Source organism: Henckelia pumila, chromosome 4, assembly GCF_033568475.1.
Source record: "Henckelia pumila isolate YLH828 chromosome 4, ASM3356847v2, whole genome shotgun sequence".
Lineage (NCBI taxonomy): Eukaryota > Viridiplantae > Streptophyta > Magnoliopsida > Lamiales > Gesneriaceae > Henckelia > Henckelia pumila.
The window spans coordinates 9,678,723-9,954,663 of record NC_133123.1 but is presented as its reverse complement, the minus strand read 5'-3'; the positions used below and the strand labels follow the sequence as shown (position 1 = coordinate 9,954,663).

The window sequence follows — 275,941 nt, the reverse complement described above, 5'->3', positions numbered from 1 at the left end:
CATGCATCATGTAAGAATTTTTATGATAAGTTTAAATGTATGTTAAGAAAAATATATTTTTTTATGGAAGTTGAAGTGAAGGTGAAAAGTGATGTGGTTGGAGGCCGGGATACCTGGGCCCGGTGACCTTCCTAATGATGTATAAGTATGATGAGCTTATGGATCCAGCTGAGAGGGCTGGTGAAGTGGCAGCATAGAGGTGGAAACCCCACCGCCGCGTACGTTGGTTTATAGATTGATCAATCGCTTAGTATGATGCCACCGACATGGATACGACCTATTGAGAACTAAGAAATCATGATAAGTTATTTTATGAGATTTATTAAGTATGATGATATATGTTTAGCATTATGATAAATCAGTATAATTATTTTATTTCAAGTTTATATGCATATAATTTTAAGATCATGCACGTATAATTATTATTCACGTATTTTATATGATGTGTGCTTGTGTGTGGTTTCATTTTGTTATATAAGGATAGAACGTGCTGAGCCTCTAGGCTCACTAGATTTAAATGGTACATGTGAGCAAAATGTCAATAAGGATAATGTGTTCCCGACTGGCGGCGAGGGCGTATGAGTTTCCAGGCGGCTAGAACCCGTGACTATTGCTCTAAGATGAATTTTATGTTGAGACTAGAACACTTATTTCCGCATATATTTTATTATTATAGATTTTTAGTATATGCATGGATTTTACGTTTAAGTATTTATTTTCTAAGTTTTCATGAATTTTTGTGAAAGAAATATTATTTAGGAATTTTATTATGGCATTCTTATAAATTATTGTTTAGTAATTAATTTGAAGTATTTAATTGCATGTGTGTTCTATTATTGTACTTATTGTGTTTATGTATATTAACTTAAGAAAAATTATTTTTAAGTATGATATATATATGTATGGACATATATATATTTATATTCATTATTTTATTATTAGAGAGTTAAAAAAAAAAATTCAGTAGGAGTTCTAGGATGTTTCATTTGGTATCAGAGTCATGGTCCTTGGAGGGTAAATAGTCTGCTACACGGAGCTCAGAAGCCTCACTGCCAGTCTGTAAGTTTTAAATTTTTTAAATTATGTTTTATGCATGGGACTTGTTTTAATGATTTATGAAAATGAGAATTTTAAGTTATTACAGTATTAAAGTTAAAAATACTTAGTTATGCAATGCGGTTACGTAGAGAATTTATGGAAATTAGAGTATGCCTTTGAGACGCGTTACACACCAGGATGACTAGAATGATATATGTTTAGAAAATTAAGTTTGATAATTTATGAGACGTAAGTTTGACACTTAGATTTGTAGATTAAGTTATGATTTTAGATTTAAGTTTGACAAGTTAGAATTTTTTTTTTTTTGAGATTTAAGTTGAATTTTAGATATATAAATTAAGTTATGTTTTTGGGATTTAAGTTTGAAAATTAGTTTTGAAAAATTTTAGTCATGTGTTATTAAACGACTAAGTTAAATCAAATTTCGAGGACGAAATTCCATTTAAGGGGGAGAGAATTGTAACGTCCGAAAATTTGCTACGTAAATCCGCATGCATAACTAGGAGATTTAATAAGTTTAAAATAATGTGAAAATGTGTTAAATTAATTTTATATGTTATTATGTGAATTATGTGATTTATTGGCATGTTTTAAATATTGTTTCGGCATTTAAATCGGTATGATGTTATTTATGAATTTATTTGAGAAAGTTTATTTTATGATCGCGTAGGCGGAACCGTGGACGGACGAGATGTTAGTTTTCACCCAAAATATTTTATGAGATTTTTAGGAGCCTTAAAATATTATTTTAAGGTAAGATTTTAAGAAAATTATGGTATTTATATATATGTATATTTATATGTCCTTTTTTATCCAAAATAAGTCATTTTAATGACTTTTATTAAGCTTTAAAAATCTTATTAATAATAACTTCGGGATTTACTTAGTTTTATCAAATTAGAATGTATTTTAAATTTTAAAATTAGAGTATTTAATTATCCTAATTATGATCTATTAATTATTTAACCTAGATTATCCTAAATATTATACCCTAAATCCCTCCCAAACCCACGCCTCACCTCTTAGCCGCCTCCATCACCCTCTTCTCCACCATTTTCACGTTCCATCAGAGTTTTCCCAGACTCATAGCCGATCTTTGAAGGTTTTTGGATTATTTTGAAGATCCGTTCGTCCCGGCGAGCCCGATACGCGTCGTTTACGTCGTTTCGTCTAAATAATTATCAAGGCACGTCTCGAATCCATTCTTGGCCACCATTTAAATCATATTACAAATATTTTATGCTTACAAGATCTGATATTGCATGTGTTATGATCTAGAAAAGAAAACATTAAAGTTCATGCATGTTCCTCACGTTTTTGCACTTCATGGCTCGGTTTTGCACTATTTTTGGACATGGCTTGTTTCGAACTGCTGGCTGATCATTCATGGGTCTAGGTGGGTTCATAGGGGTTGGTTTAGGCAAGGTGGTTCACGGCTGGAAGGGCTGGAACCAAGGGAAAAAGGGCTGGGACAGCAGCTAGGCGGGCAGAGGGAGCTGTCTGGTTTATGGGCCTTGGCCGAGCCATGCAAGGCTTGGCTCGGGCCAAGCCTAGTCCGAGGGATGCACTTGGACCCTGGGGTGGTCCAGGTGCCAGAGCTCTGGACTTTGGTTGCCGGAGCAGGTCGGAACATGCAAAGTATCATGGGCTGTCCAGAAAAGGGGCCTGCGCAGCTTGCATGGGGTTTAGGGGCCTTGGCCGAGCCATGCAAGGCTTGGATCAAGCCAGGCCTAGTCCAGGGGTTGAACTAGACCCTAGGGTGGTCCAGGGGTCGGAGCTCCGGCCATGGGTGGCCGGAGCTGGTCAGAAAGTTAAGGGGAGTAAGGGCTGCTCCATGGGAGGGGCTGCGTGGGGTTTCTTGGGATTCAGGGGCTGTGGCCGAGCCAAGCAGGGATTGGCTCGAGCCAAGCCCCAGGCTGGGGTTGCACCTGGACCCTGGGGTGGTCCTGGTCCGGATCTCCGGCCGGTGGTGGCCGGAGCAAGGTGTTTAAGGGGCTAAGGCGGCAGCTGCCGCAAGGGGGTTTGAGAATAGGTTAGAGTCGGGTTCGATGGTTTCAAGTGAGCCGGGCTCGGGTCTTTGGGTCCGAGTCCGGGTTGGGTCAAGTCTTGATGGGTCAAAATATTTTTAGTCCGGGTCTAGATTTTATTATTTGGGCTTAAGTCTCTTATTTTAATTAATTAATTAAGTGTTTAAGTTAGTAATTTATGGGTTGGACTCGATTAAATTAATTAATTAGACTAATTTAATGGGCTTTAATAATTTTTGAGGTGAGCCCACTAATTTGTCATGGACCGTGTGATCCATGAGAATTATTGGGTCAAGCTGTGTCGGGTTTAATAATTTTATCGGTCTAATTTATAAGTTAATGATTAGTTATTAATTTTATTAATTCAACTTTAAGTTAATAAGTTGATGAGCCTAAATTATGTTTTAAGTGAGCCCATTAGTTTCTCATGGGCCTGGGGGCCCATGAAGCTAATTGGGCCAGGTCAGATTGGGCTTTTGGATTTTTGGGCCAATCTAAGAATTTTTGAGTTTAAGTCTAGTGGTCAGCAGCTCGAACAAGTCCTTGGAAAAATAAATGTCTGTAAATATATATTTAATTCATGCATGCATTTTTATTAGATATATAAGTATGATTTTTAAGAAAATAAATTAAATATATATTTACGGACAAATTTTCATGAAATAAAGAAATAAATGAGATTTTTTTTAAGTTCATGCATCATGTAAGAATTTTTATGATAAGTTTAAATGTATGTTAAGAAAAATATATTTTTTTATGGAATTTGAAGTGAAGGTGGAAAGTGATGTGGTTGGAGGCCGGGATACCTGGGCCCGGTGACCTTCCTAATGATGTATAAGTATGATGAGCTTATGGATCCAGCTGAGAGGGCTGGTGAAGTGGCTGCACAGAGGTGGAAACCCCACCGCCGCGTACGTTGGTTTATAGATTGATCAATCGCTTAGTATGATGCCACCGACATGGATACGACCTATTGAGAACTAAGAAATCATGATAAGTTATTTTATGAAATTTATTAAGTATGATGATATATGTTTAGCATTATGATAAATCAGTATAATTATTTTATTTCAAGTTTATATGCATATAATTTTAAGATCATGCACGTATAATTATTATTCACGTATTTTATATGATGTGTGCTTGTGTGTGGTTTCATTTTGTTATATAAGGATAGAACGTGCTGAGCCTCTAGGCTCACTAGATTTAAATGGTGCAGGTGAGCAAAATGTCAATAAGGATAATGTGTTCCCGACTGGCGGCGAGGGCGTATGAGTTTCCAGGCGGCTAGAACCCATGACCATTGCTCTAAGATGAATTTTATGTTGAGACTAGAACACTTATTTCCGCATATATTTTATTATTATAGATTTTTAGTATATGCATGGATTTTACGTTTAAGTATTTATTTTCTAAGTTTTCATGAATTTTTGTGAAAAAAATATTATTTAGAAATTTTATTATGGCATTCTTATAAATTATTATTTAGTAATTAATTTGAAGTATTTAATTGCATGTGTGTTCTATTATTGTACTTATTGTGTTTATGTATATTAACTTAAGAAAAATTATTTTTAAGTATGATATACATATGTATGGGCATATATATATTTATATTCATTATTTTATTATTAGAGAGTTAAAAAAAAAAAATTCAGTAGAAATTCTAGGATGATTCATGAAGGAAACCCCAACACTTAGCCTAGCCCCTTCTCCTTACCCAGCCGCTGCTTCGCCGCTCTAGCTGTCGGGAATATAGCAGAGAACCCAGCGCCTTCTTCCCTGCTCCAGATCGGAAGAAAACAATTGAGTTTTCTTTTTTGTTTGAATATGCGTATTGTCATTAAGACACGGAGTTTAAGTCTGGTTCTTACCGGTCGAGGCTTAAAATTAGGAGCTTGTGGGAAAGTTGTTTGTGTTCAAAATTTTGGAGATGGAAATAAATTAATTTAGTGTTAGAATTTAATTGTGATTGACAAGAGGTTTCCGGAGATGTTGGAATCTGAAATTAAGTGCTGTTTTTTTTTGTCACTAGTGCTTTGCGGGTGACGTGGCGGCTCATGATTGGTTAAAATCAGTGGGCCCCACGTGGAAACCACTAATTTTGGCCAATCATGGGGTTACACATCACCCGCAGAGTAGTGCCCTGCGGGCGGCATGTACTAAACCGTTGTTTGGTTCATAATTGAAATTTCTTCCACCTCGGGACTCCCACTGACTTAATACTTAGTAATACCAATTTTTGTGAATGAGATCTTACCATATAAGTAATACTCAAATCATCTTCATCTCAACACATATTCATAATTAATATTATAGATTTGACATGACAAATCATGGATTGTTAGATTTGTGCTATTCTTAAGGTAGATTGAACTAAACCGTTAATTTGATATCCTTTACCTGTTGGTAGTGGATCCTAGAGTTATGAATGACGGTTGAGTATCTTGCTTTTTTTAAACTCTATTTTTTTTTTTTTGGAAACTCGTTGAGTATCTTGCTGTTCTTTTATGATGTCTCAATTTTGGATTCAGAAATAGAGATCATTATATTTTGTACCATGGAACTAAAGATTTTAAAGATTCAATTGCTTTGTCATAGCTGGATGAAGCCATGGATATCGGAACTCCGTAGTCCGTACCATTGAGTTTGTGAATTAACCCAATAGTTTGATTTTGAATCAATTCTTCTAATTTATTTAATAAAATTTTAAACTAACGCATGTTGGCTCGAATAATATTCCTACAAAAACTGCTTAGCTAAATATATATATACTTGTATCATTGAAAATAAAATAAGTTCAATTTCTATATATTAATTTAGCACACTTCAATTCCCTTCACAGTACGTACATGCATTTGAAATATATATATATATATATATATATATATATATGTGTGTGTGTGTGTGTGCGTAATTAATATATTATATATATATATATAGTTCTTTTATGGTGCACAACATTATATGCCCACTACATGCCCACCATGTACAATAGATGAGTTGACCGATACAATAGATGAGTTGACTTGTATATGGTGGGCATGAAGTGGGCATATAGTGTTGGGCACCATAAAAGAACTCATATATATATAATATATATATATATATATTATAACCTAGTCATGTTCATAATTTTAGAAAGCTCTTGAATTATCTTTTTTTATTTTATATATGAAAATTGTCATTTTTCAAGATTTAAGGAGTGTTTGCAATAGATTGTGCTCTTGTAGAAGTGATTAATTTATATATTATAAAAAAGTTAAGAAAAATCAAAAGCTGGTAGTGTTTGGAAACAAATGTGAAAATCTAAAAATAAAATTTTGGTAGTGTTTGATAAATAAGTGATTAGAGTGATTTTAACAATGACCTTCTTATTAGAATCACTTTTGGAGAATCATAATCACCACATGACTAGCTTTTGAATTTCAATTAAGTTAAGCATAAGCTAACACATAATCTAGGTTTAAAAAACACACAAAAATGATTTTTTTAAGCTAAAAGCTAACAATCACTTTTTTTTAGTGATTGCAAACACTCCCTTAGTCGAAAAATTTTGCAACACAATAAGCTGTTATAAGATTATATGGTATTTAGGTAGCATTTGCAAATGCTTAAATAAAAGCTCATCATCATTTTTTAAGTATTTACAAACAATTGCACAATTATATGATGTCATCAAGATTCTAGAGTATGATATGCATCGGTGAACCTAGGGGCATGTAATATTGATATGTTATCTTGTGTTTGTGTTAATATTGATATGTTATCTTGGTTTCGAATCTGATTTCATAGTCAATACTGATATGTTATAATGTTTTTAAATCATGTTGTGAGTTTATGCCTTTTTGTTTAATTTATTTTTTATTTGTTGTATATATCATTTGTTAACTCAATTTTTGTTTGTCAAAGCTTAAATAGGTTTTGATGGTTCTGACACAGTTGCAAACAGTAATAGATTAGGAAAACATGCGAAATTTGGGAAGGGTAAAGAAAAAATTGCATTTGGTGTAACTGGAGAGAGTTGGGATGGTAACACTGTGTTGGATTCTACAGACACCGAAACCACAAGAACTTTTAGAGGTTATACACAATTGGATAAGCTTGCTAGACAAGGGGTTCAAGGAATTAGAATGGATGTTGCATTCAATAAACTTGGACAATCAATAGGAGAAGCTTTTGTTGCAAAGTAAGGTTATATTGGTGTGCTTGCAGGAGAAAAGGTTAAGATTTGTTACAAGACTTGGAAATATGTTTTAAATGATGATAAGAAATTGATATAGAAATCGTTTAACGTAAGTAATTAACATGTTTTAACAGTTATAATGTTCATGTTCTTATAATATATGTAATGTTATGTGTTAATTTTTTTAATGTATTTCCACTTTTGTGATTTGCAGTTGTTGTACAATATTGACACAATGTGGAAGAAGGGCTATTTGAGATCAGCAAATAGTTAGTCGCGTTAGTACAAAACTCATCTCACTCAGACATTCATTTTAAGCAATCTTGATAAACCCGAAAAGTTGAATGAAAGACCTACCAGTTATGGTATTACAAAAGATGATTGAAGTTCGTTTGTCATTAGTCACATGTTTGATAACTTCATGTAAGACATCTACTTTATCCTTTTAAAAGTAGTTGGCCATAAGTCATTATTTATAATCAAATTTGATATGTCTCATATTCGAAATAACTAGAAATTAAGTGATCAACAAAAGGAGAGAAGAAAACAACACATATATCATCATCGGCTTTCACGTAAAGAATATACACTCTTTGCTAAATAAATAGTAAGTATATTTTTAGCATATTTCCTTGTAAATAAATGAACACTCCAATTTATTCACATAAAATTATTTCACATTTGTTACTGTATTTTTCTTGTTGTAGGCGACTGAGTTATGTGATGATGATGTCATTAATAGAGCTATTTTGTTGACTCTTCTTTTTTTCCACATAATAGCTCTATTAATGTCATAATCATCACATAACTCAGTCGCCTACAACAAAAAAAATACACTAACAAAGGTGAAATAATTTTATGTGAATAAATTGGAGGGTTTATAAGGAAAATGCTAAAAAATACTTACTATTTCTTCAGCAAAGCGTGCATATCCTTTACGTAAAAGTCGATGAGGATATATGTGTTATTTTCTTCTCTCTTTTTTGTTGATCGCTTAGTTTTTGACATATCAAATTTGATCATAAATAATGACTTATGGTCGAATATTTTTTAAAGTATAAACTAGGTGTCTTACAATGAAATCTTAGACATGCGACTAATGAAAAACGAACTCCAATCATCTTTTGTAATACCATAACCGGTAGGTGGTTCATTCAACTCCTCGGGTTTATCAAGCACAGGGTCCGTGCATGAAATTTTCTTCAATCTTCTTAGCTCTCTCTGGGAAGTTTCTCAGGGTTCATGTGAGTAAGTACATAAGCACGTTGAAAAGACTCGTCTAAATAAGTGGGACGTTACAAATGGTATCAGAATCTGGCCTCTCTTAGTACGGTGTGGTTCGGGGACGAACCAGGCAGAAGCTGGTGGGCATGTGACATCCGGAGCCAAAAAGTCCTAGGGCGGTACATGGTTCGTAATATGGGTGGTTAATACCTGAAAGATGGAAACCGCACAAAAAAAAAAAAGAATAGGCGACGGATGATATGAATAAACCAATCCCACACCGAATTGAAAGGTACAAAAGATTTGATATGTACAACTCATATAAAAAAAATGCATATTCTTTTTGGGAGCTGATCATCACATAAGAACTCCAAAGTTAAAGTTAAGCATGTGAATGAGGACATAAGCACTCTAAAAAGACTCGTCTTGATAAGTGGGACGTTACACTGTCTGTTCCTGTCTGGTCTGTTCAACCTAAGACCTATCCCATGGAATGTGGAGTACTCCAGCAACATAAAACATAGGACGTGAGCAATAAATCTCCTAGTACGAAAGTATGAGACTATATGAGATATAGTTTTATATGATGCATGTATGTAAATGCATTCGATACATGGATCAACATAAAATCAATCATGCTCAGTCTAGAAAGAGCATTATATTTAGCACTCTATGACATCACATCAGGAGGTGACTCCCGCATCAATCAAAATTTTGGAAAAAAAAGATGTCCCTTATAACTACCGCAATCAATGAAAGTGGCTCCTGGTGTCAAACCATCCAAGAAATAAATGGTTTGGCGACACACACGAGCATAAGATCTCAAGTATGTAGGCTCAATGTGATATGCATGCAATATAATAATCGTGATAGAAGATATGCAACAGACTGATATGTTAAGAAAAAATATAGCACATGGAAATGCATACTTAACTAGGATAGTTCTGATAATACTTACGTACGTACCTCTAAAACTGATCTAGAAACTCTAAGCTCTGATTCTAGACAACATAATCAACATACTATCATGCTAGCAGTTATCCTCAATTCTAATGATAGCTTACGTATCATACATTCGTTCATCATTGGTCCTTTGGAAAAGAAAACTAGGTCAATTGCTCGATATATATGAACTTTCCCTGACACTGTGTCATTACTCAGTTGAGTTTTGACACCAAACTCAATATATAGGTGACTTCAGAACATCCAATCTCAAGTTCGGAAGGTCCAAATTGTTAAGTGACAATGCACCTTTGCCACCTAAGACATCATGCTGGTGCCATAGGTCCGGATGGTCTGAAATATGTTTGATAGGTCTGAACTCTTCGATGCATCCAAACTCACTTCATTGAATATTCAGCACCAACTGATTCTTAATTACTTTGATTTGCTTAATTAATAATCTCTTAATCATATTTTAGTTTTCAAATACTCAAAATGAAACTCGATCGAGTCACTACAAAATCCAAGGCATTACTCCATGAGGTAGGTGGAACTCTTTCATTGGTTTAAATCATGAGAACCCCACATCAATCATGTGGGGCCCGCATAATTTGACTGATCATGTGCTTCCACCTATCACATGGGGTAAAACCCATGGGATATGATGAAATTTTCCAAAATCCAGATCTTTAAAATTTGCATAGTGTTGTGATTTCCTGTTAATGGTTTATTGGTGAGCCTCTTTTCTACTCGGTTAATTCCATGAGTTTTATGACTTAATTGGTTCCAACATATGATTCCCCAACCGCCAACCTTTATCTTGAAAGTGGGTTGAGGAAAATGTCGCGATAACCTCCCCTATTTGTCAATCTGAATAATTATTTTAGTTAACCCCAAATTAATTAATTAATTAATTTTTAGGTAATCAATATCGATCTTAATGATTTATTAAATTTTTTTATTTTATATTGAATATAATTAAAAAAATTATATAATTTGGTGGATTCAACCCAGATTGAACCAATTGAGTTATACAGTAGGGGAGGATCTCCATTTTATGGCTAATTAGATGCTACTTGTAAGGGCACTACGTTGACATATATCTAACGGTTGACATTAATCAATACATGTGAGATCTATTATTTTTTAATAGACCTTGCATATATTGATGAATAATCACCGTTAGATCTATCATGCATGGGGTAGTGTCTTGTAGGTAGCATGAAATATTCTCCATTTTGGGCAAATCTATCCCTAACTCGGTTAATGAGATCCTACGTACTATGGGTATTATCCAAATCATGCATCCGATGATCAATATATCTACGCACATGCACATGAGCATATATAATTAATGTGATATTGTTGATGTGACAAATCATAGGATATTGAATTTGTGGTTAAATAAAATCTTTAAAATAGATTGAAATCTACCCTTAATATTCACTCTAACAACGACAACTAATTTGTCGTCGTCCCTACCAACGACAATTAATTTGTCGTGTATAGAGGGGAAACTTTAAATAATTGAATCAAATAATTGAATCCATTAAGAAATGACTTGAAAAGCACAAAATATAAGGCTCAATTTGTACAAATACTATCACAATGATTTTATTATTTTATAGTTAAAAAGAATTTAAAGTATATATTTGTATAAAATTTTTGCATGAAAATGATTTTTTTTTTTAAATTTCAGCAAATATAATTTTGAAAGAATAATTGAGAAATGTTTGTTGATGCTTTCAAATAAAAATGCTCAGGTCGAACGAGCAAGGAAAAACGAGAAAAAAATAACATTACAATTTAAAGGATATTTATAGAATAGTTCTTCGAGCACATTATTTTATTATTTTAACTAGAAAAACTTTTTTATAAAATATTTGTCCAAATACATGATATTTAACTTAAAACAACTTCTAAAACCTTGTATAAATTTTTTGTAAAAAACACTTTTATAAATGTTTTATAAAAATTTGTCCAAACATAACTAATTCTTTCTAAATTTTATACACACACATCATGAAACCAGTACATAGTGGCTAGTGCAGTGGCGGAATAATAAAAAGGGTGACCCCCACCGCAAGGGCCCCACACAGAACCGCCCCAAGCCCCGGCGTGAAGGGAGGTAAATCAGGGTTATGCCTGGCCAGGTAAGTACCCAGGGAAAGGAAGGCTCGCAAGCGCGATAAACAAGGCCAAATACACCTTTTACGGGATTCGAACACTCGTCACCTTCTTTTTCACCAAGGCCTTTGCCAGTCCAACTGTGCCCCTGAGGGCGCAGTGGCGGAATAATAGTATTAACATGAGCAATAATACTTAATGAAAAATTGAAGGTCCAGCTCAAAAAATGAGAAAAAATTTTAAAGGAAAATTAGCTATATTACCAGTAATGAGTCACTTAAAATTGGGATAGGATATGGGGCCAGCCCCTAATAATTTTAGAACGTACGAGAGTCGAGACACCACAATTATTTAATTTGCTATCTAAAAAAATAAATAAATAAATAAATCATACATCTATGCAATGTACAATGAAGTATCACTTACCTTCGTTTTTCTTTTCTTTTCTTTTCTTTTATTTTTTTTTAATTTTAATGATGGTACAAAAATATCTCTAGCGGTGTTCACTGCAATACAAAAATGACACAAAACGAATATTGTAATATCATATTCCTCTTCCTAAAAACATATCGGTCTTTTTTATTCGAAAATGTTTATGTGGCATTGTACACGTCAGCGCCACGTTGGAAAAAAGACTGAAATTGCCAAAAAAAAATAAAGATAGCAGACTAAAACTGAAATATGAAAATATAAAAGACTGAAATCGCAAAGTGACAAACTTACATGACCAAAAAAGCAATTTTCCCAAATCAAATATATATATATATAGTATATATTAATGTGCTGTATAATTATTTTTATGTGAGAGTTTGTAAATTATAATAAATTTTATTTTTCGAAAAAGATTAAAAAGAAATATCGATCAATTCCTAGCTCCCCAGCCTCTATAAATACACTATGGTATGCTACGTTTGTAATTAATTAAAATACAAGATATAATAAAGTTAGAAACAATGGCCTGTTGGTTTACTAGTTTCTTTGCCTTGTTCCCCTTCCTAATTGTTTACACTGCTTTCGGCAATCACATAATTTCTACAACGTTATCTCCCTTTTTCTCTTCGACCCAAATCAAATTCTGGTCTGAAAATGTTGAGAACAATATGCCTGAGCCCATTCTCAAGAAACTCTCACCTCTGACCCAAAAAGATTGCGACTATTATGCTAGCATGATCTCCAACGACGTCGTTGGATTTTCTGCAGATTCAAATTTATGTTCGCTAGCAAAACTATCGTGTACCTTTGCACTTGAAGATGCCGTCACTTCTGTTGGATCCCTTGGGAGGTTCTTCTGGGCAGATTCCGCAACAAAAGTGTACAATATTAATGATGATCATCAATTAAAGAATGAAGAATATTATGATCCCTTTTCATTTTTCAGGATTTCAACCCTCAAGAATGGGAACTCGGTTCGTCTCCCGGCCAACTTACAAAAATCTCTCCCAGACCGTGCATTTCTTCCACCTCAAATCGCATCGAAAATATCCTTGAACATCAAAGAGATCTCCAGATTTTTCCCTGGATCCACCAAATTAGAAACCATTGAAAATACTCTTTTCTACTGCAACGCGGCCGCCATCAAAGGTGAAGTGAAAAGTTGTCCGAAATCTTTAGAAGAAATGATAGACTTCTCCAAGTCGGCTCTAGGTGGGAAAAGATTAATATCCTTAACATCCAAGACCACACAAGGAATATCAAATACTACTCAACTCACTATCAAGAACGTGAAAAAATTCAATGCCGATAAAATCGTGGGATGCCACGAAGCTTATCTTCCTTTTGCAGCTTATCTTTGTCATTCTTTATCCTCCACGAGTCTGTATTCTGTTGATCTAGTCGAGCCGAAAAGTACCGGAGCTCCGGTGAATACCCTTGTTGCCATATGTCACATGGATACTTCACCATGGCCGGAGAATCACGTAGCCTTTAAGATACTCAAACTCAGGCCCGGACAAGGCGAGGCGTGCCACTGGTTCACCCAACTCGATCTTGTATGGATACTCCACAATGAATCCATGTGATCATGATGAAAATCTATGGTTTATACATAAGCTAAGACAATCTCCAACCCATTACGCTATCTTGGTGTTACACTAACTTCAAAATATTATAATTTCTGCACCAAATTCAAAACTATCTCCAAACCATTAACTCTAAATTTTACACTAAAAATAATATTCTCGAAATATTCTCTATTATTTTATTCACAACAACTAATTTATTCCACAAAATATTTTTAAACACCATAATTAAAATATCAATAATACCTAAAATAATTTCTATATAGATATTAATTAGGAAATTGATGAATAAAAATTTTATATTAAATATATTTTAGGAGATATTTTTTTTGAAATTCTAAAATGTAATTTCGTTATTTAAATACTTAAACTTCTTAATTAATTGAATATAAATGATTAACTATTAAAAACATTAAAATCACACGTAAAAATAATCTGAATAAATCAAAATGTAAATTTAGTTGATTATTGAATAAATTAAAAATTTATATAATAATATAATTAAATTATTAATAAATAGTCTTAATATTAATTATAATAATAATAATAAACAGAAAAAAAAGGAAGGGATAGCGTAGCTACAATGTTGCACCAAATTTGGTGCAACACTGTAGCAATACGCCAACCCAGCGCCAAAAATAGCGCTGGGTTGGAGCTTCTATTCAAGCACCAATTTGGCGTACCCCAAATTGGTGTCTGATTGGAGAAGCTCTAAGTGGTGGTTGCATGCACCAAGTTTGGGTTTAATATTATTGCATGTGCAAATTAATTAAAGTAATGTTTGTTGTAATTAAGTTGTGTCATATATCATGGTACGTTTGTTTTAATTCCGGTAAGGGGAAATTGAATTGCTTATTTACTGGTGATCTTGTATGTTGATAATGTGATGTCGTCGTTGTAATATATCTTTAAGAAAAAATTTATATATACATACACGGGTTACGTAGTTGTCTTCTATCACAGGATTTTCTCAATGGAAGATCTTTCCATTAATTTGTCACTTAAAAAAAAAAAAAAAAGAAACTTATACACAACACTTGTCAACACTTTTTGTGAAAAAATGTTGTTTTTTTTTAAACAACGCTTTTCACTAAAAAACGTTGTCTATATTTTTTTTATTTATAAAAGACAACGCTTTTCAAAATGCGTTCCTATGAGCATTTTTATATTATTTACAACGCTTTTTAAAAAGTGTTGTGGATGAACAGTTTTTTAAAGTCTATGACAACACTTTTAAAAGAAAGTGTTGTCTTTGATGCACTTAGAAGCGTTAAAAAAAATAATAATAAAGAAGATAGAAGCCCAATTAACCCAAAACCCCAATCCGTCGCCCCTTTGTTCCTCACCCTACCCAGCCGCTGTGTCGCCTTTACAGATCTGAAGAAAACCCCAACCCGTCGCCCCTTTCTTCCTCTACGCTCTAGCTGCTGGGAACATATATATATATTTATAGCAGCGAACCCAGCGCCATATATCTTCCCTGCTTCAGATCGGAAGAAAACAGTTGAGTTTTCTTTTTTTGTTTGAATATGCGTATTGTCATCAAGCGGAGTTTAAGTCTTGTTGTTGCTTAAAATTAGGAGCTTGAGGAAAAGTTCTTCGTAGTGTTCAAAATTTTGGAGAGGGAAATTATAAATTTTAGTGTTGGAATTTCATTGTGATTGATGAGATGGTGGAATCTGAAATTAAGTGCCGTTTTTTTGTCACCGAGTGTTGTTTGGTTCATATGTAATTGACAATTCTTCCACTGACTCACTTAATATATATATAGCCAATTTTTCTTAATTTCCTTTGCGTGCTCGCTCGATCTCGTGGATTCCAGTGTTGTGAATGACAGTTGAGTACTATCTTGCTGTTCTTTTATGATGTCTCAATTTTGGATTCAGAAATAGATTTTGAAGATTCAATTGCTTAATTGTCATAGCTGGATGAAGCCATGGATATCGGAACTCCATATAATATACCATTGAGTTTGTGAATTAACCCACTTGTTTGATTTTGAATCAACTCTTCTTAGCAGAATTAGCGCTAGCTTCTTCTTGTTAATTAACTTTTAAAAACTAGCTAATGCCTAAATATATATATTTGTATGGTTGAAAATAAAATGAGTTCAATTTCTATATATTAATTACGCACACTTCAATTCCCTTCACAGTACGTACATGCACTTTGAAATACATATATATAATCATGTTGATAATTTAAAAAAGCTCTTGAATATATATAATTATTGATATGTTATCTTGTGTTTTGTGTTAATATTGATATGTTATCTTGATTTCGAATCTGATTTTGTAGGCAACACTGATATCTTATAATTCTGTTTAATCATGTTGTGAGTTTATGCATTTTTTTGTTTAACTTAATTTTTTTTTTGTTGTATATATCATTTGTTAACTTCAATTTTTGTTGGTCAACAGAACACCACGAGAAAATATGTGTTTAACGACAGAAAATATAAAGGTTGTCACTAATTTATGACTGAAATAAAAAATTTGTCGGAGATAGTATTTATCGACGAAAATATATTTGTTGTCGCAGATAGCGACATATTTAAAACTTTTGTCGCAACATAACGACAAAAATATCATATCAGTCGTTTATATATGACATATTTTAGTGTGTAATTGTTTAGTCATAATTTAACGACTGAAAATATGTGTTGTCGCTAAATTAATGACGACATATTAAATTTTGTCGGTATATACGACGGAATATTTGTACATTGTCGTTAAGAAATGACAGATAATTAATATACGTCATTATTGAACGACAAGATATTAACTTCCGTCGTTCAATGAAAATATTAAGCTAATTTGCAATTCCCACTCTTTCTTCGCGCCTTTGTTTTACGCTGCTTTTCATAGAATGAGGATTTCATTATCTCCTTCCACCTCGTGTTAACATCTCGCTCTTCTCAGCTCTCTCAGGTATGTGTTTACATTACTCTCGTGCTTCCTTTATACTTTGAATTTACAAAATTTTGGTTTGAGGAAACAAAATTTGCCCCCAAATTTTAGGGCTATCTTCGCCGCAGAACCGACGCTGGCTTAGAAGCATCATTGGTTGTCTCTCCTGCTACCTTGCAAATAGACCGGTACTTACAAGTTTTTTATTTCAGTTTACATATTCATTCATTCTTCCCCCGAATTCTAGGTATTTCTCCGCCCGCCCACGCCGCCGCGCCTCCTCTGTCATCGAACAAAACCTTGTTCTTAAAATTATTTTCATTCAGGTTAACAGATCCATTTTTCTTAAAATTTCAGGTTCTTCACTGCCACCCACGCAGGTCACTGCCGAGAAGCCCGACCATCCTCCGTCTACCCTTGCGTTCGCTACTTAAGGTTTTTTTTTTTTTTTTGGTTCTAAAAATTCATAGGATTTCGATTAGATATAAATGATTTTTTCTGAAAAAAAAAATGATAAAATATTTTGGTATAAAATGCTAAAATGGGGTTTTCTAATTATCGTGTGAAATTTGAACAAAATTTCGAGAGTTATATATATATATATATATATATATATATTATATATATATATATATATATATATATATATTATATTCATCTAATTTGTTTTTTTATAAAAAAAAATGTTTAATCCTAATGGTTAAAAAAAATCTTTTAATTAGCGGTATTTGGTGATCTCCATCAAATTCCTAGTAGTCAGAAGCTTATGTTACAATATATAGCTTCAAAATTAGTTGGTTCGGTGATAAATAAAGTTGAAAATATTAATTAATAATAGAATAAATGTAATTTGTCAATTTTTACAACAGTTTGCATGAAAACACGATAGAATTTATCAATTGAAACCTGAAAATAACATGCTATGTGTTTACTTGCTGTTTACTGGATGACAATGTTTTGTAGCTATTGGTAAAGAGACTGAACATCTATGAACCCTTCATATTTGCTGTCCAAGCTGCTCAAGTTTTTTATGCTACCTACCCGAACCTCAAAAGGTCAGGAGATGAATGGTTGGCAGTGTGTAAGATGCAAGAAAGATCATATATTCAAGCACCTCTGCCCAGTGCGGTATCGTCTGCAGATAATGAAGCTTTCCAAAATGAGGAAATTGGACAGCATATCATCGATGTGGAGGATATAACCACATCTCATACGCTGATAGATGTTGAAATCTTGTATGAGGAAATAGATGAATTAGATGAGTTTGATGAAAATAAATTGGAAAATGTTATCTCATCTGGAAACGAAGATAGTGAAACTGATGATGCATACTCCGAGGATGATGCTTTACTTTGATAAAAGCATTAAGTATTTATGATTACGAATGTCTCGTTCACATATACTCGGAAAACTTGTTTATGGATGTCAATATTTATATTTTGTTAGAATGTGTTTTAATATTAATACATGATGATAGTATTTATATATGAATTTGTATTTGTTAATCTTGAAAATTAGCTCAGATGGCTGCAGAAAGTTCTCATGATTCTAGGATATTGATTGTTGCCTCAGGTGGCAAGTAAGTCATATTGTGTTCACATTTATTCAATAAGTTGTTTGCTCGCTATTTTATATAATTAATATTATTAATTGATCGATGTAATGTAGGTTTTTACCAGAGAGCCATGCTGTATCGGCTTTTATCACCGATAAATTTGCTGAGAAACAGTGCGTGGGGGGTCTCACATGGCGATATGTGGATGCTGCGACAAAGGCATATTACTGGGGGAGTTTGTGGTATGATTATAAACATCTTACCTATTTAATAATAGTTAAACCCATTAGGAAAACCATCATGGTCAATTTAATAATTGACTTAAATACGCATTATCGAATTTGTAAAATAAGCATCACAAGAATCTTTTTTAATCTACAGATTTTTTTTTATGATTTTGCATTCTTCTGAATGGTTTACTGTGTCATTATTTTGTTACTTGCTTTTTGGTTATTATTTGATGTGATTATGCCAAATATTTACATAGTTATTCTTTAGCATCTCATTCTGTTTTTTGTTTGTTTGTGAATGTTTTAGGAATACATGAATAAAATATATATTGTTGTGAATTCAACACCGAGGTATCACTGCACACTTTTCAATTTGGTTTTTGCGTATTTTATGTAAGCATATTGAATTTTTATGCCAGTGAGGATTATCTAGCAGTAGACATTGTATTATTCATTTAATTTCTAATCTTATTAGGATAAATTACTTGAAAAGAATATATGTTGCCTTCAAATTACTAAATAAATTTTTATGCGAATAAATAATATATCTTTGAAATGCAGAAAACGTATCGTTGGCGTCCAGACCATGACGCTCATATTAGGGCGACATGGAAAAAACTTACAGCTGAGCAATATAGGAAAACACTATGCAACTGGCGTACAAAGGCTAAACTTCCACTTGGGGTGAATCTTGAAGTTTGAAACAAGTGAAAGGATATCTGGAGTTCCTCTGTGTGGCAGAATAAGTCTGAAAAAGCAAAAAAAAATAGAAATACAGAGCCTGAAGGGCCTGGCACCGGAGTGGTTAAACACATTGGAGGTTCTCTTTGCTTTATCGAGCATTCCATTAAAATGGTAAGTTGAAATTTATGTCATAATATATCAATAAATAATACACATAATATTTTCTAACCACCGTTAATTTTGAAGCGCGAGGAGTTGGGCCGCGATGCAAGTGCTTATGAGTTATTCAAAAAATTGCATCAGAAAAAAGATGGCACGTGGGTTGATGCTAGGTCTAAGGCTGTCGATGTGAGTTTTATAAATAGTAAAGTTTGTTGAATTATGCATTTTATCTACGACCGATGTAATTGTTGTAAATCGATTAACCTCTCTTTGTTATATTCTAGGACGAGATGAATGTTCGGTTTCTTGAAGCATCACAACCAGATGCTGATGACAGTGGGTCAATACAAAACCCAACCTTTGAGGTTCAAAATGAAATGTACATACTGGCTGTTGGTGGGGTGAGAAAGAAAAGATTGTACGGTATTGGTTCGCAAGCTGAAGTGTTGTATCCTGAAGCTATGTCGGGACGTGCTACACGCACACGTACTAACTCATCAATGGATGTGGCTGCCGCTAAAGCTGAGGCTGCTGCTGCGAATTCTAGAGTTCAGGAACTTACAAAGGAGTTGACTACTTTGCAGCAACAAGTTCGTTATTTGATGGAGCATGCACTTATTGATCCCAATTCCGCCCCCTTTTCGAGTGCGCGTGAATACGACGATGATAGCACGCAGCCATAGTCCTCTTAGATATGTCGTTGCTGGACTTTTTTGTAAGTATTTAAGTTACGTTGTGTGCCACGGTACTGTTTTCATGTTTTGTGAATGAATGATCATAAATATATTTTGCAATGTGGCCACAGTACTTTGTAAGTAAGAATGGTTGTTGTCTTGATATTTTGGAGCTACTGATAGATATTTTGTTATTTGAATGGTTTTGTGGTATGATAGTTTTCATATTTGGAATGATCATCTGTTGTTTTGTTGAATATTTTGATTGTGTTGGCTGGGATATGTAGTGGTGGGTGGGGGTTGGGGTTTTCGATATTTAGCGACGGAATTTTACAAATTCTGTCCCTATATTTAGGGACAATAATTTAACTAACGTCGCAATGTTAGTGACGGAATTCACCAATTTGTCGTTAAATTCAACGACAACTATTTATATTACGTCGTAAAATTAGTGACAGAAATTTTAATTCTGTCATTAAAGTTAGTGACAAAACATTACTTCTGTCGTTGAAATTAATGACAGAAAATAATATCTGTCACTGATCAATAGCGACAAAATTTAAAATTCTGTCGTAAACAGCGACAGAATTGTATTTTCTGTTAAGCAATCCGCGACACTTAATTCTTTGACGATCACTTATCCGTCGTATTTCTGTCGTTAAGTGAGTTTGACGACTGAATACCGACAGAAAAAAGCGTCGTTAGTCTCGTTTTTTCTTGTAGTGGAAGTTGTGCACCCTATGACATCCTCTACAAAGCTTAGAACAGGTTTTGATGGTTGTAACACTGTTGCAAACAGTAAGAGATTAGGACAACATGTGAAAATTGGGAAGGGTAAAGAAAAAATTGCATCTGCTGCCACTGGAAAGAGTTGGGATGCTAACACTGTGTTGGATTCTACAGACACTGAAACCACAAGAACTTCTAGAGGTCGTGCACAATTGGATAAGCTTGCTAGACAAAAGGTTCAAGAAATTAGAATGGATGTTGCATTCAATAAACCTGGACAATTAATAGGAGAAGCTGCTGTTGCAATGCAAAGTTTTATTGCTGTGCTTACACGAAAAAATGTTAAGATTTGTTAGAAGACTTGGAAACATGTTCCAAATGATGTTAAGAAATTGATATGGGAATCGGTTAACGTAAGTAAGTTAGCATGTTTTAACAGTTATAATGTTCATATTCTTATGATATATATAATGTTATGTGTTAATCTTTTTAATGTATTTCCACTTTTGTGATTTGCAGTTGTTATACAATGTTGACACAAGGTAGAAGAAGGGCTATTTGAGATCAGCAAACACTAAGTGACGTCAATACAAAACTCATCTCACTCATACGTTCATTTTAAGCAAGCTTGATAAACATGAGGAGTTGAATGAACCACCTATAGGTTATGGTATTACAAAAAGATGATTGGAGTTCGTTTGTCATTAGTCGCATGTCTGAAGACTTCATTGTAAAACACATATTTTATCATTTTAAAAATAGTCGACCATAAGTCATTAATTATGATCAGATTTGATATGTCGCATGTTCAAAATAACTAGAAACTAACTGATCAACAAAAAGAGAGAAGAAAACAACACATATATCCTCATCGGCTTTCACGTAAAGGATATGCACGCTTTCCTGAAGAAATAGTAAGTATTTTTTTAGCATATTTCCTTATGAACCCTCCAATTTATTCACATAAAATTATTTCACATTTGTTACTGTATTTTTCTTGTTGTGGGTGACTGAATTATTTGATGAGGATGACATTAATAGAGCTATTTTGTTGACTCTTCCTTTCTTCCACATAATAGCTCTATTAATGTAATCATCATCGCATAACTCAGTCTCCTACAACAAGAAAAATACAATAACAAATGTGAAATAATTTTATGTGAATAAATTGGAGAGAAGGCGAAGATTTGACGTAAAGAGTACAAAAGATTGTAAGCAAATTAACAATACATAAAACCCAACAATTTTATTGAAATGACAATTTTTTTAGTAATAATTCTTTTTAATGTGCATGATAGGATAATTATATACAACAAAAGCGGGAAGGTACGCTGAAAATTGAAGGGACCAAAGAGGATATACTTAGAAAAGCACTTGAGACTGAATAATATGCTGGGCGTGTGAGGGGTATTGGAGGTCATGCCACTCCAACAATATATTTCAATGTTGGTAGAACAAGGAAGAGTGTTGATGTTGCCCAAGATGTAATTCCTGAGCGTAAAAGGGAGCTGATGGAGGCAAACAAAAATATTTCAGAACAAGATGCAGGTATACAAAAACTTTAAACAATGATGTATAACATGGGTGTATGCGACATTTCGATTGATGACAAAGTCAGTTGCTGAGTGAAGTTAAATCACATGAAGCAAGATGCCATGAAAATTGATGAAGATGATGACATGCAGATTTTGAGCGAAGCTGATGCATTACAGGTATGACAGTAGTTATAGTTATATTAATTAATGTTATAGAGTTAGTAAAATTTATTGACATGCCTATTTGTATTTTAGGGTAAACCAGTTGCATTGACATTAGAATCTAGCACAAATATTGCTGCATATATGGTATAATTATTTTGTCAATGGACCTGATAAATTGCTTCATGGTGTTCCATTACCAAAAAATTATATGCGAGTCTCCATTGATGTATCAGTAGAGAAATCAGCACATTTGTCATATACAATATTTCCAAGTGAATGTGAAGTAACTGGTGATGCTGTCGCAATCCATGTGGCTTGGCCACACCACTTGATAGTGAAGCGAGTTGAGGTATATATGATATTGTCACTTTTTTTATTATTATTCAACCTATCTAACTTGTTTATATTTGTAATTAATGAAAGCCTCGAAGGAAGAATTTTGAGCCACCAAAAAAGAAACATACTTTGTCAACAAGTATCCCAAGATCATTACATAAGTTGTATTGTTATAGTAAGCGTGCTCTATATGAAGGAAGATATATATTACTGTGTTTAGATCATGATGTGTTTGAAGATGATTATGAACTTCTTCTGCACCTTGATGAAATCATTTTTTTGTATCATTTGGAGCTAATTTCAGGCAATTGTGTAGTTGGCTACATATGGTAAGTGATTTGATTTAAGCAATTTCAGCAACTTCTTCTGCAAAGATGATGTTTTATTTTCAATATTGTATACCAAAAATTTTATTGATTGTAGCAAAATATTATGTGTAACATTCTGTCTTCTTTACATTATTGTTTACTATGTTAATTTTATTATGTTTGCAATGACAGACATCTTTACAAAAAGATGAAAGATAACAAGAAAGTGAAATTCAGATTTGTGAATCCACACAAAATCTTTCATATGAGAAATACTACACAAGACAAAATAGGTAAGCTTGAAAGGTTGAACCAAGGGGAAGTCTTTTAAAAGATAGGCTGAGTGGTGCATCAGTGGATCAACTAGTTTTGGTGTCATGTAATATCGGGTAAGTAAAAATTAAAACATTACTTCAATTGCTTCCTTTTGATAATTTATTGAATTATTATATGCACTAATTTTGTGTCTGTGCATAGTTTTCATTGGATTTTCACTGTCATTGAATCTTACAAGGATGATATTTATTTGTTGGATTCCCTAAATCGTCGTATTCGTGATGAAGATTGGAAATATGTAGTGAAAATGTGAATTCATATTTTTTTAATTAAAAATTTATTTTACTCAATAAAAAGCTCATATATCAAATATTATTAGCATATGAAGGGCCTTAAGATTGTTTAATTCAAACAAGAGAAGGAAAGGTAGAAAAAATGCTATGTGGGAAATAGTAGGTGTATGTGTAATTCTGTTTAATATATATTTTAATGTGTATATTTGTCATTAAAAATTTGACTCTAATTACAATAGACTCCTCGGCAACAAGATGAGAAACAATGTGCTTATTATATGATGAGATTTATGAGACAAATTATTGAAGAAATTGAAACTATCGAGATCGATTCACTACGATCAATAATAATATTATCTTTCTTAACTCAAATAATTTGAAATAAATTATTTAAATTTTCACAAAGTCAATGTTGATTGTTTTTTTTTCATTAACATAATCTATTACTATTGATCATAGTGAATCGATCTCGAAAGTTTCAACTACTTCAGTAATTTGTCTCATAAATCTCATCACATAATAAGTTAATTGTTTCACATCTTGTTGCCGAGGAGCCTATAGTAATTAGAGTCAAATTTTTAGTGACAAATATACGCATTAAAATATATATTAAACATAACTACACATGTCTGTACTACTTCTCACATTGCATGTTTTCTACCTTTCCTTCTCATGTTTGAATTAAACATTTTAAGGCCCTTTATATGTTAATAATATTTGATATATGAGTTTATTATTGAGTAAAATAAATTATTAAAAAAAAGAAATATGAACACAAATTTCAACTACATATTTCCAATCTTCATTACGAATACGGGACTTAGGGAATCCAACAAATAAATATCATCCTTGTAAGATTCAATGACAGTGAAAAGCCAATGAAAACTATGCACAGACACATAATTAGTGCATATAATAATTCAATAAATTATCAAAAGAAAGCAATTGAAGTGATGTTTTAATTTTTACTTACCCGATATTACATGACACCAAAACTAGTTGATCCACCGATGCACCACTCAGCCTATCTTTTAAAAGACTTGCCCTTTGGTTCAAGCTTACCTATTTTGTCTTGTGTAGTTTTTTCATTATGAAATATTTTGTGTGGATTCACAAATCTGAATTTCTCTTTCTTGTTATCTTTCATCTTTTTGTTAAGATGTCTGTCATTGCAAACATAATAAAATTAAAATAGTAAACAATAATGTAAAGAAGCCAGAATGTTACACATAATATTTTGCTACAATCAATCAGATTTTGATATACAGTAATGGAAATAAAACACCATCTTTGCAGAAGAAGTTGCTGAAATTGCTTAAATCAAATCACTTACCATATGTAGCCAACTACACAATTGCCTGAAATTGGCTCCAAATGATACAAAGAAATGATTTCATCAAGGTGCAGAAGAAGTTCATAATCATCGTCAAACACATCATGATCTAAACACAATAATATATATCTTCCTTCATATAGAGCACGCTTACTATAACAATACAACTTATGTAATGATTTTGGGATACTTGTTGACAAAGTATGTTTTTTTTTGGTGGCTCAAAATTCTTCCTTCGAGGCTTTCATTAATTACATATATAAACAAGTTAGATAGGTTGAATAATAATAAAAAAAAAAGTGACAATATCATATATACCTCAACTTGCTTCACTATCAAGTGTTGTGGCCAAGCCACATGGGTTCCGACTGCATCACCAATTACTTCACATTCACTTGGAATTGGTTATGGAAAAGGTGCTGATTTATCTACTGCTAGATCAATGGAGACTCGCATGCAATTCTTTGGTAATGGAATACCATGAAGCAATTTATCAGGTCCATTGACACAAACAATTATACCATATACGCAGCAATATTTGTGCTAGATTCTAAAGTCAATGCAACTGGTTTACCATAAAATATAAATAAACATGTCAATAAATTTTACTAACTCTATAACATTAATTAATATAACTACAACTACTGTCATACCTGTAATGCATCAGCTTCGCTCAAAATCTGCATGTCATCATCATCATCGATTTTCATGCCATCTTGCTTCATGTGATTTAACTTCACTCAGCAACTGACTTTGTCATCAATCAAAATGTCGCATACACCCATGTTATACATCATTGTTTAAAGTTTTTGTATACCTGCATCTTGTTCTGAAATATTTTTCTTTGCCTCCATCAGCTCCCTTTTACGCTCAGGAATTACATCTTGGGCAACATCAACACTCTTCCTTGTTTTACCAACATTGAAATATATTGTTGGAGTGACATGACCTCCAATACCCCTCACACGCCCAACATATTATTCAGTCTCAAGTGCTTTTCTAAGTATATCCTCTTTGGTCCCTTCAGTTTTCAGCGTACCTTCCCGCTTTTATTGTATATAATTATCCTATCATGCACATTAAAAAGAATTATTACTAAAAAAATTGTCATTTCAATAAAATTGTTGGGTTTTATGTATTGTTAATTTGCTTACAATCTTTTCTACTCTTTGCATCAAATCTTCGCCTTCTCTCCAATTTATTCACATAAAATTATTTCACATTTGTTACTATATTTTTCTTGTTGTAGGCGACTGAGTTATGTGATGATGATGACATTAATAGAGATATTTTGAGGAAGAGTCAACAAAATAGCTCTATTAATGTCATCATCATCACATAACTCAGTCGCCTACAACAAGAAAAATACAGTATCAAATGTGAAATAATTTTATGTGAATAAATTGGAGGGTTCATAAGGAAATATGCTAAAAAAATACCTTAAAAAAATCTATTTCTTCAGGAAAACATGCATATCCTTTACGTTAAAGCAGATGAGGATATATGTGTTGTTTTCTTCTCTCTTTTTGTTTATCACTTAGTTCTAGTTATTTCGAACATGCAACATATCAAATTTGATCATAAATAATGACTTACGGTCGACTATTTTTAAAAGTATAAAATAGGTGTCTTACAATGAAGTGTTAGACATGCGACTAATGACAAACGAACTCCAATCATCTTATGTAATACCATAACCAGTAGGTGATTCATTCAACTCCTCGGGTTTATCAAACTTTCTTAAAATGTACATTCATCTGTGTGAGATGGGTTTTGTATTGATGTCACTTACTTTTTGTTGATCTCAAATAGCCCTTCTTCTTTCACCTTGTATCAACATTATACAACTACTGCAAATCACCAAAGTGGAAATACAATAAAAAGATTTATTACTAAAAAAATTGTCATTTCAATAAGATTGTTGGATTTTATGTATTGTTAATTTGCTTACAATCTTTTGTACTCTTTGCGTCAAATCCTCGCCTTCAAAGTCCCCTTCTGTGTTGACTCTTTCTTTCTTCCACATTATAGTTCTATTAATGTCATCATCATCACATAACTCAGTTGCCTACAATTGTTTTATTCCGATCTGGAGCAGTGAAGAAGGCGCTAGGTTCGCTGCTATGTTCCCGATAGCTAGAGCAGCGACGCGGCGGCTGGGTAAGGAGAGGAAGAAAGGGGCGACGGGTTGGGGGTTTCTTCCGATCTGGAGAAGCTTCACATCGGCTGGGTAAGGAGAGGAAGAAAGGGGAGACGAGTTGGGGTTTTTTGGTTAATTGATATCTTCTTTATTTCTTTAACGCGCGTAAGTGTATCAAAGATAACAGTTTCTTAAAAGTGTTGTCGTAGGCTTTAAAAAACAATTCATCCACAACGCTTTTTAAAAACCGTTGTTTTAGATTGTAAAAAAGACGCTCATACACAATGCTTTTTGAAAGTGTTGTCTTTGACCAAAAAAAACACTTGTAGACAACGCTTTTTTGCAAAAGCGTTGTCTTTTATAAATAAAAAAATATAGGCAACGTTTTTCACTAAAAATAAAACAACGCTTTTTACAAAAGGCGTTCTTTTAAGTGTTGTATATGAACTTTTTTCGTGTAGTGGGTGAAACTGATAACTTGATCGAAGACTGATGTTAGCGTTGATAACTTCATTGTATATATGTTCCTACCATGATAATATGATATTACATAGAGATGATGTTGAAATATTAATTTTTTTATTAATTATAACTTTGCATTTAAAATAAAAGATAGTAAAATTGCGGTTAATTAAAAAAAACAATACACCTATTACTTAAATTTTAAACTTAAACCTAATTTTAAAAACCATAACACAATTTTTTTAAAAAAATACACATAAGTAAAAACGACACATTATTAAAAAGTTGCTATGGTCGTCGTTCATTTTTTTTTTTTTTAAAAAAAACAACGATCAAAGTAACGAGAGATGAAATAGACGGAAGAAGCCCACTTCCTCAGTTTATAATATATAAACAATAAATGCACATTTGTCATTCGTATATATGTTTGCTAAAAACCTGGCTCCAACCTTAGTTGGAGATGGCTTCCTTGAGCTGCCCGATCAAAGTCTTGACCGGAGGGGTTTTGTACATGCTGCTCATAGGGTACGTAGTATCCTATGGACAACGTGTTCTTCCATGTCCCATGATTGGTCCAAATCAGTGGATCCCACATGGAGTCCATTAATTTGAACCAATCAAAACACATCACGCTATCCACAGGGTACTACTCTATGGATAACATCGACAGTTCGACCGAAAGACCGAACCTTTTGGGAGACCCACAAAAGTAAAGACCTTACTTTCTTAACATTTCAGAAAACACTCTGCATCGATGTTGAATATTTTCCATTCATAGACAGAATAATCAGATTCACCTCAAAATAATTAAATTATGGTAAATTTATGGGAACACTCTCATTATATGCAATTTTTTCTTTAGAATTTTTTTCTCCTAAACAAATTTAGAAAACATATTCACTTGATAACAAGTTAGTTAATGGTTAATATGCCCCGTAAATCAACATCTTGTCATATTTCTTATACAAAAATGGGTGGGGTGCAATGTGCCACATTAATAAGCATATGATGATGTTTAATGCCCAAAGCGAAGACATTATATTATATGGCGTGCATTTTGCTACACAAGCATATTTTAATCATGCAATATACTAATAACCCTTTTCAGAAGACTTGAGTTATATCAATGTCATCTTTCTATATAATTTTAATACGACACAAGAGTCTTTCATCAAAATATTCTTGTTTTTCGCTACCAATTAATTTTTTTTTTTCCCGAGACCTAAAATCCGAAGTAAATCACAAATTGCAACATGGACTGACGCGATATGGACAGTGCAAATTAAAAACATATTGATAGACCCAATTCGTGTGATAACATACGGGCCCAATTATATGAGCTCCATTTGAATTGTATAATCCCATTTCAAGCATTTATGTTCAAGAATTAAAATATCATGAATAGCCCATCATAACATTGAGAGATCACGAACATAACATAAATATGGATATGTTGTTGGAATATAGTCCAATGGTTGGGCTTATATGAAATCATTTATTCATTCATTGTAATGTAGATTGTCAAAATTAGGTAAGCCTATTAAAAATGATCTAAACAAGCTAAGGCTTCGGATTATTAATTTGAGCTTTAATGTGTAAAGATTAATGGACATTTATTTTATTGATATGTTCAAATAGAAACTCTTATAATAAAGGGACATGGTATCCCCACGACGAATCATTCTAAACTATATCTCGTCAATAGTCAAAGAAAGTGAGAGAGGATTTAAAGGGCTAGATCTCAGGGCAAATCGCTAATTGATTTAAATATTTTGATAATTTAACATGATCGATATCCTTAGATATGATGGTTTTCATCTACCCGTTATGTATCATGTTGGCAAACTCTACAACTCGATACGAATGCATGATTCGTGATCAGTTTGGGACTATGATTGTATCTATATTAGGTACTTTTCTCATGAGCATACATATAATTATCTCGAGTCCATCAACAAAGGTACTAGTAAGTTGATATCATCAATAGTTTCAATGGTCATACTTCGTCGTGATCTTATGGCATGTGAGTGAAAATTAGTCACATGCAGCCTCTTCCTTGCATGCAATCAATACATCATGGATGATATATATATATATATATATATATATATATATATATATATATATATATATATATATATAGTCGTCGCAAGAATTTGAGCGGAAAATTCATCGTGAGAATTTATTTACAATTGGTCGCTTAGACCGAGTTATTTAAATTCAAAATAACAATAAATATATATTTAAAAAAAACACTTTTTAAGAATTTGAAATCCATTATTGTATGGATAGCCGGATCAGTAAGCTAAAAAGACCCATCTTCATGCATGGACCATGATCACCAAAATGTTTGGTCCAATTCACACGTACGTACTATATTCATGAGCAAGTGGAAACATGTTGGGCATGTGCACTGTGTTCTGCAAATTGTCGTATTGGTTAATTATGTGGAGCAACTTGAAACTAGCTAGAGATATGATATATGTCGGCACCACACAAAATTCAAACATTTCGGCGTTTTTGGATCCTTCTGAAATATAATTTCATGATCTTGTTTTTGCCCTGAAGTACTCGAATCTTATCAGCAAACATAATTGTTGGCATAGGATTCTGATCGTCGAAATCGGGTTAGGACTAGCCAAATGTACTAGTTCAAATTATGATAAATCGGATTTAAAGTCTGAGTTGTTTTTATAGAAACTGATATTTAATTATTAAACTTAATCTAGACATACCAAATTAATTAAGTGGATGACTGGAATTAATAAACTAAATTCTAACTTGACTAATTAAAATGCTAGACAGAGATTTACCGAGGAAATGAATAAAATTCAAGCATAATTAACAAATCACACAATGATATCGGACTTAAATTGTTGAAGTATGCTTCTATCAGATTAAATGAGAATTAAGAAGAGATCAGATCAAAGGGTACAAATTAGATGAATTCAGTGATCAGATGAGTTCATGGTCAGATCGAATACTGGGATGAGATCGAAGTTGATGGTCAGATTAGTTCTTCGGATGAGTTCATACAGATCGATTGCTCGAGTACTGGGACTTGGTTAGAAGTCAGATGAATTGTCCGTGAAGCTGTAAGCTTGAAGGCAGATCAATGCAGATCGAATTACGAGAGCAGATCAAACTAATGTAAGATGACTTATCGGGTTGGACCATGTTGACTTTATAATTGGGCCGTAGGTTGTTTGACCTAAAGCCCAAGATGAAATTCTATGTAATTCTCTATATAAGCAGATGGAAGCTGGCCGCAACGAACATAACAGAAAATCAAATTCTTCAACCTCCAGAAAATATTGAGAGAGAAGAAAAGATAGATTTCTGAGGAGAGAACTGGGATGCAGATTGTGACGGGAAGAATTCAAGGGATTAAAGCTTGAATTGTGTCTGTATCTAGCATTAGAGTTTCTTTCGGGTCTGTCTCTGTAATAAACTCTGGTTTTGAGCTTGGATTTCTTATGTTGGTGATTAATAAAGTGGTTGTGTTGCTCTCCCATGGACGTATGCAAATTCCTTGCCGAACCATGTAAATACTTGTGTTATTAATCGATTTTGCGTGCGTTGGTGTTTGATCTGTGTTGTGTGGTTTTATCTGGGATTGTGTTCTGATTATTGTTCGTGTGTTTGTTTGGTTAACTTTCTCGGAATATCGAATTCTTCTGTATTGATTTCTAACAAGTGGCGCCGTCTGTGGGAAACCAAACAAAGATGGTGGGATCAATGAAGTTTGATATTGAGAAGTTTACGGGCAAGAACGATTTCTCACTCTGGAGAATTAAGATGCGGACAATCCTGATACAACAAGGATTGGTGAAAGCTCTTAAGAAAAAGAAGGAGATGCCTGATGATATCAAGAACAAGGATGAATTACTCGAGAAAGCACATAGTGCGATTATTCTCTGTCTGGATGATAGACCTCTTCGAGAGGTGGCCAGAGAAGAATATGCAGCGGCTGTGTGGCTTAAACTTGAGAATTTATACATGATGAAATCCCTGGCTAACCGTCTGTACATGAAACAGAGGTTGTATTCCTTTGTGATTAAAGATGAGAAGAACCTTGAAGACCAGATCGAAAAATTCACCAAGATATTGGATGACTTGGAAAATATTGAAGTAAAGCTTGAGGATGAAGATCGGGTTTTGATACTTCTGAATGCACTTCCTAAAGCATATGAAAATTTCAGGGATGCTTTGCTATGTGGAAGAGAACAGACGATGACTTTGGAAGAAGTTATATCGGCTATTCAATCCAAAGAATTTCAGAGAAAGTCAAACACAAACACTGAATCACATGGAGAAGGTCTTATGGCGAGGGGCAGAACTGATAAGAGGACATCCAATGGAAAATACAGGCCAAAGTCCAGATCGAAGAGTCAAGAAAGATACCAGAACATAAATTTGGGTAATATGAAGTGCTATGCGTGTCAGAAGGTTGAGCATCTAAGAAGAGATTGTCCAAAAAGGAAAGGGAAGCAACAGGAAAAACCCAAGGAAGATGGTACTCTGGCCGTAGCTTTAGATGGATATGACTCAGCAGAAGTATTAGTGGTTTGTAAAGGTGATCAAAACCACGAATGGATACTGGATTCAGGATGTTCCTTTCACATGTGTCCTATAAGATCTTGGTTTGAAAAGTTGGAGGAATCAGATCAGGGCATGTTATTGTTGGGGAATAATCAGTCATGCAGAATAAAGGGCTCTGAAAACATCAAAATAAGGATGCATGATGAGATTGACCGAGTACTCACTAAGGTGAGGTATGTTCCCGAGTTGAAGAAAAACTTGATATCATTGGGAACACTTGATGCTCAGGGATATTCATTCAAATCAGGAGCAGGAAGTCTCTCAATGTCAAAAGGATCTCTGGTTGTTATGAAGGCTGTCAAAAGAAACCTCCTATATGTACTACAAGGTGAAACGATTATTGAAAGTACAACAAGTATTTAGGAACAGCAGGACAGAACCAAACTATGGCATCTGAGGCTTGGACATGTAAGTGAGAAGAGATTACATGAGCTGTCTAAACAGGGTCTGTTAGGTGGAGATAAGATCGAATCACTGGAGTTGTGTGATAGCTGTGCTCTTGGGAAATCAAAAAGAATATCGTTTGGTCAAGGTAGTCACACAACTGAGCAACCATTGACTTACATTCATTCAGATATATGGGATCCTTCTCGGACAGAAACTCATGGTAGAGGCAGATACTTCATGTCTTTGATAGATGATTACTCAAGGAGAGTATGGATATTCATCTTAAAGACTAAGGATGAAGCTTATGACAAGTTCAGAGAATGACTGCTGGCAGTTGAGAACAAGAGTGATCGAAGGGTTAAACACCTGAAAACAGATAATGGGCTGGAATACTTATCAGATAAATTTGTGAAGCTATGTAAGGAGAAATGCATTACCAGACACAGAACAGTGGCAGGAGCACCACAGCAGAATGGCCTAGCAGAGAGGATGAACAGAACTTTCTGGAAAGAGCTGGAATACTTATCAGATAAATTTATGTCTTGACCCTGTTTTTCTTGAAGAATGCAATTTTTCGACTTAGACTGATCAGTTTCACAATATCAAAATTATGTAATATTCAAACAATATAATTAAATATAATAAATTTTTTATACAAGATTTTTAAATTTGAAATGCCATAGATTTTTTATTGAGATATATAAAATTTTTAATATAAAATGTTGAAAGTTGAATTATAATATATTTTTATTGAATAAATATAATACTTTTTTATTGAAATATATATAATTTTTAATATACGATGTGAAAATTTGAAATGTAATATATTTTTATTTAATAAATGTAATAATAGATTTTTTTATTGATATAGATAGAGTTTTTAATAAAAAAATATTGAAAGTTGAAATGACATATATTTTTTAATGAATAAATGTGATATTGTAAGATGTTGATTGTTGAAAGTTGAAATGTAATATATTTTTTATTGAATAAATGTAATAGATTTTTTATCGAGATAATGAAATATTTGATAGAATTTTTAAAAGTTCAATTGCAAAAATCTATTTTTTTTAATTTTTTTAATTAATTTTTTTTAAAAAAGGGTCGGATTGGACCTGGACCGCCGATTCTGCGAACCGGACCGTAACCATTCACGGGCGGGCCAGTTAAGGGTTGGTCTTTTGCCGACCCGAATCCGACGGGTGCAACCCAAACCCGGCCCGTGGCCAAGTCTAGATGGAAGAAGTCCACTTCCTCGCGTGGCTTCCTTGGTCATTGTGGATGGCTTATACATGAATATGTTATTTTTATTTTTTATTTTATTTTTGTGACGTGGGAACTTGCAGCCGCTATTTTCGGTGTGCATTGGGTAAACCCCCGGACTAACGCAATTGTTTGCAAACTACGTTAGTCAGGTAACATGAATATGTTATTAATCTATATTTAGATGTACAGTGGACGTTGAAAGGTTATTAAGAAAAATAACCACAGCCTCCAAATCCAACATTTCAAATGTCCGAAAAACCCAAATACAACATTTGAATTATTCGAGTCCGACTAGCCTTTATCATGAACGACCAATTAACCAATTTTAATATTCTACAGCCATAAAATTATACACGTTTACTGATAATACCAACGTGCATCTGTTTGTTTAACCTAACTTACATGTTATGAACAGCTATCAACACAAGTAATAAATGTAGGATTTCACCATCTTCAAGATAATTGTCTCAAATAACTCCAAACATGTTTTCAGTTTTAAAACTCTGAATTTGTACAGATATTCCAAAAACAAGAACCAATATCACGATGAAGATTTTGTTCCATTGAATTAGCTAGCTATTTTTTTTAATGTTTTTTTTCGTGTAATCTGTAACCCAATAACTATCCATGTACATATACCATTTTCCTTTTTCCGTATTATAAATAAATGGATCCCTCCTCACATTTTGCAGCAAATTAAAAATGGCCGCCACACTAGTCTTGCTCTTGTTTTCCTTTGCTTCTTTTGCTACATTCAATTGCTTAGCATCAGAAATCACCTCCGAGCAAATCAAATTCTGGTCCGAAAACGTGCGCAACAAAATCCCAGCACCCATCCTCAAGAAACTGTCCCCTTTGAGCAAAAATGATTGTTATTATTACAGCAACATGATGTCCAAGAATGCTGAGTTCCATGCAGATGCCGGTTTCTGTTCACTAGCAAAGTTGGCCTGTGATTCCGCTCTTGAAGATGTCAAGACAATAAGCAATAGATACACCACAGAAAAGACATATAACAACAATGGAGCAACACTGGATGTCCAGAAAAATGAAGACCCTTTCTCATTTTTCAGGCTTTCGATCCTCAAGAAAGGAAACTTGGTCCATCTCCCAAACTTGCAGGAGTCACTCTCCGACACTGCTTTTCTCCCCCTTCAAATCGCATCACAAATCCCTCTAAACATCCGAGAAATCACCAAATTATTCCCCGGCTCCGCCGCCGAAGGAGCCACCAAAGAAACCATCGTGAATACGCTTTCATACTGCAATGCAGCAGCAATAAAGGGCGAAGTGAAGAGCTGCCCGAGATCTCTCGAGGAGATGATAAGCTTCTCAAAGTCAGTCTTGGGTGGGAAAAGGCTGATATCCTTGACATCCAAGAACAACCAAGGATCAAACACCAATCTCATGGTTAAGAATGTTAAAAAGTTCAACACCGATAAAATCGTAGCTTGCCACGAAGCTTATCTTCCTTTTGCAGCCTTTTTTTGTCATTCTTTGTCCTCCACGAGTCTGTATTCTGTGGATCTAGTCGAGCCGAAAAGTACCGGAGCTCCGGTGAATACCCTTCTCGCCATATGTCACATGGATACTTCACCATGGCCGGAGAATCATGTTGCGTTTAAGATACTGAAACTAAGGCCCGGAGAAGGGGAGGCGTGCCACTGGTTCACCCAAGTTGATCTTGCATGGATTCTAGACAGGGAATCCATGTGATGAAGATCTGATTTACTCCAAAATCTAGCTAATGGAAGTGTTCTAGTTCATGCATGTGTTTTGATGAATATTGTCGTTGCTTGGTTTGGTAAATTATGCAAAATGTAAGTTACGTGTTAGTTAGTGAGTGAGTTCGGTGTTTTATATATTTATTTTTGGAAGTAAAACACACGTTACAAACGAATGTCAATACAAGCCGCTTCTTGTAACCAAAAAGCTAAGGGGAAGCCATAAAATTTCCAAACACAAGGACTAGAGCAAGAAAAGGCGAAGCCAGCTAGACGATGTGCTACAGAATTACAACTACACCTCACATGATTAATCCCCAGAAATCCATCACCAAGCCACTCTTTAATGGAGGAAACCAGATCACCTTCAGGTCCTAACAGAATTTATGAATCTTAATTTAATAGCCCCGATAGCTTCCATAGAATCAGAGTGAATACAAATATCTGAAAAATGACAACTAATACAAAGCCTCGTCCCAGAAAGAATAGCCAATAGCTCACCCTTTAAAACATAACCAGGATTACGCAAAGGGGAAGCAGAGGCCGCCACAATTCGACTGCCCCATAAGAAAAACAGCCTTTGAGCTCATCAAAACCCGCATCCACATCCAATCTCAGATGTCCAACTGGAGGAGCGATCCAACCCAGAACCCGATTAACAATTGGTACACCACTCTGCCGATTATCAAGGGCCCTTTTTCATTTTTTTGGTCATCTTTACACTAAATGAAATAGGAGATCTATAAATTGACAAATCTAGTCTCAACCTCATCATAATTGATAAACAAAATATGTTTGGTAACGATTAGGACATTTCCATAAAGCAACATTGATCACTAGACTTCAAGGATACGGTTCCCACAAACTAATTGTTTACTTTTACGTATCATACAAAGGCTCTTTTTCATTTTTTGTTATCTTTACACTAAAGTCATAAATGTATCGGAAATTGGTTTTGTGATAACCGTAAATACGGAGATGAATTTTTGAAAAGAAACTTGCAAATGTGTCATTATTTTTTTATAATATTATGTGACATTTGGGTTAGACGATGGACTCGATGAAAAATAGACTAAAAATGAGGGGAAAAAAATAAAGTCACCACTGCAAGCACAAATTCATTGTTAATAAGAAAATGAAAAATAGTCCATTTTCAGAGTTCCGGGTCATCCAAAAAATTTGAGTTGGAACCCAAAACATGAAAATAAAATATAGATATCTATTGCCAAGTAGCTAATTGTTTCTTGGTCAGGCTTTATTTAAGTCCCCATAAAAAAAAAAGAAATCCTAAGAGAAGAGAGATGAAGAAACGAGTCGATTTCATTGGTTGTCAGAGACGATTGAATCAGAATATTGCTAGCCAAGCAAAGGAACATCGTTCCAATACATGCTAAATATATATTAATTATTTTACAACTGACGAGTTTCAAAAACTGGTTTAGAGGCGAATTTGCCGAAGTAAAAAGATGAACGAAATAAATGTAAAATTTCGTCCAAAATACAAAGATGGGACTCAAGCATGATTTTGAAAACAGGACAGAGAGAAAAAAAAACCCAAAAAATAAAAATAAAAATTCAGGTGCAAGAGGGTGTCGACTATTTCACCGTCAGGTCAGGTGGGGTTGTGTCGGGTCAGATCAAATCAACCAGCTAGATGGCTTGGAGAGTTGTTGAACATGGTATGCCACATATAAGCTTGTGAAAGCACCATCTCTAGCTCAACATGACTCCACTTTTGTGTTGGAAGGTGCTGAAGATACATCACCATCTCCTGAAACTCAAGCTTCCTTAGCTGATCCGACCACTGCAGATATACATGTAACAATATGTCTCATATCAACGCGGTCGATTGTGAGAAAGTGTTCGCATGGTAACGGCTGCATACAGGATACATCATTGGAAATCTAAACGCGCGCGTGCGTGCGAGCGTGTGTGTGTGTGTGTGTGTGTTACAAAATAGCTAGACTTTAGATTATGGCTGATTGACAAGAATGGAAGTACTATTATCTGATAACATTTGGTTTGAAGGTTGTGATATCATTTTATGTCAAATGCTTGAATCAGGTAAAAGAATTTTCATGAGATGGCCAACTCACCGTTAAAAGAAAACTAGCAAAAATGTAGACCAGGAATTCGGGCAAAGCATCTCCTTCAGCCAGATATGTATCCCACAAGCGAGTAACAAGATGAAATGGAATCTACAAAACATATGATTCCATTCATTTTCTCACTCACAGTTAATATTAAAAGGGTTACAAGAAACCCTAGTACACATCAAATAAAAGAAATGCCAGCATCTAAACCTCGCGTATAAGAAGGCAATTGAACCAGCGAAAAGCAAATTGAAGAAATTCAAGACCCTGTTCCTCCATGTGCCTCGAAACAGGTTCTAATACATCAAGATAACAAACTTGTCAAAAAGGGCAAAGATGGATTGAAGCACCATATCAGACTGATAGAGAGAAGCTTTTGAGATGGAAACATTACTCTGAATTTTCATGTAACTTTGGGTTTTCACAATGAAATCTAAACATGCAGTAAAAAAAATTTGATGTCACCATGACATTTTAACTCAGTAGGGAATGAGAAGCATGAAAGTTTTACATTATTCCCGTATGACATCATTTACTTATGGCGCTCAACCTAGTATTGGCAAAAACTAACCTATATCATGGATTAACTTTCACCAACTGATCTGTAAACTTAAATCGAAGCACGCATTTAGATTTTTAATTAATATATAAACAAACTCAGAGACTATCTAACTATATACTGGATAAGACCATCTTATCATTGGAGTTTTTGGCTTCCAGGAACAAAATATATTTATTTAATCCAAATATTTCCTTAGTAAGCATTGAAATCTAAGACTGGGATTTTTAACTACTCATTGTGAAAAATGCTTATGTTTCATGGGAATATGGGCAAAGACTACAATCTAAAAGGATTTGTTTTGATTAAATGATACATAGATTTGAGAGAGAAAGAGACCAAAGATGAATAAATTCATGAAGGTCATACCATCAATCCTTCTAACCAATTCCTTCAGTTTGAACACAAGTCGCTGAATTCCAGGTTGGGCAAAAGTGTAATGGTCATGCATACTGTCAAGAAGCTTTGATAAACACCAATAGCAATCAGCTTCTACATTTGATATTGTTTCAGAAGAAAGATCAGCCATCGACCAAGTATCGACACTACCCTCCAAGTGTTCTGATAAAAAAACAACTATGAAAGGTGTAAGAAGATCATTTATTCCTTGCACATAACCACTTGCAGGATGCCGTATAGCCCTGGAAGGAAAAAGAAAAGAACTGAGAAATTTGACAGTGGATAGAAAGATGAAGTGGGAAATAACAATAAGGGGCAATTACAGGCTAACTGCATGATTCATAGAGATTATGATTGAAAAATTCTTAGAGCAGGTGCAGGAACAAGGCAACAAAAATAATTTTGTCATTAACCCAGGCACGGTGGCATAAATATCTCAACTAGGGGTGTAAACGAATCGAGTCGGCTCGTAAATATTTGATTCGTATTCGAAAATCATCGAATTCGAGCCGAACTCGAACTGCTTTTCGGGCCGAATTCGAGCCTAAATTATTTTGTTCAATTGCCCACGAGCCGCTCGCGAGCTTTAATATTTATACTTATGATCTAATTATAAAATAAATAAATACAGTCCAAACCTTTATTTTCAAGTAGCTCGCGAACGTGTTCGAATATTTCGAGCCAAACTCAAACTCGAGCTTTATTTTGAACCGAATTCGAGCCAACATATTAAAATTTTCGAGCTTTGAATCGAATTTGAGCTTGAATATATCAAATTCGAGCCCTAAAATTTTCTTCAATTCAGCTCGATGTGGTTTGTTTAGATCCCTAATCTCATTTATCCGTGAATTATATTTGGTTATATAATTAATTTTCTCAAACTGGCGACATATAAGTTAAGGCAACATTTCTTGCAGTTGCACGATTGATTTAAAGGTTTAAAATATTATATTAGGAAAGCAAGCATAGATATAGAAACAAGGCCAAAAACAAAAAAAAGGTCAACTGAGTCCGACTATGTAGCACTGCGTGCAGTTTTGTTCAACCTCTTTATGCGTCATCATGGCTATCTTTTGGGACTGAGAATGTACTTTCACGGCATGTTTCTGTTGTTTTGGATTAGGATGCATCTACGCAAACTTTTATACAATATTCATAGAAAGTCATTTTTCCAGAACCGTTAATTAAAAGAGGAAATGGCATATGAATCATCTTCCCTAAATTATATCTTTTCTATGTGAGGGACCCACGTAAAGAGAACAAATAACATAAAAGCAGGAAAAAAGTGCCCAAGAAAGTTTCTAACCATGTATACAGTATTCGCTCTAATGACTTTTGGACTTCTACTTGTTGAAAGAAAGAGACATCAGGGACTGTCCTGGGACAATCAACAGCAATCTGGAAAGTATAGACGAATTCTAATTAATTAGGTACATGGGCACATGACAAACGTGTGATAACAAGCAAAAACAAATCACATCATAGAACCTGACGAAGCATGTTAATCTCTTCATCTGTGCGCTCTCTATCTGGAATATCGTAATATTGGGCAACACAATCAAGATATTCTAGGCGCTTTCTTCTCAGAATTCCCTCCCTTCTATCTGAATTAGATGGTGCATATCCCTGTTGTCAGTTAACTTTTTAAATTCAACAGATAATTTTTGTGTAAAAATTCTAAAACCTGTGCAATGGATTAGTGTCGATAATAATCTTCTACAACATATAAAAATTTAGGATGTGACAACAAACATTCAATGAAATTTGATGATAGAGCTGCAGTAGCATAATTCAAAAATATTAAGAAAGCTACTTTGACACCTATTCTAAGTTTTCGATAATCATGAATGCATTTTTATTCACACCAGTCATATTAGATTATCTCTTCCAGTGTTCCTAAACCTCATCTTACTTACTGCTCTATGTCATGCATTTGGCTATGTAGATTTAAAAAGACTAGCTTTAAGGACAAACACACCAATGTCTCGCCCAATAATGGAGCCGGAAATGAATACCAGATTATTACTGATAATAAAGATAAAAAAAAGGGCCAAAATACTAGTCAAATCTAAGGAAACCTTATCTAATCTGTTCTCTGATTATTTGTTGCTCAATTATCCTATTTTCGTGCAGGATCCAGTTTGTGAGTGGGATGGATGGGAGGGAGAGAATCAAGCAATCCAAGTAGGCCAGTTTACTATTTACGGGGAAGACAATATGCGGCAATTCATATTTCTTATTACATTTGGTTAAAAATTCAAAAAATAAAATCTAACATCTACAACTATATATCTATAATGCTCCCATCGAAAGAATAATACTCAATTTGAAATTAGGCATACCAAGAGAAGTCTCCATACAGTTGGACGCAAATATGGAGGCACACCACTCCACGCTAATTCACGCAATTTTTCTGCAAGATGAGGGGACAATTAGACATTGATGAATAGTGGAAATTAGAGCATAAATTCCACGTTATAACAATATATCAGCTGAGATGCCATAAATCCCAAATATGAACCAAAGCAATAAAAGAGATCTTAAGCAGCAAGCGTCAATATTTCATAGTGTTCTCTAGAAGACCACATGTTGCATATAAATAATTTATTTTGTAAGGAAGAAAAAATAAAATAGATATATCACAAATTCACGAAATATTGTAGATGCTTTTACAAGTAGCAACTCCAAATCTCAAAGTCAACTTAATCTCTCATCAGTTTTCAGACAAGGGTCAAATTGCAAAATGTCCAACAATGTACAATATGAGTCCAACAATTATGCTTGCCTACTGTCCCAAATTAATGAAGAAGCTAAGCTGTGACTTCTTCAAAATGAGATATCAATCCTTCTCTAATCCAGCTCGGACATGCAGCAGCTACTTCTGTCCTGTCCATATGACAGATGCAGTCCAAATCAAGGTCCAGTCTTTCTTTTACAGATAACATTGAATTATTGGGTCCTTCCATTGTCAAAACTCATTTCATTACTAGTATTTCCACGTGGTAAAATGTTCCCAATTAAGATACAATTATCGCATTGATAATAGTCATTCTACAATCTACATCACAACTCAGATGGCCTTTGGCGCCACCTAAAGTTAGCACATGACTGATTTATAAGCAGAAATCGGTACAATCATTGAGTGATGGTCCAAAGAATTGGAAATCAGAAAATCATTTCAAATAAATAATTGAGTTACTACAACTAGAGTTCAATGTGCATCGTCAGTGTATGAAAAATGAATGCCCATGCATTTGCTTATATATATGCTTTAAACCCTGTAATAGAGCTGAAACATTATATGCAATCAACTGAATTTTAGGCAAAATATCCAAAAGCAATACCAAAATGAAGATTCAATAGCATCTGCATTTAATGTATTATTCACAAACATTTATCTAAATAATTTTTACTCGATCCAGACTCATACTATGCTGCAAATAAAAATCAAAAAGTGGAACAGTTAAAGAATTTATCAGCATGAATAATTATTAACTATATTTAGTGTAATTGACTGGTCATATTTCTGAGGAGCACATAAATTTGTTGAAAAGAGGCCATATAGACATCAGACTAAAAGTCTATGATTGAAAATCATCTTTCTATTCAAATCAAAAGGACAAGAGTAGATTGAATATTAAATTTACCTAAATCCATATTCTCAATTATCCAATTTTAGTAACAGTATGACCACATAACCAGCGATACCTACATATATTAATATCTATACTAGGGTTACAAATGGACAAATGACTAAAAATACAACTAATACTAAAAATCAATTTTGCAATACCTAATATTACGGACACTCCAGATAATTCCTTAGTGAACTTCATTAGCCTTGCAGAATCAGTAGCTCTGGCTCCCACTGAGGACTTCTGGATCTCTTTTGATGTGGTTTCGCTACCCATTGCTGTATGGCTAACAGATGAACTAGCATTTGTATTGTTTCTGTTCTGGAGTTCATTCTACATGCATGAAAAATGACTAAAGACGCCATCCTCATATCAAGCTGAATCAAAACAGGAAAAACGGAAATAGACACCTAATAATACCTCTGTAGATCCCTCCAATTGTTCAACATGCTCAAAATCACTTTCTGAATATCTTCTGCTGGTGTTTGGAGAATACAAAACTGATTGATCCAAAGGCTCTGATCTTCGCGTTATCGATACTTTACCAGGGAAACTCCGACCCTTGAGCAATCTATGCATCTTAGAATATATAAGGTACTGAACATTTTAAAGTCTATGAAACAAGTAGAAAAGTGTCATAGAACCGTTCTTAGTAACACAACAATCATTTAATGTAGCTCAGATCAACGAAGGCAAAATCTATTATTAGAATAAAGTAGAGTAAATACTCAGCGATCAACTATCCCATGGGACACTTGATTAATTTATGTTGCAGGTTACAACAATACACAAGTAAAATGTAATAACTTTAATACCATTCAAATGGGATAAGGTAGACAGATTGATAGAACACTTATTCACTCCTTTCATAACTTGCAGCAGAAAGCAACTATAACGCGGACAAAGTAATGGTGTGTTGGAGATTTGTTGCGAACTATGATACAGAGTTTCTTGAGGAAGAATATCAAATATCTCTAAGCTTTACATAAGAAAATGATACAAAATGGTGGCCGTCTAGCTAAAAATATTAGTCTTCAAAATCGCATTAAACACTCAGGATATATATCCATCGAAGTTCAAATCAAACAATGAAAAGCGGAATTGGTGCCAGCACATGGTCACACACTCCACGATCTCGTGAATTCAGCTGAATACGAACAAAAAGCTTCACCGCATTCAATCACCAAACCTAAAGCTTAAATCCCACAAACCCATCGAAATTTTCACAACAGATATTCGATTGGGCAGTCAAATCCAGCATAGAATTGAGCAGATCACTAAGTTAACCGAGTGAAATTGCGGCATATTCCATTATAAATTGATGGATCTGAAATGTGAAAATCCATGTACATGCATACATACCCTTGGACATTTCTGAGAGTTTGATTGAATCTGGAATCAAGTGTGGAAGATAAAGAAGGTGAATCTTTGTTTCGATCCTCTTCTCTATCGTTACTATTGATGCTGTTCTTCATGCTTTCCCAGTTCGTTCTCTTGTTTATGAAAACCCAATATGAAAACCCAAGTGAAATAAATATATTTATTGGGGCAACGTTGGTCAAATTAGAAGGTGGATAACCATCACAGGGCCAGGCCCGAGCCATCCAACACTCTGTCGGCCCGGGAGTTGTAAGCACATGTAATTTTGGACTAATTTTTTTTTTTTTGTTGGGGATTTAAAATGATACTTGTAAAAAAAAGCTGATAAATCAAAAGTTAAAATTAAGTTTTTTTAAAAAAATTAGAAAGTGCAACTCTTAATTCACTTTTATAAAGTACGTTTCTTTTAAGATTTTATAATAAAAAAGGTAAATTGTGATATTTTTTTTATTATTTAATAATGATTTATTTTTTCCCAATTAAAAAGGAGATATAAAATGGTTTTGCTAAATAAGTAAAATCACCATTATTATATATAGAGAATATATAATACAGTTACATAAATATGAATATTATATATATGTACTTTATTCAATCTCGATATGTCAATATAATAATTAAAATAATATAACATTTTTAAATAACCAAAAAAAATTATAATTAGGATTTATTTTTAAAAAAAAACGGATTTTTTGGGGATCGGGCTTAGGGGTGTAAACGAACCGAATCGAGCCGAATAATGGTAAAATTTTAAGGCTCGAATTCGGCTCGATAAGAGTATATTCGAGTTCGAGCTCGATCCGAAATTCGATAATTTCAAATATTTTGGCTCGAGCTCGGCTCGAAATGAAGTTCGAGTTCGGCTCGAAACATTCGAACCTATTCGTGAACTATTGCTCGGATATTATGGTTCGAAAAACTCGAAATGTTCGAAAATGTTCGAAATGTATATATATTTATTATATAAAATTATATTATATTAATTAAATATTAAGGCTCGCGAACTATCAAACAAAATAATTTTGGTTCGAGCTCGGCTCGAAAAAAGTTCAAACATGTTCGAATTCGGCTCGAGTTCGATAAGCTCGAATACGAATCAAATATTTATCGAGCGGACTCGTAAAGTTCACGAACCGGCTCGATTTATATGGACTCTAGTCGAGCCATCATTCTAATTTTCAAGGGGCCGAGCCCGTCTGCTTAGAAATGTTTTAAAAAAATTTTATTATTATTTTTTAAAGGATTTAATTTATTTTTTTTTTAATTAAAAAAACCCGACTCTTGAATAATTAAAAAATAGTAATAATGATTATTGCAAAACACAATAATTCCCAAAATTCAGTCTATCCCTTTCACTCGTCCAGCAAAACCCTCGGCCACCACCATCGGCTCTACCACCTCCGTCCTCCGCCACCGGTACGGCGAACACCACAGGCTCCTCACTTTTATTTTTGCACATTTCATTCTTCGGTTCCAGAGATCAGAGACGCCGTTAACTGTTCCTCCGGGCTCCACCTGCCGTTTCTCCGTCTCAGAAGCTTCTATCCTAGTCACATCTTACTTTTTCCCACCTCTCACTCGCGCATATTGACACTTCATCTCTCGCTGGGTACGTAAAATTGAAATTTTTGTGCGGATTTTTCATTGTGTTGTAATAGCAGATCTACTTTATAATTTCTTACACATTTGTTTTGGTTTGATCTCCTGTCGCAGGCTTGATTTTGCGTTTCAACTAATTTCGAATCTCCTCAAATCCTATGGAACTCCGGGTTGCTAAACAGAGGGTAAGGATGATGGATTATAGATTTGCCTCTTCGTTTTTAGCAAATTGATAAAGCGGATAGTCAGTGCCTTTTTGTTTTTAACTTAGTTTTTCACCATAAGTTGAATATCAGTTGAGTTATTGGTGCATTCAGTTGTGGAGATGAAAGTTCCAAAATTAGTAAATACGACAATGTCTTGAAGAAGAACCTGCGAGAATTTGCAGTAGGTTGCATCAAGTGTTAATTGACATTGTGTACTTTTGTGTGAGGATATGCTTTGGGTATTTCTATTACTCTATAACCTTATATATATATCTAAGTTTGATATGTTGTCTTGTTTAACTTGTTTAATAGGTATATTGACGGCATCAGTTTGAGTTTATATTGCCATGTGGAGTAATATCACTAGTTTTCATGTTGCCTGATGGTTTGGGGGAATTATGGATTGTCTGAAAACTGCAATTTATGTCAAGGGTAAGCTACCTTATACTTTGTTTTTAGTATTTTTTTTTATGCACAGTGTGCTGTATACTTTGGAAAAGGAGTCATGGAAATGTTAGTGTATCTTATTCTCCGACATCCATGTTTTATGCCCTCTTAAAGCAATATATTCTATTGAATCTGCTAATTTATATGATTAAGGTCAAAGAATGTAATATACAAATTAGTTGCCATTGAAGCATTTATGATATCATTGGAGCAATAATTGCCGGCTATGATAATTGTCCCTGTTGGGAAAATAATCAAAATGTGTTGCTTGGATTTCTGAACAGTTTAAAAAGATTTGAGTTGAATTGTTACCACTATCTTCACCATACTTCTATGACATTACCGAAACAGCTGTTTATCTATGCAAATAAAATGATTTCTAATGTTCTGATTTCCGATTTGTGTTTAATGAGTTTGTAGGCTCTTGGCTCCATTGGTTATTACCATTGGTTTTCTGGTTGTCTAGCTTTGAGAATGTTCTGGTTCTGCTGGCAGAAGCAGAGGGTACTCACTTCTCTTCAGTTTCCCTACTAGCTAGCCCACCGAAAACCGGAAGCTTTGAACCCATTGAAATATCACCATCTGTTATCCCACATCATTCATTTCCTGTTGGATCTTTGCCACCGATGTATCCAACCCATCCAAATACGTATGATCCAGTCTTGACTGGACGATGCCCTGTAAATTTTTCTGCCATTTCTAATATCATGGAAATAACAGCATCTGACTGTAATCAGCCGTTAGCAGCAGTTGTAGGAAATGTGATATGCTGCCCACAGTTTAGTAGCTTGCTCCACATATTTCAAGGATTTTACAGCGTCGGTTCTGATAATTTAGTCTTACAAAATGCAGTTGCTGATGATTGTTTTAAAGATATTGTCAGTATACTAGCCAGTAGAGGAGCCAACAGCTCGATACCTACAATATGCTCGACAAAATCTTCAAATCTTACTGGAGGCTCTTGTCCTGTGAAGGACATCACAGATTTTGAGAAAATGGTGAACACAAGCAAAATATTGGAGGCTTGCAGCATAGTTGATTCTCTGAAAGAATGCTGTAGACCAATTTGTCAGCCCGTGATAATGGAGGCCGCCCTTAAGATATCCGGAATGCAGTCATTCATGAATGATAAAAAGAACATAGTAGGACTGCCAGATCACGGGGACATGATTAATGATTGCAAAGGGGTGGTTTATTCGTGGGTCGCAATGAAACTTTCTCATGATACTGCCAACAAAGCATTCCGAATATTGTCCTCCTGCAAGGTTAACAAAGGTTGGTTATTATCTGTTTAACGTTTATTTATGAGTTTGCTTCATACCTTTTTCCAAGAAGACATCATTTTATGTGCACTCTCAGCAGCAACTTTGGTGTGTATCGATTCATAATTCCACACAGCTAATCATCACAAGCTATTCGTGTGATTACTAACCGATGCTTATTAATTATTCTGTCGTCGATTGTGTATTTTTGTGCTGTCAAGATTGACATGATTGATTACAGCATATACTAAATGTGCCCTCACAACATTTAGTTGATGAATTTGTTGTGATATGCATGTATCAACTCGAGAAAGAATATTTTGTATTTCAGGGTTTATTTCATATGGTGATCTGTAGTATTCAAAATCCAAGATATAGTGGGCAAACATCGCATTAAGCAACTATTAACTATCCGCATAACTATGTCCACGAAGAGGATGGATAGATATAGATTAACTAGGGACACACTAAACTTATGGGAGTTTCATTTGTAATTTCAGAATATATTATTTGATTTTTAACTGTTATCTTCTAAGGTTCCCCAGCTTAACCTATATTTAAATACATTATGAATTGCATGTGGATTTTTTTAGATTCATTTGTTGCAAGATTGTTCTGTAATCTTGTGTGACTGTTGAATAAGCGTGTATGTGTAATCTGGTGTAACTGATGAATAAGCGTGTTTGTGATCATTTATCTTTTGGGCTGTAGCTTGTCCCTTGGAGTTAAAACAGCCATCCGATGTGATTGCCGCATGCAAAAATGTTGCTGCCCCAAGCCCTTCATGTTGCAGCTCATTAAGTTCTTACATAGCGGGGTTACAACGGCAAATGTTGATAACAAATCGTCAAGCAATAATGTGTGCGACTTCGTTTGGGCTTATGCTGCAGAAAGGTGGGGTAATGACAAACATTTATCAGCTTTGTGATGTGGACCTGAAAGATTTTAGTCTCCAAGGTCAGAATTTGTTTGGTTTTTGTTGTTCAATCTCACAAGAGAAATCATTTTTTCACTAATCAGTTTCACTATTGTTGTTTTTCTGCTGGAGCAGCTTATGGTCAACAAGGTACTCTTTTCTTCCCCCTTATTTTTTTATTTTTCACATTGTTGTGTATTTGTTTCCATTCATATGTTTATGTATCATGCCGGGTTAATGGATGCGTTTCTATTTTGTTATTTAATTTACTCTCACTTCCTTATTTCCTTTACACTATGATTGGGAGCAATCGAAGATGTCATGGGAATTTGGGAGAGGGAGAACACAAAGGGCTTGTGGTTTGATTTTGGGAGTCAGGGAAATAAACTAAACTATATCGTTTTCTTTTGTCTTGGGAAAATGGAACGGTTACTGCAAATGTTAAATCATGTAAATAATTATTTGATAAAATCAATATGAATTTTTTTTATATTGTAATTTGGGTTTATAATATAATAATAGATTCTTTTGAGTAGAGATGAAAGTTGAATTGTGAGTATATGCCACCTTCAGTTGTAATTTTTCAGAAATCTAATTTCCAAGTTCCAGTGTATATAGATATTGTGGTAAAGTTCTTTGTGACACAAGTTCAAATTCTATCAAGAAACACAATCAGGAAGTATAGATCATCTACAATCACGGCTTCTATTTGAGCTCTTCTTCTCCTCCTTTTTTAAAGGGTCTCTTCTTGTTTTTCAAGTCAATTCTATTGGCTGACATCGGTGCCAGCTGTAGGCCTTGAAATTTCTGTGGGAATGGAAATTTAAGTTTTATTCTTGAATTCCGAAGGTTTCAGTTCTAAGAGAAACATGTTACTTCTGGAATTCTGCTTCTTTAGCAATGTGACAAAACTTCATGACATTTTGTCTTTAGCAGATCAATGGGACGGCTACATGAGCAATTTTTACAGAATTTTCTCTTGTAAGATGCAGGATGCTTACTTGGGAGCCTACCGGCAAATATGGTGTATGATAATTCGACAGGTTTTAGCTTTACTTGTGATTTGACCGACAATATTGCAGCTCCATGGCCATCATCATCATCATCAGCCACAACAATATCTCTTTGTGCCCCCGGTAATTAGTTTTAGAAGCTCTCGATTTTTTGGGCCTTTTCTCTGCTGCACCCAGATATATATATATATTCTGATTGCTTTGGTTATTTTTGGATCACGTAAGTTGTGCACGATCCAACTGTATCAATGCCCTCAGTGTATGTCACCAACTGTAGTGAAGAAAAGGGTTTTGCTAATTTCTTCATTGCTGTGGTAGTTTGTTAAAAAGACTCGGTTCTAATTAGTTCTGCTTGAATTCAGAAATGTCGTTGCCAGCTCTACCTACATCAGAGACTTTGGGTAATCCTGGTGCGTGATTCTGTTGAGCATGACACATTTGGCTTAAATGTTATGTAAACAAGTTGAGCTTGAATCGAAAATTAAGATTTTTTCAAGCACACAACACAGTTACACAGGCTCAGTAATTATGAGCTTGAGCGCTCACTCAATGATGTAAACTGCTATCTATCAAGAAGTTATTTGATAATTTTTTAAACGACGGCCCATTGTCCTGTGATGCAGGTTGGCCTGGCGGTGGGGTGAATCTCCTTGTACCCATTTTTTGGACACTTATTTTCGGTACAGTACTGCTTTAGAGGGGTTGTGTAGCTGAGAGTTGTAGAGGGTTTAGAACTGTCGCTGCTTACGTGTATATTCCGGGCATCGATCATGTATAGCAATATCTATCTTTTTTTGGTTCTTTTTTAATGTTCATTTTTTATTGATTTTATTTTTTTAATGATGTTTTGTGTAATTTGAAGGATTGGAAAATGTGGGTTTTGCGGGGAAGATGATAGACCTTATGATGGTCATTGTGCATAATTTTCGGGAAATTCCTACACACACACACTTACACAGAAGGAAACTTGCTTAATGTCGATCGCAAATGGTTTTAAATGATATTTCCTAATATTTCAATGGAACAAGATCGTGCAGAACATACTTTGGCTAATTTGGTATCGGATCATTACTATCTTATCCGCTTTTTTTGATTTTGATGCTTTATATATTAGCTGTGGCTATTGGCATATACCCATCTGGAAACATTTTATTTCCACTTAAAAAAAAAGGCCGCACGTAATTTATTTGAAATTTCATAATATTGGAATGGAAAACTTTTTTTTTTAAAGCAGGAAATGGAAAACTGTTGATGGAATAAGCGTCTTTCTTTTGCTAAATAAAGCAATAGGAAATTATCCGTTTAGTGGAAATAAACAGATGATTTGAAAAAAAAAAAAAAAAAACTCAAACGGAGATATCAGATTTTAGCCCGTAAATAAAATATAAAAATTGTAAATATATAAATTTAGATGGCAAATTTCTTAGGAAGAAAAATAAAAAAAGGTAGCATGGAAATTGCGATTGTAAGTTATAGCATGAATTAAATACAAAAAAACTTCATGTATTTGACGTGATCTATCACACAACATAAATCTGATGTAATATTACGTAAACAAATTTCAGGCAGAAAAAGCCACATAAGTCATAACAATTAAATATCAATTACTTACTTAAAAAAGGAAGAAAATAAATACAATACAATCCTTTGGAGGAAAACGAGAAACTCAACAAGAAGAAAACAATCAAAATCAAAGAAACGGTCTTCGTGGGTTAATGGCTTCTCAGTTCATACACCGTCTGATCTCTGTTCGTCGGAGATCGTTTTGGCCCTTCAGGTACATTGTCTTTTCCTCCCCTTCGAATTCGTATCCCTTCAATTTCCTACAGATTTTTTTTTGTCAGCTGAGCATAATCGGAATCATCGTGTTCAAATATTGGATGTTTGATATCTGATGCCAATTTTGTTTATTGATTTGTTTTTGCTATCGATATCAGATGTTTGATATCTGTTATTATGCAATTTTGTTTTTTTTGCGAGGTTCATCGTACTGATGATGTGCTCTTGGGATTTGTGAACGAGTTAACTGATTTTTGAGATTGTATACAGAGAGTGAGCGGCCGAGGGATTGTGATAGCTGTGTATATGATAGAAGTGGCGTAGGGGTTTTTGTGAATGGTGATGTCTTTTTTCGGTGACGAGAAGCAATGGAAATGCGGAAAGGGAGGAGCTGTGAATTTGCAGAGAGTGAGCTCAATTGTTCGCGATATTGGGGAACCTTGTCTTCATCAGCCACAAATAAAGGTTGTGATAGCTGTAAGAAACCTCAGCTCCTCCCTTTTTTGGGTACTTTTTCCCATCTATCAAATATCTTTTATAATGTATGTTCCGGTGATGAGATGTTAAAAGTTTTGCATTCATTATCTATCTTCCCTTTGAATGGCACGACATACATCTCAGTTATTGGTTTTTCAAAAATGTGATATTTGCCGTCTGCATCGTAATGCTATGTATCATTCTAACTCCATGCTTTAAACAAGTTGTGCAGTCAACATAATAGGCTATTGGTCGATGAATCTCATTGTTCTGAACGCATGCACTTGTTTGTGTGTTGGTTTGGGGGTGGGGGGCAGGGAGGGTGTTGAAATAGGGCATTGGAGGGACTATATTGATTTAGGGAGCGAGACAAAATGGGATGGGGGTGGGGTGATGACTCTTTACTTCTTGAGTATTGTTTTATTTTTCTGTGATCACTACTTTGCTAGCTGATAAATTGAAAGAAGTCAATGAATGGTCTTAGGAGTATTCCTGAGTTTTTTCTTGACTAAATCACAAATACAATGTTAAAGGAATTATGAAGTAGAATCTGGACGGACAAAGTGAAGATAAGTATTGAGAAAATAAACAAATTACTTGAAATTTTGTTAAGAATGGCAGGTTAGATGTTGTAAGTTAATGGTATCAGCCAGTTATTTTTTATCATAGAAAATGAGAAACAATTTCACTTTAAAAAAACCGAAGAAAGACAAAGAAGTAGCCAAAAGTGTTACAATTTTGCTAAATCAGCAGTCTAACATAAATGCAACAACAAGAACCAGAACGCTGAATCCACACACATAATTAGTTGCCTGAACATGCATGGAAATTGAATCTGGAGTTTCTTGAAAGGCTTTCTTGTTTACTTCTGATCCATGATTTTATGCCAGATTTCTCCCGGTGTGTGAACTTTAGAGTAAATATTATCATATTGGGTTGAATGATTCGTCCTCATTCTCCTGAATCATAAGTATGCATGATTAATATACAGCTAGCTGTTGCTTTTGTCTTGTACAGATTCTGTTTTTAACCATTTTAGTAATCCTAGTCCTTGGATGCTTGTGATTAATAATTTAATATACAGCTAGCTGTTGTTTTTATCTTGTACAGATTCTGTTTGTTACCTTTTTAGTAATCTTAGTCCTTGGATGCTTATCTTGGTAACTTGGTCTTCATTATGTGAGTGCTACTTCTGTTGAATATTGATCTCCAGCCAAAATGGCTGGGCCAATTCTGAATTGTTACCGGTGTCAAATGCTAAATAATTAAAAGATATATTGGAGTCAGGTGCGAAGTTTGCTTTAGCATGTATTGTCTTTGGCAACCGAATGAATAAGGAATTGATAATTTCATAAAACTTATTTTTGTATTGAAAGGAAATTTCTTAAAATAGATATTTGGAATGTTTAAAATTATCCCAAACTTTTTCTCCTTGTTTTGATCCACAGATAAGCAAAATGCTTAAGCCAGATAAGTGGCAGGCGGCTTTTGATGGTGATGGAAAGATTTTGGGTTTCCAGAGAGTTCTTAAATCAATTATTTTGGGGGTACATGCTTTATTTGCAAGTTTGTATTTTTTTATTTCAATTTTCTTTGTTCTCTTGTGACATATATGTAAGTTCTATTCTGTATAGTTACTGCAATCACTCGTGTCATTCGCCTAATCTTTGCTCTCTCACTCTTTATGCTCATTTATTATTTACTTCTTTAACTTGATGCAGTCAATGCATGATCAGTTGATTGGGCAACTCTTTGTGGTCCTCCTGTAGTGTCGCAATGTCTTTCTCGTCTCCAATATATTTTTCTGCTTGCTTGACAATGCTTGTCTTTAACATAAAGTGATAACAAATCAAACAGGCATTGTAACCAAGCTACGTTACAGAGGCTATTTTGTGATACTGTTTCACATGCGGGTTGTTGGCATCCTTCTTTTGGGCCCCTAGTTCCTTACAGTTGTGCACACAATTTTTTGAATTTTATTTTGAAGATTTTGCCTGTTTTATTTTACATTACAGTCATATGAATATTGTTAGGTAAAAAGGGTGTGGAGTAATTATCAATTGGTCTTTTGCTCTGTTTTTTTCCAAAATTTTCCTAAATTACCCTTTTCTTTAATTATCAATGTAATATTGATCTAGGTTTTGAAATAACTAATTTATTATGTAATTTATGAATTTCTTTTTTCATTATCAGTAAATTATATCAAATTCTAATTTTAAAAGCACTATTAGTAATCCATTATGCACTTGATACTACGACAATATAAAGTATTTGCTCTAATGACTAATATTAAGGAAGCTGGGGAATACCAATAACATATACCAAATACTATTTTCTTGGCATGCTTTTCTTTATCCATCTAGGCATCCAGATGATGAGCATACATGCCCTTTATGTCATCAATGGTTAAAAATTGAATCTACAATATGGTATCCGGTTATCATTTAAATTTTTTTCTGGGATTTGTTGATGAACTTATCATGTTTTCATAAATTTGCGTTTGCGTTTTTTGTATGGTTTTATCTAATTAACACACCCATAGAACCAGATGAAGCAGATCTATTTTTTGCTCTTGGTGCACTTTACTGATTTTTATGATGTTGTTGATTGCACATATGTACATTTATAGGTTCTTTTGTTGTGAGCGAAAATTTAACCGCGATATATTTTTCTAATAGTGAGGAAAAAAGTGGCTTTCTCCTATCCACAGTACATAATTTTTCCTTATTTAAAAAAAAAAAAAAAAAACTCACTTAGGACAGTTAAACCTCTTTTGCACATCAGGGTATTGATCCATCCATAAGGGCAGAAGTCTGGGAATTTCTTTTGGGCTGTTACGCTTTGAGTAGCACTACTGAATATCGAAGGCAATTAAGGACAGCCAGGAGGTAATTAACATAAGCCATTCTATTCATCTCTACTATTGGAAAGATTCTATCCTTTTGTTGTGGTTCCTCTGCCTGAAATTAACCTTGATATAACCTGGTTTATTGATTTCCAGTCATCATCTGTTTGCTTTTGATATAACACGTAGTGTTATAAAATCTTGTTATTGCTAGTTGAACAAAAGAATCTTTGTTATTGCAAAGCGTGGCCTGGGGCTGGGCCTTTCCACAGGGACGGGGACACGTCCTAGTTAATCTTCTTTTTAGGTCACTATAGTTTTTGGCAAGGTCGATAGGATTACAAAGTCAACCAAATGCTCCGACTCTGCATCACATAGGTTGTCTTGAGATTGAATTTGAAGGATACGAACAAGTCGGTTATGATTTCTGTGATCAGAATGATTTTTAACTTTATTCTTATTAGGCTTTTGTCTGTTGCCTTTTCTTTTAAATTTCCATTTTGTTCACTAAGTGGATACTCCTTGTGCATTATACATTTGTTTTTGAATGATTGATCTGACAATTGATTGACTGCTACAGGGAACGTTACCAAGATCTTGTTAGGCATTGCCAAATGATGCACTCTAGTGTAGGAACTGGTTCTTTAGCCTATGTTGTAGGATCTAAAGTTATGGACGTGAGGGCAAGTTCGAAAGATGAAGGGAGAAGGGATGCTGAAGTTCAAATTGGACGAATCTCTGAAACTAGTGCAAGCAAAAAAGACAGTAACGGTTTTTTGGATAGCAGATCTAGAGATAAATCATATTCATGTTGCAAAGAAAGCTCAAGTGATTCTGGTGACCTTGTAAGTATGCGAGAAAGCATCATGGGAGGTGCGTATGATTCCTCTGGTCTTCTACCTTCTCCAGATCCATGCAACTGCAGTCCCCAATGTGTATATAAGACACCTGGGTCAAACTATGCTGATGAAAGTTACTTGGATTTCCCTGCTTTACCTGTAACAAATTTATTTGAAAATAATAAGAAAGATAGAAAAGGACTCAGATTATGTGAGGAGAATTGTTCCTCAAGACGTAAACTGACTTATGAAGATGAACATATGCATAGTTTTCAGATTAGCAACAACGCAGATCTTGTTGTGGAAACAGATGTTTTTCCAGCTAGCGATGTCTCGCTGTTTTCTGGTGCTAGAAGGGAAAGTAGTCATCATGATTTTCATGAGTCTATTTCTCGGTCAAATAATTCAGAATATGAAAGAGAGATGCTCGACAGCCTTAGAATATCTGATGCACCAGAAACACCAATTTCAAATGGAACCACATCTGAAGCACAGGCAGCCAGTGAAGCCAGAGTGTCTGAGTGGCTTTGGACACTGCACCGAATAGGTGAACCAGTACTTTATTTTACACAACTATAATGTGAACTTGGTTTCATGGTTGAAATGTTTTATATCTTATTGCTGTGGTAAAAGTTACATTTTATTTGCAGTTGTTGATGTGGTCAGAACGGATAATCATCTCGAGTTCTACGAGGACACAAAAAATTTGGCTCGCATGTCAGATATTCTTGCTGTCTGTGCCTGGGTTGATCCTGAAACTGGATATTGCCAAGGTTATACCTTTTCTTTTGTTATGAAACTTTTTCCCGATTATTGTGCTTCTCACTGATGGCATTGACATGGACATTGATGTTGGATTTTATTGAACTTGTAGGTATGAGTGATTTATTGTCTCCCTTTGTTGTTCTGTTTGAGGATAACGCTGATGCTTTTTGGTGTTTTGAGATGCTTTTGAGGAGAATGGTATGTGTGCATATAAATTTGGGTTTGGCCGACCTTTTTAATTTGATTTGCTAAAACTCAATATCTCTAACTCTTCAGCGTGAAAACTTTAAGATGGAAGGGCCAACTGGTGTCATGAAGCAGTTGCAAGTACTCTGGCATGTATTAGAACTTACGGATAGGGAGATGTTCTCTCACCTAGCCGAAATAGGTGCTGAAAGTCTTCATTTTGCCTTCCGTATGCTGCTGGTTCTCTTTCGTAGGGAGTTATCTTTCACTGAAGCTCTTTGTATGTGGGAGGTTTGTACTGTAAATTGATCTTCTCTATTTTTAGCCAATCTGTGACACAAATACTTTCTACTGAGTTAGTTCAATGATACAGGCTCTGCTATTTAATAAGTTTTTATTGTAGATAGGTTAGGAGGCGGTCATATTGCTACAGTTAATTTACTTAGTATACTAACGATTGAAAACAAAATATTTGCTGAAAAGTTGCAAAGCAATCTGATTTCTCTGAATAGTGTATATCAGAAGACTAATCACATGGTTTCAGCTGCAGATATGAAATCGTCCATGCTTTTACCTCATGAACTATTGTTGATTGACTAATTTAATCAGAATTATCGGACATTTCCTATGTTGATTTGTTCCCGTTGGATTTAAAACTGTAGATGATATGGGCTGCTGATTTCGATCCATCCTTTACATGTCATCTGGATGAGAACTGTCCAGAACTACTGGCTATTCAGTTACCCAAGGAAGCAGATGCTGAATTGGGAGAAGAAAGTATTGATAGTAATGGTGGTGTTCCAAAGAGTTCTCCAACAAAACCTGGTGTGGAATGCTCCATCTCTGACAGCACCGGAATGAGATCCACATCAGCTAGACCATTTTGCGGATTGACAAAACCTTTCTGGTCAAAGAATGACCGCTTGCAGATTCATACGGTTCTATCATCGGCAAGAAATGGTGATGAATTGCCTGTTTTTTGTGTAGCAGCCATTCTCGTTACGAATCGTCAGAAAATTATCAGAGAAACGCATTCAATTGATGACCTAATAAAGGCAGGTGGATTATAGTTTGTTGTCGAAACCATTACTGCAATTTTTTAGTACCGGTTCTTGATTATATATCGAATCTGATATTTTGATATTTCCTCGTACTTGCTTGGCAAACTTATGCAGGATTCATGACAGTAAAAAGAATTGACTTAATTTTCCTTATATTAAGATTGAGGTCATCTTTTTTCCTCCCATTTATACTTAACAAATACCTGGTTAGTGGTTGTTGGACTATATGGTACTTCTTATATAGATTTCAATTTAGGCTCTAGTATTCATAAGCTTTTGATAAGCTAAATTCCATAAGATTGCCCACTTCTTACATTTTTACGTAGTATTTCATGTTAATTAGGATGAATTTCAAGTTCACTCGATGATTGTGTCATTTTATATCCATTCTACTTTTGTATTACTAATGTGTAAATAAGTAAGGTTTTGATTTAAGATTTGATCTGTTGTTTCATTGTAAACAATAAAACTAATCGAAATCCATGGATTTCAAATCCATCACCCCCAAGTGCACTCTAAAACATATTCACTACCACGTTTACAAATCGTTAGTCCCATGCTGCACTTTTTTAACTAATTTCTTTTACATTTGTTAAGAGTGGTTAGAGACAAATGATTTGTTACTATAATAATTTGCTTGAAATGATTTTGGAATGATTATGCATTCCTATCATGAGTATCATGCTGTAGTTTTTCGTTTTGGATTCCATTGTTGGCTTGTGACTGTGAAACATACCTGGTCTATGTGATCACTCTTTCATCGCCATCTTCTTTCTCTAGAAAACACTTCTTATTCTGACACATTTTGCAGATATTCAATGATAATATTTTAAAGATCAAAGTCAAGAGATGCATACGTACTGCCATCAAACTGCGAAAGAAGTACCTTTACAAGGTTAATTTTCAAATTTAACTTAATTCTTTTTCTATCTTGCATTTTTGTTTGTATCTGGAAATGATCATGTCACGAATTTTATTTATCTTTGCTTTGGAACGCCTACCAGTTGAAATCTATAGAGCTTCTTGTAACTTTTTATATCTAAAAATCTCATGTACATTTCAAGAATGTTTTGATCTCGGATTTATTAAGAGACTGGGCGTTTGCATTTTCTTGATAGGGATAGGATTATGAAAGTTAGGATCATGATAGCCTTCTCGGCGATGGCGGATCACTTGTCCGCATATTGTACATCATCATTTTATAGTAATTAATATAATATGTTTCTTATCAAAAAAAAAAAAAAAAAGATGTTCCTTCACGAGCGCAACACATAAATGTCACTCACTTAACCAGTTCAGCCAGGCATTTTACCAGGGCCCCGTGCTTTGTTCATCTTCAAATTCCTATTTTTGAATTTTTTTAAACTTCCGCTCTTCTAAATAATTTATTTTCTCACTCGCTAGCACATCATGTCACACATATTTCATTAATTAAAATATAAAATTAAAATTTGAGAAATTAAAGGAACCACAACTTTAACACCAAATACTTTAGCTAGTGTTTGAGACGTTACGATTTAGTTTTTCGGTCTTTCTTTCATCTCTGTGCTAAGAAGTTTTAATCTTTTACAGCTAATCAAGAATGGTCCAGCACCTCAGAATAACAGTTAAATCTGGGTGGTCATTGCTGTATAACAAGATTAGAATCACTTTCCATGCCACTCAGAGATGCTGCTGATTACTTGAGGTTCTGTATCTTGGTCGGAACTATTTTGTGAACATAAACTTATCTTTTGGTGGCATAAAAAAAAGTCATTCCGTCTGTGCCTCCAAAGTATATGTGAGGACTCTTTTAAAAGGTATTAAATCTATTGTCATTACTAAAACCTCGAAATCTTGTTTTTTCAGTCCATAATCTCATATTTAAAAGAAGTTGTGCATCAGAGATGTCGGTGTATCTTGCAATTATGTAATTAAGAAAACCATTGGCAATAAGATAACTATTTTAAATATGTTGATTGAATTAAAACATCATCTTGCAATATTGAAGCACTTGACAATTAAATTAAAGAGGAAAATTGGATATTATTTCTGACACCATTGACAACAGGAATTTTTAACCATGTTGGATGCGACAAAAGCTATTTTTGAATCCATGGATGATACTTTCCCCGAATTGCAAATTTCTCTTTTGGTAATTCATACATGAACTTGTCTCTCAAGTGTTTGGTGGAAAACATAGTGATGTTAGTATAGATAAATTTAGAAATTCTGATGGTAAGTTGGAAATTTTTTTATGTGGCTTGGTTCTATAATTTGGGGTAAAATTGATACCTTTATATCGTAACTTGAATTTTTACAAAGTTTGTGATCGGTTTAAATGTTGGCTTCATAATATTTGCTATTGGTGTATTACGTACCCAAATTGATGCAAATTTCTTGTGAAATATATTTCCTCCTAGTTTTTCTGGATATGTCGTAATCTCTTTGAAAGTTTGGAAATCCTCTTCTGCTGACATGGCGGTTGAAACGAAAAATTGCTAGCAATAAAGTAGTGGTCTCTGTTGTTTGGTGGAAGGAATTATTAGTGGGTTGCTGTGGGAGAAAGAAGTCATATCTGGTCGTACTGTTTTATTGCCCTTTTTATACTTAAGAATAAGGATTACTTAGCAGCTTTGTGAATGTTTTTCATCTTTTTGGTTATTATCATAACAGATGTATCATAGATTAGTTTTGTACCTAATGCGCCATTATCATCTGCTTTTTTCCGACAGTTGCTTAATGCATAGTTTTATGATGGTTTCCCTTTTTCATCTTAGGACGGAAGTGGAAACTTTGCTTTGCTTTCAGTTCAGAATGCAGCACGCAGGTTAGGATAGGAGACACTAGCATGAATTGTGACACTGAAGAGTCATTTATGTATCGACATGGGCAAATTTAATCATATCCAAATTGATAACTATGTGACGAGGAAACAATCTATTACAAATTAATGGAAATTTTATACGCCACAGGTTTTTCGTTATAGAAAGTCGTCGATTGAAAACTTGTCTAGTATTCTGAATATATCATTTTTCCTCGTGATACTGTTATTGTAAGTTCTTCCCTCTTGAGCTAGAGATGAAAATGTCCTACTTAATGTCGGGATTATTCTTGTTTATGAGGCGACAGTTTTTGCGAATTTCCCCTTGCTTCCCTGTCAATACTCCTAGACCACCCATCCTGCTTATTGACAAAGTAAATTCCCTCCGAAAACTTTCAAACTTCTCTGCATACTCGAGAACTAGTTGTGATGTGTTGTAATTGAACAATAGCTGCTGGTCAACTCCAAGAACTGAATCATATGACAGTACATTAGAGTAGTAGGTATTGGTGAAAGCATATGCATCCCCATTTTTGTCTGTCAAAAAGACAGTTGGGTCCTCCTCACTCTTCTTCTTCGATGATGATGATGGGCATAGTTGTCTAAGTTTTCCTAACAATAACCTGCTCATGGTGGGATCTGCTTTCTGGGTCTTTTTAAAGTCGTATAGGCGATCATGAATGTACTCGCATTGTGTTTTCCCCAGCGTATGTGCCCCTGAAGGTTAGAACAGGAATAGAAGATGGCTTAATGTTCTTTGAAACATAGGGCGAAATTTTTCCAAGTGGAAACTGTTGAGAAGAATATCAAGTTACCTAAAAGCGTAGCGTAATCCTGTTCATCCAAACCCTTTGATTTGAAGTATGCGTATCCTTCTTCCCATGAGACACAGGGTGATGGAAGATCCACCCATGCTGCATTTGATTCTAATCCATCCCTTCTACCCAAGAACACTGGATATGATGGTGCACCTGCCTGTACTTGTGTTTTTGCATATAAGACTAATACTAATCATTTTCATTTCAACTGATCAATGAGTCAAAATAATTTTATTCCCGTCGTGAACTTCCTTTTGAATTCATGATCCGTTGCCACCAGCAGAAAGCAGAACGGCCAGTCGCCCACGGATTGGAAAATGCATTGTCTTATTTAAATTTTCAAAAAATGCAAGTCGCACACAACTAATGTAGTTATTGTGATAAATTTTAAGAAGTACTAATCAGTGTCTCCTTCACAAATGACTCTTTTCACAATTAGCATTACGAAACCTGCTTTTAGTACGTGATGTTAATTGTGAAATGGGTCATATGGCTGGGTAAGGTCATTTATGTTTTATATTCGTTATTGTATAATTTTCAATGATAGAAAATGTGATGAAGTCGAAAATTACTTATGGATATAATGAATCAATAAATATTTCTATTTTCCAGTACCCAAACTACAAGTCCGTAAAAAAGGGAAACAAAACATGGAGAGAATATCTTTTGAATATGATATAGGGTCATAAACGGGATCAGACTACCCATACAAGGGAAAAAAATTGTTTGGTGATGATTGATCTGGGCTACTAACCACAATAACTCACTCGCCGCTAGACATCTATGTTCCATCGAAAGGACTAATGATTTTGATTAATCCGATCGATTTTCACCACTTAGCGATTGGTTCTCCCCGTCATTTCTTATCATTTGATCACGTGGATCCCATATATTTTATAAGATACACACATGACACACCGCAAATCCAAAGGCTCTCATTTAAACACGGGTTGAAATATGACATTGAAAAATCCCCGTTCTACATAGCATGACAGATGAATTACCAGATGAACAGCGTCTCGAACGGCAAGCATAAGAATGTCGATACAGGAGACAGCACCAGGACACCGGGCTTCCACCACTTTCTTGATCTTGTCGATCAGTATGAATCCATCCAGCCTTGAATTTTTTGTTGCATTTTTCTCTGTCTCAGGCCCATCTAGTAATATGGATCCATCACACCCCTAAATACCCAATTACTTTATTAATTTTTGAGTCAATACACACATATTGTATACATATATATGTATCTATCATTCAAATAATAATAGAGTTTTGATGTTTGACACCGGCTAAAGTGACATCTACCTATTGGATATATAAAACGTCACTTAATTATGTGCTAAAGTACGTCTCACTATATCAAAAATCATATATATCATTCAAATAATACATATGTGGCAAACTTACATTAACCATGCAATCAGCATAGAGTAACTTGAGCAACTTGGCAGTGATACTTTTATCTCTATCCCACCATAACTCCACTTGATGCTTCACAAATGCCTCCACATTGGCACAAGTCTTGATCTTCTTGTAAAAATGGCGTTTCAACGGCTTGTCCTCCGGCGGTAGCGTCACCGCTGCGTGTACGCGGCTGACGTACAAGCTCAGCCCCACACCCACCACAGTGCAAATTACCTTCACAAAGTTATATCCTTTCCTCTCCATATCATTCAAATGAAATGAATTTTATTATGTCTATAGTTGTATACATAATGTCAACCTGGATATTTTGTTAAATATTTGAATAATATTCACATATTAATTAAGTAGTAAACAAGCAAGTTTTACGTACATTGTCAATGGTGAAACTAAAAGTCAAAATTATATGAATTGGGTAAAAAATTAATATGATTGAATTTAACTATATATATTACTGTCAAAAAAAAAAGAATTTAACTATATATATACTATGAACACGGTTCTCATTAAATTGATCATGGATTAAAAACCCAAAAGATTTTTCAACTTTCAAGTATGATATAGAATAAAATATATATTTGTATTTTCTTTAGAAATAATATAATTTCCAGTTGTGTATATTTCCACCTTGATGCATGCGTTCCTGAACAGCAATGGGTAGATTTCAGGTCTTTTTTTAAATAAATAAATAAATAAAATTCCATTTGTGTATATTTCCACCTTAGGTTAATTAAGTACATTACACTCTTCAACATGATTCACTAATCACTAGCTGTCAGTTTAATTTACTTTTTTTTTTAAAAAATATTGAAGGTAATAATAATTGTTTTAATACTTATCATAGTGTCGGTCGATTTAATAATTATTATCAGTAAGGTTTTCCTTCATCCTGTAAATTTGTATGTTTGCGATTTTTATTAATTATGTTATCAAATTTTCTGTTATATTTTAAATTTGTTTTATTTTTTTTTTTTATCTTTTTTGTTCTATTTTCAACGTGACGCCAGTGGTACGGATTGCAAAGCTGACATGAACACATCAATATGACGCTCAGATATACAATGTCATATCATGCACTCATTAATTATGAGATTGTAAAAAACTGAAACATACGAAAATAAAATTTAATTTCGATCATATAAAGAACAAAATTGCAAAATACAAACATATAATTTTTTCGAAAACTGACTTATGATAACTTTCCGTAAATTCCAGCCATGCATGTATTACGGAATTTTGGAATGCACGTGATTTTTAAAATAATAGTTACTTTATTTAGTATGTAACTTTAATTAATTTGCATGCTATATTTCCTTAAACCATGCCAAAAGCTTCTGAACAAGTTGGCAAGTAGCATTACTTAATTACTGTAATTCTAAATAATATGATTTGCCGGTTAATCTTGATTGTATTGATAAATCATGATTCATGATCTATTAAGTACTGAAAAAGGTCAAGAAGGTATATTTCTTAAAATCGAAACCGAATTCGGATAGGTACATTAACCACTGGTAGTTAATATTAAATCTGATACATAAATAATTACCGATAATGATCAAATTGATATACTTACTATCAAGTAAAATTAACTAATTAAGGTCTCAAGGGTGTCCGAGTTGGTGGAGTACCTACGTAAGTTTTTGGGAATTGGTTAGGAGTTCGATTACCCCTACCTAAAGCTGTCAGACGGGTCAACCCACGGGAGGCGGGCCGGTCCACCAAAAACCTACCGTTTGATGGGTCGAGGGCAGGTCGGCCCACCATCCCGACGGGCTTGAAATCCTCAACCCAACCCAACTCAATCCAACTCAAGGTGGGTTGCGGGTTAAGCGGGTCGGCCCGCGAGTTGGATCACTACAAATAAAAATAAATAAAAATCATTATAATTAATTATAAATTTCATTTCATAAATAAATATTAATAAAAACATATAAATAAAATTTTTAATTATTGATTTCATATATGCAAATTTTATATAAAGTAATTAATACAAAAAAAATTCACAACTTTTATTAAAAAATACATATATCATAATAAAAGTAAAAATAATAATAATAATAATTCTCCAGGCCAGCTGGCCAACTCGAGCCTGTCGCGGGCTGACCCACTTAGGCTCGCGACCTGCACAGGTTGGCCCACCTAGGTCCATATTTAGTTGGGTTGAAAAAATTTCAACAAAACTCACTTAAATTATGGGGCGGGACGGGGCGGGGCGGGGCGACACGACTGTTCTAACCCAAATTGACGGTTCTACCAACCAACATTCTCTCGGATAAGCATGTTGCACAGAACTTACTTAGAAGGTGTTTAGTAGAGCTTATAAGCTCTTAGCTCTTTATATTTGTTTGGTAAATTTTTTGTCAAACATCTTATAAGCTGTCAAAATAAGTTGTTTGATAAGCTTATAAACTGTTTTTTTAAAAAATAAGGTGATCCCTAATTTTTTAGAAAATATCTTATTTGATATTTAATTTCTTCATATTATCCTTATATATTTTATTAAATTCTTACCATGTTCTCTACCCATTTTTTGTACATAATTTATAAAAAAAATATAAATAAAAACTAAAATTAAAAATAGTTTTATTTTTTTAGTATATGTTTAACATTTATGATAAATTTAAAACTATTTTTGTATATATATTAGTATTTACATTATTTTCATAGTATTATATTTTTTTGGTAATTTTGACAATAAAAAGATCTTATAATATCAAACACATCAACATCTTTAAGTTTTTTAAAATAATTTAATCCAAACACTTTAACATCTTATTTTTAAAATAAGACCTGGCATCTTATAAGCTCCTAAAATAATTTATAATTAAGCGCATAGAGCTTATAAGCTGTTTTTAATAAGCTTAGTCAAACACTCTCTTAGTGTGATTTACCTGATTAGCATAGTTTCAAGGTATTGCGTTAGCCCGAAGGTTCACCGAAAAGTAGCGGCCGCGGGTTTTCTCGTCGTTAAAAAAAATTAACTAATTAAGTGGAGACTAAAAGTGGTATATTTCCTAGGACTAAAAATTAATGACTATAGATTTCTTGGAATCTTTTTTCTGATAAATATATAAAATACGATAGTAAAATACATTCTATCGCTATGATCAGATTGTTTGCCACCAATTCTATAATAAACATTGAACAATATTCAGTCGAAGTAGTTTTTAAAAATTTAGGATTTGTGTCTTTAATTTCGAGACTTTAAAGTTGTCCATATAATGATATGATATAAACCTCTGGAAAAATTGTTGAAGGATTTGCATTGTTCTACAGGCTAATTAATAGTTGGTTCGTGAGAGACTTTCTTTGTTTATTAGGTTTATAGCCATTATAAATTAATTGTATGTCCAAAAAGTTGGTTCGTTAGCTGTTGATTATTCTATATTACTATATTATCTGTGCACACCAAAAAATAGCGATTTTGAATTTCTCACATGACAGAAAAAAGATGTTAAACCAACACATGTTTGATCAAGACTCCAAGTCTCCCACCAAATCAGAAAACTCAAAACCAAAATTAAATTAATGTAGTATATATTTTCAAAAAGGCTTAAATATGTGTCCTAAAAAAATAATGTAGTTAAACAAATGCTTTTCCAATCCCGTATAAACCATTTTAAATCTTTTTGCGTAGCGGTCACATATATCATTATTAAATAATACAAATAAATTAATATATAATCTTCCATAACAGATAATTAAATTCGAGGAAAGGACGTATGTATACATTTAAAAACGCTAATATTATTTTTTTTTTCCCAAAAAATTTATAGTACAAGCTAGAGTATGGTGTTCCACGTGTGGTAGAGTTGGGATCGGATAAATTGCGAGTTTCATTCATTTTGTGTGGTAGTTTGTTCAAACCTGACTTACAGGCAACCAGACAGCATCTTGAGTTTGGAATGCGTCACTTTTTGCCTCAAAAACTTGACATTTTGTATACAATTTTATTAAATTTTACAATAAATTTTAATTTAGCGAAAATTGTATTTTCAGTCCAATATATTTAATTATTTTTTGTGATTTTGGTTCTTTATGTCTTCGAGTTTCAGTATTGATTTTATATCTTTTAATTTTTAACAATTTTAGTCATTTTTTTTATTATCAAGAATACTGTTGATATGACATTGCAAACATTAGTGTCACATCAATAATGCATCGCTGTTACATCAGTTCCACAACACGACCGAAAGAAAAGATTAAAATTGAAAACAAAAAACAAAAGCAAAGATATCGAACTAACACTAAAATTTGATTACATAATTTCATAAACCATCAAAATCACATAAAAATAAAGGACCACAAATACAATTTCCTTTAATAATAATACAATTTTTTTTATGTAAAAGTAAAATTATATATGTTGGTCACTTATTTGTAGTACACGACATACATTATATTATTTATATAATTCAAATCTATGATTAATTGGACGAAGGTGTATTTTTTTAAAAAAAAAATATAAAAAGAATATATGTTTATATAAAATAAATAAATAAAAGAAAAAGGCCCACATAATACGACCCTCTAATTAGCCTCCTTCGACCAACAAAAGTTCAATAGCCCACTTTGTAGGAAGAAGGACCACTTCCTTCAGTTAAAAGTTGTATTCATACCGTCCTATCAATTATCATATATATATATATATATATATATATATATATATATATATATAAATTCTTTCAATATTAAAAAAAATGAAAATTATTTTGTCAATAGAGTAAATTAAATTTTACGGTGAGCTTTATACACGAATTAAATACCCTAATACCGTTTGGTTCAAGTGATATGATAAATAATACATAAATAAGTTATATAATGTAATAAAAATAAGTAAGAAATATTAATTAATATAATATTTGATTTGATTGATAAATTATAGTTTATTTGATTTGATGGATTAAATTTTATATAAAAATGATAAATTATCATTTTGTCCTTTTAACAATAAATAAAATGTGAATAATATTATTTATATGGAGTAATATAGTAATTTAAATTTAATGATTTGATTGATGTAAGAAAAATAATTAATGATTTGATTGATGTGAAATTAATAATAGATGGATAAATAATATGACGAGAAGAACGTGAGATTGAACAAGATAAGTTATACATATATTAATAATATTATAACCAAATAGTACAATATATATATATATGTGTGTGTCTTGAATTTTAGTAGTAAAGCAAATTTGGATAAAATAGGCATGCTTTGCTTTAAATAAAGTCAGCTTTTCTAATCTTCACTATTTGTAACCTAAACTTTTTGTGACACCTTTTCCTGGCTTGATCAATGGTAGATTTCAACCTAGCATATGAGTATTACCCTAATGATAGATCTAACACGACTATATATATATATATAGAGTTTCTTTCAAGTGCCCACCTACCATACCCACCACTATGCCCACCAATGATGTGGCACTATTCTATTGGACCTATAATTTATCACATCCAATAGAATAGTGTCACATCATTGGTGGGCATGGTAGGTTGGCACTTGAAAGAAACTATATATATATATATATATATATATATATTAATATTCTCGTGCACGAGTTGCGAATTTGTAAAGTTTTTGTTTTTTTAGAAAAAACAAAAACAAAATAAATTGTAAAATTAAAGCAATACAAAAAATATAGTGTTTTCGTAAATAAATAGTTAATAAAATACAACAAATACATTAATTTACGAATACATGACATTTTCGTAAATACAGAGACAATAAAGATCACAAATTTAATGTCATTTTTTTTACGGTAAAACTTGCAATATTATTAATGTTATTTTGGTAAATAAAAAAACATCTATCGACTAAGAAAAGATAAATGTTATATAAAATGACTAATTTGTCTAATAATTTTGATTTTGTTATGAATTAAGTTAGGATATATTTTTGTCAAATTTCATCGATTAATTGAAAATTTGTTAATTAAATGTCCTTTACTATATATTATATAGTAAGATATATATGATTAAGATAAGAAAATATAATTTCACCTTCAGGTGTGTAATCAATACAATATTAGATTATTTATTATTCCGTCAAAAAAATATAATATATTTATTAATAATTTGCAGCTTGCCTTATCCAAGTTATTTTTTAATATATTAACCTCCACAGCTATCAACATTCAACAACCCCATTTATTATATATATATATATATATATATATATATATATATATATATATATATATATAAATAAACTAGCTAGCTTCTTCATAAAAACCAAATATAAATTCCTTGGAAGAAATGTTAACAATTGTTATTTTTATAAAAATACATCCTACTGAATATTGATAACACAATATACATGGCTTCCAAAAAAAAAAATATTACTTACGTACAAGTCAAAAAAACAAGGAACAATTTTCCCATGTTCCTTTATTTTATTTTCTTTTATTGTTCCCATGTTCCTTTATTTTATAAAAATAAATAAATTCTTTTATTATTATATATATATGCGCTACACCTTGAGAGGATTAATTTAATTTATTCAAACAAAATCCCCTTGAGCAGCAGACAGCAGAGTACTGCAGGTGATATATATTACAAAGATTAATTTATATAATAATTAATTAATACCTACCTATTTGGTCACGTTGTTCTTTGAAAATTAAATTAGAAATTTTGACTTACCTTAATTATATGTTATTATTATTATTATTATTTTCCAAATGATTTTTATTTTCATGGAAAGTTCTGAGGTTTTGACTTCAAGTTTTCCCCGTAGAGACGTATGGACTGATCAAATAATGGAAGACTGCACCAATTTGAAAGTTATAACATTCTAGATGACTTTTATATATAAATCCTACATGACTTTCTGCATACCTACATGCATCTTAATCACCCAACAAATTCATTCATTCAAATTTCTTGCATATATCCTCTTCCATTTTCTTGCATTCAATCAATAGCCATTCATAGAATCGAAGCAACTCGAATTTTTTGCGAGGCCGGCCGGATCGAAAACATAGGCTTGGCCTGCGGAATTCACTTTTCTGGTAAGTTTTTTTACTTTTTTTCTGCAATTCATGGTGGTTCATATGTCACTTTTTGCATGTATATATGACATTATTAGTTGGTTTTTGCAAATAAACATGTTCTCTGACAAGCATGGATATTTTGAGCCATTATGTTCATGTTTGCATGCAATTCTATCATGAGCATGGGATCAACTTTCTTTAGTTTTTTTCTTCTTTTTTCTTTTCTTGTTCATGTGTGATTAATTAGACTCCGTGCAAAAAAATTTCTTTTTTAAAAGGTTTATGCATTACTAAAATACTCTGCTTATGCGTGTTAATTAAGTTGGACTGGAAAAGTGAAACTAGGACTATTAATATCTTGTCCTTCCCCCTTTTTTTCTGTAGAAGGGTACTAGCTAGGTGTAGTTTAGGGGTGTAAATGAGTCGAGATCGAATTCGGGTTCGGTCTATATATTTGGCTAGCTATATTAGTTCATCATATTAAAAAATGATCCATTAATATATATTAATATTCACAATATGCATAGTAACTTGTAATCTACTGCGATGACAGGTTGAAGCAATGAGGTCCATTCGGGGCCAAAGAATGGTGAAGCAACTATTTCTTTATGCCATGTTAATGGCTTCAAACATGTTACTACAAATTGAAGCAACTAGTTTTGTGTCAGGTATTTAGTTAAATGAATTCAGATGTCATATTTAGCAGCCAACATATTGTTGATTAATTTGATGTTATTTTTCAAAATTAGCAGGACGATATTTAGCAGAAACCGGTGTCTCGGATTCTAATGAACAGCCGTATGATCATGATCATAATACTGTGAGAGCAGATCCATTGGATCATTTGAAGAAATATAGAGGCGGATATGATGTATCAAACAAGCATTATTGGAGTGTAGGTGTTTGTTTTAGAAGCAATAGAAGAATGGTTTAATTTTCAAGCTTGTTTTTAAAAAAAATTATGCATCACTTAGAAAATACTAACAAAAATCCTCACTATATATGTGTTTACTATCTGCTACAGTCTACGGCTTTTACGGGTATATATGGATATGCAATTGCAGCGCTGTGGATCCTGTGCGGTGTCGGATATGGAGGCTTTCTTCTTGCAAGAGCTACTTGCTGTAAGAGCAACAGAAAGCTCAAGAAGAGATCAACTTGTCAGAACATGTGCTATCTGGAGCCTCTACTCTGGGCAGTTTTACTCACAGTCCTTGCAATGTATGCCATTCTCCACTATCTTTATATTTTACACACAAGTTAAAATACTAAAAACACAAGGCCAGCAGACAAAAAAAAAACAAAAGAAAAAAGAAAGTTGACATAGAATTGGACTAAAATGCTTATATTGCCTCTGATAATGATCTGTTTTGGCCGGTTCGATGCATGCGTTGTTCTTAAAAAAACAGTGATATAAAGTGGTTCAGTTCTTGAATCCACTTGCGCCTTTGTTGGGAAGCAATAATTGTTCGAACCGGCCAAAACATACTTGATAAAACGAGGAAAGAAAGGGCATAGGAAAGATTACATTACAAAACATATAATAGCTAAGCATAGAAGTGAGCATTTTTCACATGCAAGTTTGATTTATGAAAAACATCCCATTCAAATGTTTGTACATTATTATCACTCATTTTCAGAACTGGAAGCGGCCTAGTTCTTGGGGGAAATGCCAAGTTCCATTCGAGAGCGAAGACAATAATAGACATCATCATCGATACAGCCGACGATGCTTCACACACGATATACAATACCACTGGAGCTATGAAAGAAATGACCCTTAGTTTAGGAAAAGTTAATGGAACTCGCCAAGCCACGAGCTTCTTAAGTTCGACATCCAGAAAGCTCGATGCTCAGGCCGCCGATATAGCAAGACAAGCTTCCAAGCATAGACGTGACATCGATAAGGGCATAAAGATAGCGTAACGCCCTCGATCTCTATTCATATATGTTTGGTTGCAAGCAATTCAGTGCAGATGAATATTATTGTTTCTTTCTGATAATTGCAGGTACATTGTAACAACGGTGGCGATTTCGCTGTCTTTAATTACTGTAACTGCTCTACTAGGTAACATTTCACATAAATTCAAGAATTATACTTCTTTCTTTTTTCAAGTAGTTATACTTCTAACTTCTCGAATTCGATTGATCATATGCAGTCTCAGGTGTCCTAAAATTTCGAAGAACTCTTCACATGTAAGCACTAATATATACTTTGACACAAATCTTATGCAAAATTACCTAATTTCAAAGAGATTCTCATCTATTTTCACACCTATTGCATGCAGGCTAATCATACTATGCTGGATTTTCACTGTCCTGTGCTGGTTGTTCTTCGGGATTTATCTCTTCTTGAAAAAGTACGAAATGAAAAAATCATATAATCAAATGAAACATGGACAAAGTTGGTTAGTACTTAACAAACAATTACCCTATTTTTGTAGCTTCTCCGGCGACACGTGTACCGCACTCGAAAGCTTCCAGAAAGATCCATACAACAACAGCTTGAGCTCCATTGTACCATGTGATGAACTGCTTTCTGCAAAACCAGTGTTAAACGATGTTAGTGCAGGGATATACAACTTAGTGAAAGAGGTGTGTAACACTATAAAACCGACGTATTCGAATGGAGAATGCACAAAACTTGCAGTCTCCTCATTTATTTAACGTGCATGATTCATGATGCAGGTGAACAAGAATCTGTCCACTGATTATGGGAACATTGTTCAGATTTGCAATCCTTTCTCGCCGCCACCAAATTACGAATATCAGCCATGGAACTGCCCGGCTAATTCAATCAGAATAGGAGACATCTCTCAGGTGAGGAGAATATAAAAAACATCACAAATTCAATAGTTTGTTAAGCTGATACAAAACAGGAGAGAAGCAATCTAGTGTAGTGCAAAGTGCAAACCATTGAATGCATGCAATGACTTCTTTTTCTTAGGAATAATTGAAGTTTTCGAGATGCCGATGAAATATTTTGTCATCACATCACACTTATTTTCTCATTAGATAAATTACATGAAAAAGGATCCCCTGTTTCATGCTTCTGAGTTTTTAAATTGAATGGCAGTAACTTTATGGGTTTTCAAGTCACTTTTTATTAGTTTTAATATTCGATGTGTGACAATTGTAACGTATGCAATCGTAATGACTCTATATTTTTTGGGGGCATTGAAGGTGCTAAGAACGCTGGCTTGTCCTGATTCCAACGGCGAAACATGCAACGGAGGGATCGTAGTACCTGCCAATTACTTCTATACCGTGGAGGCTTACTCCACTTCGATACAAAAGTTACTGGATGTTTACCCCGGCATGGAAAGCCTGGTAGAGTGCCAGACGGTCAAGGACGCTTTCGCGAAAATCCTTCGCCAACACTGTCATCCATTGAAGAAATACGTGCGAATGGTGTGGGTGTCATTGCTGTTTCTATCAGTTGTGATGGTGTTGTTGATTCTGGTATGGATCATCGGAGCACACCACGATGACCGCAACCTCCACTCGTTGAACGGTTCCGTGAAACCGGTTGCATGATCACAAGGAGGGTGGTGTAGTGGACTCCAACTCTACTTGGAAAGCATAGCAAACTAACAGCAGGAAAAGGCAAGAGGGTGGCCGGCAAGGACACAGTCGCCCCCTTAATTTTTTCATTTTTTTTTCATGATTTTATATATTTTTTTCTTTGTTACATGTCTATATATTAAGATATGTTTCATCATCGAACTTTAGATTTGTAATTGTTTGCTAGCTATACGAAGACCATGCTCTGCCTCTTTGGGAGAAATACACAATCCTTAGGACAAAGATGTGCAAGGGATCAAAGAGCATGATATACATACCCCTTCCGCAACAACCCCTCGAATATGGGATATTAAATTATTAATGTAATGAATTTATGGACATGAAATAATTCAAAGAAAGTTATTTATTTGATTTGTTCATCGACAATGTTATACTTGGGAAATATACAATTTAGTTCTTTAAGTTATTGTTTTCCTTATTTCGCAGGAGTGTTAACGTGATTCTGAAAATTACTTATATTAAACTGGAAAATGGGGTCGAAAAACCGAAAAATTGATGATGTGTTTAATGTCACGTCAAGGCCATGACGAAATAGGACTGAAAACTCAGAAAACCTAAAGTTGCATGAGTGAAGATTAAATCGCTGCCATGGAATGTTAGGCATTTTAAGATGCTCATGCATAACGGAAGATGGTTGTGATTTTTTCTCCCGTCTTATCATTATCTCTGTTTTCCCTTTTTTTTTTTTTTGGTTTGCAATTTTTATTTTTTTTCCTTATGTGGCGTTGACATGGCGACTACGACGCCACGTTTATATGTGGAGTGCTATGTGAGGTAAAAAAGCTAAAATTGAAAGATACAATGCTAATACCCAATTTTGATTAAAATTGCAAAGCAACAAATATACTTGATGAAACTACAATTTTTCAGACTGAATGCGTAGACTTTCTCAATGTCTTTCAAAAAAGGTTATAGCAAATGTATATATATTTGCTGATCCAAAAAATTGAAAAGAATGCAGGATTTGAAGTCCCAAGGCCACAAAATCCAGGCTTAACAAACTGCAGTTACATTTTAAAAAGCAGTGGGTTCTTTCCTTGATCGTAGAGAGGGGGAATACTCTGTTCACTTGTAAAGAAATTTCTTGGATCCACTCTTGACTTCACTTCCGCCAGTTTCTTGAAGTTCCCTTTGAAGTACTTGGTTCCCCAGATCGCTGCTTGTGAGTAAGCAACGTTTCCGGGCTCGTTGAAACCGATATCAAGATCCCTGTAATTCAAGTAAGCAGTTCTTGGAGAGCTTGAAACATACGGTTCCATATAATCGTAAAGCTCCCTGATCCAGTTCATGTGTCTTTTGGATTCAGCTTCACCATCTGCAGTCCACTGCACAATGTACAGTATGTTGTACAAAGTCCCTTTTCTGTGAGGGAATGGGAGTTCAGATTCTGGGATTTCATCCATTTTTCCACCATAAGGATCCATGATCATGATACCGATTTCTACTTCCGAAATCCGTTTTCTTACTGCGTCCCACACGATGTCTTGAATTGGTTCTTTGGCAAAATCTGATTTTGCCTTGAGGTAGCTTTTACCGGCCTGGACGTTTCTCTCCAGCAACACTTCCAATGGATCTCTTCCAGGCTTGAATCTTTGAAAATATAGAGTCGACTCAATCCAGCTCATCTCACTGCAGTCGATTGGAGCCAATCCGAGTTCTGGAAATCTCTTCTCCATTAACGGCATTAGCTCCTCTACAGAGCCCAAGAAGAGCGAATCAAACAGGACTTCTACTTCACCTCTGTCTGAATTCTGAAGTATGAGCCTGATGAATAAATCTTGGGGCAGCTTGCTTGCGACGTTTTGCCATATGTTTACAAGTTCTACGCCTTGTTGATCCAGATTCTTGTGGACTGTGAAAACAGTAACAACTGGTGGAACTCGAACCAGCTTGATTTTCCAGGCAATTATGACTCCAAAGCTAGCTCCTCCACCTCCTCTAATAGCCCAGAACAAGTCTTCGCCCATCGCCTCTCGATCAAGAACTCTAGCATTTACATCTATCAAGTAAGCATCTATGATGTTATCTGCAGCCAGGCCATATTTTCTGAGCAATGTACCGAACCCTCCTCCGCTGAAGTGGCCGCCGACTCCTACACTCGGGCATATTCCAGCAGGGAATCCAAGAACATTGCTACTCTTGGCTACACTATAGTAAAGTTCCCCCAGTGTTGCACCAGACTGAACCCAAGCTGTTTCCTCCTCCAAATCGACGCTGATGGCACGGAAATTGGTGAGATCGACGACTATATATGGGAGCCTGCAGAGGAACGAAAGGCCTTCGTAGTCATGGCCGCCACTCCGAACTCTGATCTGTAGATTATGCTTCTTGCCACAAACAACGGCCGCTTGAATCTCGGTTTCGGTGTAAGGCATAACGATGAATGCGGGTTTAGAAGAAGAAGTGAAGTTCAATCTGAGATTCTGCTGAAAAGAGCTGAAGAGATTGGGGTATGATGGAGAGGTTGGATCATGGATGTATTTGAAATCTTGAATATATCCTGGAGAGGAGTGGGTGGACATGCAGCTCGCAAAATCTTGTTGATTTGCAATGCAGACTTTGAAGGAAATGGAAATCCATAGCAGAAGAAGAGGGGGGAGGTTGTGGCAATGCATTTTTCCAAGTGAAAAGCTTTGCAAGATTGTCACAATGAATGAGAGTAAATGGTTATAGTGGGACCATTTGCATGCACAGATTTTAATTGGATGTTTTTTGAGCCACAGTTTACACCGTATCTGCACGTGCTATTTTGGCTTTGGTTTCTTTTTCTTTCAAATAATGATGACAAGTTTGTCAATTGCCCTCAAATCATTTATTGCCCGAGGCGTATGCAAATTGCAAAACGAATACTACAACACTAGCTAGCATATGAACATCTTGTGCACAATTTCTTCATTCTGGACAAAACACCATCTTTTTTAAAAAAAAAAAAAAAGTTAAATAAAATAAATATTTGATACAGTCTCTTGATTAGGCTCTTGTTTTAGATGATCTTACGATCAGGGGCGGACTGCGGAGGATCGGTCGGCGGGTAGGGGGCCACCGCACCGGCCACGGTCGCCTCTCCTCCCTGCTCTTCAATTTATTAGGTGAAGGGGCTGGGGGCTGGTGTCAACCCCCAGGAAGGACTTTCCCACCCAAGCTATTCCACATTTTAATGACAATAAGTTAGGGTAGATTTTGAGGGATTTCCTTTTAATTAAGAAATATTTTGAATTTTTTTTCAAAAAATATTAATGATAATATCTATAGCTTATCTATCTAAAGTGAGTCGTTTTTCAATTGTGAAAAGACACACCACACTATTCATCTATATAAATAATTAGACATCTTTGATGTAAAATTCTATTCTCACATTGAGATGCAGAAAAAAATCAATTTTTTGATTAATTTTTTCACCTACTCAAAGTCTATTGACTCAAATTAACCGTGATATTTACATTTCAATTTTCAATTTTATTGTGTTTTTTTTTTTACATTCTCTTAACCTCGAATTTCTCTCTCCCCTCAATTAATTGTGCAATTTATCATGTTTCATTTATATATTCATACATACAACATTTAGTTGTATCGCTGATAAGCTTCAGTAAAGTTCAACAAATGCAAGTGAACTTATGCTCTATTTGTTTCAAATGCCCTTCTTAGGTAAGCTGGTTTCATATGTGATTTTTTGACATTTTAGTGCAATGACACAGCAGAGAAAGTCTTTTAAGATAAGATCCATTGATAGTCTTATATTAAAACACATTGGGAGTTGCCGTCCAAATATAAAATAGACTCGTCTCTCTTTTAATTCATTTTCCACATTTAACCATGTTATGAACACGCCAGATTTCAACCTTGTTTACAGAGAAAGTCCATGCGGAAATGAAACTCCTCTATGAGCATTGATTACACGCCATGTTTAAGTCAAAATAGACTCTATTTTTGCCTGTTTCTCAGCAATGTTTGAGGTGAAATACAAAAGGAAAAAGCAGCACTCAAAAGCAAGATCCAGAGTTCGAGCCCTTACGAGAGCAGATGAGAACCAAAAATGTCAGATTTCTGATGATCGCTTCACCTTTTCCTTCAAAAATTGCAGTATGTGTTCTTTTTTCCAGTTATCAATTCTGCACGAGAAAGTACAAAGATTGTTGCATGTTAGTGAATGGCCACGTTGGAATCATTGGCAAGGAAACTTGCGACAATAGAGACAAAATAAAGCCCGACCACTGTCCAGAATAGGGTTATGTGGAAACTTAAAGGTCCTAAAGCCCAAGACTAAAGCCAGATCTAAAGGACTAGAAGAGCCCTTCAAATTTTCATCGCAATCGCAATCGATTGTGGTCGATGTTGAAAAAGGAAAACAAATCAAGAAATTAAGAAACTTTCATTGCAAAATTTAGGAATGGATGTCCGAAAACGTAGGGTAAGTTTACCTTATGGTTTCCTTGAGTTGTCCGTCTTCATCTAGCATGATCAACTTTGGTGGAGAGTTATAAGCGTATTGAACTTTGACAGTTGGGAATTTATCCTTCTCCTCCTCGATGAAACCAACTAATTCAGGATAAAAAACGAGCTTCCTCATGCAAACCTCTAAAGTTGCTCCATGATATATAACCTGGACAAAGTTGAAACAAGAAAGTAATCCTCCATAAACAAAAAAAAAAAAAATGTGAGCAAACATCAGACCTGACAAGAAACAGAGGATATTTAAAAAAAACATATAGTCATATATTTTATATATCTTACTTTCTACCAGAATCACAAGTAACAAATGAGTAAAGCAAGGGGGACAAGAACCAAATTTGAAGCAACTTCTCTCTTATGGGCTTTTATACAATATCATTCTTGCTGTCCAGAAGAAAATACGGGAAGATCGAGAACCAATTAAAAATACGAAATGGAAAATTAGTGTCCTACTGTATCACAGGTTACTTGTTGTCAAATGTACCTTGCTTGTTGCATCATCCGAATCCTCAGCACAACACTTTAAACAATCAGATACCAGTTCTGCATTCAATGAGAATTGAGGTCCAGATAAGGTGGTGGACTTATGGGAAAAATGAAAACTAATTCCATCTCTCTTTTTCATCGTTGAAAAAAAGAGAATGAGCCCTGCTGTTGCGCCTGGCGTCGCCTTGCGCTTAAGCGAGCAAAGCGAGCGCTTTTCACAACTATGGCCCTGCATACTTCGGAATCTAATAATTTGAACCATCTTCATATCATGTAATGCTGATTTTATTATTTTTTCATAATTATATTTTTAATATTTCATAGTATAAATTTGAACTATCTTCATTGCATGTACCATTTATTATTTTTATTAAGTTAAAGAATCAACTACTCACATACACTGAAAAAAAATAATATTTACTGCATACTAATTCCATTTGAACAACAAAAAATATTTTTCATTGAACCATTATTAGGAACATCCTCAAAATATGCTAAACTTTCACTCCTGCAGATTTTTACATATGCCATTCCCACGCTAGCTTTAATTTTGCAAGGTGGCATTATGAATATTGGATACTAGTAGTAATATGGAAAATCCAACATGACACAGGTCCTTGCTTTTCCTCCTGATCTGTTTGAGGTCTCCCTTCATAAGTCATAACTAATCTCCATGATGATGGTTGACAGAAAAGTTTTTTTGTTTTTTTTTCATATTCACAGTACAACTTTCTTAAGTTGCATTTCAATTATTTTCCATTGCCTTCAGGAAAAAAAAAAGGAAAAAAAAGTGAATGGTGTGATTTTGGAAATTTTCACAGTAACATGTCACATTCAACTAATTAAGTGGTCTCAGTGCAAGGAATGGCTCTGATAAGCTAAGCCATTATTGTGACTGGTATAGCCATTATAGTGATCAGTATCTACTCAAGTAGATTTATACATAGCCTGCTCGCTTTTGAGTCTCAAAGACAAAGAGCATGGGGTACCCCGGACAAAGAGCTTTTGATAATTTTAGAGGTGTCTCATGCTACCTAGCTCTTCATGAATTTTCATATTTTAGGGAGAAAAATTTACACATATCATCAAAATATTCTTCTCTAATGCACGAGGAGTTCATTTACCATTACTTCCATGTAGCGGCAAGTAAATCAAAGTGGAGCAAGTAGAGAGACATAACTGGGCAATTATATCTGCCGAAAAATGCATAGTTGCTACGGTAATGGTATGGTACTACGGTGCATGAAATTTTATGTTAGGCTATAAAATCAAGAGCAGAGGCCAGCAGCAACAAAGACTAGGCTTTTGTGGGAAAATCATACAAATTTTTTAAGAGTCCATGAGGAATCATAACCTTGCACTGACACTGATAAGATAGTGAACAAGAAATTATTTATAATCCTAGTCACTGAGAATCTCAATCCTGTAAACATAAATGTACATAAAAACCCTAGTTTCTGAAAATTCTTGTTCTGATTCATAATAACCAACCCCAATCTGTTTCCGGGCACACACACAAACATCTGAAAAGAAAAATCACCAGAGAAGGAGAAACCCAAAAAAAAAGCACAATATTATCTGTGAAACCGAAATGGAGTGGTTGAAAACCAAAACAAGAAAGAATACATTGGCACAAAATTCATATAAAAGAATACATGCATACCTTGATCTTTGGTGTATTCGGCAAAGGTGTGGCAGTCCGAGCAAAGGGCGAGACCGGTGAATCCTAATCCCTCGCAGTCTTTAGTGCTCAATTTCTGGTCTGCCTCGCAGGCATGAAAAACCAAAAATAATGGAATTACTGCCAGAACAAATTTGCAAATCGACATTGTTCCCTTGATTTTGAGGTCCAGAAGAGAAATATGGGTATTGATCGGATTCCGGGGCAGATATTTGAACAATTCGACGATAGTGAAGAGCGAAGCCAAAAAGTCAAGCAGCGTCGCAAATCCGGTAACCTTCACTTTTATGAGATCATCAATATATTTCAGTAATTCTAAAAAAAACAAAATTATTGTAAAAAAGTAAAAATTTACGGTAAAAAGTAAAAATTCAAAAACTCAAAATTTATCAAATTCTACACTTTATAAAATTTTTCTCTCTTCACAATTGTGTTTTTCTACACAAATGGAGAGACCTATTTATAGATCTCAATTGGAGATTAGTCAAAAATTAATACATCATTAATTACATCATCACACACTAATTTTCAATATTTTACAACTCAATTTTCAACTTTCAACCTTCAACATTCAACAATAAATAATAATATATATTTATATATATTTTCAACACTCCCCCTTGTGATGATGATCATGATAGAATGACTATCTCCATTACGTGTTGTATACTGCCTCGTTAAAAACCTTACTAGGAAAAATCCATTGGGACAAAAACCATAGTAAGGAAAAAAGAGTGCAGCCACGTAAACTCCCCCTGATGTCAACATGAATGATTCTTCACATATTTCGTAGATTGCGCATCCCAATATTATAAATGTGTTTTCTGAATATCGCCGTGGGAAGTGCCTTTGTGAAGAGATCGGATGAGTTCTCACTTGATTGAATGTAACAGATATCAATATCTTTATTCTTCTCCAGCTCTTGAGTGTATGCAAAGAATTTAGGAGGAATATGTTTAGTTCTGTCACTTTTGATGTATCCTTCTTTCATTTGGGCAACACATGCGGCATTATCTTCATACAGTGTGATTGGATTCTTGTCCACTGATAATCCGCAAGAAGTTTGGATATGCCGAGTCATTGATTTAAGCCAGACACATTCACGGCTTGCTTCATGTAGTGCAATAATCTCGGCATGATTTGATGAAGTTGTAACAAGTGTTTGTTTCTGTGATCGCCAAGAGATTGCAGTGCCTCCACGAGTAAATACATATCCGGTTTGGGAACGTGCCTTATGTGGATCAGATAAGTATCCAGCATCAGCATAACCAATTATTCTCTGATTTGTATCTTTTGGATACAAAAGTCCCAAATCCGTCGTTCCTCGTAAATAACGGAATATATGTTTAATTCCGTTCCAGTGCCTCTTCGTTGGACATGAACTGAATCTTGCCAATAAATTTACTGCAAAAGATATGTCTGGTCTAGTGCAATTTGCAAGATACATAAGGGCACCAATGGCACTTAGATATGGTACTTCAGGACCAAGAACAACTTCATCATCTTCACATGGACGAAATGGATCCTTTTCTATATTCAATGATCTGACAACCATTGGAGTACTTAAAGGATTTGATTGATCCATATTAAAACGTTTAAGGACCTTCTCTGTATAATTAGACTGGTGAACAAAAATTCCACATTCTTTTTGTTCAATTTGTAAACCAAGACAATACTTGGTTTTTCCAAGGTCTTTCATTTCAAATTCTTCCTTCAAGTATAACATCACTTCTTGAATTTCTTTATTCGTTCCAATGATGTTTAAATCATCAACATATACAGCAATAATCACGCATCCCGATGTTGTTTTCTTGATGAAAACACAAGGGCATATTGGATCATTTACATATCCCTTTTTCATCAAGTGTTCACTTAGCCGATTATACCACATTCGGCCGGATTGCTTTAATCCATACAATGATCTTTGTAATTTCACAGAATAAAATTCTCTGGGTTCTGAACTTTGTGCTTCTAGCATCTTAAATCCTTCAGGGATTTTCATGTATATATCACTATCAAGTGATCCGTATAAATAAGCTGTAACAACATCCATTAGACGCATGTCCAAGTTTTCAGACACTGCTAAACTGATCAAATACCGAAACGTAATTGCATCCATAACAGGAGAATATGTTTCTTCATAATCAATTCCAGGTCTTTGAGAAAAACCTTGTGTAACAAGTCGAGCTTTATATCTCACTATTTCATTTTTCTCATTTCTCTTTCGAATAAAAACTCATTTGTACCCAACAGGTTTAACACCTTTAGGTGTAAGGACTATAGGTCCAAAAACACTACGTTTATTTAGCGAATTTAATTCAACTTGGATGGCATCTTTCCATTTTGACCAATCCTTTCGAGTTTTGCATTCACCAAAAGATTTTGGTTCATTATCTTCATTTACGATGTCACATGCCACATTGTACGAAAATATCTCATCAATATCTTGTACATTCTTTCGGTTCCATATTTTTCCAGTATTAATATAATTGATAGAGATTTCATGATTCTCGTCAGTTTGTGGTTCTGACAAAATATTTTCATCATCGTGTGTTTCTTCTGGAACACCATTTTCTATTTTCTGATCATCATTTTTCTCTATGTATTTTTTTTTCCGAGGATTTTTATCCTTTGAACCGATTGGTCTTCCACGCTTCAGGCGTTTTATGACATCATGAATGTCTTCATTTTGTTTCTTTGGAATTTCAACTCGAGCAGGGGCATTTACAGCAGGTATATATGATTTTGTTACCCCTTTTGTGTCTGCAAATGCATCTGGCATTTGATTTGCTATTCTTTGCAAATGCACAATTTGCTGTACATCTTTATCACATTGTTTAGTTCTAGGATCCAAATGTAATAATGATGGTACATACCATGTGATTTCTTTTTCGATGTGTTTCTTTTCTCCCCCTAACATTGGGAAGTTATTTTCATCAAAATGACAATCAGCAAACCGTGCTGTAAACACATCGCCTGTCTGAGCCTCAAGATATCTAATGATTGATAGACTATTATAGCCGATATAAATACCATTCTTTCTTTGAGGTCCCATTTTTGTTCTTTGAGGTGGTGTAATAGGCACATACACCATACATCCAAAAATTCTCAAATGAGAAATATCTGGTTCTTTGCCAAATACAAGCTGCAATGGGGAGTGTTTATGATATGCACTTGGCCTGATGCGAATCAATGCAGCAGCGTGTAAAATTGCATGTCCCCATATAGAAATAGGGAGTTTCGTTCTCATAATCATTGGTCTAGCAATCAATTGCAGACGTTTAATCAATGATTCAGCTAATCCATTTTGTGTATGAACATGAGCTACAGGATGTTCAACAGTAATTTCCATCGACATACAATAGTCGTTAAAAGTCTGGGAAGTAAATTCTCCAGCATTATCAAGTCTTATTTTCTTGATCGTATATTCGGGAAATTGATTCCGCAATTTTATTATTTGAGCCATCAATTTTGCAAATGCCACATTCCGAGTGGACAATAAACATACATGTGACCATCTGCTAGAGGCATCGATCAGTACCATAAAGTATCGAAATGGTCCACATGGTGGATGAATTGGCCCACAAATATCACCTTGAATACGTTCAAGAAATATGGGTGATTCCTTTTGGATTTTAGCTGGTGATGGTCTTATAATAAGTTTCCCCAGAGAACATGCTTTACACTGAAACTTATTATTCTGAAAGATCTTCTGGTCTTTCAGTGGATGACCACTTGTATTTTCTATAATCCTTCGCATCATTATTGAACCAGGATGTCCCAATCGATCATGCCAATTTGTTAGTATTGAAGAATTTCCAATAACCATATTTGATTCGATTGGACTTATATGTGTATAATGCAATCCAGTAGGGAGCATTGATAATTTCTCAACTACATATTTCTTTCCTGATTTATATGTAGTAAGACACATATATTTCTCATTTCCTTCGGTTATTGTTTCCGTATCATAACCATGAGAATATATATCATTAAAACTCAACAAATTTCTTTGTGATCGTGGTGAATATAAAGCACTATTTATCAAAAATTTTGTACCATTAGGTAACAAAAATTGTGCTTTGCCACATCCTTCAATCAAGTCTACAGGACCTGATATGGTATTCACCATTGTTTTTGTTGGTTTTATTTTCAAGAAATATCTTTCATCTTGCAGAATAGTGTGCGTTGTACCACTATCTGGTATGCAAATTTCCATGGTATTATTTCCATGTTTGCTCATAGCATTTTCCATATCAAACTTCACAAAAATGCAATAAAAAAAATTAAGTACAATGCAAAATATAATATGCTTTATAAGAATGCATGAAAAATATAACATGTTACATTCTAGTCCCACCAATATATTAATCATTGTTCTCGAAATCATTTGAAAAATCGGCAGCATTGAAATAAGTTGAACCACATAAATGGTTACTGTTTTCAACAAAATTGGTCTCTTTTCTTTCCCCTTTATTGATACTTTAAAGAGCTTACATAAGTGCTCAGGGGTACATGACCAATGTCTTGGAGTGCCACATTTATAACAAGCACTCTCATATCTTTTTGAGTGATTTTATTTTCACTCATATTTTCATGCTGCCTTTTTGGGTGGTACGTGACGTTCTTTTGAGATTAGTTATTGAAGTAACTATCTCGATTATTTTTATATCCACGGCCGTAACCACGACCGCGATCATTTTTACGCCCACGTCCACGCCCACGTCCTCGTCCACGACCTCGACCAAAATCTTGTCTATATCTTTGATTTTGGTTTTCATTTTTACTTACGACATTTGCTTCAGGAAATGCCATTGAACCAGTAGGTCTGGACTGATGATTTCTCATGAGCAATTCATTATTCTTTTCCGCCACGAGTAAACATGCGATGAGTTCTGAGTATCTTGAAAATCCACGCACTCTATATTGCTGTTGTAGAGTTATATTTGATGCGTGGAATGTGGAAAATGTCTTTTCAAGCATTTCCATCTCAGTAATATTATGCCCACAAAATTTCAGCTGTGAGACAATTCGATACATCGCAGAATTATAATCACTCACCTTTTTAAAATCTTGGAATCTTAAAGTATTCCATTCATCTCGTGCGGTCGGAAGTATAACTTCCCGTATATGCTCAAAACGTTCTTTTAACCCTTTCCACAAAATCATTGGGTCTTTTTCGGTCAAATATTCACATTTCAACCCCTCATCAAGATGTCTGCGTAAAAATATCATCGCTTTTGCTTTATCTTATGAGGATGATATGTTATTTTCTTTGATAGTTTCGTTAAGACCCAATGACTCGAGATGCATTTCTACATCGAGGGTCCATGGCATATAATTTTTTTCGGTTATATCAAGTGCAATGAATTCGAGTTTCGCCAAGTTCGACATGGTGGTACTAGAAAATAACAATGCATTTTATTAGTTAATTTCAATAATAATTACACCAAGAAACAAGGGGTAAATAAAACATACAAGCAAACTTAAAAATAATTTAAACTCGAGCGTCGGAAAATCTCCGAAAAATACAATGCTTGTAGCTATGATGACCAACATGGTTATAAGAAATAGGCTTAAAAATGCCATCTTCTTCTCTTCGAAAAACCTTGTAGAATTTGAGAGAAAAAAATAAGTTTTGGTGTGATTGAAAATGAGTTTGAGTGAACATATTTATAGGCCAAAAACTAGCCGTTTGTGACCGTTTGTGACCGTTGGGGGTAAGAAAAAAATCGAGTATGTGTTGAATAAAAATTCGTGATAATGATGCAATGCATATAATGATAATCATAATTAAATAATTATGTATATCATATCACATTATTATAAGGTCGGTGTCGTAGACAACCTTTTTATATAATATTGTGAAATTATACTAATATAGTTAGTATAAAGTCAGGTATAGTATATCATATCACATTATTATAAGATCGGTGTCGTAGACAACCTTTTATATAATAACATGAGATTATAAAAATATGGTTAGTATATAAATACACAATAATATATATCATATCACGTTATTATAAGGTCAGTGTCATAGACAACCTTTTATATAATAACATGAAATTATATATTAATATAGTTAATATATATACATAATAAATATATATCACGTTATTGTTTAAAAACCTTAGAGGCTTTTATACTTGTCGTATCCCTTACCGGGAGTGTGGGATGTCGTCTTAACATCCTCCCAGGATTTATAACAAGTTTTAAAAAAAAAACTTATTTTTTCATAACATGATATTATATATTAATATATACACAATAAAAATATATAAACAGTAAAATAAAAATTCTTACTTGTTGAATATTTTTGACTTCTTCTTGTATTTTGGAGCGTCGGAAAATATAGAGAACCTTCGAGCGATCGTGCTGATAACGTGTTGTGAAAAAGTAAAAATTTACGGTAAAAAATAAAAACTCAAAAACTCAAAATTTATCAAATTCTACACTTTATAAAATTTTTCTCTCTTCACAATTGTGTTTTTCTACACAAATGGAGAGACCTATTTATAGATCTCAATTGGAGATTAGTCAAAAATTAATACATCATTAATTACATCATCACACACTAATTTTCAATATTTTACAACTCAATTTTCAACTTTCAACCTTCAACATTCAACAATAAATAATAATATATATTTATATATATATTTTCAACAAAAATCAATATATTTCAGTATTTCACAATTATATGCTTATAATCATTTTCAAAAAATAAAAAAAATTCCATGCTTTTAATCGGGGATTTTTTATTTTTTATTTTCTAGTAAGAGTAATACCCTTGTGTAGTTGGGGCTAATTGCATCCACATCCCCTGTGAAAAGTCTAAAAGACATAAAACCCCCTGTGTAAAATTAATAGCATGTTAGACCCTATGTTTTTAAAAAATTAGCATAAAAACCCCTATGAGAGGGTATAAATGTGCGCGAGTTTGTATAACGTATGGGTGAAATGTGCTACATTTTAAAAAACTGAGGGATGCATTAGTCTATTAACCCTATGTTTTAAAAAAATTATCATAAAAACCCCTATGAGAGGGTATAAATGTGCCCAAGTTTGTATAACATAGGGGTGAAATGTGCTACATTTTAAAAAACTGAGGTATGCATTAGTCTATTAATATTTCTTAAGGGGTTTTATGTCTTTTAGACTTTTCACAGGAGGTGTGGATGCAATTAGCCCGTGCAGTTATGCTAGCATAACTCATAATATAGGCGACTAGTGTACGCAAAAACGGGAAAATAAGTATTGATTATTTCAATTCATTCCAAATTCAAGTCCAACTTGTGGTTCGTGTTACAATTCTTTACCTATAGTTTGGGCCTTGGAACCGTTTTAAGTATGAATTGGTGTTCAGTACATTGAAAATATGGTACAATTATATGATATTTGAGCACTAATTATTCAAAATCGAGTACAAAAAATAAGATTTTGAATATAAAATCTAAACATCTTTATTAATGTAAACTTGCAACATATGTTTGAGTACTAAAAAATCATATATTTGTACCAGATCTAACACACTGGGTACTCAAATATCATATATGTGTACCATATTTTTAATATTTTGTACCGATTTCCATCCAAATAAGATAAATTTTTTATTAATATCACAATTTTTTTAGTACTCAAAAATTATATATTAGTACTAGATTTGAAACAGTTGATACTCAAATATCATGTACTTGTACCATATTTTTCATGTTTTGTACCGAATTTTATCCGAAACAAAACATGTGGACCCAAGGAGTTTAAACAAAGTTTTTTTTTGATAGGGACTGATCACTAATTTTTGTTTAGGTTTGGGGACTGAATTATAAATAACCGTTGTTTTAAATGGTCTGATATAAAATTAAGAGCATGCTTGAGAGTTGAACGAATGGGGTGAAAATCGAATAGACATTCTCATCTTTTTTTTTTATATATATATATATATATATATATTTATGTTTGATATGACATTAGAATAGCAATATTCATTTCAATAAAAAAAATTACGAATGCCCATTTTCTTACTCATGAGAACATACATTGCACATGATTCCATCCATTGTGGATGAAAATAACTATTCCTACTTCCCATTTATATGTTTTTACAAAAAAAAAATCCTAAATTTAGTTTACTTCAACTAACCTAAACATAGTTTTTTTTTAAAAAAAAAAAACTAACCTAAACATAATATAATAATAATAATAATAATAATAATAATAATAATATTGTTATTAAGATATATATTCAGATTAGTTAAACTAATAATAACATATTTGAGTAGCTGTTATTATAATTTTTTTAGTTAGAAAAGGATTTGATTATTAAAAATAAAAAAATTTTGTTTAGTTCCTTTTCCATTCTTTCTGGTTTCCAACAACTGGAATCATTTAAAAAAGAAAAAAATTCAAATCTCATCCTATTCCAATGTACCAATCCCGTTTGGTACAGAGATGAGATAAATCTTAGACTAGAATGTTGATTGATAAGAAAAAATAAATATGTATTTGATAATGGTAATCTCACCTTTCCTACTTTACTGTAGGGCTTTCTTCCTATATTTCTGTAGATTTCTTCCCCTATCAGATCTTCTCTGATTAGGGGGCTAATTGCTTCTGATCTCGGTTTATTATGGATCCGGACGAAATTTCTAAATTGGTGGCGGAATTAAAGCTTTCAAAACAGAATTAAGTGGTCGAAACACTAATTCTAAATGATGAAGATCTGGCGATCGGGGAACAGCGTATTGCCTACTGTCTGGTGGCCAAAGTGTTATATCCGAAGATGATAAACCCGGAATCATTTAAACAACAGATGCCTCGAATCCTACAAGCGATGAAAAATATAGAGATTACTTCTATGGGTGACAATATCTTTGTTCTAGATTTCAAGGCTTTGCAAGATCGGGTACGGGCTCTTAAAGGTGGGCCATGGAATTTTTTTAAAGATCTGATAATTTTTGTGGAACCTAAAGGTATGCAGAATTCTAGAACCATGTCTTTTGACACGATCTCTATATGGACTCAATGCTACAATCTTCCTCTGGCCTGTATGCATAGGGATATTCTCAAGAAAGTGGGTAGCCAAATTGGAGTGGTGGAGGAGGTGGATACGCGCGAGGATGGTTTCTCCTCGGGTAGGTTTGCTCGTATTAGAGTCCGTCTTGATGTATCCAAACCTATTAAGAAATTTATCAGCATCTCTTCTCGTCAAGATAATGAAGATATCATTGTTCCTCTTGCGTACGAGAGATTACCGGACTATTGTTATAACTGTGGATGCATAGGGCATTCCTTTAGAGATTGTACGACTGTTCCAGTGGAACAGGGGAAGCTGGATTTTGGGTCTTGGCTACGAGCGATTCATCCAAAAGGTGGTACTCGATCTAGGCAGTCTCATCCAGAGAAATCATCGGATCAACGAAATAATTCTTCAACCGTGGGGTCGGAAAGGAAATCAAAGGCTGATACGGAGTCCTCTGAATCTAGGGGAGCACATGATAATATGACCACATTCGGCTGTGTGTTGGCTACTTCAGCAAATGGGGAAACTCAAAATATTGCTATTTTTTCTCCAGTTGACGACCAGGTATCTGAGCATGCTATGATGTCTATTTCTTTATCTGCTGACAGGGATCAATGTTCTTTGATTCCCAATACGATCTCAGAAAAGGAAATTTTGCCTAGTTTTTCGTATGTGATTCCTGCTAATATTTGTGACTTGGGCTCTGTTCAAAATTCTCAAGTGCTAAAGTCTTGGAAACGTCGGGTTCGAGAAAAAAGCAAATCTGACCAGTATTGCAAGGGAGCAGTTAGGGGAATATGATAGTGAAATGAATAAGCGGAAGTCTTCAGAGGTTCTTGATAATCTCGATTTGTCTCTAACGGCGGTGGTTGCTAAGCAACCCCGCCGAATTCAATGAGTTGCATTTGTTGGAACGCTCGAGGGCTTGGGAACCAAAGAGCGTTCCGTGAACTAAAGCGACTTGTCGCTGAAAAGGACCCGTCCCTCCTCTTCCTCTGTGAGACAAAATTGAGGGATTATAATTGTAATAGGTGGAACGTTGTTTTGGGGTTTTCAGGTTATTTTGTGGTTAATTGTGTTGGTCGGAGTGGGGGTTTGATTCTCTTTTGGAAAAAGTCGTTTGATGTTTCTATTTCTTCTTTTTCTTCGGTGCATATTGACTGTTTAGTTATGCATGATGGAAAATCTTGGCGTTTTATAGGTTTCTATGGGAATCCTGTAGCTTGTTTGCGACATGTATCTTGGTCACTTCTTCGTCGTTTGAGTAGTCTTCCTGAATTTGAGAGGATTCCTTGGCTTGTTGGTGGTGATTTCAATAAAATTTGTTTTGATGCGGAAAAAATTGGGGGCATTCCCCGAACTCTTTCTCAAACTAGAGATTTTCGAGAAACTATGGATTTTTGCTCTCTCCAGGATCTTCATGGGATTGGTGATTTCTTTACTTGGGTTAACCGTCGGGCTCGCGAGCATCTCATCTTTGAAAGGTTGGATAGATATGTGGCATCATTTGATTGGAGGATTCTTTTTCCAGTTGCTAGAGTTCAATCGCTTGAGTTCTTTCACTCTGACCATCGCCCTATCTTACTTGACCTTGGGATTTCTTATCAGCCGATTATGCACATAAATTTTGTTTTTCGTTTCGAGAACCATTGGGCTACTGTCCAGGAATGTGCTGAAGTCGTGGAGCAAGGCTGGTGCAAATCTGACTCTTCTTTACCGCTCCCTGCTCGTTTGTTGAGAAGTTCAGAGACTCTCCGCTCTTGGGCTAAGAATCGTTTTGGTAACATCCCGAAAAAGCTTAAACAAAAAAGAAGAGATTTGAATATGCTGAAGACTCAAAATAGGTGGCACGGTTCTGAGAGGAAAATTGTTGTCCTCGAATGTGAGATTGAAGCTTTGGCATCCAAAGAGGAGTCTTATTGGAAGCAGCAAAGTAGGGCTACTTGGCTGGCACAAGGGGACCGTAATTCTAAATATTTTCATGCTTGTGCCTCCGCTAGGAGAGCAAAGAATCATATCTGGGGTCTTGTTTCTACTCATGGTGATTGGTGTACTGAGCCTAGCAGTATGGCAGCCATTATTGAATCATATTTCTCTGATCTGTTCTCATCAGATAACCCGACATCTGAAGACACTAGAAAAATTTTGGATTGTGTGATTCCAAGGATTGATGGTAATCTGAATTTGATCCTAACGACGCCGTTCTCTAAGGAGGAAGTGAGAAAAGCACTTTTTGATATGCATCCAGATAAGGCACCGGGTCCGGATGGGATGAGTGTATTTTTTTATCAGAAATTCTGGAACATCATTCGTGAGGAAGTTACCATGGCAGTCCTTCGAGTTCTTAATGATGGAGCGGAACTTGCATATTGGAATAATACGGTGGTTGCTCTTGTGCCAAAAATTAAGGAGCCTTTGACTCTGAAAAACTTTAGGCCTATTAGTCTCTGTAACATTTGTTATAAAATTGTAGCCCGCGCAGTGACTAATAGGCTGAGACCGATTCTGAACAAAAGTATGAATGATTTTCAGAGTGCTTTCCTTCCAGGTAGACTGATTTTAGACAATATTATATTGAGTTTTGAAATTCTGCATTGGATTCGTTGTAGGAAAGTGGGCAAGACAGGTTACGCTGCTTTGAAATTGGATATGAGCAAGGCTTATGATCGAGTGAAATGGAGCTTTTTAATTGGCATGATGTTGAAATTGGGTTTTGATCAATCTTGGGTGGAGTTGATAATGAGATGTGTTAGTTCTGTCCACTACTCTTTTTCTCTTAATGGGGATCTGGTAGGTAATGTTTCTCCTACTAGAGGTTTGCGTCATGGAGACCCTCTTTCTCCGTATCTATTTGTCTTATGTGCTCATGGTCTTTCTTCATCTTTAATATCTTTGGAATATCGAAATTTGCTTAAAGGAGTTAAAGTTGCGTCGTCCAGTCCTTCTATATCTCACCTATTCTTTGCAGATGATAGCCTGATGTTTTTTCGAGCGACGATGGCAGACACGTCTGCGATTAGAAATTGTTTGAATGGTTATGAGAAAGCTTCTGGCCAGCTGGTCAATTTTGAAAAATCTTCTCTATCTTTTAGCCCCAATACGGATGAGAATATGATTCATGACATTAAAAATATGCTTTGTATTCCTGTGGTCCAAGGTCACGAATTTTATTTGGGTCTCCCAGTGTACTCTGCCAGAAGTAAAAATCTCCAATTTAGATACTTGGTTGAGAGGGTTGTTAACAGAACTTTGGGCTGGGTAATAAAAATTTCTCTTCGGGGGGAAAAGAGACTCTCATTAAATCTGTGCTACAGGCGATTCCTACTTATGCTATGTCATGTTTTAGAATCCCTATCTCGATTTGTGAGAAAATAGAACGTGTTATCTCAAATTTTTGGTGGGGCATGGAGGGTGATCGAAGACGTCTGCATTGGTCCTCCTGGAAGTCTCTTTGCAAGCCTAAATTCATGAGAGAGATGGGTTTTTGAAATTTGGTGTCTTTTAATAAGGCACTTTTGGCAAAACAAATTTGGAGAATTATTACTAATCCAGATTCTCTTGTGGCCCGAGTTCTTAAAGCGAGATATTTTAGACACCAAGATATAATGTCCAGCTCCCTTGGTTCAAATCCGTCTTATATTTGGAGGTCTATTCTCTGGAGTCGTCCTCTTATTGCAAAGGGACTTAGCTGGCGTGTAGGCGATGGCTCAAAAATCGCCATTCAAGGTGATCGGTGGATTTATGGTAAGGAAGTTTGCTTTGCGCAACCCCATCGCACTGGTGAATTCGTCAACGTCAATTCTCTTATCATGAATGGGAGATGGAATGAGCCATTGGTCCGTCAATTATTTATCTCTCACCAAGTGGATGAAATTTTATCTATTCCTTTATCATTGAGTCGGTCTAAAGATCAACGTTTTTGGATTTTTGATTCAAAGGGGAATTATTCAGTGAAAGGAGGATACACTGCAGATATGGGATTCTTTGAAACTCCTCAATCGAGTTCGGCGTTGCATTCTTCAAAATGGTGGCAGTTTATATGGGCACTTTCAATTCCTCCGAAAGTCCGTATCTTTTGGTGGAAGGTTCTAAATAACTTAATCCCTACGGAAGCAAATCTCAAAGCTCACCGTATTCCAGTGTTCGGTTTCTGTCCTCTATGTCATTTTCATAATGATTCAACGTCTCATGCTTTATTCTTTTGTCCGAAAGTTAAATCTATATGGAAGAAAACGGAATTTTGGCAGCTTCTTAAACAAGTAAGATTTCTGGACATATGGGATTTATGTCTTTGGATGAGAGATAAATTGAAAATTGATTAATTTGAATTGTTTGCTGTATGTACTTGGGCGTTGTGGACTGAACGTAATCGAAGTGTACATGATGTTGGGTCTCGTAAAGATGTGGGTGATATTGAGTGGTGTTTTAATTTTTTTTAAGGATTTTAAGAATGTGAGCAGATCCTCCATTTCTTGTCTTGGAGTGGAGACTAACGAATCTCCTAGTTCTTGGTCAGCTCCTCCGCTCAACCTTCTTCGTCTCGATGTGGATGCTGCTTTTAATGATAGTGTCAATGGATTTGCTATTGGTGGTGTTATCAGAAATCACGAGGGGCAACCAATTTTAGCATTTGGAAAAAGGATTCGGAAACCACCTTCTATCGTGTATGCAGAACTTGAGGCTATTCATACTGGTTTATTAATAGCGAGGGTCAATCAATTGCAAATTCACTTCACTTATTCGGACTCCCTTTTGGCAGTGCAAGTAGTCACTTGTCCAACTGGAGATTTGAGCTATGCTGGTGCCATTGCTGAAGAAATTAATTGTTTGCTTGGTCCAGATGTTTCTTGCTTTCTTAGACATGTCCGAAGTTCGGCTAATGGAGTAGCTCATTCACTAGATTCTTTTGCTTTTACCTACCCCTCCCAGTTTGTCTGGATGAGGGGTAATTTTCCTTTTTGGTTGATAAATCTTGTAATTAAAGACATCTCTTGATATTAATATAATACAAGTTTTATCGTAAAAAAAAAAGTATGTATTTGATAGCTTTTTTTTTTATGTTTGATATGATTTTTAAAAGTGAAATAAGTTAGTACAAATAATTTAGATTGACCAAAGTACCCTTTTCTCTCACAATTATTAATCAAGTGGACCAATTTCTTTCCACCCATTTGATTTTCATTATTTATAGTGAAGGGGTAGTTTTGTAAATTACTTTTGTAATCCATTTGGACAAATATAACCAAAGGTAGATTGTGTTGATGGGTTGTCCATGGGCTAGTCCAACTTTTGTCAATCCATATCACAGTCCATGTTCAAAAACCAATTCAAACGTGGGCTTAGTTATCAATCTAGCAGATATCATGTCTATCAAACGGGGCCTAAGTAAATGTTTGTACAAAAACATTGCGAAAAGCAGGGGTAAGCTTCTCATGGGAATTGGACAACACAGAAATATGTTAAAAGGAGAAGCTCACGGGCAGACCTTGATAATGAATTAATGATCCCTTTGTGGATATTTTTGAGTAACGTAGAGACTCTGCTGAACTCAAAGTCCACCCCAAAGTCCTTCCTGTCGGGTCCTTTACTCTAATTATTTTGTATATATATACATACGAAATAGAAATATAATACATTAATACTATACACAAAACATATATGGCAAAATCCATTTGTGTTGTTTCTTGCTTGGTTATGTGGTTGCCTTGTTTGAAAATTACTCCAATAAAATGCACGAGTAATGAAACAGATTTACTAGCATTGCTGGCCTTTAAAGCTGCCATTAATGCTGATCCACTGGGAGCTTTGAACTCTTGGAACGAGACATTGCATTTTTGTACTTGGAATGGTATTCGCTGCGGGAGAAGGCACCGCAGTAGAGTTGTTGCAATAGTCCTTAGGTCTCAGGGTGATACCCCGGAAGGAAACTAGCTCAGCTCATCGATGACCCTAAGTCTGAAAGCCCTCATTATCATCTTCAGGTTGGTTAGGGAGCTCGACTAAGCTCCCCCACCATCTATTTTAGGTCGGCTCGGGAGCTCGGACTAGTGAGCTCGAAAGCTCGGGAGTTCGGAAGCTCAGGAGCTTGGGAGCTCGGGAGCTCGGAAAAGATCCCTCGCATCTTCCTTCGATGACCCTATGGAGCGAGGTCGGGTCGGCCCTGAGTGAGCTCCCGAGGTCGGGTCGGCCCAAGTGAGCTCCCAAGGTCAGCTCGGCAAAGCTTGCCAACGGCGCTCTGGTGCTATTGTTCAGGTCGGCTCCGAGTGAGCTCCTGAGGTCGGGTCGGCCCCGAGTGAGGTCCCGAGGTTGGGTCGGCCCAAGTGAGCTCTCAAGGTCAGCTCGGAAAATATTTAGGAGGTCATTATAATACTCGGGAAAGGTCGGCTGTATGGAAGTTTGGGAGCTCGGCTCAGCAGATGGTGAGCCTGGAGGTTCAACGTCAGCTCACACACTAATCTACCTGTTAGTCTTTATAGGGCAGTTCAGCTCAGATTAAGCGTATTATTATTTTATTTGTTAGACAATATTCGGGAGAGATCTCAGCCTAAATATTCAGGATCGTGATCCCGAGATTCTCGGGTTCTTGATAAGGAAGGTAAACGTTAAATCCAGAGCACTCTCCTATAAATGTCAGGTTCACTTTCATTACTTGGATCCTAATTCTCACTCATGTGCACACACCACTCTCTATATTTTGTTATCCTAGCATCTGACTTGAGCGTCGGAGGGGATATACCGGAATACCTTCCGGCCCCCCTTTAACACTCTTGTTCGTGGTTTCAGGCCAGCATCAGATCATTTTTTGTTGGAGGAGTTTCATCAGCTCATCCAAGAAGATCACATTATTGAGGAATATCAATTGGCGTCGTCTGTGGAAAATCTGAAATAAGACGTTGATATGTTGGGACGTTAGCTTTGGATAGGCAACATGGCCAAACTAGCTTTAGATCAGCTCATACTATCGATGACCCTTACCCCAATGCTCAGGTAGGTCGGCCACCATGGCAGGTTGACTCGCCACATGTATTAGGTCGGAAAAGCGGAGGTTGGCAGCTCGACATATTTAACATGTTGGAGATGGTGTGAGCTCGGATAAGACACCAGGTGGTGACAAGTTTTACAGGTTATTTTGAGCTGACTTCGCGGGATCAACTTAGATTCAAGTGTTCTCGATTTAACAAGGTATGAAGTTGAGCTTACGCTTTAGATCAACTCAGATTCAGGTTTGCAAGTTACAAAGTTGAGCTTACGCTTTAGCTCAGCTCAAATTCAGGTTTGCAAGTTACGAAGTTGAGCTTAAGCTTTAGCTCAGCTCAGATTCAGGTGTTCTCGATTTTACAAGGTATGAAGTTAAGCTTACGCTTTAGCTCAGCTCAGATTCAGGTTTGCAAGTTACGAATTTGAGCTTACGCTTTAGCTCAGCTCAAATTCAGGTTTGCAAGTTACGAAGTTGAGCTTAAGCTTTAGCTCAGCTCAGATTCAGGTGTTCTCAATTTTACAAGGTGTGAAGTTGAGCTTACACTTTCGCTGAGATCAGATTCAGGTTTGCAAATTTCAAAATTGAGCTTACACATTAGCTCAGCTCAGATTTATGTGTTCAATTTTAAAAGTTAGAAAGTTGAGCCTATAGCTTAGCTCGTATGCATATTACTTAGAAGATTCGAAAGGAAAATATTGAAGAGGCCTTGAAGTGCTTATAGTTTGCGCAAATATTATCATTTTATTGTCGTTATTTTGTAATTAATTTTGGAGAACATTTTGTTTTGAATTCAAAGATTTAGTTGATTTATCTTATATCATAAAGTTCAGAAAGCCCTTGGTCACACCGCTTTTGGCCCCTGACCTCGGCTCAGCTCAAAATACTTGATCTACTAATGAAGCACCACCTTGGTCACGCCACGCTTGGCCCCTGACCTCGGCTCAGCTCAAAAGACGACCTACTCAAGCACCACCTTGGTCACGCCACGCTTGGCCCCTGACCTCGACTCAACTCAAAAGACTTGATCTACTCAAGCATCACCTTGGTCATGCCACGCTTGGCCCCTGACCTCGGCTCGGCTCAGCTCAAAAGACTTGATCTAAAGCACCACCTTGGTCACGCCGCGCTTGGCCCCTGACCTCGGCTCAGCTCAAAATACTTGATCTACTAATGAAGCACCACCTTGGTCACGCCACGCTTGCCCCTGACCTCGGCTTAGCTCAAAAGACTTGATCTACTCAAGCATCACCTTGGTCACGCCACGCTTGGCCCCTGACCTTGGCTTAGCTCAAAAAACTTGATCTAAAGCACCACCTTGGTCACGCCACGCTTGGCCCCTGACCTTGGCTCAGCTCAAAAGACTTGATCTACTCAAGCACCACCTTGGTCACGCCACGCTTGGCCTTTGACCACGGCTCAGCTCAAAAGACTTGATCTACTCAAGCATCACCTTGGTCACGCCATGCTTGGCCCCTGACCTCGGCTCAGATCAAAAAACTTGATCTAAAGCACCACCTTGGTCACGCCGCGCTTGGCCTCTGACCTCGGCTCAGCTCAAAATACTTGATCTACTAATGAAGCACCACCTTGGTCACGCCACGCTTGGCCCCTGACCTCAGCTCAGCTCAAAAGACTAAATCTACTCAAGCGCCCCAGCAAATGTGACATGATACTTCATATTGATTTCACCAGATCAGCTCGGCTCATCTTTATGTGTTAGCGTTATTTCAGTGATTATTACGCTCACGTCAGGAGCTCGGCTCATTTTTCATGTGTTAGCATTATTTCAGTGCTTATTATGCTCACGTCACGAGCTCGACTCATCTTCATGTGAGCATTATTCAGTGCTTATTATGCTCACGTCAGGATCTCGACAATCCTCAAGTGTTAACATGTTGATTTTTCTCAGTCAGGAGCTCGGCTCATCCTCAAGTGTTAACATTTATTTTGATGTTGATTTTGCTCAGTCAGGAGCTCGGGTCATCTTCATGTGTTAGCATTATTTCAGTGCTTATTACACTCGCGTCATGAGCTCGGCTCATCTTCATGTGTAAGCATTATTTCAGTGCTTATTATGCTCACGTCAGGAGCTCGGCTCATCCTCAAGTGTTAACATTTATTTTGATGTTGATTTTGCTCAGTCAGGAGCTCGGCTCATCCTCAAGTGTTAGTATTATTTCTGTGTTTATGGTTCTCACCTCAGGAGATCGGCTCAGCTTCAAGGATTATTTGAGTTCTATCATGTTTGCTCTAAGAGCTCGGCTCGGAATTGGTTAGCGTCATCTCGAAATAAAAACTTAACGAAATTTGAGTCTTCGACCTCAGTTGGACTTCTAGGGGAGGGACTTGTGATACCCCGGAAAGAAACTAGCTCAGCTCATCGATGACCCTAAGTCTGAAAGCCCTCATTATCAGCTTCAGGTTGGTTAGGGAGCTCGGCTAAGCTCCCCCACCATCTATTTTAGGTCGGCTCGGGAGCTCGGACTAGTGAGCTCGAAAGCTCGGGACTTCGGAAGCTCAGGAGCTTGGGAGCTCGGAAAATATCCCTCGCATCTTCCTTCGATGACCCTATGGAGCGAGGTCGGGTCGGCCCTGAGTGAGCTCCCGAGGTCGGGTCGGCCCAAGTGAGCTCCCAAGGTCAGCTCGGCAAAGCTTGCCAACGGCGCTCTGGTGCTATTGTTCAGGTCGGCCCCGAGTGAGCTCCCGAGGTCGGGTCGGCCCAAGTGAGCTCCTATGGTCAGCGCGACAAAGCTTGCCAACAACGCTCTGGTGTTATTGTTCAGGTCGACCCCGAGTGAGCTCCCGAGGTCGGGTCAGCCCAAGTGAGCTCTCAAGGTCAGCTCGGCAAATATTTAGGAGGTCATTATAATACTCGGGAAAGGTCGGCTGTATGGAAGTTTGGGAGCTCGGCTCAGCAGATGGTGAGCTTGGAGGTGCAACGTCAGCTCACACACTAATCTACCTGTTAGTCTTTATAGGGCAGTTCAGCTCAGATTAAGCGTATTATTATTTCATTTATTAGACAAGATTCGGGAGAGATCTCAGCCTAAATATTTGGGATCGTGATCCCGAGATTCTCGGGTTCTTGATAAGAAAGGTAAGCGTTAAATCCGGAGCTCACTCCTATAAATGTCAGGTTCACTTTCATTACTTGGATCCTAATTCTCACTCGTGTGCACACACCACTCTCTATATTTCGCTATCCTAGTATCTGACTTGAGTGTCGGAGTGGATACGCCGAAATACCTTCCGGCCCCCGTTTAACACTCTTGTTCGTGGTTTCAAGCCAGCAGCAGATCATTTTTTGTTGGAGGAGTTTCACCAGCTCATCCAAGAAGATCACATTATTGAGGAATATCACGGGGCTTGGAGGGATCACTCTCACCTCATGTTGGTAATCTATCTTTTCTTAGAGAGATCAATCTCCAAAACAATAGCTTTTATGGCCAAATTCCACAAGAAGTTGGCCTCTTGAGGCGACTCGAGTATTTAGAATTCAGTAACAATTCTTTTGTCGGCCCGATACCCACAAACATTTCCCAATGTTCAAATCTTGTTTATCTTAACTTGATTGACAACAGCCTCTCGGGAAGGATTCCATTTGAGCTTGGATATCTTTACAGACTCAGAGATCTTGGCTTGGGGAAAAACAACCTCTCCGGCTCTATACCACCAATCATTGGCAACCTATCATCTCTTCGACAAATTTCTTTGCTGAGAAGTGGCTTGGCAGGAGAAATTCCCGACTCATTTGCCCAGCTCCAGAACCTAAAATATCTCCTTTTAAGCACTAATAGTTTAACTGGTACAATTCCTTCCGGTCTCTTTAATTTATCTAGCCTCTCTTTATTCGATGTCTCACTTAATCAACTCCAAGGACCTATGCCTACTAACATAGGCCTCACACTTCCTAAGTTGATGTTTCTTAATGTAGCGATGAACAAGTTGAGTGGAACCATTCCAATTTCACTCGCAAATGCAACCTTACTTGGAAACATAATCTTGACTGCAAATAGCTTTCATGGGCCAATACCCAAAGAACTTGGAAGCCTTTCAAATCTAAGAAACTTGCTCATTGCATATAATAATATTCAAGATGAAATAAGTTTCATATCATCGTTCACAAATTGCACCAACCTCAGACATTTTGTTGTCAGTCATAACTTTTTGAGTGGTTCGTTGCCAAACTCAATCACTAATCTTTCGAGTGAAATTAGTTGGCTAAGTCTATCGGGAAATCAAATACACGGAAAGATTCATTCAGGTATTAGAAACCTTGTCGGTCTCACTCGTCTTTCATCAAGCAATAACTACCTTAGCGGCCCTATTCCTTTCAGCATTGGGGAACTTTCTAACTTGCAAGAGCTTTACTTGGGAGCCAATAGGTTGACAGGCGAGATACTATATACCCTGGGAAACTTGACTTCGTTAAACCACTTGGAAATACAAGATAACTACCTTTCGGGAAGCATACCTCGGAGTCTCAGTGGCTGCACCAGCTTGTTATCCTTGAATCTTTCTAATAACAATCTTAATGGTTACATACCTGGAGAGATTATGAGTCTTTCTTCAGTATCCATGTTTCTTGATCTTTCAAACAATGCTTTCGCTGGTTCTATTCCAGATGATGTTGGCTCTCTAACAAACCTTGCAAACTTAGACTTGTTCGAACAATGGGCTATCGGGACAAATTCCAAAGTCTCTTAGCGGTTGCAGTATCCTACAAGTGCTTTATCAGCAGGGCAATTTGCTTCAAGTGGAGATTCCACCGGACCTAAGTGCTTTGAGGGGTTTACAAAAGCTCGATCTTTCACGAAATAATTTGTCCGGTAAAATACCAGTTTTCCTGGGGAATCTGAATCTAGAAAACCTCAACCTCCCAGCACAAGGAGTGTTTAGGAACAGGACAGCAGTTTCGCTCGATGGGAACGAGGAATTGCGTGGTGGAGTTCTTAAGTTAAAACTCCCTCCTTGTTCTTCTCCGAAGCCCTCCAAGGAAAACATGTCAACACTAAAGAAAATCTTGATTCCGGTTGCTGGAGGCATTGGTTTTGCACTTGCATCATGCTTTCTCATATACGTCTATCGACGAAAAATGACCATAAAAAACCCCTCTTCTCTAGTGGCGTCATTCATTGGAGCTCAGTTTATGAGGCTTTCTTACGCAGACCTCCTAAAAGCCACTGGTGGATTCTCCGAAGAGAACTTGATTGGTGCCGGAAGATTTGGATCTGTTTACAAAGGGATTCTTGACGACGGACAGCCAACTGTTGCAGTGAAAGTGCTTAATCTTTTCGTGAAAGGAGCCATTAAGAGCTTTGCAGCGGAATGCAATGCCCTTAAAGGCTTAAAGCACCGAAACTTGTTAAAGATATTGAGCGTTTGCAACAGTGTTGATTATAACCAAAATGAATTCAAAGCACTAGTTTACGAATTTCATGCTAATGGTAGTTTGGAGAAGTGGTTGCACCGAAATACAGAGCAAGAAGAACATGATGCTGCAGAATCCAGGAGCCTAAACATGCTCGAGAGGCTCAAAATCGCCATCGATGTTGCTCATGCACTCGAGTATCTGCACGTGGGTTCCGATTCAACTATAGTTCTTGGTGACGTGAAGCCGAGTAATATTCTTTTGGATCAAGACATGAACGCACATGTGGGTGATTTTGGCTTGGCCAAGATAGTTTCGAACATAGTTCCATCGCATCAAAACAGCAGCTCAATCGCGATGAAGGGTACCGTAGGTGTAGTGACCCTGCATGGAATCACCTACTAACTGGCAACTAATAGCATGCATTAAACTTAATACAGCAAAATACTTAACAGAGTAAAAACGTGCGAAAACATAATCCATAATTTACATATCAGCTTAGTAATATAATCCAGGCTTAAATCTGTAGTGATACAACCATATCGAAATTCTTAAAAGTAAATATTATACAGCTAATAAATCGTGCTGTATAAAAAACTTTCAAAGCTCCTGCTCCCTAGTCCTGCCTTGAACTACCAGCTCCGTCCATCCTGCGACCTGCCCCATGGAATAGGGTGTCCAAGATAACAACTAGGACGTGAGCGCTACGCCCAGTACATAGACATGAGTAAACATATGTATATAATGCATGCAACATGATGACTGGTACAGGGTCATCTGAAAAGTCATGCTCAGAACCGGCGCCATATGAGTGCTGCCACCGCACGGATCAACCTCTGGGTGCAACCACACTCGTCTAGTACACCAGAGTAGACAGACATAAATGCCCCCGCCGTCGCAGTACCCTCAGTGACAGACTATCGAGTATAGAGCTGAGCGGCTCTATAATCAGGTATAACAAAGAATAGGCTCAACGTGTATATGCACATGACATATGAGTATAGAAAACGGTAAATCATACATCATGCCATATAATAATGCCAAATAAATGCAACATATAAACATGTATACTCGCTGGCAATCTCAGTCAATGTGTACGTACCTCTAGGCTAGTTCAAGTATAATAGATCCTAGGTTCCAAGCCTATATTCAAAAATTCATCGTATCACTACATAAATTCTATAAGTCTTAACTAAGCTAATAAGTACTCCCAAAACTTAAATAGATTCCCGGACCATACCTTCGTCCGTAGTTAGCCCTTTGGAGTCGCTAGTCCCGGATGACTATAACCACACCTTGGTTATTCCAGAACCTCTATTATAACCGATAGGGCCCTCAAGTGTATATCTCACACTATATAACTGAAGAAGGAAACTCGGGAATTCGTAATTGAAAATGAACCCTGAACGGCCCTTTTTATAGCCAAATTTCTCGGCCAGGATCGGAACTTCCGATTTCGGGATCGGAGCTTCCGATCCAGCTCATTGCGTGCATGTCTGCCACGCCAGGATCGGAACTTCCGATCTACGATCGGAGCTTCCGATCTGCTCTATGACCGACACTTGTCAAAACTCGCAACTGAGTCATCGATCATTTTTTACAGCTGGGGATCGGAACTTCCGTTCCAGGATCGGAGCTTCCGTTCCGATCGGAGCTTACTATCCGGGATCGAAGCTTACTATCCGGGATCGGAACTTACTATCCGGCCCAAAATGAAAAAGCCCAAATTTTACTTCTGAAGTCCAATAACACTCCGAAATTGGTTAAATATCAACCCTTAATCATGTTTAACATATTATTATCTTAAAATGGTATCTGGGTTACTACATTCTCCCCACCTTTAGATATTTCGTCCGCGAAATAACATCTAAAGATAATAAAGATAATAATATGAAACATCAAACCATGTCTTATTACAACAACGGTAATTACATCTTATATGGTAATCAAAAATACAAAGCAAACAACTCAGGATATTCTGCTCGCATACGACTCTCAGTTTCCCAAGTTGCTTCTTCAACGCCTCGGCGCTGCCACTGTACCATCACAAGTGGTATAGTCTTGTTCCGAAAAACTTTCTCCTTCCTGTCTAGGATACAGATTGGTCGTTCAACAAAAGACAGATCTGGCTCTAGCTGAATATCAGTAGATTGAATCACATGAGATTCATCAGCTATGTATTGTCGAAGCAACGACACATGAAAAATATTGTGTATACTGGAAAGAGATGGCGGTAAAGCCAAACGATAAGCAACATCTCCGATCTTCTCCAGTATCTGGAAAGGCCCAATGTAACGAGGAGACAACTTGCCTTTCACACCAAATCTCATCACCTTCCTAAAAGGTGATACTCGCAGAAAAACATATTCACCAGGCTCAAACTGAAGTGGCCTGCGGCGAATATTCGCATAACTGGCTTGTCTATCTTGAGCAACTTTTATCCTATGCTTGATCAAATCTACCTTGTCTACAATCTGCTGCACCAATTCAGGACCCTCGACTTGCCGTTCCCCGACTTCATTCCAGAATAACGGAGTACGACATCGTCGACCATACAATGCCTCGAAAGGTGCCATATCAATACTACGATGATAACTGTTATTGTAGGCAAATTCAATCAAAGGTAACTGATCCTACCAAGATAAACCAAAATCCATGACAGAAGAACGTAGCATATCCTCTAGCGTACGAATAGTGCGCTTTGACTGCCCGTCAGTCTCCGGATGATACGCCGTGCTCAAACTCAGAGTGGTACCCAACGTCTGCTGAAAACTACCCCAAAAATGTGAAGTAAATCGCGGATCTCTATCACTGACGATACTCACTGGAATCCCATGTAATCGCACAATCTCCTGGATGTATAAGCGTGCCATGCGATCATAAGAATACTCCCGGTTATAAGGAATAAAGTGTGCTGATTTCGTCAAACGGTCAACAACGACCCAAATAGCATCACACTGACGTGACGTCATAGGTAAGTGGGTGACAAAATCCATAGTCACGTGCTCCCACTTCCATTCGGGAATCTCAAGATTCTGCAGTAATCCACCTGGTCGTCGATGTTCAGCTTTGACCTGTTGACAAACCAAACATCTCGAAACAAACTGATAAACACTTCGCTTCATTCCCTTCCACCAGAATCTAGTTCGCAAGTCCTTATACATTTTCATACTTCCAGGATGAACTGATAATCGACTCCTGTGAGCTTGAGATAGAATATCATTCCTGAGCTCCGCAACATTAGGTACAACCACTCTATTGGATAGGCACAATAAACCATCTGCCTGAAAATGGAATCCAGATGTATTAACTCCATTGGCTAGACGTGCCAATCGCTGAGTCTTAACATCAGATATCTGAGCATCTCTGATTCGAGAATACAATGTTGGCTCAGATAGAATAGTATACAAACGAATCTCATTCCTCCCTTTCTTGTGCTTGAGCGTAAAACTCAATGAACAGCATTCTTGAATCATATGAGATATTTCATAGTCTGAAGTGCAGACAGTCTCACCTGCCGACTCAAGGCATCAGCAGTAAGATTAGCAGAACCTGGATGATATTTGATTTCACAATCATAATCCTTCAGGAGATCCATCCAGCGTCTCTGTCGCATATTCAATTCTGCCTGAGTGAATAAATACTTCAAACTCTTGTGATCCGTAAATATCTCAAATTTCTCGCCATAAAGATAATGTCTCCAAATCTTGAGCGCAAATACAATGGCGGCTAACTCGAGATCATGCACTGGATAATTACTCTCATGCGACTTCAACTGTCGAGAAGCATAGGCAATAACATGTCCATGCTGTGTCAAAACACATCCTAACCCCTGACCAGAGGCATCAGTATAGACAACATAACCTCCTGATCCAGAAGGTAGAGCTAGCACAGGTGCAGTAGTAAGACGTCTACGCAGCTCGTGAAATGACTCCTCACAATCCGAGGACCAAATGAAGGCAACATCTTTCCGTGTAAGCTGAGTCAAAGGCCTGGCCAACTGTGAAAAATTCTCGATGAACCGACGGTAATATCCCGCTAGACCCAAGAAACTACGAATCTCAGCAACCGTCGTCAGTCGAGACCAGTTCATCACTGCCTCTATCTTATTAGGATCAACAGATATCCCTTCATTAGAAATCACATGACCGAGAAATACTACCCGATCAAGCCAGAATTCACACTTGCTTAATTTCGCATATAGCTGCTTATCTCGTAACGTCTGTAGAACAATTCTCAAATGCTGTGCATGCTCATCCTTATTATGAGAATAAACAAGAATATCATCTATAAAGACGATGACAAATCTATCCAGATAATCTCGAAATATCTGATTCATCAGATTCATAAAGACTGCCGGTGCATTCGTCAAACCGAATGGCATCACCAGAAATTCATAATGCCCGTATCTGGTCCTGAAAGCAGTCGTAGATATATCTGAGTCTCGTACCCGCATCTGATGGTATCCAGATCTCAGATCTATCTTCGAATAAACAGAAGTACCCTGTAGTTGATCAAACAGATCATCAATTCGCGGCAAAGGATACTTATTCTTGATGGTGACACGATTCAACTGCCTGTAATCAATACATAATCGCATCGATCCATCCTTCTTCTTGACAAACAAAACAGGTGCTCCCCACGGAGAAACACTCGGACGAATATATCCCTTATCAAGTAGATCTTGCAACTGCTGTTTCAATTCCCTCATCTCTGACGGTGCCAGACGATAAGGTGCTCGGGATATAGGCGTAGTTCCTGGTACTAGATCAATACCAAATTCAACCTCTCGAACCGGAGGAAAACCAGGAATCTCATCAGGGAATACGTCAGGAAACTCGCTGACAACCGGTAGCTGATCAATACCCGTACTACTCATGGACATATCAACTGCATAGATGGGTCCCAGGATCGAAACCTGGCTCTGATACCAAAAATGTAGTGACCCTGCATGGAATCACCTACTAACTGGCAACTAATAGCATGCATTAAACTTAATACAGCAAAATACTTAACAGAGTAAAAACGTGCGGAAACATAATCCATAATTTACATATCAGCTTAGTAATATAATCCAGGCTTAAATCTGTAGTGATACAACCATATCGAAATTCTTAAAAGTAAACATTATACAGCTAATAAATCGTGCTGTATAAAAAACTTTCAAAGCTCCTGCTCCCTAGTCCTGCCTTGAACTACCAGCTCCGTCCATCCTGCGACCTGCCTCATGGAATAGGGTGTCCAAGATAACAACTAGGACGTGAGCGCTACGCCCAGTACATAGACATGAGTAAACATATGTATATAATGCATGCAACATGATGACTGGTACAGGGTCATCTGAAAAGTCATGCTCAGAACCGGCGCCATATGAGTGCTGCCACCGCACGGATCAACCTCTGGGTGCAACCACACTCGTCTAGTACACCAGAGTAGACAGACATAAATGCCCCCGCCGTCGCGGTACCCTCAGTGACAGACTATCGAGTATAGAGCTGAGCGGCTCTATAATCAGGTATAACAAAGAATAGGCTCAACGTGTATATGCACATGACATATGAGTATAGAAAACGGTAAATCATACATCATGCCATATAATAATGCCAAATAAATGCAACATATAAACATGTATACTCGCTGGCAATCTCAGTCAATGTGTACGTACCTCTAGTCTAGTTCAAGTATAATAGATCCTAGGTTCCAAGCCTATATTCAAAAATTCATCGTATCACTACATAAATTCTATAAGTCTTAACTAAGCTAATAAGTACTCCCAAAACTTAAATAGATTCCCGGACCATATCTTCGTCCGTAGTTAGCCCTTTGGAGTCGCTAGTCCCGGATGACTATAACCACACCTTGGTTATTCCAGAACCTCTATTATAACCGATAGGGCCCTCAAGTGTATATCTCACACTATATAACTGAAGAAGGAAACTCGGGAATTCGTAATTGAAAATGAACCCTGAACGGCCCTTTTTATAGCCAAATTTCTCGGCCAGGATCGGAACTTCCGATTTCGGGATCGGAGCTTCCGATCCAGCTCATTGCATGCATGTCTGCCACGCCAGGATCGGAACTTCCGATCTACGATCGGAGCTTCCGATCTGCTCTATGACCGACACTTGTCAAAACTCGCAACTGAGTCATCGATCATTTTTGACAGCTGGGGATCGGAACTTCCGTTCCAGGATCGGAGCTTCCGTTCCGATCGGAGCTTACTATCCGGGATCGGAGCTTACTATCCGGGATCGGAACTTACTATCCGGCCCAAAATGAAAAAGCCCAAATTTTACTTCTGAAGTCCAATAACACTCCGAAATTGGTTAAATACCAACCCTTAATCATGTTTAACATATTATTATCTTAAAATGGTATCTACAGTAGGCTATGTTCCTCCAGGTATTACTTCCTTCAATCCATACTCTTCTGTGCATTTGTAACTAATGAATTCTTCTAGTGTTCCCTCCACGACACCGAAACAGAACAATAAACAAGGAACACCAAGTTAAATATGTTGTCTATTTTTTGTTTTGTTAAAAAAAACAATCTTTACCTATTAGTACACTATTGGATTTTGTATGTTGGAGCATCTGCAGAATATTGCACCGGTGGTTCCTTTTCGACGGAAGGAGACGTATACAGCTATGGCATTCTACTGCTGGAGATGTTTACCAATAAAAAACCAACTGACGATGAATTCTGCCATGGGGTAAATCTTCACATTTTGGTTAGTAACGCTCTTCCAGACCGCGCAATGGAAATGGTGGATCCTCTCATGATTCTGATGTAAAATGAGATGACTGATAAAAAGAAAGAGTGTGTGGTTTCTGTACTACACATTGGAGTGGGTTGTTCAAGAGAAGCACCAATAGACAGAATGTTGATGTCAAATGTTGTTGGTGAATTGTGCAAGATCAGATATAGATGTTCTTCTGGTTCTCTGATGCAATAATCAACTTAGCTCATGTGTTGTGTGAATCTTGCCAACTTCAAATGTGAGGCCAATACCCACCGTTTATAATCTTTGGGAATTTTGAATTCTACTTGTGTCGAATATGCTTATGTTGTGACTTTTGAAAAATAATTCTGTAATTTGTGGATTATGTGGGTTGTTACATTTGTAAATTATATATCTTACTATACCATATATTACTATACGATGAAAGTAGGATTCGGTGCCGATACTAACTTTTAATTGATTTGATGAACTTTGTTTAAAATTATAATTATATTCTCATTATATAATTTTATTGATAATTTTTGTTTGAAACGGGCTTTTTTAAGTCTTACAATCATGTTTTTATCTATATTTTAAGATTATCTTGATCTATATTTTTAAATTGTTATACGACTTTAGCACTTTTAATAAAAAATAATATGAAAATTTATTAATGTGAAAATAACAAAGAACTATCATTATGAAAATTTTCAATTGTATAAGAATGCAACGTGTGCAATAAGATATTAGTACAATATAATAATGTATGGTCATTTTAGTAGACGAGAAAATAACTCTTGATTCATTTCATAAATTATCATAAGATGATATTTCGGTAAATTTCATTTGGACGGACAAAAATATCTATTTTTTCATTCAACAAAAATAATTATAACAATGTATTTTAATAAATTTTAAAATTAAATAATAATATAATTTGTTCATCATAACTAATAGCTTAAATTTGCAAAAAATAATTAATTAAGTTAAAAAAATGTGCAAATTGCTCAAAAATCCCCAATGCAAACATGTTTTGCTCTGCACTCCCTAGCCACTTTTTTGTACCATAATTTTTGTTAATTTGTACCACATTTTTTATGGTTTTGTACCACATCTTGTATTGTTTTATACCATATTTTATGACTAGGGACCCCAAAGCAAAATATGTTTGCATTTGGGGATTTTTGAGCAAATTGCCCTTAAAAAATTCTGCCCTGTTTGCATTCTTTGTCTACTATGTGTTTGTGTTTTTGCCTGGTGCAGTGTGCGGGGGAAAATGTTATCTTATAATTATTGTTTCATGGTTACTTGATTCGAAGTGGACTATGGACATAATTCTCTTTAGTGTATGCATGGAGAACTGGAGAAGGATGTGATCTCATGGAGCTTGATGATCCGAGGTTACGTATTTCGGCACTGTTTGGTTTGATGTATTATTAATCTATGTATAACTTATTCCAATCAATTTCGCTTTATTTTCGTCATATTATTTATCTATTTTTTAATTAATAATTTTACATCAATTAAATCAAATAAATTATAATTTATCCATCAAATCAAATAATGTATTAACTAATTTTTCTAATTTATTTTTAATTTACATTATATTACTTATCCATGAATTACTTATCATATCACTCAAACCAAACGATGCTCATGTCATAATGAAATTTGGTTTGCTTTAGAAAAAAGATTGACCCGAAAGATGATCACATATCACATGAGTCATACAACCATTAGTTTGCTTTAGAGTAATTGGACAAGATGGCTTCAGACTTTGGGATTGAAGCTGATGGTCAAAAATGGTGAGCATACTAATTTAAGTGTGATAAGATTGGGGAAATCATTTCATGGCTTTGCCTTATTAGTCAAAGCCCCTCATTTATGACCATTCTTTAAAAAAAATCTGTTTTTTGTCTAAGGCTTCAATTCTATTTATACATTCAATCTACTATCCCACCGATTCACATACACGTTGTTAAATAAAAATTCTTTTATTATTTTAGTGGTGTTTTGAAAATAGCAATAATGAAATTTTCTCCTCCAAATGAAATTTTTTGGCCTCGTCTTTGGCTATTTGTATTGATTATTTTTATTTGTGAAAATTAAACCTTCTTGATTAATGGATCACCACGTTTAAGCTCGGGATATTTAGTGTTGGTTCTAATATGCTAGATGTCCCACGTCGACTGGATTAAATCTTGAGAGATGTGTATATAGACTTGGACAATCTCTTCCCTTGAACTAATTTTTGGGTAAAATTAGGGTCAAATCCATGATCTTTAACAACCAATCTACTCAGTTATTCCAAATTCAAACCCAACCATTCTTCAGTTTTTGAGGTTGTTTTTAATCTTATAATATAAGAGTAATGTTACATGTACATTTTAGTGTAAACCATGATTTACATTTTTCTTTATTAATTACAAAATTTTCCTTGATCAACTAGATATATATTTCCTATTATGGGTAATTTTGTATTTAATGAGAGAAATTGTAAGTATATGTAAGCCAAGATATTGTACACTAATATTTTTTTAATATAAAAATTAAAATTAAATGACAAAATAATGTCCGCACAAAAACTTTTCCAAATTGGGAATCGGACAACATAAAATCCATAAAAAAAAAAAAAAAATCCCAAAATGAGGAAGCCCACAGGCACCGCCGTAATAAATTTGTTGATATTTTTTAGTTACGTAAATACATTGCCGTTTAACTTGAAATGCTTAAGTCAAATCCCACTGCAAAGTCTTCATGTCAGGTTGTATGACTATCATATGCTCTAATTATTTTGGTAATATATGCATACGAAATAGAAATCTCATGCTGTGATTCTTCTATTATCTATACACAAACATATATGGCAAAATCCATTTGTACTGTTGTTTCTTGCTTGGTTTTGTGGTTCATGACTTGTTTGAGAATTACACCAATAAAATGCACCAGTAATGAAACTGATTTACTTGCATTGCTGGCCTTTAAAGCTGCCATAAATGCTGATCCACTTGGAGCTTTAAACTCTTGGAACGAAAGCTCGGATTTTTGTACTTGGAAAGGTGTTCGCTGCGGCACGAGGCACCGCAGTAGAGTTGTTGCAATAGGCCTCGTTTCTAAGGGCTTGGTGGGATCCCTGTCACCTCATATTGGTAATCTCTCTTTTCTTAGAGCCATCGCTCTCCGGAACAATAGCTTTTCCGGCCAAATTCCGCAACAAGTCGGTTTCTTAAGGCGACTGGAGTTTGCAGAATTCAGTAACAATTCTTTTGTCGGGCCGATACCCACAAATATTTCAGAGTGTTCAAATCTTGGTTATCTTAACTTGATTGACAACAGCCTCTCGGGAACGATCCCATTTGAGATGGGCTATCTTTACAGGCTCACAGATCTTGGCTTGGGGAAAAACAACCTCTCGGGCTCTATCCCACCAGCCATTGGCAACATAACATCTCTACGGCAAATATCTTTGGGGAGCTGTGACTTTGTAGGAGAAATTCCCGAGTCCTTTTCCCAGCTCCGGAACCTAAACTATCTTTTTTCAAACGTGAATAGATTGACTGGTACAATTCCTTCCGGTCTTTTTAATTTATCTGCTCTCTCTTATTTCGAAGTAGCAATGAATCAGCTCGAAGGAACTATACCCGCTAACATGGGCCTCACCCTTCCTAATTTGAAGCGCTTTTATTTAGCGGGGAACATGTTCAGTGGAAGATCCCAGTTTCACTCGCCAATGCAACCTTACTTGAAGACTTAGACTTCACTGCAAATAGCTTTCATGGGCCATTACCCGAAAATCTTGGGAGCCAGCTTCCAAATCTAGTGACCTTCCTCATTGAAGCTAATCTTATTCGAGATGATATAAGTTTCATTTCATCCTTCACAAATTGCACCAACCTTACAACATTGGTTCTCAGTAAAAACTCTTTCAGTGGTTCGTTGCCAGACTCGATCGCTAATCTTTCGACTAACATGGTTTGGCTAAGAATATCAGAGAATCAAATACACGGTCAGATTCATCCAGGCATTAGAAACCTTGTCCGTCTCACTCGTCTTTCGTTAAACAACAACTTCCTTAGTGGCCCTATTCCTTTCGGCATTGGGGAACTTTCGAACTTGCGAGAGCTTTACATGGGAACCAATAGGTTGACAGAGAAGATGCCATATAGCCTGGGAAACTTGACTTCGCTAAACCGCTTGGAGTTACAGGAAAACAACCTTTCCGGAAGTATACCTCCGAGTCTCAGTCGCTGCACCAACTTGTTATCCTTGTCTCTTTCTGATAACAAACTTAATGGTTCTGTGCCAGAAGACATTATGAGGCTTTCTTCGTTATCCATTTTTCTTGATCTTTCGAACAATGCTTTCACCGGTTCTATTCCAGATGATGTTGGCTCTCTTGTAAACTTGGCATACTTAGGCTTGTCAGATAATAGCCTATCAGGACAAATTCCAAACTCTCTTAGCCATTGCACTAGCCTGCAAGGGCTTTATCTGCAGGGTAACTTGCTTCAAGGAGAGATTCCCCTGGACCTTAGTGCTTTGAGGGGTTTACTGGAGCTCGATCTTTCACGCAATAATTTGTCCGGTAAAATCCCGGTTGTCATGGTGAATCTGGCTGATCTAGAAAACCTCAACTTGTCTTTCAATAGACTACAAGGTGAAGTCCCAACACAAGGAGTATTTAGGAACAGGACAAAAGTTTCACTCTATGGGAACAAGGAATTGTGTGGTGGAGTTCCTGAGTTGAAACTCCCCCCTTGTTCTTCTCCGAAGCCCTCCAAGGAAAACATGTCAACCCTAAAGAAAATCTTGATTCCGGTTGCTGGAGGCATTGGTTTTGCATTTGCATTATGCTTTCTCATATACGTCTACCGACGAAAAAGGACCACAAAAAAGCCCTCTTCTCTTGTGGCATCACTCATTGGAGCTCAATTTATGAGACTTTCTTACACAGACCTCCTAAAAGCCACTGGTGGATTCTCCGAAGAGAACTTGATTGGTGCCGGAAGATTTGGATCTGTTTATAAAGGGATTCTCGAGGACGGACGGAAAACTGTTGCAGTGAAAGTGCTTAATCTTTTTGTCAGAGGAGCCAGTAAGAGCTTTGTGGCGGAATGCAATGCACTTAAAGGCCTGAAGCATCGAAACTTGTTGAAAATATTGAGCGTTTGCGACAGTGTGGATTATCACCAAAATGAATTCAAAGCACTAGTTTATGAATTTCAGCCTAATGGTAGTTTGGAGAAGTGGTTGCACTGGAATAGAGAGCAAGAGGAGCACGATATCGATGCAGTATCCAGGAGCCTTAACATGATTGAGAGGCTCAAAATCGCCATCGATGTTGCTCATGCACTTGAGTATCTGCACGTAGGTTCTGATTCAACTATAGTTCATGGTGACGTGAAGCCGAGTAATATTCTTTTGGATCAAGACATGAACGCTCATGTGGGTGATTTTGGCTTGGTCAAGATAGTTTCGAGTATAGTTCCATCGCATCAAAACAGCAACTCAATCGCGATCAAGGGTACGGTAGGCTATGTTCCTCCAGGTATTACTTACTTCAATCTATCCTCTTCTGTGCATTTGTAACTAATGAATTCTTCTAGTGTTCCTCCCCGACGCTGAAACAGAATGATAAACATGGAACACTAAGTTAAATATGTTGTCTATTTTTTGTTTTGTTAAAAAAACAATCTTTACGTATTAGTACACTGTTGGATTTTGTATGTTGGAGCATCTGCAGAATATGGCACGGGTGGTTCCTTTTCGACGGAAGGAGACGTATACAGCTATGGCATTCTACTGCTGGAGATGTTTACCAATAAAAAACCAACTGACGATGAATTCTGCGATGGGGTAAATCTTCACAGTTTGGTTGGTAACGCTCTTCCAGACCGCGCGATGGAAATGGTGGATCCTCTCATGATTCTGATGGAAAAGGAGATGACTGATAGAAAGAAAGAGTGTGTGGTTTCTGTATTACACATTGGAGTGGGTTGTTCAAGAGAAGCACCAAGAGACAGAATGTCGATGTCAAATGTTGCTGGTGAATTGTGCAAGATCAGAGATGTTCTTCTGGTTATCTGATGGAATAAGCAACTTAGCTTATGTGTTGTGTGAATCTTACCAACTTCAAATGTGAGGCTGATGCCCAACAATGATCGGTCCTCCATCGTTTATAATCTTTGCGAATTTAGAATTCTACCTGTGCAGAATATATATGGGAAAATTGATAAATTGGTCCCGTAAGTTTACCACATTTGGATATTGGTACGATATCTTTGTCATCTTTGATTTAAGTCCATTATCTTTAAATTATTTAAAAATTTGGTCCTTTTCTATCTTAATTGCTGATTTGGCATATTTTCTAGTTGACAATGAAGAATTGAACGGGTGATTTGGCCACATCACACGTTCACATAAAATGTAATATACACGTCATATTATTTATTATTTATTCCAGAAAACATAAACCCTTCTCCCCTCTCTCATACGCATCGGCCCAAGAAAATTCCCTTCTCTCGTCGGCGTCGAAAGCAAACATCGTCCTTCCTCCTCCACCTCCTCCTCCGCAGCCAGTTAATAAGGCCCCGAATCACAAGTCGTTTTTACCCGATCTGCGTCGCATGAAGTTTTTTTTTGCTTCCAAGAACGAAGCTTTAAACCTAACTTTTGAGCAGCCTCTGTTTTCATCATCTTCTTCTCATCAAAACCTCTTGAGTAGCCAAAAAATCGAATCTTGTATAATGAATGCCCGTTTGGAGAAAACAGAAAACGAGGAAGATTTTAATGATCTTGAAAATGTGGAGGATGGTGTTGTGTTATTGGATGATTCTGGTGGTGGTGTAGATGTAGATGAAATTATACCCTTCCAAGTTTCCGATTTGGAAAATTTGAGAAATGTGGTTGAGGTTGAGGTGAATGGTAGTGAGATTGTGGAAGAAGAGGTGTTGTGTATCAGTGTGAGTAATTTGAAGCCTATGAAAGACCATATAAATCTTGATAGTCAGGAGAAGAAGAGTTCAAGTGGGGGTTTTTGGGCTGCAGCCTCTGTTTTCAGCAAGAAATGGCAGAAGTGGAAACAAAAGCAAAAGGTGAAGAAGTAATAGTGGCAAAATCATAGCTACATTACTTGTCGAGAAACCGATTTCGAGATAGTGTAGGGAGACACGGTCTGAGATTGCTGATTATGGATTTGGGAGGAGGTCTTGTGACACCGATCCCCGGTTTTCTCTAGATGTTGGGAGAATCAGTTTTGATGATCCTAGATACTCCTTTGATGGCCTCGAGCTTCTTGGGATGGATATGTGATTGACTAATTTGGAGGAGTTTTCCTAGAATGGCACCTATGCTTTATGTGATGGAGGATGCCCCTGCTGTGCACGTGTTATGCTCGGACATGCAAATTCCAGTTGAGAAGCCATCAAGAAATTTTGCAAATGAAGATGAGGGTGTGCCTGGAGAGTCTGTGCAGACCAAAGAGTATTATTCCTGACTCTTCATAAAAAAGGAGGAAGAGTCTTGATAGGTCTAGTTTGATTAGGAAGACTGCGGCCGCCGTGGTAGCTGAGATTGATGAACTGAAGATGGTTTCGAATGCGAAGGTCTCACCCACTACTGTCGACTATTTTCAAGGGACAGAAGTGGTAGTTGGGGAACGAGGTTGAGGGATTCGAATTCAAACTCTTTGAGGGAAGGGTTTTAAGTTTTTCTGTAATAAATTATATGATGTGTACATTAAATTCCACGTGTATGTATGATGTGGCCAAAACACATGTTCAATTCTTCATTGTCATCCAGAAAACATGCCAAATCGGCAATTATGATAAAAAAAAAAAAAAGACTAAATTCCTAAACAATTTAAAGATAGTGCACTTAAATCAAAGATGACAAAGATATCGCACCAAAATTCAAAAGTGATAAACTTACGGGACCAATTTATCAATTTTTCCTATATATATTTATGTTGTGACTTTGTTTTTTTTATTTTAAAAAGCTATCTTGTGACTTGAATCTCTATTTCTTAAAAAATTTTGTGGGTTGTTACATTTGTAGATTTTCTAGTTTACTGCTACTAGTAAAAAGCACGTGCGTCGCACGTGAGTACATATAATCAATTTATAATTTGTGGGTCATATCACTCAAAGTTATAATCATTTTTTAAGAATTTATTTTCTGAAATTAAAATCCATCTCTCATTAATATATATGATAATATTTTAGTTTGATTAAAAAATAATGTAAAATTTCCTAAAAAATATAGGTGTTGTTGTGAAAAAGTAAAAATTTACGGTAAAAAGTAAAAACTCAAAAACTCAAAATTTATCAAATTCTACACTTTATAAAATTTTTCTCTCTTCACAATTGTGTTTTTCTACACAAATGGAGAGACCTATTTATAGATCTCAATTGGAGATTAGTCAAAAATTAATACATCATTAATTACATCATCACACACTAATTTTCAATATTTTACAACTCAATTTTCAACTTTCAACCTTCAACATTCAACAATAAATAATAATATATATTTATATATATTTTCAACACTCCCCCTTGTGATGATGATCATGATAGAATGACTATCTCCATTACGTGTTGTATACTGCCTCGTTAAAAACCTTACTAGGAAAAACCCATTGGGACAAAAACCATAGTAAGAAAAAAAGAGTGCAGCCACGTAAACTCCCCCTGATGTCAACATGAATGATTCTTCACATATTTCGTAGATTGCGCATCCCAATATTATAAATGTGTTTTCTGAATATCGCCGTGGGAAGTGCCTTTGTGAAGAGATCAGATGAGTTCTCACTTGATTGAATGTAACAGATATCAATATCTTTATTCTTCTCCAGCTCTTGAGTGTATGCAAAGAATTTAGGAAAAATATGTTTAGTTCTGTCACTTTTGATGTATCCTTCTTTCATTTGGGCAACACATGCGGCATTATCTTCATACAGTGTGATTGGATTCTTGTCCACTGATAATCCGCAAGAAGTTTGGATATGCCGAGTCATTGATTTAAGCCAGACACATTCACGGCTTGCTTCATGTAGTGCAATAATCTCGGCATGATTTGATGAAGTTGTAACAAGTGTTTGTTTCTGTGATCGCCAAGAGATTGCAGTGCCTCCATGAGTAAATACATATCCGGTTTGGGAACGTGCCTTATGTGGATCAGATAAGTATCCAGCATCAGCATAACCAATTATTCTCTGATTTGTATCTTTTGGATACAAAAGTCCCAAATCCGTCGTTCCTCGTAAATAACGGAATATATGTTTAATTCCGTTCCAGTGCCTCTTCGTTGGACATGAACTGAATCTTGCCAATAAATTTACTGCAAAAGATATGTCTGGTCTAGTGCAATTTGCAAGATACATAAGGGCACCAATGGCACTTAGATATGGTACTTCAGGACCAAGAACAACTTCATCATCTTCACATGGACGAAATGGATCCTTTTCTATATTCAATGATCTGACAACCATTGGAGTACTTAAAGGATTTGATTGATCCATATTGAAACGTTTAAGGACCTTCTCTGTATAATTAGACTGGTGAACAAAAATTCCACATTCTTTTTGTTCAATTTGTAAACCAAGACAATACTTGGTTTTTCCAAGGTCTTTCATTTCAAATTCTTCCTTCAAGTATAACATCACTTCTTGAATTTCTTTATTCGTTCCAATGATGTTTAAATCATCAACATATACAGCAATAATCACGCATCCCGATGTTGTTTTCTTGATGAAAACACAAGGGCATATTGGATCATTTACATATCCCTTTTTCATCAAGTGTTCACTTAGCCGATTATACCACATTCGGCCGGATTGCTTTAATCCATACAATGATCTTTGTAATTTCACAGAATAAAATTCTCTGGGTTCTGAACTTTGTGCTTCTAGCATCTTAAATCCTTCAGGGATTTTCATGTATATATCACTATCAAGTGATCCGTATAAATAAGCTGTAACAACATCCATTAGACGCATGTCCAAGTTTTCAGACACTGCTAAACTGATCAAATACCGAAACGTAATTGCATCCATAACAGGAGAATATGTTTCTTCATAATCAATTCCAGGTCTTTGAGAAAAACCTTGTGCAACAAGTCGAGCTTTATATCTCACTATTTCATTTTTCTCATTTCTCTTTCGAATAAAAACCCATTTGTACCCAACAGGTTTAACACCTTTAGGTGTAAGGACTATAGGTCCAAAAACACTACGTTTATTTAGCGAATTTAATTCAACCTGGATGGCATCTTTCCATTTTGACCAATCCTTTCGAGTTTTGCATTCACCAAAAGATTTTGGTTCATTATCTTCATTTACGATGTCACATGCCACATTGTACGAAAATATCTCATCAATATCTTGTACATTCTTTCGGTTCCATATTTTTCCAGTATTAATATAATTGATAGAGATTTCATGATTCTCGTCAGTTTGTGGTTCTGACAAAATATTTTCATCATCGTGTGTTTCTTCTGGAACACCATTTTCTATTTTCTGATCATCATTTTTCTCTATGTATTTTCTTTTCCGAGGATTTTTATCCTTTGAACCGATTGGCCTTCCACGTTTCAGGCGTTTTATGACATCATGAATGTCTTCATTTTGTTTCTTTGGAATTTCAACTCGAGCAGGGGCATTTACAGCAGGTATATATGATTTTGTTACCCCTTTTGTGTCTGCAAATGCATCTGGCATTTGATTTGCTATTCTTTGCAAATGCACAATTTGCTGTACATCTTTATCACATTGTTTAGTTCTAGGATCCAAATGTAATAATGATGGTACATACCATGTGATTTCTTTTTCGATGTGTTTCTTTTCTCCCCCTAACATTGGGAAGTTATTTTCATCAAAATGACAATCAGCAAACCGTGCTGTAAACACATCGCCTGTCTGAGCCTCAAGATATCTAATGATTGATGGACTATCATAGCCGATATAAATACCATTCTTTCTTTGAGGTCCCATTTTTGTTCTTTGAGGTGGTGCAATAGGCACATACACCATACATCCACAAATTCTCAAATGAGAAATATCTGGTTCTTTGCCAAATACAAGCTGCAATGGGGAGTGTTTATGATATGCACTTGGCCTGATGCGAATCAATGCAGCAGCATGTAAAATTGCATGTCCCCATATAGAAATAGGGAGTTTCGTTCTCATAATCATTGGTCTAGCAATCAACTGCAGACGTTTAATCAATGATTCAGCTAATCCATTTTGTGTATGAACATGAGCTACAGGATGTTCAACAGTAATTCCCATCGACATACAATAGTCGTTAAAAGTCTGGGAAGTAAATTCTCCAGCATTATCAAGTCTTATTTTCTTGATCGTATATTCGGGAAATTGATTCCGCAATTTTATTATTTGAGCCATCAATTTTGCAAATGCCACATTCCGAGTGGACAATAAACATACATGTGACCATCTGCTAGAGGCATCGATCAATACCATAAAGTATCGAAATGGTCCACATGGTGGATGAATTGGCCCACAAATATCACCTTGAATACGTTCAAGAAATATGGGTGATTCCTTTTGGATTTTAGCTGGTGATGGTCTTATAATAAGTTTCCCCAGAGAACATGCTTTACACTGAAACTTATTATTCTGAAAGATCTTCTGGTCTTTCAGTGGATGACCACTTGTATTTTCTATCATCCTTCGCATCATTATTGAACCAGGATGTCCCAATCGATCATGCCAATTTGTTAGTATTGAAGAATTTCCAATAACCATATTTAATTCGATTGGACTTATATGTGTATAATGCAATCCAGTAGGGAGCATTGATAATTTCTCAACTACATATTTCTTTCCTGATTTATATGTAGTAAGACACATATATTTCTCATTTCCTTCGGTTATTGTTTCCGTATCATAACCATGAGAATATATATCATTAAAACTCAACAAATTTCTTTGTGATCGTGGTGAATATAAAGCACTATTTATCAAAAATTTTGTACCATTAGGTAACAAAAATTGTGCTTTGCCACATCCTTCAATCAAGTCTACAGGACCTGATATTGTATTCACCATTGTTTTTGTTGGTTTTAATTCCAAAAAATATTTGTCATTTCTGAGGATAGTGTGCGTTGTACCACTATCTGGTATGCAAACTTCCAGTGCATTATTTCCATCTTTGATCATAGCATTTTCCATAATGATCTTCAAAAACAATATGCAATAAAATGAATTAAGAAAGATACATGCAAATTATAATATGTTACAATTTAATTGCAGAATAAAACAATACATGCAAAATATAATATGTTTTACAATATAAAAATTACATTGTTACATTCTTTTCCCACCAGTACATTTAATCAATATCTTCGAAATCATTCAAAAAGTAGGCAGCGTCTAAATTCATTGAACCACTTGCATGGTCAATGTTTTCAGTAAAATTGGTCTCTTTTTCTTTCCCCTTTATTGAATCTTTATAGAGCTTACACAGATGCTCAGGGGCTCGACAAGTTCTTGACCAATGTCCTGGAGTGCCACATCTATAACAAACACTCTCAGTTCTTTTTGGATGATTTTCATTTTCACCCGTATTATCATGCTGCCTCTTTTGTGGGTGGTTCGTGACGTTCCTTTGAGATGAGTTATTGAAATAACTATCTCTTTTATTTTCAAATCCACGGCCTCGACCACGACCGCGATCATTTCTACGCCCACGTCCACGCCCACGTCCTCGTCCACGACCTCGACCAAAATCTTGTCTATATCTTTGATTTTGGTTTTCATTTTTACTTACGACATTTGCTTCAGGAAATGCCGTTGAACCAGTAGGTCTGGACTGATGATTTCTCATGAGCAATTCATTATTCTTTTCCGCCACGAGTAAACATGCGATGAGTTCTGAGTATCTTGAAAATCCACGCACTCTATATTGCTGTTGTAGAGTTATATTTGATGCGTGGAATGTGGAAAATGTCTTTTCAAGCATTTCCATCTCAGTAATATTATGCCCACAAAATTTCAGCTGTGAGACAATTCGATACATCGCAGAATTATAATCACTCACCTTTTTAAAATCTTGGAATCTTAAAGTATTCCATTCATCTCGTGCGGTCGGAAGTATAACTTCCCGTATATGCTCAAAACGTTCTTTTAACCCTTTCCACAAAATCATTGGGTCTTTTTCGGTCAAATATTCACATTTCAACCCCTCATCAAGATGTCTGCGTAAAAATATCATCGCTTTTGCTTTATCTTGTGAGGATGATATGTTATTTTCTTTGATAGTTTCGTTAAGACCCAATGACTCGAGATGCATTTCTACATCGAGGGTCCATGGCATATAATTCTTTCCGGTTATATCAAGTGCAATGAATTCGAGTTTCGCCAAGTTCGACATGGTGGTACTAGAAAATAACAATGCATTTTATTAGTTAATTTCCATAAATATGACAATACAAAATAATGGAAGAACGTAAATTACAAGTGCGTATACAAATAGAGAAAAAATATGTGTTGGAAAATCGCTGGTGAGTAAAAGACTCGTGAGCATGATGATCATAGTCGTTATGAAAAATATCCTTATAAATGTCATCATCTCCATCTTCGAAAAAACCGAGGATAAAATATTTTGAGAGAAAGAATGAATTTGGTGTGATTGAAAATGAGTTTGAGTGAACATATTTATAGGGCAAAAACTAGCCGTTTTGTTACCGTTTGTGACCGTTGGGGGTAAAGAAAAAATTGAGTATGTGTTGAATAAAAATTCGTGATAATCATGTAATGCATATAATGATAATCATAATTAAATAATTATGTATATCATATCACATTATTATAAGGTCAGTGTCGTAGACAGCTTTTTATATAATGTTGTGAAATTATACCAATATAGTTATTATAAAGTCAGGTATAGTATATCATATCACATTATTATAAGATCGGTGTCGTAGACAACCTTTTATATAATAACATGAGATTATACAAATATGGTTAGTATATAAATACACAATAATATATATCATATCACGTTATTATAAGGTCAGTGTCATAGACAACCTTTTATATAATAACATGAAATTATATATTAATATAGTTAATATATATACATAATAAATATATATCACGTTATTGTTTAAAAACCTTAGAGGCTTTTATACTTGTCGTATCCCTTACCGGGAGTGTGGGATGTCGTCTTAACATCCTCCCAGGATTTATAACAAGTTTTGAAAAAAACTTATTTTTTCATAACATGATATTATATATTAATATATACACAATAAAAATATATAAACAGTAAAATAAAAATTCTTACTTGTTGAATATTTTTGACTTCTTCTTGTATTTTGGAGCGTCGGAAAATATAGAGAACCTTCGAGCGATCGTGCTGATAACGTGTTGTGAAAAAGTAAAAATTTACGGTAAAAAGTAAAAACTCAAAAACTCAAAATTTATCAAATTCTACACTTTATAAAATTTTTCTCTCTTCACAATTGTGTTTTTCTACACAAATGGAGAGACCTATTTATAGATCTCAATTGGAGATTAGTCAAAAATTAATACATCATTAATTACATCATCACACACTAATTTTCAATATTTTACAACTCAATTTTCAACTTTCAACCTTCAACATTCAACAATAAATAATAATATATATTTATATATATTTTCAACAGGTGTTACCTAAATTTCATAAATTTAGTCCTAATAATATGTAAGATGATGTTTTCTATTCGTATTTTTTTAAAAACACATTTTTTATAGTTGTAAATATGAATTAAGATATAGAAATAGTTCTTTTCTAGAATTCAAAAAACATGTTCATTTTTTTAAGCTACTAAAAAATTTTTAATTTTAAATTTAATTTTATTATTAATTGTGTATCTCAAATTAATTTGAATGTTCAAATCATACTTAGAATGATAAACAATTTAAATATTCAAATTTTTTCCTTTTCATCGTAACCACTTGGACATCCGATCCATTCCTCTATTTTATTATGTGTCTTCTTATTTGAGTAAACGCAATTAGTTTCTCGTCATCTTTGATATCAATGAATTCATGTGCTGGTTGTTCGGATATTTTCTCATCTTATTTCTTATTTATAGATTTTGGTGAATTTTTCTTTTTTCTTCTTCGGTGTCATTTGCTCTCTTGACGTTTTAGCTAGTTTCGAAGATTTTTTGTCATGGTATTTGCAATCCTACCGTGACAATACAGAGAAGCGCTTCTGCTTTAATTTTTACTAAGTTATTTATCCATCTTAAAAGGGCAAAGTCGATAATTCACAATCGTAAAACTTTGCCCATTTATTCACTATTTTAGATATGTATAGATATAGATATCATGTAATTTACAATCATGTATCAATTTTGAATTGTGAAAAAAAAATATTTTATATAATTGATGTAATATTTTATTCACACAATCAAAAAAATGTCATTGTATATATTATTCATATTTTAGTTGTAGAAAACACCATTTTAACCAATTAAATGTCAATAATAAAGGCCAAATAAAAAGATATATGAAACCATTATTAGACACTAATTAATGCCCTATAAAAATTTACTTATATGTCCTTACACAAAATGTACTTTGTGTATTGTATATTACTTTTATATCCCTATGTATATTTATTAGGAATACATGGGCAAGAGAATAAAAGGGCAAAGTCGATAATTCACAATCGTAAAATTTTGCCCTTTGATTCACTCTTTTATATAGGTAATAGATAAATTATTCACAAAATCAAAAAAATGTTCTTGTATATATTATACATATTTTAGTTGTAGAAAACACCATTTTAACCAATTAAATGTCAATAATAAAGGCCAAATAAAAAAATATATGAAACCATTATGAGGCACTAATTAATGTCCTATAAAAATTTACTTATATGTCCTTACACAAAATGTACTATGTGTATTGTATATTACTTTTATATCCCTATGTATATTTATTAGGAATACACGGGCAAGAGAATAAAAGGGCAAAGTCGATAATTCACAATCGTAAAACTTTGTCATTTTATTCACTCTTTTAGATAGCTCTTTTAGATAGGTATAGATTAAATGTCAATAATAAAAGCCAAATAAAAAGATATATGAAACCATTATGAGGCACTAATTAATGTCCAATAAAAATTTACTTATATGTACTTATACAAAATGTACCATGTGTATTGTATATTACTTTTATATCCCTATGCATATTTATTAGGAATACATGGGCAAGAGAATAAAAGGGCAAAGTCGATATTTCACAATCGTAAAATTTTTCTCTTTTATTCACTCTTTTAGATAGGTATAGATATAGATATCATGTAATTTACAATCATGTATCAGTTTTGAATTGTGAAAAAAAAAATATTTTATATAATTGATCTAATATTTTATTTACACAATCAAAAAAATGTCCTTGTATATATTATTCATATTTTAGTTGTAGAAAACACCATTTTAACCAATTAAATGTCAATAATAAAAACCAAATAAAAAGATATATGAAACCATTATAAGACACTAATTAATGCCCTATAAAAATTTACTATATATTATTCATATTTTAGTTGTAGAAAACACCATTTTAACCAATTAAATGTCAATAATAAAAACCAAATAAAAAGATATATGAAACCATTATAAGACACTAATTAATGCCCTATAAAAATTTACTTATATGTCCTTGCACAAAATGTACTATGTGTATTGTATATTACTTTTATATCCCTATGTATATTTATTAGGAATACATGGACAAGAGAATAAAAAGGGCAAAGTCGATAATTCACAATCGTAAAACTTTGCCCTTTTATTCACTCTTTTAGATAGGTATATAGGTATATAATAGATATAGATAATTAAAGTGGGAAAATCTTTGAACATAAATTACAAGCAGAAAGATAAGCAAAACGTGAAATCAATTTGCTTCAGCTGCGCTGAAATTTTCCACAAAAATGGAAATGATAAAAAAAATCCCTAATTGTCGAAATCAAAACCTTCGTTCTTAAAAAATCTGAATGGCAAGGTAAAATAAACACAATCAACCAATAAAGAACATAGAGTCAAACACCAAATAACGTCGTCTATTTCATTCCTCAATGAGGAGACAATTTTGCTAGAGTGATGCGAGAAAGGAAAACCATGAAATTGGATTGAAATAGGTCAAAATTTTGAAATGTTACGATTATGTTGGGAACCTCAAAATCAAAATATTTGGGTTCGAACCGAGAAATGACACAAACATTCGAAACTAAATCGTGTTCGTATAGTCCGTTTTTTTAACGAAATAAAAAATAAAAATAAATTGCAAAATTAAAAAAAATATAGTGTTTTCCTAAACATATATTCACAACAACGCAATAGATATATTTTTTGTAATTAAAAAAAAATCAAACGACACAAAGTGAATGTCATTTTGGTAAATAACAAAACATCTAATAACTAATTTGCTTAATAATTTTGATTTTATTGAATATTAAGTTAGAATATAATGGTAATTTTAAATCAAGTTTCAACAATTAATTGAAATTTAATTAATTAGAGAGCCTTACTATTATAAATTTTTTTTAAGTAAAACTCGTAATTTTATTGATCAACATCCTCCATTACAAGTCTAACCAATCAAGAAAAAAATTCGTCATTCATCCAAACGTATGATGAAGGGGAAGAAAAAGCAAAACGAGTTAAATTGTGAGCTACACTGTTAGCTGAATTACGAACATGTATTATTTCAAAGATTCTGGTCCCTTGAGCCGCTGACGAATTTCTACAGTAAGAAGACCGATATAACCAATATCCTTTTGACCAGTTGTGACTGTTTGCCAGAAGAGAATCTGTTGCCACTTGAACATAAAAAAAAGACTCCAACCATTTATCAGCTTTAAGTGATCTTAATAGCCGGAAGTCGTCTCAAATAAGAATCATATTAAATTACAAATTCCAGCATCAATTTGTTCTACAAAATTATACCTAAACATTTATAGGACTAGAGGTTTCTTATCCCAATAGAGGGAATGTTTTTTTTTTTTAATTAGGGACAGAAAGAGACATAACAAAATCAATGACAAAACCGAAAGAGAAGATTGCCAGAAGTTCGCCATGTACCACTCAGATAGACTGATTAATCTACTTGCCAAACACCAATAAACTACACCACTAATACCTTAGAGATGCCGGTCCTCATTGACAGCCGCGTCCACATTAAGTTCGATGTATGTGTGCATGAATATAGTTGTGCCATAATTTTTTTTTCTCTGATTTGTGAACAATAAACTAATTTTGTAAGATAATTTTCCGTACTATTTCAATTTTTACCGAATAAAAGTACAAAATATAATAAAAGGCACATGACTTTCTTCTACTGGATTTTTGGCAGAGATGCGAGTGAACCTGCCACTTCCCACTTGTGTGGCCTTCTTCATTGCAGAGAAGAAGTGTGGGTTTCCCCCCCTCTATTTTCTTATCAATTAATCTTTAGCGCAGCAGGTTCCGGAAGTTATGTTGTTTCTGCTCTATTAGTCTTGTTTGTCCACAATGTGTTTGTGTTTTTGCATGGTGCAGTATGTGCGGGGGAAATATTCTCTTATAATTATTCATTCATTAACTATGCATGCCCTGAATTTGTTAGTGCTCTTTCAAACATCATCTAATTGACGATCTGCTTATATTCGAGTTTTTGTTTTTGGGCCAAGTGTTTCGGCTAGATATATTGCTATATACAGTAGTTGACAGATTTCATAACTCTGATTCCCAGTAAGGAAATTGGGATATGACTGTCATATTCCCTCCAATCTCGTGGGTTGGAATTCTCTCTGAGTCAAACGGTTCCTTCATGCGATATCTTTTGGCATTTCATTCTTTGTGCTTGAGAATGACAAATTACTCATTCAGGTTAATGCAACACGGATTAGCAGGAGAGATGGAATCAAGTTGGCTGCTCTGAAAAAAGATCCCTTCTTTGTTGCTGTCCTCTACGCGATCCCGTTTTTAAGGAGTGCTAGTGTGTTTTCATGTTATGCATTTATCTATCATCTCATCAGGTTCCAGACTCACAAGTTTGTCTCCTAAACTCAGAGAATCATTATCGAATGGCCAATGGAAAGAGGCGTTTCTTCACTACAGAGAAATAAAAAGAGCAGGAATTCAACTCATTGATCATTCAATTTTCTCTCACATTCTCAAGGCTTGTTTAACTCTGTCGTTTACGGTTGGAAAGTCTGTCCATGCTTCCGGGATTAAACAAGGATTTATATCATTTACTTCTGTTGGAAATTCAATTATAGACTTCTATTCAAAATCTGGAGGATTGAGCTCTGCTCTAAATGCTTTTAAATGCATGAAGATGCAAGATTCAGTTTCATGGAATATAATTCTTCACGGACTTCTTGATCAAGATGCTTTTGAGGAAGGATTGAAGTTATATACCCAAGCTAGAGGGATTGGATTTGATCCCAACATCTCTACTTTGTTGCTCCTAATTCAGGCATATCGCAGTCTCGGAGCTTTTGATGAGGGACTGAGATTTCATGGTTACTTGATTCGAAGTGGACTATGGAGCTTAACATCGGTACAGAATTCTCTTTTGTGTATGTATGCAGATTTTGAAATAGAGTACGCCGAAAACCTATTTGAGGAAATGTATGAGAAGGACGTGATCTCATGGAGCGTGATGATCCGAGGTTACGTACTTCATGATGAAATTTGGTTTGCTTTAGAGTCATTTAACAAGATGGCTTCAGACTTTGGGATTGAAGCCGATGGTCAAACCATGGTGAGCATACTAAAAGGGTGCACTAATTTAGGGGATATCAGATTGGGAAAATCATTTCATGGCTTTGCCTTATTAAGGGGCTTAAATAATGATTTGTTTGTAGGGAATGCTCTGGTTGACTTTTATTGCAACTGCACAGATGTGGCTTCCGCGATTAGAGTGTTTAGTGAAATGTGCCATAAGAACCTAGTAACATGGAATTCCCTTCTATGTGGATTTGTTCATAATGAGATGCATCCAGAAGCATTTACATTATTTAGTTCAATGGAAAAATCAGGTTTTGTTGCGGATGAGGTAACTCTCGTGAATCTAATTCAATCATGCAAGGTCTTAGGAGTTCTGCGTCAATGCAACTTGATTCATTCCAGGGTAATTCAGCAAGGTTTTCAGTCAAATGAGTTTGCTATGAATTCTCTGATTGATGCATATGGAAAATGCAATCAAATTAATTATGCACATAAAGTTTTCTGCCAAATAAAAAGACCAGATGTTGTTACCTGGAGTACTATGATCTCAAGTTTCACGCAATGTGGCATGCCTGACGAAGCAATTTCTATCTATCGAGAAATGCGAGCTTCCATAGATAAGTCATCTACTGTTACTCTGTTAAACCTTATTGAAGCTTGTGCCTTGTCTGCTGAATTAAGAAGATCAAAATGGGCCCATGGCATTGCTATTACAATGGGCTTGGCATCACATGTTGTACTTGGAACTGCAATACTTGACATGTATTCAAAATGCGGGGCGATATTTGAGTCCAGAAGGGCCTTCGATCAAATTTCCATGAAAAATGTAGTTTCTTGGAGTGCAATTATCTCCGCATATGGCCTAAATGGACTCCCACAAGATGCTCTATCTTTACTCTCTGAAATGAAAGCTTGTGGTTTCAAGCCCAATTCAGTGACAACATTATCAGTATTATCTGCATGTTGCCATGGTGGATTGGTTGATGAGGGACTCTCAATGTTAATTGATCTGGCAAATGATGGAGCGGAAATGAAGTTAGAACATTACTCCTGCCTCGTTGATTTGCTGGCTCGAGCTGGGAATCTTGGTGAAGCATTGGATATAATCAAATATATTCCTGTTGGCATGAAGCCCAGCGCAAGTGCCTGGGGTGCACTTTTGAGTGCTTGTCGGAATTATGAGAACGGGCAGCTTGCTGTTTGTGCCCTTTCTCAGATTCTCGAGCTAGAGCCATCTAGCTCTTCTGGTTATTTACTCGCATCTAACATATATGCTGCCAGAGGTTCATGGGTAGATGCCTTCGGAATGAGATCATTGGTAAAGAGGAGAGGTATAAAAGCGGTACCTGGTTACAGTTTGGTGCATGCAAGTAACCAAGCATATAGGTTTGCTGCTGGAGATTTGAATCATCCCTTGTTTCACATGTTGTGTCCTGTCATTGAGCAGTTGCACTTGTGCATGAAGAAGGAAATGAGAGCAACACCCCTTGTGTCTTAGGTGCAATGGGTGAGACAGTTTTTGTTGATGGATGTAGCAAGGCTCCCTTTCTTCTCCTTGAGCTATGCTGCTACGAGTTTCCGGTATTAATGAGCGTATGCAGCTAGAGCTAGGAGCTACGCGACCCGAATCTTCGTGTGAAACAGCTGAAGGAAAGAGTGCGGGTCAACCTTTTCTGTAGCTAAGAGTTAAAGAATTCCTGTTGTTAACTGTCGTTGAAAATCCTTTTAAATTAAATTTTTTATTCTTCCGCATGAAGGAAGAGATCAAGAAAGGGAATGGGACAGGAAGATGTTCCTCTCTGTAGCAAATATGCATAATAAATTTTATTTTATTTTATGTGATATATTAAAATATATAATATTTTTATTTTTAATTAATTTCAAATAAAATTATATATATAGATTAATTAATTATTTGAGCCTAAAAGGTCTGAGGCCATACGCTTAACTTGAATTTTTTTAGAAATGTGAATTTGTTTTCGACCTTATCTTACGATCCACAGCCACTTCCCAAATAGTTCGAAAAGTTTTCACTATAAAATGGAAACCGAAACACCCGATTCGAATTCCGATTGGGACTATCCGCTTACTGACAATGAGCTCCAAGCAATTGACGCCGCTTTCTCCGCCGTCTCTGCTTCTCCGATCAGGAAGTGCCGCCGCTTCAGCTGTACCGACGCTGCCCTTGCTTCCTTCGACTCCCCTGCCACAACCCGACGTCGATTGCCCGAGACTCTCTTCACCTTTCGGCAACGACAGAAGAGCAGTTCTTCCTTATCCTGTTCTACTTTTTCGAGAAATAGATCCGACGTTGATGCGAGTTATTCTTACCGAGGTAATTGCGGTTTCTTTTTCGTGACAATTCTGCTTTTTCAAACCCCGCCGTCGTTTTGCTTGCGTTTCATGGTATTTTGGAGTGTGGTACCTTTTGGTTCGGAAGTGGAACCGTTGTGTGCGGCATTTCTTGTTACTTTTTCTCACCATTCTCCTTTTGTATGTTAAATCGAGTTTACATATGCCATTTGTTGAAAGTAAGCGTGCGTTGATAATTGGTGATCAGCTTAATTTAACTCTAGAAATTGGAACATTTTATTGTTTTTACTCAGAAATAAAGTTTGGAGGTCGCATTGTGTATAGCAGAACTGCTGAGGAGGTGGAAAGAGCTGCAGAGGAACTTCTAAAGTTTATGGATATCAATAAACGAAAAGGGGATCAATGTGTCCTTGGTCTGGATATTGAGTGGAGACCCACTTTTAAAAGAGGTAACTTCATTTGCTGAAAATATGAAGGATAAATAAGTGAAAATTCTGATTGATATGCGACAATATTGATTCTTTAACGTAGATCAATACATTGCACATATATGGTCTACTTTTTTTTTTTTTTCCAATTTGAAAGTGTTAAATCCTATATGCAATTGTTATTTTCTGACCACTCTCTGTAATCATTACTTTTGTAAACACCACATATGTTATCATAGTCGTCATGTATGCAATGTCCAAGATTATTGTTCTGTAACTTCTGTTTGTTTCCTGACATGTTTTTGAACTTCATAAAACAAAAGATGACAGCTAGCAGATAAAAGGACTCTTGATTTTTAAAGGAAGTTTGCTAGAGTTTTCAATTTCTTTTTGAAGTACTCGATTTATCTTGGAATAAGTGATGGACAATTTTTGTTTTTCTCCTAGGTTTATGAATCTATTGTATTATAGTTCGATGTTCAAGGGTCCTTCCTACAATCCTACTTGCTAAAATAGGAAAAACAATGAGAGAAATTTTTTTGAACAAGATTTCTAATTAAATTAAAATTAATGGTTCTATTTCAAAGTGTAGTTAACTTCCAATAAGAAGCATGATCGAAGTCTGAAGGTGATTTTGCTAATACCAGAAAATTTGTCAATCTTTGTAGGTGTTGCTCCTGGGAAGGTTGCTGTTATGCAGATTTGTGTGGATAATAATCTTTGCCATGTTTTACATGTTATTCATTCCGGAATACCTAAAAGTTTGCGAAATCTACTTGAGGACCCTAGCACTCTAAAGGTGATGCTTTGAGGATTCTCTTGGTTTTATAAGCTGTATCTTAGATGTTCTTTTCAATATTTCAACTCCATAAACTGCTTGGTACATGCATAGGTGGGTGTATGCATTGCAAATGATGCTGCTAAAGTTTTGCTAGATTATAATTTATCAATAACCTCTTTAAGAGATCTATCTGATCAAGCAAATCAAAAGCTCGGTGGAGATCCCAAAAAGTGGAGTCTATCCATGTTAACAGAACATCTTATTTGTAGACAGGTACTTGACCGATTTTTCTGGAGATTTTTCATTGTCATCTTGGAAATTGTTTATTTCTTTATACTTTTGCATTCGAAGGAACCTAGAATCCTAGATATACTCAATTTTGTGTTTCACTTTCCTTGAATCTTTGATCAGCCTATAATAATTAATAAGTAAAATTAGATCAGATATAGCGACCACAAGAACAAGTTTTGACATAAAACTAGTATTTTTAAAATTACTAATAAAAAAGTACTTCTATAAAGACAATATTTGGGCTTCTGGTTAATACAAACAGTTTTTGGGCTTTTGAGCCCACAAAGCTTCACGCAGAAACTCGTAATATATGCCTTGTTTATCCCAAAAAATAAAACTTTACTCGATTAACTTCGAAATCTATATTATTATTGTTATTTGTTTTTTGAAAGAAGGAACCAATCTATTCCATACATATAGATGTAATGCAAACTTAAAGAGTATATGGACATTTTAATCGATCATTTGATTGCATGGTAGACGTCTTCGTTGGATTTGATGGTGATTGCGGTTCCGAAATCATCGGCCCATCACTGTTGAGGGTCCGGAAATCTTTCGGGCGACAATACGCAGCCGACACTCCCAATAACTGGTTCTTCACCATTGGCATCTCCGGATGCGACTGAGTGTGCGATGACTGATATTCTAACTTGGATTGTTCGAATCTTGTAGCTTCCCAAGCCAAGCAAAATCAGACTAGGGAATTGGGAAGTCGAAGTTTTATCAAAGGAACAATTGAATTACGCCGCCACAGATGCGTATGTATCTTGGTACCTATATCAGGTGCATCATACTTCCTATGGTTCTTTCTTTTTCTTTTACTTTCCATATTCAAGATTTTCCGTTAGAATATCAAAGTTTTCCCAATTGCAGGTGCTGAAAAGCCTTCCAGATCCTGCTGCTAACACGGCGCCAAGGACACCCAAATGAATTAGCGTTTGGCGAAGCATGTCAGTTCCTCGAGACATGAACATCTTTCAAGATGGCACAAGACTCCTTAGTGTACGTTCAACAATATATTTAATTTGAAGCATAGGATGCCTTTGAAACCAGAAGTTTGGTAGAATTGCCTAGTTTTGTCTGTACTCTGGTCATCCGTTTTCATACTTAATTATATAACATCACAGTTCATACATCACAAGCGCGTGATATAAAAAGATGTATAATGTCTTACTTTTCTATTGTTGAGCTTTTATGGTCTAAATCAATTCATTTGATAAATTAGTTGGCCATATTATTTATCCAAAAATTTGCAACAGCTCTATTTGATGCTTAATTACAAAAATGTGGTTCTAGCTAGCATATCAGCAAGAACTATAGCCTACTAATTAATTTGATAAAAGTATATTGCCAAATTTTATTTAAATTGGAAATTAAAAATCACCATTTTAAAATTATTGTCAAATTATTTTTTTTGTTGATAATTAGTAATTGCATGTTCCAAAACAAACTCCACGGTGTGCCTTAGACGAGATTGTATGATAAATATAATTATTTTTATATTGTTTAAAATAAAGAATAAAATAATAATATTGAAAAATAACAATAAATCATACGAATAAATTAAATAACACTAAAAACATAAATAATAATATTATCAAAATTAGGGATATTTCGAATAACCCAAGATGACCGACAGTACTGATTTGATTAGAAAATTAGGTTCCATTAATTCATATATCGGATTTGTCTTTTTTTAAAATAAAAAATAAAAGTAAAAATATGAGCAAAATCGGGGACACCGAATCGATTAAATTTTGTTTAAAAAATAAGTTTTGTTAAATTTATAAATTCGAATTTTATTTTTCAAATAAAAAAAGAAGGTCAAATATTTAAAAAAATGAATTGCTTCCATTTTGAAATTTGTAAGAAAACATGATTGCTTTTCGAAGTTACCCTCCAAAAGCTTTTTAATTTTAAAAAAAATGAAATTTATTAAATGATCCAACAAAATATTATTGATCGATGATATAATCTCTTTCGGTCACATCACATGCAACATGTGTGTATAAATAAAATTATGGTCTATAATGTCCATGCCAAGTCCAAGTTCAATCTATTCCAATTTTGTTTTTGTTTGTTTTTAGATTTTTTGAAACCCAAAATATTCCAATTCTAAAGGAATGATTCTATTGGCATGGTGTTTGATATTTGGTTTGCTTTTCTTGGTGGGTTGTATGTGCGACACGTGGATTCAGCCAGATTTGGAGAGAATCGTCGCTGGGGAGTTAAAATGGAACCGCGGGATTCGGAGGAAATGGACATACCGTTTGCTGTCATTTGCTCACTGCCCCCCAACCCTCGTCTCTCTCCCTCCTCGTACCTCTCTTCCCCCATTTTTTTTTGAAGAGAGATTACGACGGGGGCGGATTTCGAAACTCTGAATCATAATCTATCATGTGCTTTCTGGGTTGAAGATAATCGAGAGAACATATATAGAATTATGTTGCCATTATCAGATTTCAATGTTTTTTGTCATGACATGTATACGTGTATCTGATTTTTCTTGGCTTTCATTTTCAAGAAAAATCAGAACATAGAGAGAGAGGGTGAACCCATCTTCAGATTTCTGCCACAAGAAGATATCTTTATTCAAGAAAGGTTGTCGGACACGGAGAGAGGACGGAGGGAGGCGGAACAGTTTATTATTATTTTTTTTTCCAAAAAAAAAGGGAAAAAAAATGATGTAGTTTTCAAAATGTTTCATTTCTTTATCTGGAAAGATGAAAATACATTATTGTGATTTTGAGACTCTTGTTTTACAAGTTTAGCCTGTTGCGCACCCACGTTTCCTAAGAGGTTATTCGAGTTTTTTGTTATTATTGTAAAATTTTATTTTCTTATTATTTTTTACGGTGTAATGGGTATTTAGTTTTACCGGTGATGGATGTATTGGGTTTTGGATGCAGGGATTCCATCTGAATCAATGGGGGGAATATCTGATAATGTTAGGGGACTTGCTTTGGCACTTTCTTCAAGTATATTCATTGGGTCTAGTTTCATCATAAAGAAAAAGGGCCTAAAAAAGGCAGGGGCCTCTGGAACTCGAGCAAGTTAGTTTGTTCATACATTCATGCAGTTCTCTCTTTTGCTGATATTTTTCGTATTTGTTATTGAAAGTGTTGATCATCTAATAATGCTTGTGTTCACATGACATGAGAATCAGTGGAAAGAAAACTTATTGTTTAAATGAGTTCAATTAGGGGAATAGAATCGGGAAGATCGAAGGAGGAGCATCTGCGGGCTCGATATTGTTTTGATTGAAATAATCCCATACTTTGGCATACCATATTGCCACATATGAATGATTGAGTTTGATGACTTATGGTTGCAAAGGAGTCTTGAACCAATCAGTACTATGCAAACATAAGAATTTCTGGATGCATTTTTTAGTACATAAAAGTTGAGAGAGTAGATCCATCACGGGGAAAGAAAGTCTATCTCCGTTATGGAAATGCATGGTTAATGTGGTGCTAAGATTTTGATCTAAAACGTGGAAATTTTGTGATTACTGTACCAAAATGACATTTTCATAACTTATGCTTTACCTGGGGAGATTAGTTAAAGTCTTTGCTTTCCTTTGAACTGTTAATTTTTTCAATTATTATTTAATAATATAGCTTGATGTTGATAAAGAACACTTTTTTATCAGGCAAGGGCGGATACTCATATTTGCTGGAACCATGGTGGTGGGCTGGTATGCTTACAAGTAAGAAATGCTACTTTGCAGAACGTTTTCTTCCTCATCCATTGAGGAATTTTGGAACTTCATGGCTGACTGTTTAGTTACGCTCGGATATTTATTAATTTTTTTACCAATGTCATATAATTGATTGCGGTTCTTGCTAGGGTGTTTTTGCCGAAGCTGAAATAACATACAAATATGTAAATTTTAACGACCCTCATTCGGTTTTTATACAGCTTCATCATAGTTTTTCATTCTCATACATTGTCTAGTCTCAATTGATTATTAGGTTTGACGTTGTTTCAAATCCTACAACATTTTAGAATTTAGTGGTTTCCGTATGAATAAAAATTCATTTATGATATTTGAGTTAGTCGCGTGGTATATAGCAGTTTTATAATCTTTGTTTTTTAAAATTCAATTCTACATGTATCTACAGTGCTTGTTGGTGAGGGTGCTAATTTTGCTGCCTATGCATATGCACCAGCCACTCTCGTCACTCCCTTGGGAGCTTTAAGTATCATTTTCAGGTGTGGCCATAAACAATCAAAAATTCTTATAGAGCCTGTTCATATTATATGATGATTTAACTACCTAAACGATTCCCATTGCAGTGCAGTATTAGCTCATTTTATCTTGGATGAAAGTTTGCATATGTTCGGTGTTGTTGGTTGTGTTCTTTGCTTGGTGGGTTCTGTCACCATTGTCTTACATGCTCCATTAGAGAAGGATTTTGAATCTGTCATGCAAGTATGGTATCTAGCAACTGAGCCAGGTAAACTAGTGGAGTTTCTGATTTAACTTTTGTAGTTTCTAAAATCCCAAGTTGGTTTAAGAATATTTATGCATGATGTTCTAATTTGCACATGGAAATTTCACCTTTAAGATTTGCGCTGTGGAACAAGCTAGGACTCTTTTCTCATTAAAGGTCAAGGAAAGTCGATGATTGCCTGAAAATATTGATAGTAACTAGTTTAGTCTCTGAAAAACGTAATTTAATCCTCCATGGGCTTTTTGACAATAAATTCTTATGGAACGTGCTAAATCTTCTGGAATCACCACTGATGTTTCTCTCTGATCAACAGGCTTTATTATCTACACTTTCTTAGTGTTGGTTCTTGTCGTCATTTTAATTTTCTGGTGTGTGCCACGCTATGGACAAACACACATGGTTGTATACATTGGAATTTGTTCGCTCATGGGTTCACTTACGGTCAGTTGCTAATGCTATTTTGTGTGATGCTCCTTATCGGCCCAAGTGATATCTCAATATCATATGGCAAAAACATCTCTTTATTTCTTCCATTCACATTGTTCATATGCAGGTTATGGGTGTCAAAGCAGTTGGGCTTGCTCTAAAGCTGTCATTTTCTGGATCAAATCAGTTTATATACTTCGTCACTTGGTTTTTTACAATTCTTGTTATTGCATTCTGTATCATGCAGCTGATATATCTTAACAAGGTAATGTTTGTTAATCATTTAGCAATGTGTCTCTTTCATTTAGCAATGTTGAAATCGTTATTATTTTTTGTGCTATTGCAGCTTTTTAACACTAATTTAAAACTGACACATTGAAATAGATGTTTGGTACTTCATCATCACTTGGTGCGAAGATCTGTATGTGCTATGAAAATCATAAACTTTTTTTGTCCCCTTTTTTTGGCTTATCTCTGGCTTTCTGCGTTCATTAACTTATCTTCGTATCTATCTAGTTTTTCAAAATTTTCAAGTGAATCAATTAGATGGATGTAAAAAAAAAAAGGGACACTCAAAAGAATTATCTATTGCACAGAAGTTTCAATTATTGATTCGACGTTGTAACAGATTGCAAACTTGTCCATAAGAACTATAGTTAGAGCAAGAGCTTGTCCGAAATGTGTTATCTTTTTATCGGAACAATTGTGATGTTAGTCGAATTAAAAACATGTGTTTATGTTTCACTTGTCATGAGGGTGTATTCAATTCTTTTGTCCTCCTAAACTTTGAAACCTGAAATACTTGGTTCTAAATTTGCAGGCACTGGACACCTTTAACACTGCTGTTGTTTCCCCGGTGTATTATGTCATGTTCACAACACTAACTATTGTAGCCAGTATCATAATGTTTAAGGTGATACCCATTTCTATTTTGCTTTCTTCTTATGAATCTTCATCTTTCTTCACTTTTCGATGTTTTCGGTTATGGTGGGGTTCACAGTACCATGGTACAGCTGAAACGATTCTGAACTAGAATTAACTCGATCATAGAAAGCATGATTCTTGATATTTAAACTAATGTGTGTAACTAGGATGACATTTGTTAGAATCCAGTCGAAAGCGGTAGGTAGGATGGAACCGTATAAAATTTCTTAAATATCTAACCATTTCCTTTTTCCTTTCCAGAAAATGGAGTGATAAAGAGAGTTTTAGTTGTATCAACTTCTGAATGTCTAATATTTTGATTCAGGAATGGGATTCACAAAATGCATCACAGATTATGACCGAACTCTGCGGTTTCGTGACGATCCTCTGTGGAACTTTGCTCCTACACAAAACAAGAGACATGGGAGGTTCTCCAAACATATCATCATCCCCAGGATTTCATCCCTCAAACAGAGAGCAAGGTGCTTAGCTGCACAAAATAAGTTAATATACTCTTACTTTAATGATGGCCTAAATATACGGTATCTGGTTAGAACTTAAATTTGTTGCTGCAAGGAAGAGTTGAAGTTGTGTATTTTAACTAGTGCTAAATCGATTTTGCCTTTAAAAAAATATATATATATATATATTCCTTGTATACTGGAAAAGTATTGCTTCAAAACATAGACTACCTCTATCAGATGCAAGAAAATATCATGTATAAAATTTAAACAATCAATATTATATTATTCACCCTACTCACTCGCAACTTGAAAAATATATTCTCAATATCTATATATATTTATACGGGGAAGTGCAGTGCTTGTTACAGTTGTTTATCAACTAAATATTTCGTTTCAAATTTGGAACATTTGATTTCAGATTGGCTTTAAACAATCGGCTATTCTCACTATAGTTTAACCAACAAATATAAGTTTCAAATTGTTCATCCAAGAATTATTATTTTGATATATAATTCTCTTCAGATAATCAGGAACACAAACTATGAAATATAATGTCAATACAATAATATATAAAAATTTTATATTACTTATACAAAATTCTGAAATTCTTTCCCTAAATTTTTTTAGAACTCATTGATATATAATTTTTTTTGGTCTTACATCTTTAAAATGTATGGTATTTTAATTATTAGTTTCTTTGAAATAGTTTAAAAATGATATAGTTTTTTTAATCCTTAAATTTGAATTATTAAATATATTTAAAATCATAAAACATTCCGCGGTCCGCCCATTATTTCATCTACCTACATAGACGAAATCCTTGTCTGCCATTTGAGGCTGAACGAAATTACCATCTGGGCCTCCGAAAATACAAATGGGCCAGAATCCAACCACATATCAGCCCATTATAAGCCTTACATGAAAGCCCAAAATAAAAAATGGGCCCAGAGACAAAGGTGCCGTAAAAGGAAAGTGTGGGACCCACTGCCACTGTTTTTTCTGCCCCCCAACCGTTGAACCTCCGAGGATCCACCTTCTTTAATCTTTTGTGTTATCTCGCTGTTTATTGTTTACACAACACATGCAGTCTTCTTAACAACTGCGAATTATGGGAACCAGATTTCAGTGGGTTTTTTGGGGATTGGTTGTGCAAATATGGACGGTAGCTGGTGGGTATTTCGAGCCATTCAACGTGAGCTATGACAGTAGGGCGTTGGTAATTGATGGAAATCGACGGATGCTAATCTCCGCCGGAATTCACTATCCAAGAGCTACTCCCGAAGTAAGCGTCTCAACTAGTTATGCCCTCTTTTGTAGTTGTTACCTGCGGATTACTGCCTGTCCTGGGTTTTTCTGCTGCTGACTTTTGGATTTCGGATTAGTTTTTGAATTTGGAGCAATGGGTTTTCTTTGTTCTAGCACATTTCTACTTGTTGCTGCTCTTGTTCTCATCTGTGTCTGATGTGTATATATTTCCGTGATTATATTATTTGTTATTGATCAACAAGATACGACTTTGTGAAGGCATTTCAAGCATTTTAAGCTGCAGCATCCATGTGGCAGACCATGGATAAAAGAATTTTTGTGACGAGGAAGTAGTTTTGTTTTCCTTGTAGTGGTTGTGATATTCTAAAGAGCCAGTTAGAATCTCATGTTGACTACATTCTTTTGGCCAATTTTTGTGCTTTCAACAGTTCTTAATCATTGAGTGGGAGGATAGTTACTGAAAATATATTAACTCTTGAAGGTTTTTTTTTTCCTACACTTATTAAATATTTGGCGCCTCTCTGATATTTTAACATGTTGATGTTAGATGTGGCCTGATCTGATCTCGAAGAGCAAGGAAGGAGGAGTGGATGTTATAGAGACTTATGTATTTTGGAATGGTCACGAGCCATTGAGGGGACAGGTACTTCTTAACCCTAAATTTTATACAAATTTGTCTTTTTTTCACTATTATCTAATCATTTGCTTATCTTTTTAGTATAATTTTGAAGGAAGATACGATATCGTCAAGTTTGTGAAGCAAGTGGGTTCCAGTGGACTTTATTTATTTCTCCGGATAGGCCCTTATGTTTGCGCAGAGTGGAATTTCGGGTTCAATTCTCTTTTTTCTCGCTGACGCTATTGTGACTTCTCTTTATACTTCATTGATAAGATAGAGTGGAAATTTTGTACTTCCAAACTTCTTTAATTAAAGTTTTCAAGTAATATACTAAATAACTAATTTTTGCACTGTGATCAATCAGTTTCATGCTTGCTTGCAATTGTCTTCATTAAATTTTCTGTTAGTTGATTCAACTTTCAAATAATGAGTCCCTCTTTTCTTTAAAAACAATTATGTCTATATTCTGCATAGTGTTATATTTAGGAACAAAACTAGGTCTGGTAGCTTTCTTGTTATTTTGAGAATTTCTTTTTGAAGATTTTAAAATTAATCGTAAAGGTATTTATTAAAACCTAATTGAATGTAAAATGTGCCAGCAAATGAATTTTCTAGTCACCATATTTTCTCAAGAAAATATGGATACTCTGTTGATCATGTGCTGCCAAATCGACTCATCTAGAAAAAATAAGTTGGTGTATTTCGATTAAACAGCCACCCTAACATCACTTGTACACGTCTAGAAGTCATAAAAGAGTCTAGAAGAAAATTAGAACTTTATGAAAACTATAAAAAACTTTCTAAATTTGAATACGCATGATTTGGAAGACTTTAAGTTGCAATAAGTTTGATTTTTAATGCTCTCTTCAACTCTTCGAGTAATGCTCTGTGCAACTCAAGAACGGTGATCAAGATGACATTGACTTGTACTTATGCGACCAATAAATACCTGGTTAGGCGATGCAAGATCATGACAGATACATGTATTAACCGAGAAAAAGGGAGACCAAGAGAGATTTGGATAATTATGATCAGACAAGATAAAATTCATTCAAATATAGACGAGAATTTAGTAGTAGATAGCGCACAACGACGTAGAAGGATCTATATAACCGGCTCCACTTAGTGGGATTTGATTGTTGTTATTATCTACGGCTAAATGTGCTACATCCTAGATGCTAGATAGTGTAATTTTTTACCTATGACCGAAGCTGAAGAAATAATTAGGTTTTGATGTATATAAGGATTCTAGAGATGCTATTCTTGCCTTGGTAATACCTGTTTTAAAGCTTCCATTTATGATGCTACTGTTATTACGCTAGCACCTGGATAAGTTAGATAAACTTGTGATCCGAAGGTGCTTACTTTTTTCCCCATTTTTTATTCATTGTATATTTTTATATTTGTATGACTTCACCATATCGATCTTAATTATTTGTATTTATATATCTGTAGGGGCTTTCCGGTCTGGCTTCGCGATATTCCTGGGATTGAATTTCGTACTGACAACATACCCTTTAAGGTACTGCAGTAGTTTGAGTTTTCATGGAAGAGAATTCTGTGCAAAGTTTGACCAGTCCATTAACATTTTCGAAATAGATTCTAATTAGTAGTCTTATGGTTGAAAATAATGGATGTACTGTAGCATTTTTAGGCAATAAGAAGTTTCCTATAAGAAAATGAAATGTACCAATGTTGAGTTTCTCTGCAAACACTTTGCCAATGAACTACCAGTCCAAGTATCGTATATAATGGCATCCATCTTCTGTCTTGTCACTTTGGTGCTGTCCAGTTATCATCTCTAGGCCATTTCTTTTCAATAATTTCCTAATGCCATAGATTCTTCAAACAATCATATCCCATTTTTAGCCTTCAATATCATCAAAAGATATTATAGAGTAGCCATTCTTCTTCCTTCAACAACCTTAAACAGTCCCAAATTCTCAAAGTAAAAAATATTTATATTTGATGGATCTGCGTCCAAGTTACAATTTTCATTCCCTTTTTTCATTCTTTTCTAATATTGGTATTGGTAACGTCGAAGACTTTTGGGCGAACATAACAAACCGATTTCCCATTTTGCTCAGTTGGAAAATCCCTCTTTTAATTCGGTTGTTTCTTGGAATTTCCATTTTAGGCGGGAACTGACGGAAGTGGAAGTGGATGTATTGAGTCTATTGGTAGAGTCCTTCGAGAGGGTCAAATTGGTCGTAGAGGCATCGGACTTTAGGAAACGGGTCAGGGATTCTTCGGGCATTTTCTCGTTAAATCTTTTTATGAGTCATTCTTACATTGCAAAAGTGTTGGTGTGTGCTATATCGGCGGGAGGTGGAGACACAGGACCACATTTTTATCCAATGCCCATTCACAAGACGTCTTTGGCATAGAGCTCTGGATGAGATGGGTCTCGTTTGGGTGACTCCGAGGTCAATGAAGGATTTATTTGTGGCTGATCTAGGGGGCGATCTTGGTATGGAGATTGCTTTGGATGGTGGTGATTCATTGTATCTGCTGGTATGTTTGGCTGGAAATGAACTAGAGAATTTTTGAGATATATAGGAATCGGGAGAAATGTGTTGGGAAAAGATCAATCTGCGGGCTTCTATGTGGATTAGGAATCATATAGAGTTTGCTATATTCTCGATTTTAGACTTAGTCAGCTATTGGAGGGTAATATATTGTTGATATGTTGTTTTGACTTTTAGGGGCTCCGTGTGCGGATATCTTATCCGCCTTTTGTAAGTATTACATGATATCTATATATATATATATAATCTTGTTTCTTATAAAAAAAAGGAAAAAAACTTTTGGGCGAACAATATCAAAGAAGATTATGGAACAACTAGAAGTTTATGAAGTGACCATGCTAGTTGGTGTTCAAGTGGAGTATGAATGAAATCCATTTACCAAGAAATATATACGAGTTGAACTTAAAAACAAATCGATTTTTATTTTTAATTTATTTTTAATGTTTTTTGTCTAATAAACGTCAGTTGTCAATTAAATTGTTGGCTATGTTGAATTGCTATTTTGGCTGCCATAGCTGTGAGTCAAAGCAAACAGAAGCGGCAGTGTATTGGTTCCAACACCCTTTTGTTTTCTCTACCTTGAAGGTTTATGGCTGTAATAGACTAGTAGACTACTATCATGTAGAGAGTGGAGAATTTGGGAGAAGAGCATTACATTGATATTTTTTTGTCATGTATATGATGAAAGGTTTTAATTTTATGCAGGAGAATCATAATTAAATAGGAATACATTAAATTAACGCGTTTCTGATAGATTTGATTATCTTCCAACAAATGCCATTCCACATGAGAATGAATGCCTTGATCGATTTAGAATTTGACGCCACAGCTTTTTATTTAGAAACTTTTTTATTTGTGGACAATACTTTACCTACTTTTTTCTCCTTATTATGAATTGTATTACCACCATCTTGTTTGTTTTAAACTTTTGCTTGTATGAGATGTTACTTTTTACTGGCTGCTGTTCTGTCCAATTTTGCATTTCATTTGTCTGTGTGACATTGTACTGACTACAGAAATCAATGCTTTTGCAAATATTTTCCAGGAAGAAATGCAGAGATTTGTCAAAAGGATAGTGGATTTGATGCGAGGGGAGTCTCTTTTCTCTTGGCAAGGTGGTCCAATAATAATGTTGCAGGTCAAGAAAAACATTTTGTGCCTTCAGACATAGACTGTAAAACTTTTATGCGTTTAATTATAAATTGTTTTTTGAAAATTTGAAACCTTTAACAGTGATACCTTTGTTTCTGTGAATACAGATTGAAAACGAATATGGAAACATGGAAAGCTCTTATGGCAGTAGAGGAAAAGACTATGTGACATGGGCTGCCAAAATGGCAGTGGGACTTGACGCTGGAGTTCCATGGGTTATGTGTAAGCAAGTTGATGCTCCAGAATACATTGTAATATTTTCTGTTTGTGCACAATTATGTTTAATTGACCTGTGATTTGGTTTTCATTAGACAGAATTAAATATGATCCACCAGATAGCAGTTGGCCTTTATAGGATGATTAACTGTAAATTTTCTAATCTCATTGTGTGATCTGGATCATTCTTTGTACTTAATGTTTGTATCTTATTTCCTGTATCAGATAGATACCTGCAATGGATACTATTGTGATGGTTTCAAGCCCAATTCCAAAAAGAAACCAACCTTTTGGACGGAGAATTGGGTTGGATGGTATAATATCCTCTACTCATCCAATTATTCTGGAAAATAATATACTATGTTTTAATGATATATGGCACATAGTGATGAAGATATCTGAATTTGTTTAGCTCTTGTGTATTTTGTTAACTAATACAAGACAATGCAAAATTATCCAAGTTGGACACAAAATAATCAGGTTACAACACACACATACTAACCGTTGGAGGAAGAGAACACGATTATTCCATTATATTTTCGTAATGAATATTTACAATCACTTACACTCTAATTTATAGACAATCATAATCTATATATCTATATAAAGTAAAATATACAATCCGACAAATTAGGGGATTTCCTGATCAACAAAACAATCTCCTCAATTATAGAGATACAATAAATCTATTCTGATTTTAGCCCTTATCTTCGACACTAACCTTTCTTAATTGGGGAAATAAAAAATTAGATGAAATCAAAAGTATTCGTCAAATATCTATTTTTCTTATTCAATTACAATATTTCCTATTTCTCCATATTCCTTTGAAGGTGGCACATAAATGTCTATGATGTCCTACTTGCAAGTGAAGTATTCAAATCTTGGTATGAGAAGACCTTTTGTGAGCACATCAACAACTTGTTGTCCAAAAGTGATAAATAACATGCAGACTTCATTCCCTAACTTTTCTTTGAATGGATGTCAATCTCAATATACTTCATACAATCGTGTTGAACAAGATTATTTGCATAACTGTAACAATTTCATTGGAGTTGCCACTTGCCAGATATAACTTCGACTCTTCAAATACCAACTTCAGCCACAATATCTTAAAAACTCCATTAGTCACGACCTCAATTCAACTTGGCACTGTTTCTAGTAACAACATTTTGCTTCTTGCTTCTCCAAGCTACAAGTCTGCCCCAAAAGAAATTTACAGTATCCAAAGTCAGATCCTGCCCAGTCTGTATTTGATCCAGCCAACCCAGTTTGCATCTGTAAAAGCTTCTACATTTGCATCTGTAATAACGTCGTTCTTTATCGAAAGATCTAAGGATGATGCATGATTCCAATGTTTTGTCTTTGGCTTTAGTACTGTAGTTTACGTGATTTTGTATGTCTGCTAGTACTTATCTGTTTGTTTGCTTTTCAAATAAAATATTGAGAAATAATAGAGAATTATATATTATTCTTTGATTCACATGCATCAGTTTATATACAAGTATATTACCCTTTAATATAAGGAAACTATCCTAATCAAGAATAAAATTACAGCTACAATAAAATCCCTGTAATACAGGGATTATGATCAATCTAATCTCATAAAATATGTCTTGATATTCTTTCCAACAAATCCATATCTTAACACTCCCCCTCAAGCGGGGGAATGAATGTCTTCCATTCCGAGCTTGCTAACCATTTGTTGGAATGTGTTACTCAGCTGTCCTTTTGTAAGTATGTCTGCTAATTGATCTTTAGATGAGATGAACGGTGTGCAAATTAGTCCATTATCCAACTTTTCCTTTATAAAGTGTCTGTCCACTTCAATGTGTTTGGTTCGATCATGTTGGACAGGGTTATGTGCAATGCTAATCGCTGACTTGTTATCACAATATAGCCTCATAGGACCTTCCCACTTGACCCGCAAATCATCCAAGATTATTTTCAACCACAACAGCTCACATATCCCAAGCGCCATTGATCTAAATTCAGATTCCGCACTTGACCTTGCTACCACATTTTGTTTTTTTACTCCTCCACGTTACAAGATTGCCTCCCAAAAATGTGCAATAGCCCAAGGTTGATCTTCTATCAACTAGAGAACCCGCATAGTCCGCATCTGTGTAGGCTTCTAATGTCATGTTTCCTCCTTTCTTGAACAAAAGTCCTTTCCCAGCTGTTCCCTTTAAATATCTTAGAATTCTGTGAACAGCTTTGAGATGCATTTCCTTTGGATTATGCATGAACTGGCTGCACACATTTACGGCATAAGCGATGTCGGGCCTTGTGTGTGCTAAATAAATCAGCCTTCCTACAAGTCTTTGGTAGGAGTTCTTATCTACTGTTGCGTCTTCTGGTGCATCACACAGCCCGTGGTTAGCCTCGAATGGCGTCTCAGCTGGCTTACATCCCAACATCCCAGTTTCGGTCAATAAATCCACAACATATTTCTGTTGCGATATGAAGATTCCGTGCTTCGAATGAGCCACTTCGATTCCCAGAAAATACCTTAGTTTACCAAGTTCCTTGATGTCAAATTCTTTTTCTAGGCACTGTTTCAATCTTTGCATTTCTTCGGCATCATTCCCTGTTACTACAATATCATCCACATATACTAGTAATGCAGTCACTCCCCCTATCTTTGAATGCCGCACAAACAATGTATGATCCCCTTGACATTGCTTATATCCCGATGCAATCATTGCATTTGTAAACCTTCCAAACCAAGCCCTTGGGGACTGTTTCAGTCCGTATAGGGCCTTGTTTAACTTGCAAGCCATCCCACTTTCAGATTTAAAACCTGGGGAAACCTCCATATAAATTTCCTCCTCAAGATCACCATGTAAGAAGGCATTCTTTACGTCATACTGCTGCAAGTTCCATCCAAAGTTGCCTGCCAATGACAACAAAACCCGAACTGTATTCATTTTTGCCACGGGAGCAAAAGTTTCCGTGTAGTTAAAGCCATAGGTCTGAGTATATCTGTCAGAAAAATGAAATCTCTTATTTCTTCAACGTATGTACACTGGTTTAAATAATTACAGGGAGAAAGACTAAAAAAGGAAAAAATATAAACTATGGATTCATATCTACACATTCCATAATCTATAGCAATTTACGATTCACATAATCAATCTAATTATATAGCCGATTTGATTGTGATCTCCAACACTCCCCCTCAAGCTGGTAGATATGGATCTTCCATTCCCAGCTTGGAAATCATGTCTTGAAAGACTGGATTGTTCAGACCTTTAGTGAGCACATCAGCGAGCTGACCATTGGTAGGGACATACGGTGTACAAATAAGTCCACTATCAATCTTCTCCTTAATAAAGTGTCTATCCACTTCTACATGTTTCGTCCTATCACGCTGCACTGGATTGTGGGCAATATTAATAGCAGATTTATTATCGCATAAAAGTTTCATAGGTCCTTCCCACTTGATTTGAAGATCATCAAGAATTATCTTGATCCACAATAACTCGCATATCCCCAAGGCCATTGCCCGAAATTCTGCTTCAGCACTTGATCGTGCTACCACATTTTGTTTCTTGCTTCTCCATGTCACCAAATTTCCCCCTAGGAAAGTGCAATATCCAGATGTAGGTCTCCTGTCCACAGGTGATCCTGCATAATTTGCATCGGTATATGCTTTGATGCTCAATCCAGTATTTCTTTTAAACAAAACACCCTTGCCAGGACTTGTCTTTAGATAATGTAGTATACGATGGACTGCTTGTAGATGTCCTTCTCTTGGATCATGCATAAATTGACTCACAACACTCACTGGATATGCAATATCCGGTCTCGTATGAGAAAGGTATAGAAGCTTCCCTACCAGCTTTTGATACACTTCTCTATCGACCACAGGGCCTTTAGTGAATTCTCCAAACTTCTGATTAACATCGATTGGTGTATGGGCTGGTTTGCAATTCAACAGCCCTGTCTCCTTCAATAAGTCTGTGACATATTTCTGCTGTGAAATGAAGATGCCTCTGCTAGAATGTGCCACTTCAATTCCAAGAAAATATTTCAGCCTCCCAAGCTCCTTCACCTCAAATTCTTTTGTCAGACATTTTCTTAGAATCTGTTTTTCGTTTTCATCATTCCCAGTCATGATTATATCGTCAACATACACTAGGAGGATTGTGACTCCCCCTGAGCTTGAGTGTTTGAAGAAGAGCGTGTGATCTCCTTGACTTTGTTTGTACTCAGATGTAAGCATTACTTGGGTAAATCTTCCAAACCAAGCTCTTGGTGATTGTTTGAGTCCATAGAGAGCCTTTTTAAGTCTGCAAACTTTATTATCCCTTTCACCGCCCTTAAATCCTGGTGGTATCTCCATGTAGATCTCTTCATTCAAGGTGCCATGTAGGAAAGCGTTCTTCACATCAAATTGATTTAAGTTCCAGTTAAAGTTGGCAGCAAGAGAGAGTAAGATCCTCACTGTATTCATCTTGGCAACTGGGGCAAAAGTCTCATGATAATCCACTCCATACGTCTGTGTGTACCCTTTCGCAACAAGTCTGGCTTTGTACCTTTCTAAGGATCCATCAGAGTTGTATTTCAATGTATACACCCATTTGCAGCCCACAATCTTTTTTCCCGGTGGTAGATCAGTGATCTCCCAAGTGTTATTCTTCTCTAGTGCCTGCATTTCCTGTTTCATAGCAAGTCTCCAATTCTCATTAGATAAAGCCTCAGACAAAGAATTAGGAATATCAATAGTGTTTAGACTCGTTAAGAAACTTCTGTAGGATGAAGAAAATTTTTTAAATGTAACATGATTTGCCATAGGATAAAGAGGCCTCGTGGTACATTCTCTAGTTCCTTTTCGAATGGCAATAGGTAAATCATTTGTTTGGACAGATTGTGAGGCTGGGATTTCAGTTTCAGACCATACCTCAGTGACCGGATGTGGTGAGGCTTCTTGGACTTGTGCGGGATCAGCGTCAGACCTTCTCCTCCTTGAGTATACTTGGTTAAAGCGAGTATGATCAGTTTCATTGGAGGGTGATGATGGATCACTCACTGCTGGAGTAGAATTTGGTGCTGAGGTGGTAGAAGGCAGTTCTAACAAGAATGCATCCCTATCTTCATCACTAAGAGATGACAAGTGTTCTTCAGGTGAATGAGGCTGGCTGAAATATGAACTGTGTTCATCAAATGTGACATCAATAGAGACAAAAAATCTTTTTGTAGGTGGATGATAACACTTGTACCCTTTCTTAGTCATCAGCCATGGTTATTTTTCGGTTACTGGGACAAGGTGTGTAAGTAGTGAATATAAGAGATGAGTGTGCCATGTGGTCAGTGGCTCCGGAGTCTATCACCCATGAATCTCTAATATCTTTATCTGAGACATTTATTCCTAGAGAAATTGGGTACTTACCTGAAAGCACCAAGGAACATCCTCCAGATTTTACTCCACTAGACTTTTCAAGGGACAAAATCATTCCCTTGAGCTTTTCAATTTCCTCTTTAAGGTCAGTCGGCATCAGATTTGATTCTTGACCTTGTTGGCCGATGCTGAGGTTGGCCTGTTCAGAATTGCGTGGCTGCTGTGGTTGTGATCCTCCTCGTTGAGTTCCTTCACGTGGTCTGCCGTGATGTTTCCAACAAGTTTCCTTTGTGTGTGAAGACTTTTTACAATAAGTACACCAAAGATTCTTTTTGTTGTCACGTCCGAATGTTTTTGGGAACTGCACTTCCTTCGCATTTTCTTGGATTGGATGAGAATGTTCCGATTTTGCTACCACCATAGCAGATCCTTCCAAATTTTGTGATTCAAGCATCACACCCCTTCTACTTTCTTCAGCTTGTATCATAGATATTGTCTCTTCCAGAGATGGAACTTCATCTTTCCCGAGAATTTGAATTCTAACTTGATCAAATTCAGAGTTTAACCCAGCCAAGAAGTCATATACTCGATCTTTTTCGATGAATCTTCGGAGTGTGGTTGCATCTTCAGGGTCCTTCATTTCAATGACTCTATAATGGTCGAGTTCCTGCCATAAATTCAGCAACATATTTGCATACTCAGTAACAGGTTTGTTCCCCTGTTTCAACGATCCCACTTTCATTTTTATTTCAAAGACGTGGGCTGTGTCTCGAGCCTTTGAGTAGGTTCGACGGATTGACTCCCATATTGCTTTGGCGGTGGTTAAGAACATAACGGTGTCACTGATCTTGGGATCCATTGAGTCCCACAGCCACGACATAACCATAGAATCAGCTTCGTCCCATGAGTCAAAGCCTTTTTCACCAGGTTTTGGTCCCTTGCCCAGAAGGTGACTAAGTTTGCCTTTGCCTTTCAAGTAGGTCTGCACGAATTGCGACCACTTCAAAAAAATTTTTCCATCCAGTCTGTAGCCTACCCGAAGATTCTGCAACTCTCCAATTGATTTATTGGGGTTAACTTCTTCAGTTTGAGTCGTAAATTTTGGTTCTTCAACTGCCGACATAATGATTGAATGGGACTTTGATTAGAAGGACTAATAGGCTATAAAGTGGATGAGAAAGAAACACAAATCGCAAGGTTAAAAACCTAGCTCTGATACCATGTCAGAAAAATGAAATCTCTTATTTCTTCAACGTATGTACACTGGTTTAAATAATTACAGGGAGAAAGACTAAAAAAGGAAAAAATATAAACTATGGATTCATATCTACACATTCCATAATCTATAGCAATTTACGATTCACATAATCAATCTAATTATATAGCCGATTTGATTGTGATCTCCAACAATATCCTTTCGCAACCAATCGTGCCTTGTATCTTTTCACTGAACCATCTGACTTGTATTTAACTGTGAAAACCCATTTACATCCAACCATTTTCTTCCCTTTAGGCATCTCAACCAAATCCCATGTTTTATTTCGCTCCAAAGCCTCCATTTCCACTTTCATGGCATTCTCCCACTTTTCATTTCCTAATGCTTCAGATAAGTTTTTGGGAATTGGAATGGAGTGAAGATTGGTAAGAAAGGCTCTATGTCTTTGTGATAAATTCTGGTAAGACAGGAAAGTATGCAATGGATGTTTGGTACAAGTTCTAACTTCCTTCCTAAGTGCTATTGGTAAATCACAATCATTTGACACTGATGGTTTATGGCTTGGTTCCTTGGGGATTGGTGATATTACAGTAGCTTCCTCAGTAGGATTGATGTTCAGCTCGGGTTGATCAATCTCGTGGTGAATTTCAGGTGATTGAACCGTAGCCCGAATAGCAGAAGATCGAACATCCTTGGGTAAAATGTCAAGTCTCGGCCTCCTGGAATAAACTTGTAGTGGCTGCTGTATAGTATCTTGAGCTCCTTGTTCCTTTATCATTTCTTTAGGGTTTGGATTGTCAGTGGGTGTTGATGGCATAGTGATAGGATTAGACAGACTAGGAAGTTCAAGGAAAGACATATCATGTTCTCTATCTTCGCCCAATGTCTCCCCCTGAAGATAGGTATTGGGAAAGTAGCATATTGATTCATCGAACGTGACATCAGCTGAGACAAAATATTTTTTTGTGGGAGGATGGAAACGTTTGTACCCTTTTTGAGTTGAGGAATAGCCAACGAAGACACACCTAAGAGCTCGGGGATCAAGTTTGCCTCTATTGGGCGAATGAATGTGAACAAAAGCAACACTGCCAAATATTCGTGGAGGCAAACCTTGTGAGGCAGTAAAGTTGGGGAAGAATTTAGTGAGAGTGTCTAAAGGACTTTTGAAATCAAGGACTTTTGTTGGAAGACGGTTTATGAGGTAAGCTGATGTGAGGACAGCTTCTCCCCAGAATTGCTTAGGGACATTGTTGTGAAACAAGGATGCTCTTGTGACAGCAAGAAGATGACCATTTTTCCTTTCGGCCAGCCCATTTTGTTGGGGGGTATGAACACAAGAAGATTCATGAATAATCCCTTGTTTTTGAAAGAAAGGAGAAAGATTTTGATTAAAATAATCTCTTGCATTATCTGATCGAAATTTTTTGATTCCAACGTCAAATTGAGTTTTGATCATGTGATAGAAATTCTGAAAAATAGTGCTGACATCAGACTTATTTTTCATGAGATATATCCAAAGTCACTCGGGTACAATCATCAATAAATGACACAAACCATCGTGCCTCAGAAACATTAGGGACATTCGAGGGTCCCCAAATGTCGCTATGAATAAGAGAAAATGGGACAAAAGTCTTTGTATTACTTATTGGAAAAGATGAGCGCTTGTGCTTAGCAAGCTCACATTCGGTACAATGAAAATTATTCAGCAAAGACTCATTAACTAACGATGGAAACATAAATTTCAGAACATGAATTGATGGATGACCTAAACGACGGTGGTAAAGCCAAACTTTTTCTTTATTTGGAATGGTGGAAAAAAATGATAAGGAAGAGGAACTCGCAACTCGAGCAGCATGTCTACAACCTTCTTCCAGATGGTAAAGACCTTCGTTTTCACTAGCATGTCCAATCTTCCTCTTCGTGCCCAGTTCCTGAAAAATACAATGAGATGGGTAGAAAATCACATTACAATTAGAATCTTTGGTGAGTCGTTTAATAGAGACTAAGTTGGCAAGAAGGCTAGGAACATGAAGAACATTTCGAAGGGTGAGATGATCGTTTATGTAAATATCTCCTTGGCCAGCAACTGTGATGGTAGATCCATTTGCTACTGTGATTTTCTTTTGGCTAGGGCAGGGGGTATAAGTGATGAATTTGTTTGAGGAAAAAGTCATGTGGTCCGTGGCCCCGGAATCCATTACCCATGTGCTGAGATTTGAAGCATGAGGATGAAAAGAGGTGGAGGATATACCTGAGAAAGCCAATGAACATGTACCTGCTCCAGATGGCTCTTCGAGAGTTCCCAAAAAATGTTTAAACCTCTCAATGTCTTCCTTGCTGAAGAGGGGGTGTGGTGTAGTTTCTTCACTCCCTGAATTACCATTGACCATATGGGCTTGTCCTTTGTCTTTCTCATCCTTGCCAAAGAAATTCTTGTTCAGATTTGGAGGTTTGCCATTCAATTTCCAGCAAGTTTTCTTGGTATGGCCTGGCCGCCTGCAGTAAGTACACCAAAGAGAATCCTTTGATTGCTTGAAGGAAGGCTTTGACAATGCTGCAGGTCTATTGTCGCCTTCAAAGGGCTGTTGATTGACTGATTTTGTCACTAGGGCTGATCCATTTGAGGCATGATCTTCGAGCATAACACTTCTCCGTCCTTCTTCAGTACGAATTATGGAGATGGCTTCGTGTAAGGATGGCGGATCTTCCTTCCCCAAGATCTGTATCCTCACAGCATCAAATTCAATATTTAGCCCTGCAAGGAAATCATAAATACGTTCCTTTTCAACAAATCTCTTGAGAACAGTAGCATCAGAACTGCACTTCATTTCGATACATTGATAGTGATCCAACTCTTGCCATAAGCCTTGTAATAGATTAGAATATTCAGTGATGGTACGGGTTCCTTGCTTAGTGGCTGAGATTTTGGTGCGGATCTCATAAATCTGGGCTGCATCATGAACCTTTGAATATGTTTGTGTGATGGTATCCCAGATCTCCTTGGCTGTACTGAGGAACATGCACGTGTCACTTATTTCTGGAATCATTGAGTTCCACAACCACGACATCACTAGGGAATCTTTTTCATCCCATGCGGCAAATTTCGGGTCTTTCGAATCAGGCCCTGTGCCAAGTACGTGGCTCAACTTTCCTCGTCCCTTCAAGGTTGTTCGAACAAGTTGCGACCACTTCAAATAATTTTTCCCATTCAGTCGATATGCGGTGTGAATATTTTGCAAATCACCCATCGAAACAATGGCTGAATGCTCAATGGAATGCACATCAGTTTTGAAATTTTTTTCAGTAGTGTCCGCCATGAGTGAACGAGCAGAGATTTTTTTTTTTTTTTTTTCTGAAAAAAAATCCGATGATTCCCAAGATCAATCCGATGGCTCTGATACCATGAGAAATAATAGAGAATTATATATTATTCTTTGATTCACATGCATCAGTTTATATACAAGTATATTACCCTTTAATATAAGGAAACTATCCTAATCAAGAATAAAATTACAGCTACAATAAAATACCTGTAATACAGGGATTATGATCAATCTAATCTCATAAAATATGTCTTGATATTCTTTCCAACAAATCCATATCTTAACAAATATCATTGTCAATATTCATGTGTTTTATAAACATGGGATAAGTTCTAGGATTAGGATAACTAGTTTATCTTTATTACTGGTAGAGTTTGGAAGAGTCTTGTATTTATAAGGCACTTATTTGGAATAATAGCATTTTTGCTACAAGACCAAGATATTTTCCTTACAAGACTCAAATTCGCAATAAATCTAAATACAGGAGTCTCTCTGTTTGTGGAATTGCTGATACAAAAGGTTCATCCTCAAATCATTAGCTTGAACATTATTTGAGTTGAAAGCTATTATTTTCTGTTCTCAAGGTATACAAGTTGGGGTGATCGACTGCCTCATCGCCCTGTTGAAGATGTTGCGTTTGCTGTTGCTCGGTTTTTCCAACGTGGGGGAAGCTTTCAAAATTATTATATGGTATGTTAGATGTCACTGTGTTTAGAAGCCATTGTTCGGTTACATATCCCCATATGTATTCATATATAAGCGGCAAGCGCCATTAACCTTTGTTAAATTAGTTGAAACTCATACTGTTGAACTTTCTATAGTTATCATTTTGTTGAATAGCTCATTTGAAATTTGTTATTTGATTTCCCCATCCTTGCACTTCCTTTTCTCATCAAATCGTTATGATTTATATATCTTCTGATATTGTCATCTGTGTGGATTATTTTCCATTCACGGTATAAGCAGATGTCAGCAAGAAATAATTTTCCTGTTTTGTGGCTGCAGTATGAAGATTAACAAGAACGAGAGAAACAGGGACAGCCATATGTGCAGTAGAAATATATTCTTTTCTGAATTAATATTCACAGTACAACCCTACACTATATATAGGAAACTTATTTCTATATTCTATTCACAATCTAACCCTAATTAATAGACAAGAAATAAGGAATAAATATCAGTCAAATATTCTAAGACTAAATACAATATTTCTTTCCTTTTTTCTACACTCCCCCTCAAGTTGGAGCAAAGATATCTATCATGCCCAACTTGCAGATGAAATCTTCGAACTTGGGTCTGAAATGACTCTTTGTTAAGGCATCTGCAATCTGTTGTTCAGATTTGAGAAATGGCATACAAATGATTCCTCCTTCAAGCTTTTCTTTGATAAAGTGTCTATCAACTTCTATATGCTTTGTACGATCATGTTGTACTGGATTATTTGCAATGCTAATGGCTGACTTGTTGTCACAGAATAGCTTCATTGGCACTTCCCAGTCTAACTTTAATTCTTCAAGAACTAGCTTTAGCCATAGTAACTCGCATACACCATTAGCCATAGCCCTAAGTTCAGCTTCTGCACTACTACGAGCCACAACATTCTGTTTTTTACTTCTCCATGACACAAGATTACCCCATAGAAAAGTACAGTACCCTGAGGTCGACCTCCTATCAGAAATGGATCCTGCCCAATCGGCATCTGTGTACGCTTCTATGCTTCTCTGATTGTTTTTTCTGAACAATAAACCTTTCCCTGGAGAACCTTTTAAATATCTCAAAATCTTGTACACAGCATCCATGTGTTCCTCGTGTGGTGAGTGCATGAATTGACTAACCATACTAACAGCAAAAGTAATATCAGGTCTTGTATGAGAGAGATAAATAAGTTTTCCTACAAGACGTTGATATCTCTCTTTATCAATGGAAGTTTTGCTGGACACTTCATTTAGCTTTTGATTTGGATCCATGGGTACATCACTTGGTCTGCATCCACTCATTCCTGTCTCTTCGAGTAGATCTAGAACATATTTTCTTTGGGATACATAGATTCCCTTTCTTGATCTCGCAACTTCCATCCCTAGAAAATATCTCAATAGTCCCAGATCTTTTATCTCAAATTCCAATGCGAGGCAGCCTTTTAAACGGGTTATTTCCACTTCATCATCCCCTGTGAGAATTATGTCATCGACATATACGATCAAGATTGCCATCTTGCCTTCTTTGGTATGCTTTACAAACATTGTGTGGTCGGATTGCCCTTGAATATAGCCTTGCTTCTTTACTGATTTCGAAAATTTCTCGAACCAAGCCCGTGGCGACTGTTTCAATCCATACAAAGACTTCTTTAGTTTGCATATTTTTCCACCAAATTGTTTTTCAAAACCTGGTGGAGCATTCATGAACACCTCTTCCTCCAATTCTCCATTCAAGAACGCATTTTTTACATCCATCTGATACAAGGGCCAATCAAGGTTTACTGCCAAGGACAACAATATTCTGATAGTATTCAATTTAGCGACTGGTGCAAAGGTCTCTTGGTAGTCAATCCCATATGTCTGTGTAAAACCTTTAGCGACAAGTCTTGCTTTGTAGCGTTCCAACGATCCATCTGAATTGAGTTTCACAGTAAATACCCATTTGCATCCCACTGTTCGTTTTCCATCAGGCAAGTGCATTATTTCCCATGTTCCACTTTTGTTTAGTGCATCCATCTCCTCAAGGACAGCCTTCTTCCATTCTGGAACACTTAGAGCATCCTGTATAGTCTTAGGAATATCCACACTTTGTAACTGAGAAATAAAACTCGAATAGGGTACAGATAAATTTTTGTAAGACAGATGATTTGAGATTGGGTGTTGAGTACAAGTTCTAACACCTTTCCTAAGTGCAACAGGAATTTCTAATGACATAGAGGAGTCTAGTACATTCGAGGTAGATTTGGGTACATTACCTGGATTTGGTTTCAAATGAGTCGGGACTTCAGGTTCTGTTCTTGGTTCAGACACTTGGTCGTGTGGAGTTGTGGAGTCTTGCTTACTTTGGGGTCGTCGTATCCTCCTGTAAACTTGCCCATACAACTTATCATCATCACCTTGTGTTTTAGTTTCAAGATTTTGCTCTGACACTACATGAGGTGTATCTATGATAAAAAATTCAGTTCTGTCCACATTATTAGAGTCTAAATCAAATATCGAATCTTCCAACTTACTCTCCCCCTGAAGAGGTGTGAAAAAATTTTCAGATTCGAAGAATGTGACATCCATAGACACAAAAAAAGTTTTTGTGCGGGGTTCAAAACATTTATACCCTTTCTGAGTAGGAGAATATCCTAGAAACACACATTTTACAGCACGAGGGTCTAGTTTATCACGAGTATGATGATGCGTATGAGCAAAGGCCACACAACCAAACACTTTGAGAGGTAAATCAGAATATAAGTGAGACATGGGAAAGGAATTTTTTAAGACAGTCAAGGGTGACGCAAAGTTCAGCACTCTAGAGGGCATTCTATTAATTAAATAGGCAGCAGTGAGAATAGCTTCCCCCCATAAGTATTTCGGAACATTAGTGGTAAACATGAGTGACCTAGCTACTTCTAGAAGGTGTCTATTCTTCCTTTCTGCGACTCCATTTTGTTGTGGGGTTTGAGTGCAAGAACTATGATGAATTATACCCTTTTTTTGAAAAAATTGACCCAAAAGTTTATTGAAATATTCTTTCCCATTATCACTTCTGAACACTTGAATTTTTTCATGAAATTGTGTTTCAACCATGGCATAGAAATTTTTGAAAATTTGTTCAGCTTCTGATTTATCAACAAGTAAGTAAACCCAACTTAAACGCGTGTGATCATCAATAAAGGTGATAAACCATCGTTTTTTTGAAGGAGTTGCCGTTTTGAACGGCCCCCACACATCACTGTGAATAAGAGCAAAAGGTTTCGAAGCTTGATGTGTATGAGCAGGAAATGATGCACGATGATGTTTGGCAAATTGACAAATATCACATTGAAAAACAGAAGGATTTTTATTACGAAATAACTTTGGAAACAAATGCTTCAAATAATGAAAATTTGGGTGGCCTAATCTACGATGCCAGAGTAATATATCCTCGCTACTAGAACTAGAGTTTGGTATGATACTAGATTGTTGGGCTTGTCCACAGGAGTGACTTTCTTCCACAAAGTAGTAAAGGCCTCCACGTTCCTTAGCACTGCCAATCGTCGTCCCCAATTCCAGATCCTGAAATACACAACAGTTTGAGGAAAACTTAGCACAACACTTTAAATCATGAGTTAATTTGCTAACAGAAAGCAAATTACAAGAAAGATTAGGGACATGCAAAACATTTTGAAGAGTCAAAGTTTTAGAGATGACAATAGTCCCTTTTCCAGCAATAGCAGATAAAGAACCATCAGCTGTTTTAATTTTCTGATTTCCAGCACTCGGGATATAGGAGCAAAACAATCTGGAGGATCCCGTCATGTGATCAGAAGCACCTGAATCTATTATCCAAGGACATATAGACAGGGTGGAAACATTAAAACCAGTAGATTGCAAGTCAGTACCTTTATGTGCTATGGAACAAGACGCTGGAGTGGATTGTGAAAAAGGTGTGGATTGAAAAAGCTTATACAACTGCTCTAATTGTTCCTTACTGAAAGAGGCAGCCCCCGAAGGTTTGTCTAGACTGGTTTGTTCTTCCAGTCCAGATTGATACGCCCTTGAAACCCCACTGCCTTTTTGTTTGAAAGACTTTGGTTTCCAGTCAGGTGGTTTGCCGTGTAAATCCCAACATGTTTCTGCGGTATGCCAGGGCTTTTTGCAGTGTTCACATACAACTTCTCTCTTCCTTGTCTGGGCAGTATGGTGTCGGCTTTGAGGTGTGGGAAAATTTTTGCTGAACAGGGCTGAGGTTTCCGAAACAGAAGATGCCTTCTCGCTCAACATGATTTTCCTTCTACCTTCTTCCCTTCTGACTTCAGCAAACACTTCACTCAAGGAAGGTAATGGATTTCTGCCCAGAATTCTTCCTCTAACTTCATCCAAGTCACGATTAAGTCCAGCCAGAAAAACATACACTCGATCACCTTCCATACGCTTGTGATATTTCATGCTATCATTTTTGCACTCCCATTTATCATCATAGCAAAGATCTAGTTCCTGCCATAACCCTTTCATGTCATTATAGTATTCAATGACAGTTTTTTCTCCCTGTCTAGACTGCCAGAGTCTAGTCTTCAAGTCAAAAATCTGGGATGAATTCTCCAGATCAGAGTAAGTCTCCCGAACAGCCTCCCAAACTTCTTTGGCGGTAGGTAGAAATAGATACGTCCTCCCAATTGAAGGATCCATGGAGTTAACGAGCCACGAGATTACCATGGAGTTTTCAGATTTCCAGCCTGTCCACTTTGGATCGTCTTTGGCCGGTTCTTGGATGTCTCCCGTCAGGTAACCTAAACGCCCTTTTCCGTCAATGACAAGTTTAATTGACTGAGCCCACTCCAAGTAATTTTTGCCATTCAACTTATGAATGGTCAATTGAATGGAGCCTTCAAACCCAGTAGGATTCAGAGGATATAAGGTCGGTGTTTTAGCACCTTTCGTACCATCATTCTCACCCGAAGACATCTTATTTTTGTCTTCGTTGGTATTTGACATGCCCGTTTTTTTTTTTTTTTTTCTGTCAATTATGATGCGGGTATACAAAACCTAGGCTTTGATACCATGAAGATTAACAAGAACGAGAGAAACAGGGACAGCCATATGTGCAGTAGAAATATATTCTTTTCTGAATTAATATTCACAGTACAACCCTACACTATATATAGGAAACTTATTTCTATATTCTATTCACAATCTAACCCTAATTAATAGACAAGAAATAAGGAATAAATATCAGTCAAATATTCTAAGACTAAATACAATATTTCTTTCCTTTTTTCTACACAGTATTTTGGTGGAACAAATTTTGGCCGAACTGCAGGAGGCCCAAATTATATCACTAGTTATGATTATGATGCACCACTTGATGAATATGGTAAGTTTTACATTTCCAAACTTTAACCTTTTGATATTTATCCTCGTCCCGCCAAGAATGAGTTTCCAAGAGGTTTATAAGGATAACTCTTTTTTTTGGGGTGTTAGAAACTTAAAGTATTTTACTTGTTCAGGCCTTCTCAGCCAGCCTAAATGGGGGCATCTAAAAGATCTGCATGCTGCACTAAAGCTTTGTGAGCCTGCTCTCGTCGCCGTTCACTCACCTAAGTATATCAAGTTGGGACCAAAGCAAGAGGTGCGTATGATGTTTAAAATTGTTTCAATTTCTAACACCCAGAACCATCTAGCCTTCGGATCACTCCAAACTAACTTATCACTTAATTTTCTCTGGAGCTTTTTACATTTAGTTACAAAGTACTTAAGGTTCCATTTTATGTCATTTATCGTTTTGCCATACCCTGTAAGGTCATTCTTAAAACTTCTAGTAAATAAAATTGTGGCTGCCATTCAATGGCGCATTTGTGGGGCGCTATGCTGTCACCCAAATTAAAATGCTATTAAAAAGCGTCAAATTTTCATCTTGACACGGTTTGCCTATTTCTGCTGCTACTCAACAGGCCATCATCTGTATATAATTTCCCGGAAACACATTTCCGCATAACATCCAATTTCTGTTACAGTCCCCGCGAAACAATAATTCAGTTGTCTAATAATTCAAGACACATTCAAGGATTCATCAACCGTCTGACATTTAAATTGTACACCAACCTAGACTATAAGCGATAACTATATAATAGGTACAGACAGAGTGGCAGAACAAACAAACTTTTTGCTAAAACATTCCAATACTGACATCGCCACTATCTCCGGTGATCCTCTTACTTCTTCTGATTACCCATGTATTCCCTGTTTCCAATTATTGAAGTGTATAATTGGAGATTCTCTTACAATCACAACAACAGTGCAACTAGAAATCCTGAGCATTATGCATACATAGTGTTGTTTACTCAGACTGATACAGGTTTCTACAACACTATTTTCAGGCACACATATATCGTGATAGTGGCCGCAGACATGGGAAACAATCATCCTTTTATAGCCCGAAGTGCTCTGCATTTCTCGCAAACATTGACGAGCATCATTCAGTAACAGTGAAATTCTTGAATGAAAATTATACTTTACCTCCATGGTCAGTGAGCATATTGCCAGACTGCAGAAATATCGCTTTTAATACCGCTAAGGTATATCAGCAATTCAGCATTATCATATGATGCAAAATTTCTACTTCTTTTAAATGTGAGATGCATTTCTTAGCTGCATCACATTTTGGGTGATGGTTTCATTTAGTTCCTGATAATGCCATTTCAGATCTCTGTACGGGAACATATTTGTCTAGCTTCATTTGATTCAAGTAGCAACAAAATTTTCTATAAATGCCGTGTCTAGTTTTATTAATTCTAGAGGTTTGTTATAATTGAACATTATTGTGGTTAAAACCTTTTTCATGAAAGCAATTCCCTTGTTGTGTAGTCATATGAGGGGTGGGGAGATCTCTTATCTGATGCTTGTGAACTACTTGAAAAAATATATATAGTTGGGTAATCTTTTTGTTAGTGCTTGTGAGGATGGTTTTAGTTTATACTAACTGGTTATTTCTAGTGGTAAGGAAATAGAATAATGATCAAACAGCAATGATTACTATTTTAGTAAGCAAATAATATATTATCATTGCTGCTAGAAAGTAGAAACTTCAAAGGAAGATTTCAAATAAAATGACTTCAAACCCATCCAACTTATTTGGGTACCGTTGTAATCAATGGATTCGAAATCCCTTCTTTGATACTTTTACTTGTTTATTAACTAATTCAATGATTTCAAATTCTTATAAAATTGAGTTATTGGAATTTTTCTTTCAAATTCTTTACAGATCGAAATTGATCTGAATACAACCTTAGTGTTTTTGACTCTTTAATTGTTGTATTGTATGGAATTCATGTTTTTGCAAATCACCCTATAATATGTTTGCACACAGGTAAAAACATCACAATTCACATGGGAAATTGAACATAGCAATTTATATCGTTTAAAGAGAATGGTGATTAAATAATGGAAAAAGTCATTTTTATTTATTTAACTCCTCATTTGTCTTTTCACTACACTTTTTCCTCACTAGGCGGTTTGCTTGGTTTATCTGTTGATGAATGCTTTCATTTAGAAGTAATAATAGTAGATTATTATAGTTATCTCGGGCACAAGACACTCGAAGGCACACTGGTGCCTTGGAGTTTGTCTCAAGGTGAGATTCACTAGAATTTAGCATTTTACAATCTATATATTCATAGAAAATTGTGTTGCATAGCATCAAATTAATTTTTTTCTTAATAATTGAAATCGCGACCAAACAAATATAAATTAGTGTGCGTGTAAATATGAATGGCTATTGCGTGGAATTGGAATTCAAATGAGATTCACAATCTGTAAATTTAAAGCACACCAAGTTGAACACATCATTGAAAGGCCCGTGCCTCGCTGGAGCCATTTTCTTTTACCACTTTTTCAAAAGTTATTGTTAGGCTAAAAACTTTGTGATTTTCAGTTACACATTGGAACATTGTGCTTTTGATTGGTGACATTTGTACAGGTTGGGGCACAAACTTCAATCAAGACAGTTGGCTTTGATGTTAATCCTGACTTAGTTGACATTGTGCCTTTGACATTGATGACACCATTGCACATTCCCTACATCTCAGAAACCTGGAGTTCTGCTATTGAGCCAATTGGTGTCTGGGGTGACAGCAATTTTACATACCAAGGCATTCTGGAGCATTTGAATGTAACGAAAGACCAAACTGATTATCTTTGGTATACAACCAGGTGCAAACTGAAGAGTAGGACCATATATAGGGCTGTAGAAGTTTGGATTTCACTAAGACTTGGTTAATTCATGAAACTCTTGTTCATATCAAGGAAAAAACGAACTTGAACTTTTCTTTTTGTTAAAGTTAAAAAAAAACATCCCATGGTTGTGCAGGGGCTTGATTGATTCCTACTAGTTCATATGTCAAAACAAAAGGAGGAGAGGAGCTAAGCTAAATGTTGTGTTGTATAGTAGACAAGGTGTACTAATCAGCTTGCTTTCAGCTCAGAGAAAACTTGATTGAGCTACACTAGAACTATAAATGTGCAACATTTTTTTGGGTTATACAAACTGTATTACTACGTCCTAGAGTTGTTTAATATATGTATTTCCATCTTATTCTTTCAATGGTCAGTGTATCCTGATGTCCATTGTGTCTCTAATGCCATGTAGAATTTATATTTCTGATGAAGAAATCTCATTTTGGGAAGAGAATCAAGGAACTCCAAGACTTACTATCGACAGCATGCGTGATTTTGTGTATATATTTATCAACCGAAAATTTGCAGGTGCTCTCTCTCTCTCTCTCTCTCTATCTCTGGGAATTAAATGTGTGTATGTTGTGCTTGGAAATGTGCATATCCATTAACCGCATCAATGTTCTGGATGCGACAATTTGGAAATTAATTATGCAGTTGCCCGACTGCTCTTATGGATTTTTTTTGCGAATTTGGCTGTTTGTAAAAATGAGAACATAATACCGGAGACTGAAGAATGCATAACAGATTTTGATTCTTTTCCATCCTTGTATGATCACTATCACATATCATTTAATGCTGAAATCTAACTCTTGAAAAGAAATATTATAAGCATGTAATGAAACAAATTTCCACATTTGCCTTTTGAATTGGAATGCCACTTATTTCTTTCAATGCCATGCCACAAAGATGCATTGCATATCTCTAAAATGGCCTGAAATACTCTACTGATGGTGCCTGCACTATATGGCTCTGTAGTTTTTGAAAGATGGCGGAAGAATCTAAACTTTTATCTTGGGCTTGATGGTTGCATTTGGAATTTTTTTAAGGCTCAAGACAAATAAGGGATGAACAAATAGGTTTGTCATTCTAATAAGGAAAGAACTCGTCTTACTTGTCAGATAAACATATCAACCTTTTACTCATCTAGAAAAACAATCTCTTGTCTGAAAAATTGATTATTATGTGTTCCAGTATCATCTCGCAGGATACCACTACTTTACACAGGAGCTATCTAAGGCTTACAAACCAACTGTTTAGCATGGAATTGGATTTAAAATAAGCATTCAGGTTAAATTATGAGGTCAAATTATCTTTAGTTAGTAAAATCTGAAAAAATAGAGTTGTGTTCTTATTATTAAAACCTTAAAAGGAACGGATTCTTGTGCGTCTAGGATGATATTCTTTTATTTATTGTTAATAATTTATATGCTGATGAAAGTAAGTACTTTTATGTCATTTTCATCTTTCTTGGAAAACTACAGTTGCTACTGTGCTGTCAACAAATATCATTTGAAATACTTTATAAATTTATATCTCAAATATTTTTTCCCTGTTTTCGGTGGTTCTGTTTAAATTCAACATTTAACGTCCTTCTGGCCATTTATTGGAATTTGTTTTTTTTTAATAAATCAAAGCTAGCGCAAAAGGTAAATGGAAAAAGGTTGAGCATCCTGTTGATCTTGTTCAAGGATACAATGATATAACATTGTTATCTATAACCGTGGGGTTGCAGGTAATTTTTTGAAGCCCACCTATTCTGAGGTTAATTGTGATCATATATCACTAAAATTGATGATGGGAATACTCCTGGAAAAATAATTTATACTTAATCTCAATACCACAAATGTTCTGGACATTTTTATTCAAGTTCGATCTCTATTGATTAATAGTTGTCAAATTGCATACATGGTTCTGTCAGATGCTTGAGTACCATTTTCTTACTGAAAGATCCAATTTTAAATCATACGGCACTTATCTTCTTGCTTCAGAATTATGGTGCCTTTCTTGAGAAGGATGGAGCAGGGTTTAGGGGCCAAATAAAGCTTGTAGGGTGTAAAAATGGAGATCTCAATCTTACAGAATCCATGTGGACTTATCAGGTACTGCATTTTACTCCTAGATTTATGCTGCATGCAGCATTCGTGTAACTAAAAGTGCAAACCATTGTGCTGATCTTTACTGTTGAAATTTGAGAGTTTTGCTCAAATTCAGCATAAACAAAATGACAGCTATAGATTTTAACTTCTACAAAACTTAGGATTTTATTTATCTTTAGACAATTTCCAGGTTCTATATTATGTCTTTTCGAGGATTAGGAGTATAGTAATAATTTACATCTTTTAGGAGTTGACTGATCTTCTTTAAGTTTGTATTTTGAGTGTAGACAAGCGTGAAAAATCTGGGAATTATCAACAATGCATCAGACTAATGTTTCAACAAATAGACCCAAGTCAATCTAGTGCAATCATCAACAATTGTTAAGAAGTAACGATGGCCAGATTGATCTAGAGTGTTGTGGGGACCCCAAATATCAAATGGGTTGGATGCTAAGTTATTATGAGACAGAAACGATGTGTGTGTGTGTGTGTCTGTATATATATATATATATATAGTTTTGATCACACGAACCCTAGTGTGCAGGAATTTCGTGAGCGACCACTAAAACAATGTGTTTTAGTGCACACTAGGGTGTGTGGGATCAGTAGTAGAAACTAAAGGAAAATTACAATTTAACTGTTCTTGCAAAATATGAAGTCGTTTATGCAATAATGGCCTAGTCTATTGTGCCAATGTTTCAAAGAAAAATTATTGACAGACACAACATTTGAAGAAGATGTGGTTGCAGATTGTGGAGTGGAAACTTTGAGGATATATAGATGATCTATCCGGTCACCGTTGCCAATCATCAAAATTGTGCAAGGGTCCTGAATAATGAAAGAATTATAGAAGAATTGTATTGTAAGTGCTGATATATTTGTATGGGGCACTAACAGACGAGATTGAATTTGAAATGGGGAACAAACAAAACATCCTGTAGATCCAAGATGGAAGAGAGCATAATAGCACCACAATGGTGAACAGAAATACACGGTGATTTGGTAAAGTAACAGAAGAATCGGAGATGGCTCACATAGAAGTAACAGCAGTAGCAAATGCACAGATATGCCGTGAAGCACCAGAGTCAATAATCCAAGGGCAGTTTATGTATAACTGCACTTGACCATAGTGACTTGAAATAATCAACTGGCTTGTATTTTGTTTAACCCAGAATAAGTGGAAATAGTGATTGGGTTAGATCAGTTGTTGACATGAAAGTACCTCTGATTCATGTCTTTCCTGAAATTGTGAATTTGTTTCACAGAATTGTGAGAAGTAAAATGTCCAGCTAAATCAATAGCTGAGGCAGAATATATCTCTAAGGTAACAACAGTGATGCTAGAAATCTGCCTTAGGAAGTTGCTTGTTTTTTTTTTGATAAGAAACCTATTATATAAATTAATATAAAAGATTATGTACATAAACCTATTATAGGAAGTTGCTTGTTGATTTGCGAGGAAAACAATCTAAGCCTGCTTCAAAAAACTGTCGTTGTTAACCAGAGATGCTGAAAATAATGGTGATGTTAGCATGATTTATAGCAAATCAGGAATATATTGTAGATATTTGTCATTGAAGCATGTCAGAAAGCCAATTTTTAGTTTTCAGTTCAGTTACTGGAGTTTCGAGAAAAAACATCTTGGGTTGTAGAAGTTGGAACTTTAATCTCAAAATTCAAGGGGGTTGGATATTTGTCACTGAAGCATTGCCAAAAGCCATTTTTTGCCCAAAATTCAAAGGAGTCAAGCATGGTTGCTCTAGTTTTCAGCTCCTACCAAACTGAACATATGTAATTGTAACTCCTATATTATTTTAATAATATTTGTGTTTCTTATAAAAAATAAAAAAAAACATATGTTAGCCAAAATGCCTCTTAGTCTTTACGACTTCTTTTCAAAATGCTAGGCTTCAAGGAGTTTACTATTTATAGAACATTATCGACCTTATTGGAAACTTGTATTTTGTGGGTTTGTTTCACTGAATCAGGTTCGTTCAACTTCATTAGAAAATTGTCTTTCGTTTAACAGAATTCGATGATAGGATGTCTCTTTTGGCCATGTATCCTGACGAGGAATAGTGGACATGAATAAAATTTTTGGAGTCACAATAAGGGTTTCGTGGGGGATGGACAGTTTGAGAAACTGAACTTTAAATCCAACAAATGCTACTTATTACTGACGTAAACTAATGGTAAAATTTAAAATGAATTATGCACTACGGTGTTGTTGGTAACATGTGGCTTATATTAGGACCTTTGTTGTTGCAGTTTGTGAGAGGATATTCTTATTACACCTTTCATAATCCAAACAAAAGCAGAAAAACAAATAAACTTACTAGCATGCTTCAATCTAATTGCAGGTAGGGCTTAAGGGTGAGTTTTTGAAAATCTATGCAAGTGATAAAAATGAAAGCATGGAATGGGCTGAATTGCCACATGACGCAACTCCAACCAGATTTTCCTGGTACAAGGTACCATGACTAGAACAAACTTGAACTAATTTCATTTCTTACATTTTCAAGTGATTTTTTGAAAAGCAAATTATAAATTAGCAGCACACCGAAGTATTCCATCTGAAAATTCTGAATCTGTGCCTAGAAGAACTTGTTAACTCGTACGCTTAGCTAATTTGTGCTTGATATTATTTGAATGAAAAACAAGTCTCTCTGTGTTACACAATCTCAGCTTTCTGTTTTTTTTTATAAGAAACACAAATATTATTAAAACTTTATAGGAGTTACATTCAAAGGTGGACCAGTGGTCCACAAAATTCTCTAGACTAGTTCATAGATTAAGCTAATTCAAGATCAAACTCCAATCCCTATACAAATCTAAAATTGAAAACGGTTGGAATTCTGTTATAATGTGTAACCAAGCTGCTACTCTCAACTTAATCTTTTCCCAAGTCTCTCCAATCGAAACCTCTTCGTCTTCAAAGATCCTCCTGTTTCTTTCTAGCCATACGATCCAGCAAACGCAATGTATTATGACTGCCCAAAGAATTTTCCCCCTTTTTCCCAGTGAGCAAATCTACTGCGAACAAATCCTTCGTGGTCTTCGGTGTCACCCACGACAATCCCAGATCCCTAAACGCTAACCACCAGCTTTCTGTTATTTCCACTAATTGACTGAAATGTCATCGGGCTTAGAAATTAATACTGTTCATGCATGCTTGGGTCTGGTAGGTGAATAACTAGACCCTATCAACTCAAAATTTGAAGTGAAACATCCCCTTTCGAGAGATTGTTGTATGGGCATGAGACTCTTCACTCAACAAGATTCCATCTTTGAAACACGGTCTCTCCTCTCATCTATCAATCAGAAGATAAAAGTACGAATCTTGATATTTGGGCATAAACTTATAATTATAATCCAATCATATTTCATTAGAGATTTAATCTGTTGTCTGGTTGAGCTGTCATTCATTTGTTCATTTATCACTATAACATTGGATTTTTTTTAAAAAAATTGGCTCTTTCTAAGCATTTTTGTGTGTCAATATCAACTATTACAACTAACAGCCACATACCAAGTACAGAGAATTTGAAGATGTTGGTTCTCTCTTTCTATCTTCCGTGTTTGTGTTAGATGAGATGATGTATCAAATTCAACCCTTTAAATTGTTGTCAATAAAGCATTTTGATGAAGATAATTGACGAACCCAAATTGTCCACCCCTTTCATGTCAAGCAAAACAATCCCTCTCTGTTCTCATTGAATGGAGACATCTTTTTTTTTAATCTCAGAATGATAATATCTCGAAATTGATAATTTCCCTAATGGTTTCCTTTGAAAATTTTTCTTATCCTTGGAACATATACTTTGACCTATCCTATAACATCTATTTTTAAAATTCACGTAACTCTTTTTCTTTTCCTTGTTTATTTTTCCTGATCCAGACGCATTTTGATTCCCCTTCTGAGGTAGATCCTGTTGCTCTTGATTTGAGTAGTATGGGAAAGGGTCAAGTGTGGGTCAATGGCCATCACATAGGAAGATATTGGACTTTAAATGCCCCCAAGGATGGATGCCAAACTTGTGACTATCGTGGAACCTATGATTCCGATAAGTGTGTAACAAACTGTGGGGATCCTACTCAATCCTGGTATTCTTCCAGACAAACTTATTCATTAACTGATTCTTTGTTTCCAAATTTTATCCAGTCACTTGAAATGGGCACTAATTCAATTTTGGGGGATCTCAAATCCTTGTACATGTCCAGGTACCACATACCAAGATCATGGCTGCAGGCATCAGACAATTTACTTGTCATCTTTGAGGAGAGAGAAAATAACCCATTTAAGATTTCTATCAAATCACATTTCACAGAAACCATTTGTGCTAAAATATCTGAGGATCATTATCCTCCTCTAAATGTGTGGTCACGTACACAGGTCAGTAATGAAACAATTTCACTTCATTCTACTGTACCTGAAATGCACTTGAAATGTGATTCTGGGAGAAAAATCTCCTCTATCGAGTTTGCAAGTTATGGAACACCACAAGGCAGCTGCCAGAAATTTTCAAGAGGTGACTGCCATGCAGCAAATTCATTCTTGGTTGTGTCTCAGGTAAGTATGACTCTTCAATAAGTTAATTTTTGTAGTTACAGGACGTTACCCAAGTGAACTTGCTGAATATATCACTTGACACTTGGTGGGAAGAATTTTCTTCATAACTTGGTGGAATAACCAATGTGACTAATAAAAATGTTGATCATGGAAGTAAGGCATCATTTAGGTTTCTATGAGTGAAATTTTCTTCAAGTCAAATTATTCTCACTGCATCTCGAATTTACGTTACATAATTGAAAGAGAAACCGGCATGTAGTTTTTTTTTTTTAACTAAGAATGTACCTAATTGAATATCTATTGTTGTTATCAGCTGTAAAGTTTGGTATTAGTCTTTTCTATAGGAAGAAAAAAATACCGACTCCTTAAAGAATTCGATTATTTCCAGTGTCTCAGTTTATTTGTTCACCTTTTAAACAAGATTGTTACGTCGCACAGTCAAGTCAACCGCTGCCCATCATGCTTTAAGTCATTCTTTTCCTTGTATTTTTCAGGCTTGTTTGGGAAAACAGAGTTGTTCCATTGGCGTATCAAATACGGTATTTGGAGGAGACCCATGCCAAGGTGTTATCAAAACTGTATCTGTGGAAATGAAATGCTCTCTTACGTCCCACATCGGTTCTGCACTAGTTAAATGATTATCTCAAGTCCAAACCTTGTAAAGGTAAATAAGTTGCCATGTCTACAGCAGTGCATGTGTTGAAGGCCAAACCTTGAAGTAATAAATTACAAGATTACCTTCTTCATATTTATCAAGCCGTTCTGTCCGTACAAAATAATATATCTAAGATAATGGATGCATTTGATATGTGTGCGTGCGCGTGGTGTAGCAGTTGTACAGTAATTATTTTCTAGCTTCTAACTCTGTCTTGAATGAAATGACCGAAGAGCACATTACAAAGATTGCTGTGATCCCTACTATTTAATCTGTTTCGCAGCCGATTGCTCAAAACCAATTAAAAAGGTTCCTAGAACATGAAATTTGTCGTCTTTTCTTTTGTTTTGTTTTGTTTTGTTTTTGTCTGTATTTTTTTGTTTATTTCCATTGGGATTCTGATGAATTTATTTTCGCACATTCACTAAAATATATCATAATTAAATTAAAAAATAACTTTCTAACAACTCAAAAGTCGTGTAATTAATGAGTATTTTTACCAGACTCAAATGAAAATGTCAAAAATAAAATAAAAATTCCAATAAACAATTCAAATTGGATAGCATGATTAGTTCGCGTAAACTTACGCGTGTGTGAGGCATTGCAAGAAAAATCGATTGTTCGAGTATATCAACAAAATAGTGAGACGATCTTTTTAAAAATATCGAACATATAGTAAGATAAAGTCGTTATAATTATGGTTTTCTAGTTTCTAAATTTTGTTTCAACACTTGTATCGTATGTATTGTTAATAAACTTTTCAAGGGTAAAAAAAGACTGAATTTGGGATGCCCAAAAAGGTCCTTGGTCCATTGATCATTGTCCGTACCTCGGGCACGTTTCTGGTTAACCATGTTGTAGAAAAATTTGGTACGACGCAACCGACAATGGAAAAATGATAAATTGGCCCTGTAAGTTTATCATTTTTGGATTTTGGTTCGATATCTTTGTCATCTTTGATTTAAGTTCAATATCTTTAAAAATGTTTAGGAATTTGGTAATTTTTCTACCAATTTGATGAAGTGGCATTTTTTTCCCGTGACAATAAAGATTTGAGTTGGTGTTTTGTCCACATCACATACACATGTGGATTTTAATATAAAAGTCATATTAGTTATTGCATAAACATTTCAAACCCTCCCCTTATATGCATTGAATGTACGGAATCCCTTTTGTTTTTCTCTCTCGATAAATCCTTAATAACCCAAACATCACATTATCATGAACGCAAGCTCGGCCACCCCATTAAACATCATATTCGCAAGACTGGAGAAAAGTGCTCCGAAAAATTTTCCTCCGTCTACCAGTCTACCGTGCGGCATCTCTGTTTAGAAAAACAGTACTAGAAATGTTATAATCGACACTATCGTAATTTGAACACTCGTGAATATATATACAAAGGAGTTGCGCTTCATGAGCAACCATTCTCTCGAAAAGCAGGCACAAAATTGTTCGGGAACTGAAGAAATCGTAATCTCATATAAAATTTCTTCTCTTCTGCTTAGAAAATTAGGGATTTGGCGAGAGAGAAAGGGATTTCCTTCGGTTGGTGGATTCGTACGAGAGAGGAGGGAGGGACTTTAAATGTTTATGCAATAATTAATGAGTTATATATTAAAATCCACGTGTATGTGATGTGACCAAAACATCAATTCAAATTTCATAAAAAATGCCGCTTCAGCAAATTGGTAGAAAAATGACCAAATTTCTAAACATTTAAAGATAGTGGACTTCAATCATAGATGACAAGGATATCGGACCAAAATCCAAAAATGATAAACTTACATGACCAATTTATCAATTTTCCCAAACGGGCAATGACCTCCCTGTCAAATAAATCACATTCATCATTATAGTGTTGCGTGCAAGAGAGTAGAGTGAAGCTTAAATCGAAGGCACGGAAAATTGATGTAGATTCTTGCCAGATGGAATTTTAATGTCTGTTTAAACAGGTGATCTAAAAAGTTACAGTAACCTAACTTGGAAAAATTTTATAATATTCTTCAAGAAATAGAACAAAAAATTTACACGATCTCTGTTGATCCAAACCACTACAAACTTGCGGAAACTAAACAAAACTGCATGTATGTATTCAGAAACCAAGATTGAATTCATACTAGCCGCTTGATTAATTTTGAAGCATCTATGATACTTTGGCTCCATTCCTGTTTCTCTAGCTCCAGTAATCTTGCCAGTACTCCAAAAGCGTCGGAAAGTTTATCTTCTTCAACAGGAGTATCGCCCTTAAGGGCAAAAAGGACTTCGTTGACATCTTCCTCAAGCTGTAGAGTATAGAGATTTCTAAATACCTGTAAAACATCAATACAAACAAAACAAAGTTAGAAGCACAAAAATATAATGCAGCCTTAAAAGCCTGGTGCTAGGGAATTACATCCTATTGCCTTTTTAAGAAATCAAGAACTTTAAGCATGAGCATGAATTTATCACAGCAACGGTACGCATATGTAACATCAATATATCAAAAGTAGGGGTGGGTTTTCGGTATACTGTTTAAAAAAAACCGGTATGAAAAAATTCATACCGATATCAATACCGAAATTCCGAAATTTTTGTATTGAAAAAATCTATACTGATACCGTACAGGTACCCAAAAAAAATTCGGTATACCGAAAAAATGTCCGTATATCGAAAAAATTTCGGTACGATATCCCAATAATTCGGCATTTTGGTACGATATGTCAGCCCTAATCAAGAGAACTTGCACACGACATTTGGAAAAAAATATTAAGAATAAGAGGAATAATTTGTTATGACGATGCTAAACATTCTTTTATGTCTAAGGAGAATATTGGTAGAAGTAATTATAGGATCATCATTTTCACTCACCTTTTTCAATCTTGAATATACTGGAGCCTTAACAGCAGAGGACCTAGAGACCAAATTAACTATGAATAAGCCCTGCTCAGAAAGTGAATTTTTGGCAGTAAAAAGAAACGATTCCTCGATGAAATCTGCAGCAGGACAGGTTAAACCAGAGCTGCAAATGCAAGAGAGCAAAGACTAAGGTATAAGAAACTAAACTTGAGTAGCAATAAAGTAAATCGTACTTCTCACAGATCAAGAAAGTCATTTGAAAAGTAAATTTCGCAATCATATCTTACCCTTATTTAATGAATGTTTTAGTAGAACAAAAAAATTGTTGGAAGTAGTTAATGTGTTCAATGACAGGGCAGAGAAAACAATACTAAGTATGGAAACTGGACTATATATTGGGACGAATTTAAAAAGAAACGTAGCTTTTATATTTGGAACGGATGGAGTATATCATTTGCATTACCTCGAATCATCAGAGTCCACATCGACAATAAGTATGTCAATTCTGCACAACTCTTTTCCTTCTTCAATCACTAACTTCTGGTAGAGCGTATCATTTTTGCCATTATTACATGTTGCCTCAGAATTTTCTATATCCCTGACGAACTTTATCCCATCGGCAATATGCGCCTGTGAGAAAAACACGGAAGCAAAAACAAAACAGCAGGCAGTTAAACTAAACATACAAACATCTTTCAGTGAAGGGATAAATTAGTATCTCAGAATGGAAAAAAATGATAATGTTTCCACCGTAAGAACGATAAATCTAAACTGCAAAATCATCATGCATAAACCTCTCTATTTTCAATTCCCTAAGCATTAAAAATTACAGATATTATAATATCTTGTAAGCTGTTCAAAATAAAGTTGTACATTTTTTTGTATCATATGGATATTTTGTTATTTTTGCATCAGATTTCAAAAGGCAAATTATCAGATTAAATATTTTTTAAATTCACATACATAAAACCAAGATACATTTTCGGTATAAACAGCACTGATGAGTAGAAAGTTTGAGCCGCATACCGAATAAAATTCAATAAGCAATTAGCAATGTCAACAGAAGCATGAACAATAAGGCATCTTATTTTGACCATAACATGTGAGAACTAGATCTTGTGATATAACAATATTTATTCATCTGAGAATGTAATATAGAAATTCCCAGTTGCTAACACAAAGGATAATCAGTTTGAGGTTGTAAGGCTTCAGTCACTAAAATGGACGAGGATGATGTGGAAGAGGAATCTAATGCAACTTATCACACTAAGCAAATTATTATTTCCTTTACACATTTCAATCCATGCTAAGTTGGAACCTGACACAAGTAATCTGAAAATACTTGAGCATTACCTTCAAATGTTGATCTTCTCTAAAACCAAAATAGCGTCTAGCAACATCTAATACCACAGGATCTAATTCGACAACCTGTAAAATTAAGAATATCACCATGAGAAAAAGATAAAAGAATACAATTAAAAGAGATTTCAGAACCCAGTTGCACCTCAATCTCAAGAAATGGGAGGTTCTTCCTGAAAAACATTGGCAGCAATCCTGCTCCAAGACCAATGACAACTGTCTTGACCTGGGAAAGTTGAAAAATGCACCATCAGTTATAAGAACCTTTCTAAACAGAGGGCCAACCACAAGGACTGCTGTCATCTCTGAGGAACTTAACACAAAAAATAAGGAAAAAGAAAAAGAAAAGAAAAGCAACAAAAAAACAAGTTGCAGGCAAAACCCCTTTGAGGACATATCGATTTTTTGAGGTAAAAACAGGATGTACAAGAACTTTGCATGTTAGCAATGCCACCCCATGCCCATGTCCATGCCCCGGTATCATCCAGCTCATCAGAAAAACAAAGGAAAGTAAATTATGCGGCGATAAATAGACAACAATGGTATGATATTCTACTCTAGAAATGATTAGGTAATAAGTTTTTCCCTCAGCTGAGAAACAATGACATTGGAAGAAGAATAGATAAATGAAATTTGCCTCTAGCTCACCATGCTCCCGACCGACACGAGCTTTTCCAAATGTAAAGAAATCAACATTAATCCAGATATAATCCCGTTGTGATATGAACTAGCCAAATAATTCTGATCAACATTCATTTCACTGCTTGATGCTCTCGGCAGACGTTCCGATTCCGACGTCACTGTAAAGAATCACCGCCAAGTAAAACTTATTCTGAAAATGACCATTCTCAAAAAGGAAATAATAGCAATTAAGTGCAGATTAGTTTTCTTTCACTCCACATCTGATACTGTACAAAAACATCGTTCTGGAGTTAGGTGCATAACAGATCCAGAATAATGTATTCATAGAAAGGCCCTAAGAGGGACATTTTCTCTGACAATGTGCATTAGTTACTAGAATCAAAAGCAAACCATTCAAAACCGGACGTATGAAACAGGAATCCCAGCTTCAGGAGGAAAACATTTGACCATTGAAAGTAAATAAGTTTAAAAAATCTACGGTCAAATATAAATCATAGGAGCAATCCTATCTAAAAAAAAAAAAAGAAGAAGAAGACGAAAACTCGTAAATTGGACCATGAGAAGACAATCAGATGCTAACCAAGTGACCCAGAAAACTGAGAATCAAATTTTCTGTGTTTCCCTTTTTTCCTCGACTTGGAAGCTGCCCTGGCTGTCTTGTCCTCTACTTCGTTTGACATATCATCTGGTACTACCGACAGAATAGCTTCAGATTGCACTAAACTCTCAACTCGTTGAAAAACAAGGCGGCGGAAAACTAAGTCTTTTGATGGAAACCGACGTTGAATCTCATCATCAAGCTTGTTACAGATCACATCTTCCACGACAATTTGACCGGTCAATGCAGATGTAACCTGGATAAAGCAATTAAGAACAAAAGCAAGAAAAAAGATGAGATCGCAAAAAATTTTTTGTGTACCAGTAATATTATACAGTTGCATAGAACACAGTCAGAAAACTTTAATCTTCATTTGGATTGCATGGAACAATCCACATGGGATGTTTCCGAGTTCAAGGTAGAGATCCAACACATTCTTACAAGCATTTGGCACTTGATTTCTATCTGAAACTCATAAACATCATATAATATAAAACACCTTCAACAATTCCACATGCAAGTTGTAACCAAAACAGTTAAAGCCTCTGAATACTGAACTGCTGGTAAAAGGTAGCTTTCACAGTCCATAAACAGTATTAAACAATCTTGTTAGGTTGTCACCATATCAGATGTGTAGATGATGATTAAAACAAATATTCAATCATGTGATCAATAGCAATTCTAAGGCCTCCATGAAAATAGATTACTTGCAATATAGCAGAGCGTACAAATGTCAAACATGAAAACTTATTTAAAAGTAAATGGGATCAACATCACAACCAAAACAACTTTTGCTAAATTCTATTCTATTAGAAGTGAGGGGTAGTACTGCCTAATCAAGAAATGATGTGATCTTAAACCTGGTAAACAATTTTTCGCTGCTTGATTCCATCACTTGCAGCCATAAACCTGATCATACCCATTTGATGAATTCTAGTCAGTAGAGATGAAAAAGTTCTCAAAAATTCAAGGCATCAATTTCAACACATCTCCGGCCAAAATAGCCACACAAAAAAATAAACAAAACAAAATGCACATTCCAAGAATAATTCTTTTCCTTCTTATTTTATACAAGTATTATGGTTTAGGCATAGTATAGAGTTTGTTGTACTGTCCTTAGTGGCATCTAATTATTGTTCTTTACTCACACATGAAGAGCATAAAAATTGTCCGTAGGGAGGAATAACAAGATATTTTCCCCGTGAGAAATGAAAAGATTAAAATGTGCATCTAATAAACACAGTAGAGGCCTTATAACATGCATCAGTGATTGAGAACATTTCCAAGATAAGATCCTGATGCAAAAGTAAAAGCAAAGTTCCAATCAATAAGTAGGCTACTTCTATTTGCCACTAGCCCAAAGCATGAAGTAACACCATCATTCAAGGCACAATCCCATGATCCTATAAAACAAAGAGAGGACCTTGCAATAAATAAATAAAAATAAATAAATAAATTATTGGAACAATATTGTAAGAAAGGCCTTCTCAAGAACCAATCAACTGCAATCAAAGTAGTGCTATGCACTACAGATGATTTGGGTTAATCAGTAAGATATTCACCTATAAAGATCCTATTTGGATATGAACTCTCCCATTCTCTCAAAGATCTTTAATTTCAAAATTTTCCTCATTTCAATACCATAAACGATAAAATTACATATTCCAGGATCCTGTTAAAACAAATGCAATCCCATAATTTTCAATAAGATAATCTTATTTGTTAAAACTTCCCTTCTTTGCGGCACTCCGAAATACATGGAAGAAAAAAATCAAGCCTTAGCAAGGCCAATATCCAACAGAATCACAGTGTTCGAATTTGAATGAATGTACTCAGTTCAAAGGAAAATTGCTATAAGAACACCTAAAGGCTACCATATAACTCGGGATGACCGTATGGTCCGTATCTATTCAATCACTAGCAAAGAAAGACAAGTGTAAAAGAAATCAAAATCGAAAATAACATGTACTTCAAACGATGGTATAAGCGAGGAAGAGTAGAAAGTGCTTAAAATAAACCCAATAAGAAAAGTGAGATTATAAAACTACAAGCTAGCATAAACATATGAATAAAAAACAAAAATGACAGCAAAATAAAGTAATATTTACGACTAATGATGAATACGAAAAGATAAGATAGCAGATGCATACGGAATTTGAACTCCATCCATATTTCCAGGTGACAGTTGCTTCACTAAAGGAGAAAGATCCATCTAAAATAAGAAAAAGCAAAATACAAGAATGTGATACCGTTGAATTCCGACCAACAATGCCTAATAACAGAACATAAAGTGGGAATTTACCTGTATATCCTCCATGGAAGCACTAGCATGGCTAGAGTCCAGTATAATCTAGCATTGAGCAATATACTAGTATCATTAAAGAACTAAAAATGACAACCAAGATGTACAAAGAGAACTCATACAGTTGACTACGAGAAGTACCATCAGCAAACGAGCAGCCCTCGAGCTTGCAACGACGAGCCATTGCCCTTCTTCCGATGAGAATAGCCACTCATGAGCACGTGTCTAACATAAATTTACGAGAAAGGTTTCATAAGCTTAGCATACAAGGTGCGCGCATATAATCAAACATTCAGACGGATGCTGAAAACATGAACTAACTCTTGGAACAAGGAATACTCCAAAATTTAAAGAGAAAGGCCCAGACTCAGGGTCTTGCTGAGCATCAAGAACCACAGCTCTGTAGGAGAAATAGGACACTCCAGGTTCACCTAAAGTTAGCTTTACCCTACGACCTGGATCAAGCTCCGCCAGATCTCCTCTTGCCCCAAGCTTCAGGTGCTCTAGTGAATATAGTATATCAGAGCCACTAGAATGCTCTGAGCGGAACTTTTTCTCCCTTTCAAGTGCCTCACTAAGGCCAGAAGCCTAAAATATGTAAAAGACTAAATCAATTTCCCTAAAATAAATTCATGCCAAATTCTATACTTGTTCAACAAAAGAGTATCACAGTAATTCTTCATAAACATGCAAGATAAATATGTATAAATCAGGACATTATTTTTAATGATGACAAAAATTGCATTAATTAAGCATAGATTATGTAATACATAGTTTGATCACATATTATGAATTAATACTCGATTTCTATAGGAAATATGGCTGTTATACATCATTTTTATTTTATTGTTATCAGCGTTAAATGATAAAAATCAAGAATTTCAAATGACAAAAGGATGTTAAAAGTGGGCAAAAAGGAAAGGCATGCAAGTTGGAATTGAACAGGGTTAACTGACATTTTTCAGGTTTTGTTTGCACAGAAACAGAGACACAAACCATGTTCGTGCAAGCACTCATAGGAAGCACGGAAATTTCAAAATATTAAAAATTCTCATGCAACAATGGAATAATTTTCAAATGGGGGCAAGCACGTTCTTTCAAGATTGCTTACGCATGAACGAGGGCTAAACAAGATGCGGAAATTTTAAAATATAATATAAAATTTTAAAATCTCATCTCAATAAGGATTATTACATGATTAAAATACCCATTTTAGGGGATGAGAAAGACGTTCACTATCACCTCTTAAAATGTTAATTCTTCTCAGGTTTCAAGACAGATACATAAATTATTCTATACTATTCGTAGTTTTCTTTCATTTTTTTGTTGTTGAACATCTATTCACAGTTTTCTTGGTGGTAGGAGAAATTCTATCACGGATAAGGAGAGACCAAGACTTTGAGTATCTTACATTCTGTATCTAAGCGATTGATTTTATTATTTTGGATTTGTAATTATGTCTAGTGGCTACAGTTTTGTTTAGGACAGTCAAGTTCTATATTACTTTAAGTTAAGCCTCAAATGTCAGTAATAATACCATTATTTAAATTAATTTTGCCTTTCTGAATTTTAATTTGATTTTTTTTTGTTAGAAATTGAGACTAGGACCTAACTCACCTCAAAAGCTAGCTCAAGAGGTGAGGTTTGCCCTTGTTCATATAAAGAGGTCCAGGTTATTTAGCCAACCTATGTGGGACATAAATCAATACACCAACACACCCTTCTCACGCCCAGGAATGAAACGTCTGGAGCGTGTATATATTAAATGGGTGGCCAACTATGGGACGGGTGAGGCCAACTATGGGCCGTCCAACACATAACGGGAACCCGGGCTTTGATACCATGTTAGAAATTGAAACTAGGACCTAACTCACCTCAAAAGCTATTTCAAGAGGTGAGGTTTGCCCTTGTTCATATAAAGAGGTCCAGGTTATTTAGCCAACCTATGTGGGACATAAATCAATACACCAGCATTTTTTATTTATAAGAAACTATATATATTATATCATAGTATAAGATGGAGGGGTGTTGGTTGGTTTAGGGGAAAAGGAAAAACTGTACCTGATAACCATGACATATGATAGAGGATTGATCTATGAATGCTGATAACTCAGAAATTGCAGAAATATTATCTTTCTCAGCAATGACCATAAAAGTCTGTAGTTTAAGATTTCTAGATGACGGCTCCTCCCTAATTGCGTGAAGACTTATCTTCCACCCAAACCGATACTTAGGCAAAAGTAGATCTGAGAGATATTCAAGATGCATCAGGTATGAAGTTTAAGGACTTCAACAAAAGTGCATTTTCACAGCATGAAAGGAGCAAATATACAATGGAAACTAGAATGTCCCCAGAAGCATCACTGATTTTCACCATAGATGAATGTGGATGAGAGAGAGAGAGAGAGAGAGAGAGAGAGAGAGAGAGAGAGAGAGAGAGAGAGAGAAGGGGGAGAATATAGCAGAATGTTACAAATATTCAAAGATTTCCCTCAATCAGATAAATGGAAGAGGAACGATACCTAAAACATGAGATTCTGCTAAAGTGAGGCAAATAAATTTCCCTCCAGCTTTTAAAAGCCTTCGCACCTGGTAGCACACAAATATAAACATATACATATACATATATATATTGAACAAATCTACAATGGTTGAAACATATATTGCCGAACTGCGCGATTTAGACATATATTTGAATTGAACAAATCAAGCATTTGAACCAAAGATATATTGCTGAACTGAGATGATGTAGGCATATACATCAAGATGAAAGTGTAGAACTCTAAACTTCAATAGAGCACACCTCTGATAGATAAAGATTCCCTAATTTGGACCCATGCTCCGGCTCCATCAAAGCATCCAATCCTCCCTTGTCAATAATGGCATCGAAGCTCTCGCTCACAAACTGAATTGAAGTCAAAACTATCAAATGAAACTATGCGGGTAGGAAATTAAAAGCGTGGAAAAAAATACAATGAGCAACTAGACACAATTGTCAAAGAAACAGTTACCCAATAATATACGTAAATTATTGAGAAGATTCAAAGATACTGCAGCACAAATGGTTCTGATGCATATTTTATCATAATACAAAGGGCATTGGACACGGAAGCTTACTGATAAAAGAGCAAAAAACGTTGAACATAATCTCATGCAATTTTATTTCCCAACCTATCGACAATATCCATCTAGGAGGGTGTACGTGACTTTATTATTTCAAAATCTTTTAGTCTGATGTTAAATTTACCTCAGTCTACCACTGCCTTTTATCTATTTTGAGTGGATCTCTGGTCCACTTTTGTAATTAATATCGTTTATATTTTTATTAATATATTTTGTTTAATAATAATAATAATAATAATGATAATAATGAACCTTACTGTAATACCAACAGGCACTCATGAAAGTAGAAGTAATTTATGCATTTTCCATGATTCCAAGATCCTAAAATGACTAAAATTTACAATATAACTACAAAATAAAACTCTCTCATTTCTTTGCCATTCACAACGCATACAAACCTACAACCAACAATAAAAAGGATATTTGTGTTCGTTCATTCAAAACTTTCCAAGCTTGAATAAAAGAAATAAGTAGGAAACAAAAAAGGAGAACGAAATTAAAAAGTAGGGAGATGCAGCAACGGCAATATGCAATAGCTTAGAATGCAGGGTTGTTAAGCGGTGAAAATAGAGAGGGGTGGCGGTAATCAGCGCCACCGAAATGGAGGTAAAAAAATTCACAGCAGCAATGACGACCATAATTGTGCTACCAAGTGAAGAATTGAGAAGCGGAAGAACAATCAGCTTGAGCCACCAATGAGAAGGGACCAACCATCTAGCATCTAATTAAAGCACTCGTTTTCAAATATTTGTTTTCTCAATATATTTTCAAAAATATTTCAATGTTTCTTGTAATTGTCTTCTCCATACTTTTTGCATAATCTGTTTTTCAACGAGTATTTTTATTGGTGTAGTAGTAATATCTTTTGAAAAAAATTTGTTTCTGGAATTATTACATATTTTTTGAACTTGAAATGGATAAGATCGGCAGGATGAATTAGTAGAAATGTTATAAATGGAATGAAAGGGCATTAAAGAAATACATGTATGCATAAATGACACACAGAAATCGGTGGGAGGAAGGGGGAAATGGGAATGAATTCCAACTTTTAAATATGAAGGGGTGTTAGCTGATTTCTTTTCAATAAAAAGTTTTAGTACAATATCTATCAAATGTGGTCTAGATGCAATATACCTTTCTTTCAGACCCATATCGCCATATTTCGGGCTTATCAAATTGAATGACTAGCTTCAAATATTCAACTTTATTGCTTCTTATCTTCAGAGCTGCACAACCCCTTCATCTTGTTAGACATATAACCATTCTGTGTCAGCAATCAATCTGATCACAGAATCCACCCACATTTCCAAATAAGCAAGAAAATAAAATCAACACGTTGCATTTAAACCAGTCAATGAACATGTAGTTTCCAACTAAAAGCGACGGAATTAAGACATTGAACAAAAAGCACACCAAACAATCAACTCTGGTGAATGATTCATCACAAATCCTACTCATGTACAATCATTTTACCACATGCGTAATCAAACATCCAACCTCACACAAATTTCCATAAAGAAAACCCAATATTCATCAAATCACCTGCATATCTGTCATGTCCATGACGCGCCACTTCATCCCCGGCCGCTCTCTCACATTCCTTCGCAGCATATTCGATATAACCACCTTCGAGAAATCAACATTGGTTATATTTCTAAACCCCGCATCGTATAAATGCTCAGAGAGCTTCGAGTTTCCGCACCCGGGAACCAGAATGCTCATCTGTTCCGCATCCACCCGCGGCAACGCTCCCTCGGATTCCGGCGGCGGTGAAGATGGCAAAAGATGGGTTGTGAGCAAGTTTTGGATTTGGGGCCACTCGGCGTACCACTCGAAAGAGTCTTCATCGCCTCGCACGGTGAAGAATTGGTCCCAGTTCTCTTTGCTAGTGAAGTCATCAAGTGTTTTGAGCAGCTCTTCTTGCTTTTGTTCGCTGCTATTGGTGTTCGATTTTGGGGTCTTCTTCTTCTCTTTCTTCCCCATTTTTCTCCTCCGCTGGCGGTTTCTTGGAGGCGGGACCAATGCTCGTAGCACAGTAAACACAAGCCAGTAGGTAAATCTTGTTATTGAATTAAAAATATTAAAATTCATCCGTAATTTATCCATAATTATTATCTTTTATATTTTTAATTGTTTTAATTATAATTATTAAATTTTTAATCTCAATTTAAAATTTTGATCATGATTATGTCAGTTCTGAAAATAATATAAAAATTAGTTAATATTAAAAATATATATTTAAAAAAAATTATGTGAATGGATGCGATGTACAAAAAACGTCTGTCTCAATTAAAGATAAGAATTCTAAAAATAAAATTATAATTATAATTATAATTTATAAATTAAAAGGTTGTTTTTATCTAATGTTTTACTTTATAGTCAAAATTTCTAACTTTATTAACTAACATGGTTATCGGTTGGTGAATAACTTAATCTGTTAAATTCATTTAAATATCCTGAATTGATAATACTTCAATTATCGAAATAAAATGATTGGTCTTTAAGTACATTATTTAGCAAAACTAGGGCGTGTTCACGGTTTGATTTACCGTCCGAACCGAGCTGAAAATTCGGTTTTCGTTTCGGTTTTTTTAGCTCGGTTCACGTAACCGAATGAAAACTGGTTTTTTTATTTTTTTTATTTTTACTTGTTTTCAAATATTTTAATTCATTTATTTATTTATTTTTATTAATAAATAATATAATTTAATTAAATAAATAGAAATTCGGTTTATTTCAGTTTTTAACCGAATCATAAAGTTCGGTTCAAATTTTCGATGAAATTCGGCTCGGTTGACCAAATTTTTGGTTCGATTCAGACTGAATAAACACTTAAGGGTTGAGATATTGAAACGTGCATTATTATTATTATTATTATTATTATTATTGTTATTATTATTATTTTTGAGTTGCTAGTTGTCTCCACCAATAGCACATCACTGTGACAGAAGCTACATATATATTATATGATTATGACGGGAACAGAGTAAAAATTACTCCTGTAAAATTGCTTGGTTTGATGAGAGTTTTATTCACTGAAAGAAAGATTTCTACTTACATTGGTATTCCTAATCTGCATGAAGCCATTTATAATAAGCACGTCGATAAATATGCTAATCAAATCATGGATGTTATCCATGATCTTTGTAATCTTTTCTAAAAAAATAAATACCCGATTTCCAGCTGATAATCATTAGAGATCACTGATGGATAATTCTTTCCACCATCATCTGTCATTGCCACGAGCAGGAACAAGTGCTTGTAGGGTTCTTGCAAGACGGTAGTTTCAGTGCAGTGCTAAGGCTGACAGTTTCTGAACGTCTCATAAGGAGATAGGGAGGAGATGATCATACAGATTACTCGAAGGGGGTGATCGATAGACTACTTTTTTGGCACCACAACTGCTAATTTTATACTGCCAAGTTGACACAATTTCGCTGGATTTTTGTATATCACAACCTTCGCCATATCCGTATCAGACAAAATCACATTGGCAATGCTGAAAGCTTCACCTTTTTCAATGGCAAATTGCCATTCTCGCATTGAAATAAGAAACCAGTTCTTTCTTTTCACTTTTGTTGCTTTGACTTCGACATATTCTTTGTTATTTTCATCATTGATGATAATGTCATAAGGTAGACCGGTTTCATTAGCTTCATTTACCCAATTCACAGGGGCACTGCCGAGGTTACTCACGAAATATTTGAAAGCTGTGAGCTCCCCCAGTCTCCCTGTGAGCAATGCTTCCTGCTGCCCAAATAGCTTATCTCCCCCATAGCTATTAGATTGGCCGAAATGCATGATATCAGGAGCACCAAAATCCACAGAATCAAGGGTTACATTCATTCCGGAGGTAACCAAGTTGCTTGAAGGGTTAGATTGGGATTCTAAACCATCTGCATTGAGTAAAATCGCTCCTGGAGTCATTACCATAGGATCATGCTCAGTAATATATTCATGGCTGATCTCAGTTCGAGTTGTAAAATATTGTTCTTGATTTTCTTCTGCAACATTTATCCCTGTTATCTGCGGGCTCCCAAGCACTGGTTTCTTGGTTCCAAATGCACCACAAGTTTTAAAACCAGGTGCAGTTTTCCAATCAACAGGTGGCCAACTTGAATTGATGAGAGGTTTACCCTTGAACATCAAATGGTTTTGTTCAACTTTTTGTGATGGACAATTTTCCAACAGCTTAGAATTGCTCTCCAATGAAGAAATGTCAGTTTGAAGGGACCAGCAAGCTTCATCCACAGGGAGACTAGGTACTTTCTGGCTGTTCAAAATAAAAAATTCTGTTTGCTCCTCATCTGCACCTGATTCAGCCATGGCAGTGACCATGAGAAGAAAATTAGCGAAGTGCAAGTCAGTAGTTCCACTGTACAGTAAGCGAGAAAACTCCATGAAAATTGCGTGTAAATCAGATCCCTGCCGGCAGTATAGGATGTTATCCTGCGAACAGTGCAGATAAGAGACACTATCATGAACTGACATAGGTGATTGTTAGATCAGTTTCTTAGGCCCATGTTAATAATGACAAGTGGCTAAAATCCAATATGAACTAGCTATCATAGTCAGGATCAAATAAGCATTAAATACCTGCAAAAGGCAGTTACACGCGTATCGTTTCTTAGATGTAATCTTATATCTTTTTATAGCATTCTGATAGAACAACTCTTCGACCACAACAATCTTCAGGTGTGTAATTTTCTCAAAACCAGACTGTTTGAGCTGATAATATCTGTCAGTATGCACATTTAAGATGTAGCGCTGCACATAAGGAAGAATCCAATTCACCAGAGAAAAAATGAAGCTACTGTCTGCTGGACCACGATAAATTGCTTCGCGAGTAACAATCTGCAAAAAAAAAAAAAAGAAAAAAAATGAGTCTGCAATAGTTGAAGTTACATCAAAACAATTGTTAAAAAATGGACTTGAACCTAACTCAACCCCAAAAGGTAGCTCAAGGGGGGAGGATTGTCCAAGACCATATATTGAAGTCCCAGGAATTCTATCCAACCGATGTGGAATAAATCTTAACACACCTTCACACACCCAGGAATGAACATCTAAACGCTGGAGAAATCAACGGGTGGCCTAACTATAGACAACTCAATTATGGGTGATCAAACACATAACAGTGGACCTGGGCTCTGATACCATGTAAGATTTAGACTTGGACCTAACTCACCCCAAAAGCTAGCTCAAGGGGGAGAGTTGTCCTTCTACATAAAAGACTATCAGTATATTTACCCAACCGATGTGGGACACAACTAACACACCAACACACCCCTCTCACGCTCAGTAATGTAACGACTGGAGCATTGAGACATTAACGGGTGGCCCAACTACGGGCAACCCAACACATAACGGTGGACCTGGGCTCTGATACCATGTTAAATTTGGACTTAGACCTAACTCAACCGTAAAAGCTAGCTCAAAAGGAGAGGGTTGTCATTATACCCCAGCAACTCTATCCTACCAATTAGATATTCCAACAACAATTCGCACTTGTGAGTTAAAAGTCCTCCCACAAATAGATTGTGCCAGACTAGATACCTTCGATTAATTTTAAATAAATCCATCACTGGGTGGCAACAAGTGAGCAGCCGAGAGGTTGTCTGTTGGCTAGAACATTAAAGATGCATCTATTTAATTCTTACAGTAAAATACTGGGTTTCCAATGAGTGGGAACAGTCACTATGTCACTACTTGAAATAACAATTCATTGCCTCCTCATCAAATTAGACAGCATTATTGTTACATGGTTCATGGTTGATATCTGACAGAGGCTTGTATACATGTTAAAATTAATAGTCGAAATGACAATCCTGTTTCCTCTCTCAAGTATTCTGAGATCTCATTAAAAAAGAAAACTAAATTAGTCTTTAAAATCAATTTCGAACTTACGACAAAAAATAGAGTTACAACAAGTTGAGACTACATAAATAATTTTAAAGCATCAAACCTCCGTAAGTGATTGGTAAATAGAACAATTGTTACTGACAATTATAGTATCAAAACGAAAAACTTATTAACACAAAATTATTGATTAAACTAACGAAAGGAGCAGCAGAACTATCGAAAGGCAGAATGAGGAAATCAGTTTCTTGATTTAAATCAGCAAATTATTTTGAAAACATGACTCCGGAAGCATGACTATTATTATGTTACTAAACTACTATTAGATTTAGTATGAGATCAAAACATGGTTAAGCCAATGGAGTATACATCTTTGCAAACTCACGTTTAGGCATGCAACAGATGCATAAACATTGGCGTAGATCAACTGTGGTACAAAAGTCGAAAATTGACCAAGAAAGCCAATGGCGAAGGAAAAAAGCATACAATATCGAAGTTATTTTCAAAAAGAAAAAAAAGATATGAAAAAGAATTTATGGAAATTCAAAGATTGAGTACACTATGTTTAAGAAGACCCTGAGCATTAACAATAGCCTCGTAGTTGTAACTAATAAATTTAGGGCAATATAGCTATTAAAAATGATAAATTCGAATAATAATAGATAAGAATGAATCATTTACACAAAGAAATAAAAAGTGAGTAAAAACAAAACTCGGAAAAGAACATATTAACCTAAAAAATCATGAATATTGAAATTTAAATAAGAGCAATATGGGACAAAGAAATTTAAATAAGAGCAATATGGGACAAAATATTAATGGTAAAATAGTAAATTAAATCATAAAATAAAGCAGATTAATTAATACTGAATTCAGAAGATATATGTAGATATGTTAAATTGGTGGCACACAGATAGAAACCAACAAGGAAACATTTCATACACAGGATGCGTAAAAGTTAAAACAGAAGTTATCATGTGATTTTTAAAAAAGAATCACAACAAAAGTTATAAGAAGCAAAAATATTGAAATATTCACAAAACAATCAGGCATCTCGAACCGACTTGTTGAGGGAAATATATGGAAACATATCTTAACAATAGATCAATAAAACAGAAAAAATTTGAAAACCTTAGAATAAATGAAGGGATTCAATAAAGTAAAACAAAGGAGAAATTGATGCATATAATTAGCTTAAAGCAAGGCCTTGCACATAGTTATAAATGAAGATTGAAACATCACCGTTTGATATATTTTACCAGAAGAGATATACGTAATATCTTTCTTGATGACCTAAAATTCTTAAATACGCTAGTGACGTACATCTCTAACCATATATATGTCATGAGACATGCGACTACATCATATTCAAGGTTAAGAATACAAAAATTTAAAATATAAAAAAAAATTGGTATTCTAAAGTAAAGGAAGCACGGGTGGAGTTCTTGTCAAATTGGAAACCAAAAATAGAGCAATAACTTATCCACGGTCAACGTGTTATTAAGGTGAGAAATAAACAAGACCACACCTCTAGGGAAAAGAAATTGAATGAAAGTCCAAATTTAAAAAAAAAATGATACCATCAAACAATGAGCTAAACAAGCCCACCTCTCAAAAGAAAGTGTTGAAAGAGAGTTCAAAATAAAAATAAAAATAAAAATAAAAATTATATATATATATAGAAATTTTCAGCTGCCCAACAAATGATGTCCACTTCATGCCCGACCACTAAAACCCGGTGCCGGGTTTTAGTTGTGCGAAAAATAAAAAACAAAAACAACTAAACCCGGCACCGGGTTTTACTGGTCGGGGATGAAGTGGGAAGGAATTTGTTGGGCAGCTTAAAACTTCTCTTTATCTCTATATATATATATATATATAAATGACAACTAAAGTAAAACATATAACAATAAGATTTAAATATGGTATGATGAGAATTTGTAAATAGGCTCAATCAAATATACCAATATTTTAAACAAAATAAAACTAAACTATATAATTGCTTGCAACTCATCATCATAAATTATTTTGCCAAAAAAATATGAATACTGAAGTATTTTTGAAACTGAATAGTGTAAAATAAGAAATCTGTACAAAATCAGCAATATGATAAGAAAGAGTTGGAAATAACATAAATAAGTTAACTAAAGAATTTATTGATGTAAATACCTTTATGAGAGATATGAATAATGCAGCATTGGATTTGGTATAGAATAATATATAAAAAGTACAATCAATATCAATAGTAATTAAACCTCAATGATATAAATGATATGAATTAAAAAAAAATTAATAAGAATAATATAAATGATAAACATCTTATTGAAGAAATTGAAAAGAAATACTAATTTAACAAAAAAATAAATAAATTGTCCAAGTAACAATCCAGATCAGAGTGAGAGTGAAGCGTTAATTGAACATCAAAGTAGTATATGGTATTTGTTGGTAGGTATGCTGGAGAGGAATGGAAGAATCTTTGAGAATGTGGAAGAAACGGCGGAAGAGTGTTGGGAAAAGATTAAGATACGGATTGCTTTGTGGAGTAAAGCGTTTAAAGAATTTCAGAATTTTTCAATATCGGATTTATTAAGGGATTGGTCTTTTGTCTTTTGTTGATATGATTAGGGAGTCGTTAATTTCTTTTGTTATTAGCGGATATCTTGTCCGCCTCTTGTAAGATCTTATTCTTGTATATAATATATAAAGTTTCTTAAAAAAAAGTAGTATATCATAAGTGATAACAACGAAATAAAATTAATTCCATCGCTGTTAATTGAACGAACAAAAGGTTTAATTCCTTATTTGTATGCAACAATGTGCAAGATCTAAATTCAATAGCAAGGACCTGTATTTAGTCATGACTTGTACGTCACATTGTGAAGCACAGACGACTGTAGTAACACATCCCACATTGTTTTGTGAAAGAGAGATGAATGACAATATAACACTACACAATAGATTCCTTTAACAATTTGAATCAATTATTTTCATACAATGAAGACATGCGAGATAGTTGCTATCAGAATCCATCTTGCAAAGTCACAGTTGTGCGGGCAGGAAGCATGAAAGTTTGAAACTATGCTTTCCACTAACAATTAAAATGATGATTTTTATATAAATTATCAAAGGATTGATTTGAAATTTTGGTAACAGAGCCATTATATAAATCATCAATGTCATTAATAAAATAAAACTCAATACTAAGATTTTTTTCTCCATTTAAAATTTTCCTAATGTTTATTTACTTTAATAAAAACCTTTACTTTTAAAAATTTTAAAAATAACTTTCATCGTACTCGACAAGGTCAAGATACAATCATTGACCATGTTAAGTATGTTATTTACATTTAGTTATTTAATTTAATTTCTCGATACTCCAATTTATGCATCTAACAGGCAACAGGTATCTATTAAGAAGGTGCAAAGCATTGACCATGTTAAGTATGCTATTTACATTTAGTTATTTAATTTAATTTCTGGATACTCCAATTTATGCATCTAACAGGTAACAGGTATCTATTAACAAGGTGCAAAGCAGTACATAAAGCCGCCATGTTTAAAAAATATACTTGCATCATAGATGCTATGTACCAAGACCACATGCAAATAATCAGCCATTCTATAGCTCATATATCTTTCTTTTTTTATATAAGAAACATATTATATTCAATTTTATAGCTCATATATCATTGACCATGTTAAGTATGTTATTTACATTTAGTTATTTAATTTAATTTCTCGATACTCCAATTTATGCATCTAACAGGTAACAGGTATCTATTAACAAGGTGCAAAGCATTGACCATGTTAAGTATGCTATTTACATTTAGTTATTTAATTTAATTTCTGGATACTCCAATTTATGCATCTAACAGGTAACAGGTATCTATTAACAAGGTGCAAAGCAGTACATAAAGCCGCCATGTTTAAAAAATATACTTGCATCATAGATGCTATGTACCAAGACCACATGCAAATAATCAGTCATTCTATAGCTCATATATCTTTTTTTTATATATAAGAAACATATTATATTCAATTCTATAGCTCATATATCATGCTATTTCCACTTGGAGATCAACTATTTAATAATCTAGTTCAAACCATTTCAAGCAGAAGAGATAGTCATCAAGATCCATAACAGTTCTCAGCTCTAATAAACTTTTATTTTTGCAAACCAGCCAAAAGAAATATAAGTATATCTGAGATTCTGAGAGTGAGACTGCGAGCGTGTTAGGAGAGAAAGTGATTGGTAGATTTGAGGAGAGAGAAGAAAACCTGTGAAAGAGCTGGAATTCCTAGCCTTTGGATTATGGCCGAGATCTTTGCCATATATATCTTACTTTCTTCACCAGTAAATTTCCCAAAATATAGGAAGTCAACACCTTCAAAGTGCTTGAATTCCCTTGCTAAATCGTCATCATCAGACCAACAGATTAGGCCAGAAGATGCATGTAGAGAAACCCATTTATCTTGTCTGGTGGGAAGAACAGTGTATTCCTCTTTCAGAAGGCTTACTTTCAAGTACTCAATGTCTTCCAAACTCAGGGATCCAGATTTTAGTGCATCATTCCATCTTAATAACACCTCAAAAACCTATGAAGTATTAAAAAAAAGGGAATTTTAAGCACATCGTTAACTGAGAAATAATTCCCCAAAAGAGAATGGTGTTCCGTTCAAAGACTACTTACCGCCTCTGCAGCTTGATGAGGTAAAGAAATGGCAGATAACTGCAGCAAAATCTGCAGGTAACTACGGAAAGGAAGACTTTCATCCACTCCACAACCATTCACGAAAAAGTCATGTAGTTTCGGGTAAAAATTGCATAACATTTTTTTAGGGGGATCACATATCTTCCCTGTAACACAGTCAGAATGCATAGACTTTACTTGATCCATGTTACCTATCGTATCATGCCAATACACATCTTGAGGAGAAAAAAGTGCACCGGGTACAGCATCATCTTGGGAACAGCAAGATGTATAAGGAACAAATATAAAAGGTCCAGAAAGCAATTCCTCCATAACTTGCTCTTTTGAAAGAGGCATTGCATTCCAGATGAATGTATAGAAATTGGACATTTGTGAGATGCTGCGAGTCAAATGAGATAGTGTCAAATCAGCATGCATGTCACAATGGGGAACACTGATAAACCGAGGGTGCAATTAAGAGGCATAGGACTATGAAAATACAGATAATTACATTTCAAGCAAATCAATTGAAAAATTAACTAATTACATTTCATGCAAAATCAATGAAAATAAATTCAACTAAATTAGCATACCATGTTTGGTTGGATATTTAGGCGTCATATTCCCCACTGAAGAGTCCAATACACATCTTTAAAAGAAGATTATATTTGATTCTTCATTTACAAATTTTAATTAACGTGTCTTCTTATTTCAAATCAACTGTTTAAGATACAATTATTACAAATAAATTTTCACTCATTTTTTTCAAGTGATCGTTGTAAAGGTTCACCTTTTCATACCATCTTGCACGCCAGCACTTCATTACATATCAAATTAACTTTTTTTTTTTTTTGATAAGAAACATACATATCAAATTAACTTTTAAAATCATAACCAAACATTGTCTCAAAAATATTTCATGGGAAAAATCAAAAGCCCAACCAAACATCAACATAAAGTCGAACTGATAATATCTCATCCCGTCACACAACAAAGTGAATTTTAAATTACCTAGCTTTAAAAGGAGATTCAGATATTCTCCAGTGTCTAAGAACAGATAGAGCACCATCAAGAGTAACTTGAGTTCTTAAACCAACATCAGCCACCAACTTCTCGCTTTTCACCTGTTTTGAGTAAGAAATACTTCATCAGTACCACAGTAAGCACACAAAAATACGTACGCATACATGTGTAGCGTACCCTTGCACTATGTAAGGGCATCCTAGATCTAATAACTACAGCAAACGATTAATAAGATTAAAGGAAAAACTATCAAGCATCACCATAGGTTTATTTAACCTGTTCGAAAACACCTAAAACGTGACAGGTTAAAATTTTTATATGATTCATTGAAGTACAGCTGAAATAAGTGAAACTCTCGTTCAACAGTTCAGGCACAAGATATAAGCAAAAGACACAAAAGGCATAATAGTTTGTCACTACTGTCATGTGCTCTGAGTAGGAATTGATCAAGTATTGTAGAGATACATAAAAATGTGGATGTCCTACAAGGCTCAAGAGCACTCAACCATGTGAAAGAGGAGAGATCAGATAAAACAAAGCTGCTGTGAGGTTGACATGCAAACATATTTGGATTTTGAAGAAGCTTTCATATTAGTTGCGAAAAGCATGAGAATAAGAGATGAAAACCAAAAAAAAATGCACATAGCCACATTCCAACTTTACCAGCTGAAAAGCTAAAATCCCCTACATGCCTCAAAGTCAAAACATACTTTACTAAAAACCATGTCTTGTGCCATATAATATTTTCGAATTTAAAGACATTTAGTAATTTACAATTTCGCAAATAAAAGATAGTAATATTGATTGAACAAGAGAAATGATTTCAATAAAAATTGCACCAATTTGCACTCAACATTGGGAAAATTCTAAAATCAATTCCTTATGAAAGCCTTGCTATTATCTTTATTAAAGCACCAACTACGACGCTCACCGCTGACGAAATCAAATATGATGCTCACTGTTGTGAGGCAAGAGGCGGAGACTCGTGACCACCTACTTATTCATTGCCCTTTTACGAGCTCACTTTGGTTCTTGATGTCGAAGGAGATAGGTCTATTTTGGGCTATTTCAAAATCCACAAGGGACCTATTTGCAGCAGAACTTGGGCGGGTTTTAGGCAAAAGGGGTAGAATTTTCTGGGATGTGATAGTTCATTGAGTATGTTGGTCAGTGTGGCAAGAAAAGAACAGGAGGATTTTTTTAAATGAAAAAGATTCGCCCGAAGATCTTTGGGACAAGATAAAATTCAGGGTTCCAATTTGGGCTCTTTGGGACAAGATAAAATTCAGGGTTCCAATTTGGGCTTCAAAGATTGACGATTCCAATCTTTTGCGATCTCAGACTTGTATAGGGATTGGAGTTTATTTTTGGTTAATGTTTTTTAGCTTTTTGGTGTGGACCTCTGGTCCACTTTTTGTAACCATTATCTTTTTTATTATAATATAATATCATTTCTGATCCAAAAAAGAAATCAAATAAAACAATTAAAAAATCAAGGGGGCACTCACATTATAAATACCAGAAATGTTTATCTAAACATAGGAATGATTGAAAAAGATCTAGTAATAATTATACTAAAATTTTGGAAGAAAAAATCTGGAGACATAATAATCAAACTAACCTTTTGCACAGTACAAGGGGCAGCAGCTCCCAGAACTGAGCTTACTGCGACACAATCATGGAATAAATCATTGGGATAATGCAGTTCTCTGTCAATACTTGACGCCATCCATTGAAAATCTTGGATGATACTTACAAGGGATGACTTGAAAGATTTGCTTTCCCCATTTGAATCAATGTAATAACCTTTAACCTTGTCACTAAAATAGTTGTCCCACAATAGATCAAGAATCTCCAATAGGTATTTGGATTTCTCCCAGTTCTTTATCGAGGAAAGCCATGACAGCAAGTGAACCAACTCTTCAGATTCCCAATTGTTGGCAACTGCATTCGTGGACTTCATATCTTTGGACCAAATTGCATCCTCAGTATTAACCAGAGACATATCAGCAACACTCTTCTCGACTTGAACTATTTTCACAAAATCAGTTGCTCCCAGTTCCTGAAAAAACCTCCTCCACTTCAACTCTCCATCAGAAAGAGATTTAGTGATGGAATTTTTCAAATAGGCATTATCAATTTCGTGCCATTTCACAACCATGCCACTAATCAACTTTTTTACATCAACAGGATTTCCATACTCTTGACTAAAATGCAATGGTACCTCGCTAAACCGTCTGTACCCAAAATTTGTTGAAATCAAAGCATTCTCACGCAATTCTGTAATAATGCCTTCCCTCTCTAAGCGACAGGTGTTACAACTCGAGTGTAAATGAAACATCACATAGGAAAGGTACTCTACCATAAAATCTTCCTGCCCCTTTGCCTTTTTGTCATTGGCTATGGCAGGCAAGATATGCACCTTCACAATTTCATGAGCAGATAACCGCTGGACACCCATTTTAATTAGCATCCTTGTAACATTCTCAAGTATAGTTGAGTCAGAGTATGAGCTCTCAACAGAGGCTGCAGCAGCCAAAAGATTTGGACTCACAAATCGAAGTTTAGCATACAATTTCGGGAATGCTTTTTGAGCACATTCACCATTAATTCCCTGACTTACCTCATCAGAATGCAACCAAATCGTGTCTTCATGCACAGAACCATATGTGCCATCTGAGAGAGGAATAAATGGAGTTTTCTGAAGTTTAAAGATGAGATCAGAATCAGTCCCAAAACCTGACGAAGCTTGCATTAAAGAATGAGATGACATAACATAAATGGCACTGAGCCAAGAAGATAACCAACTCAAGCCCATTGACTCCAAACCATCGGCTGATTGGCACAGTGAAGAAATAATATTGACCAATATTTTTGGTCCATAGTCCTCTACACCCAAGGCCCTTGCTAATGAATCCGGAAGAACAATATCTTTATTTAAGAATCCAAGGCCAAGATGCTTATTAATCAAAGTATCGGGTAACAGAGAACGAGTTTGGTCAGTCCAATTTCTCAGGACCTTGCAAGGAGGAACCCATTCATTTTCATCCGAAAGCAAACAGTTTGACATGCGCAATTTAGAAATTATTACTCGCGGGAGACTAGAAAAAAATCCATGAACTTCACCCACAAGAGGAATAAAACTCATAAATGCCGTAACAGCTTTTCCTGGACTCCCCATATAACAAGGAAGATTACAAAATGATTTTTCAGCATTAACAAACAAATTCGGGAATTCTGACAGTAACCACTGGTTCCATGGACTATCACCATCAACTTCTTCCCTAGAAGAAGGCAAAATAAAATCACCTTGGAGAATAAACTTAAGGCCATAAGTTCTCAAAGGAAGAAAAGCAAAAACAGGCTGTTGGTTCAGAATTGGGGAATAAACTTTGTCTGAGGTCTCCTCAAGTGTGAATGCCATAGAAATTTCAGTTGTTTGTACATCTGAATGGATGACATCGGCATGCAGTTTCTGAGATACTACAAACCAGGTCATCTTTTCACTACCAAGTGAAACCTCTATTATGCCATCACCAATAACTTCTTTTCTCATGACAACAAGTGAATCATCAAGCATGTTTCTAAACTTAATGCATCGAAGACGATGAAGAAACAATAGCAAAGATGGATGAAGATCTGAGAACATGGATATTATGTTGTTCATGGCAAAGCTTTCGGATAAGGTTGACTTAAAAGGGAGAACGATACAGGTTGTCCAAGAATCCTGATCCAAACAAGAAGCATTTGCAGATGCTAATCTTGTGAACAAGTCAATATCACATGGAGGAATCACAGTTGGTAGAACAAAACCAATCTGGCCTTCTGTAATGTCAAATTTGATATGAAACCCATTTGAATGAATTTCAGGAGCATCAGTAACCTGGGGATGAACAGAAAAGGAAACTACATCATAGGTCAAAAGAAGAATTCGTAAAACCTAAGTAAATTAACGATGTCAATTCAGAATAGCTAGTTGAAACCACTCGATCAAAAGATGTCAACTTGATAGTTCGCTAATGGACCACAGAGAAGAATCAATTCATAACATCAAAACATCTTGGGAGTTTTCATGGTGAATGCCTTTGGTGCATTGAGATACGTTTTCATTGATGAATATCGTCTCTTGTCAAAAATGAAAAAATACAAAAACAAAAAACCGAGGAAAAGAAAAGGCAAATGCAACTATTTAAAAAGTTAAATGTGGTTTTATGAAACCAACATCAAGTTAGTACCCAGCATAATATCATGTCCATTAGTTTTTTCCATTACTAAAATTTTAATCAGCAGTATTTAGAGATGCCGGGTTACCTAAAATGCCAAAAAATGATGTGCTCACATGTATCATAAAGGAGATGTGCTTAAGATTAGTCTATATGGTGTTTACTCGGTCCTAGAGATTAGGGAAACACAGAATGTGTTTTACCCCATAATGAATCATTTGGTTAAACAGAAGCATGATCAGCAGAAACTGCTGGCTTATTGGGCCATGATGCTTTACATAAATAAACAAAATGGTCTGGAGAAATAAAGATAACTATCTGGAATTGCAACACGCATAAATGTGTACTTTCTTGTTCTGGAAACATCACAAAGGAAATCACACAAGACATCAGTATTCCTCAAATGAGTTTGATTTTAAAAATTTAGCATGGTTAAATATCATGTTGGGCTACCATGTGATGCAGAAAGGTATGCCGTATGCATGAATTAGTAAAAGAATTTAATGGTACCCTGAACACTGATTTGAAGCCGATGCCTTTCTTTCCAATGTATCCAGCATTATTACCCTTTTTTGTTGAATTTCCAACATCACAAAGTGCTCTGATATTCTTGGCAGAAAAACCTTGTTCATTATTCAGCACTGTAATGCCTTTTTCCTGAAGTATAAATGTCAGGGTGGGCTCCACATTTTTGAGATAGATATTATCATCGGCATTTTGAACCTGCAGACGCATGTCAAAGAGGAAGGTCACAAGAACAACAGATTAATGTAAAATCAAAGATTATAATTCAAATAAGAGAGGGATTCATATAGCAATGTGAAGCAGAAAAATCATTTCATGAGCCTAACTTAAAAGCTTTTAGAAACAAGACAAAAAAAACTAATGGCCAAATGGAATATTTGCACTATTCTATATAATTTTTCACTGTTCTTCAAGTCGCAATCGAAATCCTTGGTCATCATGGTTAGGCAAAGTCGCAAAGATAATAATAAAGGGTTGCTAGAGATAGCCAGAACGTGATGAAGTCTGAATTCTGCTCCAAAGTGTCATAATCAATCACAATCATCCATTCCAACTTCTGACGTAGCGGCCTTTATGGGGAGATAATATAGATGACTTTATTAGCTCTGATATTTGAACCATATATCAGGAGATCATTCCAACTAATAGCATTTGAGTGTGCATTAAGATATCATTTTTGGTGAAAATGTAATAAATCCCTTGTTACCCATCAAAAGAAACATTTTCATCTCAAAATTATATGTTATCCTTGCTTCAGAAGATTATATCACACTTGATATTGTCCCAACGCAACTTCTGAGAATTTCTCCAATGTACATCACAATAAAAGGCATACAAGTGCCCATGTCAACAACATGCATACAAGTATCTAAATCTAAAGTATGCAAAAAGGTTTAAAAATAATAATTGAACCGCTATGCCCAGTGATACATTAGATTCCTAACAGCTGGGTTCACTGGCATTGAAATTTTTGGCATACAACAAAATCGTACCAGAAAATAGTCAAGCAGGGAACAAATTAACGTGAGTTTATATTCTTTAGGACACAAGCACGGCAAAAAATTTCTTGGGATAAGTGTCACTTATTCAGCAGGTGAAAGACTTATTATTCATGTCAATCACAAACTTAGTGAGTATGGGTGCACAATTACCAGCTCTAGAAGAAAATGTGAATCTTGAGAATATAACTCTTGTGAGAGACAGTGGAGTGCCCTGCCTAAGCGGGCATGTTGTTTCTCCAGCATTGTGCTTCCAGTACCAGAAAGACTTTGATCAAGACCGAATTCCTCTTTTCGAATAGATTCAATGACTGTCGTTGGATCACTGTCCATATCATCATTGAACAACGATAATGCCAAATTGGCAGCCTGACTGTTAGCATAAACCTTGGGCGAATCAGAGTGATCTTCTACACCGACTGCTTTGCAATCAACGTCGTGATGATCAGCCTCGGTAGAGGCCAACCTTTCACCAGAAGAAGAGGGGTGCTCACTATATACAGCTTTAACTATCTTTGATTTTGTGCTGAGTTCATAATCACCAATATATAAGCATGATTTTCTAGGAGGAAATCCAGAAGATGCAGCAGAACGAAAAGAATGGTAATCATCGACCCATTCCATTAGTCCAAGAGACATCCCCACTTCATGAAGCATTAGGCGCTGCTCTATTTCCTTGCATTCAGATAACATGCCTAAGGTAACATCTTTGGAAAAATATTGCGTCCCCGCAATCAACACATCAGCAGCAAAACTGCAAAATTCAATTGGAAGATAACTCAAACATTCGAGAATAAACATCGACATAACTGGAACCGCTTTGCTAACAATGCTCTTGTTATTGGATAGCCTGCTGAATACATAATTGTTTGAGCTTTCGCCTGATGTAAGGTGATCACAAGACAGCCTCCCGTGTAAATCTATCTTCAGCGTGTTGTCAATAACAAGTTCAAAGGCATGGCGTGCATGGCACTTCAGAAGTGCTAGGGGAACATTTCTTTCACCACCGTACAATACAAACAAAGATAATAATTGCACGGCTGTTTCAAACGCAGATCCTTCAGCAAATACTTTTAACAATGAGTCTGTAGTTGCTAAATGGTCAATACGAATCACTTTCGCATCTCTAGTTACCAAACACAACAACTCCTTGTTGTTGACATCGTTTAACAACCATTCGACAATTGAACCGAGAGAAGGTGCAAACATGCGTTCCCAGTGTGACCACAAGCTCAAATCTGTCAGCATAGGAGCTTTAAGTAAGATGTCAATTGCATCCTTGGTTGTAACTGCACCCATTACTCCTTCTCCAGGTCCTATATTAACATCAACTTGACCAGTTTCCGTGCTTTTCTCATTTGGAGCCAATGAGGTATCCTTACAATTAAATCTGAACAACGGTGCAGAAAATAAAAGACAATTTGAAGTTAAAATTTTTTCTCGTATAATGTCAGCAACATTTTCCATGGCAAGACTTTTCACTGGTTTAAAACATGCTGAAGGAAACTGCCCCACTAACAAATCAGAAATATTCTGCATGGTTACATTTTCATATTGCCACAAGCTATTTAAAGCTTGTAGCAAAAGCGCATCAAATTGAAGTGGCAACAAGTAAGCCTCTAAAGAATCTTTTACAAGAGTGTCTCCGATCAAGTATTTCTGCAGTGGATAAGGCAACAGGTGCATGTATTTATCCAGAAACAGAAAATATTCTCCATAACCAAGGGACGCGAATTCATTGATCACATACTGCTCAACTAGCCAACACTCACACTCACAAAGCTTCCTCAAAAAATTAAATTTGCTTTCTCGAGAGGCACTTTTAGAGCTCGAGATGTCATCCTCAAAATATTCAGAAATTTTCTCAGCAATATCTTCAGCTGTAACATCTACGGATATTAACATAAAGTTCAGTTAACAACAACAAAATAGATTGAAGAAAAAACAAATACATAAGCAAAGAATCTCATGAGCTGCAAAATCATTATATACAGAAACACTTGGGAGAACTTTCAGAACTAAAATCATTCACCATGTTTATGCATCAATTTTTCATGTGTTGATATGGGTGCATCCTTCTCAGCAACTTCAACATTAATGCTTATGTAATCTGATGAACTCTCGAATGTTTTCCCATTGGTGAACTGCTCGCCAAAATCTTGGAAAGTGTCATACATATTATCCCACATACCAAATTTCATACTTGTCACCTGTGACAGCAAGATTGTATCAAGGCAGAGAGTTTTAGAATGGTGTACCGGTTATAAACTGTGGAGTGGGCAAAGTGACTAGAAACAGATAATTGCATGGCTGAAAAACGTGCAAATACGGCCCTGGGAATCTTGTCCGACCCATAAAACCCAACCATGACAAACCCCCGTCTGATTGAAAAGGGCTCGCCTACTGGAAAGGATATCTTGGGCATATTGTACTATCAAAAATAATGTCATTATTGACCCAGTTACATGAAGAATAATGCACTTTTCTTGTAATAATAATGTAAGTAGAATTTCATCCAAAATAGGGATAACAATGGACACTTGATTGGCTATTAGATTATATTTTATAGGAGCAAAAAGACAACTACCCTACACTTACAGCAGCATTCAGCAATCCAACAAATGGGAATGACGTGAACAAGGCTTTGACCTTCTTCTTTTTCCTGATATTGTAAGACTGAAGCATCCTCTCTAGGACCTATAAGGCCGATCGTATTAAAAATACAAATTGAAACTTCCTTTGCATATAGAAAATAAAGACGGGCTGAGTCTCAAAGAAGACAGAGAAACAGATGAAAATGAAAAAGCAAGCAATAAAAATTACATAGCTGGGTGAGCACAAGAATAACATGCCTTTCTTTCTTTGGTATATGATACTGAATTTCAGATTTTGAAATATCAGCGACTAAAATTGTCAAATTTATTTCTCCAAATAAGACCAAACGTCCAAACCACAAGCTAAATTTATCCAATGTCTACCAGAAATACGGATACCCATCCTATCGATTGAAAATCACTTTTATATCAGAAAAAGAATATAACAATTATAAAACCATAAACTTTTCTGATCGCATGATTCATAACAACTATAACATTTAATAATACATAAGCAAACATACGCAACATTTGACACAAACATTCCATCCTCCCACGGTTCCACTGCATAAATTAGGCCCCATGCTCATTTCCCATATTCAATATTATTCTTGCTTCAGCAAAAGTAAAACCAGTCGGAGTTCTTTGACCCAAAAGTCGCAAAGAATCAACCAGAGCTATATTTTCTGATAAAAAAGATCGGATACATTTTTCCAAAGACTCAAAGCTCAAAATTAATTTGTGAATGGTGACCGATGAAACTTAGGGCCCCAGGCCTCCACTATTCATCTAACAGTTGACGCATACTTGATTTGCTGGAGGAAGTACAATTTATAAACATAAATAGTCACTATTCCATAAAGAAAGCGTGAACAAACGCAGACAAGAGGTTAAAATTAAGCACAAACAATTCAACTTAAATTAGAAGTTCTGATATAGAGATACTACCTCTTCTGGGTTGTTTCCTCGGCATGCTTCCTTCCAAGTAGTAACAAACAACTTCAGTGATTCAATGGAAAGTAAATGACCATTTACACCCTGATCATCTGAGCCCTTGGATTCAAGTTCTGTATCAAATTTGTGCCTCTTAAAAAGCTTGTGAAGTGACCGGGTGGAACTTAAAGTCTCAGACTTTCTCTTTCTCGGAGGTTTTTCATTGTAAGTATTGCGCTTAGAACCACCAGCATCAGCGGATGGGCTATAAGCTACTTCACTTTTCAACCCCAGCCTTGTCATTTCTTCAGCTACTGATGGGTAAGGGCAGCTACTAAGATGGTCTGGTCTAACTTTAGGCAGTGACAAATTGCAGTTACTATCGATGTGCTTCTCATCCTGATCATCTTCATCTGTATCTTCACTATCATTGTCCTCCGACCCCGATGACATGAATCTTATGTGTTTGCCACCAAATCCCGTACTTTCTGAGGAGAAAGACTTGATACGCTGGGATATTGTGCTAAAATTGTCATCCAGCTGCTTCTTTTGTGCCGAAAAAAGTGGGCGCTTCTTACTTTTTTGTGATGCTCTTACTCTAGTTCTATCCAAACATGCCTGTTCAACGGTGTCTTCTGCTTGTCTGCCTTTTTTTATGTGATTAACATACAATCTAAACAAAAATTACAATTGTTTTAGATTAATAAAAAAATATGCCAGAACACTCAATACAAAAATTGGACTATTTTTAGAAATACAATATTCAGCAGACAATACTAATCCATATGCGTGAAATGATTTGCAAAAAAAATTTATTATAGATGCAACTGATTCTATTCTTATACGACAACATCGTGCCTCCCACAATCCAGATCATTAACGACAAAACATGAAACACTCTCAGACAGATGAAAACAAGACTTAGCACATAAGTGATTGGTGCAGAACTCCAAGTTTCCAAAGAAAGACAACATTTGGCTTCATCACATTGCATTTTCATCAAATCTCACCCTAAACCAGTTAACAGGGTGACTTATCAGTGGTTGAATGAAAAATTTTGGCTTTGTTTCACTGAGTTTCATCAATATTTAATAGAGTAACATATTTATAGTTTAGCCCTTCCATAGATGGAAAAATCAGCCCTAATCAGTTATCACAACCATTTATTCGTAGGTTAAGTGCACAAGATTCTGAAGCGAGCTGAATTCCTTAAACAAGCTCAGACAATTGAAAGATTTTGCAAAGATTGGGATTTGAGTCATTTGACTAAATTAGCATTTAGCTGTCATGATGGCCAATGGCCAACTCCATGATTTCTTCAGCTCTCGTGATGTTTTGTTACTTCTACGTTCTAACGACCATGACAATGCTAGCTTCAAACTGTGAACACCTTACTTCCAGACACCAGAAACCCTTCTGTTAAAATTTGGACTTGTACCTATCTCATCCCGTAAGCTAGCTCAAGCGGGAAGGGTTGTCCTTATCTGTATAAGGAACTCCCAGAAACTCTATCCAACCGATGTGGGACATATTTCAACACACCCCACACGCCCGGGAATGAATATCTGGAGCATGGAAATATTAACGGGTGGCCCAATTATAGGCAGTCTAACACATAACGGTAGTCTGGGCTCTGATATCATGTTAAAATTTGGATTTGGACCTAACTCATCCCCAAAAACTAGCTCAAGAGCATTTGTCTTTGTTTATATAAGTAACTCTCAGGAACTCTATCCAACCGATGTGGGGCATATTTCAACACCTTCCATGATATGGTTGGGATGTAGAAAACCATATTCGGTGCTGGTCACTCCCCACTTGTCAAGCCTAAAAGTCCTTTTAACAACTTGTGAAAGATGATTGGTTTTTGAAACTTGGTGGAAACAAAAGCTACTGGGCAACCAGATGTTCACATGAATCGACAAATTACACCTTAATTTCTTACCCGAAAATTATCAAGCATGGTAAGAATTTGATTCAATAAGGAATCAGAAGGTAAATGAACAGGTACCTCTAACAGTATAACAGATAAAACCTAAGCTTCCCAAAACAAAACAGCAAATTAGTAATGGGAGAGCCTATTCTATTTTTCATTGTAAAACTGTAGAGAAACAGGACTTCAAGGTATTGTAGAGATCTAATAGCCACAAACCAAAAAACCAGTAAGCTCATAATTGAGATTTATTGAGGTTCAAACACTTGGTTTGACTGCTTTCTATCACAGTTGGAAACATCTTCACGGTTAAACATAATATTATAAGAACTTTATAATTAAATACGATTACCTGAAATGATATCCAAAAAAATTATTCAGCAACAGAATTACTTCAACATGAACAGCAATATCCAGTGTATACATTGTATTCTAGCATAAGAGATGCTTTTGACACAGAAAACATATTTGAGTTTATGCTCTAGCAGAAAAGGATGGCATACCCAATGTCCTGGACACGCACGCAAAGCTTTTCCCTCCCATTGACAGATTGTTTCTGGGAAATAAAATCCAAAAAACTATCCACTCGAAGTCGTTTCCGTTCGTGAGCATCCACGAAGTCACAAAGGTAAGTAATTAATTCTTGAGTCCCTATTCTGTAAACATCTGTAACCTCAGAAGTCACAGAAAAATAATGCATGGCTAGGGGGTGTCTTATTAAAGGACCCAATTCCAGCTCTTCAAACCGTTCAATGCCCTCACTCTTACAGATTTCCACTTCCAAATCATACAAAGAAGTAATGTTTCTAACCGCAACAAAGCAGTGTATGAAGGTATTGATCTATGAGAAATGACAAATAGGCAAATAAAATCAATTTATAATTCTAAAAAATTCAAAAGGATGCTAATAAAAATATTCATACCAGGTAGAGGGCGCGAATCAGAAAACTCAAATTTGAAACACAAAAGAAACTTATATTAATGCACTTGATACATGAAACAAAAGAGCGGGTTAACTAACACAGAAAAGTCAAAACAGCCCACACACACACTGACCCACACACCTAAGATGATAATAATAATAATAATAATAATAATAATAATAATAATAATAATAATAATAATAATAACAACAACAACAAAAATAACAATAATAATAATAATAATAATTTCTTCCCAACCCTACCTCCCAACCCCCCAAAATTCAATCATTTAACACACCCCACTCAAGCTCAGCCTAACTATCTAATCCTCCAACAAAAATAAATTTATCTAAGTTGTACTGCTGAAAATAATAAACAAATAAATAAATTATGAAAACACAATACAGGTCTTAAATCAAGTTACCCTAATTCCCACACCTTTTTCTCTTATTTCCAGATCTCTTCTCTCCATGTCACTATTTTTTGAATTCCTACTTCTTCATAAAGTGTTTACATTTTAAACTTTTTTGAAATAACACTTTACCAATTATTAACATTAAGGTCATAAAAACATGTTCACTACCAATGTATATTAAAAAGATTGATTAAATTTTAGTGTTAACTCAATTATTTGTGAGTTACAAAATCATGAAAAAACGTCAAGCATAGCTTAAAACGGTTAAACATGATAAATAAGTTAATAATTACGGTTACATATATTTTTCGGTTACTCTATTTTTATATTAAGAAATGGATTACAAAATTAAAACATTATTTTGTCGGTTTTTGCAACTTGATTGGTGTGAAACATGTTATGGAATAAAGTATGAAAGGCTTTGATATTGTACATTGTTGCTCCCATTCGAAATAATTTATTTTAAAACCAGAGTTTTACATTTTTTTTATTATACTAAATTACGATTGTTTTTATTCAAAAAATTAAGATTGTTATAATCATTTTTCTGTTAGAATATATATATATACAAATACAATAATGGTTATTACTTTGTGCGTAAATATCTATTATATATATATATTATATTTTTTTGCTAATTAATTACTTATATAAAAATTCAACCCCCTAGTAGAATTTTTCTACCTCCATCTGTTCACCCCTGCGTACAATCCATATCTGAGGAGTGAATGTGGTATACACAGTTAAACCATTACTAAGAGGCTCTCGAATCACAAATTCACAATTATTACCCTTCCAGTTCGAAACAACAAGAATGTTTTAGGTTTGGTATCAGCACTTTCGAGCATCTTCTTACAATTTAAAGAAAAAAGTTGAAAAACTATGACCAATACTTATAACGAACGCCAAAAAAATCCCTAGTGTATTTTCACAAGAGACGGTTGGTTTAAAAGTTAAGAAACTTCTTTCAAATCTTAAACCCGAGCAAGTTATCGAGGCTCCATAGAACCTACGACAATGATGAATTCCACGTAAAGATCGTCTTTTTAAAGGACCATCATAGTGTTCACACTTCACACACAGCCTCTCCAAACTTCTAAAGGCGTGAAAAAGAAATTTAAATGAGAAGACTGAAAAATCAAGGAATCAGTTCGATTCTCGTACCTTTCCCTCGGTCTGCAAGAGCCGATTAAGAGAGGGCACTTGTTGCATTTGAAATCCCAAAGACTCCCATGACTCAGCTTTCACCGTCAACAGAGCCGCCTGGGAAACTTCCCAACCCGAAACGTTTTTATTCGAAGACGATAGATCATGGCGAGCCCTTGTCACCGCCTTATCCAGTTTCCCAATCAAATCCTTTTGCACCTCACTCTTCTGTTGAGGCAACTTACTGATATTATTTTTATCGACAGGATTTAGTTGCTGAGGCGGGGTCTGAAAATTGCTGGTGATAGAGTTTGGCGGAACTGGGAAATTATGGACGGGGATTTGCTGATGGATTGGGGGGAAAGGAATAGGGGTTATGAACGGGTTGAGATGAGGCGAGAAGCGAGGGTCGATGAAAAAGTTGGGATTCGGGTAAAAGTTAGGGTTCATGTGAACTGGTTGCCGTTGTTGCGGCGGTTGCGGTTGCGGCAGCCCGCGGCCGCTGCCGTCTGGGCGGAAGCTTGGAGGCTGGCCGTACATTAGGGGAGATTACCTTTGCTCGAAACGGCGAGGCCACATTACATTATTTATACTTTATAGTGTGTCGCAAGAAATTTTGATTGTCGAATGGTTTGCTTTTAAAAGGGAAAACAAAAAAATTGGTGAAAAAGGCCAAATATATAATATTAATGAGTAAAAATTAATTTGGTACACGAACTATTGATTAAATATCAAATTGGTATACGAACTTTTGTTAATGGCTTAATTGGTATATGCCCATCGAGTTCCGGTCAATTTCCGGTGACATTTATGTAAAATGTCTAATTTGCCCTTTATTACAAAAAATACACATTTTATTTTTAATTTTAATTCAATGTATTTTTTTTGTATATTATATTTTAGATATAAAAATTGATTTGATTAAAATTTTTATTTGTGCATAATTTTTATTATATTAGATATATTAAATAGATTATATATTTCAACAAGATTTAAGCTAAAATTTTGATTTTTGTATACATAATTTTTCATTAATATTTTGAAAAAAATATTAAATAAATAGTGATTGTGATAAAATATTTTAAATATTTTAAATATGTAAACATTTATTGAATATATTATTTTAATTAGTTAAGTTCTACCAAAAATTAATTTAAAATTTCAAATTATATTTATAATAAAAATTTGTACCAATTAAACAACGTCATAACGTGTCACATGTTTTTTTAATCAACAAAAAAAATTTGTTATCGGTTTTTCTGACGGACAAAAACAATGAATATGACTTTAAAACAAAATAATATTATTACATTAATTAATTTATACTATCAAAAGACAAATATACCCTTTTTCTTCAAAATAATTTGGTCAAAATCAGGTGGACATGTACAATTAAGTCATTAACAAAAGTTTGCATACCAATTTGACATTTAACCAATAGTTCATGTATCAAATTAATTTTTTCTCTAATATTCATTATTATTATTAATTAATTAATTAAAATATTATTAATTAATAAAATAAAATATTATTAAATAAATTCTAAAAATTAAAGTTAAATTTCTATTTATCTAATTTTTCACAGTGGCTTATTCGTTCAGTCGGTTTAATCATTTTTATTCGTCAGGATGGCTTTTGACATATTTTATAAATTTTTTAATGAAACTTTAATTTCAATTTCCACACAATTTTATTACATGTTTGATATTTGATTACTACTTTTAGCATAAAAAGGCTGTTTATATTAAAAATTTTCATAAGATGGTGACAAATAATCAAATTTTTCAAAGAAATCATATGAATTTTTTAAGAATAAGATTCTTTTTGTTATTTGAATTGTTCGTAGGCCAAAAAGGAAAAAAAACAAATTCCAAGAAATTCTAACTTAGTATACAAGCATAAATACACGCTAACGTACATGTATACGAAGTCCTAAAGAGAGTCGGAAAAGCAACATTGATCTCCTTAAAAGTGTAGAGACAGAGTTATTTGACCGGAGGAAGCTGCGACAACTGCTGTAGCTGGTGGACAACGTGTGACATTCTAGGACGCATAGACGGTACGTGCTGCGTGCATGAGTATACAAGGTCCACTACTTTCTGAACAGTTCCAGCTTCTGGGATCACAGAAGACGACGATGATATAAGAGGATCCAATAGCTCGAGATAGCGATGAGATTGCACCAATGGCGTAGCCCACTCAAATATACTTTGCCAACCAACAGAATCAACCGCTTGGGCAGGTCTGCGCCCGCTAACGATTTCAAGCAGAAGCACCCCGAAGCTGTAGACATCACTCTTTGTTGTCAGCTCGTTTCGGTAGACAAACTCTGGAGCAAGATATCCATGAGTTCCACCGGCCATTACCCGCCTCTCATGCATTACCTCCCACGGAACGAACTTCGAGAGACCGACTCCCATGAGATGTGCGCCAAAGTCCTCATCAAGAAGTACATTACTTGCACGGATATCGCGGTGTACAACCTGTGGTTTCACTTTGTCATGGAGGAACCTGTTAATGGTTGAACATGAGACAGTAGGGATACACATTCCTCGTCCAAATTCCAGCAAGTGTTATTGCAAGATTAAGATTAGGTGACAAAGCAGAGATATCATAAAGGGCTTGCTTTAACATGCTGGTTTTTTTTCGGAATTGATGTTCACAGTTTTGTTTCCCACTACATATATAAAAAAACCGCTAGCCCAAAAACATAGGACATAAGCTTGGAAACTACAGAAACAGCTTCATACTCTATTATCATACTATTAGAAGTTCATTCCCTGAAAGCTGTTGAGATAAACGATTTTAATCAATATGGCATCACGACAAACTAACTGGTGGTAATGTGAGTGCACATTGGATGGCAAGGGCAGGCATAGTGACCGTAAAATTGAGACAGAATATCAAGTGGATGAACAAATATTAAATTCTTTCACGGACAGCTAGAGGCAAGACAAACATAATTTAAGGGCACGAAATACTGCATGATTTGGCTTCTAAAAAGAATTAGACACAATATATAGACATCCATATTCACAATAGTGATGCGCATATTTGGAAAACAAAAGTGAAGGGACAAAGCGGATATTAAGAAGCCTTTGTGCAAAAAAGAGCTTTTATAAGAATGCTAAGATGGCATTATGGCAAGAACCAAAATTGATTTCAAGAAGGTTACTTACGCAATCCCTTGAGCAAGGCTTGTAGCAACTTTCATTCTCATGGCCCAATCCAAAGTTCGAGCCCCTCTGGGAATATGGTGTAGCCATCTATCTAATGGCCCATTCACAACAAACTCATACACAATGTAGCGCTCACCATGGTCATAGCAACATCCTTTGACGGCCACCAAGCTTGAATGATGTAATCTTGCAACTCGTCCTATCTCAGAATAGAACTCCTTTTTCCTCTGAAAGCTAGATCTCTTCAACCTTTTAACTGCTACTCTTGACCCATCCGGAAGAACTCCACTATATGTGCCCCCCGTTTTGGCATCTCCCATAAGACGGTTTCCTTCACTGAAATTCTTGGTAATAGACTTCAGTTCCTCACGGGTAAACACTCTCCATGATGGAGGAACTAATGCCAATTCTGCTGGATTGGACAGCTTGCGAGATCTTTTACGCTTCTTATTACGCCTATATACAAGAAGCCATATCACAACAGCCAGGGTTGTGAAGAAAATCAAACCACTAACAACACCAAGAATGATAAGATATTCTTGGTGGCAGTGCATATGACGACAATTGTTCTCTGAAATGTAAAAAAGGGCGCACGCATAAATTAAATCAGCTTGGAAAGGTAAGAACATTCGGAAAAACAAAACAGCACCTGAATGTTAAAACAAGTAAAATTTAATTCCTGATAATTATAGAAATATAACACACCTATGGTGCGCATGCACAAGAAGGCATGTGATGTATTGCATCTCTGAGCCAGAAGAGCCGCCGTCCCATTGGTAATCAATGTGCACATAGCTGGAAAATTACTGCTAATGCAAGATATATTGGTACAACCGATCTGGATTGGCATGCTAGGACTGAGAGAGTCATTCCAGTAAGATATGTTATCTGACCATTTCCAAACTCCACCAAGTGTGGTATTGTCTCTTCTTCCACCAACCCAGCATCCCATGGAATTTTCAGCACACAACTTTTGAAGCATGACAAGTTCTTGAGATGAAGTAACTGATGCAAGGTGTGCATTATAAGACCTGCAGTGGTTCTCAGATTCATCCCATGATGCACCATTTGCAACATGTTTATAACACTTACTGTTCACAGGGTTGCCAATCCAACCAGAAGGACATGGCACTGCCAAAAAAAACAAATAGTTTGTCAAAGAACAATCAACATGTAGAGAAGGAAACCTCAAACAAATATGTGTTTATTTGATAGGAGACCGAGTTCATATTAGGATCCAGTATTCACTGACCTGTTGTGTGAGTTTGGTTCTGAAAAGGTGGCGATAAAGATACATTAAGCGACTCATTAAAGCCCTGAGAAAAAATAAAATAAAGAAAAATGGAACATGAATTAGCACGAACTACAAACAACATCCAAATATAGTTCTCCACCATAACCTAAGTATAGGATTTTATTTAGCAGTGAGCTCACCGATGAGGTTGAAGCACTGAATATAAGTAGGAGACAAGAAGCAAGTAGGGAAAGAAGACGTGAATGAACCGTAGGTATGAAACCCGTGTTTACCATTTAAGCAAGCCTAAAAAAACAAATTAGACAAATTGTCAACACTGAAAGATAATCAAAACTCTTTAAAATTTAATAAAACAAAAAATTTCGTGCATATTGAACACAACTGATTTGGCCCAAAATCATATCTGATTATTTTTGGCATCATCTTCTATCCATAACTGACATTTCTGTTCAGGGACAAGCTTTCAATTGAATACTAACGAAATTTATTTCCTTTTGGACTTTTTGGAGCCTTGAAGCTCTTATAACAAACATAGGTCAAAAAAAGGAAATCAGGCGCAGAGTTGTTCACTCTCATTCACTCAGTAAGTTTATATGCTGAAAAGCAGATATTATACATCCAATTTCACCAACCTAAAGAAACATTATTTCTCTTTAACAAACTCAGCCTTCTGACCTTGTCAAGCAAAATCCAGCTATAAAATGTTCTAAAAATGGCCAAAGAACCAAGCTTTGTCGCAATTAAAAGTACGCATCAATGCTCTAAGTACCATGTAAATAAACCACGGAATAATGGAAGTCCTACTATTTACTAAGTGTTAACAACCCCGAAGGACCCCAAACATAATCAAAACCACAAAAAGAAGACAAACACCTCAGCACAAAATTCATCGTCATCACACAAAAATCTCGTGAACTAAACTCATACATCCACGCTGCCAAAATTTACATCACGAATTCCCCGAACAAACCCCAGAAAAGCTATAAAATGGGGAAAATATACTGTTTCTTCTCTCGCAACCAAATGAACAAAAAAATAGAATCACAACCATATCAGACGAGGAAAATCACAAACAAACACATATAAACGAGAGATGTAGATAGAGAAAGCACCTGAACATGAGATCCGAAAACACAGCAGTAAACAAGAAATGGCAAGAATTGAAGAAAGCGTGAAGAAGTTTCAGTGGACTGGGAGGTACTACATTTATTGGGTTTTGTTGGTGTAGGTAGGATGTGGGTACGAGTATTGATTGCATTTCTGCAAGCCGCCCCAAACTTCTTCACACGGTAAATATTTGTTGGTAGATGGAAATATGACGTTTTGTTTAAATTTTTTGATTATATGGTGATATTTTGTATTAGATTTATCTTGTGTTTTTTATAAATGAAATGAAATTTTTGTATTAAATTTTTTTATGCAGTAAAAATTGTACGAATTGTTTTTTTTTCATGAGAAATTTACTGTCATTATTTTTTAGTGTGAATTGGATAAAATTCGAACATTAATATGATTGCAAATAGACTAAAATATGATAATGGAATGATAAATACCATCATTCTAGTTGATGAAAATATGCCCATAAAATTCAAATCGATGGAGCTAAAATTAATATTCTACAAGTGGAAACAAATTGTATTTTCAATTCATTCTTTACATTTGATGTAGGGACCCGATCCAAATCGTCTACTATGAGAACTTATGACATGCAATTAAAATTAACCAAACATAAGTAGTTACACCGCAGAAACATAAACGAATTTTAAGAGTTATACAAATCCATCATAAAATATTATACAACAATGTCGAACTACCAGTATCTAAACCTAAAATACAATAGAAATCGGAAAATGCCACTCTTGCAAGTGCTGACCCTGTGGCTAAACGTCCGCTCCCACTCGGTTCATCTAACCTAAGACTTGGCTCGTGAAATAGGATGTCCAAGAAAAACAAACTGAGTACGTGAGCGACAAATCACCATGTTACGAAAATATGAGTATACAGCTCTATATGATGCATGGATGTACGTGTACAAGATACCAAGGCTCAAGAAAGATCAAAATGTCAGTCTGGAGGCACCATAGTATGTAGTACTTTGCGATATCACACTAAAAGATAGGGATGGCAATGGGTCGGGTCTAAACCCGGCCCCGCATCAAACCCGGCCTGGCGGGACGGGTCTAGACCCAGCCAAACGGGTCCATATGCGGGTCCGAGACGGGTCCCGGGTTTTCCCGGACCCGCCCCGCCAAAAATATATGTATATATAAATATATATATACATACATTATATTTATAAATATATATGTATAGAAATTTTCAGATGTTCAACCAATGATATTCAACTCGTCCCCGACCACTAAAACCTGGTACCGTGTTTTAGTTTTGCAAAAAATAATAAAAAAAAGCAACTAAAATCCGGTACGAGGTGAGAAAATATTGTTGGGCAGCTGAAAAATCCTATATATATGTATATATATATATAATATCTAATTATATTTTTATATTAAATAATCAATATTTTATTCATAATTTGAGTTTATAATATTTTTGGGTTGAAATGATTTTAATATATCATGATATTTTTAATATGAAAATATATTATTATTATTATAAAATGTCTTTAGTTCTTAATTATTAATTAAATAAAAAATGATACATTTTAACTTGTGAGAATATTTTTTGTCCTAAATATTGTTAATATAAATTTGAAAAATAAATTTAATGATTTTTTATTAATTTTTCAAACTTATTTAAATTTTTTATTTAATAAAATTTAAATTATATAAAATTCGGCGGATCCAACGGGTCACCCAGATTGGACCCGTCGGGTTCACGGGACGGGTCGGACCGGGTCTCGGGTTTGCCCAAACCCTCCACGAACCCGCCCCGTTGTCATTCCTACTAGGAGGTAACGTCACACACACCAATAAAGATCGTGGACAACAAATGTCCCTCACAATCGTAGTCGACGAAATTAAAGCAGCTCCCAATGTCCAATCATCCAATGAGTAGAGGGTTGAGGCGACTCTCACTGATTGGATTATCTCAAAGCATAATTGGTCCAACATGATATGTATGCCGCACAAAAATCGTGACATAATATATGCACATAAAAACATGTCAAGTAAAATGCAACACATAAAATGCATATTCGACCTAGATATCTCGAACAAAAATTACGTACTTCTACAAAAATTGATCTAGAAGCCCTAATCTCGGGTCCTAGACATAAAAACTCATGAAATAATATTACTAATCTGGACGCACCGGAACTATTAAAACAACTTCCCAACATATGTTTGTCGTTTGCCCGCACGCAGATGTTGGAAGCCTATCACCTTCTGTCTAGACTCGCTGCAACTTTGCAACACATTGTTACTACCCAACATCAAATATATGTCTAGAAATGCTCAAATATATATTGAAACCTGATAGAATTTCCTCAATTCTGCCAAAATTATGAGATTTCTACACTTGTTTATAGACTGAGTTCGAAAATTCCAAAATGTACATGTACTGAGGTGAACATCGTTTTGACATTTATCTGGAGATTTTGGACACTTGGATTCGAATGATTTGAACTGGACCTCGGAAGATCCGAACTGCTACATGTGTAATCCAAAACGACATGTCAAGAGGACACGCAACTCCTCGGGTTCAGACGGTCCAAACTCGGTTCTGTTTCCGAACCCTTTGGGCTTCCGAACTATGTTCCGTCCATCAAATCATTTTGATGTTCATTTGATCCGACTTATATAATTAATGATTTTTTAATCATATTTTAGTTAATTATGTAAAACAGAATTCGAGTCACTTCATTTGATTTTATAATGAATATAATGGAGGATGGAAATATAAAAGCATGATAAGGTGGTAACAATATTTATGTTATACCAGAATAAGTGCTAATGTATGATTTTATGTTTATGATATACTAAAACAAGATTTGTTGTATTTGGAATGATGGAGGTGATGTAAAGTTAAGAATTTAAAATTACTAATTAGTACATGAAATGAAACTGATCAAATATCAAATATGAGGTTAGGATGGGAAACAAGTGGTGATAAGCCGCAATAATGGTCAGTGTCAAGGGCGGTCCTGAGAAAAATGTGGCGCGGAACGAAGTTAAAAATAAGATCATCTTTCATTAATAATGTGTGTATATATATATACATATAAATATAATATTAAAAAACATTCACATTAAAAATAATTTTACCCATATTTTCTCAAAATAAAATATTCACCAGCCAATATTATTTAAAAATAACTTTTATTGCATTTTAAAAATAAAGTCGTAATTTTTTGACATTTTTTGATGAAAATTTGTGCAAGAATGGAACTATTTAACTAAATTCATCAAAATATAAATAGTACTAAATAATTAGATCAAATACGAACAAACAATATAAATATATAAAGGTGAGAGATAATAATTTAATGTAATATAAATTAATAAAATAGTGATGCAACAATCCATTAGTAAATGAAAAAAATGAAAAAAATTTTACCTTTTATAAAATTACACAATTTTCATAACCTGCAATCTTAGTAATCAACGTGGTTTAATTGAATAATAAGTAAAAAAAAAACTTGAGGGTATGTCTACCTATGATACAACGGAGGTCTGCGAGAAATTTCCGTGCATATATTAAATTGGTTGGGCCGCATGAGGAAAAAAATATAGAAGTTGAACAGAGTTAGTGAACTATTTAAATCTTTGGAGCAAGATATTTTGTCATAAAAACATATTCATTATTTTTGTATTTTGTTATAACACTATTATTAAATAAATTTATTTGAATATTTATTTAAATACTAATTTTTAAAAAATAGTTGGGGACCCGTATCAAGGTGGGTCCCTGGGCGGTCGGTTGGCCGGCCGGCCCTACCTTAAGGCCCCCTGGTCAGTATAAGAATATGACATTTTATAATATAGTAAAGATAATATATGGTTGTCTAAAAATGTTGGGGAATTAAGAATTTAAACCTCGATTGGTACTTTGTTGGGATCGATTTTGGGAGCTAAACTGCTCAATAAACGGATCTCTTGAAATATTGTAGCAGTTGATCTCCAAAACACTTAGTTTGATTCAGTTGAGGTTGGTCAACTGAACTCTTTCCTTCTTGTGTGTCGATGTCAATTGGCAAACAATGGTATTGTGCGAAAATATGTCAACTGACAGATTGAACTAATTGAATCGATGGATTGTTCGTGAATGTAATAAAATGAAAGTAAAGACACCGATGATTGTTTATGAATGTTTGGAGATTTCAAACATTCCTACGTCTGTACTTCTTACTTCTCGGAAGGATTCACTCAAGAAGACTTTGACCATTATAGTACACTTGCAACATCCCACTTCAAGACTAGGGCTTACACACACTGCCTATCTCAGAACTCCTAGAAACACTCAAGAACACAGTTTACGACTGCTTCTTGTTACAATGAGATTTGCAGCAACTCAACTGATATATCACTGATACAACACTTGGTATTACACAACACTTAACATTGGTGGATCTTCAATACACAAATACGTGTTTGTGTTCTTCGACTCTCAGATGATAGACTTCAAGATACTTGATTTCTCGATTGAGTGGGTAAACTGGATGAGTTCACTTTACCTCTGATGACATGAGTATGTGTACGAGAATTCTTATTCAGTCGGATGCCAAATCTGATCTTCTCGGTGAGTCTTTATACTTGACAGACAACAACTCCTTTGAATTTGAATTAATACCGTTAGTTTGTCCCATTCGCAGGCATTCCCTGACATGCTCGTACACTGATGAGCTCTGTAAATGCGACTTGTTGTTTGTACGGATAAGTCTATCCAAAAGACCTTCGTTGGCTTGCTCGGTCTTTTGATCAGTTGGATTGGGCATCAGTTTAGCTTTGAAAGACTGATCCAGTTGCGTACGCTTGTTTGCCTTTGAGGAAATCATTCAGTTTAGCTCCGTAAACTGAATGCAGATTGCTTGTATGAGGTCAACTACTCGATGCTCCTTGATGACCATTTGAAGGTTTCAATTTAGCTTTTGGTCAAAGTCAACTTAGTTGATGTGGTCAGTTTAGCTTTAGAGCACTTCTGTCCATTCTATGTCTGTATCTGGTCACAATCAATTGAACTGAGATTATTTGCTCAATTTTGTCAATATTAAAACTTTGTAATCCCTATCATAATCCTTAACATACTTCATCGTCAGTGATGAACTAATGATGAAATTATTCCTTGTTTATTTGTTATTCTTCCATCAAGAATAACAATGATAAAGTGAAGTCATGCAAATTTTTTAGGACTTTTTTCGTGCTATATTGAGAATATCAGTCAGGTGTAGTTTACACAAGATATTCATATGAATATCTGAATTGAAAAAAAAATACCGATGAACTTTACGTTGTTTGTTTTTGTGTAAGATGTTTATATATTAACATCTTATATAAAACTACATTAAGAGTAATACTCTGGTGTAGCATAGACCAAGTCATATTTTTGCGATAAGTTGGACTGCATAACGACAATTAAAAGTTGCAAAAGATAGCACACCGCATGAATAGAACAAAGACATATATATACCTCCATCACGGCTTCATTATAAAATCTTCACGAAGTACAAGCAGGTGAACATAAGTTAATGTGATCACCTGGGAAAATTTTCCATTGAGCATTTATTGTGCTCATCAAAATTCAAACATCAACAATTAACAAAACAAGAACCAAATTAAAGAAAACTAAATCATAGAACAAAACAAACTGAAGGTTTTACATACCACAAATAAACCTTTCATACAATACAAAAGATACATGAAATTACAATATGATGGTTCGGGTTATCATGTTGAACAACTTCTCGAATATGGCTAGACTTAATATGTCCGGTCGATAACAGTTAAATTTTTTTTTTTTTTTGTCAAATCTCAAAAACAATAAACGAAATTGATATGCTTCCAAGCTATGTGCATGGGATGAAATTCATCTCATGCCGCAAGTAGCTTGAATTACACAATCCAATAGTTTGAAATTAAAATTGTGAGTGGCAATCTCAAGTTATAGCATACGAGTGACCATGAATATGATAGATCGTCACCAGGAGCTAGGCTGTGAAATTCAGTCATTATATTAGCATGTAATTTTTTATTTACGTTTTAATTAACATCTAGACGTACACGACGGAGCCACTTAATTAAGTAGTATTTAGAAGAACTTCTAAAAAGCACTTCTCAGCTCTTCTTTCGTAAAATTTCAAATAATTTGTGAAAGAAAAGTTGAAAAGTGTTTCCAAGATTTTTTCTCAAACACTATCTTACTTAGCAAAGAAATGGGAGAACTGCGTGTGTTCAATCAAGAAGCCAACTTATGAAATCTTCACTAGATCATTAACCTGCCGATTAGTTGCTTTTTGTATGACCTTCATGTTCTACATTACTTTCTCGTTTTAAAATATATAGACTTGTTTATTTTTTCACACTTGTTTAGAAAAATAGTTGCAAATTAAAACAAATTTACATATAAACTTCATATTTTATACTTATTTAATTCATTCAAAAAATGGTTATTTGTTTTCTAAAACCTAGTTAATATAAGTATATCATTTTAACCAAGAAAATAAATGTGCAGAGGTGAAATATATATATATATATATATATATATATATTATCAGCTGCCCAACAAATGATGTTTACTTCGTGTCTGACCATTAAAATCTGGTGCTGTGTTTTAGTGGTGCGAAAAATCAAAACAAAAATAACTAAAACCCGGCATCGAGTTTTAGTGGTCGGGGATGAAGTGGGCAGAAATTTGTTGGACAATTTAAAACTAATATATATATATATATATATATAGGGCATACGGAAAAAATAAAATAAATAAAATAAAATGATAACAAACACGATATTTAATTTACAACCATATAATATATATATATATATATATTGTAATTTTCCAATGCATTTCCAATTTCCAAGTCAAAGAACACGCATTTCATGGCTGGGAAAGTGTCCAAGAAGAAAAGGTTAGCAGCGTTCTGCACCACCCTTTATGACCTTTACCCCTCACTTTATTGTTCATTTATCTTTCACTATTCACTAGCTAGCTAACTTATAATTAATTCATTATTCATCAATAGCTAGTGTTTCTAAAAAAAAGTAAAGACAAAAGAAAGAGAAGTACATGATTATATATAATAATTTTCATTGCTAATAGATAATGTCATTTTATTTTACATATAAAAAGCAAGATATATTTAACGGAAAAAGGGTATAAATGCCAATGTTCAAATATATATTTTTCAATTGACGTCAATGTAAATGATACAAAGTGAAGTGCAAATATCATTAGTTTTCGTACTTAAAATTGTCCAACCTTTTGAAAATATACACGAATGTAACAATTGCTCACTTTTTTCGTTCCTTCTATTACCGAAGGTAAAGTGAATTGACTCAACGTCTTCGTTCAATTACTAAGGGACTTTGATTTAAGAGCCATATGCTTTAACAAGGTGTGGTCAATAGCTAACCGTTAAAAGCCAACACCAAAATTTAATGTCTCCGTCGCTACTCTGGTTGTTCCCAAAAATTGATGCACCTAACTAGCTAAATTCATGTATTTTTGTTTCATGGAGTAACTATATGTGTCTTGATCGAAAATAGAATGGCTCATCAATAGCTGTGTAGCATTTAATTTAATTTATTCAACGAAATATAAACTTAAGTTGATGTTGGTTAATGAGATTGTATTTAGAAATATAATTGGACCTAACTCAACCCCAAAAATTAGCTCAATGTGGAGGATTGTCCAAGACAATATATTGAACTCACAGAAACTTTGTCCAACTGATGCGGGATATATTTCAACACACCCTACACACGTCTAGGAATGAACATCTGGAGCGTGAAGATATAATTAACGAATGTCCTGACTATAGGCAGCCCAATTATGGGCACTGATATCATGTTAAGAAATGAAGTACTTGGACCTAAACATCGGTCGGATGATGAAAGATTATGTCACTGCACCAGGTGATGCATGGCGGTTGATGGTATATACTTAAACATTTTATATATAAAAAAATATATTGCATGCTTAATTAGTACTCCTTAGATATAATTAAATATCACGTAACTAGCGAATTAAAAGAAAAAGAAAAAGGTGGGAGATATTATACTATATGATTTTTTTGGACATGTACTTATAAAACGTTTTTATAAAATAATTTTTTAAAACTTTTTATACAATGTTTCAAAAATTATTTTAAGAATAAATATGTGTTTAGACAACTATTATATAAAAACATTTTAGCATTTCAAACTAATATTGTTCATCTTTGCATTCTATAAATCAATATAATTCTAAAAACATATAAAAACACATCTCAAGTATTCTTTAAAAACTATACTTAGAAAACACTTTGTTTAAAAAAAATTCAAAAAAATTTTACAAAAAAATTATCCAAACACATATTTTAATTTTTTATCACTTATTATAAAACACTAAAAACGTTTTCAAAGCACGTGTCTAAACGGAGCCTGTATATTATTTCAACCTTGAGGTCTAAATTTGTAAATTTTAAATGTAGAAGGACCAGGATGCAAAGAAAAAGAACTAGTCACATGACGCTCATATATCATTTCTAAAGATATTATGCAAACCTTCTTCCATCAAGCCATGTGGTTTTGAGAGACTCCCATACTCCAAAATTCCTTCCCACTAATAAATTTATATATATATATATATATCTCCAATCATTAATTCCAAATTAAATTTCATTCTCATAACATTTTACCATCTTGTACGTTATCAGCTTCTTATAATAAATTGTTCGAATCGGTGGTCCACTCGGTTCATGGATATTGATCTCTGGTTTACAATCCGGGATTGGATTATCTTGGTCACAGTTTCATGGCAAGAACCAGCTGCGCCAAGAATCTTTGGCTAATTGTTTTGATGCTACTAATTTTGATCACTACTTTTCCAGTTCTATTGGAGTCCACGGCTTCGATTTCGAAGGGAAGAATTCTCCGGCAATATTATTCTGCAGCAACAGGCAGTGAATCCCCCTCCACGATGAGGCTGCATCCAATGAAAACCAATGCTGTTCGTCGTAGAAAAGATGAGAAAGAGCCCGTTGGGTATGCGGATCGAGGATTCCATGCTGCTGCACACGAAGTCCCCAGTGGCCCCAATCCCGAGTCGAATTGATATAGATATGTATATAATCGGTGAGTATGGCTTTTCTATAGTACTATAAATATATATTGTTAGATGTTCGAAAATTCAATGCATAAGCACATACAGCGCCGAGGTAGCGAAAAGATGTCGGATTTGTATTCGATCGGTATATGTCATCGGCCGGCGAGAATTGTGGCAGAAAAAATGCGGACTTGGAAATTAAAGGGCTAAAACCAGATCTGTACGTGTCTCATGTAATGTGTCTCGTATTTACATAGAATAGAGTAGTGTTAGATTGGTGAAAATTGTCTTATCAACAAGACCACTCAAACGCGCGAGGCTATATATATACAAGTCCATTATGAAAAACCGAAACTCTATAAATTTTTTGTGGAGTTGATTTGGGGATATATCATACCAACTATAATGCATCGGGGCCGCGAGATGATTTCATCATGAGTGTTAATTTTTGCAATCAAGCGATCGATAATGTGGCCAAGCTGGGAAATGGGTACGTATCAGCCACAAGATTGCTAACAGCAGAAGATCATGTTGCATGTCGCTAGTATTATATATATTCATTTATCGATCTTTTCATGATATTATAAATATAATCTCCTTCAATATATATATATGCATGCTCCCAACTATTTGTTTTTAATTAGTCTTGTGATGGCATACATAAATGAAGCTAAGTAATTATCTGCAGCCATGTTATGCGGGTTTTAATTTCATGGAAACAGAGTAATAAATAAAGATTAATGAACACAAAATCTGGTAGAAGAGAAGAGAAAAAATAAAAAATCAAGCCAGCTAGCTAGCTAGTTAGGGACATTTAATCGATACAACCAACACATGAAATATATATATATATATATATATATATATATATATATACGTACAATTGATGAATGTCATGTGAAGTGTGATTGGTCTCCGCCTGGCAAAATTATAATTGAGCGATGGCAGTGATTCAGAGAGCTCCAAAAGGTGAAAGGTCAATTCATTAATTGTTTGGAGTCTTGCGTTTGTCGTGTAAACGTACGTACGCACACATGGGGACCTGAAGGTAGGGGCCGAGGGGAAGGGTTGCATGTGTTGATCATACTAGCTGGCACTGATTTTTATATTAACACTATAACAATATTAATAATACACGGTATAAAATTTATACAAAAAAATTATATTTTTGATTATCTATTTTTTTTTTTTATCATTTTGCAATTTTAGTTTTTTGTATTTTAGTTTTTATTTTTGATAATTTTATTTATTTATTTTATTATAGACCGAGAAACTGTTGATTTGATATTATACATGTCGGTGTTACTGTTATATCAGCACTACATTGATTTCGTGTTGTTATCAAATCGAAGAAAATATTAAATTTAAAACAAAAAAACACATATAGCAAACGAAAACTGAAGTATTCATGAAGTCAGAGAGGAAAATAACTTAAGAATGAGTTGTGTAAAAACTTTTAGACACAAATCAAATCTAAAGTAACTCATTGGTGTAGAGTTTTTCTCTAGTTCCTTGTTGAAGAAAGGAAAGGTATTTTAGGAGGAGGCTGACTAAAGAATTTAAACACTTAAAAAAAAAAATCATCACTCACACCTGCATCACCAACATGATCTCCCAAAAGAGGAAAGTTTTGTGTTCGAACTTTGATGACAGTGAAAACAACACAACCCTTGCAAATAATCACTAATTAATCTTTCATGAAAGATATATAAAACAAATAAAAAAAACATAATTTGTGATGTCATAAACACTTAAATAATCATAAATCATCATATTGATCAGTCTAAAATAATATATAATCAATGACATATATGCGCATGTGTTTAATTTATAATATATATATATATATGTGTGCATATATATTATATGGATATATATGAATATGGTACGTAGTGTTTTAATTAATTAATAAAAATAGTGAACGAATGAATTAAGGTGGTGGTGGTGGTGCAGGCTCCTTAGGGAAAGTGACAGTAACAGTCCCAACGGAATACTGAACTTGCATTTGATTCATAGCAGCTTGGGGCACATTCAAGGGACAAATATAATCCGACGTAATACGTTGCGACGTTCATTCGGAGGAAGGCACTTCTCTCCGCACAGCTATGTGCAAACTATTCTTGCCCATGATTTTTACAGGTGCGCTGACTTTGTTCAATAGCCCTGTATTCGGAACGCTCAGTTTGAATGTATGAGAATTCGAGGTCTCCTCGGGGACAATTCTCGAATCTCCCATCCTATTATATATATATATTTCTCGACTTTAATTTGATCTTAAATAATTATGTGTTTAGAAGTTCTATATATAGAGAGAGAAGGCGGGTGAACGTGTGAAATATTAATGTTTGAAGATTTATTTTGTCGTAGATCTTGAATATATATATGAGATTAATTAGTAAATCAATTTTCGAGATAATATATTTGACACGTCCATATATATGACAATCGGATTGATCCCTCGATATATATACTTTTTTTCATTTCATGAGGCGTGAGAGAGATATTTCGATATAGATATAATTCATATAAATGTGGATCGAAGTCAAATTCTTTCATGACATCGATTTAATGCAATATTTGATACAAATTCTCATTTTTTTTTATCAAATTAATGAATACTTTGTGAGCTTTATCGGCATGCTCTTCTTCATTCTCGTTTTGTGATTGTTTCGAAAATAGGATATCGTTTTGTGATTTTTTCGTGCTAAGAACACTTCAATTTTGCCTTTAATGTTGATTAGGTTCCCACGTACTATTATTGACGAATTAATTAACTATTTTTTTAGCATACACATATATACTCTCATTATATATATTAGTAATCGTAAACGTGTTTATGTAAAATGTTTTTTTTAAATAAAAAAAAATGAGAACAATTTTGACAAGGGTTTTTTGTAAATAAATAAATAAATTGTATAAACGTGATAATTTCGTAAATAAATAGTTATCAATGGAAAAAATAAAATGACATTTTGGTAATTAAATATATACTAAATAATAAAATAAAGAGGAGTTACGTTGATCATATCAACATACTAACCCCTCAACTTTAATAAAATAATAGAATAGATATATATGTAATAATTATCAATTTGGTCCCTCGTTTTAGGCTTCGTTTTCGATTTGATCCCCTATTTTTCGATCGACCCGATCAACTTGGTCCTCCATTTTTGTAATGTTTCCACAATTGATCCTTCCGTCCAAGTTAGTGTCAAAACGAACGGAATTAACATGCTTAAACCGTTACATTCTTCAATTCTCACTTCTTCGACCGGTCAATGTATTTCATTCTTCCCCAACCCTCTAAACCCTAGCTTTCCTATAGAATCAAATTCCTCTTTAATAGCTCCAGAATTTGGCCTCCTTACATTTACGCATTGTTCTCCAAATTTTATTTAAACCTAATCTACTTCCTCCAAAAGATTGTGTGAGTCGAACATGATGCAAGATTTTACTTTGTTTATTTATTTCGTGGTATTTATTTTCTTGGTTCTGAATCTTTTTTTTTTTGCATTTTTTCTCTGTTAATATTGTTTCGTGTTGTAATTCAGCGGTTTTCTTTATCTCCAAAACTTGTTCATCTTATTCCACTTATCCAATTGATGCGCCTGAAAATTAGAGACATTGGCTTATCAATTAGCCTTACCCCCTAACTAGTCCCGAATTCACCTAGTCTTTCATGTATCATAGTTAAGGAGATACATACATGATCCAAGTCATGTACTAGAAATGTGAGAAATAGTTCAAGAAAATTTGAAGGAGGACTTGCAACATGAGGAAGTTCTCATCCGCATAGTGGATATCATGGATCGAATATTGAGGCGAAGATCCATCTCATATGTCAAAGTTCAGTGGTTCAACCATACAGTACGAAAAGTTACATGAGAATTAAAAGAAGAGATGCAAAAAAGATACTCTTACCTCTTCAAATCATTAGAGGAGCCAAGTTTCGAGGACGAAACTTTTTATAAGGAGAGAGAGATGTGAGAATTCAAAATTTCAGTAGGCTAAACTTGAGGTAGACTGAAATTTGGAAGACTAAACTTGAGGTAGACTGAAATCGAGATAAACTGAACCGGGGTGAACTGAGTTGACCAGTTGACCAAGATCAGTCCAGTAGCTAGACTGAAATCCAGCTGCTCCAAAATCGTAACTGATGCATTAACTCATAATCATGTCAAATAATGACATTTAATGGGGAGCCTAAAAGTCAGATTTTCCCTATAAATACTACACAGATTTCTGAGATCTATTACACGAAATTCTGAGCAATACACCTATAGAGTGAGTGAGGAAATTTAATTTAGCAGAAACAGTCAGTGGAACAGACAATTTAGCAATCAGTTGAGCAAGTACGACCCTTCAATAACAACTGAAATTCAATTTACTGTAAGTTGGTGTTTTTTTAAAGTGATAAAACTATGCTTTGTTTGATTCCAGCATGTAAATATACGATTTGTTTCATGAATATGCACTTTGGGATCTGGTGTACCAAAACTTGTGAACTAATGGTAGAAATATATATCTGTCATTATGTATCTCTGAATCTCTGGTCTTACCCTTTAGTGGAATACCATATAATTGACGGACATCAGTTAACCACAAACTTTGCAAGCAACTTGGTAACACTCTCTGAAGTTTATGTTTTTTTCCTGAAATTCTTGAATAATACGTCTCTGTACTATGTTATATTATGTATATGTATGTGCATGTAAAAAAATCCTGTTAAAATGAATTTAAACAAATGCTGGGAATTTCTCCTATTTATTGAGTGACACCCATATCATTCATGACTCACCCACCCGAACCACCCATCTCAGATAAAAACGAGGAAGAGATGGAAGATGACGAGCAGAACCAGTTCTGGAGTTGGTAAAGAAGACCAACAAACTGTTGATGCTTAATTTCTGTTTAGTTTCTGTTTTCATTTAGTTGTAATAAGCCGCTGCGTGTTAAGTTTTGTTGTTTTCAGTTAAGAATTGTAAATACTATTACATTTAAAGTTATACAAGACAATGTATTTCAGTTTCGTGAATAATACACTTATTTTTGAAATTTCTGAAAATCCAAGTCTTGTTGTTTAACGTGAAAACATTAAATAACGCCGATTTCAATTAGGACCAATTTTGAGACGTGACATGCTAAATTTCAGAAGATGGAAAAATTACAAAATGATCGATTATATTTTTTTATTTTTCTTGTTTTAATTTTTATTTAAGGTTAATTTTATATATCGTCGTCCAAAACGATTCATCATGATCAACATACATATCCCAAAATAGGAAAGTTCGGTGTTCGATTTCCAATCATAATGAAAAATAAACCCTGCACCCCATGCAAGGGTTACTGAGGCTTCAGGATCGTTTCTGGTTCCCTCAACATCAGTCTCACTTGTGTGTGTTTCGATCTACAACAAATTGAGATGATTCAGTTTTTTAAAAAAGAAAAATAAATATAACCACACAATGATAACAGAAAGAAGCTAAGAGATTGTGCAAAACATGATAATATGCACGGGGAAAATATTAAACCATTGAAACGAGTAGAGCAACCGGAAAAATATTAAACCATTGAATTGAGTGGAGCAGACAAGGTGTGCCTGGGGAAACCATATACCTGAGTGCTCTCGGTTTGCTGCAAGGAGTTTTTTGCTTCCTCCTTCTTGGCTCGCTCGGATCGATCACCTGGTTTAGCTTGATATTTGGACCGCACCTTTGGCGACAGAAGTACGTTCCAAAGGCACAACACCCTCCACGCCATGTTCTGTGAACTGCAAAGAATAATTTTAGTTAGTTTCCAATGCTGCTTCTATGCAGTTGTAGATACCAGTAACTTAGTCGAAAAAGTCGTACTCCAGAAAATCCCTCCAAATCTTGCCGAGCCGAAAACCTCAAACCTTTCCAGCAATGGACCTGCACCAGGATATGTAACAGTGGAAGGAAGTTCATGATAGAATGGAAGATTAACATGCATGAGCAAGAAAAAGAAATCAAAGCAATATTTCATAAAACCTCTTGGCATTAAGCAGAGACAAAATCTAGTAATCAACTATCCATCATTGGGAACTCTTGATATTCTTTTATTTCTTTGACATCTTCCTTCTTTCAGAAGTTTGGGTTGTAAATAAATATGACAATTACGATGAACTTGCATATGAATAGCTTACTCTATCTTACTAGGGAAGAACTTTTGAAATCATCTTATTTTATTTTTAATTTACCTTTAAAAATCAACATAAATTCTTTTTAAACAAAAGTCATTGAAACCAATTTTCAGTAACATATATATACTTCTTTTTGCACTTGTCCAAGCACAAGCACATTATTATGTTCTAGTTTTCTAGACATCAATTTCATGACACCAAAAATCAACAATGGTGTGATATTTGCTCAATCAGCATAGTGTTTTCTTAGATGTCATCCTACTCTATCATTTTTGTTTAAAACTCAAATCAAGGAAAAGCCATTGTTCCAGGGTTGGTACTAAGCATGAACACCAAAATATAATATATGAGAATCAAAATCAAGAAAGAATTCAATGGAAAGAAAAGTAAAACTGACTCGATTATTTTTGTGATGATATTCTGCTTCAATCCCCGCTGATTCATCCATCTGTTATTTAAGCAACAATAAAAATTTGCTTTAGGTAGCTGATTTCAACTACTAACATCTGTATTTGACATATATTATAGTCAAACCAACACAAAATTAAATAAAAAGGTACACATCAGATTTTAAAAAGGCAGCACAAGCTCAAATCATCAGCCAAAACTTTCCAGAAATCCATGATGTCAGGAGTCCGAACTCGTAGAGGATCTGTCAAAGCATTCTGAAGAAACAAACGACGGGATTGTAAGGGTAAACCAATATCCTGATTCTAATGCATAAACTTCTACTTAAAAAGAGAAATACTGAAGATAAAATATGATTCTTCTTCCAATAAATATAAAATTTCATCCAATTACATGCAGGAGATTTTTCCTTGTTCTTTAAGTTTGGAATATGAAATACATTATCATATACTTAAGGTGTAAGAGACATTCAAATGCAGCATCTGCAGTAACAGAAAAAAAATTATAAGTAGTCATCGGAGTGCATGTCCCTCTGGCAACAGCGCCAGAAAAACAATGTGACAAACAGCTCAGAATCTAGCATAACCAGGTAAAATAATTGCTTATTTCTCAGGAAAAAGAAATCACCTTGTAGACTGATTTGCTTAATTCATGAAACTGTAACACTTAAAACCATACAGAGAATTACATGAGCTAAGTAACAGTGAAGAACATTTTGCCCAAATGGGCCAGAGAAAATGTCCCAAGACTGCAATAACATCAGAAAATATGAGAGAGGGAGATCAAGAATCTAGATAGCAAGGCACAACAGTTGAGCTAAAACAAGGGAAATTGTCAGCCATGCCTTTAAGGCTATGTAGCATGGGTACTGCTGGAAATGTTTTTTTTGGAGCATTGGGTATGCGTGTGGAGACGCTTGTCGTATCATCGTGCTGGAATTTTTTTTTTGGAGCATTGGGTATGCGTCTGGAGATGCTTGTCGTATCAGCGTTTCGGATACGGCTTGGGTATGGCTCGGGTACTGCTGAAAAAAATTATTATTTCGCTTTCCTTTTTCTTCTTACACACATATATTTCAAAAGATAGAAATTATTATTTTATTTTCCTTTTTTTTTCTTTTTAATATTGAAGGCTAATTTTATATATAAACACTTAAAAAATTGTCATCAAACCCTCAAGAATCTTGTCGTGATTACAACGATAATTTTAAACTAAAAAAACAAGTGTCTTAACACATTAATGGAACACCTAAGAATTTCAATCCAACATAAAAGGATCCAAAATACGCCTGAATTAAGTTGCTCAAAACAAACACCCTTCAAACCAAAAAAACAAGTGTCTAAGACATTAATGGAACATCTTAGAATTTCAATACAACATAAAAGGATCCAAAAAACGCCTGAATTAAGTTGCTCAAAACAACCACCCTTCAAACAGTACAGTAGTAAATTAATTAATGCAAATAAGCATGAGATCACTGTTGTCGGACTTCGGCTTTCTTTTTCTGCCAGAGCCTATCAAGAGCACTGTCAGCATCACCCTACAAAATAGTATTTCCAACTCCAGTTAACACACTACAATATGAACACTACATTCTGATACTCAAATTCTCTAATGTACAAAATTAGTGCCATGTATCTATAATGTGTAAAAAGCTCTTCTGTAGGAAACAAAAAAATCTAGTAACAAAAGGCATCATGTGCTCATTTAACTTGCAAGACTCCAATGATAAAAGAAAACATCACAAAGCCTTGCCTGAGCCCGGACAAATCCACATAGTGCAAAGGTAGAGCTTTGCCCAGTGTATCGACCATTCTCATCCAAATGCCCCACATTGATCTGAACAGACGCATGATCCTTAGAAGTGATGAGCCTATTCGTAGCAGAGCTGAATCACCCAAAGAAAACTTATATTAAAACTGCACCATGTGACCAAGATTGAAACCAATTCACATTTCATCGTGTGAATATATAAACATTAAAAAAAAAAAAAAAAAAGCATACCACTTTCTGGGGATATACAGATCCATGTTTTGTCCCTCTTCGTTCTGCATCTTGGCTGGCCTTTGTAGCACACAAATATCCCACACAGCTCAAAGCACCTGCATTTGCACAACACAATGAGTAACTCTAAATAAAGGATACATCACTAAAAAAATTAAGTATAAATAAATGTTATATATTTCAGCTAAACAGACTGATCATGATTTCACTGAACATTACTAACACCAAAAGAAAAGCAAATTTCGAGCTAAGAAATTCATTAAAATGTGAAGCTGGGTTTTGATCTTAAATAATCCTGCCAATTCATAGAAGCATAATTCCCAATCACGGATCAAAGACCGAAGATAAAAATCATTGAAGGTATAAAAAAAACATTAAAAAGACGATCAGTACAAGAATATAATATCCAAAAAAATAGACCCACAAAATCGAAATAGAAAGAAAAGAGCCAGAACGCTACCGCGAAAACAAAGCTGCAGAGGGAATGGGATAGCAAAAACCCTAGGCTTTGCGTTTTATGTACACAGATGGGCTTCCAAAAGAAAACTTTAATGGGCCTTATATCAATTCATTAATATGTCATTGAATAATTTTGTTGTATCATAATCATAAGTTTGTAGTGATAAGGATTTAACACAATTACAAATTTCAATAAACATTAACCATAAGTTTGTAGTGATAAGGAATTAACACAATTACAAATTACAATAAACATTAACAAGAAGAAAAAGCCCGCAGGAGACACACGTGCTCAGTCAAGCAGAAACACGTTGCGTATTCAGGAGCCCACGCATCACCAAGATGACGACGACAACGACGGGGGCGACGACGACGATACACAGGAGCCGTCGGATTGGTCACAATTGCTTCGTTGATAGACTACTCTATCGAACTTCAAATAATTTGTTAGTATTGTTATGAAAATTTGAATTATATGTCAAATTCTTCTATTATTAATTACTAGTTATGAAAATTTGAATTATATGTCAAATTCTTCTATTATTAATTACTAGCGCTAGTAATTACTAGCCAAAGAAGCACACGTATTGCGTGTATATAAAATTATATTTTTTTAAATTGAAATATATATTATTTTTAAAATCTTAATATGGTGAAATTTTTTAGACAATCATGCACTTTATTTTAAAGAGTAAATACTATGAACTATAAAAAAAAAATTGAAAGTTAGTTAGTGGGTATGTTAGTGGGCATGCACGTGTGTGTGAATTTAGAAGTGGACATGTGAAATTTTAGGACTAATTTAGGTATGTATATTAAATGTTTTTATTTTTTTTTTAAGTTAGCAATGCATGTCATTATAATTTTGAAAGAATGTGAATTTTGTCAAAACACTTAAAAATATCAAAAGTAGTTAGTATAATCTGTCTTTGCTTTATTAATAGTAATAGATAATAATTTTATAATATCAAAAATTTACGATATATTAATATATGTATAAAACATAAATAAACATTTTTTTAAAAAAAATTAAATATATTCACGACGATTTTTAAACAAAAGTGGCAAATATCGCGACGCTTGTTTAAAAACCGTCGCAATATTTACGATGCTTGGTGATAAAGCGTCACAAATATTGCGACGGTTTGCCAAAAACCGTTGCAATTGGTTGCAATGATAGAATATGCGACGCTTATGTAAATTGTCGCAAAAGCCTCGCAAATTTCAATTTGCAACGGTTTTTGCGACACTTAAACCGTCGCAAATGTCAAAATTTTTTTGTGGTGTTAGATTGAAAAAAAAAATAGCTAGAAGCAAACAAATTATCACCTTCATTCAGATTTTCATTGTTCTACTTAATTTTTTATTTTAAAAAAATATTTTTCTACTTAATTAAAATCACATCAGTTGCTAAAATTTAATATTTTAGACTTTAACGTTTGTAATATTGTTTTGATCAACTATCTAGATTTTATTTAGTTCTGTCAATAGTTGGTAAAGACCAAAAAAGCTACTATACACGACCTTGCTTTTAGGGTGAGAATGTTTTTGCTCATTCTTACAGTTTCTACAACTACACGGAGCTGTCATTCTCATCTAATATCATCAAAACTAGGCTTCAGAGAAAAATAAATGATGATTTTCTCTCGAATGTATTGATGGTATTTATTGAAAGCATACATTGCCAAAAAAATTTGTATTGATGATATCATTGAAGACTTTCAAAATTTTAAGCAACGTCGAATTTCTTTTAGCTAAAAATATGTTTGTTAAAAGCGCGCAGTGTAATTTTTTTCTTTTAATATTTTTTTATATTTTGTAAGCAGCCCCCCAAAGCCGAAATCCTAGATCCACTCCTAGTCATATCAACACTATATACAGGGGCGACCCTTGCCCTGGACAACCAGGGCACTTGCCCAGGACCCCACCATTGTATGGGGCCCCAAAATTTTTTTTAAAAAACTTATTATATATATTAATTATATATATATAAATATTATATATAATGCTCTCACACAAAATTCATCACACAAAAGAAGGGCTTGAGTTTTTAATTCTGAGAGTTTCGATAACACTTTGTTGCTTTTGTGAGTTTGTGGTTTTGTGCTCGCGGTTACGTGATATCGATGCTCATGATCTTTTTTTAGAACTACAAATGTTGCAAGAGATGCTACCTCTGGAAGCATACGACACAAATAATCTTGGACATCAATTAAAATTGTAGAGTTTGCATTAAAATGGATATTTTCCTATGATCGTGGTTGCTTATCAAATTTTATTAAGTATTTCTGTGAATGTAGCATCAGTGAGAGAAGTTTTTCCAAGTTAAAATTATTGAAATCTTATTTGAGTGAGAACAAAAATGACTCAAGAAAGACTGAATGGTTTGGCGATCCTCTGCATCGAAAAAAACATATTGGAAGATATATCATATGACGACATAATTGATGATTTTCCTTCAAAAAATGTAGGAAGAGTAGATTTTAATTAATATTTATTGTTGATTAAATTATTTTGAGAAATTATGTAAACCTTCTTTCATTTGTGTATTTTTTTGATTTATGTATTTTGTTTTATTTTGATCATGTTATTCGAATTTTTTTTAATAATATATTTTAAGTTTTCAAGTTAATACGAAAAGCCCATATTTTAAGCTTTGTCCAGGGTCTCGTTTTTCTTAGGACCGCCCCGAACTATATACTATATTGGTTCCATGTCAACGTAAAATCAAACATCAAATAAATACTAAAATTGCAAAACAAAAAACAAAAAACAAATATTGCAGACTAAAACTGATATTTAGCAACATAAAAGACCAATATATACCATCAAAAAAATGATTTTTAATTTCTAAATATCTTTACTATATTATAATGCATAAAAACATTAGAAAAACTGAATTTGGTTTAAAATGTGAACGGACAAAATTGTCCTTATTTCTCTTATTTATGATCTAAAATCAGAGAGCAAAATAAAGATTAGACCAAACCCAACTTCCCCACTACCCATTTTCCACCCACGTTTATATAATCTTCATCCTCAATCCTTCCACACAATTTCAATTTTTTTTCCCAGCTTAGAATTTGTGTAAATTTATGCTAATAAATCTTATATCTTACTAATTGATTATATAACATATCATTTGATTATGTTCAAATATTAGATTATACACGCAATGCGTGTATCCCGTAACTAGTATTTAATTATAAAAATCTATACTATCTATGCTATTTATCTATACTATACTATTATATAAAACTTGGGCACCCTTTAATAACTACTCTTGGTGTGTCAAAATGACACCAATTTTCTTCTCCATTTTACCCCAGTTCATTGAGAGTTTTCTGCGCAGCTTCCTTTTTTTTCCTGGAGGCAAAGGGAAAAATAGTATTTTGACAATTTTCATAATTCTAATTTCATCACACGTCTCTCTCACATGTCTTCCAAACAAACGTTCTTTTCTCCCAAACCAGAAATAAAAAAACAAATTTTATTAAAAAAATACTGTAAAAGCACGCAAAGCGTGCTTCGGATCACTAGTTAATATAGTGAATTCAAAGATAAAAAAAACATAAGAATGAGTTGTGTAAAAATTTTTGGACAAATAAATCAGGTTCAACTAAAAAAAGGAAACGGTATTTTAAAAAGGAGGTTATTATGATAAACTGGGAGCTGACTTATCGGAGGTTAAATTTCAAAAGATAGAAATTATTGTTTTATTTTCATTTTTTCTTTTTAATATTGAAGGCTAATTTTATACATCAATCAACACTTAAAAAAAATCATCATTCACACCTGCATGCTAGCATCTCGAACATCTCCCAAAAGAGAAAAGTTTTGCGTTCGAACTCTGATGCCAGCCAAAAAAACCCACCACATGCAAGTTATCAGTAATTTTTCACGAAAGATATATAAAACAAATAAAGAACCATAATTTGTGATGTCATAAACCCTTAAATAATCATCACACATATATATGTGCATGTGTTTAATTTATAACATATAGTACTGCATATATTATATGGATATAAATGAATTGTATTGTTTTAATTAAATAATAAAATTAGTGAATGAATGAGTGTTCTTCTGGAGGCTCCTTAGGGAAAGTGACAGTAACAGTCCCAACGGAATACTGAACTTGCATTTGATCCATAGCATCTTGGGACACATTCAAGGGACAAATATAATCCGACGTAAGACGTTGCGACGTTCATTCGGAGGAAGGCACTTCTCTCCGCACAGCTATGTGCAAACGATTCTTGTCGACTACTTTCACAGTTGCCTTGCTTTTGTTCAATAGCCCTGCATTCGGAATGCTCAGTTTGAATGTATGAGCATTCGGAGTCTCCTCGGGGACAATTTTCGAATCTCCCATCCTATTATATATTTTCTCGACTTTAATTTGATCTTAAATAATGTGTTTAGAAATTCGTTTCCCAACTTAATTAATATATATAGAGAAGGCCAGGCGGGTGCACGTATGAAATATCGATATTTAAAGATTTATTTTGTCGTACGTAGATCTTGTTTAAAGATTATAAATATTTTGTAAATCAATTTTCGAGACAATGTATTTCACGCGTGGAGAGATTTTTCGACATGGATACATATGTGGATCAAGTCAAATTCTTTTATGATATAGAATGTGTATCTTGACATCGATTTAATGAAATATTTGATTAAAATTCTCATTTTTTTTTTATCAAATTAATGAATATGTTGTGAGGTTTATCGGCATGTGATCTTCATTCTCGTTTTGCATGTGATTGTTTCTTGGAAAATTAGATCCTACCCTATGGGTATTATCCATGGGATAAGTGGAACTCTTTCATTGGTCCAAATCATGTGGACGCGTCCCACAATCATGTGGAGCATTGTTTCTTAGGATATCGTTTTGTGATTTTTTCGAGCTCGAGAAATGCGTCAATTTTGCCTTTAATGTTAATTAGGTTCCTACCTACTATTATTGACGAATTAATTAACTAGTTTTTTAGCATACAGTTATATATATTAATTAACAAATAACAATCTTTGGAATACAATTTTTTTTTTAAACAAACCAAATTTTATTACACACAATCAGTTATGTATCAACTTTCAATATATGGCGTAATTCGAGATTTCATATAATATTTTAATTAGTACATCGAGATAATATCTTCATTATGAATATCATGTTGGAGTTTTATTATCATTAATTTTTTCAAAAAATATAAGAGTTTAAGGAGAAAATAATTTTGGCAAAAAAATATTTAAGAGATTGAATTAATTATCATGATGTACACGATGCGTGCTTACACAATTATAATAATTACCATTTTAATTATGAATGATGTCTAAAAATGTAATCATAAATAAGATAAAAACAAGGATTAAGATCCTCTACTGTGGCCCCTTGCCACAGTAGAGGGTGTTGTGGTGTGAAACGGCACCACATCACATTTTTCTTTTCTTTTTTAATTTTTTTTAATTTTTGTATATTTTAAATTCATTTTTTACCTCCTTTGCCTTTTGTTTCCTTTTTACCTTTATTTTATACACTATAAAATTTGTTTTATATTGTCAATTTTTTTGTTATAATTTGTCTTTGTATAATATATAACTAGTAATCGGAGCACACACTTTGTGTATGTTCTGAAAAATTAATTATCATGGAGTAAAATTTGATTTTCTTATTTAATTATTTAGAATTTAAAACAAAAATTAAAAGAGAAATCAATGTGAAGAGGATAATTATGAGAGAATACTTTGGTATATTTTTGACATACTAAAACAGTTTCTATGATATCATCATCTATTATAAAATAAAATAAATAATGCATCAACTGATTAAATATCTCGATATGAAAACAAAAATAAATAATTATATATTTTACTCCAAAAATAAATAAGTTCGGATCCAAACAATTAGAAAAAAACTGAAATGTAAATGATCAAGAAAATCACATTTTTAACTAAAATTCTTATAATCCCCTGTTATAATTTTTTTTAAATGAATAGAAGAAAAAAAAATGAAAATTTTGAAACGAAACAGGGAAACAAAATGCCAAAAAGTGGGAAAAAGTTCAAACAATTGAAGAATATAAAATATATAAAAAAATAGGCTAATTTTTTTTAAAAAAAATGAAAATTTTGAAAGGAAATTAAAGATAGGAAGAAACCAAAGCTCTAAAATAACTGAAAAAAATTAAAATATATGTAAAAAATACCACAAAAATTTTGTTTACAAAAAAATTGTGTAGTTATGCTAAAAATTATCATTATAAATTATAACAATAAAATACCACAAGAAAATTTGAAAAGATAAAAAAAACTAATATATATTTTTAAAAATAAAAAAATTATGATATATAAAAAAATAAAACAAAAAAGAAAACAAAAAATTAAAAAGAATGAATTTAAAATATATAAAAAAACAAAACAAAAATTTAAAAAAAGAAAAATGTGTCGTCTCAACTGTGGCAAAGGCCACAGTAGAGGATCCTAATCCTAAAAATAAGGGCATTGATATTTACAATCTTATACTTCAAATTTTGTTAAATACACTCCATCTTTAATTTTTATAACATAAATTGTCAATGATACCCTTTTCTTATTATTCTATTTCAAGTATATGTATAAATGATGAAATTGATTTATCTCTAAAAGCTCAAGTGCAATAGTTTCCATCTTTAAGAATTAATTTTTTTTTTAATTATTTACCATAATTTTCTATCATGTATATATACCTAAAAATATAAATATAGAAAAATTTTAATGTTAATATTAGATAATATTTTCATAGTTTATCCACTTTAATTTGATTTTAAATAATGTGTTTAGAAATTCGTTTCCCAACTTAGTTAATATATATATAGAAGGTGCACGTATGAAATATTGATGTTTAAAGACTTGAATCATTATATATATATATATATATATATATATGTGTGTGTGTGTGTGTTAGATTAGATGTTATGCAAGCCAAATATTGGTTAGGGATTTATTGAGTACTCAAGTATAATAACAATCTTTATTTTAATATAATTAATCTTTTATTTGACACATTCCTTATCTGTATACCCATGCAAGTTACATAGATAAAGACTTTGAATATACTATAATAAATAAATATGAGGTTGTACATGTGATGACAATCATGAAACATATATTTTAATTACTGTATATTCTAAATCATGTTCCTAGTCGATTGAGCCGTCCAAAATAAGAATAAGAATCGCTCGAGCTCGAGACTAGAATCTGTGATGATGTGTACCACGTTTCATTAGTATGAACATAGAGATGTTCAATCATACAGATTGGTGCTCATACGATGAGTTCACTGAACTACCCTCCTTCGAACTTCACCATTAGTCCTTACGACCCGGGACAACAATGAGGCTCTACATGCTAGGACTGTGCTTTGACTCGTTTACCGACTCCATGAGTGTCATCAAGTGGCGAGGTTGGGTACAGTTGCAACACATGTAGGAATCAGTGCATTGTAGTCGGAGATTCATCGCTCACCTACGGGTGTGGATATCCTATGTGATCAAGTGAGATAATAGTGCATGAAATCTCTGGCCAGAGTGTAAGATGTGTAGTTGAGTAAAGTGTTTGCCTAGTTACACATGCAATGCCACTATTTATTCTCAAAGGCATCACATCGTTATCGAAATTTACATGCAATCTTCGATGAACCAATTATTGCAGTTTCGATCGGGATATATGAGATGAAGGGACTGTACTGTACGTTAACCATAATCGATTGATTATTGTAGACACTATCAGTGATACCTAGGGAATCATGGGACGGTGCTGCTTGACACTCTTACCATGATTCGATGGGTTAAATCATAAATGAGTGTTTAAATATATTTTGAAAATCAAAATTAAAATTTTAAACTTCCGCTGTATTTTGGGAACCGTGATCCAATAATATATATATATGAGATTTAGTAAATCAATTTCGAGACAATATATTTCATGCGTGGAGAGATTTTTTGATATGGATATATATTTGGATCGAAGTCAAATTCTTTCATGATATAGAATTTATGTATATCATTAATAAATTTACAAGTTTTCTAGTAAAAAAAAAATAAAAAATTTTTGTGAGGTTTATCGACATGCTCTTCTTCATTCTCGTTTTGTGATTGTTTCTTAGGATATCGTTTTGAGATTTTTTCGTGCTCGAGAAACACTTCAATAATGTTAATTAGGTTCCTTTATACGTACTATTATTGATGAATTAATAAAATATTTTTTAGCATATAGTTATATGTATTAACTAACAAATTATAACAATTTTTGGAATATAATTATAAGTACATATAGTATCAACTTTCAATATATGGCGTAATTATTTTCAAAAAAAAAAATATATGGCGTAATTCGAGATTTCATATAATATATATTTTAATTAGTACATCGAGATAATATCTTCATTAAGAATATCATGCTTGAGTTTTATTATCATTTATTTTTTCACGAATCCCGAAGCTCTCCGAATTGAAAAAGAGGTCTCTCGGTTGTTAAGTCGAATTTTTTACTTGTTTGTTCCTGCCATTAAGTTCTTGTAATGTAATTTGGTACAGTAAACAGTTGACTTGTAATGTCATGGTGTTTATTTTTGTAGGTCTTAATATTTCTAATTTTAAATTAGTTCTTGCAATGTCATAGTAAACTTCCTTCTCCTTGTTTGTTTATGTCGTGAATTTGAGAACCCTTTTTTTTTTTTTTTTTTTTTTTTGTTTTTTTTTTTTTCGGATTTTCTGGAAAAACTCATTTCCAAGCCTTTCTGGTTTTTTTTTTGGCATATAATAAAATAAAACTTAAATTTGTTTGTTCATCGTAGAATTTAGACAAATTGAAGCTAGAACGACAAACTTTCCTGAATCTATGATGAACGAAAAACTTTTTGTGATGCTCCTATCTCACATGTGAAAATTCAATGATTTAAAATGAGTTTATAATTGTTATAATGGAATTCTATATCAATTCGAGTTTATCATTTTTGTAAAATGAGGACGAATACGAAGCAGTTGCAAAAGAGTCCCATTATGTAGTAGCGCAAGCGCAAGCTTGGGCCTATGGCATGACAGAGTAGAAGTGCAAACAACGTTGCTCATTGTATTGAGCAATATGCTATCTCTAACCCTTCACCCCTTTTGTGAGTTGATGGTTTCTACCCATCTTGATGTAGCTTTGAATGATTTGTCAAATGAATAGTTTGGTTTGTTTTTTTTTTTTTAAAAAAACTTACTTGTTGAAAAAACACAAATGAATAGGATAGCGCGAATATGTAATAAAAACACAAATATATGTTCTCGGCTCTCGATAAAAATCCATCGACAATTTTTAAATTTTTTTTGAACTCTGGAAAATATCAAAATACCATGTTTGGACTTTGAACCGAAAAGAATTTGATGCCAATATGAAGCTATCTATTCACTCTGAATATAATACTTCATTTTCTGTGCAAGTTGTGCTCTTCGAGTCGTCGGCTACTTTTTACAGCCGACGTATTCACAGATGGAAAAAGGGAAGGTGGTTGTGGAGAGGATCGGTGGCAAATCGACGGTGAGCCGATGCTTTTCCAAGTACCCTCTCAAATTCATCCTTCCCAATAAGGTCGGTCAATCTCGGGTTCCCCTCTCTCTGCTTCTCCGTTCTTGATTCCGCAGCGGGATTCTCACGTTCTTGATGTTTTCTCTAGGTGGGTCCCGCTCAAACAGACGCCGTCTGGATTTACACCATCACCTACGGCGGAGGCATCGTCTCTGTATGTTATTTATTCCGTTCCTTGAATTGGGTTTTTGTATGAAGTTGCTTCGTTCATTGGTGTTCAAATGTGTAGGGTGATTCTATTGGGTGTGAGATTACGGTGGGGGATGGCTGTACCGCAGTTTTGACTACCCAATCTTCGACCAAGGTCTGGTGTTTTGCTGTCATTTCTTGAATGCTCGAATCTATCTGTTCATAGGTTAAAGATTGAATTTTGGGGATGAAGTTTGCTGATTGAATACTATTTGCTGATTTATTTGAAACTGAGTGTGCAGGTATACAAATGTGTTGGATCCAAGTGTTCTGAACAAACATTGGAGGTGATACTTGTTTTTCTTTTTTTTCTTTTGTCAAATATGAAGTTTAGTCAAAACTCAAACTATTCACATTTGTGTATGATTAGGATTTGGGGGATTACATAAATTCTCTTTGTTTCTAGGTTCTTGAGCTTGTGTTTCTGGTTTTACTATGTATAGCATTTTTTTCCCTATGGCATGCTGATGATGGTAACTCACGCCTCCGACAACAATGAATTAGAGGGCATGATTACATTATTAGTCCTTCGTTTTATCCCCGAAACACATTTCATCCTCATAATTATTAGTTAAAAAGAGGAGCATGTATCTACATGAAGAAGAGTCTCAACATAATTATCAAATTACAGACAAATGCTGACAGGGGAAGCAAAACAATTTTAGGATGTATAGTAAGGACTAAAAAATTGTGACCGTCATGCCGAATTTTACAAAGATAGACTCACGTGCGAGCGATGGGGTGGATTGTTTGGATTTTGACAGAAGTTGGTTTCAAAGGCTACGTCTGTTCAAATGTGAAATGCCGAGGGACTATTCTGTGAGCTACACACGGGGACATGGATTTGTTTTGGGTGAAAATCAGGAACTAAAAATGTAATCATCTCAAATGAGAGGAAAATGATATTTAGGCATTTTTATACGTGTTTTTATTTCAGGTCACAAGGTGCCCTTTGGGGAGCACGTTGTTACCTTATATATGTTCACATTTTCTATCGTGTATGTAGAGATCACTTTAATAGTTTATCTATGCCATGCAGTAGGCTAGTATTGGGCAGGATGCTCTTCTTGCTGTCATTCCGGACCCAGTCACGTGCTTTTCCACTGCAAAGTATTCTCAATTGCAAATTTTCAAAGTTGTTCCTGAGTCGAGCTTGCTTCTTGTTGATTGGATTACCAGTGGTCGTCATGAGAGGGGAGAAAAATGGGCATTTTCTTTTTACAAGAGCACTAATCGGATTCTCACGAAAGAGGACGAGCCTGTATTTTTTGACACGGTACTTTTCTTATTTTACCATTACCTTTTAAGGGCAACATGTATCATAAACCTCTATGATTGGTATGATACAAGCAAATACTCAAGATTGTTTTGACATGTTCTTTGAATCTGCGCATCCATGCAAAATTGCCCATAAACATTTATCTGATGCTGTCACATTCTGTTTGAAATTTCTCGATATCGTTGGGATTTCTTTGATTATATATTATTCCCTTGAAATTGGTTGACCGATAATAACTTGACACAGGCATTGTTAGAGCAAGGAAATCACGGAAGTATTTCTGACCACCTGCAAGATTACCAATCAATAGCTACGATAGTGTTGTTGGGGTAGGAACTAAATTTGCCGGTTTCATCGTCACACAAGAACGAAAATTACGTGGCTTAATCCTGTGTTTGCATTCATGGTTTTAGGCCTAAATTGAAGCATGTCCAGCATCAGATCCAGGAAGATGTCAAGAAATTAATGTCTGAGCAACTTCATGTCCCTTCTGTTAAATCAGGAGATGACAAATGTTTTCCAAAACCAAGATTTATTGCTTCTTGCAGTGTGTTTGGCCCAAAGGTGCGAATACAATTCTTGATTATATTCCATTTAATGCTTGATATATGATCTTCTGGTATACATCTTTTGAAAGCTTTGGTCTCCGAGAAGTAGGTCACGGTTCACCCATAGAAAAATATATGAACTCTTGATCTATTTGAAGAAGATCAGGAAAAATAACTCTGTGTTAGCATGTCAGGGGGTCGGAGTCGTGATTAGAGTAGCATCCACGACAACTGAATCCATCTACAATTTCCTGCAACATGAATTGGCTTCCATGAAACCATTGCTTGGTGTTTCACCTTATTTCTAGACACATTAAAAACCAGGTAAAGATAATTAATTAGCTTCGACAAATCTTTCTGGATTTGTGTTGCGCAGGTTTGTTATCTTTTAATGATTAAGGTCAGTTACTCGACCAACATTCGATGTCTTCCTTTTCTGTAATCTTGTGCTTTGGAATACAGACTACAATATTGCGGTTTATCACTTCCGATTTACTTGGTTTGAGAATATATTTTAGGATGTATACGAGTTTGACTCGAGTTTTATGATTTTGGACACGAATCGAACTAGTCGCGTTTATCATCTCTGGTGCGGGCGAATAATCGTCTCCCTTAATCAGAAAAGAAATCGGATGATTCCTGAAGAAGTCGAATGATCTTTTGATCTCCTGCTTCTTGGATCACCTGAAGAAGTCGAATGATCTCCTGCTGGGCTGCCACCTATTTAACGAACAAATGTTAGAGAGGCGGGTGATCACCTTGCCATGACTCTCCGACGCTTAAGTCAACGATTTGCTTTGCGAATAACGCAAAAGTTGAGAGCTTTGAGAATGAGAAATCAATTACCTTGAAAAGATCCCCTGTAAAAATGCAAATTAACCCTTCTAGGGTTTAAAAATTAGGAATACCACCTTTTAAAATGTGATTCTCACTAATTGAACCACTTAATTTATTTAAATATTTAAGCTTATAAAAAATATGCTTATACCCACCAATCTCCTTTTAAGTTTTTTTGCCACTACAGAAAAGAACCCCTCCATCTCTGCCTCTGTGGGCAAAATGAAGTTTTCCTTTTTTATTTTTTTCTTCCCCTCTCATGTTAATTTACGAAATTTAAGGTTTTTTTTTTTTTCCTAAAAATTGTTTTTCTTGGATTTTTGCAAAGCGAAAACGATGGGTTTTTTTTACGATGATGCAACTTACTGGTTTTTATTAAAGTACTAATATCTCATCTATACGATGTATTCATTGTTATTGTATATAATTAATGATTAGAATTCATAATAATATAAGTATAAAGTGTTTAAATAATTATTTAAAGTTACTGATATAATATAATGATATACTGAACTTTAAATAAATTATTATACTGAATACTATCATTTGAGACAATGCTCAAATGATGATAACAATCTCGTAGTGTTAAACTTGACATTTATCACTGCATTAGATATCCTAAATTTTATAAGGTTGCCTTTGGATTGAAGAATTTGAAATCAATGGATTTCGATTATAATTTTAGTGTTAACAATGAAACATAAAAAAATCTCAAATTCATAGCTTAATTATTTACACATTACTTAGATAAGTAAAAAGGATTTTAAATCACCACTTTATTGGATGAACTTGAAATCCATCACAACTACCATGAATTATTATATAAACATAAAAGAAGTGGATTTGATGTTTGTGGTGCTACTTCTCTAAACAACAAAAATACATTTGAAATCCATGAATTTGAAATACTTCAATCCAAGCAGAGCCAAATATTAATTTTCCATAAACCCAGAAATGCTATCATTATATTTTTATAATTGAATTTGGTTTTGAGAAATAATAGTTTGAGAATTTGATAGGCAAATTGAAATGACTAACATTTTTAAAAATTAAAATTTTAAATATTAAAGGTTACATTAAATTCGTAGTGTATGGTTATATGATTTGCGAATTTAATATATATTAATATCTATAATTATTAAAAATAAAATATCGATAAATTGTTCAAATGTTTAATTAGAATGTCACTATATAGATATTTGTCAGCTCTATCGATTAACATAAATTAAGACTCACATGACACGGTTTCAATATTATTTTTAAGAGACATTTTTTATTTGACCTGATCAATGGAAAAAAATTTCTTTTTATGTAACAAATATTATTATTTTTCATTATAAACATGAGTCGTGTCAACATGCATCACGATATATATCCGTGAGACCATCAATTTTTTTTTGCGGTTGAGATTATCTCATTTGAAATGAGATCATATCAAATGCTAAAAAAAATAGACCGTTAAATCCCCATTAATGAGGTAGCATGGACAAAACCTAATTACGCATCACAATATAGATCCGCGAGACCATCTAATCGACTGACTCAATTCATGCTCTTATTAACTTCAATTATATGTTGATACATAAAAAAAAATAAAAAATACAATAAATCACTCAGTCTCCCAAGGAGTATCGAGCTTCCATTTAGACCCATCATAGCTTATGTAAAATCCTAACTCGTCAACTTTCCAGTACACGGCTGCTCGGCCTTGATCCCGCGTCGGAACGTACGGGTCGAACGCAGCAAAATCCAAGCCAAAATAAGCCATGGCGATGTAAGAACTATTTTCCATAGCTTTCAGTTGATATTCTTGGCCGCGGCTCAGTGAAACAGGTGGTAAAAAATCTCCTCCGACGACTCGAATCTTCATGCTAACAATGGCGCGCGGGTTGTTTGTGACCACGTTGTCGGTAATGCGAACCAGTACGGGCTCTCCGCCGGCGTCGATGGCCCGAGACGGCCGGGAGGTTGTTTGCATGGAGAGGCCATGAAGGGTTACGGCTAAAACCAGAGGAAAAATCAAGATTTTGGATGACATGTTTGTTTTTGCTTTTGGTTTTGTTTACTTTTTCGTTATGGGTTTTTATAGTTGGGATTTGGGAAACCTTACGGAAACAGGTGGAATCATTCATGGATGATATATATGTAATTATATATTAAGCATCTTTGTTTCGGATTATGTAATAATGATTAATAATATGGTAACAAATTTTAGTCAGTAATAAAACGTCTTCCAATTGTAGTGATGGAGAAAATTTTCAAAATTTCGGTATATCGCATTTATTCATATCGACAAATATTGAAAATACTCGAAATTTTCGATATCGGTTGTTACGAGATTTATAAAATTTTGTTATATATTGAAATATGGAACACAATTCTAATAATATATAATAATAAATAATAATTCATTACGAAAAAATACTGAGTTTTTCGTTTCTTGTTTATGGCCATTGGAATCATTCATTACTTTCAAATATTACATTATTATGCGTTTTTTATAAAAAGTTTCCAAAATCTTCGTTTGTGCTTTTAAGAACTATACATATTTGATTTTTTTTTGCCCCACTTTTAATCAATATTCTGTAAAAGCTCAATCTTTTATTGATAAATTGAGAGATCATACATTTTTGGTTACATAAAAAAAATCATTCAGTCTCCCAAGGAGTATCAAGCTTCCACTTAAGCCCATCATAGCCTATGTAGAACCCTACATCGTCGACTTTCCAGTACACGGCTGCTCGGCCTTTATCTCGCTCCGACGAGTACGGATCGAACGTCGCAAACTCCTCGCCATGAAAAGCCACGGCGGTGTAAGAACTATCTTCTATAGCTTTCAGTTGATATTCTTGGCCGCGGCTCAGTGAAATAGATGGTAACAAATCTCCTCCGAGGATTTCAATCTGCATTTCGACTGGCGGCGTATTGTTTGCGGCGATGGCGTTGGTGATGTGAACCACCGGAGCCTTTCCTATGGCCCGAGAGGTTGTAATTTGCATGGTGAGGCCATGGAGGGTTAGGGCTAAAACCAGAGGGAAAATCAAGATTTTGGATGACATGTCAACTTGTTTTTGTTTTATTTTTCTCATGAGTTTTTGGTTTCTTTGTTTATGGGGGTTTTATAGTTGACATCTGGGAAATCATAAAGTAATAAATGCCTTCCAAATTACTATCCCAGGGCCATATATATAATCTTATGATCGTGACATACGAGATGCGTTTTTTAGTAAAAAAAATATTAAAGAATGAAGTATTTTGAAATTGAAATGGTTGGAGGAAAATAAAATATAAAGAAAGATGCTATTGTATTATAGTAAATAAAATAATTGTATAAGTAGTTAATGATATTAATTTAATAAGGATAAATTGGTAAAAAATATGATAAATAACATTGAATATGAAAATGATACTATATATTTGGGACAAATACAAAAAAAATTTAGCCTAAATTAGTAGGATGGGAAAGTATATAAAATCACCCATTAATAGTTAAATTGGATAAGAAGCAAACAAAAAAAAATGTCAAATATAATTAAACATTGATTCTCGAGGCCTGGGATTTGTGTATGCCCCAAGGCAAGCCAATCTCTTTTGTACATGCTACTAATAGGGTAGTACCTATGGGCAACCCTTGATGATTGGCCCAAATTAGTGGGCCCCACACGTTTTATGTGGGCCCATTGATTTGGGCCAATCAGAGCCCTCCACGCTATCTATGGGGTAGTATGCGGTAGGGATTATTTCAACCTACCTGTATAGGTATTGTCCTTATTGTACATTTAAGAGTTAAAATTAATCAATATATGTGGGGTCCATTGAGAAAATGATAGACCTCACATATATGGATAAATCTCCACCTTTAGATGTTCTTTGGTGCACTACCTATACAGATAGGATCTCATTTATCGGGTAGTATGACATGGATAGCATCGAACGTTCCCAACCTCTAAAAGTGAATTATAATTTTAAATTTAAAAATGTTATTTACACTCTATTTGTATTATTTTACGTGGATTTCATTTTATGTATAAAACTTTATTCACAAAAGTAGAATCGTCCAACAATAAATGGAATATATATAACACCACACTTTTAATTTAGCTTTTTTTAAAAATATATAGTCACACAAACTTTAAGACTGTTTTTCTGCCTTTTCCAGCCCTAATTAATGTGAATTATGACTAAAGTCAAAAGAAGCGATTCTATATTAAGACTGTAAATTGATTGAAAACCGGACAAAAAATGGAAACATGCAAATTATACGACTAAATAATAATAAAGTGTTAAGAATTAATTAAGCACAGTCATTGTAAAGATCATCATTAATAATTAATTATCAGAAAACTCTTAAGATTCAAGTAGATAAACTTGAAAATAAGAGGAAAAAATTTATTGAATTGAATTGAAAATAATACATCAATTGTACTAATTATTATACACGCTACTAACATAACCAACTAGCTGCTAAAATACCATATAAAAACTACCATATATACAACCGTTATATAAATAAATATAATATAATTCAAGTATTATTTTCTCTTCAAACAACTATATTATGGTCTATTTATCATATCATCTCACACCAGAATATGAAATTTTAATTTGGGGATCAGTAGACTAAAAATTTCACATAGATCAACAACTAAGTAAGAACTTATAAGAAAAGAGATAATGCTGAAATTATTTGAAACACCACTCATGAGAGATCATAAACACATATTTTTCTGTAACAATATTACAATTAAACCTCCGCCGACGACTCGAATCTTCATACCAACATGGGGAAGATTGCTCGTGGGCATGGCGTTGGAAATGTACGTGAACTAGTGCAGGCTTTCCGCCGCTGCGCCGCAGACGTAGTCGATGGCCTGAGAGGTTTCGTTTTTTTTTCAAAGAGAGGCCATGAAGGGTTACGGCTAAGAAATCAAGATTTTGGATGACATTTTGATCATTAACTTTTATTTTTAGTTTTTCTTTTCTTTTCTTCCTTTTCTTTTTCCGAGCTTTTGATTTCTTGGTTATGGGTTTTTATAGTTAGGATTCGGGAAATCTTATAAGGAAACAAATGGAATCATTCATGGAGGGATATATATGCATACATGTAAGGGAAAATTGCTTTTTTGGTCCTTTATGTTTGTCACTTTGCAATTTCAGTCCTTTATATTTTTAGATTTCAGTTTTAGTCTGCTATCTTTATTTTTTTTGGCAATTATAGTCTTTTTTTTCGACATGGCGCTGACGTTGCACCAATTCAGTGCCGGTGTGGAGCTGACGTGTACAGTGCCACGTAAGCATTTTTTAATAAAAAGGACCGAAATTGCCAAAAATCAGAACATGCATGACTAAAACTGAAATATGAAAACATAGAGGACCAAAATCACAAAGTGACAAACATACAAGACTAAATTTGCAATTTTCCCTACATGTAAATATATCAAATATGGTTTGGATTAGGCAATGGTTATATATATATATATATATCTATATATATATCTATATATATATATATATATATATATATATATATATATATATATATATATATATGGTAACAAATTAATTAAATTCTGTTTTTGTTTTGAAGTTATATATATGGTAACCAATTCTAGTCAGTAATAAATAAAATGCCTTCCAAATGCAATAATTGATTTTTTTTTGTTTTTACGATAGCAGTAATCTCTAAGATGCAACATCTTTAAATCAAGAGATATATAGCAATACAACAAATCTCGTGATACCAGCGAACTCAATATACAAGAACTTTAATAACTCATAAACAGTACTTAAATAATTAATCATCATTCTATAATAACAATAACATCAAACATATATAGATCATAAATCGAAGAAATACACACACATGCACATATGTGTGTGTGTGTTTATATTAACAATATATAATATATATATATATATATATATATATATATATATATATATAACATATATATTATATATATAATTACGTAAATATATAAGAGTCATGTGCTAGCTAGCTGTTTCAAACAAATAAGTTCAGTGGCTCCTTGGGGAAAACGACTGTAACAACTCCATCGTCAGAATATTGAACAAGCATTTGTTGTATGGAAGCATGCGGGACGCCATGCAATGGAGTCATATAGTCGGAAGTAATATCTTGTGGAAACCTTCTTCTCTTCACAGTAATCCGAAGATGATTCCGGTCGAAAACTCTCACCTTCGCGTTGCGGCTGTTCAATGTCCCTGCATTCGGGATTCTCAGTATGAATTTGTAAGCATTTGAGGTTTCCTCGGGGACAATTCTTTCATATTCCATCTTTTATATATGTTACCAAAAGATTTTTGGTACGAGAAAGTATTAATATTTCTTGCAGGGTGCAAAATAAGTTTTGTGAATATATAAACCAAATTGTGTCTGAGTATTAATAGAGGTTGAATGACGAGTCAGGTATCTTGTATTCTTGTTGAACAAGAGCTCCAATTAGGAAAGTTCCTTCAAATAATTGGCATCATGAAGATTCACTTCCGATATTAATATTGATGAATTAATAATTGTTAATTTTTTTTATTTATTTTTATGCTATTTTGATATTGTAAGATATCAATATATATAGACTGATTGGTTGATTTATTTCTTTATTTATTTATAATGCTGCCCTGGATTACAATACATACGTGCACATAATATAATATATCAACTTTCAGTATATAGCGTAATACATCAACAATGGAAATAATAATACTAATGTAAACAAAATATTACCAAAAATGAGGGATGAATAAAATTCCTCCGGATCGGTTAAACAAAAATACAAACAAATCGATTTAGTTCAAAATTAAATAAAATCAAACAAAGCAAATTAAACAAAATTAAATTATTTTAATTTATTTGTATTCAAACTACGGTTTTTTTTGTTTTGTTTTGGGGTGGTGTTGGGGGTGGGGATGGTGGGATTATAAAAGTTTCTCATTTAAAAATCTCATAAAACCGAGTATAAGAAAATTAACGGCTATTAGGGAAGAGTTTAATTAACCGATGTTTTCCTATAAATAACAGAAATTAAACTAAAATTAAATATATCTATTACCGTATTTTAATTTTTCATCTGTAAATTTGCATTTAGGTAATCCTTTGTGACTTAATTGAAAAGACCGGATTTTACGAAGATTATATTATAATACTATGTTATATTATATTTAACGCACATTACGTACACTCATGTACATATAATGTAATGTAAAATTGCGATGAATATTCATTCGTTACAACTTACATGCACATAAAGTGTATGTGATATATATAAATATATATTTTCTCAAATTTAAATGATTTAAAAATACTGCATAAGATTTACCATTAACATTTTGATGACCAAACATTCACAAAAACTCCTATATATGACACGGATTTTATATTCGATCTGACAGTCCGACTCATTAAAAATATTTTTTTTATGTTGAAAGTTTTTTTTTTTCATTATAAATATGAGCTGGTTGAATCCGGATACTTAAGCAAAGTCGCTAATATTTAATTAGATAATTTATCTCATAAGAAATATAAATATAAAATATGCAAATGACAATTGTCTTAAAAAGAAACCCTTTGTTGCGCCAACATACATGCGTAGCCTCAAGTAAACCGTAATTTTCTCGAGACACCTAAATGCCTTACAAATGTAATATATTTATATATATATATAGACAAAATCCATATCAGTTGATCGAATTGGAGAAGACAAAAGGCAAAAATTTGAACTAAACATGGCGAGTAATCTCAAAGTATTCTTGTTCGAAAGTGTGTTGATTTCAAGGGGATTTGTATCTGCCTCGAGGCCATCTCTAAAAGTGAGTTATAATTTTCAATTGTAGTTGTATCTTCCTTGTAATTTTCATCTTTTAATTTATTTTTATATCTTCGTAATTTAATCTGGCCCTCTGTCTCATCAAAATTGAGTCTTGGTTTTATATATTTCAATTTTTGATAATTTTAATCACTTTATTTTTTTCTAAAAGACTTACGTAATAATATATATGCATGCGAGCGTCACATGATTATCGTCCACATTAACGCTACGTGGGAAAAAGGTGTCAAAATTACGCGAAAAAAAAATCTTTTTAACTTGTATGTAATGTTATTAAATGGATGAATTAAATAGGCGAAGATTGATAAAGAAACGTGCGGAAAGGTGATAGAGGCAGCAGAAACAGTGAAAGATGGGACGAAACAAGTGGTTAACGAAGTCAAAAAGGTTGGCCAAGCAATCTCAGAGAAGGTTGCTGCAGCAACTGGAAAGGTAATTTCATAGTAATTATTACGGAAAATTATTTTTTTTATCGTCATTTGCGATTTCAATCATTTATATTTTTAGATTTCAGTTTTAGTTCGCTATCTTTATTTTTTTGGCAATTTTAGTATTTTTTTTTTCGACGAAGTGCTGACGTGACACAAATTCAGTGCTGATGTGGAACCGACGTATACAGTGCCACGTAAGCATTTTCGAATAAAAGACCAAAATTGCCAAAAATCGAAACATGCAGGACTAAAATTGAAATATGAAAATATAGAGGACCAAAATCGCAATGTGACAAACATACATGATCAAATTTGCAGTTTTCCCTAATTATTATATATTTTTATAATATATATAATATAGTTTTCTTATTAAATGGAAAATTATTTTGAAAATTATTTGTAAAAATATAATTAATTTATAACGTGAGCAGACGGTGGCGGATGTGGCCACGAAAAAGCTTGAAAAAGCAGCTGAAAATACGAAGAGTGGAAAATGCAAGGACGCTTTGGAGACAGCCAAAGTAGCTGCTGAAGTATTCAAAGATAAAATTTCTGATAAATGAATATATAGTCTCGAGGTGAATTTTGTAATTTTCCAAAAAGTTGTGCTAAATCAAGAACTGCAGATTTTTTTAAAGTGATATTTTACTTTTTTGTGTTGATGTATGTTTTGAATTTTATAGTTGTTTCATGTTTGTATACAAGTTCTCTGTTTTCATATGCATGCAGATGCACATGACCGTGATATTATGGTAGTGTTTGCAACCTCTAAATATAAATAATTTATGAAGAAAAAAATCTATAATTATTTATATTTAAAGGTTACAAACAATATCTAAATTACAAAATTAAATAAATAGAATTGGGTTCTAATACGAGATGTGTGTCCTATACTTGGTGTCGATTGGGTGAAATGCCAGTGGCGAATCTTCAAATTTCAAAACACGTGGAAACTGAGCTTGCAATTGAAATTTATACAAAATCTTTTATATATTAATGGTGAATCATAATCGCAAGAAACAAATTAAGCTTCTATTTTTTTTTAAAAAAAAAATAATCATGTGCTAGCGTGACTAATTTCAAGGGCCGAAAACGAAAGAGAATGGGACGTAATTGGCGAACCACGTGGGCTCAACATGTTGGTAGACAAATGTGTAACATTCAACATCACATTTAGTAAGACTAAGTTGTTTTATGCATCTTTGCATGTGAGTTCAATGGATGGATGGATACAGAGACATATCTTAATTAGCCCAGCCCGTTTTTAGTTAACCATGTAAGTTGTTCATTGGCCAAAAGTCTTCACTTAAGCCTTCAACACCAAAGCCCAACCCTTTAACATTATGATTGCATAATTTGCATGTACAACTTTAAAAAGGAGTAAAGTGGATTTTTTTTTTTTTTATATAAAAAAGTGAACTTTATATTTAATATTAATATTTTACATAATTACATGGGACAAATCATCGGTCATCAACATGTTTGACAATACAATTTTTTTTATTTTATTTTATGGTAATATGTATGGTCTGTTTATAAATTTTATTTTATTACAATAAATATTTATTTTTTCATCAAATAAGTCTATATCATTATTCATCAATTAAGATTTTAATTTTTTTTCTCGTCTATCATTTATATATGTATTAGGGGTGGAAAAAATTTCCGAAATCCCGACCCTTCCCGAATCTCATCCCGAAAAAATTCCAACCCGAAATTTTTCCGACCCGAACTTTCGGGATTTTTCCCATCCCGATTAATAACGGGAGTGAGATCGAGAATAAAACCTTATCCCGACGTGATTCCCGACCCGTCCCGAAATAATATAATAATATATTTTATTAATAACTTTATTAATATAATAAGATAAATATTATTAGGTTTCAACTCATATAACACTTAATTGTGGACTTAATTCGCATAATTTTTATTGTTGGGACGATCAAATTGTAAAATCACGAAATGTCATTTTATTTTTGTGTATTTTTTTTAAAAATTAAATTAATAATTTAATTAATTCATATTTATAATTATCTAATTAGAACAAATATGTAGAACAAGACTCAAAAGATTAATTTGACAATCTATTTAACAAAATTTTTTTAGTAATTGTATCCGAACATTTTATTAATAATTATCCGATACATTTTTTCTCTTAACAAAACTTTGAAACATTATCCGAAATATTTTAATGTTATATGTTTTAAGTTGAATATTTATTTTTATTTATAAATATAAGTTTTTAAATAGTATATTTAATAAATTATCACATTTTTTTTTATTTTTTGAACGAAATCTTGAACATGAAAAAAAATTCGAGATTTTCTCTCCCTACCCGACGGGATTCCGAACATTCGGGATCCCGAATAGTCGGGTCCCAAAATGTTTCGGGTACGAGATCGGGAGAAAAAAAAGTTTTTCGATTCTTTTCGGGACGAAAGTTGGGTAGGGGATTTTCGGGACGGGTCCCGACCCTATTCCACCCCTAATATGTATATATGCACCTACACGTGTATACTATAATTTATAAATTTTTCGTAATAATATATAATTTATTTATATATTAAGTTTAAGTCCACCTTAAATCTAATTTCTAGATTCGTCCCTGAATATATACTCAAATCAACTTGTGTGACTCGTGAAATTTGCCTACAAACTAAAAATAAAATAAAAAAATTTAGAGATCCCGTTTTCGGGTTGAGTCGATGCTACCCATGAGCAACGTGTCCTCCCATGATTGGTCAAAATCAGTAGGGCACAACCTGCCACGCTACCCATGGGGTACATGGGTAGTACCCCATGGACAACATGAACAAAACCCCGTTTTCGATAGACTAAAATGTTAAATATAAATGAACACCATTTGAAGTGGTCTGTGTCACCTATTGGATTGGATGTACAGAACATCACCTAGCTCAGTGGTGCTCGCAGATATGTCTATAGTGCGTACCATTCACCATATCAAAACTCTATTGTATATAAATATATATGTTGAATTTAATTTCATGCTGATATGGGAAAGATGCAAACAGGGTAGTTGGAAGGCAATATGCATGCATGTATCGTCGAAATTACAAACCAGCAAGTAAAAGAAAATGACATATTCCATATGTTTTCTATAACTCAAATATTAATACTCGCATTAATACATATTGTATGACTCAAGTAAGTCACTAATACATGGGAAAAAAGAAACTACTGTATACGGCCACTTAGTTCCTATGAAAAACCAAAAGCCAACAACACAATTCTGTGTGCTAATACAGCACAACAACACTTACGTAGCTGCTTAATTACTTCAAAAGCAGGCGAGGTTGGACAATAATGGGATGCAGATCATGGATGGTGGAGAAATTTTTGGCTTGTGTAAAAAAAATGTACACTTGCCAATGATAAGAAAATTACAAAAACGAAGACATATTTTTTCGTTTTGATCTTTTAGGCGACGACTTTTAGCACTGGCTGCCGAGCCGGCAACCAAGAACTCCAGCACCGGAAGTGATAGATCCAACCATGGTGGAAGACTTGGCCCCTAAGCTTGAAGCTCTGGCATAGCTGGCCGAAGCTCCGGCTCCGGACGGAGTGAAATAAGCTCCATTCAACATCAGGTCACCTGCTGATCTCCAGTTCCAACCCTTCCATTGACTCTCAGCTGTGTCTACCCTCTTCGTCACCTGATAGAAACAATTCATAAAAGCAGAGTAAAATGTCTTGACCACATTTTTATTGGGATGCTTCTCTGAACAGAAAACATTAACTCGACATCGCGTCACCTCTTTTGCAAAAGGATTGGTTGGTGCAAGGTATCTGTTGCCTTGGCTGTTGATGGTGGGGTTCGCGCTTCCACCGATGGCATACATCTCCCAATGAGTGTAGTCATTGTTCACAACGTGGAAGTATCCAAGTCTGCACCTGTAGTTTACATAAGATCATGATTTGATCAAGAAAATATATATATTACTCTTAGATATTAATGCCCATTTTTAGACAAAAGCATTTGGAGAATGAATTTACCTTGGCATTCTCTGAATGAGGCCTTCCCCGAAATGATTATAGGCGATGGTCACTTGCATCTGCTTGTCTTTAACATAAGAATCGCTATGACCCAACAGAATAACCTGTTTGGAAAGATACATACACCGGCTTCATCGGTATAATGCAAGAACAATCTTATATGCAAGCAATGAAGAAGAGTCATACATATCAAGTACGTTACCTCATTATGATGGGTAAAGTAATTGTTTGAAATGGTAATGGCAGTAGAGCCCATGACAGCATCTACAAGGCCGTCAGCACAGTTAGAGAGTGAGTTATGATCGACCCAAATATGGCTCGAGCCAAAGATGGAAATGGCATCACCATCCGCCATCGACCTCCAACCATAATGTGATGGAGAGCTCCGCACCATCGCGTTCCCTGTTGGCTTGCAGTCGTGAATGTGCAGTCCATGAATGATCACATTGGTAATGTATTGGACTGTGACGCACCCTCCATTAGCAATGTGCACATTGACTCCGCGACCATCTATGGTCTTAAAGCTGTTCATTATGAGCTCTTGCTTCAAAGTTATTATCATGTCGCGCTTGAACACGATCCAAAGAGGCTCCTCCTGGATAACAGCATGACGTAGAGTGCCGGGCCGGGGGTTGACAGGGTCATCATCACCGGGATCGGTGACAACATAGAATCGGCCATCACGTCCACCAACGGCATTGCGCCCAAAACCAATACCACAGTCAGCAAGTTTCTTGCGGTTATTATGCCAATTAGGATCACAACGCCAGCAGTCATCAATAGGGTTACCAGTTCCACAAGATAAATATCCAAGTTTTCGCCCCTCCGTGCTGTTCCGAGTGGCTCTGTAGATTCATATATTCATCAGCACAAAATTAGTTCATGTCATTAAGAATGCTGGTCGGAGATTTTTCAGCACAAAATTTCAATGTTCTAGCTAGTGGTTAGGAATTAATATATCAATGAAATCAGTCTAGGAGCAATTTAATATGTGAAGACTAGAAGAAACTAACACCAGTAACTACACAATTCTTAAAGTCCTTTCTTTAATCCTCCCTTAATTTCATAGTACTGCAAAATATTCTGATCTAAATAAAACTACAGATGTCATAACTGATAATAGGGCAATATTCTCAAGCGCATCTAAATGTGGACATTTATCGCTATATGTAGGACTCGCTGTGGATCTTATATGTATTGATAAATGTTATACATTAGATATATTATTGGGATAATGTCACAAAGACTACAACTATACACTTGGATCATGCTCATATCCACCACCTAAGAGTTGAAGGGAAAATTTAGGGATAATCCCTTTAGATGTTTAGTTGTTAAATATATTATTTTTTAGAATTTAAAAACTTAACCCTCTCGATTGAATTATCCTCTGTCCCAAATCTTCCAGATATGAAGTATAAACGATAACAAAAGATCTGAAATGCTGTCGCTTTTCTACTTTTCTCTTGCATGCCCATAATCAAACCGTACAGAATATATAAGCGCGCCAATCATGTGATCAAAAGGACAGTAGGGAACAATGCTAAATCAAAGTTCAAAAAAATCCAAATTAAAGTGAACAAATCAAACAACAATTTTGACTTTATCAAGTCCACCGAAGAAAGAAAAGTCGGTGAATAGGCATAAAAGTTCAACCACTTAAATTTAAAAAAAAAAAAAAAAAGGTTGATTTTTCCCCTACAAAATTGCTGTTAAAGAAACCAATATGGGTCTTAAATGGCGCAAAACACGGATCTAACTACCCATCAATTGCGCAAGATTGTGTAGCTGATTTTGAATGCTACAACTTTTTCTTTATAAAAAAAATACTCCATAATTGACACTTTTTTCAAAGAGCAAAATCCTTTTCAAAAGCCTATTCTCCTACCCCGCCCCCAAAACAATAATGACAATAATAATTATCTCACTTGATACATCGTATGCCATGTGAGTAGGGTAGGTCTACTCCAAATAAACATGGTGTCATTCAATTCATGAGAAGGACCACATCTTTAACAACTCTAACTTGCGTAACTTCTCTTCTTCTTTTCTCTCAAAAAAAAAAAACTTATCTTCTTCTTAAAAAAAAAACTCTAACTTCTCATGTAAGGGATCGTTTGCTATATATATATATATATATATATAATAATAATAATAATAATAAAATAATGTTTTGCTAGAATATTATATTGACATTCAGCACATGCAACGCATTACACGTGTCAACAAGTTTTCTAATGAAAGAAATTGTACACTTTCAACCTAGAACGAGGGCAAATATAGACCCAAATATATGTGGACTCTATAGTCCCGAATGAAAAGCGATCGGTGCGAGTAAGAGTTGGTGTCTTTTTTCACAAGTGCAGAAAGTCGTATGCATGTGACATTTATCTACATAAAAACAAAATATAACGTCAATTTTGGCATGTTAGGCTTGGGCTTAGGCACAAACGTTAATAGTATTTTTGGAAAATGCAATGTATAATGGAAGTAAATACACAAGAAGGGCCATTTTCAGGAAGTAGAAATAAAAGAGAGTAAAAAGCAAAATCACCCACATTTCAACTATTTTGGCAACCTCCTCCGGGTCAGCCACCGCATGCTCATTCAAAGCACCCTCATCAATTCCTTCCGACCTGAGCATTACAAAACCCATCAAGATTTATTATTATTGCACATCCACCGTTTAAATATATCATTGTGCCTAAAAACTATATCGTAGCTCGCGCGCAATAATTTGTATATCAGAACATGATTTATTTATTAATTGAATTGAATCTTAAACTTGAAACCTCGTCCCACACTTCAAATCTTGGAACATGATTTAGAGACCAAAAAAAAAAGGAAATGGAATACAGTGTTCAATGCAGTGGAAACAGAGCGTGCACAAACATTGGATGACACATAAAACGGTCAAAAAGTGCTTTTAGCCCACAGAGGGAGAGAGAAACAACCAACTGATTAACTACTTTCTTTAGGAATGAATCGATGCAATTACCATTATACCCTCGAACATTTTAGACCATGCCATATGAGCGGAATGGCATGGGATTCATTAATTGTGCGTGGGATTTGGGAAAGATGGGGATTTTTTCTAGGCATGGAGATCCAACGGCAGTTGCGTATTTGTTAACGGATGAGATTTGATTTAGTACAAGGGAGGGAGATCAACGGCTGGGACTTGTTCTTATTCTGGATATATGAAGCGCGAGTACGTACGCCGGTGGTTACTGGTTACCGAATTGGAAGGAGATCCGACGGCTGGAGTTTGGTGTGTGCCGAAGAGGGAAACAAACGTGAACGGCTGAGATTTTTTCGGAGTGCAATTTTAGGTAAAGTGGAATGGTTTCTCGGTTCTCACCTCGCCGCCATTGTCGAGTTCGGAGAGCTCTGCAACTGCTCTTTTTCCACAGCTCTGCAGAATAACAAATAGAGATATATAATACAAAATATATCTCTCAAAATGCTAAAGGAAACAAAACGGATCCATAGAGAAAATGAAAACAAAAAAAAAACCTGAAATTTTTAGTTTCCTTTTGGTGAACTCTCGCCATTGCTCCGACGAAAAGCAGGAGCAGCAAAAGCAGCAAAGAAAACAGAGGCCGCAGCCATTTTCCGGAAACTCCCGTTGCCATTAATCCGACGTCTCCGATCCCTCTAAGTCTCTGTTCAAAGCTGAAAATGGAAGGTGAAACTTTGAAAAGAGAAGAATTTGAGAGGTTTGGGGAGCGAGGGAGAATGCAGAGCACAACTCCCCACATAACGGCTTTAGCTCTTTTATAGAATGCGACCCTCGTAAAAGGTTAAAGTTAACGGCCGTTAACTAACTCCCATGGTCGTTAAGAGTACCCCACAATAATATACATATACATTATTATATTATATATACAATACCAAACATAATATATATTTCATTTCATCTTTAAAACAAATGATAATTAAGAAGCAGCAATTTCGAAATATTTCTACTTTTCTTTATTTTAAAAAAACATATTATGTCATCGTTTAGCTCGTGTGATGAGATTACGAAAGATGCATGAAATGTTGATAATAAGTATAAATATATATATATAACAGAATGAATTATAACTCTAATACATTATAGAACTCGATTAAACTTACCTTTGAATTAAACAAGTAGTTATGAGTTATGACAGTAGATGTCGTATCATCTTCCGTACGTTCATTTAGTAGGAGTCACAAACCAATGTCAATTTATTGTTTTTTTTGACCATATGGAAACATTTAGTATAAGACATTATTTACTAATTTCTTATTTATATGATTTGACTATTACCATATACAAAACAAATGTCAGTAAATTAGAATATGTAATATAATATTCAAATTGGAAACATGATTTCAAGAACATGCATGAGGTCATTAGTGTGTTTATGTATTGCCCCTATTTTTATTGCGGTGGAATACAATGCAAATTGGAATACACTCAAATTCAATTGCCAAATTCCTAATCGTAAATACTTTTTTTTTTTAATTTTAAAGAAGGATAAAAAATATGTGCGATTGCGACTTGGGATGTAAATGAACCAAGTCACTTGTTAACTATTCGAAATTCGATTCGATAAAAGCTCGTTTAATGATGTTCGTTATGATATACGAACTAAGCTTAATCTTTACAATATTCGGTTCGTTTAGGCTCGTGAGTCATTTGTTATGAAAAAAATAATAGTTTTGATATTTGATTTATAGACTTTACACTTTTACTCATGAAAATTTTATAAAAATCGATTAAATTTATTTATTATAATAAAATTTAAACTTTTGATAAGAATATAAATATAAATTTAGATTTTAATGAATTCGATGAATATTTAATTTGTAATTTATATTTATTAAGCTCGTTTAGGCTGGATAAAAGCTCGTGAACCATTAATATATTTCATAAATAAAGCTCGCCCAAACACAAACAAGTCAAATTCAAACATTCAAGAGTTCTTACTTGACTCGAGTTTACATGTGCAAGTGCAACCCTTTGTTAACCGTACGTACGTTCCAAAAAGGGGAACTGAATTCACGGGGAAGCACTGATTCCACGGGAATTATAATATTTTTATAAAGGGAATTCACAATTTGAAACAATTTAATTGGAATAAATAATTTGGGACGGGAAGTATTGGCCGAGAGTTTCGGCGTAGGTTATTGAAGAGAAAATGGGGAAATATTTGGTTGGGTCCGGGGCTTTATTTTTGATAGAGAAAAGGGGAAAATTTGGGAATGGGATTAGCTTTAATTGTTGGAATAATTCACATGCGTTTGACTTTAGACTTTGGTATACAAAATTTGTTTCATCTTGGGACTATAAATTATTAGGTTCCAGAATTTGAGTAAGATATAGTATATACTATTCTCGGAAAATGTTGCTAACATAATTTTGGCAGTATTAGCTATCTAGGATAAGCTTGTAATTCCTCTAATGTTACGTTAAACAGAGGATCCAATGGAGTAATATCCTCCTCATGTTAATTTGTGTTGGAGTGATCGAGTGTGTGAAGTTTTTAGTCAAGGTTCAAAATTCGAATCACACCAAAAAAAATTTCGGTTTGAGTAATGTCTGAAGTCTATCATAGACAAAGACGGATCTAATTAAAATTAAAGGTAGGAGACTTGAATTTGAAAATTCAAATTCACCCATGATAGAATGTACCTCTATATCTTAAATTTAACGGAGAGAATCAAGGCGGGTTAAACTTTAAATATGAAAAGGATGGTTTTAGTGGGCTAAATGAAAACCTTGTATAAGTAATAAAAAAAAGATAATGCTATGTATACATAAAGTTTTACATGAAGGGTTACATGCCCCATTAAATTAAAAAAGTAATCAAAATTATTTTAAAATATTTTTATTTTCAACCTATAATTGTTTGTTTTGTTAAAAAAAAACTCTTAATTAACAAAAATATTATTATTTTTTATTTTATTATTTATTGTGCAGTTTTAGGAGTGTCAAGATTGAACCCGACCCGAGTTGACCAGATAATTATCGGATTAAGATTGAGGTTTTGGGGTTCAGTTTGGACTCGAACTATTTGATTTTATTAAATTTTTAACAAAATAATTAAATACACATAATAATAATAATCAATATATTTTTACTTAAATACATAATAGCTTATATAGTTCTATATAATTTAAATTTGAAAGTTCAAGTGTACAAAATTTAAAATATACTTACTCCACAAAATAACAATTATTTTTTAAAATGAATGTTTTACAAAATAATTATTACATATTAAAAATCTATGATACAATATAAAATAATTTTTTTTTCAAACATACAATATATAAAAATATAGTAAATATTTCTTAATTCTATAAATAAGTACAATTTTTTTTACAAATTTCTCAAACCAAATCCGAATAAATCAATAGTGACCGACTAGAATTCGACTAACCCGATCAACACAAACCTACATAATTTGATTTTTAATTTTGTTTTTATTAACAAAAATAATTAATTATTACACAAAATAATATTAAATATATTTTAATTTAAATATATAATAATAAGATATCGCTTATATATGATTTAAATTTGAAATTTTAATTTTAAAAATTTTAAAATATATTTACTATAAAAAATTGACAATTATTAGATTTTTTTAACTTATTAAATAATTATATTTTACAATTTTATAAAATAATTATTTTTGTTGAACTCAGTAAAATTAATTCTATAAGCAAGTAATAAAAAATAATAATATTTTCGTTGAGCAAGACAAAGAATTGTAAGTTGAAAAGAAATTAATTTAAAAAAAAATTGAGATACTATTCTAATTTAATAGGGTGTGTAACTCTCTATGTAAGACTCTATGTACACATAGCATTGTCCTAAAAAAATTGGGTTTGACATAGAACCCAGGACTAGAGGTGCAAACGAACCGAATCGAGCCGAATAATGGTAAAATTTTAAGGCTCGAATTTGGTTCGATAAGAGTATATTCGAGTTCGAGTTCGATTCGAAGCTCGATAATTTCAAATATTTTGGCTCGAACTCGCCTCGAAATGAAGTTCGAGTTCGGCTCGTAATATTCGAACCTATTCGTGAACTATTGCTCGGATATTATTGTTCGAAAAACTCGAATGTTCGAAAAGGTTTGAAATTTATATATTTATTATATAATTATATTATAGTAATTAAATATTAAGACTCGCGTATTATTCGCGAACTATGAACAAAATAATTTTGGCTCGAGCTCGGCTCGAAAAAAAGTTCGAACATGTTCGAATTTGGATCAAATTCGATAAACTCGAATATAAATCAAATATTTATCGAGCGGACTCATAAAGCTCAAAAACCGACTCGGTTCGTTTGCACCCCTAGCCAGGACTGTCCTGCTTAATATCCATCTCTGACTATAAATTTGTCGTCCGTAGTTTCAGTTTGCACTTTGCAATTTACTACACGTATCTAGGATTTTCCTAATGTACACCATAAAAATAATGGTTGCATGTTACTCGTAAAATATATATCTCCGCCTAATGTCAACAAATCAAATTTAAAAGTAATTTACTTACTAAACAAGTTTATGGAAATTCCAATAAATTTATAAGAAGGTACGTGAATGCAAATTGAGAATTTTTTTTGTAAAAAAAAATCTCGTGGTAATTATATATAGTGTGGACTAAATTTCAAATCACATTGATAGCCACTATTGGCCTAATGTTTTTAATTCGGAAGGTACATAGATGGTAAGACTTTTCTTTATCTTAAATGACACAGCAACCTCTTAATTATCGATCGGCATCAAACAAATTAAACGTATTGGGTGGGCACATTATAATTACAATACACACACTAGTATTAATGAAAAGTGAAGACATTTATGACAGTAGGATTTGCATTCAATATATAGCACCAATTAAAGTTTGGTTTCAATTCACATCATATATGAGAGTCATGACTGCATTGTGGTTGAAATAGATCAAACTTATTGTGCTTGTCTAAATAGAGAGATGAGATGTAATTCGAAGAATATTGCTCTAAGAATGTATTTGATGGGTATTTGTTAAATTAAAATGGGCTTTTAATCTATAACTAGGTGATCACTCCCTTTCATTTCGAGGGGATCCCATTTTTTAAGGCTCTCATATTTTGTAGCTTGCAAAGAATTATTGGTGTTATATAGTTTTAGGGTGGCACAAGATTGAGTATCGGGAAGGTTTTCACGTTGTGACATAGATGATGTCACACTATCTTTTTTTTTAGGGCTTGCAGTCTGCAAAAGCAACGCTCGCTCACTAAAATTTGACATTTTCTTGTTCTTATTAGATTTCTTATATCTTGTGACGATTTTATTTGATTGCAAACGTCAATATCAAAATGTGGATACTTATCAAAACACGTACCGTCAATATTATGAGTTTTGCTATCCTGCCCACCCACCGTGCCCACCTAATGTGCCCACCATGAGGTGGCACTCAACTATTGGACGCACAATTCATCACATCCAATAGTTGAGTGCCACCTCATGGTGGGCACATTAAGTGGGCACGGTGAGTGGGCATGATAGCAAAATTGTATATTATATATATATATATATATATATATATATATATATATATGGAGAAGTTTTAAGCTGTCCAACTAATTCCTGCTCAATTCGTGGTCGGGCATGAAGTGGACATCATTTGTTGAAACAGCTGAAAATTTATATATATATATATATATATATATATATATATATATATATATAATATAAAGACAGAGAATGACACATATTCGGGGTAATGAAACGCCACCTTTAGTGATTGATAAAGGTTTAAGAGGAGTAAATTCAGAGTTTATAAGATATTTATACAATTTAGACTTGAAAATAGTAAAATCCAAGGAAATGGCTGAGTTCTAACTTCTAAGGATGTTTATAAGCTTGATAATTAATCGATCCGTTGCGGAAAAATAATATTAATTCACGATACATCCAAATATTTGAACATAATAAATAAAATGTGACATAAATCCGCACTATTTATTAGCAATGCTCTAAAAGTTAGGTAGCTAGGTAGACTAACAAATTTTTAAAGCTAATAAATTTATAATAATTTATTGATCGATAAATCGTCACCGACAAGCAATACGAGACGTGCATGCTGTGGGGTTGCCTTTACTTTATTCACTTAATGAGCATCCCTTTTACATTATGAAAATTAGTGAAATCCAGATTTTGTAGGGCATGTTAACTAAATTTATTGAGGAAATTATGACCATTCTATTAAATTGGCGACATTACATTTATCGCTCATATCTATGAAATTGAGCCTTCCAATTGTATCAAATTATTTTCAAAATTATATGTATTTTTATAAACCAACTTCTAGCTCGTTTGAGTTTAAGACCGTTTTGATAAAAATTCTAAAATTTGGTCTAATTGCATGTCATCAAATTTGAATTCCAGTCTCATATCTTTCAATATCTTTGGTTGATCAAGATAATCTATTTTGCAATTTTAATTGTTTTTGCCTGAAAATATTTGTGTGAAACTTAACATTTAGTGTCACATCTCACATGGACATGTGGAAAAATAACTAAATTAAGAAAAAACGAAGATAGCTACATGTTTTTGTTTTTTTAGCTACATGTGGTGTTCATAGTCCTACTAATCATATAAAATAATTATAAAAAATCATTACTCTGGAATTTATGATGCTCAAGCTTCAGCCTTCATTAGATCATGTACAATGACATAAAATGGATCGGAATATAGATAACACCACCCGCAATATATTCAATAGCATATAGTTTGGAGCCTCTAAAGAGTGTTCGAATTGATGAAGTAGGTAAGCGTTTGACCAGAGGTCAAGAGTTTGATTTCTCCTACCAACTGTAGAAATCAGCGGCGGAGCCAGAAATAAATGAAGGGGTGGCTAAGATTTTTGAAAAATCAATGTATCAATAAAATTCATAGAAAGGAGTGGTTAAAATTTTTGAAAAATCAATGTATCAATAAAATTCATAAAATATATCAAAAATAATACATAAATATGGGCTGAGCTTAATCAATTTGGGCTGGAAATATAAAGGATTTTTTTGTAAAAAATAAAGTATATATCCATTATGGGCCAAAGGCAGGCCTGGGCCACCCCCTCTATCCGCCCCTGGTAGAAATTAATGAGAGAATAATATTTTCATATATCTCAAGAATGATTACATAGGAGGTTTATATACAACAATAAAGACTAAAGAAAGATAAGAATTACAAAGAATAAAATATTACAAGATAAAAGAAAACATAATATACAATATATTCCAATAGGCCCCCTCAAGATGGTGGACTCATAGAGACACCAATCTTGAAACATAGTAGACGCAAACCAGAGAGCGGCTTTGTCAAGACATCAGCCAGTTGGTCAGAGGACGACACATGAGAAACACGAATTTTGTGGCTCTGAACCAGCTAACGTACAAAATTATAATCCAAAGAAATGTGCTTCATGCGAGAATGAACACAGGATTTGCACATAAATAGGTAGCATCGATGTTGTCACAATAGATAAGAACCTGAGAGGACGCACGAAGAACACCAAGTTCAGCAAGAAGAGAGCCAACCCATTGCACCTCCGCAGCAGCATAGGCGACAACACGATACTCAGCTTCGGTAGAGGATCGAGCAATAGAGCCATACTTTTTAGAACTCCAGAAAATAGGATTGGGACCGAGAAACACAAAATAAGCACCAGTGGACGTGCGATCATCCACATCACCAGCACAGCCCGCATTATAGTAAGCATGGAGTGATAGAGAATTGTGAACTGGAGAAAAAGACCATAGAAACACGTGCCATTGAGGTAGCGCAGGAGCCGCTTGACCGCCCCCCCCCCCCCCCCCAATGCACAGAGGATGGAGAATGCATAAATTGAGACAGCTTGTTCACAGCAAAATTAATATTCGGGCGAGTAAACGAGAGATATTATAAACTACCAATCGTCTGATGATACACAGTGGCATCGGCAGGGGACGAGCTATCAGACTGGTGGAGCGCAGGGGATGAAGCCATAGGAGACTGCCACCGACACTGTTTCTTCTTCAATCTCCTTCAATGTTGCTGCTCACGCTCTCTTGAAGCTCACCTCTTCGAACTACCTCTCTTGGTGACTGCAGTTCACGACCCTGTTCACAGGTCATGATCTCCTTGGCTTTATTGATGGTTCTCATCCTTGTCCGGCCAAGACCATCACCACCATTGCCACGGCCGCCATCGCCGTCTCCGCCACCTCCACACACCCTCTCAATCCAGAGTATACCTCCTGGATCCGTCAAGACCAATTGATCCTGAATATCATCATTGGATCATTGTCTCCTTCATTGATTCTGTTTATTGCAACTGCTACCACCTCTGCTGTCGCCTGGAACACTCTTGCTCTCACCTATGGCAAGCCCTCTCGTGATCGCGACGCAACTTTGAAATCCTGTAAAAGGCTCTCAGTCCATTATTGAATTTATGCAGTTCATCAAATCCAAATCTGATAAACTCTCTCTCATGAAAGCACCTCTTGATATTGAGGACCTTACCATCAATATTCTTCATGGTCTAGATGATGACTACAAGAAACTCGCCAATATCATCCAGGCGCGAGACACTGCAATCTCGTTTGAGGAGTTACATGAAAACTTCTCAATCATGAAGCTCATCTTACTGCTCGCCGAGATGCTGCCGTCCCCCTTCCAGTCACGGCACTATCCTCCGCTCGCTCTAATGGCTCCTACAGTCGTCCGTCGTTTGCCGTCGTCCCATAATCGACTGCCATCAGCCGCCATCCTGGCTCCTGGCCCTCTCGGCCATTGCTGAATCCCAACCAGTTGGCGCCTGGTCAGCGTGCGTCGCTCCCTTATCTCGGGCGCTTCCAACTCTGCAGTTGTCAAGGCCACTTTGCCCGCCTCTGTCCGGATTTTCACTATCTGCCAGCTTCTACACCTACGCATGCGCCTCACCCTGGCCCGCCTGCCTCCCATGCTACTGCCTACACGCTTACCCCATCCTCTCCATCTCACTGGATACTTGATTCTGGTGTCACTCACCATGTGACGTTTGATCTTACCAATTTTTCCATGCATGCTCCCTACGGTGGCTCTGATACCATATAGAAACTAATGAGAGAATAATATTTTATATATCTCAAGAATGATTACATAGGAGGTTCATATACAACAATAAATACTAAAGAAAGATAAGGATTACAAAGAACAAAAGATTACAAGATAAAAAAAATATAATATATAATAAATATACAATATATTCCAATACCAACACCTTTTTGGACTGGACTAACCTTCTTGCAGGCTATTGCGTTATTTCAAAGTTTTATCCCATGCACATCAAAAGATAACGGATACATGTTCTCATATCATAAAAACTGGGGAAAGAAAGAGAAAAAAAAAAGAAAAAAGAAGAATTTAGTTTGGATGGATGATTAAATTCGAACCTAAAATACCCATGAGCCTGCATTTCCCGAATAATTGGGCTATGGAGTCCCAGATGGATATGGGCCCGAGGTCCTTATATCTTACCACTTATCACCATCATGTCCATATACGATAGATAAATCGGGAAAATTACTTTTTTGGTCCTGTATATTTGTCCCGTTCCGATTTCAGTCCTTTATATTTTCAGATTTCAGTTTTAGTCCGCTATTTTTATTTTTTTTTTGGTAATTTTATTCTTTTTTCCGATGTGGCGCTAGGGGTGTTATCAAGCCGAGCCGAGCTCGAGTAGCACACTACTCGAGCTCGAGCTCGAGCTCATATTTTACTACTCGAGCTCGAGCTCGATCGAGTAGTAAAATATGTGCTCGAGCTCGAGCTCGTTTGTAGTTCGAGTACTCGAGCTCGAGCTTTTATATTTTATATATATAGATTAAAAATATATTAATTAATAAATAAATATAATATTATATATATTATAAAATAAATAAGTATATAAATATAATAAATAAAATAAAATATATAACTATTATAAATAAATATATAAATATTATAAATTAATTAATATATAAGTATAATATTATATATATTATATTTATATATATTTATTTATATTATTTTTTAATATATACATGTGGCTTATCGAGTAGCTCGCGAGCTACTCGATCACATAGTTTCAAAACTCGACTTGAGCTCGATTGTATGCTCGAGCTACTCGAGCTTGACCGAGCTACTCACGAGTTGGTCACGAGTAGCTGGCTCGTTTACACCCCTATGTGGCGCTGACGTGACACCAATTCAGTGATGATGTGGAGCTAACGAGTACAGTGACATGTAAGCATTTTTGAATAAAAATGACCGAAATTGCCAAAAATCAGAACATGCAGGACTAAAACTGAAATATGAAAACATAGAGGACCAAAATCGCAAAGTGACAAACATACATGACCAAATTTGCAGTTTTTCCTAAATAAATCTCAATAGTCGGGCTTTAGACACAATTCATGGGGTTTGGTTCTATTATGATTCAATTGTTTTCAAGATATTAGTCCGAACTAGTGTTTTCATTAATAAAAAACAATTTAACTAATCGAACCGGTTCAATCTAACGATAAAACGGAATATTATTACATTATATAAAATAATAATGTAATATAATAATTAATATATTTTAAATTTTAAAATTTTAATATGTATATGTACATGTATATATATATATATAATAAAAATATATATATATATATATATATATATATATATCAAAGTTTAAAATATAATTAACAACATATATAATATCAAAATATCAAATACAATGTATTTTATAAGCAAAAATGAAATCAAAATAAGCTCAAATTCTACTAAAATATAATTTTTAAATTTTTAAAACCAAATAATTTGAAATGATTTTTTTAAGTGATGTAAGAAATAATCAACATTTAAAATTTTTTATTTTTTAATAAAATTATTTATTTTTTTTTTAAAAAAAATTAGATGAACTTATTCACTGCCTTAATTTTGTCAAGCCATATCTTCTCAAAGGGATTGTTTGATTCTACCATTGCAGACAGTGCCTATGAGGATAATATCCAATGAATTTTTTGAAAGAGTGGGTGCCCAGTGAGCCAACTTGTGGCTATGGGCTTTGATGACTCTTTGTAAAAAACAATCTTTTGTTTAATATAATTTACACTTTTATTAATGGCAATGACTTTATCTTTCTTCATATTGTTATATTGTGATATACTATTGTTGTTTTGATAAAGACCTTGAATATACTATAGTGTATGTAAGATGTGGTAGAACATGAGGATGTCTATCATGAAATACATCTTATAGTCACTGTATATTCTAAACTGTTCCTAGTCGATTGAGCCGTCCGATAATAAGGATAAGGATCGCTCGAGTTTGAGACTAGCATTTGCGATGCGGAGTACCACGTTTCATTGGTAGGGAACATGGAGATGTTCGAAGCATGCAAATGGATATTCATAGGATGAATAATCGAACTACCCTATCCGGACTTTCCAAGTGGTTATCACTTATCGAGTGGATAAAGTCCGCGGTTTTGGTTGTACACCATTAGTCCTTACTACTTGAAACATCATGGAGACTCTATATGCTAGTACTGTGCTTTGACTCGTTTACCGACTCTATGGGGGTCATCAGGTGTCGGGATTGGGTACAGTTACAACACATATAGGAGTCGATGCATTGTTGTCAAGGATTCACCACATACTTGCGAGTGTGGATATCCTATGCGATCTGAGGAGATATTAGTGTGACGAATCTCTGGCCAGAGTACTTGATGTGATTTAAGAAATGGTTTCTTAGTAGCACATGCGATGTCACTAATTTGATCTTCAAGATGTATTGCATAGTTATCGAATCTTGAGCGACTCTCGATATACCAATGGTTGTTGATTCGATCGGGATACGTGGATGAAGGGACCGTACTGTACGCTAACCAAAATCTACTGGTTCTTGTAGGCACTATCAGTGATACCTAGGGAATGATGGGGCGATGTTGCTAGGCGCTTTACCATGATTCGTTGGGCAAGTCGGAAATCGTTGTTCCGAGTCACAAGGAGTTGTGAGCCCACGGCTAGCTGTATCCCTGAACCATTGAGGGTCACACAGTGTAATGGAGTTTTAATCCCCGTTGAGATAGTTAAATTTAAAGAGTTAAATTTAATGAATAAAGAAGTTGGACTTCTTAAATAAGAGTAAGGGAGTATGATTTCCTAAAATGACATAGGGATGTACATTTTTGGAAACCACTGAATTCGGATTCAGGAAAATTTATCTTGACTTTAAAATGTGCAGAAATGGTTTCTGTGCACATTGGTAAAATCGGTTTATCAATCGGAGTCACGATGAATTTTATATTAATTTCTGAACATGCGGGCTTTGCTTGTCGGGCCTCAACTTATGACTAATGGGCCCTAAGGTGTTAGTGGCCTGCATTATAAATAAGTTATTGCAGTACAGAAATTACACACAACAGGTCATAATTTTGAGAGAAAAATTTCGAAACCCTAGCCTCTCTCTCAAATATTTCGGCCGAACACCCTCCCTCTCTCTGTCTGAGAAATTTCGGTCTGTGATTTTGAATTGCAGTCTGGAATATCGAATCAAATTCGTTTATTCTCTTCGCAGAAAACTTCTGATAGATTTTTTAGTGCAATCTATCAGAGGGATTAAACCTCCATTCGTGGACCTGATTGAAGGAGTTCATCAGTTCCTGGGAGAGACAACAAGAGCAGAGAAATCTGTTGGAGTCCAATAATCTCGCTTCGAGATTGAAGGTAAAATTTAATAATTGTTATTTAATTTTACACACACTTATAATTTAATCGTTAAACGGTTGATACCCACACTATGGAATTGTTCCATAATAAAATTTTTAAACTTCCGCTGCACCGGGTATCAATCGTGATTGATCTGAACGCCAGTTTTCCAACAGTTTTTAGGCGAGATGTTCACATGAATATGACTATTTAGATTTTTTGCAGGCAGTGCTTTCATGGGGTAAGATTGAAAAGACCTTGTCAAAGTCTGGCTTGACACTTAATTTGAATGTCCCCTTCATCAAACACCTATAAAATACTTCCCCAAAAAGGATCAGATAGAGGGTTCAGTTGCGGTTAGTCAACTGAATTGTTTCCTTTTCGTGTGTCGATGTTGATTGACAGACAAGTGTATTATGCGGAATGATGTCAACCAACAGATTAGAACTAGTAATTCAATGGATTAATCGGAGCAGCAGGTAAGTAAGAATGCACAACTGAAAGTAAGATGATACAGTGGTTTGTTTCTGGTTGTTCGGAGATTTCAAATACTCCTACATCATCCATTTTTCCACCTCGAAATATAAGAATTTAACTATTCCAATGAACTTGCAACAGTCCACTTCAAGACTAGGACTTATACACAATCGTCTATCCCAAAACTCCTAGAATCAAGAACTCAGCCCTCAACTGATTCTTGTTAAAAGTTACAACAAGGTTTGCAGCACCTCAACTGATAAATAACTTATACAACACTTTTGTATTACAACTCAACACTTAGCACAATATGATCCTCACCGATCTTATATGCTAATATAAGTTCTTGTGTTCTACGACTCTTGATAATAAACTTCAAGCTTCTGCTTGTTTCCTCAACTGAGTATTTGAGTGGGTAAACTCTGATGACTTCAATGCATGTGCGGGAATTCTTAATGAGTCGGATGATTCTCAAATGCCCCATTGATGTGCATTTATACTTGGCGGACAACGACTCTTTCAAAGTCAAATCAAAGCCGTTAACATGTCTTTTCCACAGACATTCTTTACAACATCGTACACTATTGTGCTTATTTTAACGCCCTGAAATTATCTTAATCGAGTTTATTTGAGATAATCAGAGATAACAGAGTTCAAGAGCCGATCTGTTTTTTATCAGGGTCTATTTTGCAATTTTTGGATTTTTAGGTACTAAAATGCAAATTTGGACTTAATTAGATATTTATGCAAGAGTTTGACTTTCTCACCACCTCATTCCCTTCTCCTCCATCACGCCATCCTCCATTGAAGAAGAAGAAAACTTTTCTTCAAGCTTTTTTTCTTCAATTTCCGGTCGATCCGTCCGTTAGAATTTATTTCTGAAGGCAGATTAGCGATCACGGCCGCGAGAGCTTCATTCTATAGTAATTATTTCTCTGATCAGTTATACTTCTATTTTTGGATGTTGTTAGAATCGATCGAGTTTCTTTTATGTTGCTCTTGTGATAGTTCTTATCGATTATTCTCAGTCGGTTTTGAAATAGAGCGTCATTCGGAATTGTTATGATTTTTCGAAGCCTATTTCGAAAATGGGGATTTTGAGATGTGTTGGATTTGGTTTGTTGTTGTTGTTGTTTTAGCATTGCTTTGAGTTTTTTTCAATGTTGTACTACTGTCTGTGTTTTCGGTTTGATCAGTTTATAGTCGTTATACCGCCGATTTGAATTTGGGATTTTTGAACCGTTTGAGTTGATGAACTTTGACTTTTGAGTTTTTTCGTCGTTGTTGATATTATTTTTCCTTCGTACAGATTCGTTTGAAGTTTGTCGAGCCAGAGTTAGCATAAGTCGGTCGTCGAAGAGTTGGACGAAGAGCGGTAAAGAGTTTACCTTGAGCGTTTGTTGTTGTTAGGTTGTATAGTTTTTTTATAACCTCTTTTGTAGCTTATACAAAGTTGGAGCTACTCAAATCTAAAGGTACAAGCAGTCATCGTGTTAGCGGGATAGCACACTCGAGACAGTTGGTTCTTGAATTTCCCTTAAAATCACATACTTGCATCAATACTTGTTCTAGAATGTGAAACATGTATTTTGTGGTTTGAGCTTTTGTCATACGGCTTAATGCTTTATATTTTCTTATGCATTCATATTGAGGCAAACCTTTGATTTTAGCGGGCAGAATGGCCCTTTTTGTTTAGATGTTTTGGGTACTATACTGCTAGTGGCCTGGGTTGTAGAAGTTCACCTAGCGTCAGCATACTCCTTATAGTCGCACCAAAGTCTAGGGGTATGAGATACGTGGTACCACCTCGATTGGGAGAGTCGGTGAGTTGTTACGTGGTCTCATCCTCGGGATCCCAAAAGCATAGCAGCAATCTCTTGTTTATCAGAGTTGATATCCCGATTTTAAAGACATGCATTTCATTCATATTAACATTGAATATGTTGTTGTATTTCATGTTATTGAGATATTACTTGTCATTGCATGTTATGCTGCTTTTACTGGGAATATCATTCTCACCGGAGTTATCCGGTTGTTGCTTTGTTTTGTATGTGTATTTGGCAACAGGTGGGGCAAGATCAAGTCAGAGGAGGCTTGGTTAGCTTCGAGATCAAGGGATAGAAGTAAGACTCGGTTTAGAATTCGAATCAGCATGTCAATCTAGTTTATATTTTTGAAGCATGTTTAGAACTCGAACTTGGTTGATGTTTATAGTTTCTAATATTCGAATATCGTGGGTTGAATGTTGTCGTTGCATGTAATATGTACCTTGTTATGTATTGAATGTTTTGGACTTGAGTTTTGGTGAATTTCTGCTGTTTTTATGCTCAGAGCTGTCATTGCTCGATCGGTAGAGATTGATCGATCAAGAGATGGACTTGTGGCCAAGTTTATATTTCTGCAAAAGCTTGCCCGCTCGATCGGTTGAATCTTACCGATCGAGCGGCCTGGATTTCTTCCGAGGCAGTAAGTTTTGGAATCTTTCTCGCTCGATCGGTTGAGTTCTACCGATCGAGCGAGGCACTGCTCATTTCAAAAAAAAAATTCTTTTATTGCTTTTAAATCTTGGATCATGTATATTTAATTATTGTTTAATCCGAGATTAGATGTTTAGAACCGAGGTCTCACACTTATGCTTTTGCGACGTCTTGTCTGTATGTAAAAGTATATCCATAAGAGTAGAATTGATTCAGTCTAGGTCATGTGTATTCTTGGATGATTCAGTCTGGCATTGTTGAAGTATTTTGGCTTTGGCGACTTATTGATGCTACTTGATGACTTGATGGTTGAGATCTAACCCTTGGTCAAAGTCAACTCAGTTGATGTATGCAGTTTAGCTCTAAGACTTCAGTTTAGCTTCGAAAATTCGTTCAGTTTATGTTTCCTTGCTTACGATCAGTTGAATTAACTAAGATATTCACTCAGTTTTGTCAATTATCAAAACCTCGAATGTTCTAACACATCTCAAATTTCTCGACTCTTCATTCGTAAATAAAAACGATAAGTTATCGTGAATTTTGAGAATCAAGAAGCAAGTATTATGGTTTTTTTAATACATCAACTTTATCTTGATTCCATCATATTTTTAAATATTTCAATTAGCTTTAATAGATGATAGACAACTCCAAGTAACGGTTTATTTCAACCTACCTATATAGGTATTACCCTCATGATAGATCTAAGGGTCCTAATTTATCAATACACGCGGGATCCACTAAAAAATAATGGATCCCACATTTATTGATAAATGTCCACCGTTAGATCTACCTCAAGGCAGTATCTGTATAGGTAGGATCTAACTTACCCCAAGTAACTTATTGACACTATGATTACGGAGTTTATGATCCATGTAAAATATTTAAAAATAGTAAAAGAAAAACTTTAAATTTTACTTAATTAAAAAATGATGGAAAACTTGATAGTCGAAACATTTTCAATATAATATATTTTTATATATATAAAAAAAAAGCACTGGAACCAAGTCTTTTTCTAAGAAAAAAATATATAAAATAACAAATAGATTTTAGCACTGGAACCAAGTCTTTTTCTAAGAAAAAAATATATAAAATAACAAATAGATTTTTCATATTTTTTTTTGAATCATCAAACTTTCGAACAACTTCCATTGTTATTAATTAAACATGCATCTAATGGATAGATTAATGTTAAATATACAAAATAAGTTACCAAGGAGCAAGGGGTCGAGATATTATTATTATTATTATTATTATTATTATTATTATTATTATTATTATTATTATTATTATTATTATTATTATTAAAAATGCATTGAACTTTGATAACAAAAATATATATATTGGTCTGACTTTTTTTTTATATTTACATTTAATAGATCGAATTTGGTTAATATATAAAATCAATTTCCGCCCGATATATCAATAAAACAATTAGATAGTGAGCTAGCCCTGACTTACTTCGCCTCTAACACACACGATATGCATGTGTCTAGCCAGTCTAGAGGTATTTATCCAGATCGAACTGAACCGAATTTTACCAAAAATGCGAATCGAATTTTACGGTTCGGTTCGGTAAAAACCAAAATAATTTCGATTTTTCGGTTTGGTTTTCGGTTTAACCGAATTTCTATTCATTTTATTTATTTAATTTCTTTATATTTATTTATTATAAAAAACAATTAAAATATTAAAAAACAATTAAAAATTTTAAATAAAAAAACGATTTTCAGTTCGGTTCACCTGAACGAAAAAAACCGAACCAAAAATCGAAAATTCGAAAAACTGTAAACCGAAAACCAAACCGAAAATCCGGTTCGGTTTTCGGTTCACATCGAATTTTCGGTTTCGATTTCGGTTCAGTTCGGGCGATTAACCAAACCGTAAACATCCCTACGTGTGTCATGTGTTCATATAAATTTTTTAGTAATATATTTAGATCCAAGTACTTTCTATAATTCTTGATCACAAATATAAATTTTTTTTTTAGGGCGACGTGGGTGGTTTTTACTTTTTAATAGTTTTCTTCTATAAATTTGTCTGAACTACACAACAATTTCCTTGTGTTCAATATTTGTAAGAGCAGTACTTCATAGTTCATAGACATATCTTAAATAGAATGCCAATTATAGACTTATTCCAATATATATACTTGCTAATTATATTATATTTTTGAAGAAATGAAAGGTCTTCAACAAAGAGATCTTCCACCCTCTTTAAATTTATTAATACCCCGCACTATAATAAAATAGTAAGATTTGACATTTACACTGTGTTTGAATGCTTAAAAAATAGAATTAAAAATTGAAATTTTATTTTGGTGTTTGACAAAAAGTTAAAATATATTTCAGAATTTGATAATATAAATTTTAGATAAATGATATTTTGTAAAATAAATTTGAAGAAAACTTAAAATTTATAACTAACGTATACAAATTTATTATTAAAAATAATTTTATTATTTTTATAAGCTCAAATCTCATTAAATCCCATAAAATCTGACTGCTGACCTATTTTATAAGGATTTCACAATCCCATCAAATCTCATCAAATATCAATCTCATTTTGAAATCTCGTTTTGCCAAACACTAAAACCATATTTTCAATTCCAAATCTCACCAAATCCCATGTAATTCCGTGATTCCAAATGCAGTGTTATACCACCACATATTTTGCACATGTAAAATAGTATTCATGTGCAATTTTTTGGATGCAAGTATAAGGGGTAATTGTATACATTATCCCTGTGAAATAACGAGATTACTAAAAGCCCCATATGAAAAAAATAATGATCTAAAAGCTCCCTGTGTTTTTTAATCTTGAGCACATACCTCCATGTGTTTTCAAAATTTGAGCACATAACCCCTACTCCGTACGTATTTTCTGGGGTATTTGTGCACAAAATTTGAAAATACAAGGGGTTTATAGTCATAGGGGATTTTTAGCAATCTCATGATTTCACGGGGGTAATATATGCAATTATCCCGCAGGTATAATATCCACTTTTGAAGTTCAAATTGAATAATGAGGAGATTTGTTGATGATAAAAGATTCACTTAAACATAAATGGGAAAAAAATTTAAAAGAGAGGAAATTCAAGATAAATAATAGGTAATTAAATTAAGTACTTATTGACTTAATTTTTTTTCCTTTTTTTCCCCCACTGTACTTAATTTGCGAGTGAATAATAGTTTTTGTGTACAGTAAATAATTATATGGAATCATTATATATTTAAATATATTTTTTTATTTCTATTAAAAATTTTTGATTATTTTTTGTGCCTTGGATATAAAATTTAATTTATTTTTTGGGTTTTTAATTTTTTTTGGTTGGTTAGAGGTCAAAGGTTTTTTTATTGAATCATGCTATAGGTACAACAATATCTGTACAAGAATTTTTTACAATTTCAATTATCAAAATCTTATGCAAAAAATATCACAATTATATGACATAAATATCGTTGTACGATATATTTAAACCTTTAGTATTATCCATATATGGGAAGCATTCTTGGAAAATAGCATTTTTGAAAAAAGATTTGGCATAAAGAATTGATCAATGATAAAATTGTTATTACAAAGAACAACTAAAGTAGGGATACGTATAAAACATCTCCAGACAGCGGTGACAAAAAAAAAGTACCAGTACTTCTCTGTATTAATAAAAACATAATAGAAAAATACTTTTTTCATTGTATTTCAAGCCATGCAAATGTTATAAGACAACCTTTTACATGGACTTCAAGATCTCTCCCAATTGTATTGTTGATTAAATTGACCATCACTAAGAAGCAAATACAATCCCTGCTGATTGACCTGCCAGATCCCCGTCGTGTTGGCGCATCGACCGCTATCTCTGTCCCAGTCGAAGACGTCGA

The 275,941-nt window shown here is 34.8% G+C and overlaps 21 protein-coding genes and 3 pseudogenes across 36 annotated transcripts; 15 read left to right on the top strand and 9 right to left on the bottom strand.

Annotated features, from left to right (window-relative positions):
- Positions 1 to 12,508: 12,508 nt before the first annotated feature.
- LOC140866223 (uncharacterized) lies at positions 12,509 to 20,032 on the top strand. Of its 2 annotated transcripts, none has more exons than XR_012144824.1 (8): positions 12,509 to 16,513; positions 16,604 to 16,680; positions 16,850 to 16,927; positions 17,456 to 18,071; positions 18,161 to 18,289; positions 18,839 to 19,132; positions 19,208 to 19,309; positions 19,408 to 20,032. XR_012144824.1 is itself a non-coding variant. In XM_073271155.1 (8 exons), the coding sequence occupies exons 6-8, from the start codon at positions 19,130 to 19,132 to the stop codon at positions 19,804 to 19,806; spliced, it is 504 nt and encodes a 167-aa protein (XP_073127256.1). In that variant the 5' UTR covers positions 13,966 to 16,513; positions 16,604 to 16,680; positions 16,850 to 16,927; positions 17,456 to 18,071; positions 18,161 to 18,289; positions 18,839 to 19,129; the 3' UTR covers positions 19,807 to 20,032. The 2 variants fall into 2 exon arrangements, 1 of the variants encoding a protein (XP_073127256.1); XM_073271155.1 differs by having other exon boundaries at positions 13,966 to 16,513.
- Positions 20,033 to 34,306: 14,274 nt separating this feature from the next.
- On the top strand, positions 34,307 to 35,495 carry LOC140865224 (polygalacturonase-1 non-catalytic subunit beta-like). The gene has a single exon (XM_073269790.1). The coding sequence runs from the start codon at positions 34,332 to 34,334 to the stop codon at positions 35,343 to 35,345; it is 1,014 nt and encodes a 337-aa protein (XP_073125891.1). The 5' UTR covers positions 34,307 to 34,331; the 3' UTR covers positions 35,346 to 35,495.
- A 1,215-nt stretch (positions 35,496 to 36,710) lies between these two features.
- On the bottom strand, positions 36,711 to 43,545 carry LOC140864548 (uncharacterized). The gene is made up of 10 exons (XM_073268806.1): positions 43,402 to 43,545; positions 42,460 to 42,610; positions 42,198 to 42,372; positions 40,747 to 40,817; positions 39,893 to 40,030; positions 39,711 to 39,802; positions 38,375 to 38,646; positions 37,657 to 37,742; positions 37,450 to 37,551; positions 36,711 to 37,157 (listed from the first exon to the last, which is right to left on the bottom strand). Exons 1-10 carry the CDS (start codon positions 43,512 to 43,514, stop codon positions 36,996 to 36,998), a joined length of 1,362 nt encoding a protein of 453 aa, XP_073124907.1. The 5' UTR covers positions 43,515 to 43,545; the 3' UTR covers positions 36,711 to 36,995.
- Positions 43,546 to 44,750: 1,205 nt separating this feature from the next.
- On the top strand, positions 44,751 to 49,773 carry LOC140863522 (uncharacterized GPI-anchored protein At1g61900). Of its 2 annotated transcripts, none has more exons than XM_073267003.1 (9): positions 44,751 to 45,028; positions 45,133 to 45,203; positions 45,537 to 45,656; positions 46,092 to 46,946; positions 47,645 to 47,890; positions 47,985 to 47,999; positions 48,842 to 48,985; positions 49,225 to 49,272; positions 49,486 to 49,773. In XM_073267003.1, exons 3-9 carry the CDS (start codon positions 45,623 to 45,625, stop codon positions 49,557 to 49,559), a joined length of 1,416 nt encoding a protein of 471 aa, XP_073123104.1. In that variant the 5' UTR covers positions 44,751 to 45,028; positions 45,133 to 45,203; positions 45,537 to 45,622; the 3' UTR covers positions 49,560 to 49,773. The 2 variants fall into 2 exon arrangements, with proteins under 2 accessions (XP_073123104.1, XP_073123102.1); XM_073267001.1 differs by having other exon boundaries at positions 48,836 to 48,985.
- A 734-nt stretch (positions 49,774 to 50,507) lies between these two features.
- LOC140860271 (rab GTPase-activating protein 22-like) lies at positions 50,508 to 59,854 on the top strand. Of its 4 annotated transcripts, none has more exons than XM_073263209.1 (12): positions 50,508 to 50,639; positions 50,843 to 51,148; positions 52,567 to 52,665; positions 53,903 to 54,006; positions 54,544 to 55,349; positions 55,453 to 55,575; positions 55,677 to 55,765; positions 55,844 to 56,044; positions 56,416 to 56,808; positions 57,626 to 57,709; positions 58,387 to 58,613; positions 59,574 to 59,854. In XM_073263209.1, the coding sequence occupies exons 2-11, from the start codon at positions 50,978 to 50,980 to the stop codon at positions 58,423 to 58,425; spliced, it is 2,109 nt and encodes a 702-aa protein (XP_073119310.1). In that variant the 5' UTR covers positions 50,508 to 50,639; positions 50,843 to 50,977; the 3' UTR covers positions 58,426 to 58,613; positions 59,574 to 59,854. The 4 variants fall into 4 exon arrangements, with proteins under 4 accessions (XP_073119310.1, XP_073119309.1, XP_073119311.1 ...); XM_073263208.1 differs by having other exon boundaries at positions 50,512 to 50,639; positions 50,912 to 51,148; XM_073263210.1 differs by having other exon boundaries at positions 50,512 to 50,639; positions 50,912 to 51,118; positions 59,574 to 59,853.
- A 31-nt stretch (positions 59,855 to 59,885) lies between these two features.
- LOC140860270 (probable peroxidase 26) lies at positions 59,886 to 62,106 on the bottom strand. Its single transcript, XM_073263207.1, has 4 exons — positions 61,846 to 62,106; positions 61,440 to 61,619; positions 60,433 to 60,592; positions 59,886 to 60,334 (listed from the first exon to the last, which is right to left on the bottom strand). The coding sequence occupies exons 1-4, from the start codon at positions 62,104 to 62,106 to the stop codon at positions 59,886 to 59,888; spliced, it is 1,050 nt and encodes a 349-aa protein (XP_073119308.1).
- Positions 62,107 to 68,681: 6,575 nt separating this feature from the next.
- Positions 68,682 to 72,715, top strand: LOC140866422 (uncharacterized). Of its 2 annotated transcripts, none has more exons than XM_073271410.1 (11): positions 68,682 to 68,876; positions 69,412 to 69,526; positions 69,611 to 69,753; positions 69,883 to 70,079; positions 70,499 to 70,780; positions 70,868 to 70,926; positions 71,018 to 71,054; positions 71,147 to 71,218; positions 71,303 to 71,453; positions 71,547 to 71,678; positions 72,042 to 72,715. In XM_073271410.1, the coding sequence occupies exons 2-11, from the start codon at positions 69,421 to 69,423 to the stop codon at positions 72,393 to 72,395; spliced, it is 1,533 nt and encodes a 510-aa protein (XP_073127511.1). In that variant the 5' UTR covers positions 68,682 to 68,876; positions 69,412 to 69,420; the 3' UTR covers positions 72,396 to 72,715. The 2 variants fall into 2 exon arrangements, with proteins under 2 accessions (XP_073127511.1, XP_073127510.1); XM_073271409.1 differs by having other exon boundaries at positions 69,608 to 69,753.
- Positions 72,716 to 73,331: 616 nt separating this feature from the next.
- LOC140866393 (berberine bridge enzyme-like 22) lies at positions 73,332 to 75,330 on the bottom strand. Its single transcript, XM_073271371.1, has one exon. The coding sequence runs from the start codon at positions 75,056 to 75,058 to the stop codon at positions 73,451 to 73,453; it is 1,608 nt and encodes a 535-aa protein (XP_073127472.1). The 5' UTR covers positions 75,059 to 75,330; the 3' UTR covers positions 73,332 to 73,450.
- Positions 75,331 to 76,228: 898 nt separating this feature from the next.
- LOC140865359 (uncharacterized) lies at positions 76,229 to 79,376 on the bottom strand. Its single transcript, XM_073269973.1, has 4 exons — positions 79,042 to 79,376; positions 77,377 to 77,435; positions 76,862 to 77,043; positions 76,229 to 76,552 (listed from the first exon to the last, which is right to left on the bottom strand). The coding sequence occupies exons 1-4, from the start codon at positions 79,205 to 79,207 to the stop codon at positions 76,480 to 76,482; spliced, it is 480 nt and encodes a 159-aa protein (XP_073126074.1). The 5' UTR covers positions 79,208 to 79,376; the 3' UTR covers positions 76,229 to 76,479.
- An 8,130-nt stretch (positions 79,377 to 87,506) lies between these two features.
- On the top strand, positions 87,507 to 89,827 carry LOC140864337 (uncharacterized). Of its 2 annotated transcripts, none has more exons than XM_073268465.1 (2): positions 87,507 to 88,196; positions 88,275 to 89,827. In XM_073268465.1, exons 1-2 carry the CDS (start codon positions 87,845 to 87,847, stop codon positions 88,883 to 88,885), a joined length of 963 nt encoding a protein of 320 aa, XP_073124566.1. In that variant the 5' UTR covers positions 87,507 to 87,844; the 3' UTR covers positions 88,886 to 89,827. The 2 variants fall into 2 exon arrangements, with proteins under 2 accessions (XP_073124566.1, XP_073124567.1); XM_073268466.1 differs by having other exon boundaries at positions 87,507 to 88,648; positions 89,286 to 89,827.
- Positions 89,477 to 93,079, top strand: LOC140860463 (uncharacterized). Its single transcript, XM_073263472.1, has 4 exons — positions 89,477 to 91,342; positions 91,765 to 91,920; positions 92,023 to 92,169; positions 92,525 to 93,079. The coding sequence occupies exons 1-4, from the start codon at positions 89,477 to 89,479 to the stop codon at positions 93,077 to 93,079; spliced, it is 2,724 nt and encodes a 907-aa protein (XP_073119573.1).
- A 694-nt stretch (positions 93,080 to 93,773) lies between these two features.
- On the top strand, positions 93,774 to 107,431 carry LOC140861773 (uncharacterized; annotated as a pseudogene).
- A 2,508-nt stretch (positions 107,432 to 109,939) lies between these two features.
- LOC140861771 (uncharacterized) lies at positions 109,940 to 113,449 on the top strand (annotated as a pseudogene).
- LOC140860462 (protein OCTOPUS-like) lies at positions 113,303 to 114,860 on the top strand (annotated as a pseudogene).
- Positions 114,861 to 125,183: 10,323 nt separating this feature from the next.
- LOC140860062 (pentatricopeptide repeat-containing protein At2g17210) lies at positions 125,184 to 128,395 on the top strand. Of its 4 annotated transcripts, none has more exons than XM_073262824.1 (3): positions 125,184 to 125,364; positions 125,529 to 125,588; positions 126,044 to 128,395. In XM_073262824.1, the coding sequence occupies exon 3, from the start codon at positions 126,168 to 126,170 to the stop codon at positions 128,385 to 128,387; it is 2,220 nt and encodes a 739-aa protein (XP_073118925.1). In that variant the 5' UTR covers positions 125,184 to 125,364; positions 125,529 to 125,588; positions 126,044 to 126,167; the 3' UTR covers positions 128,388 to 128,395. The 4 variants fall into 4 exon arrangements, with proteins under 4 accessions (XP_073118925.1, XP_073118927.1, XP_073118928.1 ...); XM_073262826.1 differs by having other exon boundaries at positions 125,529 to 125,638; XM_073262827.1 differs by lacking the exon at positions 125,529 to 125,588.
- A 396-nt stretch (positions 128,396 to 128,791) lies between these two features.
- LOC140864930 (3'-5' exonuclease) lies at positions 128,792 to 131,883 on the top strand. Its single transcript, XM_073269349.1, has 6 exons — positions 128,792 to 129,224; positions 129,496 to 129,651; positions 130,299 to 130,429; positions 130,523 to 130,684; positions 131,375 to 131,485; positions 131,576 to 131,883. The coding sequence occupies exons 1-6, from the start codon at positions 128,930 to 128,932 to the stop codon at positions 131,630 to 131,632; spliced, it is 912 nt and encodes a 303-aa protein (XP_073125450.1). The 5' UTR covers positions 128,792 to 128,929; the 3' UTR covers positions 131,633 to 131,883.
- A 1,030-nt stretch (positions 131,884 to 132,913) lies between these two features.
- On the top strand, positions 132,914 to 137,144 carry LOC140862408 (probable magnesium transporter NIPA2). Its single transcript, XM_073265428.1, has 9 exons — positions 132,914 to 133,501; positions 133,612 to 133,755; positions 134,355 to 134,411; positions 134,827 to 134,917; positions 135,002 to 135,162; positions 135,473 to 135,600; positions 135,713 to 135,850; positions 136,406 to 136,498; positions 136,835 to 137,144. The coding sequence occupies exons 2-9, from the start codon at positions 133,629 to 133,631 to the stop codon at positions 136,997 to 136,999; spliced, it is 960 nt and encodes a 319-aa protein (XP_073121529.1). The 5' UTR covers positions 132,914 to 133,501; positions 133,612 to 133,628; the 3' UTR covers positions 137,000 to 137,144.
- Positions 137,145 to 137,993: 849 nt separating this feature from the next.
- Positions 137,994 to 168,989, top strand: LOC140866268 (beta-galactosidase 9). Of its 3 annotated transcripts, none has more exons than XM_073271219.1 (19): positions 137,994 to 138,255; positions 138,787 to 138,882; positions 138,958 to 139,070; positions 140,314 to 140,380; positions 142,432 to 142,524; positions 142,646 to 142,789; positions 142,980 to 143,068; positions 153,219 to 153,324; positions 158,586 to 158,673; positions 158,807 to 158,928; positions 159,677 to 159,874; positions 161,275 to 161,507; positions 161,944 to 162,059; positions 163,166 to 163,263; positions 163,520 to 163,630; positions 165,987 to 166,097; positions 167,525 to 167,730; positions 167,848 to 168,196; positions 168,691 to 168,989. In XM_073271219.1, exons 1-19 carry the CDS (start codon positions 138,082 to 138,084, stop codon positions 168,832 to 168,834), a joined length of 2,658 nt encoding a protein of 885 aa, XP_073127320.1. In that variant the 5' UTR covers positions 137,994 to 138,081; the 3' UTR covers positions 168,835 to 168,989. The 3 variants fall into 3 exon arrangements, with proteins under 3 accessions (XP_073127320.1, XP_073127322.1, XP_073127321.1); XM_073271221.1 differs by having other exon boundaries at positions 138,239 to 138,255; positions 138,971 to 139,070; XM_073271220.1 differs by lacking the exons at positions 137,994 to 138,255; positions 138,787 to 138,882; positions 138,958 to 139,070; positions 140,314 to 140,380 and adding an exon at positions 141,041 to 141,372.
- Positions 168,990 to 170,756: 1,767 nt separating this feature from the next.
- LOC140866893 (uncharacterized) lies at positions 170,757 to 181,750 on the bottom strand. Of its 2 annotated transcripts, none has more exons than XM_073271956.1 (16): positions 181,253 to 181,750; positions 179,391 to 179,492; positions 179,110 to 179,176; positions 178,649 to 178,833; positions 176,909 to 177,175; positions 176,729 to 176,812; positions 176,588 to 176,635; positions 176,436 to 176,497; positions 175,146 to 175,194; positions 174,268 to 174,541; positions 173,694 to 173,845; positions 173,191 to 173,271; positions 173,040 to 173,114; positions 172,150 to 172,316; positions 171,699 to 171,849; positions 170,757 to 171,160 (listed from the first exon to the last, which is right to left on the bottom strand). In XM_073271956.1, the coding sequence occupies exons 1-16, from the start codon at positions 181,691 to 181,693 to the stop codon at positions 170,963 to 170,965; spliced, it is 2,403 nt and encodes an 800-aa protein (XP_073128057.1). In that variant the 5' UTR covers positions 181,694 to 181,750; the 3' UTR covers positions 170,757 to 170,962. The 2 variants fall into 2 exon arrangements, with proteins under 2 accessions (XP_073128057.1, XP_073128058.1); XM_073271957.1 differs by lacking the exon at positions 181,253 to 181,750 and adding an exon at positions 180,845 to 180,935.
- Positions 181,751 to 182,694: 944 nt separating this feature from the next.
- On the bottom strand, positions 182,695 to 205,558 carry LOC140866892 (protein NO VEIN). The gene is made up of 13 exons (XM_073271955.1): positions 204,992 to 205,558; positions 202,993 to 203,330; positions 200,572 to 201,229; positions 199,628 to 199,726; positions 199,062 to 199,239; positions 197,183 to 198,918; positions 196,017 to 196,229; positions 192,905 to 195,166; positions 191,272 to 191,384; positions 190,261 to 190,660; positions 189,848 to 190,165; positions 184,307 to 184,564; positions 182,695 to 184,159 (listed from the first exon to the last, which is right to left on the bottom strand). The coding sequence occupies exons 1-13, from the start codon at positions 205,511 to 205,513 to the stop codon at positions 183,092 to 183,094; spliced, it is 8,163 nt and encodes a 2,720-aa protein (XP_073128056.1). The 5' UTR covers positions 205,514 to 205,558; the 3' UTR covers positions 182,695 to 183,091.
- Positions 205,559 to 206,787: 1,229 nt separating this feature from the next.
- Positions 206,788 to 210,688, bottom strand: LOC140863278 (C-type lectin receptor-like tyrosine-protein kinase At1g52310). 2 transcript variants are annotated; one of them, XM_073266591.1, is made up of 6 exons: positions 210,281 to 210,504; positions 209,587 to 209,692; positions 209,405 to 209,468; positions 208,858 to 209,283; positions 208,153 to 208,723; positions 206,788 to 207,484 (listed from the first exon to the last, which is right to left on the bottom strand). In XM_073266591.1, exons 2-6 carry the CDS (start codon positions 209,680 to 209,682, stop codon positions 206,959 to 206,961), a joined length of 1,683 nt encoding a protein of 560 aa, XP_073122692.1. In that variant the 5' UTR covers positions 209,683 to 209,692; positions 210,281 to 210,504; the 3' UTR covers positions 206,788 to 206,958. The 2 variants fall into 2 exon arrangements, with proteins under 2 accessions (XP_073122692.1, XP_073122691.1); XM_073266590.1 differs by lacking the exon at positions 210,281 to 210,504 and adding an exon at positions 210,520 to 210,688 and having other exon boundaries at positions 206,789 to 207,484.
- A 16,755-nt stretch (positions 210,689 to 227,443) lies between these two features.
- LOC140866271 (small ribosomal subunit protein eS21-like) lies at positions 227,444 to 228,753 on the bottom strand. The gene is made up of 4 exons (XM_073271233.1): positions 228,640 to 228,753; positions 228,180 to 228,277; positions 227,931 to 228,063; positions 227,444 to 227,715 (listed from the first exon to the last, which is right to left on the bottom strand). The coding sequence occupies exons 2-4, from the start codon at positions 228,227 to 228,229 to the stop codon at positions 227,650 to 227,652; spliced, it is 249 nt and encodes an 82-aa protein (XP_073127334.1). The 5' UTR covers positions 228,230 to 228,277; positions 228,640 to 228,753; the 3' UTR covers positions 227,444 to 227,649.
- A 9,074-nt stretch (positions 228,754 to 237,827) lies between these two features.
- LOC140865191 (urease accessory protein D) lies at positions 237,828 to 240,817 on the top strand. 2 transcript variants are annotated; one of them, XM_073269745.1, is made up of 8 exons: positions 237,828 to 238,250; positions 238,336 to 238,401; positions 238,477 to 238,551; positions 238,679 to 238,723; positions 239,479 to 239,712; positions 239,962 to 240,044; positions 240,129 to 240,279; positions 240,450 to 240,817. In XM_073269745.1, exons 1-8 carry the CDS (start codon positions 238,152 to 238,154, stop codon positions 240,471 to 240,473), a joined length of 777 nt encoding a protein of 258 aa, XP_073125846.1. In that variant the 5' UTR covers positions 237,828 to 238,151; the 3' UTR covers positions 240,474 to 240,817. The 2 variants fall into 2 exon arrangements, with proteins under 2 accessions (XP_073125846.1, XP_073125845.1); XM_073269744.1 differs by having other exon boundaries at positions 237,832 to 238,250; positions 240,458 to 240,817.
- Positions 240,818 to 252,461: 11,644 nt separating this feature from the next.
- LOC140866433 (probable pectate lyase 8) lies at positions 252,462 to 257,116 on the bottom strand. Its single transcript, XM_073271419.1, has 7 exons — positions 256,906 to 257,116; positions 256,751 to 256,804; positions 255,948 to 256,025; positions 253,592 to 254,234; positions 253,390 to 253,493; positions 253,149 to 253,287; positions 252,462 to 253,049 (listed from the first exon to the last, which is right to left on the bottom strand). The coding sequence occupies exons 1-7, from the start codon at positions 257,022 to 257,024 to the stop codon at positions 252,828 to 252,830; spliced, it is 1,359 nt and encodes a 452-aa protein (XP_073127520.1). The 5' UTR covers positions 257,025 to 257,116; the 3' UTR covers positions 252,462 to 252,827.
- Positions 257,117 to 275,941: the final 18,825 nt, after the last annotated feature.

Bases quoted from the DNA above. Each gene is read 5' to 3' on its own strand.
- LOC140866223 (XM_073271155.1), top strand. The intron at 19,310-19,407 runs GTGAGTTTTATA...GTTATATTCTAG, and splicing joins CTAGGTCTAAGGCTGTCGAT to GACGAGATGAATGTTCGGTT.
- LOC140865224 (XM_073269790.1), top strand. From the start codon at position 34,332: ATGGCCGCCACACTAGTCTTGCTCTTGTTTTCCTTTGCTTCTTTTGCT.
- LOC140864548 (XM_073268806.1), bottom strand. From the start codon at position 43,514: ATGAAGAACAGCATCAATAGTAACGATAGAGAAGAGGATCGAAACAAA. The intron at 40,031-40,746 runs GTATGCCTAATT...AACTGACAACAG, and splicing joins CTGTATGGAGACTTCTCTTG to GGATATGCACCATCTAATTC. The intron at 37,743-38,374 runs GTATGACCTTCA...TTGATGTATTAG, and splicing joins ATTGGTTAGAAGGATTGATG to AACCTGTTTCGAGGCACATG.
- LOC140863522 (XM_073267001.1), top strand. From the start codon at position 45,623: ATGGATTGTCTGAAAACTGCAATTTATGTCAAGG. The intron at 45,657-46,091 runs GTAAGCTACCTT...ATGAGTTTGTAG, and splicing joins AACTGCAATTTATGTCAAGG to GCTCTTGGCTCCATTGGTTA. The intron at 46,947-47,644 runs GTTGGTTATTAT...TTTGGGCTGTAG, and splicing joins CTCCTGCAAGGTTAACAAAG to CTTGTCCCTTGGAGTTAAAA.
- LOC140860271 (XM_073263209.1), top strand. From the start codon at position 50,978: ATGGTGATGTCTTTTTTCGGTGACGAGAAGCAATGGAAATGCGGAAAG. The intron at 51,149-52,566 runs GTACTTTTTCCC...TTTGATCCACAG, and splicing joins TCAGCTCCTCCCTTTTTTGG to ATAAGCAAAATGCTTAAGCC. The intron at 55,576-55,676 runs GTTATACCTTTT...TTGAACTTGTAG, and splicing joins TGAAACTGGATATTGCCAAG to GTATGAGTGATTTATTGTCT.
- LOC140860270 (XM_073263207.1), bottom strand. From the start codon at position 62,106: ATGGAGAGGAAAGGATATAACTTTGTGAAGGTAATTTGCACTGTGGTG. The intron at 61,620-61,845 runs GTAAGTTTGCCA...TTGGGTATTTAG, and splicing joins ATGCTGATTGCATGGTTAAT to GGGTGTGATGGATCCATATT. The intron at 60,335-60,432 runs GTAACTTGATAT...TCTAACCTTCAG, and splicing joins GGATTACGCTACGCTTTTAG to GGGCACATACGCTGGGGAAA.
- LOC140866422 (XM_073271409.1), top strand. From the start codon at position 69,421: ATGAGGTCCATTCGGGGCCAAAGAATGGTGAAGCAACTATTTCTTTAT. The intron at 71,454-71,546 runs GTGTGTAACACT...TTCATGATGCAG, and splicing joins TATACAACTTAGTGAAAGAG to GTGAACAAGAATCTGTCCAC. The intron at 71,679-72,041 runs GTGAGGAGAATA...GGGGCATTGAAG, and splicing joins GAATAGGAGACATCTCTCAG to GTGCTAAGAACGCTGGCTTG.
- LOC140866393 (XM_073271371.1), bottom strand. From the start codon at position 75,058: ATGCATTGCCACAACCTCCCCCCTCTTCTTCTGCTATGGATTTCCATT.
- LOC140865359 (XM_073269973.1), bottom strand. From the start codon at position 79,207: ATGTCGATTTGCAAATTTGTTCTGGCAGTAATTCCATTATTTTTGGTT. The intron at 77,044-77,376 runs GTACATTTGACA...AACTTTGTCCAG, and splicing joins CGGATGATGCAACAAGCAAG to GTTATATATCATGGAGCAAC. The intron at 76,553-76,861 runs GTAAACTTACCC...TTTCTCGTGCAG, and splicing joins CAACTCAAGGAAACCATAAG to AATTGATAACTGGAAAAAAG.
- LOC140864337 (XM_073268465.1), top strand. From the start codon at position 87,845: ATGATAAACCCGGAATCATTTAAACAACAGATGCCTCGAATCCTACAA. The intron at 88,197-88,274 runs GTAGGTTTGCTC...CTTCTCGTCAAG, and splicing joins CGAGGATGGTTTCTCCTCGG to ATAATGAAGATATCATTGTT.
- LOC140860463 (XM_073263472.1), top strand. From the start codon at position 89,477: ATGGATTTTTGCTCTCTCCAGGATCTTCATGGGATTGGTGATTTCTTT. The intron at 91,343-91,764 runs GTAATAAAAATT...CTTATTGCAAAG, and splicing joins TTAACAGAACTTTGGGCTGG to GGACTTAGCTGGCGTGTAGG. The intron at 92,170-92,524 runs GTTCTAAATAAC...ATTTTTTTTAAG, and splicing joins TCCGTATCTTTTGGTGGAAG to GATTTTAAGAATGTGAGCAG.
- LOC140860062 (XM_073262827.1), top strand. From the start codon at position 126,168: ATGCATTTATCTATCATCTCATCAGGTTCCAGACTCACAAGTTTGTCT.
- LOC140864930 (XM_073269349.1), top strand. From the start codon at position 128,930: ATGGAAACCGAAACACCCGATTCGAATTCCGATTGGGACTATCCGCTT. The intron at 129,225-129,495 runs GTAATTGCGGTT...GTTTTTACTCAG, and splicing joins TGCGAGTTATTCTTACCGAG to AAATAAAGTTTGGAGGTCGC. The intron at 130,685-131,374 runs GTACTTGACCGA...CGAATCTTGTAG, and splicing joins AACATCTTATTTGTAGACAG to CTTCCCAAGCCAAGCAAAAT.
- LOC140862408 (XM_073265428.1), top strand. From the start codon at position 133,629: ATGGGGGGAATATCTGATAATGTTAGGGGACTTGCTTTGGCACTTTCT. The intron at 133,756-134,354 runs GTTAGTTTGTTC...CTTTTTTATCAG, and splicing joins GGCCTCTGGAACTCGAGCAA to GCAAGGGCGGATACTCATAT. The intron at 136,499-136,834 runs GTGATACCCATT...ATTTTGATTCAG, and splicing joins CCAGTATCATAATGTTTAAG to GAATGGGATTCACAAAATGC.
- LOC140866268 (XM_073271219.1), top strand. From the start codon at position 138,082: ATGGGAACCAGATTTCAGTGGGTTTTTTGGGGATTGGTTGTGCAAATA. The intron at 140,381-142,431 runs GTACTGCAGTAG...AATATTTTCCAG, and splicing joins CTGACAACATACCCTTTAAG to GAAGAAATGCAGAGATTTGT. The intron at 158,929-159,676 runs GTGCGTATGATG...CACTATTTTCAG, and splicing joins AGTTGGGACCAAAGCAAGAG to GCACACATATATCGTGATAG.
- LOC140866893 (XM_073271956.1), bottom strand. From the start codon at position 181,693: ATGGGGAAGAAAGAGAAGAAGAAGACCCCAAAATCGAACACCAATAGC. The intron at 173,846-174,267 runs GTTAGCATCTGA...GATTCTTTACAG, and splicing joins TCAGTTTTCTGGGTCACTTG to TGACGTCGGAATCGGAACGT. The intron at 171,850-172,149 runs GTAATGCAAATG...TTGCATTTGCAG, and splicing joins GTGGACTCTGATGATTCGAG to CTCTGGTTTAACCTGTCCTG.
- LOC140866892 (XM_073271955.1), bottom strand. From the start codon at position 205,513: ATGTACGGCCAGCCTCCAAGCTTCCGCCCAGACGGCAGCGGCCGCGGG. The intron at 203,331-204,991 runs GTACGAGAATCG...CATTTCTCATAG, and splicing joins TCTTGCAGACCGAGGGAAAG to ATCAATACCTTCATACACTG. The intron at 184,565-189,847 runs GTTTTCTTCTCT...TTTTTTTTGCAG, and splicing joins GAATTCCAGCTCTTTCACAG to ATTGTTACTCGCGAAGCAAT.
- LOC140863278 (XM_073266590.1), bottom strand. From the start codon at position 209,682: ATGGTAAACACGGGTTTCATACCTACGGTTCATTCACGTCTTCTTTCC. The intron at 209,469-209,586 runs GTGAGCTCACTG...ATTTTTTCTCAG, and splicing joins TCAGTGCTTCAACCTCATCG to GGCTTTAATGAGTCGCTTAA. The intron at 208,724-208,857 runs GTGTGTTATATT...TTTACATTTCAG, and splicing joins CTTGTGCATGCGCACCATAG to AGAACAATTGTCGTCATATG.
- LOC140866271 (XM_073271233.1), bottom strand. From the start codon at position 228,229: ATGCAGAACGAAGAGGGACAAAACATGGATCTGTATATCCCCAGAAAG. The intron at 228,064-228,179 runs GTATGCTTTTTT...TGGGTGATTCAG, and splicing joins CTGTATATCCCCAGAAAGTG to CTCTGCTACGAATAGGCTCA. The intron at 227,716-227,930 runs GCAAGGCTTTGT...ACTATTTTGTAG, and splicing joins GTGGATTTGTCCGGGCTCAG to GGTGATGCTGACAGTGCTCT.
- LOC140865191 (XM_073269744.1), top strand. From the start codon at position 238,152: ATGGAAAAAGGGAAGGTGGTTGTGGAGAGGATCGGTGGCAAATCGACG. The intron at 239,713-239,961 runs GTACTTTTCTTA...AACTTGACACAG, and splicing joins AGCCTGTATTTTTTGACACG to GCATTGTTAGAGCAAGGAAA. The intron at 240,280-240,457 runs GTGCGAATACAA...TTAGCATGTCAG, and splicing joins GCAGTGTGTTTGGCCCAAAG to GGGGTCGGAGTCGTGATTAG.
- LOC140866433 (XM_073271419.1), bottom strand. From the start codon at position 257,024: ATGGCAACGGGAGTTTCCGGAAAATGGCTGCGGCCTCTGTTTTCTTTG. The intron at 254,235-255,947 runs GTGGGTGATTTT...ATGAATCTACAG, and splicing joins GTTGCCAAAATAGTTGAAAT to AGCCACTCGGAACAGCACGG. The intron at 253,050-253,148 runs GTGACGCGATGT...TGTTTCTATCAG, and splicing joins CCAATCCTTTTGCAAAAGAG to GTGACGAAGAGGGTAGACAC.